The sequence below is a fragment of the Oenanthe melanoleuca genome, chromosome 3, assembly GCF_029582105.1.
Source record: "Oenanthe melanoleuca isolate GR-GAL-2019-014 chromosome 3, OMel1.0, whole genome shotgun sequence".
NCBI classification, from domain to species: domain Eukaryota; kingdom Metazoa; phylum Chordata; class Aves; order Passeriformes; family Muscicapidae; genus Oenanthe; species Oenanthe melanoleuca.
In genome coordinates, this window is record NC_079336.1 from 33713827 (window position 1) to 34002184 (window position 288358).

At 41.3% G+C, this 288358-nt stretch overlaps 7 protein-coding genes and 2 long non-coding RNA genes across 18 annotated transcripts in view; 6 read left to right on the forward strand and 3 right to left on the reverse strand.

Moving 5' to 3' along the window:
- Window positions 1-954, reverse strand: part of GJB7 (gap junction protein beta 7) — a 2546-nt gene extending 1592 nt beyond the window's left edge. Inside the window, 2 exon segments of the mRNA XM_056487812.1 lie at window positions 1-289; window positions 292-954. The exon segment at window positions 1-289 is cut by the window's left edge and continues 1592 nt beyond it. Coding sequence (XP_056343787.1) covers window positions 138-289; window positions 292-931 — 792 coding nt within the window. The 5' untranslated portion in view covers window positions 932-954 and the 3' untranslated portion in view covers window positions 1-137.
- Window positions 955-14269: 13315 nt separating this feature from the next.
- SMIM8 (small integral membrane protein 8) lies at window positions 14270-16744 on the forward strand. Of its 2 annotated transcripts, none has more exons than XM_056487827.1 (3): window positions 14270-14304; window positions 15308-15449; window positions 16390-16744. In XM_056487827.1, the coding sequence occupies exons 2-3, from the start codon at window positions 15330-15332 to the stop codon at window positions 16546-16548; spliced, it is 279 nt and encodes a 92-aa protein (XP_056343802.1). In that variant the 5' UTR covers window positions 14270-14304; window positions 15308-15329; the 3' UTR covers window positions 16549-16744. The 2 variants fall into 2 exon arrangements, with proteins under 2 accessions (XP_056343802.1, XP_056343801.1); XM_056487826.1 differs by lacking the exon at window positions 14270-14304 and adding an exon at window positions 14329-14585.
- A 24240-nt stretch (window positions 16745-40984) lies between these two features.
- CFAP206 (cilia and flagella associated protein 206) lies at window positions 40985-57047 on the forward strand. Its single transcript, XM_056487819.1, has 12 exons — window positions 40985-41207; window positions 42558-42641; window positions 42940-43030; window positions 44066-44254; window positions 44521-44679; window positions 45116-45324; window positions 46029-46148; window positions 48576-48774; window positions 49488-49625; window positions 51623-51816; window positions 52788-52931; window positions 55371-57047. Exons 1-12 carry the CDS (start codon window positions 41100-41102, stop codon window positions 55599-55601), a joined length of 1866 nt encoding a protein of 621 aa, XP_056343794.1. The 5' UTR covers window positions 40985-41099; the 3' UTR covers window positions 55602-57047.
- An 82-nt stretch (window positions 57048-57129) lies between these two features.
- Window positions 57130-72779, forward strand: SLC35A1 (solute carrier family 35 member A1). The gene is made up of 8 exons (XM_056487823.1): window positions 57130-57433; window positions 60524-60701; window positions 65084-65243; window positions 65608-65760; window positions 67012-67078; window positions 70306-70482; window positions 70870-71004; window positions 72212-72779. The coding sequence occupies exons 1-8, from the start codon at window positions 57205-57207 to the stop codon at window positions 72340-72342; spliced, it is 1230 nt and encodes a 409-aa protein (XP_056343798.1). The 5' UTR covers window positions 57130-57204; the 3' UTR covers window positions 72343-72779.
- A 752-nt stretch (window positions 72780-73531) lies between these two features.
- RARS2 (arginyl-tRNA synthetase 2, mitochondrial) lies at window positions 73532-102941 on the reverse strand. 2 transcript variants are annotated; one of them, XM_056487822.1, is made up of 20 exons: window positions 102837-102941; window positions 102125-102198; window positions 101405-101510; window positions 98618-98701; window positions 97239-97336; window positions 96464-96519; window positions 94812-94895; window positions 91355-91431; window positions 89803-89958; window positions 88250-88356; window positions 87548-87643; window positions 85626-85686; window positions 82184-82260; window positions 80771-80895; window positions 79441-79508; window positions 79232-79341; window positions 78133-78228; window positions 76311-76385; window positions 75353-75416; window positions 73532-74014 (listed from the first exon to the last, which is right to left on the reverse strand). In XM_056487822.1, exons 1-20 carry the CDS (start codon window positions 102873-102875, stop codon window positions 73928-73930), a joined length of 1740 nt encoding a protein of 579 aa, XP_056343797.1. In that variant the 5' UTR covers window positions 102876-102941; the 3' UTR covers window positions 73532-73927. The 2 variants fall into 2 exon arrangements, with proteins under 2 accessions (XP_056343797.1, XP_056343796.1); XM_056487821.1 differs by lacking the exon at window positions 102837-102941 and adding an exon at window positions 102514-102640 and having other exon boundaries at window positions 73537-74014.
- Window positions 102897-138010, forward strand: ORC3 (origin recognition complex subunit 3). 6 transcript variants are annotated; one of them, XM_056487818.1, is made up of 20 exons: window positions 102897-102974; window positions 105593-105647; window positions 107295-107392; window positions 110855-110999; window positions 112277-112381; window positions 113124-113278; window positions 114152-114288; window positions 115922-116081; window positions 116855-116968; window positions 118379-118512; window positions 119009-119072; window positions 122023-122139; window positions 123061-123140; window positions 126871-127004; window positions 129344-129429; window positions 129897-129994; window positions 130877-131018; window positions 135112-135228; window positions 136267-136346; window positions 137443-138010. In XM_056487818.1, the coding sequence occupies exons 4-20, from the start codon at window positions 110882-110884 to the stop codon at window positions 137546-137548; spliced, it is 1947 nt and encodes a 648-aa protein (XP_056343793.1). In that variant the 5' UTR covers window positions 102897-102974; window positions 105593-105647; window positions 107295-107392; window positions 110855-110881; the 3' UTR covers window positions 137549-138010. The 6 variants fall into 6 exon arrangements, with proteins under 6 accessions (XP_056343793.1, XP_056343792.1, XP_056343789.1 ...); XM_056487817.1 differs by having other exon boundaries at window positions 102948-102974; window positions 129347-129429; XM_056487814.1 differs by lacking the exon at window positions 102897-102974 and adding an exon at window positions 102997-103243 and having other exon boundaries at window positions 129347-129429.
- Window positions 138011-142540: 4530 nt separating this feature from the next.
- On the reverse strand, window positions 142541-159245 carry AKIRIN2 (akirin 2). Of its 2 annotated transcripts, none has more exons than XM_056487824.1 (5): window positions 158454-159245; window positions 148121-148264; window positions 147254-147403; window positions 143543-143614; window positions 142541-143224 (listed from the first exon to the last, which is right to left on the reverse strand). In XM_056487824.1, the coding sequence occupies exons 1-5, from the start codon at window positions 158656-158658 to the stop codon at window positions 143214-143216; spliced, it is 582 nt and encodes a 193-aa protein (XP_056343799.1). In that variant the 5' UTR covers window positions 158659-159245; the 3' UTR covers window positions 142541-143213. The 2 variants fall into 2 exon arrangements, with proteins under 2 accessions (XP_056343799.1, XP_056343800.1); XM_056487825.1 differs by having other exon boundaries at window positions 147254-147388; window positions 158454-159139.
- Window positions 159246-164374: 5129 nt separating this feature from the next.
- Window positions 164375-195324, forward strand: LOC130251292 (uncharacterized). The gene is made up of 5 exons (XR_008840124.1): window positions 164375-164489; window positions 168895-169040; window positions 175138-175215; window positions 179818-183346; window positions 195283-195324. It is a non-coding gene; the product is annotated as an uncharacterized LOC130251292 (long non-coding RNA).
- Window positions 195325-196395: 1071 nt separating this feature from the next.
- LOC130251293 (uncharacterized) lies at window positions 196396-205763 on the forward strand. 2 transcript variants are annotated; one of them, XR_008840126.1, is made up of 5 exons: window positions 196396-196558; window positions 201715-201835; window positions 201917-202027; window positions 202102-202208; window positions 205277-205763. It is a non-coding gene; the product is annotated as an uncharacterized LOC130251293 (long non-coding RNA). The 2 variants fall into 2 exon arrangements; XR_008840125.1 differs by having other exon boundaries at window positions 201715-202027.
- The last annotated feature ends 82595 nt before the right edge of the window (window positions 205764-288358 follow it).

A 288358-nucleotide genomic window follows, 5' to 3' on the forward strand; every position in this document is an offset into this window, starting at 1 on the left:
AAGTAATTGGGCACTAACAGAGAAACAGCATTTCCTATGTAACTTTCCTTTCCAAGGATAGTTCTGCAAAGCACTGATTGGAAAAGCAATTTGTCAAAAACAGCTCGTGTGATGGGAGGGTGGTCTCCAGCCTTCTTTCAAGTCAGCAGGGAATGTTTTTCATGTTCATCTTGCATATTCAGGGGCAAAGATGATGAGATGTTGTGGAGCCTTCCTGCAGCTGCTGCTCTGTTGTACCTGATGAGTTCTGATTTGTAGCAATCGCTTTTTGAGCCTTGCTGTTTCTTTTTTGTCTCTTCAGATAACATTTTACGGAGTATTTGAAAATCAGATAACTCAGTTCACTTAGATTTAATATGATGCACAGGCATGAAGTTCCCACCAGAAAATAGAGGAAAATCATCTTCTCTGTGGGTTTGGAAATGTAACAGTCTACAATATTGGGACATGGTTTTATGTCACATTTCACAAGACGTGGTATTTTGAATCCATTGTACAATTTATAAAACAGAGCAAGAAAAACTATTTCAAATCCTGTCTTTAAAATGAGGCTGATTAGGTAAGTGCACAGCAATCCCCCATCTATCTTTCCCGGATTTTTGTAAAGTTTCTGGTTGTGGTGTTTCTCTCTGTTCTCTCTGTAAGCAACATGAAAGACAACCAAGAGTGAAGGGGTGGAGACCATGATTAATTGCAAAGCCCAAAGTCTGATGTGAGAGACAGGGAAAAAATGGTCAAAGCAGACATTTTCACAACCAGGCTGCTTGATATTGCACTCAAATTCATCATGTTCATGTTTCCAGATGTTTTCTGCAGCAGCAACATAAACCAGTAAGCGGAACATGAACACAACAGCTACCCAAATTCTTCCAATTCCTGTTGAGTATTTATTCACTCCACTCAGCAGATCACGTAGGAACGCCCAGCTCATTTTTCTCTGCAGGGAAAGAAGGAAGTGCTATATCAAAGAAACACAGGATCAAAGAGTTCATCCTCTTGGGTAAAGACAAATGAGACATTCATTCAACATGAAATATAACCACTAGCTGAAGCAATTTAAAATTATTAAGCATTTAGAAGTAATTTAATATTAGTAAGCATTTAAATAAGAACAACAAGCTGTTCTTATTTGTTTTAATTTAATGTAAATTATTATTATTTTAATTTAAATTATCTATTAATTTAATGATTTTAATACATTCCGAGGGTATTGAACAAATTTATTTTCTGTTTAAATACATTTTGTCAGGCTGAAGTCTAATTATTCTGTTAAGCTATCCTCTGTGAGAAATGTGCCTGTTTTCCCTGAGGGTCTCCTGACTGCCAGGTAGGGCTTTCTGGCAAGTTCAGGCCAACATTACCACTGAATTATACTCAACTTAGCCCTGTCAGTTATGCAAATGCTACACACAGTCAAGTCAGATTTCACTTTCAAATTTATGCATAGCAGCCAAGTGTCCCATACTAAGTTGACTACAAAAATGCAAATTGATTTCTTTTTGTCTGTGGTGTAACTTTTGGGTACACTTGTGCATTATTTTAAATATTTTCCTGCTTCATTGGTTTTCATTTGTTGTATTTCGTATCATGACTCCAAAATATGTGTGCATGTCTGTGTGCATGTGTGTTACAGTTTCTTATCTGCACAAGTCTTACTCTGTCCTAACTCTAGAGCACTTCTTTTGACAGAGCTGCCTAAGGAGCCACTGGCAGTGAGACCCATCAGAGTCAAAAGAAGACCTGAGGTATCTACCAAGAATATACAGTCATCTTTACACCTGGCCCCATCTCCAGGTCTGCGTGGATCTTTGGGGATATCAAGCTCCTTTGTTCTGTAAGAGCAAAAAGTGGATGGATTCCCAGAACACAGAGTGGCTGGGAGATGTGAGGAGGGAAATCAGAAGTTTCTGGATCTTTGTTTTGTGTCATTTAATGTCCTCATCCCATCTTCTGCTTCTGCAAGCTCTGCCTAGCAGGAGAGAAAATGTATCCCTCTGTGGCTGCAGTAGCAGATGCAAATCCCACTGACACTGATGGGGCTTTTGTGGCTGCAGTAGCACATGCAAATCCCACTGACACTGATGGGGCTTCTGTGGCTGCCCCTCAGTTCTGCAGCCCTTCATGACCTCTGCCTATGGTCAGGCTTCCACTGGGAAGCAAGGTTGTTTGGATATTCCTGCATTGCTACCATTAGAGATGAGCACTAGCTTGAGGAGCTGAGGGACAGCTGCAGAAATTAATATATTCCTGATTTATACTGCCAAGAATGGTTACCAAGCTACTCCTTTATGCTGCAGATAAAAAAAGATAATAGGGAAATACCAGCTTATATCCTTTCAGACATATGCTCCTGTGCTTTAAAATGTTTGGCAGTGTGGTTACTTTTTCATTAAAGAGCTATTCCTGTCTTCTACATCTGGAAACAGAGTTCAAGAAGAAGTTTAAATCAAACAAGACATGAGCTTCAGGGCTTTAATGCTTTCTAAATAAGTTACACACAGTCACAACAGTCTCAAAGGAGCTGAACAGCAAACATGAACACACCACTAAGTAATAAATCACAGGCAAGGAAACAAAGCATTCACTGAGCAAGAGTGAATGTTAGCACATGTGAGCATCTTGTGGATGAGTTGTCCTCTGGAGATTTGAAAGAAAACCTCAAGAGGGCTCTCCTAAGGCTTTAAGATATGCACAAGGACTGTTGAAGGGACTTCTGAATTTTGTTATTCCATGGAAAACAAGTACAGCTGCAAGGGGGCTTTTGCTGATGGCCACTGTAAGTGCACAATTCCTTTGTAATATAAAAAGCCTGATTTCACCTATCAATCCATGGCTGGAGTTAGAGCAGTTCTGAGCCTCCACATGAACAGAAATGAAAGATATGCTGGGTCACCAGCAAGGCACAAGAATCAGTGGGAACCAACACTGGAGGAAATCAGGCCATGGTTATACCTAAACATAGATTGAGAAACTTGCCTTGAGGTGTCCTTTTCCCAAAGCTGAGTGGCAGCTTCCTTAACTGAGCAGCAAGAAGGATTAGAAAAGAACAACTTTACACTTTCTTTACCAATCCCACACTGAGAAGAACAATTATAAAGGAGAATAAGAAGTCCTGACCAAAGAAAACAGGGATCAAGAATTTTACTAAAATCAACAGACTCTGAGCAAGGGGCAAATTCTAACCAGATAGAAGACTGGACAGATGAAATTCCTGCAAAGCTAATTTGAAAGAGAGCAAAATGTTCTTTTACCTAGATGTTTAGTAATGAGGCATGAGGGATTCCACAGAACTGAAGGTGGTTCCTGGTCTGTGTGCTCTGTTGAACAGAAACTGAAATTCATTGAAGGACTGCAGGGCAGGTCCACAGTGGCCCACAGTGCTTTTTCAGCCAGGGGTCTGCAGAACTTTGGTTCTGCTTTTTCCAGTGGCAGCCTTTACTTGATAATGAGAAATGGCTGTGGAGAACAACCTTCAGCTTGAAACCTAAAGGGCCACAGAGCCTGTTTTGTAGTATTGTTTGGGTTGTAGCTAGCACAGCTTCCCTGTTCAAAGGAGCTGCAAATGTGCTTTGGAAAGGTTATGTTTGCTTTATGACCACTGTTGCTATAGATGTGGATGTTAACTGATGCTTTTGCATCCTTTGAAAATACAATTAATTCACTGAAGCATTGCAAAGAACATATGGAATGAAAAAAATAAAACAGACTTTAAAGACAAGGAGTTACTCAACAGGTAAACAAGAGAATATTGATTTATGGGACAGCATAGGCACAAGACTGATGAAGGGTCAAGTCAGCTCAGGCTGGAGAAGACAAATACATTTAGTGGGCTGTATGAAATTCAGAGCAAGGTGAGGATTCAGGCAACAAAAAAAGATAAATCATCTAGTGAGCACATAGCTGGGCAGTAGGAAAAATATGGCAGTGGTATGAGGTTTTGAAACACTTCAAGAAGTGGCAGTACACATGGCAGCAGATGCTGAGTAGTGTCAGGGCATGATGCTTTAGCAAAATTATAATCAGGCTAACCTAAGGACAAGAAAGGAAAAATATCATCCAAATCCTTGTTGCCAAGGAGGGATTTCAGCCTTAGAATCTGGAGAAGGTTCATTTTGTGCAGAAAGAAACAAAGGGAGTCAAGAAGGGAAGTTAGCTAAAGAAATTGAGTAGATTGTGGGAAATGTGATGTGTAAACGACACAAATTGTGTTGGGTAATGTCCAATGTTGAGGCTAAAAATGAAATTACTCAAAGTTTTAGAAAAGTCACAAAAGCATTAAAGAGGATCTCTTTGGCACTCTGGATAGAAAGACCACAAAAGAGATTTGGCCTCTATTACAAATTACCAAGGAGGCATTAGAGAGTCTTAAACAGTAGAAGACAGATTATTTGCACCAAGTACTCAAGGAAACATTAAATGGAGCAAAAAGTGAAAAGTAGGGATTTGTGGTTAGATTTACTTCAACCCTCTGCTCAATACAAACATAAATACACAGTTTGAACAAAAGCTGAAGATTGGAAATATGTTGCTTTTCTCATTTCTAGATGAAGTATGAGTGATAGACATGAAAACAAGATCTGCCAGTCAGGAAACAGAGCAAGTAATCTTTCTTCCTCATCACATAAATCCTTTATTCCCTATATGGGATTTAAACACACCCCCTTCCCCCAACACACACATACACTGTGTCCTGCTCATGAGAGGCACAAATGACCAGAAGAGGCTTTCCACCCCCATTTCCCTCCTATGTATCAGTGACTTGATTTTCCCTCTTGGGGTTGGGCACGTTTTCTGCAGAGCAAACAGAGTAACCTGAATGCACCATTAGCTTCTGAGTGTGCTGAATGTACTTTATTGAGTAAAGTGTTTGAATAATGCTATTGTTGTTGAATATATTCATCAAATATTCATTTCTGGCATTCACTGAGGCCTACAGGAGGTTGGCTAATGTGCATTGAGTAATGCATCCATTGAAAAGCACAGTGCTCAGAGAATTACTTCACCTAGATTTCAATCAGCTCTGCTAATTTAATTACTTTAAAAGCAGAAAAGGTATTTTTGTGTGGAAGAAAATAGCAGGCAGAAGGCAGTGACAGGGAAGGAAGAAAATTTAAGAACAAACTGAATAACTGGAGAGGAAGTGGGGAAGCATCCTAGGTGTTAAAGTCACAAAGGGCAGGCAACTTGGAGCTCAAAGAGCTAGCAAATTACAGGAAAGAGGCACAGTATATTGGAAAATGGGGATGGAACAGTGAGAAATAAGAGAAAGAACACAAGCCTTTGAACAGTGGATCTATCAATTCTGTACAAGCAAACTAAATTATCCTCACAGTTTGAGAGATCGAAGAGCTCCTTTTTCTGATCTAAACATTGCTGGGGAGTATTTACTGCACCTACAACTTATATATATATATATATTTTTAATAACAGAAAGAAAGAGAACCATAAATAATGGCAAAAATGATAAAGGAGAGCAGAAGTAGAAATCACAGAGGATACAGGACCATAAAAAAGCAGAGCTGATAACAATCTTTAGAGTCCATTCTCTCTTTTATTTTTTTACACTTGAATCAAAACATCATCACAACACTTTTTTCCAAACACCAAGGATCCTCCTAGTGCTATAAGGAAAAGAAAAAAGAAGTACTGGCACAATGGTTTCCATAAATAACCAAACAAATAATGAAGCTTAACTTCAGGTGTTCATTTACTAACTGCATTTTGTCCTTTTCTGTTTGTTGATATAAGGAGGTGTGCATCCATTTTATGGTTGCTGAGTCTGTTTCATGGGCTGTCTACTGCTTTCTTACTGACCACAAGAGGTGTGAGGCCCACAGGCTGAGAAACACTGATTTCCTTTGCTCTCTGGCCCTAAAAAGGTTTAGTTGTGCAGAAACTGTTCCTGGCAGTTCAGTCTATTCTTAAGTTGATGGAAACTCCACTAGTCCCCTCAGCATGCTGCATCTATTCCAGGGCTCTGCTAGAGAAGAGAGGGGATCAAGAAACCTGGGAACACCAAGGAACAGTATCACTTGGTTCAAAGTCACATTACCAAGCTGCACATGCACCAGCTGTTCAAACTGTTGAACATCTGCAATAGGAGCTGAAAAATTCTTGCTATGAGTCACTAACCTTGCAATGACTTTGCTTCTTGTTCAATGGTGAGAATGCCACAGTGATCTCCAGGACCTTATGAGAGAGTCAGCAAGAGAAAATAAAGGACATAAAAATTAACTTTGTCTTCTTCAGACAACTCACCTCTTTATATAAAATAAGTAAAGCTGTAACATTAACGTAGTATTGGCACTTGTTTTTTAAGGCTCTTCAAAAACAAGTCAGGTAGAGTGACGTGACAACCCATGAGCAAACACAGTCCTCCTGGGTCTGTGTCTTGGGCAAGTTGTTCACTTCTGCCATGACCACTGCTAGTCTTTGATAGTGCAGCAAATGGTTCTAAGGCTGATGTGAGCAAAATTTTCTCACCTGTTTCATCCTTCAGGTGCTTCTGAAGGGGAAAAGGGGAAAGGCAGAGGCAAACATACTGGCAATAGCTTGCTCTTCTCTCATGTGCAGACAAAAAGTAGACACTGTAGATGCTTTAAAATGAAATTCACTGATATGAACCCTTCATTAGTATGTAATGGAAAAGAGCATCCTCTTCTACAAACATTGTCAATCTAGACAGGGAAAACATGTGCTGTCAAGGGGCAGATGTGGTTTATCCAGCATCACTCAGCACATCAGAGGCAGAGCTAAGAAAAGAACCATGGTCTCTCACAGCCCAGTCCCTTGCTTTCACCTGCCCTAGCTTGCTGATTCTACCCTCTCACTGTTCTATGCCTATTATTAACTTTTAACTCCTTGGAGCAGGAAATAAGCCCTTTGGTCCATTGGGAGATAAACTTCTAACTACTGTGATATTAAAAGCAGAAATAAATAGGCCTTAAAATAGACATGAGGTATGTAAAGACATTAGCCTAGATACTTATTTGTCAACCAGCTACAGGAAGGAAAAGGAAACACTAGATGGAAGAGGGCTCAGCTGCTCATTTAGCACAATATTGGAGCTGGCTGATTTGGCTTTTACATCTGACTTTCACACGGGTTTCTGCAGTGGCTTAGGACAAATCTCTTTCTGTGCTTCAGGATCTTAGTTGACAAACATTCACTTTCCTGAAAATAAAACTTCTAAACTATGGCAAAATTCCATCTCGTTTTGTATTTAGGGAAACCACAAACACCACTTAAAAAACCAGTAGCTGCTGAGTGTGATGCTTTGCCAGCTGCTAATTGCTGTGGTCTCTGCTGCAATGAATTGGGTTTTGAGAGGGCTGAAACAGTTCACTGTTTTCTGTGTTACTTGGCAAATTATTTTTTTTACATTAAGCTTAGAAGTAATGAAAATTACTTAATTCTTTTAAAGTCATGATATCCATATCTCACCTACATGACTACAACTGCATTTCTCATCACCCTTGTGCCAAACAGAGATAACCCATTTCTACCATGCTTTCCTGATGTAAACAAAAATCTCCCTCTGCAGCAAATGATCTTCAACATTAATAAATATTATTGCTCTATTCAGGCTGTTGTTACTATTGTCACATTTTAGTCAACTTGTAAAGTAAAAAAAGAATTGATAAAGTCAAAAGATTTCCACTTGGACAAGCAATTGTCACTGGCCACATCACAGAAATTTTAACTCTGTAATATTATGAAGTACTGCAATAATGCACCAAAAAGAGATTTACATCCATGGTGTAAGTTGGCTGCTGGGACTCTTGCATGAGGCTACTATCAAGCCTATTTAATGTTAGAAAATCAACTTTTCATTCAGTGAAACTGTATTTTAAAAGAGAATCTAACTTACCTGTGTCTCAGTGAATAATTACAGCTGGATCTCAGCTCTCTAGTGGAACTAACAATCAACAGTTCATTTCTGAGTAAGGGAGTTTACTGCTTTATGCTTGGAAAATGGGAACTGCCTATCTCCTAGGTAATGCAAACTAAATGAGTGCAACCTGATCATCTCTGCTGGCACACAGTTCAAGCCAGAACCATAAAGCCTCTTATATCATCAGAAAGATATGAGGAAACTGTGGCATTTATTTGAAGTTGTAGGATTTATCTGCATCTTTTGAGCACTCATCAGCATCAGCTCAGATGCTGCACTCTGTGTTTTCACAGTAGCACAGCCTGAAGACGTGTGCTGTGAGCCTGAACTCACACCTTGTTTGCTCTTTGACATTTTACATCAGATTTCCATTTTTTGTTCTCCTGGGCAAGTCAGCTGTCCACAAGACACACATATTCTTTTAGGCACACATGACTGGTAACAATACACAAATGCTCAGAAAAGCCCTTCTCTCAGAATTTTAAAATACAGCGGTTTTCCCAAGCAAGTGAAGCCTGGGTATTGTAATTGAAATGCATTTTGTTCACTGTACATGCTAATCAGCTCCCACACTGCCCTAGGCAGCTGAACTACTCCCCACTAGGAAGCCTATAACTTTACTTTCAATAACTAAGCAATGGAATAAGTGTTTATGTTCTGCCTTATACAACTCATATCAGGGCTTTAGTGACCATTTTTACGTGGGATGTGGCCATTCTGCTGAGTAATATTATAAAATAAGCAGTTAGACTGAACTCCTTGCCTCTTAAATGAATTTTTCACACTATAATTTATACGTAGTATAATTTAATTAGCTCAAACTTACTATGGCTTTTATCTGGGAATTACATGTGAATGTTTGGTGGTTTTACAGAGAGGAAACTATCACATAGCCTTACACATATGCCCAAATCTGCACCTTGGTACTGTCTCCAGATAAGCTGTTGCCTTCAGAGGGTGACTAAAGGTGCCAGAGCTTGGAGCTAGACTGCAGGTAATGCAAAATTTCAGTTTTCTGCTGGCAGGTCATCACAGCAGAGAGCAGACAGTCTAGGAAGTTCCTGGAGTGTGTGGAAGGTAACTCCCTGACACAGGTGGTAAGGGAGGCTGCCAGGGGCAGTGCTCTGCTGTTTGCAGACAGAGAAGGACTGGAGGGAGGTGTGGTGGTCGGTGGCCTTCTTGGGCACAGCAACCACAAAATAATAAATTCTGATTCTTGGTGAAGTAAGGAAGGGGGATCAGCAAAGCTTCTACCTTGGATTTTGAGAGCATGGACTTTGGTTCAGGACCGTGGGAAACAGCCCTTAAAAACAAAGGAATCCATGAAGGCTGGACATATTTTAAGAAGGAAATCTTAAAGGCACATAAGCAGCCATCGCCAGGTGCTGGAAGATGAGCTGGTGTGGAAAAAATCCAGCCTGACTGAACAGGGAGCTTGTACTGAAACTTAGGGGAAAAAAGAGTTTATGGCCTTTTGAACAAGAAGCAGGCAACTCAGGAAGTGCACTAGGATGTCATTAGGTCATGAAGAGAGAAAATAAGAAAGGCAAAAGCTCAGCTAGAATTTGATCTGGCCATTGCTGTGAAAGATAATAAAAAGTGGTTTTATAAATACATTAACAACATAAAAAGGGCCAAGGAAAATATCCATCTCTTATTGGTTGTGAAGGGGAACACTGTAACCAAAGATGAGGAGAAGACTGTAGTACTTGATGCCTTCTTTGCTTCAGTCTTCAACAGAAAGACCAGAGATCCTCAGGGCAACCAGCCCCCTGAGCTTGTAGTCAGGGACAGGGAGCAGAGTAGACCCCTTGCACTACAAGAGGAAATAGCTGGTGGACTGCTGAGCCATTTGGATCCTCACAAGTCTGTGAGACCAGATGGAATTCATCTGAGGATAGTGAGGGAGCTGAAGAGCTTTCTAAAACCCTCTCCATCATTTATTATGAGCCCTGGCTGACTAGGGAGGCCCGAGAGGGACGGAGGTTGGCCAATGTGACACTCAGCTACAAGAAGAGTTGGAAGAGGGATCCAGGAAACTACAGGCAAGTCAGCTTGATCTCAGTGCTGGAGAAGGTTATGGAACAGAACATCTTGAGTGCCATCGTGGAGCACGTACAGGACAGCCAGGGGATCAGACCTGGCCTTCCTGGGGGTAGGAAAGACAGGTCCTACCTGACCAACCTCATCTTCTTTAAGACCAGGTGTCCCACCCAGTGGATGAAGGAAAGGCTGTAGATGCTGCCTACCAAACCTCAGCAAAGCCTTTGATAGTTTCCCAGGGCATTCTCCTGGAAAAGCTGGCAGCCCATGGCTTGGATAGGCACACTCCTCTCCAGGTTTAAAACTGAGTGGCTGGGTCCTGAGGATGGTGGTGGATGGTGCTGCATCCGTTTGGCATCCAGTCACTAATGGTGTCCCACAGGGATCAGTATTGGGGCCAGCCCTGTTTAACATCTTCATTAATAATTTGAACAAGGGGATAGAAGGCACCCACAGTAAGGTTGCAGATGACACTAAGTTGAGGGGGAGTGTTGAGATGCTCTACTTGAGGGCAGGAAGGATCTGCAGAGGGATCTGGACAAGCTGGATCAATAGGCTGAGGCCAATTTTATAAGGTCAACACTTCCATCCCAGGAAGTGTTAAAGAAATGATTGAACATGGCACTTAGTGCTATGGTTTAATTAGCATGGCAGTGTTCAGCCTAACCCTGGATTCACAGATCACAGAAACCAGAAGGGATCGCAGGGATGATCAAGTCCAGCTCTTAAGTGAATGACCCATAGAGGGATTGAAGCCACAACTTCAGTGTTATCAGCACCATGCTTTGACCAGCTGAGCACATCTCAGGGTCAATGATCTGGAGGTATTTTCTAACCTTAATGATTCTATTATTCTATGCAGTGGTATTTATATACTGAAAGACAACTGTAAGGTTGCCTTTTAGAAAATCTGAAGAGTTCCAGAATACTGTGTATCAGAGTCCCTTACAATAGAGTTGTTCTGTTGAAACTGTGAAATTTTTACCCTCTGTAGTCTTCTTAGGAGCTGTGTTCCCTGCCTGAGATTGGAAAGGGTACCTACATTAGAAAGGATTTTAAGTTCTCACACCTTGAACTGATTGGAGTCCTGGTGTCAGAGGCAGAGGTGAGTGCTGGTCTGTGCCTCCACTTCCAACTGCATTGCCCTGCTTACATTAGACTGTCTTGCCCATCCAACTGAAAAATAAACTTAATTCTTTTTTCTTTTTCTGGCAATGGACCAAGGAACAAAATTGGCATACTCCAAGGCTGAGCAATTATGAGATTGCATGCAAAGAAGTCCAGAGCAATTACAAGTGAAAAGAGGTCTCCCTTGCCCTTCCCTTTCGGAGACACAGTCTTAGCCCAAATTTGTCTTTAAACCTCACTCTAAGGTATCTAGCCGTATATTGTTGTAGTGAGAAAATTCAGGACTACACGTGTTTCTCTGCTTTTCCTTTGTAGTAGAAACCACCTTTTTCTTCCTAGAGGGGGTGCTTTGAGTTTTGATATTCTGTTCCCAGTCAGAACCAATTTACCCACTCAAAAATGAAAGCAGAACCAAACAAAGTACCTTTTTCCTTCCATACTGAATTCAGCTGAAAAAGATTTCTAAGCTTGATCAGTGTTTGAAGAATAACAATTGCTTTAATCTTTGCTGGAGAGCACGGCTGGGTGATTTGTTTTGTCTCACAGAGACACGGCTGGCTAACAAGCATTATAAGAGACGTACATATAATGTTATGAAACACAGAGAGTTGCACTAAGAGATTTTTGGTTTTAAAACGCATATTGCCTTAAAATTGTTTTGGAATGTCAGTGGTAGGGTCCCAAGCAGTGCATGCTGCTGTCTGAAAACGGCTTTCTTTCAATGGGAACAACACAAAGGGGCAAAAGCTGCTGAAAATCAGTATAAAGACTCTTGAGACTGACGTGAGCAGAGCAACAACCACACAGAAACCCCTCAATACCCTTAATGCCACCCCTGTCTAGCTGGTCTGTTTGTTTCTTATGCATTCACGTCCTTAATATGGCCATACTGTTTCACATGCCTCAGTACAACAATGGTTACTCTCATCATTAGCTTTGAGCAAGGAGGAAAAAAATACTTCTAATTACTAATTTTTGCTTTCCCTTCTCCCCCAGATTTGTTCAGCAAAAAACAAAAAAAAAAATAATTAAAATGTTGTGAAACTCATAGTGTCTAAAACATTTTAAAAATAATTTTAAAATGTGAATTTCACATTCCCATATCAAAACTCTAACAAATACATGATGGTAGTTGGCCCTCTCACTACAAGCCATACCAGTGCTGAAGTCCCAGCGTAGATGCAAAAAGATTATTTTCTGCCCACAGCAGCTCTGTAACTGTGTCTCTAAAGCAAGGATAAGCTTATCAGCAGCTTGAGGCGCCCTATCTTTATTCTGAAGACAATGTGGAGCTCTGTTCTTGTGCAGTACTTGAAATAAGCAGGAGCTGTGAGGTCAGTCAGCAAGGCAGGAGGCGCAGTGCTGCTCCCCGCCCGGCTGTCCATGCTAACCCTGTCTGCGGGGCACAGAGCCTCTCTGCAGCTCAAATGATAAGGGCATATGAGACTCAAAAATGCAGAAATTGCTCTCAGGTTGTGAATGGCTATGGCACAAAGCACAATACTGAATGCAGAATCCCAAAGGAATTTCGTTGAAAGGAAAATAAATCTCAGTAACAGCCTCAGGTTTAGAAAAGGGACGGGTTTTTGTGTGATTTCAGGAGAGATACTCAGATATTAAGAGGATGGGTGACTCAGAAATACCACAAATGTTTACTATTCTACGCTTTATAGAGTCTCTCCTATAAAATATGCCAAACAACTTCATAAGCCTTAATGGACTGAATGTTTCAACATCCTGTTGGGTCAGATGATAGCAACGTAATATTCACATTAAAGATACAACAACACACTTTCCCACAGACATAAAGCAAAACTAGAAGCAGTAAGCAGTCCAAGCTTTTCATCACTGCACAGTTAATCTGGTTAGCTGGCAAATGCTTAACACATGCCAAGTACCAGCATTCACATCAAAGCCTAAGCTCATTTTTACATTTCTCTCTGCTTCTCTTTTTACACACAAAGGCTTATCCTGCAGCTCTTCATATGGGGAATATTTTCTCTTCAGCCAGAGCTCTTTGTACAGTGGATCTTACCCAGTCAATGATGCCTAGGACTTATCTGTCCTTTACAAGAAAGATGGGAAGTGCCAGAGAACTAGCAGCAACCTAACAATCCTTGCCACCAATATACTGCAAATGTGCTCTGGCATAAATCCATCCTACAATCTGGAAAAAACTATGATGACCCTGTCTGACTTTGGATCAGAAATTTTATCTGCATGGGCAGTGTAACTGCTGGGGAGGGGTGCATGAGCCAATAAGCAAGTGTGCTTTCTCTCTGTTGATGTAATTCTTTTGGCTTCCAAAATGTGGGGGGAGAAATTGCTTGGGAGCTGTATGCAGAATATCTCCTATATTACAGTAAAAAATCCCCCTTCCCCTCAAGAAAACCAAGCCACTTTCCCAAAAACCAAGCTCTTGCAAAAACCTTGCATTGGCTTCTTTCAATTAGACAAACATGAAAACAAACGAAAGCAGCTTCACTCAGATTTTCTACGCAGTAGTTTCCAAACAAAATCAGCTGCGTGGCACATGCCACCAAAACAATAGCTACCAGATTTGCAGATGGTATGTTGTGAATTAATTGCTGACACAAACCCCAGACATACCACTCAATCCTCTCTTGACACCTAAACTTATTTCCCTATTATTTTTCTCACCTCATTATATTTGCTCACAACAAGAAAAAAAAATTTAGATATTCCATCTGGATTTAGACGTGAAAAACTAACCTGCAATTTATTATTACTCTGCCATCTTGGGGTGGGGGGGGGAAGGCAGTTTGACTACTGCAGAATAAAAACATAGAACAGGAAGCTCTGTGAGCCTGGATATCGCTATGTTTCATATAATCACAGAATCATTAAGGTTGGAAATGACTTCTAAGATTATCAAGTCCCACTGTACATCTAGGGTCACTGTTTTCACCGCTAAACCACATCCACAACTGCCACATCCACACATCTTATGTGGCATTCCTGGGCAGCTTGTTCCAATGCCAGACTACTCTCCCAGTGAAGAAATTTTTCCTAGTGTCCAATCTAAGCCCCCTGGTGCAATGTGAGAGCATTTCCTCCGGGGCAGGCAGCTCGGCAGCCCCGACGAGCAGAGCCCGCTGCTCCCGCCGCCGCCGCCCGGCTGAGGGGAGGGAGCGCGGGGCGGGGCCCGCTCCCGGCCTCCGCCCGGCAGGGGGCGCCAGCGCGCAGGCGCGGCCCCGCCCCGCGGCCGGCCGCGAGCGGTGAGTAGCGCTGGTCCCCCCGCGCCCCCTTCCCGCCTTCCCCCTCCGTGAGGCGGTGGCGCCGGGGGGGCTCCGTGTCCCGGCACTTCCCGCTGGGCTTTTCCAAACTGGGGCCAAACTGCCCCCTTCGTCCCTCTGGCGGAGCTCCTCGCCGCCCGGGATGGGGTTGTGCGACTGCCCTTGCGCCGCCCTTTCCTTCCCGGGGGATCCCCAGCGCCGTGTTTCCTCTGCGCCTCAGCAGTCGGGGGTAGCCAAGGGCGTGTTTTTCCACCTTTGCTCAGGTGCTCATAGAGTGATTTGGGTTGGAAAGGACCTTAAAAATCGTCTCGTTCGGGCACCTTCCCCAAGACCTGGTTGCTCAGAGCCCCATCCAGCCTGGCGTGGAACGCTGGCAGTGATGGGGCATCCACGGCTTCTCTGGGCACCCTGTGCCAGGGCCTCACCACCCCCACAATAAAGGATTTCTTGCGTATTCTGAGAGCACCTTAGATTTGCCCTCTTTCAGATGGAACCTAAGGCATTTGCAATGTGCCCAGTGTGTGCAAAAGTGAGACCCGAGTCTGCTGGGGTGGGTGGCTAAAGTGTCTGCACTACAGTGCTGCTTGGGCTGTCCTGTCACGTAGAAGTTTTTTTTAAAAAACACACTTTTTTCTAGGATTATCTTTTTAGACAGTGGTCTGAAGACTGGTGCTGTTTAGTCCACAGGTAGCTAAAACATTAGCCAAAGGCAAGTGAAAAACCCTAAGCCCATTATCAGGAGATTTAGATTTGCTGTATGAAGATGTGAATCTCCAAAAGTTAATTTTAGGATGCAGAAAATTAACAAGATTGAAAATGAGTGTGCTTAAACTGGGAATGTTAGGTGACACTGGAGGAGATCAGTAATATTTACACCAGCTAAAATTGATGCTGTAAGACAAACTGAGTGTGCATTTGCATTCAGTGAGTACAGCTCTTCCAGTGTTTTTACAGAAATTACTCCTGTTTCTCATTCTACTTTTAGGAAATATTCAACATTAAGTAACATGTCTTCCACCAAACCTCCAAATGAAAATGGAACGCCCAAAGAGAGAAAACCAGGACTGAGGAGTGTTCAGACAACTATGCTTTTCCGAGCTGTGAACCCAGAGCTTTTCATTAAACCTGTAAGACAGTCCTTCCGAGAGAAACTAAATATGCTTGAAGAGATACAGTTGCTTTAAAGTTATCATTACAAATCTCTGTGTGTTATATGACCATCTCTTGTTGGGCAAACCACTCAGAAATGTAACTAAAAATATTTCTACTTTTTTCCATTCTTGATTGTTGAGAGCACAGAACATGACATTGTTTGCTGCAGCTTTTATTTCACTTACTCTCTGATTCTTTTGTACCTAGCTAAGTTGCTTTTAGAAAGATTATTTAAAGGCATATTACCTATATAATTTGATAGGTTAAGTAGTATTGTTACTTATTGTTAAGTAATAAAAACAACAGGAGTGATTTTTAATATTTAAAAGGGAACTAATCATAGAATACAAACTTTCTAAGTATGAAATGAGGCGTTTTTTGGTAGCTTTTCAGTATTCTGGATTTTCCCTTTTCTTGCTTTTATAATTAAGTTGGTGATAGTCAGATTTTATTTGCATTTGCAGCAATGAGTGAAATTTTGTGCATATAATAAGTATAGATTTAATATAATAAAAGTATATTTTGTGGTAAGAATACAAAATGTGGTTTAGAGGATTGTAATCAAACAGGACCAGAGTGCATTGTCCCAGTAGTATATCCAGATGATCTGTTAATGTAGTAGAGACCTTCAGTAATTGATTTTATCTGGTTTGTTCATGCTCAATCAGCATTTCCAACCAGCAAAATACAGAGTACTGGGCAATGTGGTGTTCTGACTCCAGAAAGAATCTTCTTTTTCAAAGGGAATTCCTTTTGCTATCAGAAAATTCAGTCTGCAAGAAGGCAGTGATGTTTTTTTGCAAATGTCACAAATAGTTTACTGTTCAGTTTCTAAGCTGAGATAGAAGAATGTAATGTTTGAGATTAATGAAAAATGTTTTGACTAAAACCATTTACCACATTTTTTTCTTTCAGAACAAACCTGTGATGGCATTTGGCCTGATAACAATTAGCCTCTGTGTGGCCTACCTTGGTTATTTGCATGCAACAGCAGAGAATAAAAAGGACCTCTACGAAGCAATCGACAGTGAGGGGTCCAGGTATATGAGGAGGAAAACTTCCAAGTGGGACTGAGAATGTAAGAAAGGAAATCAGTAAATCACTCACAGAACTTTTCAAGGCAACTACTGTTTTTTCTCTTTCCCTTGAAATAATGGATAAATGTCTCTCTTGCTATTTAATGCAATTCGAGTTCCTTTATAAAATGCTGTGCCTGTACAAATAAACTGCCGTAAAGATACCTGTGAAAATAAAAGTGATTTTAAGAATTGCCCTCTGTGATATCCAGAGAGATCATTGTCAGAAGACATGAAATTACTTCAGACCTGCAGTTAGTACTGGTAAATGCCTTAGAAACTGACATGATAGTTCAGCTTTCTCTTTGCTTTGATTAAATGAAGTCAGGGATTTATCTTTTTGTTTTTTAATAGAAAGAATAATGTATTGTCTGTGAAAAGAAGAGTAGATATCTTAATCTTTTGATAACAGTGATGCAAGTAAACTAATTTTAAGACAAGGAAGATCTGATTAAGCAATTGGTGAAGGGTTCATAATTATGAAGTATTTCATAAAGGAAACTGTAAAATACTGGCCAAAATAATCCTTGGATGCCTGATATACTCTTTCTTACAAACAAAAAAAAAGGTAAATCAGTAGCCAAATAGAGGAGAAAAAGTGAAACAAGTGCTTCTGTTAAGAGAAAGGTAGGAAGAACTCAGCCATTATCTTTCCTGTTTGGCATCATATAACAGGTCAGTGAGTGTGCTGGCATCAGCCTGCCAGCTGATAGCTTTAGCTCCAGGTTGGCTAGAGTTTGTGTAATAACTCTTGACTAGTCAGCAGGACTAGTTTTATTTCAACTGCATTCAAAAATTAGATTTCTCTATATTTCAAAGTACATTATATGACATTAATTTATTGCAGCTTACTGTATTCAAAATAAGGAATGGTAAGTCTACAATCCCCAGGTACTGCTGTGGGAGGTGGCTGGGGGTGGGTGGGCATTATGGTGTTTCACTAGCACACATGGTGGTCCCTTGTGAGCCTTTTGGAGCAAACTGTACAGCCAGGTGTCTTCCTGTTCCAGCACTGAGTCCTTCTCCCATGAGCTTCCCAGCTGCTTCTGGCTGCCTGATGTTTCCTGGACAGTGTCCCATTAACCAAACTCCAGAACATGTGGTGGGAGGGCACATACCAGGCTGTGACCTGTTTCTACCATGGACCCTTACTGATGTTATGTTGCAGTTTTCCATTCGGTTTCTTGTATTTACAGACCCAACAAGGCCTCCCAGGAAGCTGAGAAACCTCTTTTTCAACCCTCTTCCAACCAAGGTGGCTTCTGTCAGCCAGAGGAAGAACATGCAGGAACTCCTGCTTTGCCATTCTGGGAGTAGCTTTGGGTTTTATCAAAAGATTTTCATACTAAAGATAAAAAAGGTGACTGACTGCCTTAAGGAATAGCAGTTTCACCATGGGAATTCTTTATATCTCCCTCTAAGTCCTTCACTTTGAATCTGTGAGTTTACTCCTGTTCTTGTTTTATAGTTAACTGTATCTTAAATTCAGTGGGGCTTTGGTTAAGTTGGCTCTTTCTTGAGAAGGGAAAGTGAGCTCTACCTATAATAAAAGCTTTTTTTTTTTTTTTTTTTAAACGAAGGGCATTTTTGTAGCCTTTAAAAGCAGATTCCCCTTGGGAGCCTGCTGCCCTAAAACAGCAAGGTTCCTGAGCAAATCTAAGTTTGCAGGTGAGGAAATTATTTGCCTTTTGATTGGTGAAGGAATTTTTGGGTGAAATGATGAAATACTTAGAACTCTCACATGCTGTGCATATCCTGCAGAATATATTTTGTTTGGTGTTTGTGAGGGATCCTTAGAATAAATCTGTTCTTTTAAAAATGGTTGCACAGGATTTTAGCTCTTTTCAGTTCATTAAAATGCACAGGTCTTGTATGTTTGCATGAATTTAACTAAATTATTCCCAAATCAGTGCTACAAGTAAGAATTTTTACTTGGTTTTTTTCTGTAGGCTTTTAGAATACATGCTTTGATCCTCTGCAGATGTCTGCAGATGAATTGAAAGCCCACTCTCTTATTTCACATATTTGAGAATAATGCAGGATTTGTGTTCTCATGATTTTCAGTTATGTTTTGTACAGTGAATATAGATCTGGCAGTTACTGGGGAAAAGAAAGCAGGACTGGGAGCCATAAAAGATGATAGACTGACCTGGACAGGGTGTACACATGTACATGCCAGTGACACTTCTTACAAAAGCTGTCTGAGGTGGGGCCTCTTGAATGTTGGCTAGACTCAAGTCATGTTAACCAGGTTACTTTAGAACTGCGAGGCTGAAGGAAGAATGGGTGTTTAAATTTGTCTTATTATTTCTTTGGCAGCTGCTATACAGATAACTCTTAATGATACACAATTTATATATAAAAAAGAGATAAAGCAGTGGAAATACAGAGGTGTGTGGTAGGTTAATGAATGTTATGGTATCAACACAGGCATTTGCTGTTTTAAGTACCTGATTTTTATCATAAGAACAACGTGTGTATAGGGATTAAAGAGAAAAAAATACCCCACCCAAACAAAACTGCTTTGATACCAAAATTTGTTTGCTCAGCTCTGAAAGCATGACACCCCTTATGCATCTGGAGAACAAACACACAGCACCAGTACAGTTTCTTCTGTTGTGTTTCTGTTTCAGTCATCAGCATAGTGAGAATTATTTATAGTGGATGATAACCAGCTTGAAAAAAACTGTGAGTCAAAATTATTTCCTGGGCAGAGCCTCTTTGAGATTTTTGGCAGTTCCTTATTGTCTGTGCTGACTTTCACATCTGTTACCAAGAACAGCAACAAAATGCTGTAACATCCAGAACCATAGCGGCTGTACTGTTCCTAGGATTTCTTTAGACTTTCCTTCACATGGTGTGAATGGGAATTGTTGGCATTCAACGACAAAAAGCAATTAAACAGTTGAAAGGCCAAAACCTACTGTGATGCTGCTTAAGTATTACCAGGGAAAGTTAGTTCTTTGTGGGTGAAACCAGCCCTTCCCCAATAACAGTTGCTACACGGGAAGCTGCACCCAGGCTGGAAAGGGTTGCTTCATGAAACCATCCCTTATCTGTCCCCTGGATGTTACTGAATTTTCAGCATGTTTGAATAGTAATTTGAAAGCAAATGTTTCAGCTAACTTGGTAAAAAGTAATTGCCAATGATTTTACTCCTTTCACCAGCTTGTGTGTTTTCTGTAGCAACAGTAGGAGTTTTGCCTGCAAATGAGATTGGTCAGGAATAGAGTTCTGACACTCTGGTAACTAGTACAGAATGACTCTGGAACACCACAAAGATTGGAAGTTCTCATCTGGATTCCTTTGTTGTGCTGTTTGTTCAAAAAGGGTACCATTACCACCACCTCCCAGTGCTACTTTGGATCAGATTCAGGAGTATAAGCCTTCCAGAACACAGTATTAAACTCAGCATAAGTTACTGGGAAAGTTAATTTCTGAAATTCCTTTCTTTCATTGCAATTTGAGATTTAGGATGACCTCAGGTCCTCTTGATTCTATATGTTCTGGGCAGTCATGGATGCATTCACATCTTGGTGAGAAAGAACTGCTGCATATTAGTAACTCCAGTATATTCAGAGGGGGAGAAGGGTCAGCTGTTCTGTGGTCCATGAAGCATTCAGAGTTGGGCATAGTGGAGAATGAAAGGCTTTTAGCAAAGGAGCTGCAGGACCATTAGGAAGTGTTTTCTGAAACTCAAGAACTTTTGTAAGAACTATGTTTGATTTGACGTTTGCACAGATCATCCCATCATCTTTTAACAGGACACAGCTGGGAGGTTTTATCCTGAACCTCACCTTCTTATACCTGATTCTTGCTCCTGACCTTATACTGAAGATCTCTACAGTCTCTTAAGGTTTGACTTTTTTTCATGGCATACCACAATGATAACCTCAGTGATGAAGGGTTCATGGTAGCTTTCATATGTTTGAGGATCTAGGAAGAATCCAAAGTATATGCCATTCCTAGTTGTCATAGAAGTTTCTGATCAGCAGTGTAAAGTTTTGTCGAAATCAGGCTGTGGATGGTTTTTTAATGTGTGTTGTGAAGGGGAATGTTTGGTTTCTGTTTTAAATCAATGTCCTGAGAGCCCTAGCAGCAGGGTGAGTGCCATGCATGCTTGGGAGCATAGGCTTCAGCTTTGCATTGACACTCACAGTGTGAAACACACCCAGAAGGCCAGAGGCCTTCTCTTTTTCAATTATTTTCTCTTCACTGCTTAATAAAATGCACAGGGGGATAGCTGTGTCATCAAAGCACAAGATGCTTTCATTACTGTGGAAGTAGCTAGCATGGCAGAACTGAGTGTTTGACAACCAAGACTGTAATTCTGAATATAAGAAAAAAAAAAAGAGAGAAGAAGAAGCAAAAACACTTTAGTCTGGGTTTGCTTGCTTTTTTTTTTTTTTTTTTTTGCTTTTTTTTTTTTTTTTTTTTTTTTTAATGCCTGCTTAAACTAAGACTTTTATTCACCTGGAATTTGAACTCTAATGCCAGAAGAAGTACTTAGCCTGAAAAATGACTGGCTTTGTCTTTATGCTTGATGAGATGTGAACTTGAGCTGGCTGGATTTTTAATTCACTTTCAGAATACTCCAGTACTTTTTTTTATTGTATTAAGTTTATGGACTTCATTGTAAGTTCGTTGTCAGGCCTTGTTTCAGCCAGCAACAGAACCTGATTAGGTACATTTGCTAAGGGCAGTAAAGTACAGGCTTAACTTTAAATCTGTCCTGAAGGTTCAGGTCCATCAAAGTATTTAACAGATTGGCTGAACCTGGACCCTAAGTGGAGTGGAGGAGAAGGAAAACTGCCAACATGCGTTTATTCCTAAAAGAAGCATGCCAGCTGTAGCTCTATGTTTCTCTATATGCTTGACTCATGCTTTATATGGCTTTTTGGATATCTGAGAAAAGACTGAAATACACAAAGAGATCCTTCTGGATCTGAGCCTTCCTGCTTTTTGCATCACTTCACAGGGCTTTTCACTGCTGGAGCACCCCAGTCTCCTCAGCCAGGCGTTACTCAGCACGTCTGACACCTGTCATCCTTTGTTTTGCAGCCTCCCACCAGATGACAAAGGGCTCACAGAATTGCTGGAGTGTTTTGCTTTGGAATTTTATTTTATACAAGTTTCTAAATAGCTATGTGTTTATACTGCAGGCGGTCAGAGAAAAGCACTTGGCATCTCAAGAGGAAAAGCAGGGAGGTTTACAGTGGTCTTAAGTTTTCAACAGAATTCGTTCCATTTTATGGAGCTGTTTTCCAAGGGAGCTCTGTCTTTTGCTGTCATAGTATCTGCTGACAGTAGCTGGCAGAATCTTAGTTCCTCGTGTTTAACCATTCAATTACTTGTGATAAGAGTGTTACATATCTTCATAGATCTGAGTTCTCAGGATTTGAACATGTGCCATTTGCCCTGATAGTATTGGCTCCAGGGACTAAGGGCTGGGGAGAATTCCCAGGTGCAGAATTCTACAGCTGAAACAAAATAAGAGGCAGATATAACTGAAGTAATTGCAAGATGTTTTATATTGGTGGGGGTTGTTTCTTGCAGTTAATTATAAGAGGTGCTGTTCACTTAGTTAGCTTAGGTCTTAGTGAGCTAAGTGCTAACTAATAGTGAGCTTGGACAGCTGGTAGTGGAAAATTTATTCATCTGTCTAAGCAAACACATCAGTGCATGAGTGATTGAATGAGGTTTTAAGTATAGGATAGTTCAAAGTCCATCACTCTACCAAACTAAGAAGTGAAGACAAGTGAAGTCACTGTTTTCTTGTGGAACAGTTTGATTCATATAAAATACTTTGAACAGATATTTGGCACACTCTGGCACTATTTCTGACTGACATGTCTGTAAAGCCTTAACTCACTGAATTATGGAAGCTCTGTGGATAACTGACATTCTGTGTTCATTTCCCTCCTACATCCACGCTGAAAAAAATCCAAACTTCATGTTCACAGTTGTCTGATTAAGTGCATGAATTGCAGAGAACACACTGCATGTGTGTGTCTGTGTGTAAGGCAACATGAGGGGCAATTCTGCAAGCTATATGTTAGAAAACTTAGATAATGTTAAAATGTTTCAACTCTCCTTGAACAAGCAGTTCAAGTTCTCTTACACTGATAGATAAGTGGATTGGTTAGTTCTTCTCTACTAGGGAGGACATAATATAATCATTCTGCAGTGCCTTACTGATCACATGGTAGGAAGAAGTCACCCTGTCTTACAGGGCTATCCCACTTTTTATGTGTGGGATACAGTGGCAGGAACTGACACAGACCGTGGCTGGCTACAAGGGTAGGTGTTTGTGGTGGACCTTAGTTCTGGACATCTCATTCATCCAGACAAGACAAGGGCCCTGGTGGGTGCACATCCCAGGCCCTTCTTGAGCTACAGCCTTTGGAGGTATATTTGGAGACAGGCAGCAGGGGTTTCAGATCTGGCCATCTGTGTCTGTACATATCTATGCTGCCAGCACACTGGGATGGACTTACTCAGCAGTGTATGGACAGCACATACAGCTCCTAACAGTCTGTCAGACGCTGGCATTGCTTCTCATTGCCTCTTGGGAAGGGAAAACCATTTTGCTTTTCTACTTTCAAGTGTTAAGTTGAAGGTGTCTTTGTTCCACTTAGAAACAGCATGTCCTCCTAAATCTGTGTGCTTGGTTTTGGAGAGATGAAAGGAGCCACAGCTTGGTGTAAATGAGTAGCTTGGTAATGTAGATAGATGGACAAGATAGCAAGGAGTAGGATCACTATGGAGTCTGGAGAGCTGTTCAGCATGGACACTATTTGTTTGGTATTTCAAGGAAATATTTTAGCAAGTAAAGTAACTAAGTGCAATTAAATGATTTTTTTTCCCTTGTAATCACTGCGCAATATTAATTATGATTGACTGGCAAATTTTAAAAAAGGTCATTTCATATTCTATAAATTTCTGCATGTCAGGTGCTGTGAATACATGAGCTACTGGTAGCTAAGAAAAATTGTGGCCTCAGACATACAAGCAGGCCTTCCACTGCATGAAGCAGACAGCATATGTTTGTTGGCTTGATTTTGTTCCTGTTTGAGCAGTATTGCAGCATAAGAAGTAACAGTACCCACTTGTAACTCTGAATCTGAAGGAGTGTGAATGCATTCTGTATGACTGTTATGTCTGAATGATGCAAATAAAGAATCTTTCAGATAACATCTGGACACTTGAGTGCCAGTGATGGCACATATTAGCAGCAGAGTGCATGAGACAAAGCCTAGAATGGAGAGCTGTAATGCTGCAGTGAATAATGCAGAAAGCAGGATTTCTCTATTAGTCATTCAGGAGATGTCTAATAATTGCCAGAAAGTACCACAGTCTCAGGAACAGTCAAACTTTCTCTCTGAGGCAATGCTATGGAAGACTGAAAAGTGGGTTGTCTAATTACTGTAGCTGAGCAGCTGAACTAGTAGAGAGCTGTGGAGTAGGGCTGAGAAGCAGCTAATTAATAAAATAGAGACATCTTGCTCATTAATCCCTCAAAGGTCTGCAGAAGAGCTCTGTGACATCTTAAAAGGAAGATATGCAGATTGTGAAACCTCTGAATGCCTCACATGGAGAAATGAAGTGTGAAAGGAACTAATGAGGCTGGTAGCATTTGGAGTGTGAGCACACACTGTCTGTGCATGTGAGGCAATTAAGGAGCCGCAGCGCCTGGTGGGCACCAGAGCACAGAATGAATGCACCGTGTCTGTGCACGGGTGGAGGGGTACCCACACTGAGAGAAACCCAGCCACTGGGATTGGAGTTACTGGTGACATTTCCTTTGCTGGGCTTAATTAGCAGAAGTGCAGCATTACATTTGCTGCTACTTAAAGACAGAGGAAATCAACGTGAGTGACCAGTGGCAGAATGTAGCAGGTGTCTGGTGGGAGATGCAGATGCTGGAACAACTGGCATTAATATTGGCTAGTACATGGGTGTTTTGGGGATATCTAGGCAGGCTTCTGCTTGGGCATATGCCAGAAGTGACCAGAGACAAATCTAGAAGGAAGGCTGAGTTAATAACGTGATGGCATCCTCGGGAGTGCAAAAACCTATGCTTCCTTCATTGCAGTTTACTAGGACTAGAAATCAACTAGCTGTCTTTGGGTCTATGAGGAAACCAAGAGTAAGGTAAACAGCTTGATTAACAACAGCTAGTAATCCAGCTCCAAGCCTCATTCTTGTTGCTGGGTCTTTCCTTTCTTTTGTATACATGGAATTTTCCACTGTACAGCTGCAGTCTGCTGTTGCCTTTCCTAAAACTTGAGCAACTAGAGAAAAATCCTACTCATCAAGGTGTCTGAGCACCATATTTTTCCATTATTTTTCTCATAAGATTACATTCTTCCTTCCTCAAGTCAGCTTTCCAAAAGGACAGGCACTTCCAAATTGTTTATTCAAAAACTTAATCCACAGTATAAACGGAATATTGCTGTCTATTCCACTTCATTCTGTTTTCCTTCATGTCTTCTTGGAAACTTAAACTGCTGATGTCAGATTAGTTGCAGGGCTCTGGGTGCTAGCCACAATAGCTGCAGTCTCTTCCCACATTGTGGTATCCCACAATGATTCCTGGGGTTTGAGGGTTTTGGGACTTTTTACCTGATGTGCCACACATTACAGGAGTTAGATTTCAGAAAAAGAGTAATTTAACCTTGAGTCTAGCCAAGTACTGCAAGTAATAGGTTTTGCAAAAGAGTAGTTTAACTCTGAGGCTGGAATCTGACCTACTTTCACTCTATACCTAAGGTGTTAACCATCTTCGATATGTTTTTGATAGTCCCTCTTTAGTATGAGGCTTATAATCCTGATTTATATCCAGTTCTGATTTTCAATGTGGATTTAAAATTCAGTGACCTAGACCTTCAGCCTTAAACTTCACCTTGAACAATCTTATAATTTCATTATATTGATAGGAATCTGATGTTGACACTTAGCTACTCCAGTGAGCACCTTAAGTGTTTCTATCACATTCCCTTCAAAAGACTAAGTTTGTCTGTCTGCCAGATATGCTTATTTCTGGGTCAGCTGACTAGATGATTCCATCTTATCCTATTTTCTGCTCTCCTGCTTCTAGCTGGACAGCATCACCATTCATATTTAGTGACCTTTCAGGTCTTGCATCTAATTTCTCAGTTACAAAGGACATTCTAGTATCAATAATGATCTCAAATTGAATGCATCTTTGCTATATTTTGAGGAGAGTAATTTTCTGCATATTGTTGTATTATAAACACATTATTTATATACAGGAATGAAATTTAAGGACTTTTGAAATAATTCTCGTTTAGCTACAAAAAAGTAGAGCAAATTTTCTTTTGGGCACTGGCTCACAGTATTTCAGGCACTTTGTAACTAAGGTTGTGTTACAGTCTTTATAGTAACACACCTAGATAATGAGTTACAAATTAAATATTTATACTGCTTACCAGGTACTTCAGCAGAAAAATATGAAAAATCCATAGCAGAAACTTGTGGAGGCTCTTGCCAAGTTGTAGTAGGAGCTGCCATGGTTGAACATGCATACAAGTCATCTAAAGATGGGCAGTCCTGGAGAAAAAAATAGTGTAGCCTATGGCTCTTAGGAAGAATTGCTGTCAAGCACTACATTAGATTCATAAAATATATGAGGCTTGCAAACTTGCTAATCCTGAAGAGCCAGGGTGCATGTGTCCCAGACATGTCAAAGCGTAAACTAAGACCTGAAACATTTCCAGCACTGGCAAGGCTAGTATCAAAATGCCAGCTGGGTCAGCACTGGAGCTCAAGTGTCAGTTTTCCTCAAGCTGCTGCAGGGCAGCACTAAAGAGGATCCTTTGGGGTTAACTCTTAGTACAGCCTCTCTCCCTTTGTACAAAAGGAGAGTTTTCTTATTAAAACTGGAAAATCATTCTGGATTTGGAGCTATGTGTTGAAAACAGATTATGCCCCTTCACTACATTAGCATTACTTTCAAGTGAGGCCACATTTTCACATAATGAATTCTGCTTTAAGAGGGGAGAGTTGTGAGTCCAGTCAACACATATATTTGTAGATATATATTTTTTTTAATAAAACAGGATCTTTGCTTTTGATTCAATAGAGAGCAAGGTAAATGCTTGCTGGCATGTTTAATGCATTTATCATTAGTCATGAGGGGAATACAAAGGAAGAACTGGCTGCTGCTGTAATGTCTGTGTTAAACTTCTAAACTCTCTTATCTGTGAGATTGAGTGTTTTGTGGTGTGTATGTGTTAAACTTCTTTCCGCATTAGAAATAAAAATTCACATTAGTGATCACTTTTGAATAAACTTGGATGAGCTTAGGTTAAAGTTAACTCCCTGAGGTGTGTTTCTTTTTACAGGGCAACTCTTGAATTCCACAATCTATATGTAATCTATATTTATACATTGCATCCTTGTACAAATGCCCAAACAGATGCCATCACTGTGATGAGGAAGAGGAGGCAGCTCAAGGAAATGAAAAATCTCCGCATTTCTTAAAGTGTTTAATCAATATGAGAAGATAGCTGTGAAATGATCACTCTTGTGTTAGATTCCCATTTCTATTTAGGTACTGATTAAATATAAATGGTAATTTGTCTATGGGTAGTTGAGAATGGAAACTGGGTAGCATTCAAGAATATATATTCAATAATATCTGTCTCTTAGTTATTAAACAGATGGTGCTCGTCTATAGAAGGCTTGCTGACCTCTCCTGGATAAAGACTCCTAAATGGTTTGGAATGCTGTATTTGTTAATGAGAGAAATGTGATCTCCATCACCAGCTGGACTGATCCTTTCATCTGTTACAAACTACATTAGACGAAACTGATTGCTGTAGTCAAGAGCAACAAATTCCCATTCCAGCTCACAAACCATGTGAAAGAAACTGTGTTTCAAAGCATGACTCAAATAAGGCAGTAATCCTGGGTTCAGTTCAGTAAGCTGAGCTTTGTAAGTGAAAGCTTGGAATAACTAACTTTGCTGCCAAGGGAAAGTTCTTATTCTTTTAATTCTGCTGCCAAAAAGGGCTCTAGTGGCATTTACTGGAGAGTTCCTGGGTGACTTTGCTGGAAACCTGGCAATGTTACAGAAACCACCAGCCACCCAGTCTGCAGCATATGGGACATGAACTGTAATTCACTGACATTATTGCTGGTCAATTAGAGGTGCACCCGTGTGACTGAGGCCTTGATCTGTGTCTCTGCTGTGCAAGCTGACACATGCTCTCACAGGTTTGCCAGTTCTGCTCTGAGCTCTGCAGAGACCATCCTCTGCAGGGCTTTCACCAGGGACAATGGGGAGTTGGATTAATTTCATAGTATGATGTGGGACCACTGTGATCTTGCCCCAGGATTCCTGGGAAGCTGCCAAAAGGACAGCAAAACTTTCTTTTATTCCACTCAGAAAAAAAATAACCTGGCATTCTCTACACACACCACACTAGCAGAGCTCTTTCAGTATGTGTCCCAAATCTTTGTAGCTTTAAATCCAAGGTTAAGATGTTGGAATGTACACAGTTCAAAGGTCCTCCTGAACAAAAAGCTTCTAATACTGTAAAAGCCTGAAAGCCTTTCAGTTTCATATGTTCCTGTGCTTGATTCTATCTAAGCAACAATATGTTGAGTGACTTGGAGTGGATCTTGAAAGTCTGGCAGTGCAAAAGGATATACATGGTATTAAAAGACTTCTTGAAAGAACTGAGCTCATTTGGAAGTGATTAATAGGGATTGAAGTCTGTCGGCCCTGTAAGTTTCTAAAGGCCCTGCTGCTTGCATATTTTTTTCTTGCTTACTAAAATTATTTTTCCTTTACTAAAATTATTCTTCCTCTAAGTATACTAAAACTGCATATCTTTCTGTTAACCCTAGTGAAAAAATCTACTTTTTTGATACTGTAATTATTGACATAAAACCATCATATTTTAATTGCCTTGCAGCCTTACTTAGCACAAAAATATCTGTGCTCCTGCAATTTACTTATCTGTTCTCACTCAAAAGCTGGTACGGGAAGCAGGCTGGAAAACCTGAGGGTTACAATACTGTCTAAAGCCCAGGGGAACAGTAAGAGCCATTATAACCCCACAGGAGGATGGCAGCTGATGTTAGGTGGTGGCTATTTCTTGGTTCTCAGTAGGTTCCTGTCAGGAACCTGCCTCTTTCCTCTTGTACACAAAGTGTTTTGTTAAATCCAGCTTATGGCATTAAGGAGTTTCTGAGTTCAAACATGCTGTGCGGATTTGTCAGTGTGCACTGCACCATGTCTCCTTTCACAGCTCCTGTCAATAATGCTCTTACAGCATCTTCTACTGAACTCTTTTAAAAGTGGAAATTGCCCTTCTAGTAAAAAGTCATGCAGGCATGATACCATAGTGTGCTGGAAAAGCTGGATATCTGTGGATATCAGTAAGACTTTTTACTGAGGATAGCAAAACAAAACATTTTTGCCCTTTCCTTGCATACTGTCTTAATTAATCTGATGTGTGGACCAGAGAAGTGGTGAGTCTGCCAAAGGTTTTACAACACTGGAAAGCCACCCTCTAGAATGTGCTGGGGGCAGGAATTTCTTGAACATTTTGCAGCAGTTTCTTTCTCACTTCCCCAAAAGTGACCATCCTGCAGTATCACTGTGTTTGCACACAGAGGGGAGAAACCACAGCTTTGCTTTTTTTTTTTTTTCAAAGTATTTAAATTATTTTGACTAATCTACTGGGGGCAGAGTCAAAGAAACCAGAACTAGCACAGAAATGTGCAAAAAATAGCAGACTAGCTTCTTCAGTAAATTACAGAGTCACACAGAATCACAGAATGGGTAAGGTTGGAAGGGACCACAGAGGGCCATCTGGTCCAACCTCCCTGCTCCATCAGGGTCATCCTAGGGCACATTGCACAGGATTGTGTCTGGATGGTTCTTGAATATCTCCAGTGAGGGAGACTCGACAACTTCTCAGGGCAATCTGTTCCAGTGTGTGGTCAACTGCACAGTAAAGAAGTTCTTCAAATTCAGGTAGAACTTCCTGCCCATCAGTTTCTGCCCATTGCTGTTTGTCCTATTTTCAGCACCCCTGAGAAGAGCTTATTTCAATCCTCCTGGCACCCTCCCTTCAGAGACTGATAGACATTCATGAGATCCCCTCTCAGTCTTCTAAGGGCTGAACAGCTCCCTCAGGCTTTCCTTGTAAGAGAGATGCTCCAGTCCCCTCAACATCTTTTTTGCCCTCCACTGGAGCTGGTCCAGGAGCTCCATGTTGTATACATATGCACAGTCATCTCTCAGCTTTGTTTCCACCTCACACATACATCTCACACTGTATGCATAACCCGTTTTTCTTACCTGTTGTGTTTTCTTCTTCTCTTCTTGCCTTCAAATGGTAGAAACGTGGCCTGTCAGTACAGATAAGAAGCAAACATCTTTCCTTCAGCTGCAGGCCTCTAGTTAGACCCAAGTCTTTAATGGTACATGGAAACAGCTTTTTTTCTTCACTTGCTGATCAGAAGTCACTTCTGCAGCTCATTGAAAGGCTGCTCTGAGTCACTGAGGTAGAAAATTTTTGACCAGCCAAGTAATCCAATGACTGCCTCACCCACAGATGTGTGTGCTAGGAATATCTGTCTTCATCAAAAGTAGGGGGTGCCATGCAGGAACAAAGCAAGAGGCTATTTCATGCAAGCTCTAAGTACAATAGCATTCCAGACAGGTATTGTGTAAATGTTTGATCTGCTGCTCATGTTTTAAGGTGTGACTTGGGCAGGTTCTACTTGACTGGGACATAAACAGATTTATTGCCGGACATACCCACTGATGTAGTCATTAACTCAAGCTTTTGGAGGAAGTTTTACATTCTGGGTATTTTCCAGACAGTTCTAGAAAAAGCCTTATATTGAGAGGATACAGATCTTAGTAGGCTGTAAATTTATATTCTTCCTTTTGATATTCTGCATTTATTTGCCCATCTAGATGTCCATTTTCTAGAATGCTGTGAAACCTCCAGTGTAAGCAAGTGGCCAAAGAAATAATCACTCTTCTTTCATCAAAACATCCTTCCAGAATTTCACAGGTACTTTTGAGAGCAGTTTGTGCGTTAAGGGTCATCCACAAAGCTGACAAATAAGCTTTTAATGTCAGTTCCTTCAAAAACTCTCATTTTAGGAGGAAGAAGATATTCTTCAGGATGAAGTAAAGGGGGATGTAATTTTCAGTGCTGGCTGAATAGCTTGAAGGTCTTCTAAAATAAAGAATTGCCACAAGTGGAGCCACCAGGCTTGGAACTGGCACAAAAATCCTTGCTTTGCTCCAAAGGTCCATTTCTCTAAATCTGTAAGTTACTGCTTTGATAGTGTAGGTCAAAGCTCGATCCTGAATTCTGGTTTGTGAAAGACACTCATATCAATACTTAATGTGTTGTCTTTTAAATTTCATCCCACAGGGTGCTTACATTTAAAGTTAATTCTCTCCCAACTGAACTTTGAAAAGAGGTTGTGAAAGTTGTCAGTTGGAAGTTCTCAGCCTGGTGTGTGCAAGCTTAAAGATGGCTAATATGATGTGTCTTGTATCAACACAAATGATTCAGTCCTTCAAACACTACAAACCAAGAATTTTGCAATCAGATTAAGCTGATAATTGGGAGACCTATTAGGTCTTGCCTAAGAATAGAGCAATGGCATGAAATTGAAATTGAGCTAGGAGCAGCACTTTAAGGTCACTACTTTAAGGTCAGACCTAAGCAATATGGGGACACACAAGCAGAGAGAATTACATGAAGTTCAAAGACATTAACAAAACCAGACTAAAGATAAAGCCCATAGAAAAGTGATTAAAGTCACAGATTAAAAGTAAAACAAGAACTTCCTTGTCTGTCCTATAAAAGTGAACATACACAGATGACTACTGAGATGACCACTGAGATGAACCACCTTAGCTGTTTCTGAGAACAAATATCCTTTGTTCATTGTTGGAGAGCTTAAGATTGAAATAGCATGATGTTGCACATGTATTAAGAAAGAGATAACCACAAAGAATAGCATAAAAAAACTCAGTTGAAAGAAGAGCATTACACATTATGGTTATCTGTTTCAAAATTTGTTTCAGTAAAATAACCCTGTTCAGTTTCAAATGGAACAACACAGCTAGTCAAAGAAAATCAGATTTTAATAGAAACTATAGTGAGATACTTCTTTTGTCCATAAATATTGTGTTTAAATATGTTTGTTCTAGCCTAAAAGATCACCTGAGAACGCATTAAATTTTCTAGTAAAGCAAGGCCAAATTTTCTACAGTAGAGATAAAAATCCAACTCTGATTTTCAGATTGTGGTGGATTATCTATAATGCCTCTTATCTCACATGCAGAATGCCCATGATTTGCAGCACTGTAGAATCCACATCAAGGCAGATGGAAGTGCTTACACCACCCTTACAGTGGGATTTAGGGAGCTTCAGGAGTCACAAAGCTTGCAAAAGCCAAGAATTCTGAAAAGTGAATAAAAGCCATGAAAGGACTGCTTTGTTCCAGCAGGAATGAAAATGAGAGATTCAATTCCCTCCTGATGTCCCCCTAGAAAGCAGCAAGGGCACTTCTTGTGAGAGGCCAAACACTGGCCATTTCTTCTCTTGGTCCATGTCTGGGTGAGAAGTCCCTTCTTGCTTGGGCTGGGACGGAAAATTTGGACTGCAAGGTAAGACCCAGAGTCTGAAAGGCAAAAACAGGAGCAGAAATCAAGGCAGGTGATTTGCTCACTAATGAGTGAATTCTGCAAAGATGTAAGAAAGGCTGCCATCAGTAGAGACCCAAGTCAGGTATGTGAAGTTTCTGATGAAGCCTGATAAGCAGCTATCTAGTTAAAAGACATGTAAATATTGACTGGGAATTCTGGGAGATGCCAGTTAGTCTGCTCTTGGCTAAAAGATATTTCTTACAGCTTTCTGCTCTTAGTTGATGCTTCAGTCCAAGAAAGGTATTAACATGCTGCTTCTCTGGCACTTCTAGGGAGCAGGGCATGGTCATGACTGATGGTCATATGTTTTACATCCTTGTATTTCCACACAAAACTGTTACTGAGGAAAAGCCAAAGGAAACAACTGGCAAAACTTTGGCAGCAAGGACTCAATGTGAATATAGGAATTTTCTTTCTGCTTTTTCCAAATAGTCCTAGAAGTTGCAAGCAACCAACTCAAAAGAGTTGCTCAGAGCTAGGGCATTTTGGAAGCTGTTGCTTCTCACTACATTTCTCAGTGCTGCAGCACGTGAGAGAACTTGTGTTCTACATTTATTAATATTGAAAACTCTTCCAATCCACCATTAAGATTTACTGTGCTCAAAATGATCTGCCAGCAGACACATTTCTAAGTACCTTAAAACTGTAAAGGATAGGTATTCTCTTGCCAAACTGCTCCTGAGCTCAGTGCTGTGGTTGTGCACTGGAGTATGCCTGCAGGTCTGGATGGCCTCCAGCTTACACTTTGATTCAGGCTTGGAGAAAACTCTGGTTTCACTTTAGTCATGGGAAGGAGCTGGAGAAAAAATCAGCATGGTAAACTGTCCTAGCAAAGGGCTTTCAAAATTTTTTGAGACATGCCTTTGATTCAAAGCAAGCCCAACTTGTGCTTCTCAAATATTTGTGCTTGCCGAGGAATAGGACTTCTGCTCTTCTCTCAGCAAGATGGATTTTATGACCATCACTAAGCCCTTTCATTCAGCTCTTATTGCTATAGTTGAACAGTTTCTTCTATATCACATTTTGTGTACTTGTCATTTCACAAATTGGTTTCCTACTTCCTCAAGTTATTTTCTATTCAAGTATTGTTTTCCATTTCTATTAAGATTAGCTGACATGCCAGATTGAAAAAAAAAAACCAAAAAGCAATCGCAGCTGGCCAGTGCTGAATATCTGAAGAAAAGTCTTAGAATTAATTTCGAAACTAAAAGGTAAGGAAGAAGTGCTATTTCAGCAATACTTCTGGTTTTCTAAAGGTTATTAGACATCCCATGATGTTAAAATACCACCTTTTCCCAGTCCTTAGTGCTGCTTTTGAAGATTGCTACAAACAGGCCCAGCTCTCTAAAGAGTTTTCCTGCCAAGTATTCAGCACAAATTGACAGAATCTTAAGCCTTAATAGCTGCTTTAAGCGAGAGAGACTGTATTGGGAATAGAACTGCTTTTGGGGGAAAAAAACAAACTGTAAGCAGAATGAGAAGTTAACTTACAAACTGTGTCTGGAATAACCACATTCCCATTATTACTGCACATTTTTCTTCTTGCATGGAGTCAGACACAGCAGGGTATTTGCTGGAAGATTCCCTCCTTTATCTATTTATTGGATAGCTGTAGTTCCATAACTTTGGAGTAAGTTTCTGTAGCCTGAACTGAGAAGAAAATCCTCAGTCCTGCATCTCCTTATGAATCCCATCAGTGCAGGGTGCTGCCCAGCAGCTGAGTCTCACAATTGTCAAGCTCAAGAGAAAATTACAGCACCAGGGATTTTTTTGCTGTTGTGTTTTGTTTGTTTGCTTCTGCATACTGGTGGGATATTCTGTATGTTGAAATGACTCATCTGAACATTGTACAAGGAGGTGGTTTTCTGTAAAAAAATTTTAATGTTTCTGAATTATTATCAGGCCAAATAGTATTTAGGTAGCTCATGAAATAGCCAAACTCTGGCCAAACTACTGCTCTTTTGAAACATAACTCAGCAGGAATATCTGGCGACTACTTGATATAGATGGAGTCATGGCTTGGACAGGAGCACTCTTTGCTGGGTTAAGAACTGGCTGGATGGCTGGGCCCAGAGAGTGGTGGTGAACAGTGCTGCACTCAGCTGGAGGCCAGTCATCAGTGGTGTCCCTCAGGGGTCTGTGCTGGAGCCAACTCTATTCAAGATGGATGAGGGCACTGAGTCTTTCATTAGTAAATTTGCAGATAACACGAAGCTGGGAGCGTGTGTTGATCTGCTGGAAGGCAGGAGAGCTCTGCAGGGAGACCTGGACCAGTTGGATGGATGGGCAGAGTCCAATGGGATGAGGTTTAACAAGTCCAAGTGCCAAGTCCTGCATGTTGGCCACAATAAGCCCCTGCAGTGTTACAGGCTGGGGATGGGGTGGCTGCACAGTGCCCAGGCAGAAAGGGACCTGGGGATGCTGGTACAGCCGGCTGAACATGAGCCAGCTGTGTGACCTGGTGGCAAGAAGCCAGTGGCCCCTGGCCTGTATCAGGAACAGTGTGGCCAGCAGGAGCAGAGAGGTCATTCTTCCCCTGTACTCAGCACTAGTGAGGTCACACCTCGAGTGCTGTGTCCAGTTCTGGCCCCTCAGTTTGGGAAGGACATTGAGATGATGGAGTGTGTCCAGAGGAGGCAACGAGGCTGGTGAAGGGCTTGGAACACAAACCCTGTGAGGAACTGCTGAGGGAGCTGGGGGTGTTCAGCCTGGAGAAAAGGAGACTCAGGGGTCACCTTATCAATCTCTACAACACTCTGAAAGGTGGCTGTAGCCAGGTGGGGTTGGTCTCTTTCTCCAGGCAGCAACTGACAGAACAAGAGGACACAGTTTTAAGCTGCACCAAGAGAAATATAGGCTGGATATTAGGAAAAAGCTTTTTATGGAAAGAATAATAAAGTACTGGAATTGTCTGTCTGGGGAGGTGGTGAAGTCACCATCCCTGGATGTATTTTAAAAAAGATTGGATGTGGCACTCTGTGCCATGGTTTAGTTGAGGTGTTAGGGCATGGGTTGGACTGGATAATCTTGAAGGTCTCTTCCAACCTAGTGGTTCTGTGATTCTGTGTCTATGATAAGTCCTGGGTCTAGCTTTGAGTGGATTTTTTAGAGAAATGATTAATGCAAAATTCTCTTGATTACTTTTATAAATGCCTTTAACTGAAACAGTAATGTAACGTCAATATTGTTTGGGAGTCTTAAGTAGTGATTCATCTGAATACAGCTGAATAATACATCTTTTGCAGGAGTTTCCAGCTGAGGCACTAATGGTATGTCTGGAATCTCTCCACTCCCTCTGCACAGCGACTGCCAGAGCTCTCAAGGTTTGAAAGACAAATAATTGTGCTCTGCAGCCTTTTCTGTAACCTGGCAAATACAGAGCATCTTTTGTACCTGCTCAGGGATGCAGGCTAACAATAGTGCATTTATTAACTGGGATTCTATGCTTCTGGCTTTTTGTTGTTGTTTTTTTTATTGTTGTTTTGTTGGGGTTTTTTTCCCCAGAAATACTCAAATGAAAGGTAAACTTTTTGTGTCATGTTATCCGTGAATGATTTTTTTTTTCTATTTCTGAGTTAAAAGCCAAATTGGACTTCTTTGTCCAGCAAAATTTCGCTGCCTTGGTGATGGTTTCAGATAACTATTGTCTTCCCTGATCTGAGTCCAATGATTAAGTCTAAAGTCCCTTCCAGGTAGCCTCATATTGCAGTCAAAAGTCTGATACAGTGGCAATTAGGGGAAGACACAGGACTGGCATACTCAGACATCCCTTCTTTAATGCAGAAAAAATGTTGGAGCTGAGAGAAGAAAATAGAACAGTTTAACATTCCTGTATCATGTTCCAAAAGAGAATGTTAAATTATTTCTATAAATGTTGACTAGGATTCCTCTGAATGTGAACCATTAGTCTGCACTATGCCTCAATGATTCTGCAGTGGTTACATACCTACCACTTATATTGCTTTTCAGGAGAGTCATAGAAGCTTAAAATAGCACTGCATGCTCTTGTGTGACTATGTCATTAAAACAGAGCTGGTCAGCACTGTTGGCCAGCACCACAACTTCGTGTTTCAAGCAAGGCAGCCCAAGCACAGAGGTTTCCATTTGTTGATATACAGATTTGAGGAGGAAAAAAGAATAAAAATCTTTGCACCAAAACATTCCAAGCTTTGAAAGTCAGCTTTATTGTGAACTAATAGACAAGCTAAAAAAAGGTGGCATGACTTGTCTGTCCTCACAAAATGGATTTCTGACTGTGACACTTCTCCGTGACACTTTGGAAATAAAGCCAGATAGATGGAATGTATTTTCCCTCTTGAAAGAGACAGGCTTTTGATTCCTGTGTGAAGACAGGCTTTTCTTGCACTGCTCCTTTTAAACAACCAAGTGTAATCAAGTGGACTTTAGTTTCTGCATCAAGGTACAAGGTAGTTTCAGGACTCTGAAGACTAGAAAACAAAAACCTGCATCACACAGTTTATGTTTTAACTTCAGAGAGGAGGAAAGGGACTCAGATTCTGCTTGTATCCTGCACTGTCAGCTGTAAATCCCTGCATTTAGGTGTATCATCTTTGAAGAGATTTAACTGGTGCCTTGGAATATTTATGGCAGCAGAAGACCTTCAGGCCAAGGGGCTGGTGCTCATTCACTAGCAGGGCATCCAGTCAGAGGAGGCCTGAGAGCACAGAGAGGCTAACTGAGCTGGAAGGTGAATGGGAATGGGAATGACTGGAGGGTTAGTGTTTGCAGAATCCCTTGGTGAATGTGGCTGTGTTAATGGAACTCAGACAGGCACTTGCTCAGCCCAGCATCTCCACTGGGCAGAAAGCAGTGCTTTTTGCCATCCTGGCAGTTGTTACCTTCTGGGCTGCAAGCTCTCTGTTCACCTTATATGACTCAGGCCATGCCCTGAACTGGACTACTGAGTCATGTAGCTGCTTCTGTGTTGTTTCCTCTGCACATCAGTGGTGTAAGAACACTCAGCTGCAACTTTGTCCCCACACTGGCAAAATGAGGGTATGTGCTCAGACTTCAGCAGCCTGTTAAGTAAATCCCATCTACTGGATATAGCTGGATAAAGGGGTGACTTCCTAGATGTGATAGCCAGTCTAATGTGATAGCAAATTCATCAAATAGCTGATATGTTTTCCCATTAATAAAACGCTAAAGTGTCAGACTTTACAGAGGTTTAAAAACTACCATGTGTGTTGTTTAATGACTCTTCAAACTAATCTGGGAATTCCTCTATCACAAGCCAGGAATCTTTTCACTGACTGTCTGTCAATGGCTTAGATACGCCGCCAGAGGGAAGAGTTTATCTATCTTTGAGGCACCAGGTCTCCATTCCTGAAACTCTTTAAAACTTGATACTAATTCTAGAAGAGAAATCCAACTGCTTTGGTTATAAAACAGTGTTGTGCAACCTAAAGTCTTCAGTAGGTTACAAATAAGTTAAAGTAATTTTTGTGGTCTAGTACAGATGATGAACCTTCCCTGAAAGCGTGTTTTTATTTGAAAAATAAATAATTCCCTTCCCCTTCCCCTTCCCCTTCCCCTTCCCCTTCCCCTTCCCCTTCCCCTTCCCCTTCCCCTTCCCCTTCCCATTTTGGATTCTAGTGCTATCTGAAATACAGGTTAATACTACTGAAATGCTTAAAACAATAAAATAATGTAAATTCTCAATATGCTAAACTGAAATTATATTGGTCTTTCAGCCTGCAGCCTAAAAATGTACAGGCAGTTGGACATCTACTGGGATTTATGGATGTGAGCTAGCACTGGTAGCTTTTCAGAAAGCTTATTTTTTTTCCCTGGGAAATACTCAAGCAGACTAACATGACTGTGAATATTGGGGAAGTGGGATGTTGTGTGTGGTTTTTTAATTTAGGACCAAGCACCTGTTCACAGAGAGAATCTCTACATAGTCCTCACCTGCTGTGCTTTGGTTTGCATGGTACAGGAGGCTTTGAGCATGTGAATATTTTGTGTGAAACTAAGCTTGCAGGAGAGCTCTGGCAATGCCCCTAAATGCACTTCACACTCAAACAAAGGACCAGTCACTAGGACCAGACCAAAGCTAGTCTGAAGTAACAACTGCTGGAGTATGTATGTTGTGGCTGTCAGGTCCTCAGCATCAAATGTTCTGCAGAGATTGTGCTAATTGCAGATGTAGACACAGACACATATTGAAATAGTCTGTAAACTGTCTTTAAAATGTCCTTTAATTGCTAAGCCAAAATTGCAGAATTATGTGTGCTCTGCATACGTACTGAAAACCTGGACAAATCCTACCTTCAGATTCTTGCTCTCTCTGAAAGTATTTACGTACTAAGCCTGTGAATGGGTCAGCAAAAATCTCGCTGGCTGGGATGGGAACTGATTTTCTGCATCTGCAAAGTTGCAAACTCCACCTCCATCTCTACTGCAGGCAGTGTTTTGTTGAACTCTGTAAAACTGTCCACTTTTAGCTGATAATCTTTTCAGGAGGAAGTGTTACCAGCATTGCTTTGTGCACCAAGGTTTATGACTGACTTGAAATTTGCTTTTGTAGAGAGACAGCTGACATTGGCACCTTCTCTTTTTCCTTCTAATCCCCAAAACTATGTTCTTCTTCTCCTCTTGCTCCTCCCCACCTGCAACTGCAGAAGAGCTGGTTCTTGTGTGATTTACCAGGAAGCACAGAGGAAAATCTCTGTGACCCTAAGCTCACTAACAGCAACACACTTCTACTCTAGGAAAGGCCCCAAAAGCTTCTCATGCATCAATCTGTAGAAAAAGAGGTCGTGTAGATTTTTATTCTCTTCATGAAAGTCTTGCTGTAATTACTGAGCTTAAGGGTATTGAATTTTAAAAATATCAATGCAGACAACATATTAAGAAGCCCCATTAGCTGTGCTGCTAGAATGAAATCTAAGACTTCACAATGTCCATTGCAGGATTGTTTTGATGCCTGTTCCACAGATCTTCCCAAAGCACTTCCCATGGATGATGCTGGCACTCCTTGCACCGTACCTTTGTACACACCCTGACACAATGGATGTAACCCTACAGCTACTTGCCAGGTATAGTATAGTTTAGTATACTTGCCAGCATAGTATCATCTTAATTTTATTGATAAGAGTGACTTGTCTGAGGTCACAATGAAAAAAAAAAAATCATCTTGATCTCATCATGATTCTCAGTGGAGTTCCCTCTATCTGACAGTGTAAATCAAAGGGCAAAAAATTAAATCAGTGGAAGACTGGTGTAGCTTTTAATCTGTTATCCCTGCATTCCCTGTGCCTTTTGAGCTTATTTGATTGCCTTTCAGGGACATGGCTTTTAAATTTAATTAGCCTGCTATTACTCTTTCCTCTATCTGACACGGAAAAGCTGGAATTAATTGCCTATTGACTAACTGAACCCCTTACAACAAGGCATTGCATTCATCCAGTGGTGTGCCCACTGGTGTGTGCAAGAACTTGGGGCTCACTGGGCTGCTGTTTGCAGGCTGTGACCTGTAGTACTTGCAGGCACTACACCCAGAGGAGCTGCCACCTCCAGCAGCAATCATGAGACCTGAAAGCAAAGATGACTCTCTTGCTTGTGTTGCAAAGTTGCCTTGTCTGCGCTGCTCTGCCTGCAGCACTTGTTGTGTATACACGCACATTTTGTTTATAGTTATATCTGTGAATTTATCTATGTATTGCATGCATTAATAGGTGTGTAAATATATTTATCTGTACCAGGTCTGGCTGGGATGGAGTTAGATTGCTTATTAGCATTCCCTGTGGCGCTGTGCTTTGGATTTATGGTGTGTTGTTAACACACAGCTGTTTTGGCTGTATGCTTGCTTGGCATGAAGGTTTTCTTTTTCCTGCTATGTCCCCCTCCAGCAAACCAGTCATAGAATGGTTGGGTTGGAAGGGGCCCTTAAAGATCACCTGGTTCTGATCCCCACTGCCATGGGGGTATATATATTGCATATGTGAGTATATATGGGTCCAGAGGAGGGCCATAAAAACAGTTTGGGGTCTGGAACATCTCTCTAATAAGGAGAGACTGCAGGAGGTGAGTCTGTTTAACCTTGAAAAGACTGAGAAGGATCTCATTAATGCACATAAATATCTCAAAGATGGGAGCTAAGAGGATGATGCCAGACACTTTTCAGTGGTGCCCAGTGAGAGAGTGAGGAGCAGTGGCTGTAAACTAAAACACAAGAAGTTCTACCTCAACACGAGGAAGAACTTCTTTACACCGAGGGTGGCGGAACAGGCTGCCCAGGGAGGCCGTGCATCTCCCTCTGGAGACGTCCCAAACCCACCTGGACACTTTCCAGAGTAACCTGCTCTAGGTGACCCTGCCTTGGCAGGGCAGTTGGACTGGATCATTTCTAGAGGTTCCTTCCAACCCTAATGATTCTGTGATATGGAGGTACCTATACTTACGTACGGTATGTACGTGTCTTTATACATACATATGTATCTATATTTACACACACATACATACAGCCATAGCTGCAACGTCCACACACGGTTTGTACGTGCACCAGGACACTCACACCTACACTCCTGCACCTCTACAGCCACGTCTTTGGAATATACGGAGGCGTGTAAGTTTTGCACTCACCCTGCCCCATCTATCCTGTACAAACGCCGTCTCCCTGCGCGCTGTGTGTAAATTCACACGGGTTAAATCCGCGCCGCTGTCCCGGCAGGCCGGGCCGGGCCTGGCCGCGTCCCCATGGCAACGCGCGGCGAGCGGCGCCGGGCGGCTGTGGCGGCGGGACAGCGTGTCGGCAAGCGCAGGGACCCTCGCCGAGGTGAATGTAACCTGGCTAACCTCTGCCAGCATGTCCGGCGAGCGGACACAAAGCGTCATCAAGAGAATAATCCGCCAGGTCGGCCTGGAGTGCGCTGCGCAGGGACAAAGCCTCTCGGAAACCCTGGTGGCCTTCATGGTAAGCGCGGAGGGAAGCGCTCAGGGGCCGCCGGCAGCCGAGGCTTTCAGGATGAAACCAATGCCTTGGTTTCCAATTGCCTGCAGTGAGAAATTTTAAATGGGCATTCAGCTACATCTAGTATAGGGTCCTAAAAACATGGGAAAGTATTTTATTCCCCTGAAATCTTATATGCATATAATGCTCCAAGACAGCCGCAGGTCCTTAGTCCTGGAAACTCCCTGAACTCCAACTCAGAGCTCTTTTTCAGTTTTCTTCTGCAGGCAGATAAACCACTGGTGGTTGTTTTTTTTTTTTTTTTTGGTTTTTTTTTTTTTTTTTTTTTTTTTTTTTTCCAGAAGTGAAAAAGAGAAGTGTTACCAAGTTTGAATAATGTTTCTTCACACTCTCATAAATGAATGTGTTATGCACAGGTGAATGTTTAATGCAGCAGCTATATTTGTTCTTTGATGTTTACCGCCTCCCTCTGTTATGATAGATAATTTTGTTTGTTTCTCGCTCAGACAGGGCCAGGTGGTATAAACGGGCTGAATATTTGAAGGAGTGGGCTCTGATCCAACTTAAAGTGAAAATTTAATAGAATCAGTCTCAGTATTGTACTTGTTAGACAACTAAAAGTCTCCTAAAAACATTTTACATTTTGGCATCTCTTAGGAGACACAGCACTGCTGCAGAATATAGTCTGAATGCTCCTGCAAAGCTTTGTCTAAAGAAAGATGGGCTAGATTCCTTTTTTATTGATGATCAGCTCTTGATAAAGTTGTGTATAATTGTAAATGGTTCACAGCAGTACTGTTAATGTGGATTTTTTTCCCCTAAAGGTAACACTGCAGCTTTAGAAAATAGATTTGGCTCAAAAGCAGATTAAGCAGGAAAATTTTAATGATTAAAAGGTTTGTACAAGTGGCTGGCAAGACATCCAGCATGAACACCAATTGCAAACATGCACATATTTTCCTGCTTGCAGAACACTATGTGTTTTTTATTCAAATGGTAAATGTTTATACTGAAGCATACAACACAAACTAAGACGTTCACAAACAATCCAATGATGGATTTTCAAAAAATGTTACTTAGGAAAATATTTTCCAAGTAATTTTTAAAGGAGCTATATTTAAATACTTGTATCACCAAAAGATTTTTTTTTCTTCATTTGTGCCTGAGAACTGAAATTGAAACTGGTGAGATGTGAAATGAAGTAATTTTGTTTCATTATCAAAGACTGAAATGGATAAAATAGAATAGTAAAGAAATATTGAATGCATCTGAGATTTTTCAGAAAATAAAAAGTGAGTTTCAAAGATGATATTTTGAGATGTAAATTAGCATCTTTCTTTTGGCAATCTCTAGGTGAAAGCTGTTGTTTTAGATCCAAGAAATGACTTCAATATGGATCGAATCCTTACAGAAAATGATATGCAGGATCTTGTCCAGGTAATTCTGACATGATGTTGAGAGTCAGTACTTATCTAAGACTATAGCCTTATTTGCTACCTGTTCCTGTAACTAAAATGACATGAACACTTTCAAAATTTTAGTGGTACTTTATTCTCATGACTCTGTAGCTAAGACTGTACTATGTCTCCATAAATAAAGCCTTAGAAAAGCTTTATATGGAGAGAATGGTAGTGAGAGGGCTCTATAGCTGCTATGAAACCTGTAGTATATCACTATCAGTTCAGATGTTTCTCCAGAGATGAGAAAGAACTCACTTCTCTGACTCTCTTTTTAGCTCTGTGTTACCAGACTGCTTGACACAGCAAACCCATCCCTAAGCACAATTAAGATGCAAGTTTACTTTGATATGAACTATGCAAACCGAGGTAATTTCAAATACATTTTCATAGAAGTTGATGCTGCGTTTATAATTTAATAATAATAATTACTGTTAAATAAATCCTGGCAGTAAAGCAAAATAAAAGTCCCAGGAAAAATTTACTGTACAGGAGTCTGATGTTTCAGTATGGATATAGTTGGGAAAAGTGTACATTAGATTTGAGAGTACACTCTTCTCATGCTGTTTGAGTGATTTACTGAATATAATGTATTAGGTTGCTTGAGGACAATTACACTTCCAGGTTCAATGGTTAGCTGCCTTCAGCAAGAGAATCTTGCACCTGCACCTGTGTGTCTGAAGGCACTCAGAACTCAGTATTTTATCAATATCCCTAATTGGGAGATTTGAGTAATCTTGAACAATCAGTTACAGTTTTAACTGACTACATTTTTGTCTCTTCATATGGTCTGAGAATGAGAATGTGAAAATAAAATGAGACAGGGAAGATGCCTCTGCTGTAAATGTAATTTCATATCTCAAAGGGACAGTGGAGGCTGTCTGGGAAATAGAAGACACAGAAAAAGAATAGATGTAAAAAAAGCATTTCTCTGTGGGGAGATAATGAAAATGTTTTCCTGTTAGCACGGATTAAAACCAAATATTACCAACACTGAGAGCTACTCCTAAATCCTCTGAACTCTATAAGCTCAGTAACTCCAGCAAGGTTTTGAGATCTGGAGTAGTATTCAGACTTGAGCATGTAACCTCAGGTGTGTTTGAAATATGTGTAAGTTAGGTCCTCCTACAGTCAGAGAAGTCCAGAGAGCCAGAGACTTGCTGTTTAATTTGGCCTGAACAGTTCTCAGGACTCTACTGACTGATGTTAATCATGCTAATTATATTAATGTTTAACTCTGCTGTTTTTAATTCTAATGGTGTGGTATTACGAACATCTCTTCCATGTACCTGTGCTTCAGAAACCCTGAGTTGGTTCTCTGACTGTGGAAATGAATTGCACCCTCTATATAAGCCAAATTTCAAAGAATTTAAATAGCACTTTCTAAGTGTCCTTCTTTCCTAGATGAATTACTAAGTGAGCAGGAGCGTGTTCTGGAAGGAAAACTGGCTCCTTTGGTTAGAGATATCACAGAGAGTGGTCCACATGCACTAGAGGACATGGAGGATGTGTATCAAAAGATCATTACCTATGCACTGCTGAGATCTGGCCTGGGATCCCCAGCAGATATTGAGGCTGTCAGGGAGGTAACAGGTCAGTAAACTCCCAGCTGTGAAACTGGGCTTTTCTTCTTGAAAAATAAAATTTCACCTTCTCTTTGCTGATATTTAGACAGAAATGTGGTAAACTGTGAGAAATGCTTACTATCCAAGCTGTCACTGCTCAGCCTTGAAGTGTAAATTTCCTATAGATTTCCTACTTTTTGCATTTGTTTAGGAGAGGCTATTTTTGCTTATTTAATGCTTTTCTTTTCTGTTCCCTTATATTGAGGGTTTTCTCCCACTTTGTAATGCTTATAGCTGCCTTGCAGAGTATATTGTCCCAGACAGAGATGATTACTTTCATCTCACTCAGTAAGAAGGACAAAGAACAGCAGCTGAAAGATCTTGCCATGCTAGTCTCAGGAATTCGTTTGTACAACAAGCAGTGCCAGAAAGGAGGAAGCAGCATTGATGACTGTAAGTAAACAACTGCATTTGACCTGGGTATCCAAATCCATTTTTCCTGGATTTCTTCACTTGAGATGCTCCAATAATTTCCCACCTCAGGGAGGCCTGTTATTGTTATTTTAAAAATTAGGAAACTGAGAAGTAAAATTTGTTCAGATTCTCTCAGGAAACCCACGTCAGTTGTAGCAACAGAGTTGCATCAACAATAAAGCAAGTTTTCTCACATTCCTTGACTTGACTTTTATATTTCCACACCTGTAATTCTAAATATTTGAAACAATCTTACTGGTTCACAAGTATTTGGAAATGCATGAATATAAGGACAAAATGTAGAAATCAAAATTTCATTGGAAGACCATTATGTTCAAATATTGCATTTTAACTATTTGATAATGATTTCATTAATTCTTTTTATACATATTTTGTATTTATCCTGTGTGCGTAGTGCCAGACATCCTGAACAAAGCCATTCTGTCGGCTACACAGACTCTTGATGAACGTCTGAATTCCTGCCAGCTGCTAGCCTACCGCTACACAGCCCTGCTGGAATCCATGCAGGAAGACCCCCACAGACACTCCCAGCTTCATTCTTTGAAGTTAAAAGAAGCACTATTCAATGTGAGACAGTATGAAGCCTTCCTTTGCATCCTTCAGGTGAGATATTATCGTGTTCTATCCTGTGGACTTCTATTGCAGATGGAATGTCTTCAAGTTACCTACTTGTAAGGACAGAAATATAAGAAAAATTATTCAGAAATAAAAGAAACAAAATAAAATATATCTCTAGATAAAGAACCATAGATTGTTTAGGTTTGAAAATATCTTTAAAATCATAAAATCCAACCATTAGCCTGGCACTGCCAAGTTCACCATTAAACAGTTGTTTGCATTCTGATTCTCTGCCCCAGAAGGCATGAGAGAAAAAATCTCCTTAATCAATCTATAAATCATCTGCAGACAACCTCAAAATATATGGAGTCATCAAAAGTATTAGAAGAACACAATTTATATTCTTGTTTTGTTAATGAAGAGCTTTTAATTTGTCTTTTGAGAAACTGCATACTTTTCTGTATAAGGCATTGTAAAAACCTGTGGGTTTTTGCTTTTTTTTATTTTTTTTTTTGTTAATTGGGAAAATGTAGCAGATTTTCTATAAAAATTGATAGGTTATATGTGAGTGAAGTGCCTGAACACCTGAACATTTAAGGAAAAATGTATTTTTCAGAAAGCTAGAGTACATTTTGTTCCCTAAAACAATTGTTCTGAAGATAGTTGAAAGAAGAGGCCCAGGTAAATATTTATTACTAAATATTTGATTTTTGGAGTATGATATGTATAACCTGGAGTTCTCTTTCCAGTCTAATACAATTACAAGTGCTCAAGAAGTTGAATCATTGAATGTTCAGTTTGAAGCAGCAATGATGGTATTGAAAAACACAGTGGAGGATAAGATTTCCATAGAGTCCGAAGAAGTTTTTGTAAGTATTAAGAATGGAAAACCCATTACTTCTTCAGTAAAAAAAAAATATTAATGTAAGATACTTTTCTGGTGTGTTTTTGAATAGTTTATGTTTAGAAAGAGGCTATATATTTTCTCTTTATTACAACATCTGTGATTTTTGAAGGGGCAACTAACAAACTTGCTCTTAAGTTAAGAAAAAGACAAGATACAAAAAAGGAGCAAAGGAATCAAATGGTATTTTAATGTAAGTGTCTTGAATTATTTGTCAGTATTGTGTGTGTGTAAATATTTTTTCCTGTTCCTTGCAGAAACTGTAAGAACATAATGACTGCAGAAAACAGCACGTCAAGAGTGTGATTTTTTTAAAGTTTCCTCAGATAGCAATCCCTGTAATTACAGTATAGGTCATTGATTTTTTTTTTTTTTTTTTTTTTTTTTTTTAAGAGACTGGGTTTCTGTGATGGGGGTGTTAGCCACTTTTCCCCTCCTGGTCCTTCTGAACCTGATGGCAAGTTTCAGTCACATTTGTCAGAGTCCAAAGATATCAAAGTATCTTGTAATTTTCTGCAAGTTTTGTGGGGAAAAAAAAAGAGCAACTAGACACACACAGTTAGAGCCTTACCAAGATCAGGTCTGAAACAGTTTGTGTGCTGTCTGGCTAGTGAGCAGCCACTGAAGGACTGATCTGCTGCACTGTTGCACCCTTGGTTGGGAGCTACAGGACATGGCAAGGAGGAGGTATTAGGGGGGAAGGGAACAGGTGCTGTGAACTACAGGCATTATGAGGGAGGCTGCTTGATGAGCCTGTGAAAGGCTGGGATTATTATGCTAGCGTGTTATAAAGGAAACGGGGCTGGAAACCAGCTTCATTCAATTTGCTTTTCCTGTAAGAGCTCATTATTTTGTGTGATTTGATTATCATTCTAATTCCTTGTGGTGGTCCTTCACCAGCATGCAGTTTTCGTACATATTTTAGGTTATTTTTTCTACATTCTAAGCTAAGAAAGCAAAATAAAGCCTACCGTGGAGGAAGAGAAAGATCATGACCCCCACCTACTCAGAGTATTTTTTACACTTCCCATAAGTGCATCCAAGCAGGAAACTCATGGGAACAGCGCTTTAACTGAGTATCCAAACTTCACTTTATGTATGCCTTTGATTTTATAAACCAGATGTTCTCATTTGGAGAACATTCCCCCCCTTGTCCAGCTACTCAAAGTAGTTTTTCCTCTTCTATATCTTTGTGGGGTTTAAGTGACTGATACACTTTACCCTTTTCCCTAAAAGCTGTCTATTTTTGTTTGCTGCCTTCCTAGAATTTTTCTTCTCTTCTAGTTGGTTAGTTGTTATGTCTTCTCTGCTCAAGACATATTATATAATGCCTTTTGATTTCAGATAGAGATTTCAGGTAGAGATTTTTCTGTTAACACACCATTTAAATAACTTCCCTTGTCTTTTCCTTGTTGCTGGATCCTCTACAAAGGTAGAAGCAGGGCATTCTGTTTTTTAAAAAGCATAGGATAAGGCCTTTTTATAGTAGTAGTTATTTGTAGTAAACATTTATTTTAGGAAAATAGTACATTTCATTAATACTCTTTGTTTATTCTATTAAGAATGTTTTTGGTCTTCCTTTGCTTTCTTCCATTCTTGTAACCATAACATTTCCACATTAGCAATGCTGATGAATTCCAGAGCTGGCTCTGTTGGCTGCTCTTATAATAATGTTGTTAACATGCATAAAATGTGTGGTGGTTAAGTGTACATTTCAGATTGGTTGAATCTCTTCCTGTAAGTACTTTCTGCATGTTTAGATGTAACTGGGCATATTTTATGTCACTGTCATTGAAAACACCATTTAAACTTAAAGCTTACAGTCTGCTTCTTTATGTACCTACACCTGTATGCCAACAGCATGTCAGTGCTGGCAAGGACAGCCTCCAGTTTTGCCCTGAACCCTGGACCACTGAAGAGGCCTGTGCTCCTTTCATTTGACACACATGATGGCCTGGGGGCTGTGGTACCAAGTCACTCTGAAAGCAGGGCAGACAAAATAACAAAACCTTATAGTTTGTATATAGTTTGTATATATGGTTTTATCTGCTTTGGTAATTGATCGAGTGTGGTCCTTCTGGTCCTTACTCCTGTATACCATATTTTCAGTTATAAAACTACTGTCAGTGAAGTGCTAAATTCAAAGCATGGTCACAGAGTACATTTATTTGAGAAAGGCTCTGGAGTGAAATATAGAAAAGTACTACTCTTGCCTGTGGGTTGACATGCTGGGTGTATACCAGCATGTATACTTGCTTTAGAGTTCCACAGGAATTTCTGGTTGCTGAAGACCTTGGAGATCAGCCCTGCTTTGTTCATAGCTGAGATTGTTGGGTCACATGAGTAAACATAAAACAAATCTGCATTTCAGATGATTTTCTTTATGTTCTAGCCTCTGTTTAGGGAACTTTCTAAGCTTTGGACCAGCTTTCAGGATGAAATGCTACTGCTACGCTTCCTCACAAATATGGCTAATGATCTGCAACAATTCGTGGAAGTCCAGTCACAGCTTTTTCCAGAGGAAATGCTAACATCTCTTCTGGAAGGAGTGACTGTGAAAAGTGATGAGGAAAGGATAAAAGAAACCATGGGTATGGAAAGTTGAAACTTTCTGATTTTACTTAATTTTCCAAGATTTTGTAGTTTGAATTTTCTTTACAATAGGTGCTTTACAGAAGGTACTATATATTGATTCTTTAATATTCAGAATTTGCAAAGTAAATATAAATAAGCTTTGTAGGGTGTAGATTTACATTTTCATGTAGTGTTGCTTGGGGTTTTTTTTTACATGTAAAATTAAAATAGAGCTTCTAGATACAAGTATACCTTACAAAAATGGCAGAATGATCAGAGAATAGTTATAATTTTTGTAAACATTTTTGAAGCATATATATGTCTTTTTATACCTTTCAGAACTTTGGAAATTGAGGGGTAGGGTATAAACAAATGAGACTTTGGTTACCAGAAGAGTTTGTTTGTAAGATGGTATCCCTAGGAACAAAGTTTTGTGCCAGGGAATTTGTAATGCATGGATGAGTGAAAACAAAATCAAATAATAAAATATTATCTTCCTTTTGTTGTCCCATGTTTTCAAAGAAAACTAATGCTACTAAAGAAGGTTCTTGCAGGACTGATTTTCAGTAGATTCTCTTTTGAGCCAGGACTGAAGTTTGGCTTTTGGGATGTGGGCCCTGCAGGTTATTCTGTGAAAACCAGAGTAATCTGGTCATCCTGTAATATTATTTGCTTTTAAACTCCTGATATTTTAATATTGAAGTCTTTCCTTTGTTCAATCTTTTCTTAGGAACCAAAGTGGATGTTTCTGATTTCAAGAACCAAGAATGGCTTTTTCCAGAGACTACTGATAATTTTGATCAATTGCTAATCCAGTACCATGGTTTCTGTGCACATTCAATTGGTGTGAAAGGTATCACCCTACGAGGTATGCTTTGTAGTTAGACATTTTCCAGACTATATATTTACATAAGGATTAGGAAAAATGTAAAGGCATTCTGAACGCATCCTCTTCTTCTATTCCAGTCAAAGCTGGAATACTGTTTTTCCATTTACAATTTCACCCCAGATAACTTATTTTCCTTATTAAAATATCTTCTTTTAAATACACAAATAAACTGCCTTTAGTAGAAGGCAGGAGGGCTTGAAGAGCAAGCAGAGGCAGAAAGGAGATGGGATGTCTAAATGTTTCTTCCTGCTGTATGTGCATTAGTATAACCTACACTGCATGTTTGGTTACTGTTGTTCATGTGCTATAATGCAGGCATAGGGAAATGGCCTTTCCTTCTACTTTGTGTATCCATATGTTGCAAACATAGCCATTCATGCCTACCTCATATGTATTTTTAAATCATCATGACAAAGTACTAAAAATCTTTCCTGAAAAGAACACAAAAGTGCACTTGATTAAGTCAACTAATCGTAGGAATTTTTGGTCGCTCTAGGCTCATATGTCTGGAAAGTTAGCCTTATTTCAGCTATCCTAGTTCATGTTTTCTGTCTCCCTATCCTTTCTAGAACCTGTCCATATAGAATTTTTTTTAACCTATGGGAGTTCAGGAGGAAAATATGGCCATTTACTTGTCAGTATTAAAGAATATATATTTTAATGGCAATGTAATTCACTTACACTTACTTAGTATTGCACATGAGAACAGTTGTCCTGAGCTGGACTGAAGGTCTCTCTAGCCCTATATCTGATTACTGCACATGGACAGTCATGAACACTTTAGAATCATGAGAATTCAAGTCAGAGTGATCTTTTCTTAATTATATCCTTCCTTGTTCTAGCAGTTAGTGGTTATGGGATTTCCTCTGATTAATGTTGAGTCTGTAACCCTCTGTTGAATAACCCTTCAAAGAGGTTTTTCATTTATCTAATTGATTTTGGAATCCATCTAGAGTTTTTCAGGGGATATTCTTATTCTCAAGAGCCTCACAATTATAATTATATCTGCTATGAAAAGGTACCTCTTTTTGAGATGGTTTTAAGCTCTGGGTTGATAATTTCAACAAAGATTTGATAGTCCTTCTGTTAGGAAAATCACTAAATAGTAATTTTATATTGCACACAATTAATGGTTTTATAACCCCCTATCATATTATTTTATTTTTCTTTTTAATGCTGAGGAGGCTTCTTTCTTTAACCTCTCCTTCTATGAAAGGTATCACAAGCCTTTGATCACTCCTACCTCCCTTTTACTTGTTCTGTTGTGTTGGAACAAAATGTATTATTACAAATGTAGCCTACAGGTTGTTATAATGTTAGTTTTTTTTCTCTTCCTCTGCTTGCATACTAATAATTCCTTTTTTGACCGAGTATTTTTAAGGCACTTTCTATGATGATTCTGGTCTTTCCTGGGCAATAAATCTGAGGCTCAACCTGCCACTGTTCTTGAAATTAGTTTGTGTTTTCCTATAGAAGTTATTTGGCCTTTATTGACACTTCATTTTCTCTGTTTATTTATTTAAATAATTAATTAGTTAATTTATTGTTCAGCTTCCCAGTTGCTTTATCTGCTTCTTCAGTTAATCTCAGCATTTTACCCTTAGGTATAAATCCACTACTGATGTGCAATCAGATATTAGCTGGAGATTTTAGGGGAAACATTTGAGGGTAGAGACTGGTTTCTTATGCTTTTGCTAAATGTGTTTTATCTGTTGTTTTTCTGAGACATGCACCTAAGGCATGCTGGATGTGAACTGATCAAAAGCAGTTTTACTGACCTAACAAAATAGACTTTTCTATATTTACAAAAAGCTTGCTTTCAAGGGTTTATATTGAGTTCAGAAAAAGAAGGATGTGAAACTAACTTGAGGGAAACGCAGAATCTTGATTACAAATGTCTTTTGAATTGGATATCATACTCTTCGTTATTTTAATTTGTGGAGCTTATTTTGGTTGGCTTTTCTTCTTATTTTTAGGAAATCCTGCTATTGGAATTTTGAAGCACAATGAGAAATATTATGTTTTCAGTTCAAAAGAAGCTGCATACCTCTTTGCTCAAGATCCAGATAAGTTCATTCAATTGAATGTAGAAAAAGCAAAAAAATATGCAGAGCTAATTCAACTGCTTGAGCTCCGTCATCAGTTTGAATACCTTGTTCCACATGCACAGGTACACACTGTCCATGCCTCTTGCTGAACAGCTGCTACTGGTTGGTTTGTCTTTTCTGAAAGAGAGCAGATGATACCTATCTTTAGGAATGAAGTAAAATCCTCTGCCTGTCTTTTCCAGGTCGTCAGAGTGTTGAAGGAACTACTTAATGTCATTCTCACCTTATCTATTCATAGGAGAATATGTAGATCCAAAGCATTCTGGCAGTGAATAGCTGTTAGTCCATAGCCTAGGCAGGTCTTGTGTCTGATGTTTCTTTTCATGATTTTTTGCAAAAGTAGCCTAAAGGACCAGTAAATAAATGCAACAGAAGAAATGTCAGATACCATGTTAACTGGAGCTTTAGCTCAGCAGTCCATCCATGTGTGATGGATGGGGGTGTAATCGTATCTGGGGACAGGAGTTACGGAACATATTACAAAATAAAAGGAGAGTCATAGGAGAGTCATCAATAAAGAATGTCATGGTATTACTATGTGAAATTCAAAGACTTGATTTGGATTTATAGACAACATTCTCTGTGATCCACTCATGAATTTTAGATCCTTAGGAGTGAAAAGAATGTAGTCTTGAACTGGCCCTTGGTTTGAAACAGTTTATATCCCAACTGTAGCAGAGATGTGTGCACTTCTCTCAGTTATGATTTGTGATTTTTAGTCCATTCATGAAGACAAACTGAGGTACCTGTATCATAAAATACTGGTGGTGGTCGGACCCCTTTTTTTCCAAAATCCTGATTAAACCCTCACTAGGTAGGCAGGAGCCTGCAACTCAGGCCCCTGTGGCCTCTGCCTCAAGGGTTTTCTGTCAGAAATTAAATCCACCACATACTTAATGTTTTCCTTTTAGTGGGGGCATCATTATCCACCTGTGATTTGCAGGTGTCTATAAAGTTACATACCCATATGTTATTTCTCAGTATTCTTCTCAATCAATGCCTTGCTTGGCTTTGGTTTATTCTTTTCATCCAGGCCAGAAATGCAAACAGAGATTCACTGAAACCACCCCCAAAACGTGACAGTGGTACTCAAACTGATACTCATATCTTGCCTCCAACTATTGTGACATCCTATGAATGGAATGAATGGGAACTGAGAAGAAAAGCCATAAAATTGGTTTGTACTGTTATTACCAGATTTTCATTGTTGGATAACAAATTTGAGAATAAATTATTCTTAACTTTTGTTCCTTGAAATATAAGCTTTTATTCAAAGACATACACTTAATTACAACTGGTTCAGTTTTTTTCTGAGATATTTTCTCTCCTTGTTTCTAGACTTTTTCTCTCACTTCTTCCATATTTTTCCCTGTTTTTTGAGCAGTGCTTCCACTGCTAAATCTATTAATTTCAAATTTTTCAATTCCCTTCTTTATGTAATATGAGCTTGTTTTGAATTGAATTCCATTGAATATTAAGGTTGTTCTATATTCCAATGAATTTAAGAGGTTGAAGATACTACTATATAATTTCTTTGTGAAAAGAAGTGAGAGCAACTCTTTGTCATACTATCAGGATTTTCTAATGGATTGGAAATGACAGTCTGTCCATAGAAGGTTGACCACATATGTACATAAAAACTTCTGAATTAACAGTAAATATTTCAGAAGCTTCTTTCTAGGGTTTGCCAGCACATGTAGCTGTCAAGATACAGCACCTGATTTTCATAATTCAATCAAAATGAACAAATTGTCAGTACAGGGAATAATATTGCAGTTAATAATATCAACTGAACATATAATACTGAAAGGGTTTTTTTCTTCTTCTGTGAACAGATGCACTGTGGAGGCCTGTAGTCTGCTGGGCAGCCTATTTCCTTGCTGTTTTTATTTTTGCCATGAAATTTCTAACATTATAAAAGGAAACCCAAATTTTGGACTGAGGAGTCTTGCAAGTGTTGATAGCTCATAAAGGATTCTAAGAAATAGTTGTTACTGAGGTATATAAAGAAGCCAATTAGGTTTAAAAGAAGCCTAGCTAAAAGCCTCTTTTGCTTCTGTAAAGGAAAAAAGTACATAAATAAACATAAGATGCAGTCAGATGCTCTTCAGCATAAGCAGAGGTGGATATTTTCCAATATCTGGTCATGAAGACCATTCACAAACAAATTTGTAGTTTGAAATACTTAGAGAAAGTACTTTAAAGTACTAAGAGTGTTTTAGCCTCAGCTGTCCAAATGTGAGACTAGTGATGTGGAGCTGAAAGAAAAACTCCCAGATGCATGCAAAAGTGCTTTGACTATGCTAATTTGTAATATGGAGGTGATAAAACATTTAATATCAAAGTGATAAAAATAGCAAAAGTAGTTTACCAGTGAATCAATGAATTTGATACTTCAGGGAAGCATCAGACATATTTGTGGTGTTTGTTAGAGGATAAGCTCACATGCCTTTTGTGGGGGTCTTTTGTGTTGTTCATACTTAGCCAAAAATTTTGTGGTATGAAATATTAAGTTAGTACTTTGTTAGAAAACCTATATAGTGTTAGAAATAAAGTGTTAGCTCACAATTATTTCTCTGTGCAAACACAGTTCCTTTTAATAGCATACATGCAGTCATTAAAAAAAAAAAACTTAGTTTATTGTCTTTCTTCCCATGCTATCTCCTCTGTAAGTTCCTTATTGTTCTTTTCTGGATTCTTCTTGATGACTCTGCGTATAAGATTCAGTTGTAGATTAAGGTACCAAAATGTGAGTACATTTAGGTGCTTCACCTTCCATTCCAGGAGATAGACCTCAGTGGTGGAGTCTGGAGAATATTTTAACTTGCCCTGATACAATATTTAGGACATTTAGCCAGCTCTATTACTCTCCAGCTTCCACTGACTCCAGTCTTCACTGACAGGACTGGACTCCAAGGACTTTCTCACTTACATGGAGGGGTCTGAATTCCAGCACATGAGACTGTATTTTGTATATTTTGAGGAGAGCATTGTATCAATTTATAGTGTTTTACATTGTTGCTGATATAGAAGGCTCAGTGAAACAAGGAACATTTTTTTTGTTTCAAATGCTGGCTTTGGAAAGTTAACACTTTGTGAGAAGTGGTTTTGTTGTCATATCTACAGCAATTTCTGTGAATAACCAGCTCTAATCATAAATTACCCTTTTACCCCTTGTCAAGGGGTTAGTGAGCAACATGGTGTAAAAAAGCATTTTTTCACTTTTATCTGATACTCTGTGACACCAACCCCTAAACTTCATCACATTTGGCAGAAACCAGACAAAGACTGGAAGCACTTTTCATGAAAAAAATTTATTCTAACAGAACAAAGGTGAAGCACTTAATAAAATTTGAAGGACAATGACCAATGGTATGAAATTATTAAGAGACTCATTTAAAATTGTGTGAGCTACATACAGGTGCTGTTCACACATCCTGTAAGTTCAGGACTTACCAAATCAGTCACAACCATGTATTGACAGGAGGGTAAGGTGGACCATGTTCCAGGTTTGTGAAGCCCAGGGATGTAAAATAGACAAACACTCCTGAGCATATACTGGTGCTAAAATGTCCAAACAAAGTTTTGCTTAATCTGATTTTTTTTGTGTCTTTAGGCCAACTTGCGCCGCAAGTTAACTCATTCCATGCAGACTGATCTCAGCCACATGAGAAGAGAGAACTCCACCCAAGTGTACTTGCCAAAAGATGCTGGCACCCAGACTAAGCGTGACAACTCAAGCAATGTACCCAAACCCCAGATTTTCTTGAAAGGTCTCCGAGGAGGACCATCTCCCACTACTCATATGGTTGCAGTAGATTTAACAAGACCACTGGATGAAACCTAAGTGAAAATGAGAAACCTGAAGGCACATCTTGAATGTGTATATAAAAAAAAATCCCATAAAATATCTGATTTTAGACACTGAAGATATTGCTGTGTCTGTTGATTCCAGAAACAGTTGGTCCATTTCATTTATCTTATCTGTTGGGGCTGCTGACTGGCATTAAGTGACAGAAGTGATATGCCTGAAGTACAGATTTTAAATAGCAATTTAGAATCAACATGTTCCCAAGGACTTTTCACTTCTAACATTTAAATGTGTAGCATTCTGGGATTTTACTGAAGTTTTAATGCAACAATTTCCTGTTGAAATACTGTCTTTAAATGAAAAAACTAACCCCAGGAGAGTCACTCGAATGTCACAGCTCCAGCCTTAGAGCAGAATTGTCAAGAAGACAAAACCAACAAAATGAAACCAGTCTGGGTCCTTGGGCCTGTCCATTTGTGCTGGCCTTAACCCAACCCAATGGGTGTAGACCAAGGCTGGGAGGTAGAGAAGAGGGCATCTATCTTTTAGACCCTTTTAGGTCTCTAGCAATTTCTTGGCTAATCAGTGTACTGGTGAGCACACTGCAAGCCATAGGAACTTGACTTCAGGACACTTTTTTTGAAAGCTCTGTTTTGCTTGTGTTTGCTAAAAATAAAGCACAACAAAGAAAAAGTTTTTGCTTTATGTCATTGTGGCAAAGAAACATGTGCCAGGTCTGATCAATGCACCTGCAGATAGTATTTCTGTTTGTGAAAACCCGAATTATTTGAGCTTCAAGATAAAACATTTTCCCAAATGGAAAAGGGGGTACTTTATTGTCATGAAAAGAATATCTGTTTTAAATACTTCCTCAAGCTGCTGTCTAGGTGCACAGCTGTGATTGCATATGGCATTCTAAGGTTTCTAAGTCTCTTTTTTTAGTGACAGTGAAGCTAAAAGATTGAAGCTGTTGAGTGATTTTTCTGTGCATTGTGCAGGATAGCATTCTTTTGTTGTTTTCCAACAACACTTTTACAAGAACTTCACTTTTAGAAGTTACACAACAGGGACGAATTCTCAGAGCATTATTAAAAAAACAAAGGAGCCTTTGGGGAGCACTAAGAAAGAACTTTGCTAACTGGTTTTTGACTACGTGATTTTCTCTGTTGGGAAAATAAACTAATCAGCAGCAGCTAGATGTGCTGCTCCTCCATGTTTTTAAATTATGAGCAGGCACCAATGATTAGATTTATTAATTATAATATCAATGCAATTACTAGCTGCAGGTTTTTCTTTTTTTTCCCCAGAGAAAAATACCCTGCTGCTTCTTTAGTAAACTTTATTTTTTTGCTGTGATCTATCTATATTATCATCATTTGCTTTGAGGTTTTATGTTACAGTTCTTACCAACAAACTGGTATTTCAAGAATCCAGAAATACATTTTATTCAAAAGTAAGCTGATGATTTAAATTTCATTTTATCCTACTTTGTTCTTTTCCACTGGAGAAGGTACTGCAGTGCTGTAAAATACGGGGGAATACAACTGTAACCTCCATCTCGGTTTTGTCGCAGCAGAAATGTGTCGGTAGCTACGAGCTTACTCCTGGCAATGAGAAATAACGTGTGTGAAATTCCTGGATGTTTGCTGCCAATGAAACAGCTCCGAACTGCGGCCGGGTGGAGCAGGATGCTCTCCAGGATATCCAGGCGGGACGGAGCTCGACTCGATGGTTGGGCGCGGGCGGCGGGGCGCTCTGGGCGGCCGCTCCGCACTCTATGGTGCGATGGGAGGAGCGGCGGGGCACGGCGGGCGGCTCCGGCCCGGCGGTCCTGGAGCCTTCGGCGAGCACCATGTCGGCTCCGAAAGGTGAGGACGGCGGCGAGGGGCGCCCGGCGGGTCCCGCGGCTCCCGGTGGGCCGCACGGCCGGAGAACGGGGACAATTCCCGCCCGCTTCCCAAAGAGGAGGCGCGACCAGCGTGCAGACTACCCCGGCCTCCCCCCTGCCAGAGGGAGTGGAACTGTCCTCCCCGCTGGGAGCTGTGGCACCGGGCGCCACCACCGCGGGAGCGAAGGGGGGGAAGGGGCTACGCGGGGCCGCGGGGTCGCGCTGGGGAGGGGCTCTCCCCGCCTGCTTTCCCGCCCTCCCGCTCTCCTCCTGCCGCCCGGGAGCTTCTCAGCGCCGTGTGGCACCGCTGCGTCCCCGGCGTGTGGGCGGCCGGTGCTCCCGGTACGGGGCTTGCCGCCTCAGCCAGCTCGCGTCTCCCCCGCCGCCGGTTCCCCTCTGGGAGCGTCTGAAGGACCTCTGGGCCTTCTGCCGGGCCGCAGGCGGTCGGGGCACAGGGACATCCCCTGCACCCACCATGTGGGCGCCGCAGGTGTCCCTGGAAACGCTGCCGCACCCAGGTGCCTATTGGAGTGTGTTGAGGTTGGACATCAGGAGGAATTTCTTCACAGAACGGGTGGTTAGGTGCTGGAATGGACTGCCCAGGAAGGTGGTGCAGTCACCATCCCTGGAGGTGTTTAAGGAAAGACTGGACGTGGCACGGTGTAGTTGCCTTGGTGGTTGGTCATAGGTCAGACTCCATGACACCAGGCGTCTTTTCCAACCTAATTGATTCCCCGATTCTCAGTGACTGTGTACAAGGAGGCCAGAGGCCACACTCTCCCGAAGCCAGAGCCTCGGGCAAGCCATGAGGGCTTAAATCTGCCAGGAAGGCGCCGCCTGCCCCTCGTCCAGCTCCCCATGGAGGGCCTTGCCCAGGGCTCCCCAGATCCCGGCAGCGGCTTGGCAGGGCCGAGGGGCTTGGAAGGGTGAGGGAGGAGCGCCCAGCAGTGAGTGCCAGGCGCCTGCCGCCCCGGATAACCTGGCAGGCTCTGCTCCCATGCCAGGCTTGGCCCGGGGCTGCCTTCCAGGAGCCCTGGCAGAGCCCTGATGAGCCATGGAGGTGTGTGGGAGGCCTGCACTTGTATCCTGAGGCTTTGGGCCTGTCTGGTCCCTTTTTGCCAGAATTCATTCCATCCAGGTGGGGTGTACTGCGAAAAAACAAAAGCCTCTTCCAGCTCTTCCTTAGGCGTGTATAAGTTCAGATTTATCAGCGTGCCCCAGCTATGCTTTCTTCTGTTCCCCTCCCTGCACTGGTACTGATGCAGATGTATGAGCCAGGCTGAAGAAATATCCAGGCTGAAAATAATTACAAAAGAATTAACTTTTTACATAATGCTGGAACTATCTAGTCTAGATACTACATTTGTTATGTCTTGCTGCAGTCAGTTTACCCAAGTTTCCAAACCACTGCCAAATTGGGGCTTTTTCATTTTTGGGGTTTTTTTTAAGAGTAGTTAATAGAGGGAAGGATTAAGTTTATCTTTAGTTTGGTGGTGCATAGGCTTAAATCTTCGTGTGTCAAATCACAGAATTAATATAATTTCTATCAGCACTGAAACATCATAAGAAGATATGTTTTTGTAAAACCAGATGGGGTTAATTATATTTCCTGGTTGTTATGCCCTTGGATTCCCTCTCCACAATCCAAGTTTAATTTAAAAATAGGTTACATCTTGTAAGTCTTTTCTAAGCATTGTTAGTCCAAAAACTAATTGGCTCTACCTTTTAAAAGTGGTTACTGACGTGGGTAAGATTGTTATCTATAAGGAAGTAGCTAATTTAAATGATTGCAGTGGCAGGAGGTATTAACTGTACCTTGCAGAAATGTTATGCAATTGAAGACATCTCTAACTTAAAAGAGACATGAACCAAAGTATTGGTCGCACTGGATTCAGCAACTCATTCCTTTTATTAAATGAGCAAAGTTATTACAAAACTACTTATCCTGTATCTTGTTCCCTAATCAGCAGAGGAACACAAACACCAATTAAAACACATTTCTTTAGTATATTTAGAACATGACAGTGGTCCCAAAGGTGGTGCTGGATGACCAATACTCACCAGAGAGATGCCAAACATAACAACCTCCCAGTTTGAAAAAGGATTTTGTAGAAACTGCACATTTTCTGATGTCTTGTGTTGGGTCTTGCCTTTGTGCAGAGAAACCCATTTGGAGTTGTGTGCTGTTCTCTTTGCTGGTTCAGATGCAGGGTTAGCCATTCCCTGACCTGGGAATGCACTGGAGTGGCCTGATAGAACTCTCAGGCCTTAGAGGAGTGCAGATGGATGGAAAACTGCCTTGTGCCAGGAGATCTTGGACAGGCTAACTACTAAATTTTGCAGGATAGTAGTTGGTCCAGGTCAAAACTGTTACAGGTACTGCTACTATTGTAGGAGTATAGCAGTGGGGAGACAGAGGGGATTACACAAATGATACACAGTCCTTGTGTGGTTTAATTTACTGGAAGAGCCTTAACCTTCAACCTTTCTACAGGGAATTTTTCAAGAAAGCACTTTGTGTGAAGTCTCATCACCATTCAAAGCAAAATCTTCTTTTACTAACTTAGGTGGAAAATAGAGCTGAAGGTCATGCTGCCTTATTTATTAAGATTTGCTCGATTTCTTTGCTGATACTGAACTTTTCCTCTCTGATTTCGCTAGCCTGCCAATGCTCTTTGTGTCAGAGTGCAGTACATGACATGAAGAGGATCCGCTGACATTTCAGAGCGAACGCCTACTGTCAGCTACAGAGCAGGAAAGCATAGAAAGACTTTTTGATTGTTATTAGATAAATATTAATGTATGATTAATTTTTGCTAGAATGAAGGATGATTACAAAGGCAAGAGAGCATCTTACTTTCAAACACTTGGAGCTCCTGTAAAAGCTTCTTTGAGAAGGCTGTAAAATTTAACTAAAACCTTTTTTGGAAAGTGTTTCCTAGCATTATAATTATTGTCTGCTGACACAGTGGTGTTTGATACATCCCTCCAGCTGGAGAACACACTGTTTCAGTTCTTAAATGAATTAAAATGGGGATCAGGCTGAGTTGTCTCCTCTGTTTTGTTTCAGAAAATGTCAGCTTACTGTTCAAGCTGTACTGCCTCACGGTGATGACCCTGGTTGCTGCCACGTACACGGTGGCACTGCGGTACACCAGGACAGTGGGGACAGAGCTCTACTTTTCAACAACGGCTGTGTGTGTCACTGAAGTTATCAAGTTGGTCCTGAGCGTGGGCATCCTGGCTAAGTAAGTGTGGGAGTGCTGATCAGTATTTTGAAAACCAGTCCTTGCTTCTAACCTCAGATTCTGGGGTGCTGAAGTGCAAGTATGTTTGAAAATGTGGCTGGATAATTGTGCTGTGGAAGGGTAATTTTAGAGCAGGTTAGAGCTTGTGAGTCTTCATCACCTGAAACTGCTTTGTATACAGCACAATATGCAGGTGTGTCCTTTCTGTGTATTTTCTATTTTTGTATGCTTTGGAATCACAGTTCAGAGTGTCAGCATGGATTATCCACGATATTTTGGGTCTTTAAAATGTTGGTGTAGTTGAAAGTTGGGTTTTCATCATCTGCTGTAAGCCATCATCCTTTGAGTTACATAAAATTGTAATGTTCCTACTAATAAATTTTCCCAAAAAATGTTACAGACAGGCAGTTTGCTGTCTCTAATAATCTGTAAATCAATTCTAAATGACTGTGATCAAAAAAATATTAGTTTCTGTAATCCCAGACTGCTACTAAGCACTAGAACTTTAGTTCATGCATGAGCATCTCAAGTAGGGAGACTATCAGTCTGCTGCCTTTTCTCTCAGCTTCCCTGTGCTACATCCTTCCTAGGGAGAATCTTTATATGTAAATTCTGGACTTTTCCAAAGCCCAGTGCTTGCTGCTGTGGTAGATGTTTCTCTTTGTGGCTTGTGGTACATCAGAAGACTGGCTGTTATGTGCTAGAGGATCATGGAGTCACATGATGTACTTCAGATTTTCATCTGTTCCTTTCCTCTTAACATACAAATGGTGTTTTGCTTGCTTTAGATGTGAGACAATATTTTAATTTGCTAAGGCAACTGTGACAAACTGCCTTTTTGGTTTTTTTTAACCTTTCATTAAATGAAATGTGTTAGACAAGGCAGGTGTGACCAGTGAGGAATTTCTATTTTTCTTTTCGCGTACCCTGGGCTTCTCACTCTGTCAGCACAAAATGCTGGCAGAAGTGACTCTGTTGACACATGGTTCTGTGATTGTCACTGTTGTGACCAATGAGGATCTCACTGGCTCTCTGGAGACCGTAGCAGCCCACGCTGCCCAATAGTGAGGGACCTCTGGGTAGCCTCACCTGTGTGTGTAATTTGTCAAATCTTGTGCACCTGGGACCCAGGCTGTTTATAGTACACCTAGTGCAGCAGAGTAATTTCCTATGGTTCTTTCTCATTTATTGACACCTGAGCCTTATTTACCAATTAAAATGGGAAGAATCAGATTCACTGAGCTGTTTTGGAGGTTATGATGTCTATTCTGATCTGGTCAGCTGATGGGGTTTTTTCTCTCCATAGCTGAGGGAGAGATGGGCACCAGCAGACGCCATTCATCAGTCCATGCTCACCTCTCCTTGGTATGCTGGTGGGTATGTCTGGCATGCTGGTGGGTCCAAAAGTTGCCAACTTTCTAGTAACCTCCCCTTTCAGATCACTTATGAATATGCTGAACAGCATCAATTCCAGCTTATTTCTGTGTCTCCTTTACAGCTTCCTTCAGTTTTAAATCCTAACCAATTTGTCTCATCCAAGGCAAGGTGCCTTTGTACTTCAGTAACAGAGTACCATCTGTTTTTACTGTACAGCTGCAAACATTTGTGTGGGTACCTTCTTTTTGAAAGAGACAGTGTTGGTAATTTCAGTATACAGGATACTAGAGTGCAACTCTCCCACTGTTCCAGCTGCCCAATTTGTTTTCTTACACAATATTACGTGATGCCTTCACTGTTTACTCTTAAGGCGTTTCCTGGAGGGCACATTGAATGGATGAACGCCAAGGAATCATCTTCAAAAGAGAAGCTTATGATAGTTTAAGCTGTGTTAATTGCTAACTCAAGTGTACTCTCTATTTCTCATGCTTATTTAAAGTCCTGTTCACCATCTGGTAATTGCATTTGCTACATTCTTAGCTGGTACATAACTACTTAGCAATGGATGAAGAAAAGCAGAGCTGTTTAGCAAACTCTAGTTTTAACTTCAGCTTTTCTAGCAAATGTATTTTTCTATTGCATAACTGATAGTTATTAGTATCTCTCACCTCTTCATACCTAGGGATTGGCTTTGTCAATGAGGTAATAAATTTATGGAAGGGAAAATGGCTTTAAAGTGAAAGAAAGTAGATAGAGATATTAGGAATAAATTCTTTAGTGTGAGGGTGGTGAATCTCTGGAATAGGCTGCCCAGAGATGTGGTATATGCCCCATCCTGGAAGTGTTCAAGACCAGGCTAGATGGGGCTTGGAGCAACTTGTCCAGTGGAAAGTGTCCCAAGGCAGGAAGGTTAGAACAAGAATGGTCTTAGGGTCTCTTCCAACCTGAACCAGTCTACAAACAAAATTCATTATGTTTTAAAATTCTAACCTAGATTAACATCAAGAAAGCTGAATTCAAGCTAGATAATTTTTTTATTTTCTAGTTTGATCTTGCAGCATACTTCTTTGGGGACCTAATTGCGCATTATCAGCTGTACATGGAGGTTTGCTTTAAGTTATTTTTTGGCCATGTACTGAATTCAACTTACAGTTGGAGATTCTTGGTAAATGCATGCTCCAGAAAGCACATCCATTGCACAGATGAACTATTAGATAGTTCATCTTGTTCTCAAAAACTAAAGGGGAAGATGGTGATTATTAGACACTTATTGTTCATTGGTGAAATTTGATTCTAGAAGTCAAAGTAGGCAGAAGCTAATATTGCTGCTGTGACTTTAAAAATGTGATCAGCAAATTCACCGAGCATGTCTGGAACAGAAGCAGGTATAGTTTAAATATTATTTTCTAGTTTGACAGCCCACCTTAATATCAATGAAAAGAAGTTATTGCTGTGTGGTATATTTTTTTACTTCTTATTTTCATAGAGTAGAACTATATGCTAAATATATTTTATTTTCAGTTAGACATTTGAGATAGAAGCACTTTAGTCCAGCTGTACTTGGTTATTACCCAATTTTCTTGTACATCTTATCTCCCAGCCCCAGAGAATGTAATATACATTCAGAAATGGAACAAATCAACAAAATTTGCCCATAATATCAATGACTTCTAACATTTGATACAGTTCCCTATCTAGTGCAATTAACCATGGTGAGCTGTAGCATGAACTTTTCTTCTTTCTTGTATTGCAAGCTTCACTTTTTGCTACTTGTCCATGGATTTTCTTGTCATGGTTGTTCTCTGTGGCCAGACATGTCTGGTTTTTTGTGTGTGCTTTCTGTTATAGAAAAATACAAAAAGAATCCCTTGCAGCTGCGTGTATAAAGACTGCTCTCCCTACAGAGGGGAAAAAAAAAACAACAAGAAAAGGAACTATATGTTTGGTGCAAGTAGGGAAGAAGGCAAGGAAGGAGAAAAATTTGGATGCAAGGATCACGAGAGGCTAAAATCTGTAAATCTTTGGAGAGGAAAAGTTTAACAACTGGAGTACAGAGTCAGGGGTTGATCAGGAAAGAAAAATACGCTGAAACAATGTGGTTAAAGGTATTTATTCATACAAGTGTGCAATAGAACCATAAGGAGAGTTAAATTTAAGAGCAGTACAGTTTGTGAGTTGCAAGGCCTGTGGGAGGGGACAGGAAGGATTTTGGATGTTGGTATTTGTCAGTGCTAAGAGAGAGAAGATTGGAAAGGGGAGCTGTGAGAGAACTGGGAAGAAGAGGACTGGAGCAGCAGCAACAAGTAAGCAGCAAATGTCAGATTGATGTACAAGTGATAAAGGAGAACCAGTAATGCAGAGGGCAGCTGTGAAAAGCTGGAAACTGCAAAAGCAGCCAGCAGCAACACATTCTTCCCCACTGCCTGCTCTGTCACACACTGTAATTACTTGAAGGAGAGGTGTGAAATGCAAAGACAGGGACAGGAGTCCCCACACACCTGTCAGACCTCTTCATGTGTGTGCTGGTGCTGATCCAGCGTCTCCCACAGCACAAGTGAGAGTGAGAACCCATGGCTGACTGAGGAATAAGAGGTTTTTGTAGGTAAGTAGTATGCAAGGATACAATCCTTTTTTGACTGTACTGTGAGGCCCAGTTTAAAGGGGATCTGGAAAATCATGGGCATTTGTCATCACATGCAACCACTAATGCCCGGTAAAAAAGGGGAGATGTGAACAACAGCCTTCTGTTCCACTGCCTGTATTGACACACTGCTACACGTAAATGCATCCAGCTTCCTGATTCCAGAATGTCTCTCTCACCTTTGGGACTATTTGTCAAAAACCTCGCTTGTTTTTTGCCAGTTAATTTTTTCTTTCTTATATGAGCAGAAAATACATTGCGGAGAACAAATTTTCAGCCTTCCCAAGGGATTCCTTGATTTGATTTCTGTTTTAAAGTACCAGTTTAGGAATGCCCTCTGTTATGCTAATATTTTATTTTGCAGAGAAACTGGAAGTCTGACAAGGTTAATGACATCTTTAAAAGAAAATGTATTTGGAAGTCCTAAAGAATTGCTGAAGTTAAGTGTTCCATCTCTGGTGTACGCTCTCCAGAACAATATGGCATTCGTGGCACTTAGCAACTTGGATGCTGCAGTCTACCAGGTAATACAGGTTTCTGTCAGTAACAGAGCTGGAAATATATTTCTCTTTTCTGGTTTATGATGCATGTGTGTCAGGTATCTGCCTGGCACACAGCACTCTGTTCAGCCTCAGTGTTGAAAGGTAAACTGTGCTTTGTTCTATCCAGAGCAGACACTGCTGCAGACTTCTGGCTTTCTGAGCTAAGCCACTCACTGCTAGAGTCACTTCAAATTCACTTTGTTGTAGCTGGCAATGGATCTGTAGGAAATCAATGAATATAAATCAATGAATATAAAAATCTGTAGTTGAATTTTCTGTTTTATCTTCTTGTTTTGGAGGACTTTATAAAACCATGTCCTCTACACTACATTCCCATCTTTTTCAGGTGACGTACCAGTTGAAGATCCCTTGTACAGCTTTATGTACGGTCCTGATGCTGAACCGTACCCTTAGTAAGTTGCAGTGGTTTTCTGTCTTCATGCTGTGTGTTGGTGTTACCCTTGTTCAGTGGGAGCCTGCTCAGGCTACAAAAGTACAGGTAAGAGTCAATATTTTGTCTCTTCAGATAAAGAGTAAATGATCCTTGATCTTTCACTTTGTTGTGTACCAGTTCAGGAAGTATTGCTTTTGGTATTGTTCCGATCTCACTTGTTGGAAAAGCAGCTGATTGCTATAATTAGTATAAATTACCACAGCCTAATGCACCATCCTAGGAGTGTCTGAGTAATAGATTGTTTCCAGCAGTTGGCCTTAGTAACACTGTAATTGCTGGAACAGAGAATTTGGAATCAAAGCACTGGGAGGAATTCAGAGTGAAACCTCAGCACAGTGTGGGTATGTCATTTAAACACACCCTTCAGAGGCACTGACCTAATACTGTTGTAGGGAGAAACAAGTGTCCTCTGTTTGTTAGGTCATAGCTGCTGCCCAGCTGGATTAGTGGGAAAGGTGGGTCATGCCTCTGGGAGTACTGGCCACAGCCAAGTAGGCAGTGCCTCTGAGTGCTGTGAGAATACCCACAGAAAGTGAAACACCTATACTGCTACACTGAGCTGATCTGAGGGACAGCCCTAGAGCAGCATGTAATACTGGGCAGTGAAATACTAATAATTCTGCTCTACTTAATGAAGTAGCTCTCTGCCCTGGTTTTGGCTGGGATAGAATTAAATTCTTCCTAGTAGCTGGTTCACTGCTGTGTTTTGGATTTAGTATGAAAACAATGTTGGTAACACTGGTGTTTTAGTTATGGCTCAGTAGTGCTTAACCATGAGTCCAGAGCTTTTCAGTACCTCCTACTCTGCCAGTGAGAAGTGGCACAAAGAAACCAGAAGGGAGCGTGGCCAGGACAGCTGACCTGAACAAGCCAGAAGGATATTCCATACCATAGAACATTACACCCAGTATGGAAAATCAGGGAATTTGGCCAGGAGGGGCTCATTGCTGCTACAGGGTGGGCTGGACATCTGTTAGCAGATGGTGATCAATTATCTTGTGCATCACTTAGTTTTCTTAGGTTTTATATCTCTCTCTCCTTTTGTTAATTGTACTAGAATTACTAGTCGTTTTTATTTTGATTTAGTTATATATTTTATTGATTTAGTTTATATCAACCCACAAAGTTTACCTTTTGTTTTCAATTATTCTCCCCACTGGGGGGCTTGGGGGAAATGAGTGAGGAGCTGGGTGGTGCTTAGCTGCTGGCTGAAGTCAAACCACAGCACTTTGGAAGTGATTGTTGTGAATGACTGAAGTGTTGTATCTTTTTTTAAAATAATGGTTGATGTTGCAGGTGGAGCAGAACCCATGGCTAGGGTTTGGAGCGATTGCTGTGGCAGTGTTGTGTTCAGGATTTGCAGGTACAATATTATTTCTGTACATGGGCTGCATCTAAAGGACTGGAGGACTCACAGTGTTTAAAACTGAACATTCTACATTTGTTGACTGTCTTCCTCCAATAGCTTATTCCCTCTGCCCGTAATTATCTTCTACTTTTGGTAATTATGGCAGATTCATAACATGATTACTCCCATGTCAAGCAAATGATAGGGGCATGTACCATTGGTTTTACATGATGCAACATAGAGGGCTTGTTTGCAAGTGGAAGTGTCTTTCAAATGCTGCGAATAAGACTGCAGGGAGCAGCATAATGACTCACTGCGTACATTTAATTAATGTACATCAATTTTATAAAGTTTACTTTGCAGTGAATAGCTCCCCATTGGTGATCACATGAAATACTTGCATTTTTTTTACAAGGGGAACTGGCTCCTCGCTCAGTTCTTCTACCAGCTCAAGCCTGGTAAATACACATTGCCATAGATCTGTAGGTGGAAAATCTAACTGGGATATAGAGGGAGCATGAGGAAGGCAGAGAGGTGGATTAGTAACAGGAAGCCTGGATAAACTCAGTGAAGGATTTTTGGTTTTGTTTATTTTTGATTTGTTCTGTAACCAGTGTCTCCCCTCAGTGTAGTTTTTTCTCTGGCTTCTGGAGGACACCAAAACTTTAGGACAAGTGAACTGGTGCTCAGAAATAAAGAAATGCAATTACTTGTTAATTTGAAATTTGGCTCACAGGGGCATTCTCCTGACTGTAAACTGGATTCTTCCCCTCTCCTCTGTAAAAAAACAAGGTAATACCCCCCACCTCTAGTACTGTAAAATCATGCAAGAACAATCTTCTGCTGTGCATAGATGCATATTACTCATGGAAAAACATTCTGATGGGTAGAGGAGGAAAAGGAGGAGAGTGTCATTCTTGTTTGGTGTTGTTTCAGTGAAATGGGCACTGTGAAGCAGAAATATAAAACTAGAGCTCAGTCAGCTTTTCCTGGAAGGTTATGAATTTCCTCATTTAAATAGATGCTCCCAAGCCACAGGACAAAATACAGCCTTCAGAGTTTCCTAAAACTCCTGCTGTCCCTGATAATGTGGGTCAACAGCTGTACTTCCAAAGAGCTACAAAATTCAGAGCACTGACAGGCTGATGCAGGCAGCTTGAGACACTAAGGGCTTTCTTCTCCTGCAAAAGATTGCAGCTTGGGTTTCCTTGCTGACAGCTGAAGGTCTGGGGCAGCTGCAAGGGACTGTGTGTTTCATCCACAGAGCTCCTTGTGCCCTTGGGGCTTTACATGTTGAAAACATAATTCTATTCAAATTCCCTTCCTGTTCTTCCTTCCCACGCTCACATGAAGCAGTTATTTTGCCGTTAGACCTCCAGTTTCAGGACTGACCATGTTTGACAGTGTGTTGTATTAGTCCAGCAAAATGAAAAAATGGTCGTGTGTTTTTGTCACTAAGTGTTGGAAAAGAAGTTTTTCTTCAAATTGCTGATCCTGTGATAATTTCCAAGTATCTGGGTCCCCAGCAATACTTTTAAAAGCATTGAAGGGATAATTTAAGGGCAGATCCTTTGTGACTTAAAACAGCTCTGAGGAGTAAGTTCTTCTAATCAGCCCCCATTCTTTCCTTCGTCTCTCCTAGTGGATTTTTGAATTGTATATTCACAAATCTAGAAACATAGTTTTATTGATTTGCCTACTGTTTTCTCCATTTATAACATTTACAAGTATGGTTCATACTCAAGCCAAATTTCTGTTATGTTGATTACACCTCATTGTGCTCTGTGGGTCTTCTCAGGGGGCACAAATCTCAAGGTAATTCTAGGTTAAAGACTGCAGTCATTAACAATGCTAGTTTGTTGTTTACACTTCACAAATTTATATTCTTATGAGATAATATCATACTTCCTTGGTTTTATAATTATTTGAACCCCTGAAATATAAATCTGCCTTCTCATTTATACACCATAAATACTCACTGTATTCTGTTAAATTGTAAATTGCATTTTTCAATAATAAAAGACTAGCAAGGCCTTCCTTGAAGCTAACTTGGGCATTTTGGGGGGTGAGGGGGTAGGGTGTGCCTAGGGCTTCTAACACACAGATCTTTGTGCCACCTTTGTTGGTTTCATATTATTTTTTCATATTGTATGATCGTGTGTGATATTAATGACCAATAAACTTCTAGTCAATAGAGCTCTCACCAGAAGGTCATGGAAGTCGCTGGTAAGAGTCCTGCAACTGCTCTCTTTGTTTTGAGATTTGGAGGAAATTCCAAAGCTTGGCAGAGTCCTAATGGGTGAGCAATGGTTAAAAAGGCAGGTGGTGAGGGCCTTGCCAAATGTCTGCCTCTTAGTCTGACAAATGCCTCACAACTAGTATAATGAAGAAGTATTTGGGGAGTTTCAGTAATGCAAAGCATAAAAATAATGCTCTCCAATGTGGCATTGAGAACTAGAGCATTATATTAAAACAAATTCCACTTCCTCAAAATCAACCTGTAGTTTCAATTAGCAGAAGGCCTCGGTTTTGATTTGCTCTTGTAATCAATCCCCTGAAGGTGTGGTTTCTGCCAAGTGCTCTGCCAGCACAAAGCTCCTGAGTTTTCAGCTTCAGTACTGAGGTAATACAGATCCTCCCTTGCTCCCCAAGAAAAATCGGACTAAAATAAATTTAAAACTAAAATCAACGTAAAATTATCTTCCTGGAGGCTGTGGATTGAAAAAGGGTAGAGATAGGAAAGAGTAAATTTGCTGAATTTAGCCCCAGACTTGGCCAATGGTTTAGGCCTAAAGGTTTTAACTGCACTTAAACTTAACAGCCTAATTGAAACAATTAACAAAAGTTTGTGAAAGAACAGTAACTCCTTAGATGGCTAAGTTAGTTACAAATGTGAAGTACTTGAGAATGTAAGAGAGGAACAGTCATAGTCCCTTTGCTGTAGCATATTCATGCTCACACAGATGTAAAGGAGTTTGTACAGGGTGGAAAATGCCCCTCCACTTCAGTGAAGTTCTCCCATGGGATGTCTTTTCATCTTCTGAGTGGGCCAAGGGTTGAGCCTTGAGGAGTGAGGGACCAACCCTGGATCCATCATTGGTGTTCAGCAGTGGTCTTCCAAGGATAGTGAACTTGAGAGTTTGCTGTCTCTAAGAGGTTGGTATTAAAATGCAATAAACCATGAATCATTATTCTCACTGAAATATTTTTGGGGTTTTGTTTTGTTGTTTGTTTTTTTTCAGGTGTTTATTTTGAAAAGGTGTTAAAGAGTTCAGATACTTCCTTGTGGGTGAGGAACATTCAGCTGTACTTATCTGGGATCGTGGTGAATTTATTTGTTGTGTACATGTCAGATGGAGCCAAAGTTCTTGAGAAAGGGTTTTTCTATGGCTACACATACTACGTCTGGTTTGTCATCTGTAAGTATCTTGTGATTTTAGTCTTCTGACATTGTTTTTCTTCTTTAACAATGATACAACTGATTGCAGGAAGCTACAAATTCAGTCTGACACACTCTCAACTGTGTTTTGAGGGTTTTTATTTAACAGTATAATTTTCTTGGAAGTTCACTAATTCAGTTTAAAATTGTGCTGAAACAGCAGCCTAAATAATTGAACTAGCAAGTAGATAATATTTAAATTAGTTATTTACTGGATGCCACGCCATCCCATTTCTCTGAATGATCTGTTAAATCACTAATTAGGACAATGTAGCCCAAAGTAGGAGCACACTAGTGGAGTAAAATGCATCATTTCAGAGTAACCTACTGCATCTGTACTTATGGTAACACCTTATCTGCTTCCCAGTTCTGGCCAGCGTGGGTGGCATCTACACCTCGGTGGTTGTTAAGTACACAGATAACATCATGAAAGGCTTTTCTGCAGCGGCAGCCATTGTTCTCTCTACTGTGGCATCAGTCATCCTCTTCGGGCTCCAGATAAGTAAGTGCCTTTTTGCCTTTGATTTGATGGCTGTGCATGTTTCCTGCCTGCCCAGCCTGCTGTACACAGCTCATACCAAAGCCATCGTTTATGCCCCCTTTCAGTTTTTCTTGTTTTAGCTTTAAGTCTTCTCCAGGACTCTTGTGCACTAATGCATCATCGGTCCCTGTTGTAGTGCTTGATGACTCTGCTTTCAAAGGCATCGGTGCTTTGTTCTTTCAGAGGCATCTACAACTTCAAACAGAAAGAACCTTTCTGGTTTAAACAGCTTTATTTTCATGCATCACTTTCTGGTGCAGTTTAGTGTGTGATACAGCTGTGTACCTGGGACTGCTGTTAATGGGTTATTATTTTTTGTACAGCCAGTGCCAATTTCATTCCTCAGCTGTGGACACCACCATGTGAGAAAGTCAAAGAGCAGCTGGGGTTATGACTGACTGATGTGGTGAATGTCTTTGAGAGGAAGCAGCAGATGGCTCTGAGCTGTTCTGCAACTACAAAGGATTTTCTCCCCAGTCAAGTCTGTGTCTGATACTGTGGCCAACACTCCTGCTCAGTCCATTACTGTTTAGTAGGGGGTAGTTTCCCACCTTAATCCAAAGATGGTGTGGGAAAATGGTGGAAAACCTAGCTTTTTAATGTAATATTAGTGAGACAAAACTTAAGGAAAATTTGCATAAGGAGAAAATAATCAGTGTTTGGTTGCAAAAGAGCACCATGAAGTAGGGGATGAATAGAATTTTAAAAACTTACTTGGGCAGTGTGTTTTCTTGACAGTTAACGTGAATCAAACCAAAACTTTCTGTGATAGCCTCATTAATAGTTTCTTAACAACCCTGTCTAGACATGGCAAGGCAAAAAAGGTATTATCAGAGGCTACTTTATCACATCCACTGGCTTTTTATGATTAAGTTTATTGTAATGTAAGCCTGTACAGATGGCACCTGGGACTGCAGGAGATGCTTCACTCTTGCTTTTATGACCACCACCACCCTGCTGAGACTAACTGGAACCGTGTGGGGATTGTAAACACTCTAGAGATCCCAGTGACAGAGGATGAAGCTAAATGCTGTGATTTATCAATAGCTTATTGTCTTGTTTAGTTTTGGGTAACTTCAATACTGTCATTCAGATATTATAACTTACATGGCTTGCTGGATGTTTCTTATATGAATGTATTTATTTAAACTATTTTATCTCCTTTCAGCTGTTACCTTTGTCCTTGGTGCTCTCCTCGTCTGTATTTCTATTTACCTCTATGGATTACCTCGACAAGACACTACAAAAATCCAGCCCTCAGAGACTAAGAGCTCAAAAGAGAGACTTGCTACTGTGTGATGTCCATAAAAATGGACAGATAGACAAGAGAAAAAACAGACTTTAAAAAACTGCTTTTTTTTTTTTTTTTTTTTTCAAAATTAGCCTTAAGCTAGTCATGAAATGGTTTAAGTGGGATAGGTTAAAAGCAGAAGTTAGTTCTGTTTTACTTGTGGAGTTTCCAATGGCTGACACTGAGGCTACACTGCAGCTGAGGAGCTGGCTGGGTATTTTATGGAAGATATTCTTCATTCACTTTGACATTGAAGAGTCTCATTTACAAGGAAAACCCAATGAAGGAACTGATCACTCAATTGTACATAATGTATATAATGCAGGGAAATTGGTTCTTTGTGTATTTGATAAACTGTCTTGCTCTTTGAGGGCAGAAATGCCTGAAAGCTTCATAAAAAAAATTAAAAAAAAAATACTGCCAGCAGGTCTATATTTGTTCCTGTACCTTTAGCCTAAGTGTGAATGAGTCAACACAAAGGTTCTCTCTAGAAGATCTTTTCTCTCTCAACCTCTCTGTGCATACAGAGAAAAGGGTTCCTGTACTGCATGTTTGCCTTTAATTTATTAGTACCAGCTATGTATGTAATATCAAACTCCTTCCTCATCTTCTGAGGCCTTCCAGATCTTTCAACTCTACATTGAGGGAAAACTGACCCTGGTGCATTTGGGCAACTTGTTGATATTCACAGTGGAGTTGAAATGTGACCAATTTCAAGCTCTTGGCTACGTTTCTTTGGACATGAATTAAGCAGCTGGATTTTACTTGAACGTGGGGCATGTTAAACATAGCAGTGACAAACATGCCTAAATTCTCTTCCAGGAGGTGAAGATGGTCCCCTCTGCCTTTTGCCAACAGTTTCATCACAGTACTGCTCTTGGTAGTCCAGGCTTCCATGGTGGAGGGTACGCCAAGCACCTGCAGGACCTCACCTGCTGCTCCACCCCTCTGGAGCAGCGTGAGGCTCAGGGGTGCCAAGCAGCACCTGCCACGTTTGCCTGTGTGCACAGTGCTGCGCTGCCTGTTTCACCAGCTGGGCAGCAGCCTCTTCTTGCTGGCCATCACCTCAGTGACACAGAGCAAGGGCTGGAGGAGCAGGGTGTGGCAGCTGGCAGTTGGGCTTGGCTGAGATTCCTGAAGGGGGAATGCAGAACAATATCCAGGAAATGGTTTGTTACAACTGACGGAGCACCTGGAGCCCTTGTGCCATTAGGCCTTGGTACACAGTGGCAACAGAAGGAGTGGAGAACTTTGCTTAGGGCAGCCACTTAACACCACTTCCTCTACCAAAAGGATGTGATATTTACATGGCAAATACCCAGCAGTTCTCTTTTATGGGAAATTCCAGGTAGAGCAGTGTCTTAAGTACACTGCTGGACCAAATGCCTGAAGAAAGTGATTGGGACAGCCTTGCCTCCTGCAAATGGCTGTGCCACACCTGCTCTTAAGCAGCTGTGGGATGGAGAACACAAACCTCCCAGCGCAGATGGAGTTTCCAGCCTGCAGTAGCAGTGACACACAGGAGAGGAGTCATATTATTGTGGAAAAAATCAGTTTACTAAGAGATATGACTTGACATTGGACACAGCCTCGTTACATTTGAGTTACGGGTGTAATGCCAAGAAGTTTCATTCCATTGGCTAGAACTGAGCGTGCAGCATGGAAGAGACAGAGCCGTGCCTGGAAAACAAGGAAAAAAGTAATTTTAGGGCAGTGCTACAGAATAGGGTGTGGTTCTTGGGACAGCAGAGACTGAGAACACCGTGCACAGCCCGGCCCTGAGCAGTCTCAGCCCTCACTGGGACTCCAATCTACACAAAACCTGTGTACTATGGAACACAAATGCTGCCAGAATTCACACCAGCTGTTGGCAGCTCACTCCACTGGTCAGAGGGACACACATTGTCAAACAAAGGAAGGTGGAATGTCCAGCCCAGCCTGTGGGACAAGGCAAGCAGAGGTGCCTGAACAAGAGTGCAGTGACTAAAGGCTGAAAATCTTTCATGTACCAGGGGCTAGTACAGCCTGTGGATGCCGCTGGAATCCTCCCCTTACTGTGCCTGGGTGACAGGCTTCAAGCAACTATGGGCTGCTTTGAAAATTTCACCCTCCCTTCTCAATGTCTTGGCTGTTACACAGCTGGCTGTTTGGGGAGGGCTTTATCGAGCTTGCTCCAAATATCATAGTTCTTGAAAGCTGTCACACTGTAAGATATTTAGAAATATTTTTATTTACAGGATAAGGAACTGAAATTTTCCTTGAAGCTTGACACAGTCTATCTTCAAAGGCACAAATGCCTACAGTATCTAAGCTCAAATACAGACTACAGCTCCACCAATTCCGCTGAATGTTTTTCTTCCACAGCACAGCTCAACACTTAAATGTGATTTCCTACCAAAATCAAATAGGTAATTCCATTTGAAATAGATGAAAGAAAATAGGAGAGGCACTGTAATTAATTTATTATTTACTGAGTCATTAGGGGGTCAAACATTGCCTGCAATATCAGTAAAAAGAATTTGCATTTATTTGGAATGGCACATTAACAGTTGTCAGCCTCTGTGCTTTAGCTAGAAAGGCAATACCGACAACTTGGGATATGTAGGTGGCAAGAGGGAGGAGACAAGATTCAGTTCTCTCCTAATTCTCTATCTTCCCACATAACCACTAAAGGAAACCATCAAAAGTCAACGAGCAAGTTAAATGCTCAAATGTTTACTCTCAAAACATTCAGAAGGAAAGGTGATGAGAAGGTGTTTGCCTGGGTCTGGAACAGCTGTCCTTAGGGAGTGTTGTGTTTTTGAGGATCAAGCAGAGCAGCCCTTTCCGGAAGGCACAGCAGTGAACAGCAATCCCTGCCTTCCCAAAGCGGTGCCGCCCACGGAGAGCCTGGCTGTTGGCTCCTCTGCCTGCGGGCTCGTATTCCCCCCAGTGGTGACACAGCTGGGCTGGCAAAGCCCTGATGGATGGATCCCTCCTCGGGGCTGCCCTCCAGGCCCCAGCCCCCCCGTGCCGTACCTGTGCCACGTCGGGGGCGCTGCCTTTCACGGGAAGGGTTTTGTGTGCCACGGCTGCCAGGTGGCTGAAAGGGAGAACACAGGAGAACTGTGAGAAGGAGTAAGTCACTTGACAAAGGCAGCGCTGTGGGCTACAGAAAGCAGCAGAACTGGAAGAGCCACCCACAACTGCAGCATGCCACAGGCTGATTTCCAACAGCTTCTTCACCTGGCTGAAGGAGGGCATGGTTTTATGTAACCTGTGTGGTGTTGATGGCATGCCCTGACAACTTAATTCTCCTAAAATAACCCCAAAATAAATCTCCTTGCTTCACACATACTCTCCCACTCCCTGCCCTCCATCCCCCCCAGAAAACCCACAAAACAGTCTCAAGACTGGAAAGATCCTTGAGAACCTACCCTATCATTCCCAAGATGCATGATTCTTTACACAGTTAACTTGTTAAAGCCTTCCCATACATAGGCTCTACAACTTCCTCCATCAAGCCTACCCAGCATTTCATGGTGCTGTCTAATCCCTATGGGAATCAGATACACAGTATGACTTACACTAATAACAAGCTTTGTTCATGGTCTGAGATAGTGGTTAAAAGCGGTTTGGATAAAATGTCCTAGCTGAAATGTTGACACTGAGAGGATGTTATCAGCTAAAATCTGCTCCTTAAGACATCATTAGTCCAGCACAATTTTGGGTTCAGATACTGGATTTCAGCCAAATGATTATTTCTTTTCTTAAAAATTGTTAAGTTACTCCTAAGGCTCCAGCCTTAATCTCTACTATTTATTACATTATTTGCCATCCTACTTGATATATTCTCTGCTTCAGGGAAACTGCCCCACAAATTTGCATCTTCCCACTATTTTTACTCTTCAAAGCAGTGCAGATGTGAGGGCTGCAGAGCCAGCTCAGGAAGGCCTGTCCTCACTGGAGACACTGCCAGTATCAGCAAACACCTTACCTCAGTGTGAGGAGGTAGCTGACAATGTGCTTGGGTTGCAGATCCTGAGAAGATCTATACAGGACCTCATCATACCTGTGAAGGAAGGGAAGGATTGTTTGGTGCTGAAGTGGTACAAGGTGTACTCAGATAGAAGGCTCATCAGACTTGCTTAAGCCAGAACAAGCACACAACCACAGCTGAAGAATTAGCAGAACTAATCTTCTGAAGCAAATCTAAGCTGTGTCATTAGCACACAACTGATTATTCCTTCCTTGTTCACTTATTATTGAAGGAGATTGCTTCTGCTCCTCATCATGCAAACAGCTCAGAGAGGCAGGCTATAGCAAAGAGAACACAAGAGCTGTCTTTGCTCCTGGAACATTATGCCTGGTTTTACATCTGAACACTAATTGTACATTTCAAGGTGCAAAAAACGTGTTAAATTATCAAGGAAGTCAAAATAGTCCCTTAGAGGACATTAGCAATTTAGTCCCTTTAGCAAATGCAGTTAAGAATTTTAAGTAGATAAAAGGAATCTTGCAACATTAGAAAAAGACAAATCCTGGAATATAGAATCACACAGAATGGGTCAAGTTGGAAAGGAGCAGTGGGTGATCTGGTACAACCTCCCTGCTCAAGCAGGGTCATCCTACATAACTTACACAGTACACTCAACTTTGTAAGGCAGTATTCAACAGGGTAGTACAGGCAGTCATGACAGCTATGTTTTTTCTTCATGTGTTTTGCCTTTTCACAGCCTGCAAGAAGGTACCAACACCACCAGGGCTGAAGAGATTTCAAATTCATAGTGGGGATTGGACTTGCTGAACTCTGCTCAACTCCCAGGCCCATCCCTGCCAGCATGTCCAAGCTGAATTGTTAGGGAATCTTCCTTTCTTACAGGCAAGCTACAGAACTGGGGAGCACACCATGATAGCGACAGCTCAGCAGTCAGGTAAGAGTATAAAAAAATCCCAAGAAACAACTCACATCTCACAATGGCACTGCATAAATAAGATGCCACTGGTCTTACTGAGAGCTGGCTGGTCCTGCTGCTGCTCAAGAGAGCGTGCAGCAAACGATGGACTGCAGGCAGACCTCTGGAGGGAATTACAGTAACAGCAGAGCTCTGCAGCCCACATGTGCAGGTCAAAGGAGCCACCTGGTGCACTGACATGACTTTTGGAAACCCTAATTTAAACAGATGGCCTCAGGAAGGTCTTAGTATGGTCAAAAGAGTTAACTTGCTGACACTACACAGTGTGCAATGCAGTATATAGGAATTCTCAAAGCCTCGGTCATTTCTGATTCCATCACAGGCTGTGCAATGTGGACAACTCACTTGTTTCCACAGTTTAATTACACATATATGAAATAAAACAGAAACTGCTCAAATTTAAGACTCAATTAATGAAGAACACTACTGCTATTAACAGGTACCAGTTTTGCATGTTCAGTAGCTCTGAAGGATGCTGAGCTCCCAAACGTGCATGCACATACTCCATTTACCTCACCACCTCTCTCTTTTCTCACATGACAACAACAGAACATGAGGGACCAATATTTATACAGAGCTGAGCACATTTTTGTGAAGACAGGAAATAATTAGGAGGCTCAGCTACACAGAGTATGTCCCAAATACTGCTTTTTCCATCATATAGCTTCTTAAGCCACGAATATTTCAAATGTTGCAATCCATGTGGCATAAAAGGCAAGTAATTGCCTCAAACCATTTTTTCTTCTGATCATGCAGTCTATGCCCTCTCAATAGGTCAGTGGCATATCCATATATTTATTTTAAGGGAAATGGAATGGAATTTGGAAAGAAAACTAGACAAACCTGAGAAGATGCTGAAGAAGACAGATGGCATCTGGCTCTTGTAAGCACACCACATTTACATCAGTTAGCTCTGCATTCCCATGCATCTGTTCTAAACTAAAAGGTAAGAATGGAAAACAAATGTTGAATGAATAACACCTCTTAGCAATGCTGAACAAAAAACCCCCAGTAATCTATGCTTTTAAGAAAAAGGGTAGGCTCTGCTTAAGCTGAATTGAATGCTGAGACAGACTAGCTGACTTCAACCTAAGATTAAAAAAAAACCAAAAAATTTGTGCTGGCTATTCAATTGTCAGCAGGATTAGAGATATGCATGGACAACAGGTCCAGAAGCTAAAAGGACTAGGGAGGAAGTCAATTCCCTACTAATGGTACCCTGGAACCACCAATGGCTACATGACAAGGGAGTACAAGAAGAGCAGACCAGAGAAAGGGATCAGGCTTGCATGTTCTCCCTGAACACCATGTCCTGCTACCATTGCCTCACAACATCAGGCTGCTTCACACCTTTGGCCTCACCCAGGAAGGAATCCTACATGAAAACACATATTGAGATCTGCTCTGGCAGTTCAGTCATTCAGTCGTTTAAACTGGACTCTTCTGAAAGTCTTAAAAAAAATAATTAAACATGTCAGGTGTTTGACCTGAGTCAACAGGAAGAGATCCCTTTTCAATCTTGGCTATAAACACTGGGAAATAACAATGTTAAAAATAATCCAGTAGTTACTGTGGTAGCCAAAACATCCAAGTTCTGTGATGTGGTGTGTTTTACAAGTATGGGGATTTTGTCTTTTACATCAGTTTCCTTAGTTCTAGGCAACCATTCCTCATCAGTGACACCAGCCACAGAGAAGCTGATCATAGAACTGAGAAACTACATGAACAGTTAGTTCAGTTCCATGGAAACCAGGTAGAAAATTAATTTTAATTGGCCTGCTCTTCTGGTAAGTCTCAATGATTTCTATCTTAAACTCACACTTCTGCTGAAAAAGCGAACATGTGTCATATTTAAGGAGTTAGCACTACTACTTAGCAAAGCAGTAAGTTAATAAGGTTAAAATTCATGTCAGACTGTGCTGTGCAGAAATGCTCCTCTTACCTGTGGAGTCTGGCATGGGTGTACTGCAAGAACACACCTGTGTCTCCCCGACTCTGGAGAGCTCGATCCCAGCTAAACTGGTAATCAGATGACAGAAGGCCCCTGAAGTCCTGGAACAAGAAACTGATGTCACCCAGACATGGCTCTTCATCTCAATTTGTAACTTCCCACAGACAATGCAGACACCTCATGAGGCAGCTCAGACTCACCTGAATTATGAGTGCTGCAAGACCAACCTTCTCTGCTGTCTCCACAGGATCTTGGATCTCTTTGGTTGCTGAAGAGGAACAGAAAAACATCGTTAAGTCTGCAGTACCATAATGACTCTCTTGTTCATACTTGGAGATGCCAATAAAAGAGCATGTCTTCCTTAACTATAAACTAGCAATATGGAAATTGTCAGGATGCATGCACCAAGGAGTCCAGGATATAAATCTATTAAAAGCTGAAAACAGCTGTTTCACATGGGCTTTCTCCCACTTCCCCTCATATGCGCAGCAAAGATTTTGAGGTGAGAAGGGTTCATTATGACAGACTATGCAGGCTACACTGAATTCCTTTTTACAATTCTGACAGCCAATCTCAAAGATCAGGGAAATGCAGATTTTGCTGAAAAACTGATAAAAAGCTCCAAGTGATACAAGACACAAACAAAAAAAGAAAAGTTCTTCCAATGGCTTATGGACCATTTTACATTCGTGGGGTATTCACACCATCCACTCGAAATATCTAAACTGAAGCAATCTGAACTGGGAGAATCACAGAACCCTTTGGGTTGGAAGAGACATTTAAAGATCATCCAGTCCAAACCCACTGCCACCTCCTTGTCCATTTCACAAGGAAAATCATCTGTTTTAAAAAAGCTGAGGAGGAAGAGCAAGGAAGATGCATACTACTAGAGCTGATTGGATTGCTGACTCAAGCCAGCACCTAACTCCAGAGAGCACAACAGGGGGCAGCATTTCACTGGGAACTGCTTGGATCTGTATTGCATCAGAAGGAAACTATCCTGGAGCCACAGCCCGAGTGAGGTGCAGGCAAACCCCCCCTTCAGCACAATCTGGGGCAGAGCAGTGACCTCCCTGGCACTTGGGAACAGCCACGAGGCTGGCAGGGTGACAAAGCAGCAGTGGCAGGCAAGCGAGGGTCGCTCGTGCCAGAGAAAACTGTCAGAGCTATAAATCCTTTGGATGAAATCTGACTCTGAAATCCCTGAACTCCAGCCCCAAACCTACTAATGAATAGTTTGTTCCCTCCAGAAAAAAAACAGTTGCTGTCCCTGAAAGGCAGGTACTTCCTTCCCAGTGCACAATGAAATAATTCTACTGAATGTTACAATCTGCAGATCTGAATTTAGGGGAGTTCACAGAATTGCAAAGAATTATTGTAATGTTTATATTATGGGAAGCACAAAAAGAAAGAAAAAGGACATATTAGTGTGATTAGTGAAATACAGGGAGAAGTGAAGGGTTGAAAAGGCGACACAAGGTGATCAACATAGAACATCAAAAGAAACTAATAAGACCTGAAATAGCTAACTTTTTGTGGAAGTCATGTTTTGTAACATCCTTGAGCGAACTTCATTTAAAACATCTTCCAGAAAAATTACTTCTCCTCTCCGAGTCTTCATGCCTTGAACTAGACCAAAAGACACATGCTGGCACCTGTGTTGAGAAGCAGCAGGACCAAAATTATATTTCAGTAGAGAGAAACATTTGCCGTGTTTTTGCAGAGCTGCATTCTCCATCAGGAAACAGCAATAACAGCTGAATAAATAACACTCCAACACGGGAAGCCTGGTGATATAATCAGTAACTCTCATTTCAGGCTCCATATTATTATATAATGGGAAAATAATGATCAGAGTTATGATAGCCTGGTCATTTGTGTGCTCTCAGGAATCTCTTGCTACTAGCTTTAGTACAGAGGCCTCAATGCAATAATTTGCAATAAATTGAGGAGAGGCAAGATGTAGACAGATCAAATTACTGTGGCAACAGAGATCTCTTAATACAATTAGAAAAGGAGTCATAATAATTCTATTGTGGCCACATTAAACTAAGAGTATAATTAATCATTGCTAATAATAAAGTACTCATTGTGCTCTTAATAATCCCAAGCATTATTCTTGATCCAGAGTCTAAGGCAATTTTAGAACAACTTTAAGCACTGTGAAAGGAGGCAGGTTGGGATTCCTGAAGGCTAAACCCCTATATTTAACCACAAAAGACATGCAGTCTGGCAGAGAGGAATATGATTTAGTCTGGAGATCCATTACTGACCCTTGCTCAGATTGCTAACAAGATTAGTAATTACAATGAAATAACAGTAGGGATACACTGCCCTGCAATAGATACTTCAAGCCTGAAGCATGATTCAAACTCAGATTCTGATCTCTGCTAAAAAAAAAAAAAATACTTCAAGAGGCAATAATTTAGTATGTGACCACACAATATCCCAGAAGCTATGCTACAAAGTCTCTTTAAAATTGTTTCCCTTTTTCACATCAGGCAGTTATGAAAAACCTGTTAAATGAGAGACAGGGCTGTTTTTCACATCCTAAACACACGGCAATAACTTCACTCACAAATAAATCAGGCCAGCAGGAGTGAACACATAGAATGAAAACGTTGCTGATAAGGACCTGAGGCCCACATTGCACATAACTCTGAGGGTTTGTTTCTCTGTTGGGCTAGTACTAGCTGGGTCCTACAGACCAAATGTCTGCTTGTACTCTGGAGTCCATTACTTGCACACCAGCAACTTATAGCTTAGTTTCATCCAAAATGCCTACATGATGTGTGCTATAGCATGGTGGTGGATGGACACTGTCAGGAGATTCTCCCCAGAAGAGCACTCCTCTGAACTTCCAATGTACATATTATATACATTATTGCAGGAAAAGAAATTAACCCCAAAACCAGTATATAATTACAATTTTTACGTACATACCTTTCTGCCCAGTCATAACCCATGAGCTTCAGTATTTGGAATAAATGTTGAAAGTGATTACTTTGGCTTTTATCTGTCTAAGGAATAGAATTGATGCATATCAGAAAACACTACAAGTCTGATAAGGAGTAGCTTTTAATACACAAACACACAATACCACAGTGCCAGTAAGTCATTGCAGGCAAAATTAAGACCTATGAAGACAAGCAAGACTTGAAAATTGTGACAGCTGGAATCTTTGGCAATGGGATTTTGAGTTGTGTTAGAAAAAGAAATCCACCTTTTCAGAAATTATTATTCTCACGTCATGAAGGTAAAGACATGAAGTGAAAGGAAACCTTAATATTCTTCAGTTTCTCATGATCTGAGAGCTGCCCAAACAAAACATCTCCATTTTCACTTCTGAACCTTCTGCTCTTGTTATACCCCTGGGTTATATCACCAAACTCCAAGGGGTCCTTTGGCTTAGAAACAGAACACCTCTTTGGCTGTCTGCCTCCAGAACCCACTAGTTTCTATTGTCTCCAGAGGGATTTGGAGCTTTACGTTATAAGGCAGGTACATATGTTCTTTAAAAATGTATAAATGATCACAATTTCATAACAATGTATCTTGTGCTCTTCCACTTTCAGTTACACTCTCCTACGGATTGAAGTTGCTTCTGACAGTATGTTATGTCTAACAAAAATCCTCATAGGTGTTTCTAGCTACAGCTGTTGCTATGAGGTTTATTTTCCTACCTAGTTGTTTTGACTGCCTCCTTTTTATCCCTCCTAACAAAACAGTGCAGAGATAACCAAATAATCACTATTTCCTCATTTGTTTGGTGTCCTGGGACAAGGAGTGAAATGTTTATCCTGAGCTCCTTCTCAACTCTACCACCTACCTCCTCTCTCCTAGCTCCACATAACCTGCTCTGCTCCAGGGAATCACCTCTCTGTGCTGACTCACAAGCAAGGCTGATAAAAGGACAGCTGATAAATGGCTGGTGCTTCAAACAAGGCCTCCCAAGTCCTTTTTCATGCACCTTACAGATGAGGTGCATCTCTGCACAGAGCCAGACCTCTCTCATTAAGTGGCTGGCTTTAACACAGAAGCCTGTAGACTGACAGCAGGGATTGTATTTAATTCTTCATATATAAAAGCATTTTCATATCCTTCTTGAGTGCAACATTCAATGGAATCTTAGTACCACTTTAATAACATGCCACATATTGGAAAATGTTTTGAATATTTTGCTCATACCACTGCCTTTTTATGAAACAAGTAGGATTTTTAAAAACCTAATTTGGTGAATGCACTGATTTACAGCATTACAAGTGGTAAACCAATTTATTATTCTTTTAAAGCAGTTGATCTGATGAAAATAAGATGATCTTATTTTGTAAGACTCTTGAGTCTAAATAATTTTCTTGTAACAAGATTAGGATTCTGAAATATATTTGTATTTAATTATTAAAGACTAAAATCATTAACATTCTGATTTAATCCCACAAAGTCCTCCTGCCTCTGAGTAAAGTCCTAACTCACTAGAAAGCAGTGCCACGAAACAGGAGCAAAGCTCAGCAAGGCTGGCAGTTCCCCCACCATGTTGTCCGTCCCACAAGGGTCTCCTAAAAGTTTGTTTCATGCTTTTATTTTATGACCCAGTTTCTCAGCCTGCAGAAAGTCAGAAATTATAAAAATATTAACCATGTCCTCTGAAAACCATACAACCTAAGCAAGGCTGAGAGGACAGGGCAGGCTAATCTGTCATTTCCCACTTGAATGGGACATTGGCTATGATGGACACATCAATCACATTACAATCTGGCTGGGCTGTGCATCTCTTTGGACTTGAAGGAGACCAGGGAGGCCCAGGCAAGGAATCAAATACTGACTGAGTTCAGCTACAGCAGCAGTCTGCTCAAGACTCTTACTCCTATGCTTGCTCATTCCATTAGCTTAAAGTTCAGCTGATACCCTGATTTGTGCAAACTGGACATCCAACTATTTGTTTTCCCTAATTGTTCCTTCTCCCTTGGTCCCTGCTACCTCCTGGTATATCAAACACAAATAACTGCCCACCCACATGAACTAGACAGGAAACATCCTTAACATCTACTGCACTGCACTTTCACAGCCACACTGCCCTCTGAGCCAATGAACTCACTGTTCCAGCCAGCAAGGGCAGAAAAGCTCCCACCAAATACAAACAATTTCCCCCTAGAATGACCAAAAAGTCCCTGTTCTATGACATGTGAGAATGGCAAGCTACAGGAAACTCCCTGAAGACTGAAGCAAAAAGGAGGAATATGGTTCAACTAGAAGTTGCACTTTAAACTGTGTATTTAATGTTTTGCTTACTGAGCTCTCTCCCTGCATTATGTTGTGTCACATTATATTGACTTTTGAAAAAGCTGTACAGAGAAGGTACAAGGACATTACCAAACATGTCTCCACACACAGATTTTTTCTACATGTTACTAATTCTGGACTTCATATAAAAGAACGTGGCCTTCATAACTTTTTTTCCTACATCTGAGAAAAAGAAGATTTAAAAGCTTCACATGAAATCTCCTTGCTAATATGAAATCAAAAAAGAATTTCAGACAAATAAGGAGACAGTCTGGCTATTCATATCCATTATTGATACTGCTAGAATTGTGAAAAAACAAAATAATGAAACCACTAAATATAAACATTCCCTGTCTACAATTGCTTCATTCAGATTGATTAAACAGTACTTTATGTGGAATTTCTACATAATGAAACTAAAGCATTTCAAAGCTGTAAAAATGTACATTTCAGATAAGATATCAGGACTTCAGAGTAGACTTAGATTCATTTTAGACCATTAATTTCTAAATTAACTTTTTAAAACCCTTTATAATACTAACAGCTTTTCCTGGTTTAATTATTAACGACAACATTTATACAGAAAATAAAATATCAAATCAAGTAGGAGTTCCTTTCAAACTAATTGCAATTAATTTTTATAGTAGAAAATAACTCCAGAGCTAATTTTCATAAAATTATAGAACGGCTTGGGTTGGAAGGGACCTTAGATCATCTTGTTCCAGCCCTCCTGCTGTGGGCAAGGACATCTTCCACAGGTTGCTCAGAGCACCATCCAAGCTGGTCTTGAACACTTCCAGGGATGAGGCATCCACAGCTTCTCTGGGCCACCTGTGCCTCAGCACCCTAACAGTGACACTTCTTTTCCTAATATCTAATCTAAACCTACTCTCTTTCAGTTTAAAGGTATTTTTCAACCATTCTGGGGGTCAGGCACTGAAACAGAACCAAGAAACACTGCCACACAGAGGCACAGCTGCTGGGCAGCAAGGGCATCCATTTTACTGCCAAAAATACTGTGTGTCAAAGTCATATTGTGAGCCAGAGGCCTCTGGGTTACAGGAGAGTCAGCACAAAAGTGTGTGCTGAATCTAGAATTACTTACCACATAAATCATGGTATCCCAGCTGTGCTTATTCATTCTGTCTATAGCAGCTGCAAGATCTCTGAAAGAGATAATGAGAAACTATTTGGATTTTCACTCCAACATACCTCACTGCTTGCCTCTTATAAAAATAACCTGCTGTTTACAGAGGGGAGAGAACTTCCTGAATGGAAGGATCCATGTATGCCTTACACATAAAAAAGGACATGTATACTTTGCTGATGACATGTCTGAAATGTTTTTTTAAACCACTACCTAAGAAAATTACTGAAGAAACAGTAATACTGAAGAAAACTCTTTGGTACAGAGTAATTGCAGGGTCTGTCTGCTGCTGGGACCTGAGAAAAACAAGCCTTTCCTGGGAAACTAACCCAGAGTTCAGCCTTAGCTTAAATGGTACAAAGCTCATCTAAACACACAGGACTGTCACAGGAGAACCATCAGCCTTGTATTCCAATCTGAAAAAAGCATTTGCAATTGCTCAAGATTTGTTATGGGATGCTTAGGTGATGAACTAAAGATAAGAAAAGAGAAGGAGATGATGACAAGGATAGGTGGCTTCTAAATCAATTGCTGGTTATATGTTTGCCTAGTTCTGTTCTGTACCTCACCAGCACAGTCTGTCCTGTCTTCCCATGAAGCTCAATTTCAAACTCTCCCAGGGTGAGGGGGCTCTCTCCTCTGTGTGCACAGGTATTTGGAGTGTCAGTAGCTAGAGCTGGAGACTACAGCTCATGTAGGCCATGCAAAGGTGGTGTCAGAGACTGAGGAGCATAAGTGAAATGAAGTGGTAACAGTTGGAGTCTGACCATGGATCACAAGGTGTCTCAGCCAAAGCTGAGTGAGAGCACACACATCCTCAATATGACTGACAGCAAATATCAAGCTGAATAGCCAAGCAAGTAGGCAAAGTATCCCAGGAAGTCTCCAGATGCCTGCAGAGGTGAGGCACCCAGAGTCTGTTGGCATCAGAGGGTCCAGGCCAACAGCTGGAGAGACCACAGGGACCTCCAGCTACTGGAGGGATACACAGTGCACATACAATACATCTGTATATTAATGACATTATTTAATAATACACATGTCACATACATAATACAAGTATCTATGTCACAATATCTATCACACACACATATGTAACTATACACATACATACACGTGTGTTTCTTCACAGGAGTAGATACTCGTCCTAATCACCCAGAGGGGAACAAAATGCCAGCTGTGCTGAGTGGTTTTGGCCCTGAGATCAGGTGCTCATGCTTACTCCTGGCTGACCTGTGAGCACAGACCTGTGGCACCTTTGTCTCTTTTTGGCACAAGGATTCAGCAGCTCCCTAATGTACAGGATTGACTGTAGCATCTCTAATACCCTTGCCCTGAAAAGCTGTACAGAGTTTACCCTGAGGGCTAGACACTAGATTTATTTACATTCCTGGCACAAAGAAACTGTTAAGGCTTCCATATTTAAATACCCAAGAGGAATTTTAGGATGCTGATGAGATGGCTGGAAAACAGCAATAAAATTGATGTTACAGCACTGGTGGTCCACTGAGTCAATGAAGACATGGCTGAACAAGCAATTTTTTCCTGTATCACACCATCAATAAACATTTTAAGCAAAGGTCTTTCTAAAACCTTTATTTGGCAACTGTTTATTCGATTCAGAGATCCCAGCTTCATTTTCAAAGTTAGTAGCTGGGGAAAGTCTTATGATTTATGCAAAGAGGAGATTTATTAACATTACTTGGGGGGAAGAAAAGTATTTAAAAGCCATCTTTATCCCATCAGTTATGTTGCTAGCTTCACTTACAACTACCTAGAAATAAAAAGCTTCAAAATCCATGCCATCAGTTATAAATGTGCTCATGTTCAAAAGCTCCCTGGCACAATGACTGGCAATGAACACAGATGGGCTCACTTGCCTTGTTATATAAAGGGATGTCCCATCACTGCGCATGACGGTGGAAACTGTTGAGAGATCTTTCTTCTCTGAGAGATCCACAACTCCTGTCCCTTTTCTGTAAGTTGAGGGAAAATACTGATGTCACTGCAAGCTATTATATAGGTAACTCCAGGTAAGACTGAGGTCAGAGCCAAAACTAAGGCCTCTTGTCACAAACTCCCTCCCTCTAGACAGTGTCATTCTTTCTCTTTGAATAACCTTCTCCTTTAAGTCTTTTTGAAAACTGTTTGTATAAGTCTGCTGTCACCACTGCTGATACCAGGGTGCAGCATGCCCACATTCTGGTGCATTTCATGATTACAGCTTTCACCCCAGTTCAGCCAGGCACCTCTTTAATCAAGGCAAGGATCTCATCTAATTCTGCTCATTAAATGCCACACACAGCTACCAAACTGATCAACAGCCTAAAACACCATTGGGAGTCGAACATTGTCATTGTACCTCATTTGTCAAGGCCAGGCTTCTGTGCTAGTTATAGAAAATGTAAATTTTAGCTGTGACTGCACAAATCCTGATGGTAGTTGTTCTACTAGAGCAGCTACCAAAACCACGTTAAGAAAACTCTTCCCCTGCACAATTATGCACAAACCTCACTCATCTTATCTTGAAGTGCAACTGAGATGATACATAAACTACACCAACAGATTAAATAAGTTCATACATTGTTTTCTGAAGGAGTCCTTTATCTTCCAACATCTTCAGAACTTCTTGGGCCTTCTCTTGGTAAAATGATTCTCCAGAATATTCATCAAAGTGCACTCCTAGACGCTGAGAAGTTACAAGAATATCAAAGAAGGGTAATATCATTAAGATCAAGGCTAACCATTTTTCCTCAAATTAAGTCAGATGATAGGTCACAGATCAGATACAGTGCAAAGATTAATGTTATTCCAGGAAATGTCACTTCATTGTTAAAAGGAAAGGATGCTTGGATTTTGATTTAATCAATTTCTGCATTAGATTGAATCTCTCCCTGAGGAGAGATTGGATGTAACATTCATGAGAAATTGGGCATAAACTGGTCAGAGCAATTCATACACAAATTCTGATGCTGTGCTGGAGGTGAGACCAGTGGGACCAGGCTGCAGAGGAGCTACCTGGACCTGAAACCAACACTATTTTAAAAGGATGCTAAAAGGAATTTTAAGAAGTAAAAGCTGCTCACAAACATTGCTGAGCATACAGAAGTCATTACCATGAAGGCTAAGGGTATATTCAGAAGAGACAAGATGACCTTAACTGTCAAACCTGGTCAGTTCATCAGTTCAATACTTCTTAATTTAAATGAAATTGGGAGAGAAAGATGTAGCTGTACCAGTCATCATGTGATCAATGATGGGTGACCTTCAAGGTGGCATACACAGCCCAGTACCTCATTACCTTCAGAGGTCAGCTTTCCACAAGAACTATCCAGTGTCTCAGGAGATCTTAATTTAACGGTATTTCCTTGGCTCCAGTGATATGTTTCAGGGAAGAAGTTAAAGCACAGCCAGGTTATCTGGATCATAAACTATTTCCCAATTTTTCAAGATTAATTTTTTGGTCATGGGCACAAACATATCCCATGGAGCAGCAGACACTGGCTCCAATCATGAGATCAAAGTGTGCAACAGATGGCTGTGTATTAGCTCAACTCCACCTGCAGGGAACTCCTGCTGCTATAGTTTCTTACACCCAATTTAATATGCAACATTATAACATCAGATCAGAAATGTGAAAACAGAGTTATCTTCTAACAAAATTTATTACACAGAAACCGTTAAATTTGGTGGGTTGCTGCTGACAAAGATAAAGCAAAACTGAGCAATATCTATCCAACACTGATTTGCCTTGCTGCTTAGCACCACACTTTGAACTTCAGGACTTCTGAGAAGGAAGAGTTAGTCTAAAGGCCAATTACCTGGACACCAGTAAATAAAATGTACCTAGCATGTCAGCAACTGAAGTGACAGCCTGCTTGGATGAGAAATCAACTACTGTGCTTTTTCCAAGCAGAATGAGGCTTAGCCTGGCACACTGAGAAAGAGCTTCCCCACAACATTCCAAAATTTATGGGAAAGGCAATGAATTGATAACATTAGAGCAATCTCTGATCCCAAGTGAGTCCACTGCTCTACAGTCTCCTAGAGAAAAGGTGCACTGTCAATTATGTTGATGAGAGAAATAGAGACCATTTTACCAACAACACAGAAAAGACATTTGGATGATTTGTACCTTATAAATCCGGATGTATTCCTCAATACTGAGGTCTCTAAATTGCTTCCAAATTGACAATGTCTGCTCATCATGTTCCTCCAGTTTTCTAAAGAAATCCTTAGCCAGCTTTTTTATGTTTTCATCTTCTGCTGCTTTGTTAATCTGCACATACACCTAAAATATGACACTGAAAATGTTGAAGTGGTATAACTGTCTCCTCCAATAAAAACAGTTCTACAAAAACAATACAAATACATTTAAAGATGGCATTTTTAACATAAAAATTTTAAAAGACTTGTTAAAGCAACACATTCCCCATTTAAAGAATTAATAGCCCCAAGCCCAATACAAAAATGCACAGCTTATCTTGGAAGAAGACTAATGTCCTAATTCCTTACTGCTGTCACCATCATCCTTCTTCATAACCTTGAAAAAACTGCAGCAGCAAAACATGGAAGAACTAATTTATGCATGGAAGGGAACCTATCACGGACTTTTAACCCACAAACATGTCTTCAGAGGACCACAAAATTGACATTTATGGCAACTGCACTGCCTAAAATTGAGACAGCAGTTGAAGCAGCAAAATCCTTGACAGACTCAGTATTTTACAAGCTTATATTCATAGGATAGATTGATTTTGCACACCAGCAGAAAAAGCACCACTTTGAAACACATCTCAGTTTTTGATACAGCCAGGCATACAGCTGAACAAACACTTAAAAATCTGGTCTCTAACAACTACTGTTTTAGAATTTTTTGCATCTTGACTGAATACTGTTCTCTAAACCTAATGGCAATTTTTAAAGGTCATAAAGCCTACACACTACTGCAGGAGCTGGTATTTTGAAGCTTTAGTGCAAAATTCAAGTATAAAAATTTTAAATTCTAAGAGTGGGCTGAAATTATAAATAAAAATGAACTAATAGACAGTGGTGCACAACCCCAAAAATATGATGGCTTCTTGTTTTCTCTTTAAAGCTCTAAAACACCTCAGTGTTGAGAATCTATCAATTTAAATCCACAGGACTCAGGGATGAGGGAACAAGTGAACAAAGTTTACCTGTGCCAAAGAAGCTGGCAAGCTCAGAAGGAGTTACCACCCTGCCATATAAACAATCTGACTAATGTGCATTCAGGTGCTGAGTACCCAAGTATTCAAACACAGTTTGTTCCTTTGCCATGAGACAGAATTGTACAGACAGTTATGCTGTGGCACAGTGTCTGAGCACCAGCATCAGCCACACAACAACCCTGACTGACAAAGCCCCTTCAACATGTGAGATCTTTCTTTTAGAGGATGAGGGCTTGAACATTAGCCATCCAGGAATATTGCCTCTCCTCATGGTTACTGGGTCTGTGCAGGTAAGAATATAAATCCCTTATGTGTATTGTATCTATATCACACCCAGCACAACTGCCACACAAAGATCACTTACCAGCACCAAAAGATCAACAGCAAAAAAATACTAACTCCAATGGTATCAGGCATATTTGAACTGTGCAAGCCAACAAGCATAACATGTTTAATCCTGGAAAGACAAATCTAGCTGACCTTCTCTGTACTTACCTCAAAAAGGTGTTGCAAAGGACTGGATTTTAGTTTCTCTTTGTTGCCAAAGGATTGGAAACCAACACCCAATAAGCCTTGAATAGCAATCACATATAGAGTTAAACAACAGACCAGAGTATACTGATAGGTTATTTTTGTAAGTCTAGTCTTAACACTGCAACATTTTAAAACAATATAAAACAAACCAGAAAGAAAATCAAAAGCATAGCCTATTATTCCACTGCATAAAAACCACTCCCCCACTCCCCCTCCACAAATATAATAGCTAGAAAATAGTAAGAATTACTATGTTGATTTCTCAATTCCTTATGGAAGGAATTTGTGCTTCTAGACTTGTATAGAAAATTATCTTTTACACAGCAACAAGATGTAAATGAGAAGCCACACAGTGAAAACTGTCCAGCAACAGAACATGCTCAAAAGTCCTTGTTTTGCTCCCTCCCTTATTAGTATTATCATTTTAAGGACAATAAGAACTGGGATACAGCACAGAATTCCTCACACCACTCATGCAGTGTTTTCAAGGGAAATCTTTGCTGCCTGCTTAGAATATGCAGCTTTTTTATAAGCATCCAATTTAGCTTCAGGATTTTCCAAAAGCCATCTAAAAGGGAAAGAAATCCAAATCTCATTTTTTTGTCTAAACAGAAAGACCCCATTAACTCCTTCAGCATGCAGCAATATTAACTGTCAGTCTCTAAGATTATCTGAGGCTGACTTTAAGGCCAGCTTATTCCTCTGAGCTGACAAGGACCAGGATAAATGTAGGAATAGGTATGCTGGCATCCCCTTGAAAAACTCTCTGCAACTAAACAAATAGCACTGTCTCAAGAACTTCCCTCTTAGAAACACTGAGTACAGAAATACAGAAAAAGGCATGACAGACTTTAAGAAAAAGAACAGGTTTTAGTAATAAAATTAATGTAATCATCTTGAAAGGGAGTTTAGTTAAGGACAGCTTGCTCTATGAGCAATCAGAGCTCGGTCTCCTAATGATTTCTCTTAGATATTAGTGTACCTAAAGATTCCACTATTCAATGCTGACTTCACACTCCAATCTCCAGCACAACTGTCAGCCCTTATTCAACCCAAACATATCCCTCCACATATTTTCTGTCTTTCCCATGTAATCCCCCAGACCTTGTTACACTCACCAGTTAATGGCAACACGCAGCACATGTTGGAACTGATTCTGACTTGCAGATGCAGACTGGTTAGCCAGCAGGCTAAACACAGAAGTTAACTTTCTCTCCAAGAGGTCAATACACTGTATTTCTACCCCTAGTCAGCTGCCAACTGCCATAATTCCAAAAGAAATTAATTCTCATGGAAATATTTTTCTTTGTCAGATCTGGCTGAAATTGCCCAATGGGTTCAAAATTTATTAGGAGCAGAGTGACACGAAGACAGATGGACAGGTAGTGTGACTGCATACACTTTGATACCTTAAGAAATCTGCCTCAAACTGCCTAAAGGCTGAGGGTCTCTCTGCTATGTTTCATGAAAATATGCTTTCAATTTTTACATTTTAAAGCCTCTGACAACAGCAGTTGTAAAACCAGCTGACAGATCGTTAATTACAGCACTGCTTCTGAGAAAGGACCATTACAATAATATTGCTATGCTATAATTCTGTGAAGCATGACTATTATTTGTTATAATACCTGCCATATATTTGAGCTGAGCCAGTCCAAACAAAAAGGGGAGTGCCTTCTTTGAAAGAAACAGTTGGTCAAAACTACTAGGTCAAAAGCATGATTCTAAGAGTTGTGTGCTGCACAAATGGCACACATGTTAATAACAGGTACTGTGATCTTTATACCTTCAGGAACCTTTATATTAAAATACATAAAAAATTCCTGGTATTCAGACTTCAGAGTGCTATTTAGCATCTTCAAAGGCAGACTGAATGAGGTCAGCTGAGAAGCCTTTTAGCCACATAGCATTTCACTGCTTAACTGTCAGTGCCACATTCATTATACAACAGCATAGTGATAAAAATTATGTCTAAGGGGCAAACATGAATGAAATATGCAAGGATGAAATTTACTCAATTTTTGGTGAACTCATTCTGTATTCAATTCTTATGAAACAAATCATAGGCCAAGCAAAGCTCTGCTATAAGCTACTGTTTGATCAGGAAAGACAAACTGCAGGGGAAATAATTTAATAAAGGAAAGAATGTTTTATTACTCTCTCAAAGTCCAGAGAATGTTATACTGCACTCTCTAAAATCCAAGAATTTAGGCTAGAAGGACAACAGGTAGAACTGAATGTATTTTAGTTATCTGCACTTATGAATCTGAATATAAAAACTGAGTGAAATTAGGGTATTGACTTTAAATTTTTAACCCAATTCTGCTCATAAAATTGATTCCTTGATGTCCCCAAAACCAGCAGTACCACTGAAACTGGAGGGGGCAGCCTAAGGGCTGGAATAAACAAAAGTGACCACTTAAACATTACACTGTGTTTGCCATTTAAACATCAATAAATGGACAGTTTCTAGAGCCTACTGCAAAAGAAGTGGGGATTTTTATAGTTTGAGGTGCACCAGCTTTCAAGAATGAGGAAGTGGGCATGATTGCCTTTTATTAAATGCCTAAAAATATGCCAGAACCAGCTTTTTGGGGGAAATTAGAAAAGGAGAGGAGAATATAGATCAATTTAAAGTGCAAGATTAACAGCAGAAACCAACAAAGTTGTGAATGCTATGGATGGGTCAGCTGCCATAACAGAGGGATACCTGTAGATCCAGCAATGGGATATAAATGATCTCTGGAGTGGGAATAAATATCAAGCCATGCATGCTCAGGCTGCACTTGTGAGGACTTTACAATCCCCACTGATGTCATCTGTCTACACACCTCTCTTCTGCTACATTTTAAGGGGAAAGAGAATATTTTGGGGAAAGTATAGGGATATCTCGAAAGATATAAACTCTCTGGGCCCCAATGTGCCAAAATATGGTTGTTGTGGAAATTAATTACGCTCTATCAATAATGAGAAAAGGAACAACAACAACAAAACCAACCAACCAAAAAAAAAAATAAATAAACCAACAAAATCACAACAACAACAAAAAAAATCCCAAAAAAACAAAACCAAGCAACCAAAGAAACAAAATCCAAACCTAAACCCCAAACCAAAACATATAACCCCAAACCACATGTTTAGTCTGAGAGAGGAGCTACTGAGGGAGAGGGGGACAGCTGGATAAATTGGTCCTGTTATTTCCTGGACACCAGTATAGGTCATACTGCTGATGGATCAGTCTGGATTGTTTTGTTCAAATTTTTTTTTAAGGAAATGAACTATACATTACTCTCATATGGAAGATATCATTCCTTATGAGCACAGAGTGAATCCACAAGACCTACAAAAACTGAAGCTGGAAACCTAGATTATACTACACAGTAGAAAAGGACACAGGAAAAAAACCATTGAAACATACCAAACTGCATGCCCCAGTCACCAAGGTAATTTATTCTTACTACTTCATGTCCCAGCGCAACTTTGAGATTTGCTATAAAATTCCCTGGTAATGAAACAAAAATGATATTATTCAGTTGTAGGTAGTCTCTCATCCCTATGGAACAGTTTTCTGGTTTTGCATCATCTGTATTCAAAATGAAGAGGAAAAGCAATCAGATGGAATACTCCACAGGATTTGTTAAAATACCTGACAACTGAAAGCAGCAGTAGCAGTAATAGTAAAAAGCAAGTTCCTTTTAGAGCAGGAAAAGAAAGACTGTGCATCTGAACAGTGCCACAAAGTGTCTCACACAACAGGGATAAAAACATACACACGTGGATGTACGTGCACATATTGCAAAGTATAAGATCATGAAAAACCTTTTAAAGTCATCTTGTATTCTCACAAACACGTGGCATTATACGTAATTCCATCACAGTCAGGCAACCTCATAGCAGGTTAGGCAAGCACTCAAAATTCACAAACTGCTGTTTACTGTGATGCTAGAAAGAGAACATCAAGCCCTGAATCTCTCTGGACTGTTGGAGCAGCTCTGAGCTCTGCACTTAAAAGACCATGCTCCAAACCTCTCATATCATATAAGGACACATATATATATAAGTTCCAGCTGCTCTTAAAACAAAAACCCTTCATCTCTCTCCTGAGCTGTTATAACCTTAGAATTACAAAGAAGAAATACCCGCATCCCTTCCTCTATCTTCCTGTGCTTCAAGGGTACCTTTTAATTACAATACTGTTGTAAAAGATGCAGCAAACTCTCTCTCCTTGTATTGCTGTGACACCACATTATAGCTTGCAATTACTTTCAGTTCCATTCTCTGTCATTAATTAAGTGTCTTACTCTGGGACAAACATCGATCTACACAACTATTTCTGAAAGTTGTTTTTTTCTGTAACAAAGGATCCAGAAATGGCACATAAAAAACCCCAAAATACATCATTCCACTCAACTATCAGTCCATGGAAGAGGCAATTATTTTACATAATTAATAATTATACATGATGAATTAAGTATAATTTAAAAACTAATATGTTATTAGATGCACAGATTTTGTAGGATCTTGTGCTACAAGCTTTTATTGTGAGATCAGGAAATGAGGGACAAATACAGTTTTTCATATACCACTGGAGCACTGTACAAGAAATTTATTAATTATTCTATTAGAAATTACAGCAACTGTCTCAGTAATTACTGTCTCAGTAATACTGGCATAAAGTAATTAGCATATACAAGCAAGCTTTTTGCAGGACAGCCACCAAGACATAATGATCCAAACTGCTCTGCAGTCCAGTGCAAATTGAGAATTTAAAATTCAAAGGACTCTCATAACACCTCATTGAAAACTGCCTTGGGTGTCTTTGAAGACAAATTTTAAGCTACTTCATTAAACACTCACAGTAGTAAAACTATATTATGTGTGACTTAATAAATCTGCCAGCACCACACCAGTTCTTTTCTTCACTGCATAATGAGCAGAAAGGTTTTAATTAGCAAGCTGAGCCTGACACCACTCACACCCGAGGAGTGAAATGTTAGCAGTGCTCCCCTGTCAAGTGAAGCAGGCAGACAAAGCAGCAGGGAGATGCAGGAGGCAGGGAAATGCACTCACCTACTATGGTGGAACGCAGGTGTCCTATGTGAAACTTTTTGGCAATATTAGGGGAGCTGCAACATATTTTTACAAATAATGTTTGTCCAGTGGACAAAACTGCCAGTTAACACCAAGTTAAAAGAATTCAACTCATGCATCCAGAAGAACTGAAATAAAAGCTCTATTTTCAATTTTCCCATAAGATTCCCTGATTAGCTTATTATTAAATTAAAGCCAAATTCTCAGTTTCTATGACTATAGAAGCCTGTACTCAACAAAAAAACTTATACATAAAACAATCTAAGTCTGTAATTTTTCATTTCATGAGTAGGTGACAGTCAACAAAATTGCACTGGAAAAATATTCTGGAGGCAGCAGTTAACAAAATTTATCCAGACAAATGCCTGTCTGCTTTAAAAAGTCAGGGAAGAAGGTGCAAAAAGAAATGGATTAGTGCCTGGAAATTCAAATCTTGTTTCTTCATAACAAAATAAAAAGCTTTCTTAAAAACTGAATGCTATTATGTGTTAAATGAGAATATTCTTAATGGAGGCCTGTGTAAGGCATGAATTCATTAAATACCAAATTTAAAAGTCTCCTTAAAGCCTGAAATCCCTGAATATAATTTATATTCTACTTGGTGAATATATCAGTGACAGATACAGCTAAATATAATACTGGTTAATATGGTTTAACATCACAGGCAGCCCACTTTACAGCAATGAATATCAACCAGTAAACACCAATCAGCAGACAAGGCAATTGTCTCAAAGGACCCCTCAGATGTGCTCACCTGAACTCAATCACTGCCTTTTGTCTGGGAACTGTGGAGAAAAGTTCACTTTTTACTCCATATTCTGAGCCATCTTTCCACACCTGCTGCAGCACAGCCTGAAGCAAAATTAAAAAACAAAAAAACCAAAAAAAACAACAAAACAAAACACAGACACACAAACACAAAAGTTTAATCAACAGAAAGAATCACCAGGAAAACTTTACCAGCCACAAAGGAGACTGATCCCACATCCTTTATTCACATTAGTAATCAGACAGCCGCTTTGCCAAGCAAACAAGGTCTCATATGCAGATAAAAATACCACTAACTTTTGAAAGTTGTATCTGACCAAATAAAACATTTAAGAGAAATTGTAGGCAGAGTTTTGGTAAAAATTAAGGCTGAATTTTGTGAAAACCTTCCACTCTTTTAGTGCCAAAGAAAGCCAACTCCTCAATCCTAGTGTGTCCAAACAACTCTTCTTTCTCTCTCTCACCTGCAAGTCTGTAAGGCCAGTATGAATGATCTGTACTAAAATATGTCTGCTTTTAAAGCCTGGACACTGTAAAATGCCTTAAAATATCCCTCAAGACAGTTCGTGTGAGTATGATCAGTAACGTGCTCATTGCACCAAGTCAGTCCCTACAAAAGCTGAAATGTGCAAGGTCACACAGGCCAGCGCACTGCTGACCTTTAACAAAGTGAAATAAAGTGGAAATCTCACTTCATTCAGTGGAAATTTCTCATTTTTCCCCACTCAAAAAACCCACTTTTTCTGCAATAGCTATTGATTTTTTCTTTTAAGGAACAGCACCTGTAAAAAAGCCTTTAATTCTATTCTTATTATAATACTTAAGAAGTCAATATACATACACAAAATTTACTTATAGACCTATTCTCTAACAGCCACTGGCTTGGTTACAAGGTATATGCATCCTTCAGTCAGGATATTGAAGAATACATCTTCCCTTTGGGATTTTTTTCCCCTTGATTGTTTTTTTTCAGCGAAGTGTGTAATGAAAGATCTGCTATCAACTACAGTTCTATGTCAGGTAAAACCAAGAGTATTGACAAGATCAAAACTTTTGAGTTGTACACTGTAAAAACTCAAAGTAGATGCAAATAAGCCTGCACTTTAAAGCAGAGAGAGGAAAAGAGAAGAGTTATGATTATTAGTGAACAGTAGATGCATTGTTTCCTCACAAGAGGAAATTTTCTTGAGCCTCATTTCAAATTCTAGGCCTCTATAACAATTCAGCAACGAGGATCCTCAGGGAAAACTTGTGAAAAGACAGTTTTACATAGAAAACACTATCCTAAGACAACAGTAGCTATTCTGTAGCTTTATATTGAGAAAATTTATTTTCATCTTAAAGCACTTGAAAGACACTACTCACCTTTGCTAATAACTCCCTGTTTATTGTAAAATTCACTGTTCCTGGACCAGCGCTGATCTCACTCACTACTGAATCACATTTCAGCTAAGAGAATAAAACAAAACAGAAACTCTAAATGAAAACAGGTGAACTGGAAAACAGTAATTCAATATACTCTGGATATTAATTTAATCCATTGTAGACATTAAGTGTTATTTGTTTGAAGCAATCATAAATGGATAATTTCATCAATGATGTTGGAAAAGGGACAATTTTATTATTTCCCACTCATGCTTTACAAGCTCTGAGTGTAACTCAGCTTGAAATGCCACACATATGTTCCACTTCAAATCCTGCTTGTGCACAGTCTGTGTTCTCTTTTGACTGGGAGCAGTAGTTGAACTCTTTGTGCAGACAAAAGCTGAGATACATTTGACAACTTACACAGTAGCTGCCAGCACTTAAAAGAAAAAAAAGTCCAGTGACAACATTCTCTGGTACCCAGTGTCACAAAACAAAGATATTAAAGGCAAATTAATTAAAAATTTCATTTACAATTTCCATAAGGCACGTGTTTTGAAAATTCTGAACCCATAAGGCATATCTGGCCAACCAACACCTAATGTCAACACAAATTTGGGTCTTTTCACAGGCCAAGATCTTTGGATCTCAACCTGTCAGGTTTGACAGTTTCTTAAACTAACTGTCTGTCATAGTCAAGAAGTTGTCTAAAAAAAGGAAGAGGGATGGAAAGCATATAAAATATGACACAATCACCTTCTCACTCGCTCAGTATCTGTGAGAGAGGCAAACTATGCATTCCTACTGAAGCTCATCACCATGAAGAAATTGTACCCCCTTGCTAGGTCTCCAGCTTAAGACAGTGATCTAACCAGGAGAAATTGTAGCTAGCTTTGAAATTTTTTTATTTTCACAAACTCTGCTAACAACAAATTCCAATGCTAGCTCACAAACTATGTGAAAAAAAACATTTATTGTGTTGACAATGAACCTTCCACCTTACTGTTTTACAAATGGTCCTTTCTACTTACGGGGCAGAGAGAAAACAGAAATATCCACTGGACTAACTCCACAACTCTTGTTCTCATAAATGTTTTGTACATAATCTGCCATTTGTCACGTCAACAGTTTTTATCTCTTTAATAAGACTGCTCATCTGTCCTCTCTATAGCTTTAACAACTCTTCTCCAAGTGCCCTGTGCTCCTTTAATAACTAGATGCCCCAGTCTGAGCCCAAGGCTTGGGCTAGGATGCCACTGTGCAGTACAGAAGCACTAAAAAACCCAACACAGCATCCCCTCCACAAAGAACTGACAGTACAAGAATAAAACAAGAATCAGACAGACGAAGGAAATCAAAAGCCCTTGGAAACAAGACCCTTCTGACCTTTCTGACAGACAATTTTCAGTACTTCAGAGCACATTGCTTCCTTTATTGCCTCACTGCCCTACTATTTAGGCTATTTTAGTCAACTGGAAAAACTTCCATCTCTTTTTGCCTAACCTAAATACCTGTATTTCAAATATTGTGGCCCACTTCCTCAGAAGAGACTAAGAGATTCTCTTGAACCGTGAGGCACTCCACTGTTATCTTGACAAAATCTGGTAACTGCCTGCAACTTTCTGTCTCTCTGCTACTTTTTGATACATGGTTATACTTTGCTAGTTTATACACTGCTTACCTTCTTTGGGGTAATACGACCGATCTAAACAAGTTAAACTAAATGCATCTTATTTATTCAACAAAATAAATGCATCTCATTTATTCAACAGACAAATGTTCCCTAGAGATTATGGATTTTTATTTTCCTTTGTCTAGCTGGCACAATCTATTTAGTTTGGGGGCTTATACTGCTGGTCTATTCTTCTTTACTGTTAAAACTGCTCCTCTATGTAAAGCTGTAGCAATAAATGTTTCAGGATTTTTTACTGAGCCACAAACAACAAAGAAGAGAGGAAACTTGAAGCTTCCTAAACACTGGGAATTACAGCTGTTTTTAAAATGACACACAAGGAAAAAAATGAAACTTGTTACTGTGATGGTGCAGTCATTGAAACAGATTCAGAGGGAGACTGTCCAAATCCTTGGAGGCTTTGAGCACCTCACTGGATTTCAAAAGCCCTCAGCAACTTCATCCAAAACACCTGCACTGGGGAGGATATGTGAATAGACAACTTCCTGAGGTCTTCCCCAACCTGAATTATTTCATGTTTCTAGATCATCTTTCAGCTGCTTCAGAACTTTTGGTTGAGTATATCTGCTCATCATCAGTTCTTCCACCCGAGTCAGAATATTTATCTTGCTAGAACAGGTCCAAGACATGGATAACTTCAATACTCCAGCAGTGAAGAATGATGTGAGAAATAGTTTAGCTCCTCAGTAGTATTACAACTGGTTTTATTTGTCCTTTTTTCAGTATTAACACCCCAGCTACTGCTATTTCCCAGCCTTACCAGAGCTGGGTTTTGCAGTTTTAGGTTTTCCAAGCTACCACACATTCAATTTCTTCCTCAAGCGTTGGGAAACAGCACAGACCATGGCACACCCTCCAGACACCCACCTAACTTCACCAGCACTATTTACTTCAAACTGTTTACAAGAACCTTAACCAAAGCTGCTTCTCCAATTCCCTGTGAAGGTGCTGTGTACAATTACAGTAAGTACAGTCATCAAACTGACCCAAACAGATGCTTGGAGCAAGAATACTTTTTTATCTGATTATGTCCCTTACATCTCTAGTCTGCAAGCTCATTATTACATAAATGTATGATGAATTCATTGGCATACCCTTTCAGCAAGCTGCTGAGCTTGAAGCTGCAGGTCTTGTGCCAAGCAATCACTAGAACTGTTTTCTATTACGGAAGCAATGGAGAGCTGGAAATCAGCAACATGCCTGGAAAAAAAAAACAACAGCATATTAAAATCAGGGGAAAAACCTGCTGAAATGCTGGGGAGATTTGGCAGATCCAAGCTGACTGTGCACATGACAAGTATAATTGCCAATCATAACCCAGTCACAAGTATCTGAAGAGCCACTATAATTTAGAAAGCTGGACTAGAAGGCCAAATATCACCTTTGCTCTGATACAATCAGAAAGTAGATATGGTTAGAGCACCATCTCAGAGTAAACAAAAACTATGCTCATGAATAAGTAAAAGGTATTTGCTAACATTACTGCAACTCTTGAGCAGGACACTGAAAAAAAATCCTGAATAACTTCACATTGGCTCTAAGCAGTTTCACATTTAGATCATCAGTGTTGAAGCATTTGCCATCCATGCACTGCCAATAATCTGTAGAAGCTTGTAAGCAATTATATTTACTTTGAGCTTTCTTGAAAAAATTATTTAATTGGATTGAACAATCTTATAATTACATTGGTATAAAAGGTTTGGGACTTTTGTCTGTATTTTTTTCCCTTTAGTCTTGTTAGCTTTTGCAATAATAGGCATGACATAAAATAATAAAACAGGACAAGCATTGTAAGATAAGATGCAAACAACTACCGTTTTTTGGAGACAGGAACTGCTGATATGGACTTTATTAAATTCTCTGGTGGCAGATCCAAAACTTTTGAAAGCTAAATAGAAAATAAAGAAAAAATTTACTTAAGCAAAAAGACAAAGATCCAAGGAAAACTATTGTTCCCTGTTTAAATACCTACGGGCGATGCACTTTCTATATCTGAAATCTAATTTCGGCCCAGGTAAAAAAAAAAAAAAAAAAAAAAAAAAAAAGCAAAAACCTATGAGATGTTAAAGGATCTTAGAAACAAGGCAAGGCAAAACACCACAGAGAACTGATTTATTTTTTTTCTCACGACGGATCCCATGGAACCCACTGCAACCCACTGAAGCAGTCATGGAATGACAGAATGGCTTGGATTAGCAGGGACCTTAAAGACCGTCTCGTTCCAACCCGTGCCATGTGCAGGACACGTTCCGCAGCAGGCCAGGCTGCTCAGAGCCCCATTCCCACTGGCCTGGAACACTTCTAGTGACGGTCGCCACCCCCCGCTCATTCCATCCCAATCCCGCGGGAAACCCAACGCGCGCCCGGGCAGGGGCGGGGCAGCGCGCGCCGAGCCCGCGCTCGGGGTCGCGCCCACTGAGAGCCGCCCGGGCGGGGGGGAGGGGCCCGCTGTGAGGGCACGGAGGGGACATCTGGCTCAGGGGGCGCTCCCGCTCCGCGCCAGCCGTGGGGAGGAGCGGTGCGTACCTGGGAAGCAATACTCCTCCGGAAGGAACCTGCTGCCATGGCCGCACCGCCCGGCGGAAGCTCCACGGCCGAGCCTTATCCCCCCCGCCCCGCTCCTTTCCGCCCGCCCGGGGGCGGGCTGGGCCCTACCATTCTCAGGTTACAGGGGGAGGGGGAGGCTATTGGTTGAGCTGAGGTGGAGGAACCGCGCGGGGCAGTGCGGAGGGGGCCGTACCACTGCTCAGGGAAAGTGGGGGGGGACAGCGGCGCGGGGACGCGCAGGGAGGTGGGCGGTGCGTCGGGAGCGCGCGTGCGCGGGAACTCCTCCTCCTCCTCCTCCTCCTCCTCCTCCTCCTCCTCCTCCTCCTCCTCCTCCTCTCCGGTACCGGCGGGCGCGGGGCGACATGAGCACGTGCTCCGTATCCAAGGTGAGGAGCGGGATGGAGCGGGGGGGCTCCCAGGGAGCGGCGCGGCCTGTGCGGGGGCTGGACCCGCGGCGCCGTCCGCCCCGTCCTGCGCCCGCTCCTCTTCCCGCCTCATCCAGCCGCTGCCTTCCCGCCTCCCTGGTGCCCAGGCTCCCGGTTGCCCAGTTCCCCTGCCCGCCCCTTCCCAAAGCCTTGCTGGCTCTTCATCCGCGCTTTGCCCGAGGCGCTGTTTGCCCTCAGCGCAGCCCCACAGGATCACTGGGTTGGAAGGGAGCGCAGGGACCGCCAGTCCAGCCCTTATCCCTGCACAGGGCAGCCCTAGAGGCACTGCGTGAGCGGTGAGTGACCCCCAGGGTCACAGCACCACCCATTCCTCTGGAGAAAACCTCGCCCGGAGCAGAGCCGGGGTGCTGTGGGCTTTGTCCCCTGCCGGTGAAGCCTGCCGGCATCGCTTGCTGCCGCACTCATTGCTTCACCCACCCGCTCCCCCGCCCCAAAACTGATAGAACTAAAAGCGCTGTCCCCCACGTGTCGTTTTAAATGTCTGTTATTGCCTTGGTGTTTCCGATTTGAAAGCCTTTATGTGGGCTGTGTTCAGAGCGGGCAGTAGGGGTAGTGCATTCATCAGAGTGTCAATGAATAGCGAGACTTAAATGTTGAATTGAAACACTTATTTCCTCTCTTGCTTGATCATGCAGTGAACGACAGCAGTGCTTCACAGCGTGTGTTTTATCATCACAGGAAGGCTCCTGCCCCTTCCATTGTTTTTCACTGAGTTGTGATATGTAGCTGCATCCTTTGGTGTGGAAGGCACTGTGCAGGTTATTACTTCCACAAGTACTTCCAAACGAACTTAAAACTTGTTGTAGAACACGTGGATTGCACTTTTGACAATGGCTGCTGCCTGATGGTTTGGTAGTGAGTCATGTCCCCTCACCTTGTCTCCCTCATTTTATCCGTAATACTTCTTTGCAGTTTTACATTCCTGTCTCAGCCACAGGCAGTGGTGTGGAAAAGCCAGTGTTTGCAAAGCATTCAGCAGTATTTGTGTTTGGTTTGATTAAGCATCCATTCTCCTTTTGTGTATATAATTTATACTTATTGTGACCAATTCTGTTTGTGCATGAGCAGCACAAATAAATCTGTAGGACACCTTTTGCAGTGGAATTGTTCCAGATTGTTTAGCACTTGTAGAATAGCCACTACTTTTGTCCAGCTATTTTTAAATGTCCTTAATATTCATGGTAAAATGGAATGTATCTGAAGGCATCTCCAGTTTGTGAAGCTGTTTTGCAGAGGGTCAGTATAAATGTTGGTGTTTTACTGCAATTTTTTATTTGTGTAAGAAAGGAAATAACCTGTCTGAAGTCACTCAACAGACTGGTGACTGTGAGCAAAATTGAACATACCTCTGGTTTTTAATTTTCACTACATCATTCTTACTGTAGTGGCTGAGCTATCCTAGGCTGAGTTCAGTAATCCTTGTGTAAGCTTCTCCACTGGGAAATATGGGATTGAATCAGTCTATTTCCAGCACTTAGGTATTTCCTTCCCCCTTGCTGCAGGATAAGAACCTCATAGTAAGAGTTGGGCAGTGCATGTGATTTCTGATATATAGGAAATCTTTATGACTCTTCAGAAGAGATGAGCTTCTATAGAGAGGATTGGGGAAGATATTTGTTCTAGAAGAAAATGAAAAAATCTTAAAGAGCTCAAAGCTTAAAACTTGCTTGTTGAAATAAGTTTAACTGGGAGATTACTTCTCTGTACAGGAATTCCTTGGAACAGAGGGATTTGTATGAACCTTTCCCAACCATTTGTCATTCTGCTTCTAACCATCTACTTTTTTTGAGTTGGGATGCTGTTCACTGTGGCTTGGGCATGTAATTTCCTTTTATAAGTGACTTCATAATACTAATTACATTATTCTGGATTGTGTTTTCCATTCGTCTCAGCCTCTTGCCTTTTGTTTTGTTTTTAACTGAAGCTGTACTGAGAAAACTGTACTGATGTGTCCCCAGGGAATAATTTCCTTTTAATTCTGAACCTGTTGGAGGTTTTGAGACATTTAAAGAATCTGCTGCTGGCCCAGTTGATGGTTGAATTGCAAAACATAGTGGAAAGATGAAAAAATTCCTAACAAGTGTGCGCACTTACCACTTCCACTAGTGTTCCAGTTTGAAGCAGAAATATAAAGGGGCAGTATGTAACTTGATATTCTTAAGAGGCTGGCAATTCAGTGCAAATTATTGGTTAAATGGAGCACTGAAATAAAAGAACAATAAAGTGGCCTCTGGAGCCAGTCAGATTGATTCTTGTATTGAAGTCTGTGGTTTTTTTCCTGTTCTCTAGGGCTGCTTTGTTTTTAAACCAACTACCAAGAAGAGAAGATTGTCTGAGAAAACAGGTTAGTGCATTTTCATTTATGTTTCTGTTTTTGAGAATGGTTAATCCTGAAAGGTTCATCACATCTGATTGAGTTCTTATCATGAGTTCTGTCATAGCGGTGTGAGGTTTTCTCTTACTCCTTGATTGCTGAAAACTCATTTCTTTGGAGGGATGAAAGCAAATTATTGGCTAGAATAAATGCTGGGCCTTTTTCACCTCCAGCAATCAAGACTGCATAGCCATCTTTGTCCTTGCACCATTTTTTTTTTTTTTTTACAAGAGAACTCCTTACCATGCTATCGTAAGTTTTTTAGTAACAGACAAACAATTCGCCTGAAGGTCTGATTCTGGATATTTTGTGTAAGTTTCTTATGGAAATGAAGGAAGAAATGCCATTTGTGGTTTCTGTCCATTGGTTTTTGCTGTATACATTTTCTCTAGATGTTTATGCAGGTCGGTTTTCATTTGAGGACTGACTCTTCTTGGAATCAGAAATAATGCATGTTAAATAATTGCTATTTGAGACTCAGTTGGGAAACTTACTGTTTTTATTCTTGGGTTAAACTACTTTTATCATCATGAGAGCTGTCAAAATATGTGGCAATTTATATGAAAAAGATGGAGAGGGAACTAATGAGGCCATATTTTTATTAATGCAACAACCAAGGCCTGTGCATTTACACCATATTGAAATTTTACCCCTTATTGGATATTATGTTTTTGTTTTTGCAAGATTAGAATTCTTGGGTAAACTGCTAAGCATATTGTTCTAGTTAGCAAATGCTTTGAGATGGAGAAGTAAATTTGGCTGGACTAGCTGTAAAAGAGAGAGGCAGAGGTGAGCTGGTTTGCCTTTTCACAGCAGTTGGTTAGAATGTGTTCTAAATCATGTACTTGGATGTGTGTCTGTCCAGTCTGGAAGCCCAGTTCAAAATGAAGTTTTAGTTGTGAAACTCCTCCCCATCAGTAGTTGATAATACTGTCACACCGCACAAAAGGCCTTTTGAGGACTTTTGCACCTATAGTTTGAATTTTGGTAGTGAAAAAAGGATATTATGCCTGGATATGTTACCAGATAATGGGGTGGCTGGATTTTCTTCAACTGAAAGTCTAAGATCTGTATAATCAGAGCTGGTTATGTGTTCTGTGTGATTTTTCTTAGGGATACGAATGAGGTGATTGGAGAGACAATGAAAGTGGAGGTGGGAGTGTGTCATTAATTTGTCATTTAGAGACCTGTTTTGGGTGGGTTTAGTGCTTTAGAAGAGTATGCTCATCAACTGGCTCTTTTCTAGAGATAAAGCCACTGCTGGTGCTTGAATGGCAACTAAGTGAACCCACAAAGCTTGGTGAAAACAGAGAAGGATGATGATGATGTTTGTTTTACTTTAATAATAAAGGCTATTTGCTCTGATTTGGTCTTTAGCTTACGTGGGACTTAAGATAGAAGCCTCTTCTTTATATTTTGCCTGCATACTTGGGTAATAGATTCTACTTGTTCCCTTGCTTATTCTACCAAATACCAGCAATTAACTAATTGCTTAAGAAAAAAGTCTTCTCCCTTAAATATATATGTACGGTTTGGTGCTTTGTTTTATTCTCAGGAAAAGAAATGTTTTGTTTTCATGAGCTTATTTGTGCTTTTCTTTGCTTTCTGTGTTTCCAGCTCATGATTTCGGAAGCTCCAGTGATGATTCAGAGGATGCTGGGCTGCGGTTTGTCACTTGTCAGTCTTTATGGAACCAGGTCAAATCTGAAACACAGGTGAGTCTGGTGCCTCACACTGAAGTGGTGTTTGTTACATTGCTGTAACAATGCTGTTTGCTTCTTTGTTTCTGGGGATCTTTTTGACATGCTTAAAAGTGCACAGCAGTTAGTTAAAGCAATAGGAGGGCCAGAAATATTGACTGCCCAGAATGTAAAGTGGTAATAATGAATGCATCAAGTACACATTACTTGTAACCACAGAACTGACACTTTTGTTGCTTCAGGCTGCTTCTTCTAAGCTTCTCTTCCTACTTTTCTTCTCCTGGCATACTGTTGCTACAATTTAGTTAATGCTTGGCAGCCCTCTGAGGATTTTAGTCTGATCTTGACCTCAGTGGTCCAGAATTCATATATAGCAGCCCAGGATTCACAGTGGATTTATGTGAACACAGCTGCATGGATGTCAAATATGGAATGACACTGCTGCAAGTACAGCCTGTTGAATTAGTATGGATGGTGTCAATGGGGTCAGAGTTAATTTCATACTGGAATTTGGCCTCCTGACTGTTGTGTGTTACATGGCATGCTGTTGTTGTGTCTCTATAGCCAGCTGGGTTGCATTATAGTATGAATGATTGCTTCCATACAGCAGAGATTTCCTCCTCTCCTCTATTCAGTGTCATGAATTCTGGGCAAGTATTCCATATTCCTCTGCTTGCTCTTGGGCTCCATACCCATTAGGAGATATTTTTTTCCCCAAAGTTTGTTTTGGGATGTGCAGTAGAAGCCAGATGGATGTAGCTTAAAATCTGGACCCTTGGGCTAAGCTCATAAATTCCTCTAATTCTGTTCCAACGCTTGTTTTCTTTGAGGCTGTTAGGAGTTTTCTAGATACTTTCTTCTGACCTTACTTCTGCTTATGGAAGACAGTTCCTCCTATACTGACATATTGATATGAGCATTTCCTTAGAGTTTGAATTGCCGTGGGGCAGATTACCTGCAGTTATTTCAGCTACTACACAGAGAATTTTCTTCATATTGTTTCTGGTGTATCTGTGATAACTTCCCTTCTGAGTTTTGAATCATCATCCTTTTATCCCGCTGTTGGCAAAGATGGTGCTGGTGGTTGTTGTAACATATAAAATAGTGTGATAATTTAGATTGGAAGGGGCCTTAGAAAGTCTCAAGTCTGAACTCCTCAAAGCAGCATCATCTGTGAGGTCAGACCAGGTAGGTGAGGGCTTTAGCTAGTCAGGATTCCATTTCTCACGTGTTTTCAAACCCTAGTGTAGCAAACCTGATCCATGGCAGAGTATGTGGGAAGCATGTGGCTTGCTGGTTTGGGCTTTTATTCTAGGGGTTCTGCTAGTGTGCTAAGGGAGCCTAGCAGGACATTCTCCAAAGATTTTGCCAAGGCCCTGCTCCCTGGTAATTTGTTGGCAGGCCTTGTGCTTGTGCTGGTGTTTTCCTGGTTCTCTGGTATCTGCCTGAGGTGTTCAGAAGAGGATTTGCCCTCCAAGGCACTTTGTTATAGAGCACTCTTGGCCTGTGGCAGCACCATGTGTCATCTGGTGATGTCCTTTCACACTTCTCACAACTGAAAAGCTGACAGAAGTGTAGCAGGAACTGCCCTTTGTTTTAGAAAGGTGGAATTTTGGACTTTTTTTGGTTTCAGTATTGCAATGTATCCCAGTTTTGACCCCTGCTGTCAGAAGAGGTCTTGCAAATTTCTTGTGATAAATCTCATCAAGGGCATACGGAAACATTCTTCTCCTGTGTGGCAAGATTTCATTCTACCAGGATCTGGTCTAGAAACAAAAAGGCAAAGTGCAGGGCTAAAATACAGTAATTTTTGCTCTAATATGAAGATAATGATTTTCAAACCACATAACAAGCAGTCATGATGAAACCTGGTGTTGTGGCAGTAACTGAACTTCTAGTTCCCGTGACTTTTCCAGAGTGAGAATGCCAGGTAAATAAGTGACTTGGTCATTTGAGATGCAGAGCAGCCTGGTGAACTTTCTGGAACATTATCAAAACAATGCTAGTAACAAAGTTGTTTTGACAAGAAAAGACTGATGTATTTTAAGAAACCTAGGTTAATGTGTAATGCTATGGCAGACTGAATTCCACTCACAAGTGCACAGTGGAAGAAATAATATATTCTGTAATCACACAGAGTAAGAATTGAGGTTCTTGTTAGGTCAGCTTAGCAAAAACAATAGTGATCACAGGTAATTCAGGGTTTGGTGGAATCTGAAAAGAACCTCAAAGGACTGTTGAAGGATCTCTGGTAATACAGGAGTTGTTACAATGGTGTTATAATGCTGGTGGTATAAATTCTTTCAAAAATGTCATGTTACAATTTGTCCTCAGTTGCACAGTATTTATCAAGTGGGAGTTCAGAGCTGCACAATCAATATCAGAAAGGCCAAAAAAACATTCTTCAATAAGCAGAGGATGAAAAGACTAAAATTACTTTGTGTACAGTTTTATCAGTTTTTTAGCAGACCAGCAGAATCTCTTCTGTATTATGGAAATGGAGTTCAGGCTATTGAGGAGGCATCATGTGCAATCTCCTGGAGATGTGACCGTCACTCTTTGATAGTGGCCTCTTCAATGCTGTTAGAGATGGCCTTTGCCACTTTGCTTAAAATCAAACTCACAGCTCTGTGTGTCACTTTTTGTTGCTAATAAATCTTGATGATGATTTTGTTTGGAGCAAGGGTTTAATCTTGTTTCTAATATATGAGTACATATATTGATCTCCTGAACTTCAGAGTACAGGAGATTTTTTTTGTCTCTCCTAGCAGAAGGCATATCTTGGTTTAGGGACAGATTTTCAAAGCCACACAGGTTAAAAAAAAAAGAAATAGAAAATGCTGCTGACACATATTTGCCTTTAAAAGTTTTATCTCCTCCCTCCCCACCCCGCTTTCTTTCATCTTTTCATATGTTCCTGCTTATACAAACTGTGTGTGAAAATCATCCTGAATATCTAAAGACCGTGTAGCAAACATGGGAGTCATGTGGTTTAGTATTTTTTCCTATGAAACATATTTAATTATTTCCTTTATGACTATTTTTACTTCTTTCATCCCAAATTAGATTTGGAGGAGCGGAATATTTGTTCTCAGAAAAATGTTTACAGGTGTTTTGTAAGGTGAGAAGGAAGAATAGGAATTTCCATGAACATTGTTCCAGAAACTAATTATATTGCTTTTTTCTGCCTACGTCACTGAGGCTTTGTCAGTATGTTGTTTTTTTTTTCTCTTTTAAAGCCTGTGGTATAAACTCATTTACTTTTCAAATTATTCTTGGGGCACTTGACCAGATTTTCCAAGTTGGCAAATGTCTCTGTTTGCCACACAATGAATAAGTTAGTGTGGTTTATGGATCACAGGAAGATTTAACGCTCTGGAGTTTTAAGGGTTAAAGATTATGCAGGAAAGGAGTAGAAAAAGGAAAATGCAGTGGTGTTGTCACATTTTTATAGATGACTTCTATGTATGTTTGCAGCAAATACAGGAAGACTTGAATAAGCAGATGCTTGAGAATCTGGTGAGTTTTTTGAGCCGGTCTCATTCAAACTTTCAAGAGAAGACAACAGAATGGACTTGCAAGATGAAGTTCAGAGAAATCCCTACTGCAGCTCTTGTCTTAGGTAATTTTTTAAAAATATTTTTTGTAATGTACATCTGATTGAAGCTCACAGACACATCAAAGAAACTTACTGAATTCCAACAATTACTGTGAGCAATATCAGCTTCAAACATGTCAACAGAAGAGATTGGGTGGGGAGAAGGAAGTCAGATAAAACCTCCTTCCCCTTTTGTCTATGTTGCTTAATAGTCCAGTAAGTCAACAACTCCCCTGCAGGTCTCTCTTAAGCAGCTGGTAGTGATTTGAGGTTTTTTGTTCCAGGCGCTGGAGATAACTTTGATCACATCCCCGTTTCTGCCACCAGCATGTTTGATGGTTTCTGCAACTTACCCATGATACAGCTTCTGTATTTCTGATATGTGTTCTTTTAGTGCATCTTTTTACATGTGGGAAAGTAGTGTCTTTATCTTGGGAAAAGAGCAGAAAGTGAAGAAAATAGCTGCAGATGAAGTTAGTGAAGTTCTGAAGTCCTTTTTTTTTTTTCCTTCCCTTCTCCCTTCTATCAGAGGTTTGTACCTATAAATCCTAAACCTGATTCAAGGCAAATTGATTACATTTTCAGTGTATTATTTTAGGCAAATTAAAATCAGGCCTGTGCTTCAAACTTACCATGTAGGCACTAACAAAGACTGGAAGGTACTCTACTTTTGTAGGTAATAGAAAGTGAAAAACTGTGGCTTCAAATATATCTGTGAACGAAGTTCTGAATTGCCTTCTAGAGGGGCAAGTTCTATTTTCTCACTGATTAAGGATATTAACAAAAGCATTAAATACTAAGTAGTTCAAAGTGAATTCAGACTTGAGTTTCACAGAATTTACAGTAATTTTCCTCTTTACATGAACTATGAGAGGATCCAGGTATAGATATTCTTCTTCTAGAAGAATATTCTTCTAGAATTCTTCTTCTAGAGAAGGTGAATTTAACTTCCTGTCTGCAAGCCTTACATGGCTGTGGATGGCTTCTGAGGGGTGTTAGAAAACCAGTCCTGCTTCTTGCATGTTTGCACCCTTGAGAAAACTTGCTTTAAAAAACCCCACCAACTATATGATGAAGGGTATTCACAGTGATTCCCTCTTTCTCTTAATCAGGGACTGTCAACATGTATGTCTAATCTTGTGCTAATTTTTTGTCTTTCCTTGCAGCTGATGTGATACTTTTCATTCTTTCCTTAAATATTTGAGGTATCTTCTGTTGTTTGTCTACTGAACAATCATTGTGCTTATGAGTCATGGGAAAAAAGCTCTTTAAATTTTGTCCTTTTTTTTTTTTCCCTCTAGGTGTAAATGTTACAGATCATGACATGACTTTCAGAGGTCTCTCAGATGTCCTTCAGGATAACATTACTCCTTATGTAGCCTTGCTGGAAGCCAAAGATTGCCCAGGTAAATACTGCAATAGTATAGATGCTTCTTCTGAATAGGATATCAATTAACTAGGAATTCTAGCTTTTGCCCCTTAATATGAGAGAATTGGACAGAGGGATCTTGAAGACTTTCCAAAGATTTGCTTTGATTTTGCCTATGTCACCAAAGCATTAGTCCTACTCTATTTTGAGAGGTTTCCAGTTCAGTTTAAAACAGTGAAGATTGAAATGCTGCATAGCTGTGGCATAGCAGTTAAGGACATGCTGCTTTGTGCATTGCATGTTGATGATGTAGGTTGGTTTTCTTGTTTAATTGGATAGTGGATGATGCATTCCACTTTTTAAATGCTTACAGTCACATTATTTAGTGAGAGAATGGGTAGAATAAAATTGTCCCAGCCTCCATGCTCCTTTTTTATTTTTTAAGAAAGAAGATTAAAATCACATATGGCAGCATACTCAGTTCTGTGGAGTGGCTGCCTTATTTGTTTCTAGGTCACTCTTAAAAGGTAATCAGGTAGAGATGGAAAACAAGCATCTTAACCTCAGTTGTTGCCATCTAGGCAAATTGCATCAGCAGCATGCATATCATTAATGCTTTCAGGAGCATGAGATGCGCATTGTGAAAAGAGGAGGAGAATAATTAGAAATGTGGAAAATAATGAGTAATAACTTTGAGGTAGTTTTTTATAGTAGGAGATGGAGAAGTGTCACCAGATAACCAAATGTCATTACCACATTTCTAAAAATGTTTTGTGAAGGCATAAAAAATCTGATGCAGAAGCTGATGGGGCAGCTGATGAACTGTGATGTAGATATGGACTCACTGGAAGATGAGGACTGTGTGCAGGTTTCACAGAATAGGATACGTTGTTCAATGTCTTCTCTTATCAGCTGGTATGAGAGTCTAAAAAAGGTATGTTGTTGGCATTTTTTATCCCCAGTTTATGAAAACACCTAACCTTTAGATGTGTTTAAAACAGAAATTTAATAACTCAGCTTTCTGTGAGAAAATGTCAAAAGTTAATTTTTAGTGTAATACTAAAAAATAACGTGATATTGAGGTGATGTGGAGTTAGGTACTGATGATGTATTAATGTCAGAATTCTGAAACACAAGCAAGAAATATTGTTTTATCATATGTTTCATTAAAATGCAGTATCAGCTTCATGCCAAATGCTTTTGTCCCAGGAGTGCAGAGATATTTTGTTTATTAAAACAAAACTTTACAGAAGAACAGCCATCCAGGGCAAAGGTACTGTATTAATGCTCATGAGCCATGATGTCATCTGCAGCCACACTACATTGGCAATCAGTAAGGAAATTACTTTCAAAATATTTTTAGGTCTTTGTGTTTGCTAAAGCTATTGAAGTTTTAAGTTTTGTTTCTGTCATGAATACAAGTTATAACTGATTTTCTGATGACTTCATCAGGGCAGTGTGATAAACCAAAGTGTACTGAGTGCATGCTCTTTTAATTGCTAGGTAAAGATATAGAAAATAAGCAATGTCTGTGTACACAATTCAAATCTTCTCCCTCATTCCCAACAGAATTCCACCAGTTCTGCCTCTCAGGGCTTTTCTTGTCAGTGTTGGACTGTGTGTTTAAAATCTATTTATTCTTTGTACTTCATGCTATGCCAAACAGAAGGAAGAAAAATGGCAGTTCTAGGTGCTAATAATAAATACATCTGACAAAAAGTCAGTCATGTCACTTTGGAGTATTCTAATATAGAATTTTTTATTTTGCTGGCTTCTGTGTATTAATGTTTAATTAACGGCTTTAAAGAAAACAGATTCTGAAACTCCAAGCAAAAAAAGAAATTCCTCTTCTAGACACTGGCAGTCTCCTCCAGTTGTAGTCATATTCAAAGACATGGAAAGTTTCACCACAAAAGTTCTTCAAGACTTCATAATCATCAGCAGGTAATGTGACTTGAACTTTAGTTCTTCCACTCCTTTGCCCATTTTCTATTTGAAATGTAGCAGTGAGGCCAGTGAAGCATTGGAATCAAATATTGGTGTGGCTTCTTCGCAGCAGTGATTGAGCAAAAAACTACTTGCTAGCTTTTAGGGGTAAATTATATTAAAGCTAAATATGAGACTGTGAACCAGAGTGCCTAAGGGCCAGTTGAGATAAGAGGTGGCTGATTTAATTCTTCACATAGTAAGATTTACTGGTACTAGTTTTTACAGAATTTTTTTAATGTGAAACTAAATTTTTAAGATATCTATGTATTTTAAAATTGTTTGCAGAATGTATTTTTGTTTGACTACTGATGTAATGCTGCTGCTTAAAGGTCATTAGCTCACTAAAAGGGGTGTATATAAAACTTTCCCAGCTGGCCAGGATCTGTAATCAGCAGCTGACTACTTCAGGTACTCCTGTACTTCTGTTCTTCTCTAGCCTGTCATCCTTAATGTAATCTTGGGCATGCTAATAAAAAACTCATGCTGCTCTCCAAAAAGAGCATCTTGCACTTAAGTCCCCATGCTGGAGCTACCGGTTGGAGCTGTAAGAATTGGGGCTGCAGTGTGTGCACCTGATGTTACCTCTAAAGAAGGCCTAGGCAATTCACTTGCTGTGCCACCAGCAAGAAATTGCATAGCTTCATCTCAGTCTTAAACATGTTTAATAATAAGGGTGAAGTAGGTGAATGTGAGAGTTTCCTCTGATTTGTTAATCACAAGTTCTGATTCCTTTCTAAGATTCTCTGAAGTTATCAACAGCACACAGTAATAATGAAGTTTATTGGTTTTATGTTTGTCTTCAGCAATTTCTTTTCAGGAGTTAGAGAAGTGAAGTAATTGTGGGATAACAGTTAAAATTCAAAGTCAGAAAGTTGCTGTGGCAAAAACAAAGGAAAGGAATAAATTGATAGTTTTAATGTAGGAGGTATTTAAGATAGCATATTTTGTACCTACTTGAAACTATTAAAAATGGAAAATAATGATGGCATGATACTGAAAACACTGTATTTTGTATAAATTGTATGCTGTCCTCAAGGAATACACATTCAGTCTTGATTTTCAGTTCTAAAGCAAGTACTCAAAAATTATTTGAAGAGGAAGATTAATCTGGAGAATCGGAAATTTTTTTAAGTGTGGTTGGAACACTGATGTTGGAGATGTTTCATATTTATTTTGAATTTATTAAATGGTGTAAATTTTGTGAACTTTCTTGGCTGTTACATAGAAAAGATAAGAAGATACATTAAATAGGTATCTTTGAAAAAATCCAATTATGAGACTCTCTGAATATAACTTTTCGGGAAGTAGGATCAGCACAAGACTAACTGAAATGATGCTTTTTGTGCCACTTTTTGAAATGTAAATCCAAGAATGGAATTTCATTTTCTTATCTACTTTAAGACTTTAAATAGCAACCTTTCTTTTTAATTTTCTCTTTTCAATTCCTCTTTTGGTTTACTGGCAGCAAATCTCTTAATTTACCCCTTTCTGCATTTAAATTCAGTGCTATAGTGGGAGCATAATGCATTTGTTATACAAACTTCTACAATGTAACTATTACTTTTTTCCCCCTTCCCCTATTATTCAGTCAGCATATCCATGAATTACCTCTAGTGCTGATTTTTGGAATCGCTACATCACCAATGATTATCCACAGACTACTTCCTCACTCAGTTTCCTCTCTGCTGTGCATAGAGCTTTTCCAGTCCCTTTCCTGTAAGGAGCACCTGTCTACAATAATTGACAAGGTAATTCCCTTTCTAAATAGAAATGAGGAGTGTGTGTGTGTTGTGTGTGGCCTTTGAATGCAGAGTTGTCTGAAGGTTTTGGAAAGGACTCTGTTCCTGAGAGCTGTGAATTTCAGATATTTCTACTTGCAGCTGCAGAGTAATGCAATACTGAGAGCTCCCTTCTCATACTGAGACACACACACACACTGCTTTCATCTTTCATTTGCATTGCCTTGTGCAATTACACTTTGACATTCACACTTCTTCATTAAAGTCAAGCTGTGATTTCAGTTTTACTTTGTTCCAGAAAAAAATAGCTTTGAAACTTAGCTAAAATTCTAAAAAATAAAGTTCAGCCTGAGTTTTGCAACCTGTCAGACATTAGCTGAGTTATCCATATGTTCAAGCCATCTAAATGTTTTGCCTGTGGATTCTTGGTAGACAGGATTTCCAAAGTCTCTGTTACACATACTGAAAGTAGTTATATAATTGTTTATTACAGCAGTCTTAGTTCTATTTGTAATTTTATAAAAATAGCATTAAGCAAATTAACTTAAAATGTTGTATTAGTGAAAGATAGTTATGAAAGTGTGGTAAAATCAACTGAAAATCTAACTTTGCATGGATATTTTAGTAGAAATACTGTTTTTAGGAGCTGGCAGTGTATTTAGTATCTCAGTTGAATATTAACACATACTAAGAGTTGTATCAAGTTGTATATATGTTTTACTGATTTGAACTCAGGAGAAAATTTCTGCTATGGGTACTTTTTCTTTTTCTCTCCCTTTTAGCTGCTTCTGACATCCCAGTTTCCCTTTAAACTGGGAGAAAAAGTTCTGCAGGTTCTCATCAACATATTCCTGTACCATGACTTTTCTGTCCAGAATTTCATCAAAGGGTTTCAGGTAGGCAGTGGTAACAAGAATTCAAATTATGATTGTGAAAACAAAGGCTAATTACTAGGTACTGAAAGATTTCTTAGGTCCTACTATTGCTGAATTGCATGAAAAAATATCCTTTGAAAACAGTTTGGATCTGTGAACAGATGGGTACTTTAAAATCTACTGATAAAGGTTTAAGAGCAAACTGTAGGACTCTATGAAGAAGCAAATAAAAGCTTACTCTGCCACAAAACCCACGCTATTTAAGACTACATTTAAAAGGGTGACCAGGCTTAGTGGGCAGAAAGAGCTGCATTTTGCTATAGATTAATTTGTAGCTTTCTAACACCTCTGGCAGAACTCCCCAGTTCTGATCACCTGTAGGGACTTCCTTGGACTCTGGTTTGTTTTGGTGTGAGTAGGCTACAGCAGTGTCTCTTCCTCACCTGAACTCCTCTGGCACAATTTCAGGATGCAGACTTTCCTGCCTTTTCAGGGAAATAGGAGCTGCATGGGTATTTATTTGGTGCCTCAGAGTAATATTTGTGCTCCAAGCAGTTGTGTAGCAGTGTGGAAGTTACATTTACCCTCTCTCAGGAGACAAAGTGGAAGAGCTCAGGGTGTTTTCAAAGAGTCTCTACAGAGCATGGTAGTTAAGTTTTTATAGTCTTACATAGTTCCTCATATCTAGATGTATTTCTCTGTCTAAGTCTCCTTGTAGCTTTTGTGGACTGCAGACAAGAGTTCTCTGAAGAATTTGTAGCCCCTGTCATCTGTTTAATGCAGGATTGTGAAATAGTTTCTTTCCTGCCTAGTTCCATGTGTGAACCTGCTAGTAAAACATGCCCTTTTAATGTCATATACTTATAGAATTTCTCTGATTTTTTGATATACAAGATTCAGTGATTACTTGTGGCCAGGAGGAGTATCCTGGCCATAGTACTTGAAAACAGACCCTTGTGGGCTTTCATAGCTCCTCTTATTTGAAAGTCATCAAAATTTAGTACTTCTCTGTTGACCTGACATGCAAATACAAGTTTTAGACCTGACAGTGTATGGTTGTGTCCTCGTGTGTTAAAAGTATTCAAGGATGAAGCAATTTCAGATCAGATTTTTGAAGTGATAAATAGAAGAGATCACCATCATGTCATTATATCCAGGTGTGATGTTACATAAGAGGGGGGGAAAGTTGAGGTACAGAAAATGCATAGTATATATAGAAAAGAGGGTAATTATGTGACTGTTTACTATTGTATAATCAATGTCCTGTAGTGACTTAAGGGAATATTTATGAGTTGTAATTAATGTTTTTTAAAGGAGTACCATTACTATAATTGTAGTATATGCAACGTAGTAGTAAAAGCACATTAAAAGGTAGATATAGCAGGGAGATTTAATTTTATTAACATCCCTAGTTCTTGGTTTATTTTTCAGCTCTGTATTGTGGAGCACTTCTATTCCCAGCCCCTCAGTGTACTGTGCTGCCAAGTGGTAGATATTAAGAAGAGAGCTTATTCTTTATCACATGATCAGTGTGAAAACATTCGGAGACTGCCCTCTTTTAGAAGGTAAAGGTGGAAATCTTTTTGGACAATCATGTGTTGAGTTGGTTTTAGAAAAGATTAAAAGAATCTGTAAATGTAGCTCTGTGAACAGTATAGCTCATTTGTGCATGTTTCTATAGCAAAGGTAAATTGATAAAACAGAAGACATTTCTAAGTAATTTCATTAAGCCTTAATGTTCTAGTCTAGAGAGTGCAGCTTCTGTGATGTGCAATCACTTGAATTTACTTTTTTTTTTCTTCTCGTTCTTAATACGGAAACAAGTTATTCTGACAAATAACCATAAATCACTTTTGAACCTGTTAAGCTGATTTGAAGCTTAATCTCTAGGATTTTGGTGTGGCCTTTCAACTTGTTGGATTTGACTGTGCTTTTTGATTTTTTTCCAAAGAAAACTACGTATTCCTTATAGCAGCATAAGCATTTTAAAAGTTTTCTACCCTAGAATCTTCCTTTACATTATAATTTTATGTTGTTTTCTTTTTTTTTTCTTGCCATAAGGTATGTGGAAAAGCAAGAGTCAGGGAAACAGGTTGCACTGCTGACAAATGACAGCTTCTTAAAGGTAAAATTTTAAGAATGTCTTTGAAGAACAGAAATAACTTGCCCAATGTATCACTTTGTGGAGCATAATAAAATGCAAGACCAAGATGTGTAGTTCTGTATAACATCTTTCATACAGAACATACTGTGCTTTGTAACCAGTAATGAAGAATTAGGATTGGTAGGTCAACATTCCAAATCTCTAGGGTTGCCAGGTCAGACTTTATATGAAGCTGCCCAACTTTCTAACATCAACTTTTAGATATGTGTAGAAATACTACTGCTTAAAAAGAGGGATACAGGGTTTATTTATGGCCAGGTCTTTTCATGCTTACTCAGACTGATTTTCTTGGAAGGTCAGTTAAGTGTTTGAAGAATGTGTAAGCAATCTTGGAGGTTATTTCATAAGCTCTTAATCCCTCATAGCCTCTGCATAGTTTCTGATTGAACTCAGTAGGGCAGAGTCTGTGTCCCAGGGCACACATTCATACTAGACCTCATACAGGATTAAAACTAATTTGTTACATGTTTATCTGAGGCTTTGCCAACTGATTGAAGTCAGACTACTGCTATTGTGAGCCCTTTAGGAATTCACCAACAAAAATCTCTTTGTTATTTTCATCATCTGAGCCGCTCTCAGTAGAAGCATTGCTGAAGGTAAAGGATTTCTCCTGACTATTCATTTCAAGTATTTCTAACCTGTCAGGCAAATGGTACTTGCCTGGTATGTAAAGCTTTTTCAAGTGTGAAGAACAATGGTAATGGCTGGAGGGGAAGTTAGGAGCAGGCAACATTGCCAGTACAGTTACAGTATTCAATATGAGGTATTTTACATCATTTTGTGATCCATTATCTTCATTGGCAAAAATAAGCTACTACTGTTCTCTTGCCCTTTATTCTCACCTGCTTTGAAAGTTGAATACTCATCAGCTTAAACTTTCTATGTTTTCAACCTTAAATGTTTAATAATACACCCCTTATTTCACAAGCCTCACCTTTTAACTTGGGGAAGGAAGCTGGAATTCTCATGCTTAGGTGTATATGATGCTTCTCACAGATTTTAATTGAAGACACTTATTCTAATCTCCACAACAGAGGTGGGATCTTTACTGCCTTGCCAAGCTGGCAGAGTATTCTGCCTGGGTAAAAAAGGTCCTACTGCTGCATTAATCAGGTGCTGTTTATTTTGATGTCATGCTAATCTACAGTGTCATGCCCAGCTTTGGAGACACTTTCAAAATCACTATAGTAATCTTTCATATGAACTTGATATTTCAGCACCAGCTCACTTCAGTCTTCCAGCTTAGCCCCTAAACCTGCAATACACTTTATCAGCCTCATTTAGATTCCATGTTGTTACCATCTTTTTTAATAACTATGGGAAGCATCTCACCTATTTAAAATATTCAGTTTTAAAAGCAATTTTACATTGTAATTATTAACAAATCTGTCTGAAAGATTTCATGGCAAGTTTAATTTGAAACTATGTAAATGTGGCAATCTGTGTCTTCTATTTCTGTTCTGGAAACATGTTACATAGTCTCCTAATGACATTTTTGAGCTCTTCTGAAATGGATTTTGCCTTTTACTTCATTATTTGGCAAAATACATTGCTATTTACTTATATTAACTATATCTTGAGCTAGGACCAAGAAGGAAAATATAGATGTGTTAATGCTTGGGGTTTGGGGAAATAAGGTCGAAGCAGCATAAGAGGAAACTTGTTTTCTTTTCTTAGCTTATTTTGTGGTGGGGATAATTTTTATTTTCTTAATGATCCTACTTAAAATTAAAATACAAACTTGTCTAACTAAGATTTTAGAGGTTGCCTTAACAGTTGTTATATCAGTGATTCTTAAATTCCTATATATAAGAAGTTTATGGGGAGAAAGACAATTAATGGTTTTTATAATTAAAACTTTCTTTAACATCAGAAAACTCTGTAGCACTGTCTTTGTTACTTTCAGTCTTTGCAGTACAATGCCTTTTCTTTCCATACATCTGTACTTCCTTATATTGCCTGTACACAAGGTTTTGCTTTTATCTTTGATACCCTTTGTTTCAGTTTAACTCCAGAAAACATCAATGATTTATTTTGTTTTTCTCTTTGCACTTGGAATAGTTTGCTCAGAGTTAGGCAAGAGGACAGTAAAATATGTAGAGGATCCTGTGGTTTTTCCTCTTTATTTTTGACTGAAGGCAGAGGAGAGAAGATCTTTTGATTCACAGACTTAAATGTAAATGACCATAAAGACTAAATGTCTTTAGTACAGTTACCAGAATTTTTGAGTGTGGCTTTCCAGAAATGTTAAAATGTTAATGCTTTCATGGCAGGTCAGTGATAACGTGGTGCCACCCAGAAAATTCAGCAGCAGTAGTCAATAATTTCTTTTTCTTTAATGTAATTTTTTTATTTCTGTGGTTCTTACTGCAGAATAACATATTCTCACACATGTATAAGCAAAAGTCAAATTAAAAACACATAGGAGCAGCAACTGAATATTTCTTTGTTTTCTGTGAACTGGTCTTTTTATGTACATATAACTAATAAAAACAACAGCCACCCACAATATAAGAAATGAATTTTTAAATGTATTTGTAGTAGAAAAATGCAAATTTCCAAGTAAAAGTAGCTATGTAATTTCTCATTCCCTGCTAAAGGAATAGTGTATACTCTCATTGTTGTGAGATGACATCTCAAGTCTAAAGGCCTAAATATAGCTGAAAATGGTAGAATAATAATGCTAGCCAACAGTAAATCTCTACTGAGCTGAAGGAAGAAAGTAAAGGTAACAATATGCAAAGGGGACACAGTAAACTGTTGAAATATAGATCATTTGCTTAGTGGTTTCAGTTTAAGGTGATTTAAATCATAGCACACTACAATATCAAAACTTCAGAGTAATTTTAAGTGCTTTATGGGAATTTTAAATGGATGTCAGAATTACTTTAAAATTATTCTGTCGCTGTAGGAAGAAACAGCGAAGTTGCTGGAAGATCTACATGTTTACCATGAAAATTATGTTTCAATTCTGAGATGTCTTCATGTTTTCACATCTTCTCTTCCAAAGTATCCTTTGGGCAAGCAGGTGATGTACTGTTATATGTGTGTTTTGTTGTTGTTGTGGTTTTGGTTTGGGTTTGTTTTGTTGTTTTTTTTTTTTGCCTCAAAGTGTGACATCTAAATAAAGATTTACTCTTTATTTACTAATGTGCTGCTTTGTCCCCTGCTACTTAAAAGGGAGAGAGATGCTTTCTTGCTATGGACGGAGGATGAGAGTATGTGGTTTATTACTGGCATGGATGATACCTTGTCAGTCCACAGGAAGGAGCTTCCAGGAGGAGGCAGGTGCACAGATCAGCAAAAGAATCCACACACTTTCCCACATGTGAGATTATCTGTATGCATTACAGACAATGTATACTCTTCTGCCACCTATTAGATCACCAGTCAAGTTCAAATTAAGAGACTGAGTTTTTAGCAACCTTCTGTACAGAAAAAAGCAGTAGCAGGAAGAACTGTGATAATTATTCCTAATAGTCCTGTTGCTCTGGTGTGATTTAATCCACCTTCTCATGCTAAGCAATTTCTTCCAGTAGAAGAGCAATTATATATTCTGTGCATGTTCACTTGTCTCTCAGTTCTCAATGTATTCCATACTGTTACTAGAATCTGTCACTGCTACAAAAGCAGCATGGCCTGTCCCACTGTTTGAGAATAAAAGGATGTGTTAGCTGGGGCGTTTGATTGGAGTTCCTTTCTGTTCACTGCAGTTATCGTCACCTGAATGTTAGTTGTTTGGAACCTGGTGAACCTGGTGCAGAGCAACAGTCTCCAGCAGAAGCTTAGCTCTGGAAGATATTAAGTGCTCTCATTCCTTGTGCAATCATTTCTGCATCTTTGGAAAACAGGCTCTAAAGGAATTGCATATTGCTTTGAACAGCTTGTTTTAAGATTTCCACATTACTTTGTAAAACACTTTATCCTTTCTTCACCTTCTGCATAACAGATCAGGGAGTTGCACTGTGCTTGTTTGGAAAACCGAGTGTGGGAGACAGAGGAGTATGAGTCATCTCTTCAACTAGCAAGGTGATTTTTTTTCCCCATTTTGTTTTAATACACATGGAAAATATCAGTCATCAGCTATTCTAGAACTTAAAGCTGAGGATGTTACCTGTTCACAGCTAGTTTTGGGGTTATTTGCAAGTGTAATTGGCTGCTGTTTTTAGTTTCCTTTTCTACTGATTTCTGTGAAATTCAGCCAGGTTCTAATATCTCAAATGCTGTGAGTAATTTTGCTGAAACCACTGAGATTACTTTGTGTGAATGAGAACGAGTTGGGTTTTGTCTTTTAAAGTATAATTGTGGGAGATATTATCAATCAAATTATTAGTCTTAGTTGTCTTAAATTTTAATCTGTCGTGAAAATTAGAATCTATTCCAAATTAATTGTAGCTGAAGCCTTTCTTTTTTATTTTACTGCTTTTCTTCTCTTCTTAATTTGCCTTAACAATTTTTACAGAGACTGAGTTAATTTTTTTTTTATACTGTGAGCGTAGGACTTTAGGAGAGCCTGTACTTGTGTTGTCTGCCAGTGTTTAAAATGCCAAAGTCATCAAAGCTGGTTTTCTTGATAAAAAGCCTTTCAATTGCAGTGTTGCAGCTACAGACTTGTAAATGTGCTTTAAACAGACACATGGCAGTGTCTGTCTCCTGAGAGTTGCACTCGTTCAAACGATCCCTCGGCTTTGCCGCTCAAGGAGCCAGTGCGACCCTGTAAATGTAACTGCCTCTTCCAGACCCCCCGAGCTGCTCAGGTTTGATGTGTCTGGCAGTGAAACTGCACAGAAAATACCTGTCAGTGGTGGATGGAGGGTAGCTTTTTTTTTTACACACACAAGGAAACACACTCTTCAAACTGTACCTTTGCCATACTGAGTGGTTCTTGTACACAGCCATTTTTCCGTGTTCTTTACCCTCATCCCTTTGAAATGATTACATGCTTGAGTTGTCATTTCTGCAGTCTTTCCTTTGTGTTTCTTCTCTGACTCTCCTGAATCTTGACAGCACTCAGTCACCTCTCAGCTCTTGTCCAAAAATGTGTCATTCTGCTTTCCTCTGTCTGTCTGTAATCTCTTAATAACTCTTGGCCATTTTTTCCCTCTCCTTTTTCTTCTCCTCTGTTTAATTTGCTTTCATCCTCTCTGAATTCATTTGTCTCCTGTCTCAAAGTTGATGCTCCATCAGATTCTGGCTTGCTCCCCTTTTATTCTTATCTGTTCATCTCCCTCCTGTTGTTCTTCTGGTCCTGGCTGCCACTGTGGGAGCCTCTGATAGAAATACAGTGATCATGGTCGCTGCTTTCATAGATGATGATTCTATGATTCTTTTTTATTTTTAATCCAGAAACTCTAATTTTTCTTAACAAAACTTGCCCAACACAACTTCAAGTACTTGGAATTCTAGCTGTGATTATCATTTTTTCAGCTTTTAACTTCTGTTTGTTTTTTTACAAATAATTCCTCTTGTCTCTGCTTTTCCTGTATAGAATATTTCTGTTATCTTTTAGAAGAAAATGAGGTCTTTCCCCTTCTACTGGCAATCTTTTTTTTCTCCTTTTGCTCCTGTTTAAAAGTTACTCACTGTTCCTTATTATCTCTGCATTCCTAGGATTCACATCACCTGTTGATATCCTTATGTTCACCCTTCCCCATCCAATATTCCTTTTCAGTGTTTTTCTGGAATCCATCTTTTTTTCCTTTTATTTAGAAAGTAAAAAAATAGAGAAGCTTTAGATCAGTTTATTTCTCATTTTCTGACAAAGTATCTCTTTTGCCTTTCATGAATTATGTTTGAATGTAAGGTTTTAAGTTGCTGAATTGTATTTCTTTTGTGATTGGCTTCTCTACTTCAGCCTTTCCTTGGGCAGGCTTTTATCCCTTCTGCTAGAAGTGCTCTTCCCAAAGATGGTGTTTCAGGTAATCTAACTTAATCTAGGCAGTGGTTACTCTGCCTGAGTTTTCCAGAGTCTAAAAGCCAAGAGTCTAAAAGATACCATGTGGCAACAGAGAGAATGTGTGAGCTTTAGTTCATTTTGCATTAATTCCATCAGAAGAGAGACATCAGGAAGATTGGAGAGTGTCTCATTTGGTTGGTTATGTGGAGCTAACTGGCTGGGACATCTCGCCAACCTTTTGGGTGGCAAAACTTCAAGGACTGCCTGCCCTATTGTCTTCTGTGTAGATACTGTGCTCTGTTTATTGTCTGCTATTTATGGATGGCTTTTTACCATATGCTGCTTATCACAGTCCTGCCCTTCTGTGACCAGTCATTTCGGTGCTGACCAACCTGGTATAACTTCTTCAGGTGATTACCCACTTGAGCATTCAGAAGGAGTTTCTGTGGACTTCATTGTAGCTTCCTTTCTTCTCTTTCATGACTTGTCTGAATAACCAGATTTCTTTACTGCCTGAGATCTTCCTTTCTGCTTTAAGCTGGACTCCTCACCAGTTAAAATCTCAACCCCACCCGATACCTGGAATACCTTGCAGTAATCTCAAACCTAAAAGGTTGCAAAGGATCCTTTACTGTTTTCTCACATGTGATAACTGTCTTCTTGCCTGATCTTTGGGCCCTGTAATTAATCCCATTGTTGTTGTAAATAAGTTTTTTCTAGAACTTGCAGCTTCCTTTTGAATAATACTATGAAATTTTTTCTTTCACATTCATAGATCTCCAGATCTGTTTCTCTTTTCTCCATTTTGGATATTTAATTGCAGTGCTATATCTGGCCTGGAACAAGGCTATTCTCTTTACCCATTATACTATAGGAGACAGTTTCAAAATGTTTTCTAGCCTTTTGTGTGGCCAAGGTCACCCTTTCTGTTTTTAACTCCTGATTATTTTCTGTACAATACAAGTGCATACCTGACTAGCAAAAATCCATAACCCTGAAGCAGACAAATTGAAGTTTTAAATTTTAACCTTTATAAGCGTTTAGTATCAATGGCCATTTAGAAACTAGAGCTCAAATTTCAGTTGTCCCTCCAGATATCCACAGTGCTTCCCCAGACTCTTCTGAATTCTTCCTCAAATTTCATAGTCAGTTTTAGGTAGCTGATATGGAAACCCACTGCCTGAGACACCATCATTGTTTTGATATCTTTTAAATTAAGATTTTGAGACTGGGCAGTGCTTGGTGACATTTGGGAAAGTCCCTAATAACTAAATAGAAAGTAAATGCTGACCTGGAGGTTGGGCTAAATGATCTCTAGAGATCCCTTCCAACTTGAATGGTTCTGGGATTCTAGTGATTTACAGCAATTAAATACAGAAAAAGGCATACAGATTTAATTTGATAGTCATTCTGAGTCACAGACAATAATTTTGTGGATGTTTTTGCATAGTGATTTTTTTTTTTTTTAACATTTCATTTGCTGGTTTTGGGAATGAGTTGTGAACCCTACGATGATTGGGTTTTGTGTGTTGGGGTTTTTTTAATTTTGTTTTGATGTCCGACTCCCAGTTTCAAAAACTGCAACTGTTGTGTTCAGCAAGTGTTTTTAGATAATCAGGAAAACTACTGTTCTGCAGGAAAATGTGAAGGACATCATCACCAAACCTAATTGGCTTGTTTCTTTCTATTAATGACAGCAGGAAAAAAATTACTTTGCTGCAAGATTGCATGGTTGAAATCCTTGAGATTTTTTCTTTTAGAAGGAGTTTTTAAAATTTTTTTTTCAATCTTTTTCAACTAAGAACATTGAAAACTGTTTTGTTGTTCTGCATTTCATCTTCAACCAACAATTGTGTCTTTTAGGATGTTGAATAAGACTGATTTGGTAAACATGCTCCAACAATGTGTGGAAATTTTGATGTCATCTTCTGGAAGGGAGTTTGATAAGACAGCAGAAAAGTTGAAGGAGTTCTTGACCCAGTTTCAGAATCTAGAAGGTGGGTGTGTACCGTCATGTATTCCATTACAAATTATATAAAAGCTATTTTGTAATCTGACCAGTGAGTAAGCCGAACATTTTTCCTGAGATAGCCTGTCATTGTATTAAATATTTACAGGATTTTTTTTTTAATACATGCACAAATTTAGGAAATGTTTATATTCTCTGCTGCTATGTGGTTCATGATTTTTATAATACGGAAGAGTCATGTAATATAAGAAACTGGACAGATCAGCAAACACTATCCCCTAAATCTCTCATACATGTATTTTGAGCATTTTAGCAGATGTTGCAGTTGCTAAAAACAAACTGTTTTTAAGAATAAATAGCAGCAGACTTTATGATGTGGTATTTAACCCAAATGCATGTAAAGTTCCCTCCCCTGCACGTTCAGAGCTAGGACCCCTAGTGCCAGTTGTCAACTCTCCTGACAGGCTGTGACCTGTCAGGCCCCTAGATTTGATTGTTCATGGTAGAGGATATGTTTCAAAGTTTAGCAAGGCAAATGAGCAGCATTCTCTCTTTTAGAAGTGTGTTAGCTGAAACTGCTGCATTCTCTCTGAAATAGGAGTATGATGTATTCCAGCATTCTTCTGGAATAGGAATGTCGTTGCTTGGCCTGAATTATGGAGAAGCACTCCCCAAAGATTGGCTTTTGAAGATGAATTGGTTATCATCTGGTCTGTTTTATGCATATTAATTAAGCTCATCAGTGTGGTTGCTGTACAGCATTTGGACAAGTAGGCAATAACCCCCAGATGCTGTCAATATTAATTAAAGTAGTCACAGTACACTGTAAGATTAACTGAGGGTTGTCCAGAAGATTCAGCTCTTGTACCGTGTATTTTTGCAGAACTGTAGTAAAAGCAGAGCTGTGGTAGAGAAAATAAGTCCTCACTTTGATAAAGCTGTGTATGTCACTGCTGATACCAGCAGTGAGGAATCTGAACTATGATGGAAAAGCAAAGTTTTGTCTAGTTTGGAAAAAAATAATTAAAGCAAAAGGCCTTTAAGTAGTTGGATTTTTACCTTGAGGAAATAAATACCTAACAACAACTCTGGGGATTCAGAACTTGCGGAGCTATAAAGCAAAAGAGACAGTATTTATTTTCACTTAGGATTTGAAGATGGTTTTAAAATAGAGAATCCATGATAATCTTAGTTTGTTTTCAAAGTGGATTTAAACTCCAAAGGAGAAGTGAGAAGGCAAGTTGAGATATACTGTACGTAAATAAATTGCTGAGTTAGATAACTTCTTACTTTGTGATGGTATTGATCTTTATTGAGGGTTCTCAGACACCTGCCAAAAATGTGATGTACCCAAATCACCCACAGAGCTCTTAGAGTGAAAGGATAGTCCAAAATACTACTTTTTTATAACAACAATAAAGTCCATTGTCCTGACAGCCTAACTAACTGAAAAACATAAAATCATGAACAAACAAAATAGCTTCGCTGAAGCTTAACTGAGCTGAAGGATTTGGAAAATAAAAAAAATATATTGGTGTACTAGTGGAGAGGAGGTTTTCTGATTTGTAGTCTTCAACACTTAGACAAATGTCCACAGGACCCTGGAAGGTACCAAATTGTTCTCTGCAGGTCACCAAAAAGCTTTTAAATATCATGATTGTTACTGCTGATAGAGCTTTACCTGTGATGTGTGGGTGGAATTTCCATCTGCTGTCTTCTTAAGTAAGGCAAGAAATCTAGATTCCTTTTGGTCTGATTATCATTTATCCTAGCACTGATTATGCTTTGGGAGGTTTTGCTTCTTTGTTTTTACCTGAAAATTACTAATAGTGGTGCAACTGATCTCCAAACTGCATGTTCATGAAGATGAAATTTTCATATAAATTAAGGTGAGACTAAAACTGGGCAATGAAATACCTTAGCATGCTTCTGTTTGCTGCTCTGGTTGCAGTTTCTGGATTAGGTAGGGAGAACTCATTTCTTACTATTCTTATTATTTTCCTGCACATGAGAAGGGAAAAAAATGCAGCATGTGGCTTTTTGAATATTCCAAAAGCATCAGTAGTACCTAGTCCTAATTTGTCCAACTAACAAATGTTGAGAGTATGACCTAGGATGGCCTTAAACAGATTTAAAGTGATGTGCTGGGCCTTTGCTCAGGGCTGAATTGTTATTTAATCACTGTTGGCTAAGCTGTACTGCAGACTCCTTTTTTTAACAATCTTTTACAAGATGTAAGACCCAAAAAGCTGCCTGTGATTGGGTCTATGTGAACAAGGAGCTATTGAGTATGTTGAAGATTGCTTGGGTTAGGAGGTTTATGTAGGAAAAGTCTACCTTACATATCAAACATTAGTTTTGTTCCAGTAGCAGAAGCTTCCCAAGAACGAAATGTGTCCGTATCGTCACAAAAGGAGCTCCAGAAGAAGACAGACCTTTATCAACTTCAGAAGGTCAGGCCTGCCTAGGCTTTACTGACTGATTCCTTAAATTAATGTTTTAAAATTTTCATGGTTCCCAGCTTGCTGTAGCTCTAAGTAAAGGGTTGTGTGTGTGTGTGTCTCTTCTAAAAAAGGAATGAATAAGTACCAACTATGTATTTCAGGCCTTCCTGACACATAGAAAATTATAGAAAATATCTATCATAAACCAGGATTTTAAAATGCAAATTAGATGTTTTCTTTTTATTTAACTTGTAATTTAGACATTCTGCCTAACACATATTTCTTTGAATTTCTCGAACTCCTACGAGTTTGAGAACTGAATACATTGGCCTAAATAAAAATAACTGCATGATTGCATTTCAAACATCAGTGAGAACATGCCAGCAAAAATTAATTATACACATTAAACATATAGATTGTGTTCTCCAGAGAATAACTGCCTCCTGTGTAATCTTATGCACCACTTTTTTTTAAAGACTTTGTTGGAGTTGAAGGAATCAAGGAGGTCTAAGAAACTGACCAAGTTTGAAATGCTTCGTTTTGAAGTTGTTGACTATATAGACAGTCTTGTAAGGTGAGCCTTCCTGTTTTATATTCCTGCATAAGTTTGCATCGTAAGTTGCAAATGAAATTTTACTAACATGTTAATCTTGTCAAAATTATGTCTCAGTGGTGCATTTATTTTTCCCTTTCCTATTCTTTCTTTGAGGGCTCTAAAAATAACTAAAAACCCAAAACCAAACAAACCACACCTCTTTTCCAGTAGAAATAACTAGGATACAAATTGACCAACCTACTTTGGCTACTGGAACAGAGTTGAGGGAGGAGTGGGTATAAGTGGCAAAATAAAGTCAAGAGTCTTTACCCTAATCTTTGCTGATCTGTTCTACTCATGAAACTGTACCGATGTCAAGTGTGATAACCTGTCCATTTTGGGAGCTGTTTTGGTGAGCAAGGCATAGCAGATGCAGTTTTGGAGGCAGCTCTGCAGTGGAAAATGTGAAAGGCTTGTTGTGGTGGGGGAAGAGATGAAGGCTCTTGTTAATTATAGAGGGTGGGGGGGGAGGTAGAGAAGCTAACAGAAGTATGACTGCCAAGCAAAAAGCTTCAGATAGAAAGACAAAGATGAGTAGAGACTCATGATGAGTCCTTGAGATGAACAAGCAAGATCTGTGGAGTACTTGACTGCTTAGCACTGTATCTGCTGCCCTTATTTCATAATTTGTCAGTGTCTCAGCTAGAGTCCTATGCTAAATTCATTCAATGTAGAGTTGTTAATAACAGACTTCTCTGCTTAAAAGTTTATTTCAGTGCTGTTCATCTTGTTTTTCAGAGATTTTTCAGTACTGGATGGGAAACATGCATTTTTGCAGTCTGACTACAGCAGAATTGTGTTGTTTCCCTTAAGCTGAAGCTTGTCTCTCTCCCACTCCCCCCATACCTCATGCTTTTCCAGAAAATACCTTGTTCCTGCAGAAGACAGGACCCTGCATGAGATTGTGTATTTCAACACAGCCAGTGTTCTCCGAGGGCACTTGAATGCTGCCCCCAGGACTGCACTGCACACGGCTTTGAATAACCCACACTGGTACCTGAAGGTAAAAAACTAGTGGGCTGTTTGGGTGCTGGAGTAGTTCTGGGAGGCTGTGTGGGGATGGTCTGCAAGCCTGAGTTCTGCTGTTTCATGAAGCTTGGCACATATTCAGCTGTTTTGCAGAGAACTAGCAAGTGCCGATAAGCAACTGGGGACTTTGTTCAAAGAGCTGGGGAATCTGTCTTGTGAAGGTAATTCTGGAAATAGTTCTGGAGGAGGAATCCATTTTTCAGTGTATGTTCTAGCCATGATATTTTCTTTCTTTATATATAGCAGAAAAGAAATTTTGTCCTCCACTTCAATTAGGATGACTGTCCACAGGGAAAAATCAAATGTCTGTTACTCTTTCCAGATACTTTCTTATTAGGGTTGGTGCTCAGTCCTCACTATGTAGATTAGCTGTAAGGTAAAGGCTGTTCAGGTGGAGTCATAACATTCAAATAGCATAAATACAACATATTTAACCAAGTCCTTTGTTTTCCTCTGTAACTTTATTTTAATACTTGTTGTGCATTGATATCCAATGTTTTCTGGATCCAAAAAAAGGATAGCACTTGATTCTGTCAGCCTAACCCTGCCCTCTTCTAAAAGAAAAAAGCAGACTGTTCTCCACTTCTTTCTTAAGTCAAACTGAAAGGATGACCAAACGAAAGAAATAGACTAGGATTTAGAAAAGGAGTGAATATACATTTCTTTTTGTCCTTGATTAAAGAAGGTACTTGAAGTTGTTCTTATGTTCTATTTTTTCTTAAAAAACTGATAGTAATTTTGAAGAAAGTATTGGTTGTAGCTGTATCTGTGTAATGCACTACTTGAGTCAAAGCTAACACTTATCAGGAACTGTAGAGGCTGATAAAGATCAGCCTTTGAAATCTACAGCGTGATTTGTATTGGGTTTGTTGGCATCATCTTTGATTTGAATGAGGGTTATCAGTTTTGCTGTGTGCAAGAGTTATTACTAAGACCATTTACAGAGCTTATTTGTGAGAACAGTAGTTAGCAAGTTACCATTAAAGAAACCTAATATGAACCTCAGTAGTTTATATATTTAGAAAACCTGTAAATATATAGACTAGGACAGCCAAGAAAATCTAACTATTGATGTCTTTAATAAGTATTGCATTCTCTTTGATGAGTTGACAAGATTTAAAGCCCCCTGTCATCCTATACTTTGTACTTGGACATGCTTTAACATATTTCCAATGTTTTCTGAGAAGATTGTGAAGGTTTGGCATAGCTTCTAACAGTACCAGTATTGGCTGAGTACCTTGCTTATATTTTAATACATGTGAGTCAAATATTTTCTGTCTATGACTTCTGCATGGTTTGTATTTTTCTGCACCGTGACCAGAGCAAAGTTCTCCAGAGCTGCTCCTTCCAGAAGGCCAGGACAGAAAAGTGCTTCAGTAGAATACCAGTGAATGATTAATATATGATGCACTGCTTACAGGAGTCCAGTTCAGTTATTTATTTAGCAAAATGTGAACCAAGAGTCATATTTATCGGGTGGGGGAGAAGAGAATCCAAAAAAAACTGCACCAAACCCAGTGTAATTCTGGTTCCACTGATCCCTTGAAAATTTAACAAGCTGAAACTTGGGATACCAGCTCCCATATCAGGGAAAAAGGACTTGATCGTTGGGATAACAGCATTGATTCCAGAGCAGGGTATGCTGTGTCCTCTGTCTAGCCTTGGGGCAGGATCAGGCAAGAGCAATTCCTCATCAGCTGTGTTCTGGGTTGCTCCCACTCCTGTTCTGTCCTTTTGGGAGCAGCACCTGTGTGCTGTATAGATGGTTTCACAACTGGCTGCTCGTTGTGGGGCAGCTTCCTGCTTGTCAGCCTGGTTATTTCCTCTGGGGGCCACACATGTGCTGCAGCCTCACAGCTGTGCTGCAGAGCTTGGCCCAGCAGCCACAAGGGAGGCTGGCATCTCTTAGGTGCTGCTGCAGATGGACCTATTCCAGGAGTGTGCAGGTGCTCTGGAAGCTGCATCCTCTCTTGATTGTGATAACTGTCCTGACACCTTAAAATTAGAAAATCAGTGCAAAGGGTCCAGCATTGCCAGGCTGGTACATGGATGAGTGGTAGAAAGCCACAGAGCTGGGTGCTGTAAGGAGGGGGGAAAAGAGAAGGGTGTAGTGTTGTCTTTCTGGGCAGTGGTGAGCCACTAGATCTACATCAGCCAGAAATGTAACTTCATGTGTGCCAGGTAGTAACACAGGAGTATTTGAAACTATCATGTTACAATTCTGCATTGTAACATTGTGAGGGGTTGGCCATATTTCTCTGAATTTTTCTGCAAACCATCTTGTAATGAACTGGCAGATATTAACTTAAGGTCTACAGCTTTTATGTTCCTTGTAGAAGAGAGTAAATAAACTTGAAAATTGCTAGGTATTCTGGAAATTGTGAAATGTCTCATAAGTGCCAGAGTCCAAACTGGAGCTGAGTCTCAAAAATTGCAGGAATTGAGATCTCTGGGTAAACTAGAGATTCTTGAGCAAAATTATATTCTTTGCCTTGCCTTCTTTCCTGGCTTCAATAGCATTTTTCTTTGGAAGGTGTCTGTCATTGCTACAGCTCTATAACTTCCCAAAAGTTGCTTGTATATTTTACTAGCATATGAAAGCATTTTAGAACAAACTTCTATGAGCTAAAAGGAACAATCAGTATTTGTTTTCATGTTAAGACTGACTTTCTAGAGTGCCTAAAACTGAAATGAAATGCTGTAAATTTCTGCAGCTGTACACAGACTTTTGCCTCTGGCTTGAGTGGCTTTTAACTTCCCAAGTAAATGGTTCAGTGCTGATGACCTGAATTCAAGAGACTGGAAAGCTGCCCAACAGAAAAGGGCCTGGGGGTGCTGGTCAAGAGCTGAACATGAGCCAGTGTGAGCCCAGGTGGTCAAGAAAACCAATGGCACCTGGCCTGGGTCAGCAACAGTGTGGCCAGCAGGAGCAGAACAGTGATTATCCCCCTGTTCTCTGCACTGGTGAGGCTGCACCTTGAGTGCTGTGTCCAGTTCTGGGCACCTCACTTTAAAAAGGACATTGAGGTGCTGGAGCATTCCAGACAAGGACAGCAAAGCTGGTGAAGGGTCTTGTGGGGAGCAGCAGAGAGAGCTGGGGTTGTTTAGTCTGGAGAAAAGGAGGCTCAGGAGGGAACCCATCACTCTCTACAGCTGCCTGAAAGGAGATTGTAGCCAGGTGGGGGTTGGCTTCTTCTCCCAGGGAATCCAAAACAAGACAAGAGAAAATGGCCTCAAGTTGCACCAAGGGAGCTTTAGGTTGGATATTTGGAAAAATTTCTTTCTGGAAAGAAGCAGCATTGAAACAGGCTGCCCAGGGAAGTTGTGGTATTCACCATGCTTGGAGAGATTTAAAAGATACGTAGATGTGGCAGTAAAGAACACAGTTTAATGGTGGCCTTGGCAGTGCTGGGTTAATCATTGGACTCACATGATCTTTAAGGGCTTTTCCAACTTAATGATTCTATGAATTTCCTGAAATACAGAATACTTTGTGAGAAATTAGACTTTTGCCTTTACAGATGCTGAGTTTCAAGCCAGAGATAAATGATTGTTACATTTCAAAGATAAAACTCTGAGATGAGAGAAGCAATTATTTTTAGTACATCTGACAGATCTATAGTAAGTCTTCCTTTCAAGGGGGCTTGGGAAAAGGATACTTTCCTATTTTCTAGATGGCAGATCATGACTTGTGTCTTCTTTTGACTCCATAAAACTGAATATTTCTCTCTCATATGTAAATAGAACTAGCAAAAAAATTACATAAAAGCATAATCAGATAATCACTCATTACAGTAGATACTGCATAAGTGTTATAGAAGGAACACCAGGAGTGAAGTAGCTGTGTGAGTGGGGGTTATTGGGTTTTTGTTAATAGTATGCTTCTTATTTTCCTATTTGTTTTTTGGACTTTTTCTTTGTACCATCAACTTGCCATTGAACACACAAACAGTAAACATTTGCTTAAAATACCTATGATCTGAATTACCTGAAATAATGTTTTATCTAGCCCTTTGAATTGCTCAAGATTTAGACACTAAGTTATTGCCTTCAATTTTTTTCATCAGAATCAAGCTTTGAAATGTGATGGAGGAGGCATTTCTAATAAAGCCCCTGACATATGCATAGTGTATAAGCTTCATTTGGAATGTGGCAGATTAATCAATCTTGTTGATTGGTTAGAGGTATGTGATGATGCAAACAGTACCTTTACCTGCTTTCAGTATTCTAATTTATCTTTTTGCTGCATGTCTGCTTTTCTTTAGTGCCCCTTTTGACAGCTTAAATCATTGCATACATTGATCCACAAGAATTCTCAGTAATTCCAATAAGTCTGTCTTTATTGTGAATCATTGATTTCAAGCTCTGTTTACTCTGTGATGAAACTATTTTGCTTCTGCTTCTGTTTTAAGCTCTGCACAGATCAGATTTTGTGCTTAACGAAATTGCCTTTCTTTTTTTGTCTTGTATTCTGTGACACTTTTATGGAAACAGGCAAGTAGGACTCCTGGAAAGAATGCTTGTGCCAGGGAAAAGCTCAGGTCCTTCTAGCTTAATAACCTGTCTCATACTATAGCCAAAAGCAGAGAGTATAGGAAGAGAATATGCATTAATATAGTCTCCCTAGCTAATAACCACATTTTAGTTGTAAGGTTTCCTAAACTTGAGTGGTGGTTCTGTATTTTGTAAACCTACCTGGATGTCATTACCAATATATTTTAGCAATCACATCCTCTGCAAGAAACTCTAGCTTAACCACCTGCAGTTTAGGGATAATCCTTTTACTTGTGTGTTTTGTTTGCTGCTACCTTGCTTGTGTATTGTATGTTCCTACCCAGACTCTTGGTGTCCTTCAGTTTTATAGATTTCTTTACAGCCAACTTACCTCTATGACATCCCCAGAATATTTAAGCAGTCTTAGTTTGAGAATATTTTTTCAGTTCTGTAGTTTTGCTGAGAATGGGTCAGGACCCAGAACCTTTTGAGATTTAAAAGGCAGGCACAAGAGTTCACAGAGTGATATCTTGCATTCTGTATTCCTGCCATGGTAATATGTAACCTTGCTTGCTCTTTGATTGCTGCTGAACTGACACGCTCCTAGAGTTCTCCTTCCAAGATCTTATTCCCCTGAGTGATAGCCTTCAGCTCAGAGCTCACTATTTTATATGCAGATCTGTCTGTCTGTGAACTGGAATAAATCTGTGTTGCTTTTCCCTTTCTAGGCTTTCTCAACTGTGGTGATGGCAGCTGAGGAACCAAATGCAGATGCAGCTTCCTCAGACCAGGTGGATGATACTATCCAGTATCCTTTCTCATTTTTCTCAAGCTTGACATGGAAAAGCTCACAGAATTTATGAACTAGGGGTTTTAAAATATAGTTTCATGTGCATTAGCTAATTTCAGAAAAATTACTTTAAACAGCCTTAATACACTGAAAATGTCTAAGAAATAGATCAGTTGAAATAGTTGGACTGGGAGTGGTGAGGTTAGAGAGCAGCTTTTGTCTATAGGAGTTGTTTGGGTTTGAAACAGAACCAGAAGTCCATAAAGCAAGTCAAAACTCTTTGGTTAAATCATCAGAACTGGTTAGCTCATGGTGGAGCTGCTGGATGGGGGTAGAGCATTACTGGGGAACAGATGGGAGGAGGGCTGTGACCTAGAGAGCAGATGGAGAAATAGAAGCAGTAGCTCATTATGTTTCAGTATGTTCCTTAGAGTTGAGAACTTACTTTCCACAGGACACCCATTCTGCTTCTTTGTCCTGATCCTGAGGTCTAAAAAATATTTAATAGATGAGCATTAGAACCAAGACTTATGGTTACAGGAGTAGTGCTGCCACAGAGAAGAAATGAATAGTTGTACAAAAATAGGCTTAACTAAAGGAAGGATAATTATATGCTCTAATACTATACCTGGCTTTCCTGGCCTTTCTTTTACAAGCTCTGCTGTTAATTGTCATTCACAATACATTAAATTCTCTTAAGTCAGGAATATAAACCTGCATGTCAGACAGGCAGCAACAAAGGCAGAGTGAAAAGTAAGGAGAATAAAAAATCTCTGTAATTATCTATCTTTTTTTTGTCAAGGGACATAAAAGTATAAATTCTTCAGAATTGGTATGTTTGTAGGCTTTAAGCTTCTCTTGGCAGTGGGAAAAGGAACTCTTCCTTTGCTGTCACATCACATGCTTGTGGCAGAACTACTGATCAGATTGAAGATTTGTGTTTCTGTAGGCAGCTTGTGCTCTGCCCTTATTTCCAACGATTTTATTGTGCAACACATTGTGTAATCTGTGCTTACCATGACTTAGAAATCTTGCCCTCCTAGAAAAGAGCAGCGTGTCTGTCACTGTGCCAGGAAAAGTGTACTTGGTTTCTTTCCTTCACTGACATGTCCAGCGCTCGCTTTATTCGAGCTGTTTCTGAACTGGAGCTCCTGGGCTTCATAAAGCCCAGCAAGCAGAAAACTGACCACGTGGCAAGGCTGACCTGGGGAGGCTGTTAATGTGCCACCAAGGTGCCAATAAACCTCCCCCACAGAGCAAGGGCTGTGTTCCCACTACACCACTCCTCACTAACTTTGCATACTGAGTCAAAGTCAGCGGGGCCTGAATGTTGTGAGATACATTGTGAGTGCCTGGGCAGGCTTGAATAGAGATGTCATTTTTTAATGCTCATCTTCCCTGTGTAATGTTCTGCTCTATTAATGTTCATGTTCCAAATACTGTATTGTGCCAGTTTCAGTCTTCTTTGATGTGTGTGATATTTAACAGTCCACTGATAAAACTCAAGCTAGCAAGCCAAAAGGACAACATTGGCTCTGTCAGCCACAAAAGTGATGAAGCAGTATTATTAACATCATTATAAGCTGATAGGATTTGAGTCATTATTATAAAATGCCTTCTAGTTCCTTGAACGAGATTTAAAAATAAATAAAACAAGTATGCTAAAGGAGACAATGAACTTCCATGTTCAGCCCCAGCTGTGTGTTCTTCCAAACTGGTCCTAATGCCCTAAAAGCTCCTTGAGAAGGAGAGAGAATAATTGTCAAGATACTAAATTTTGCCCTTTGGCAAGAGCAAAAGTGAACTATTTAAATAATTTTCTTTTTCTAGTGAAGTTGATGGGCACTAGCTGACTTCTGCTGTTGGGGAAGCTTGTGTCAGCACAGGGAACATGGCACTTGTGCACTCAGGTGGAAGGTAGGAAAATCCTCACCTAAAGCACACGTTGTATGTAACCCCTTTTTGCTGAGGGTTTGTGCTGCATGTAGGCAAAGGAAGCAGCTGTCTGAAGGCAATGTAGGCTGAGTGTGTACCAGCACTGCTCATCTGCTGATCATCTTCAGAAAACCTCAGCCCAACCTTCTCCCTTTATTTCATTTAAGGATCAAATGTGTTTGTGACAGTCTGTGCCCTGTTCAACCATGGGAAAAGCCTTAGGAACCAAAGGGGAAAAGCTGCATTGCCCTCCAGAGCAGTCTGCCCTGCTTTGATAAACCCTGCTGTGACAGATGCACTGCAGCTTTGTAAGGGCAGGGCCTTCAGGGCAGCCTGACCACCTAGGAAGGGCTGCTCTTAGGAGAGGTGTTCAGACTTAGTCCCTCCCAGACAACTGCAAAGTTGAGTGGTAGTTACTTTATTGTAAGACTACCTCCTAAGAACTTCCAGACACCCTTAGTTGACTGAGAAGGGATAGAGGCTTCATTTTCCTTCTGGGGCATTGAAGTGCTCTCTAGTTTAGCCATCAGTAGACTCCAGATGCTCCTATTTAACTGCACTGGTACTTCAGCCTGGAGCTCTGAGGACAGAATCACTTCCATAAACCAGATCCATACTGGGGAGGGGAAAGTTACAAGAATCAGTAACTTACCCAGCTGTTCCCCCCCAGGAATATATAGAAGAGATGTCAAGCTTTTTGTAAATATGCTCAGAGAGGGTAGGAGTTGTGTATTTTCCAATGACAGAAATTGCAGGCTCACAGCATCATGTCCTGCTGTGTATAAGTGGAGGTCTGGTTCTAAATGCTGCCAGCCAGTTCAGGAGGGGGAGGAGGTGAGCTTATCAGACTCCACTGCCAGAACATACAACTTGGGAAACAATGACTAAAACCTCAAGAGCATGAACTTGCAAAAGTTCCAAGACACAGGTAAAAATTCCCATTGTTCCCTGGTGAGCAGGCTCAGGGACCTGTTCGGTACAGAGAGCTTTCCAGCAGCAGAGAGGAAACCAAGACATTTCAGCAGAGGGGAAGGCTGAACACCCACCCCCCCATCCTGAACCTCACCCCATTTATCTCACAAACACACTTGACAAATGAAAGGGAGCACAGCACCAAATGTCTCTGATGTGCAAGAGGACGGGGAGCCAAGTGCTGTGCAGCTGTCCCCTGCCACCCCCTCTGCTAACCTCACCCCAGGTAACACTCACACCCCTGCAGGGCAAAACAGTCCGAAATAAAGAGAAACCAGCCTCAACAGTGTGTGGCCTTTAATCCCCAAATGTGCAGGCAACATGACATTAAAACAGTAAAATTAATAGTTAATGGCTGATTCTTCCCTTTAACTAATAACAAATCTGTATGGTTAAAGTCACATTTGCTGTGCTACATATGGTTTCTCAGATCAAATCTTTAATTCTGTACTTGCCGCTTTATTTTCTTCAGCAAGGAGGGTAAGAAGGTTGAACAGTTAAAAACAAACTAAACTGGTCAAGTTTAATTTAGTTCACCTTTCTTTCTTCAGAAGCTGGACTCTGTAATCAGTCCTACCTTCCTGGAAAGAGCTTTGTATCACTGAATCTGGAACCAACATCAGTAACAGCTGAGACACCCTCACTCACATACCTTAGCTGAAATAGAGATTTCAACTGGAAAATTAAAAATTAATTTCTACAACTGTCTGCATAGTAATAACATGTTCTGCAGATATTCCAAAAAACCTTTACTGTCTGCAATGTTTACTTGAAGAAAACAGGACCAAAAAAACCCCAAAGTGTTAATGTCTGTAGTAGTTCTGAAACTCCAGTGTAAAGCCTCACCTCTGAATTAACTGTCTCATATTCTTAGGTAGCCACATCTTTCAACAGAACTACTGCCAAAAATCAGACCTGAATGCAAGTTAACACTCATTAATTTTCCAACCCTTTTTCTCTAGTTTTACAGATGCTGTTCTTTGACACCTCTTTACACTACTGCACTACTGGTTTCAAACACAAACTTTGTAACTTTTCTTTATCTTGAAGCCTACAACAGCAATAAACTGTAAGAACAGCCCAGGTGCCTGTAAAAGCCATTTCAACACTGAGAATGACTTCTAATACAAAAGTCACAAGCACTGGTTAACAAGAGCAAACTCTTAATACTTTATCAGCCTCCATTTTTTTCTTCCCACTGTGAAATCACAAAGCTTAAATCCTTCCCAATTCGGGAATGAAGAGAGCTTTCACAAATCAGTTTTTAAGTAGAATCTCTGACTGGTTGTGCTGTTCAAGAGTACACAGACAAATCTCAAATACCAGCACACAAGATTGCTTGCATCTCCTTCCTTTGCAACCTTGAAAAATGCTGAATCATCTTGCTCTCACATCTAGACACAAAAATCAACACACGGGATGCACATGCTGCTTTTCAGGTAAACAGTAACTGAGATCTGCTTAGAAAGAAATAAACACATCACTACCTTAAAAACAGGTTAACCAAGATCTTTGGTTTCACTCTGTTAGGTTCCAATTTAACTGTTCTCAGCTTGCTTTGAGTAAGACCGCAGTTACATACAAGTGGCAAAAATATTCTACACATGGCCCCCACAAAATGTAGTGCCAAGAACTGTGTAGCTACTGAACTGTACCCATTTCTCCTTGACTCAAAAGCCTTTGAAAAGGCTCTGCAAAACAGGTTTGTTTTCAAGCACCAATCAGCTCCTCACACTACCCCGATTTCCCTAATTTTTTCAACAGCCATCAAGCTGCCAGCCATTTTCCTACTGAAGAGTATGTCTCTTGTAAGAACAGGCCTTTCATGTGTGATTCATCACACCAGATACTGGCACTGAGATTAGCAAAAGGAGCCAGTTTGAAATCCAAGACAGAACAAGCAGCAGCTTAAAAAAATGAAAAATTTCAAAGAATGCAACTTTTGTTTCCAAAACAGGCACAACTTAAGCATACCACAGCTGCTATACATCAGCACCCATAGTGCCATGCTTTTCATCTGCCACAAGACTGCTTATTATGCATCAATTTGGACCAGTGCAGGAGTGGCTGGGTGCTAGCATGACATCACTGCTTATTCATTAATCTTAATATCCCAAAGGAAAAGATAAAAACACAGGAAATACATGAGATGTATGAGGATGCCAGAATTTGCATGGTGGTCCACTTAGAAGAAGTGATTTTCCTAGCCTGGGCAATTTAATAAAAAGAGGTCCAAAAGTGAGGAGAAGGAAGAAGAGGGACTGAGGACTTCAAGGCAGACAACAAAAATTACAGCCCTTGATAGTTTTATCTTCAGTGACAGACCTGAGAGGGGAGTCTAGCAGAGATTTCTCATTTCTGGGCTTCTGAAAATAAAGTAGAAATAACCCAAATATTTAGACAAGATAGGTTTCAGGAAAGTGAGCAGAAAATATTCTGATATTGTGCCAACATGTCCATTTCTGAGCCTTCACAATGCCATTCCTAAGTGAGCTCACCAAGAAGCAGAACTCATCACAGGCTTCTCTGATACTGTAAGCAAGCATGAACCAACTACCAAGTTCATCTACCAACTTCAACTCAAAACTCCTCTGTTAATCTGAGATGAAACAGAGATCTATCACAGAGCAGACTTCCATTTACCCAGAAGCTGACAGTAAGTTACAAAGACAGCAGTTTATAATCAAACAATTACTTTGAAACTGCTTTCTTGTCCCCAAAGCAGGTGACTGAAGGCCTTTGGTAGCAATACCTCCACCCCACAATACACAGATCTGGACTTGCCATGTAGGAACTTGGCAGTGATTCAGATCCAGCAGTGCCCAGACAGCAGCAGCCAGCACCAACACAGCAATCTGTCAACAGCTGAATGCATCCAACAAGGCTCTCAACCCTCAACAGGCATTACACACCTTCAGCTCTTGCAATACCTACACTGTTCCAGCTTACACTACATGCTCCTGCTCTATCTCATGAACACATTTCCTTTAATGTGTCACTGGAATCTGAAGGAAGGCAAGTGCAGCTGCTGTTTGAGTCATCTGCAGCAAGTTACATCACCAGTTTTGTGTCTGTTCCGTACCAAACATGAAAACATGTATCTTCCTCAACATGAAACAATACAGTCGATCTATGGAACATTTCTCTGCTTCTGAAGAATGACCTGAGATTTTAATCCACCTCCTTCTCCTTATCTAAAACTGACCCCCCACTATTGCTAGTAAATAAAGTTTTCATTTAAACACTCAGATTTAAGTTTATTCACACACAGCAAAAGTTCCACCTGCATATTAAAAACAAACAGATTAGAAGTAAATGTTTTATTCTTCCAACTAAATTCCAGTACTACAAGGGCAGTAAAACAATGATACACTGAAAAATTGCAGCAATAAACATTTGTTAAAGACTGATAGAATAAATAAAAACTACAAAAATGAGAAATCATATAAACCCATTCTTAACCCCCAAAAAAGTCATGGAATACAGAAATGCCCTCCTTCACTATTTCACAGGCAGTACTGTGGGCTATTTGCTTAAAATTGTCCTGGGATTACATTCTAACTTAACTGTGATTACAGCTCTGTTGTAGTGCACAGTTATGAAAACCACACTAACTTCAGTCAGAAGTGTCATTCTACATTTTTATTTACACAACCAGTGAAGGGCAACTTCTAGAACACCAGCTTTAATCCTTTACTTTTTCAAACTTATTAACATAAGAAGCCAAATCGTAATGATACAGCAAATGAGGCCACTGGTATTATTACAGGTAGCAAAGGTCCACATCCAGGTGGTACTGACATCAGGGAGCACTCCAAAACCAGTTGCTGCATAAGAGTGGTTGCCACTGACAAAAGCTTGAAATAACCTGTGTTCACAGGGGGAAAAAAATATGGCATTGCTGCAAGTCTTTACTGGGATAGCTTGCAACAATAAAACAGGGTGTATAGGGCAGCCCACATATGCAGAAAGTGTGATTCATGAAACATCTGGAAAGAGAAAAAAAAAAAGAGGGGTTAATGACAGCAGTACCAAATATCAGCTCTGTGCAAACCTTCTACTATGGTAGGATCAAAACTGGTCTCAAAACTAAAACCCCAACATGCTATGGGAAACCAGTTGTAGATGTTTTAAACACAGGCTGCATTTTCTCTCACACCTCCCTTTCAATTTCAATATTCCATATTCTCAATTTCGAGTATTTTACCTTGGGGCTTAGCAGCTTAACAGCAAACAACGGCCATTTAAATTATTGAACACTGGGTAATTCAATGCTGCTCCAGGGACCAGAAGAAAGAGATACTCACAACTGGCAGGCTGTTCTCCATATCGTCGCATGATCTGATCATGCGTGAACTTCACAAATGCGTCATATTGTTCTGCAAGGATGAAGCATTACCAATATGAGTATTCAGTTTAAATCAAGCAGAAAAATACTCAGAAATCATTTCTTTACACTTAGAAATCATACAACTTAAGCACATCCCCAACTAGTAGTAGTTTTAAATAACTTAATACAGTTTGTAGCTGCCATTTCTTTTTGTTCATCCAGAACAATTCAGTCAATGTCCCTTTAATTAAAAGGCTCTCCCTTACAAACTTCTGTAAATGAGAAAGATGGCAGTAATCTCTAAGAGAATTATGCTGTACATAACGAAGACCTCAATATACCTCACACCTGCTAAGTATCACACACCGTATTTTGAAGAAATTAAGTGCCCTTTTACAGATCCATAATGGAGGCAGAGTAGTTAAGGAAAACACAGCATAATTTGTCTGCTCCTACCACTACCATATATAAGAAAATTAATTTAATAAAATGGAAACACAAAAGTACAGGAAAGGGATTTGCTACAGAGTTAGAAATTCTATTTGCTGATTGCCAGAAAGCCAAAAGCAAACAAGAAACTAAAAGGATGAAATGCTAAGTCACTAAGTTTTAAGTAATTCCAATCACAAAAGTAGCTACTATGGAAGACATATAGTTGACTGTGGACTGCATGAAAATGGTTACTGTGTCATCTGAAATTAAATTTTGATATGAAACATACTTGGCTTTGAATTAAGCACTGTTATTTCCCAGAAAGGTTACTTTTTCTATACACACATACATACAAATACATTCACAATACTTTATTCAGTTTTAATACTGCACTCATCAGCAGGATATCACCTTTCAGAATTAGGAAATTGAACAAGGAGAGTAATATCTACCAGATGCTGCTCCTCTCCATTCCCCTTCCTCCCTTGTGGAAAAATACATGTGCAGCAATGTGGGGTTTTCTGAGAAAAGGGCAAGGTCAAAGAAGGCAATCTTCAACCAAAAATGCTGTTAGATTTGTAGTGGTTCCTAGTCCCACAGGTTTGCCCCAATAAAGTCCCCATCCTCTCGCAGGGATGAGCTTCACCTTTGAAGTAAACAGGGTATCAGTAATCAGCAAGCAGTGCCCAAAGCAGCAGCCCAAAGTACGGAGCAGACCCAAAGATCTAAGGACATTCATCCCTGACCAAGGGGGCCTGTGTCACAGCAGCCAGCTCCCCTCTGCCACAGGCAGCACCTGCTGCACTGCACTTCTGACCAGTGGCTTTCCAGCAGCCATGCAACGACTTCAGCCAAACAATAAAATAACTCAAAGAGCAGACTGAAAGAACTAGTGCACCAAAACCATTTCAAAAAATAACAGCAACTAAAACTTTTCCTACAAGTATGCATTAAAGGCCAAAATCGAACTTGCAAATGTTCTTGTTTAAAGGTGGAAGTCAACACACACAGCTGCTTTGTAACATCATTTCTGTTAGAATTACAGCTTTGCAAATTTTTAAAAAATCCAGTTACTAAAAAGCCCCTTTCTTGTGACATTCAGATTCAGAGGTTAAGCAGTCCAAAGGTAGGAACAGCCTACAGTGAACTACTTGAAAATTTAAGTGAACACTGCACAAATACTCATATCACTGTGTCATATACATCCCAACTATTTTAAGTCAGGTGGCTAAATGAGATGAATCCAAATACAATTATGATACTATAAAAGGCTGTTTTTCACATTCTTTAAAACCTTTCAAGCTAGTCGTTGCTAAGGCTCTTGCAAAACCAAGTTTGCGCTTACACAGCGGTTTCAGGTGACAGAGGCAGGAAGAGAAATCAGGGCATTACAATGATCTGAGTTTTCCATTTACCAAACACTTTCTCTGCATGAAAAGCAACTCTGCTTGCAAAGAACATGGAAGAAGGAAAGAATAGGCAGCATCTGGCTAAGTACCTACATGACAACTCTGATTCAGAAAATTCCCAAGATGCAAACATTCAGTTAAGCCACCTGAAAGAAGCTATTCAACTGAGATTTATTATGGAATTTCCAGTCACATTTCCTTTGACTTCACTTCTGTAACAAAGAGTATTACCTTACTGCACAAAGTTTAGAAAAGAATATAACCATTCTGTCAGCAGACAGCCATAACTGGCCTTCTATGTAAGGAATTTCTAAATTCTTTTGCCAGTATTTAAATATAATGTTCAACATATAATGTTGAAAATGTATTAGTGGCTTAATATACACAATCTCCCTAATTGCTCTTCTGGTGAGCACCACGGTAAGAACAAGTAAACCTAAATCATCTCACTAAACCACAATTCCCAGATAGAATTTAATCTCCTCCCTTTCCCAAAAAAATTCCCCAAGAATGCTCCCTTTGGGACTGAGATACAAAGCAATGTTAAGAAACTTGACAGAGGGGCTTCCTGTTTGTAAAGAACTACTACTTGCCTGGAAAAACTGTAAATCTATCTGGTCTTCAAATGGTTATTAACCCTGTTAAATGAAATGCATTTAAGAAAATAGAAATTACTTAACTCCTAACATATATGAATGAGGAGAAAAGTTCTATAGAGCCCTAATTCATCAGGCTGAAGCCTGATGAAGAAAAACACTGAAATGGAACACCAGGCCCAAAGCAGCAGAAGTATTCATGGCTCTAGTTATAGTTTTAAATACATGCAAATTTAAGAGGGACATAGAACTATAGCAATTTCTTACACAGAAATGGCAGATCATCAAGTGTAGAACATTAACAGAATCTCAGCTGCAGAGACAATACTACCACAAGCAACCCACAAACGTGGTGACTTTCTGCATGTGCATGCCTGTAAAAGGTTTTATTCCCACCTGAAGAGACCTGCCAACTTCAATTCTGATGTTTTCAGGTGGGAAGCAGAACAGCTGTAAGTATTCAAAAGCAAGTATGTGGAGCAGTGTGCTCAGATTTTCATTATCATCACACTAAATATTAAATTAGATTTCAAATCATACTGTGAAAGCACCTACCTCTGAATGCACAAGAATTTAGGTGCTCAAATACTAGGCAAGAGGCTTACAAGTAAAGGATCTCAAAAACTGAAGAAAGGTCATATATACAATGCTGACATTAGCATGATCTTTATGGAAAGATAAGCTGGCATCAGGTGCCAAGAATTTCAGCTGAATTGTGAAATACAAGAATTCATCATGGAGCATCAGAAAAACAGTTGAACTCAAGTTGATTCTCAAGCAGATACCAAACACTGCTGGCAGCAGTGTGATGGTAAGTACTGGGAAGAGAAAGGGAAATCTTAGGAATTGTCATCTTGCCAAATTCCAGAAAAAGGACATCAGTTCCCAAGCAGGAAAAAAATAAAACAGAAAACCAATCCTTCAAAAAGTGCTCTAAAGGCAGTCTTTCTGGAGGAAAGAAATAAAAAAAGAAAAAGAAAAAAAGGGGGGGGAAACTGTCAATTCAGCCACAACAGCAAGAGAAAGTTCTAACTGAAATAAAACCACTGTCTGCGCTGAGTAGCAATAACTAAGAGTCATACTTTCTAGCCAAAGCAGCACAGAAGGAAAAAAACCTATCAAAGAGAGTAAACACTATTTTTTCTGTCATGTATGCAACCCCATAATTTCATCAAGATTAGGTCAGAAAAAAACATACACAAAAGTAAGAAAAGTTTTAAGCTTTCAAACACACTCTGGACTGCAAGATACCTGCAAGTTTTGTGGTCAAAATTTCTTCATACTCTTCACGGATTTTCTCTTCACGCTCTTTCAGCAAACGTTCACAGATCATTCCAACTTGTCTGAGAGTAAACAGGGGCTGCTCTTTTTTCAACGGTGATGATGCTGCAGATGAAGTACCTAACAGTAAATATTTGGGCATATCAATTTACAATTACAAGTAGATCAGAACCAGTTTTTTACAGTCAGGTTTTTTCACACCTTTTACATTAAAGGAACTTTACAAAGCCTTTGAAGAATACTATCTCTGCTATTTCATCCTCCTAATTACTACTGAAGTAGAACTGGATGCTCAAAAGGAAGACATCTGCAATGGACAACGCACACAGCTACCAAAACTCCAAGAGTGTTACACAAACACTGTGAACACCACTGACATGGCACTTGCCACATACAAATTTAAGCTTCTCTTTCATACAAAAAATTATAGTACGGTATATTGGTGCCGAGACAGCTGCTTTGCAAAAGCCTATTATAGTATCAGTGACAGAGTAGGCAGAATGGTTTCCTGAAAATAATACCAGGTTTTTGTCCAACCAATTCTTAAAGTGAAAAGCTACCACCTTCCACCAATGCCGTTACTGCCAAAAAAAAAAAAAAAGCAGGAGTAACTAGTGAGAATGTGTCATACCACAACAGGTAACAGGGAAAACTATTTACTCAAAGGGAATCTGACAGAATAACAGAATACAGCAGAATTACACGCAATTTATGTAAAAAAAACCCCTCCAGTAACTGGTGAGAAGGTGCCATAAAGCACCAAGTAACTAGAAAAAAATGTTTACACAAGCAGAGTCTAAGAAAACATAGGAAAATTACACAGAATTATCTGGGTACCTGGCAAAGCTGGTCCAGTAAGGAGAAATGCATGTGGCTGTGCATCAGTAGAACAACAAGGATCTGTCTGCTGGAAGCTATTTTCTAAATGTCTTCTCTTCTGCATGCGTTTGTACTCCTGTTTTATGTTATACAGAATTTGTTCTAAAAAGAAGAAAAAAAGAAACAAAAAAACCCCTAAAATAAATATCTTTACATTTTACCATTTCACTTGATTTCCACACAAACATCAAACAAAACATCAAATGCTGTAGATAAATAACAGATGATAAAAGATATACAAACTCTTCAAACATGACCTGCAAAACCTGCAATGTTTTACCTAAGACATAAAACCATTAAAATAATTAAAAGAAAGGTAACCTAGACTGTTTTCACCAGGAGAACACCAGCAAAAATGTTCTTAGTTAAGTATTGGCTAACAAAAAAAACCCAGCAGCCCAAAATTTAGGAACGATACCATGTGCATGGATAAAAATTTGGCTAGAAAACTTGCACTAGTATTAATTATCTTTGTTTCATACATATTCAATTTAATATTTCATCTCCACACAGCATTTGTCACTCATACAACAAGAGACTCTAGAATAAAACATCCATATGAATTGCCATTCCTCTCTGTAGGTTAAGTGGCCTACAGACAGCAGAGTGAAGAGGAAAACAAATTTATACAATACGCATAAAGCACCTACTGCTTAAAATATCAAAGAATTGGAAGCTGACAGGAAAAATACAAAAGCTTTCCACAACATTTTTGACAGCCTCAAATTTATCCAAGTAAAATACAGTGGATGGATCAGCAGTCTCTTTTGAAGGAGTATGGTAGTATGTAGTGCAGCCTTTGATTGCAATGAATAAAGTACAGCAAATTATTTTAATAATCTCATCTCCACTGTAGAATCATAAGGGAGAAACGAATCCTTGCAACTACCAATCCTTTGTGCCTTCTCTCACACATTTGGTATGAAATTCCACCAAATGGCTCTCAAGTGCATCAGTGGCCTAACTGTATATCCTCTGGCAGTGTAAAATATTCAAGAAAATAAAGTTATCTTCTACTTTTTACATAACACCTTCCTATAAGGAAATTTTCAAAGACTCTCATCCTTTATGAGAACTCTTAGTTTTAAATGCTCAAATGCATTAAGAAAAAGATTATCTGCACGACTGGCTTCCACTGACACTTCTAGACTTTTTAGCAAAGACAACTTTCTAAAACTCAGGTGCATATAAATCTACATGACCATGTCAGAGTAACAAAGGATGTCACTCAGAACCTTCCTATCTCTGCCACATTTTGCCAGTACAATACCATGAAAACTTAAACCAAATTTCATGTTTGTAATCAGTATGCTACTGAGGTTCAATATCTGAACGTTTCTAATTAGGAACCATGTCATGCAGGTAACTTCTGCTACCACCTTCTTCAGTCAGTGGCTGAAGCCTCTGCTAGACCAAGTGGAAACAAACACCAATTCTCAGCTCAGATGTTCAAATACTGACATTGTTCAATTCCATGAGTCAGTCTAGACATTTCCAATTTATAAAAGGAGAGAATCTGAGTCAACAGGAGTGCCAGCAAAGGAGCTTCTTGGATTTTGTCCACTGATACCTTTTCAGCCTGCAGCTGTAAAATTTTCAACTGTCTAATGGGAGGTCAGTAATATGGTTCAAAGAAGCAGCAAATGCAGAAGACAGTAATAAAATAGTAATAAAAAAGCACAGCAGGTAAATTAAGAGAAGGAGTCACAAGAAAGGGGTGCTGGGGGGATGGAGGATTCATACTTTCTGTAGGACTAGATACACACATTCCTACTATACAGTACCAAAGTACCTAAACCATGTTAAATCAAGATGCAGTCAGGCTTCCAAAATTACACAGAATCCCACGTAGAGTTGGTCATGTGCACGCCCACATCAGAGAATGGCCTAACAGTATTTATACTCAATGGCATTATGGTGGTAGAACAATACTTCTCAAAATCAAGCACTGTTCTGGCTGAAGCGATACAGCATAATTTTGAATGGGAACCAAATCAGCTAAAGCATGTTTACACTACAAGAAACATGACTGCACATATTCACACTGCATTTGTATTAACTGAAAAACATAACAGACCACGACCATCCTTCACTATGACTACTTTGTCCTGGCCATACTTTTCAAACTCCATGTGAACTGCAAAAAATACCAGCCAAATTTCAGGTGTAACAACTCAGACAAAAATATTTTCTATAGTTCTCCCTTCTTTTATCTTTATTGCAGAAACATTCTCAAACCACATTAATCACCAAAAAAAAAAAGTAAACAGACTTTGGTCAACTGATAAAACTTCAAGAGTTAAATCAACAGTCATATGCCATGTCCCCATTCAGTCCTAACAAACAATGGAAATTAAACAAGGAATAATTTACAGAAAATGTTAGAACACCAGCCAAAATAGTGTGGACTTTGGGAAAACAGTAACAACTAGGATAGAAAATTAAGATTTGTGCACCTAAGATACATGATTCTATTCCAAATTATACTGAATTGTGACCAAGAAGTCTCAATGATATTACAGCAATTTCATCTACTTCTAATTTGGCAACACTTTTTACACTGTCACCTTCAAATCTTGCTGTGAAAATCACTTCAGCTAAAAGTATAGAACTAAGCAAAGTTTAAGAGAAAGGACTGTTTAAACATGACACACATGGCAAACAGCAACCAGGAGGAAAAAAAAGCCTGAAATTTTAAGCACTGACTGAACACTTGCTAAGCATTTCTGCAACTTGGTTTGTTAAATGGTATTCCTCTATTCAGACTGACTTACAAGATTTAAGGCACCACTGCTCAGAACAGAAAACTGGACTGTAAGGTGTACTCAGTACCTTGCTCATAGCAGGCAAGGAGACTGACTCATTTCATACTTACCAATTTTCACCACTTATAAAATGGAGATCAAGAGTCAAGAAATGCAAGTTTAACATAGCAACAAACTTTCAATGACTATTCATGTGAATGATGAGACCAGGAATGTTCAAATAAAGCAGGCACATTTTTATATCAGCAAAGACTAAGTAGACACTCTTATTAACTCACAATAGTGTAAAATCTTAAGACTTAAAACTGCTTCTCTGTGAAGTGAAATGTAAGCCTGCAAATATTATGACTCATTTTAAAAGAAAATATGAATGCCAAACTAAAATCATCTAATACAGTAAGAAAAACTGCTTAAATGCACCAAGTTACTTCTCCATTTACACTTCTGTTTCATAATTCTACACAAATATATTAACAACATTTTTATAGCATCTCAGCACTTGCAGAAAGGTATGAAATATTAAGGTAGTGCAAACCAGACAACTTCTGAACATGATCTATACAGCAGACATCTAACTGTAAAGACTTTTAAAAATCTGACCTAGTTAAACAAATCTTAGAATTAGTAGATCCAACCTACTTTTGCTTCTAGAAAGTCTTCCTGCTTTTTCAAGTTTAGTTTTTTAACTTATCCAGCTTCCAATTAGTTCTGACTATTCTCTCTGCAGTGCACAACTGAATTAAATGTGCTCTGATGTCAAACACAGCACAAGTTATGTGCCGCTGTGTGGAGGCCCAAACTGTCCTTTAAACCAACGACAAACATTTCAATTAACAAATTACTTTATATATAAAAATTCAGAATCTGAAAATACACTCGTTAAAGAAAATCTACTGTCACCCTAAGACTATAAAATTTACGTAAGAACTTGCATTACATATATTACAACTTATTAGATATTTCAAAAGCTTTCATCCACTTTGTACATACACTGAAGCTCAAATCAGATATACATCAGACAATGATTTGATCTGAGATGACAAAAGGAATATACTTAATATGATGAAACACACATCACTGTGTTGTGAGGCCTATCCTCAGTTTCTTTGTAATTACACGCTGCGTTTCCTGCTGGTTACAGCTGCCTCTGAAGGCACTGAGATATTTAGCAGGCAGAGGTGCTGAAAGTGAAAATGAGACTTGCTGAATCTGGTGTAGCAGCAAGAAAAAGCCACACTGCTAACACACAAATAGAATTAGTACTTCATACCTAGTGTTTCAAATTCAACATGACTATGAATCTCCACCAGTTACACAGAACCTGTTTTATGCTACCTTCTCCTTCAGGTTCAAGGCTATGATTAAGAATGACAAATGAAAATTGGTATTGCCTCACCATAACCATCAAAGGCATCAGGGATTCAGTCAAATACACCTGAATATAATGAAATGGATACCCTTTTTTTTATCCAGAGCTCTGTACTGAGAGCAAAAAGTTGAGTACATAGGTTAAATTTTGCATTAAGATCTTTCAGAACCTTAGATGCCATCTGGAGAACAAAGATTTCTGAACCAAGAGAGGTTGAAATATGATTATTACACTAATGGATTACAAAGCCAAATATTCATTTCCAAGGAGTGATGTAGTCACTACTCAGATCCTACTTTCTTTAATTCATGATAAGATGTCAAGTTAATATTTTTCAAAATTTTGCCACCTAATTACATCATCCTGACCTGTAATTACCTAGAAATTATGTACAAAGGAAACAGCAGTTCAACTTAAAAAGTTAACAAGGCAAACAACTATTTTCTCCATTTTAATATCTGCTTATCAACTATGAAGGTGCTGACTGTTTCACCTGAAGGACTTTCTTCTTTGGGCTTGATTTTTAAACTATCAATCTCTCATCACAGCTCCTGGATTCTCTGATTTAGCTAAAGGAAAATTCAGCAAAACACACAGGAAGGTGACTCAATGCACTGAAATCAGAGTAGCAGTCTTCCTGGCCTGAAATGGAACCTTTAGCTCAGGTTTCAGTTTGCAATGTCACCATTCAACATATGCATTCAAACTTGAAGCATGCCTGAGATTTCTTCTAAGTAATCAATCAAACACTATCCTGATGTCAATGACATAAGTCTTTAGGGATTTCACCTTCTGTTAAAGCAAAACTGCTCCACTGTCCATCAGGCCTTCAACCTTATTCAACATCTAGGTGATGTTACCACATTCCTACTTTTGGTTTCCCACCAGACTACTGACATACAATGCTTATTTTAAGATGCCCCTAAAGGCAGCACTGCAGCAGAGCAATGGGTAAAGGTATTCCTCAGGGGTTTTTTTCTACTTAACCAGGGAACCCTGGCAGAGACAGAAATTAAAACAACCCAAATATTCCTATTTCGTGCTTTTGTCTCAGGTATCAACCACTCCACTTATGCTTCTCAATCAGGCTAAGAGGCTAGTAACAGAATGTATTACTTTTGGAAACCATGCTCCCCCTCAAAGGAGCATGCTCTAAGCTGGAGAGAAAACACTGATAAATGGGTACATGCTGACACCTCACAGCCACTGGCTATAGCTACAGAACAGACAGAAGCAGCTTGCCACAAACTGGGGCACAGAGCAGACCACCTCTAGAGGATCCAGTTACTCCAGGTTTCAGGCTGACAGAAGTTCTGGTTCTCCCACAGGCTAGATGCTCACATATGAATTAGCTCATTCTGTAAATGTGTTATTTCAGGAAGTCCCAGTTGTCCTGATCAAGGGATTGAGGAATGAAAAATAAATCAAGCAATGCAAAATGTATTAGACACAGCAATTAGATCTCTCCCTTCACACAAAATGTCACATTGCATTTATCAGACTTGCCATTGAAAAAAAAACCCAGCTTCAACATTTTATGACATCTACGACCAAGTGTATTTAACATTTATAGTCACCACAGGCATCTACACAGAATTTTTTCATATAAATTAAATTATGAAGTCCAGATGCAGCCATTACGTGACTTTTTTAAGGGGTGGGAATGTTTTGTTTTTTAAAATCCTAATGACTTCTGCAATACTGGAGCAGAATGAGAAACTTGGCATCTCACTGAGATAATTTAGCAATAAATACACATGCGGATAAGTTAACAAAACAAAAATTAGGCAGAAAGAGATGCAGCACTACTAATACATCACATTCCAAAGCCACTGGATTTGCTCATTTAAAAGCCAAACCTATGCTTGGCCATTGCCTGACCAAGTTTCAGATAGAAGTAGTTCAGTTTGCTCAAGAGGGCAATTCAAAGGTCATAGGAGGACAGCTCACAGGGAAGACTAACAGTTCCTCCTATTCAATAAGGTCAAAGACATTTTCTTGCATTAATTTTGAAAAATTGTGTCAATTACATCAATCTTTTTCCAGACTATTCTGTGAAAGAAAAAGGACATACTAAAGGCAAATTTATCTACCTTCTGTTTGTAAAGAAACCCCCATGAGAGGCCTGTTCTCAACAGCTCCACCCACTAAAGTTTTTAGTTTGCAGCATTAGTTAGTTGCTGGGAAGTGTTGAAGAAGATGAATGTTTCAGATGGAGAAAAACTGCATGTGCTAAAGTCGGTGGATTTTTAAATGATTTCATCCTTTCTGACTGCATAAAGGTCTTTCAAGTTAACCTCTGGTTTTGGATGAAGTGTGGAAAAAAACCCTGTGATCTCAGTCTGTCTGTTCAGAGTGTCTATGTACCAGGAATTAGGAGATTTAAATCCCTAAGATCAACATTATTTGTCCCTTCTGACCCTCCAATTCCTTTCAGATGTATTTCCCACTGTAGACTCAATCTCAGAAATGTACAGACATGCAGGCTTTCAACAACTAACCTGCCTCTGAATTTAAAAAAATTTAAGAGTATTTTTTTCTTTTTTTTCTCTCACTCCTGAACAATCTGTTATCTGGGTAAAACTGCAAACAATGGCTCCAAAACATCCAGCAGAGAACAGAGAAATAATATTGCTAATGTTTTCTCCTTTCACCCTTGAATTCATTTAACAGCTTTGAAACAGAAAAGCACCCTTTGGACTTCAGAGGAAACCAAACAAGTCTATGCATAACACACAGGCAGCATCCAGACCCAGGTGCAGATATTCTGATAACACAAAACAGTCTCATTTATAGCTAGAACTTATATGAAACTAAAACTCATCTGTAGTATTCAAGCAGTAAAAAAATATTTAAGAGGAGCTGCACTGCTTATAGTGAACAGTTTTAAAAAACATCAATCTACATGCAAACAATGCTATTCAAAAATTAGGAAATATACTCATGAGTATGCTCAAGCCAGTAAGCACAATTCCACAGAAAGTACAGACTGTAAAGCCACAATTATAGTTTGGCTGCCAAATTCACCGAGAAACTGGAAGTGACCTAACAGCTGTTCAAATAACCACAAAATATTAAAACACTCTTGTGAGAGATAAATTTCATCTTGAATAAGCCTACCCTCTCTCCAACAGACATTGGTTATTTGTCTATGACCACTCCATACAGACAGCTGTTTTCTCATCTGACTACCACACTGCATTCTCAGTTCTCAGCACACCCCTCAATCAATCTGTATTCTGCTTCCAGATAATTTATTTTTGAAATGATGAACGATGTGGTAAGAAGTCGTGGTGGTGATACAGTCTCCACTGTGTGAAGTTAAACACTACCAGGTCAGAATATCAGATACAAGAAAAATGCTTAAGCATGAACTTAAAGTCTAAGCATCAGGCCCTTAATATCCAGAGCTCTGATTTCATATGAACATTAATTTTCATTATGCAGAATTCAGACAGACACTTTTTAAGTGCTGGAAATCTAGGGATTACAGAAACAGGCTGAGAAAAGCCCAAGCCAAGTCAACAGAAACCTGGCTATTGTTAATAAATTTCCCAACACATAAACTAACACAAAATGGTGACTCGGGAACACTTTTTAAATTGGACTGGAATTCTTTTCACATGTACACCAAGATTTATCTGACCCTAATGCAGATATCTGCATCAGAAATGGTCATGTGAACTCATTTTAGAGTCAATGTAAAGCAATATATATTTCTGCAGCACACTAGGCCTCAGCCTAAGTCAGAGCTCTAGAATAAATCACCTGATTCTTCCAAGTGATTACCAGGAAAAATGCAAACAGTTCACAGGTACATTTACACAATTAGATTAATCACACACAATCTTTCAACAGCCCCGTTTAAAATGATGAGCTCTATTTTGCTCAGTGAGGGTCGAAATGAAATACACACAATGTGATAATACCCCTAATTTCAACTGAAATTAAAAGCTAAGCAAGCTGACTAACAGATACATTTATACCAGCACAGAAAGATTTTTTTTTTTTTCTGTAATGGAAACCAGCAGGAGCTTTTAAGCAAAACCCATGTAAACGTGCACAACTTATAAATGCTTCAAGTTTTGCTTAGGAGTATTCAAGTGCTGTACGAGACATTTTGATTTACTGCCATTCACTCTTCATTATATTAAACACATTTTTTATACATAAAGTACACCCTTGTCTGTACAGAAATCACCTTTTCACATGGCTTACCACCTGCACCTCTGATTTTCTCAGCAGATAAAGAGCCCTGTATTTGCTCAATTTCAATAAAGTAACATATCAGTTTTTAAGCCCTTCAGAATGATCAGGGTAGAAGCTTAGGTATTACCTCAAATACTGCTACAGGCTGTCTCTTCTGAAAATTTTATTGATTTGCCTCCTTTCAGCAATACATATTTACTGACCAGACAATATTTATATTAAATATTCATAACCTAAGCTCTCCAAACCCTAAAGAAATCAAAAGAAATCACTGCAAAGAAATAACACTTATCCTCTAAAAGAATCAAATTAGGTCTGATTTAAAATATCTATTTCAAAGTACATGTAATGCCTCGCTGTACCAGGGAGTGCCATCCATCACAACTCTCATCCCAGACCGCTGACTCATTCAAGATCCTTTCCTAGAGGTTCAAAAAAATATCAAGGCACTGATGCCAAGTTTTTACTCTGTATGCCCTCTATATTTCCTCCAAATTTTTATTATTTGATTAAAACCTCTAAAAAAATGTACTGTACAGTACCGTTTTCCAAACTAAGAATATTGAAACAAGGCATTGTCCTACGTGTAGATGGCAATTTGAACGCTCAAACTTAGTGCCTGGTAACCTGGAGCCAACTTTTATTATAAAAGGGAGTACCAAACACAACAGCGGAAGGAATTCTGCTGCAACAACTGCAGAGGGCCTTTTTTTTTTCCTGCACACAAAGGACACGGATACATCCATACCTCGGCGCTACAGCCGCTCATGGCCGCGAGCCGCACCGGCCCCGAGTGCACTGCTGGAAGCTGCCCACTGGACTAAGCATGGCACGGGCCAATCAATCCTCCGAGCCCCGCCAAGATTAATTCCTTGCTTTTCTCCCTACTCGCTGCTAAAAGGAACTCGGCTGGTTTTTAATTGATAACCATTACACAAGCAGACCTCGAGCTTTTAGGGCCGCCGGTTGACTCATCTCTCGCACCTTAAGAATGTAAAAGGGTTTCGTTCTTGCCCCGCATCTCCCAGACGAGAGGAAGAGACCGCCCGATTCCATTTTATCTGCCCTAAAGGCAACTCTCGCCCTTGCACACAACCGCTTTTAACGCTCGGTTTCCCTACGGAACTTTTAAGGATACCACGGAATGGGTTATCCGGGACGACGGCCCGTATTAAGAGGCTGGGAAGTGGGATTACCCCTTTGTTTTATTCGCTTTTGCCTTTTCCCACCGGCATTTTGCGGGTGATGGATGACAGGCCGGCCTCCCCGCCCTGCCCCCTCGCCCTCCCCCGATGTCTGAGCAACGGGAGGAGGTGCCGCCGCCTCGACCCACCGATAATGGCTGCGAGGAAGGGATCGATTGGGGCCCCGCCGGCTCCCGACCCCAGCCCCACCTCGGTCACACCCCCGCTCCACTCGCCCCTGCGGCTCTCCTTGCCACATCCAGGAGAGCAGGAACAGGAGGGGGAAGGAAGAAAAAAAAAAAAAAAAAAAAAAAAAAAAAAAAAAAAAAAAAAAGAAGAAAAAAAAGCCGGCCACCTCCTTTCCTATGATCGAGCTTCTCCCCAACAGCACCCGCACCCCCACCCCGTCCGCCGCTCGGGTCCCCTTCTCCAGTCTCACACCCCCGCCTTCACCGACCCCTTTCCTATGGCCACCCGCCCGCAGCGGCTCAACCCGCCCCCCCTTCTTCCTCCCCGTCCCTCCTCCTCCCCCTCCTCTCCTGCTGCAAACGGCCATTTCTATTGTGTCTCTCGGTGCCAAGCCGAGCAGGGATCGCCCCGGCCGCTGCCAGCCGCACAGCCCGGCAGAAAATGGCTGGAGGGGGACGCCAGACCCACCCAACCCCCCTCTTCTTCCTCCCCGCTTCCCGGCCGCCCTCCCGGCCCCCTCCCCGCCGAAGTGTCCCGGGGGGGGCTGCCGGGCCCAGGGAGTGCCCGTCCCTCACCTGTGGTGAGCCGGGACGACACCTCTCCGAAGGGCGAGGGCTCCATGCGCAGGTACTTCTGCGGGGAAGAGGCAGCGGCGGCGAAGGAGGAGGAGGCGGCTGAGGCCGGGGCTGACAATGGCGCACATCGCCTTCGCTTCGGGGACGCCGGGCTCAGCAGCGGGTCGAAATCCAGAGTCCTTTTCAAAGTGGCGCCGCAAGCCATGGCGCGGAGCGGCCAAGGGGGCTCGGAGCGAGGGGCAGCGGTGGAGGCAGCAGCAGCCGGCCCTGCCCAGAGGCGTCTTCCCCGCTGTCTGGAGTGGGCTGGGGGGGAGGGAAGGGAAAGGAGGGGGCGGCTGCGTCAGGGCCGCCTCCGCCGCCTCCCCGCCGGCCTCTCTCTAGGGAGCGGCCCCGGCAGCGGCAGCAGCAGCCCCGGTTCAGTCCGGCTGGATCTCCGCTCTCCCTGCCCGCTCCGCCCTGCCCGGCCGGGACAAATTCCGCCCGCGGCCGGTGGCGGGGCACGAGCAGTGCCGAGGGGCGCGGTGCCGGTCCCAGGTGCGCGGTGCGGGGCGGCCGATGCGGGGCGATGGCGATGGCAGGGCCCGGGCGGCGGCGATGGCGGCGGCGATGGCGCTCCCGGCCGTAACCCCCGCACCAGCAATATGGCGTCAACAACAACGCCGCCGGTTCAAACGCCAGCCCCCCCTGCCGCAGAGGCTCACGGGACTCGTGGTTTCCCCGCCCCGTGCCTCGCCGCTCAAAGGCAGGATGGCCACCGGGGAACTGGCACTACAGCTCCCGGCGTGCACTGCGCGGGCAGGGTAGGCTTCCGGGTTCTGGTTTAAATCCCCCCTGGGAGGGTGTGGAGGGGGACGCGGCGGGACCCCGGGGAGGGGCGGCGGGTCTCCTTGGGACGCGGGGCACAAAGGGGGCGATGGGCCCGCCCTACCGCCCCACAGCGCAGTGTCGAGCGAGCCGGGCGGCCGGTGTATGTCCGCGTGGCGCTTGTCTGTATGTGAAATCGGGGGCAAAGTGCGTTTTAGTGGCCTCAACAGTGAGGGCAGAGCCGGCAGCGTGCGGGAGTCTGAGGTGACAGCTAAGGACACTCGTGGAAAGGCCCCGCGATGTCGGGAACTGTGTCACGGCGTAACCGAGTGGTTTCCTTGTAGTTGCATAAAGCACATTCTTGCTTAAGGAGGGTGGCGAGGGAAGAGGTTCAAAGAACTCTGAAGCTGCTGCTGGGAAGAGCACAGCTCTTTCCTGTGCAGCTTCCTGATTGAAACAAACTGTGTTACAGGTCACCGCAGTGGGAAAGCTGACAGAGGTTGATAGCCCCCAGTATATATATAACTTTTAGATTTTATGTATCTAATGTTATTAATTTAACCATGAACACAAAGTCAAGCTGTCTTTGAAAGACAAAATTATAGATACGCCCTCCTAAAGTTTTGACGCTTTAGTGTTTTTTGCTTGTATTCTGAAGTGAAAGCTAGGCTTTCTCTGATGGCATAAAAACCCCACAAACCTTACCATCCCTTGGAAGCAGGATTTACTGTATATGTTTGGTGTGTGGCATATGTTGTTAAGTAAGCCATAGTGGCACCCAGTCAGTCTAAGCACCCATCTGACCATGCTGGCATTGTGGTTGTGCTACTCTTGGGGTAGCTGAGGTTTCAGGTGGTGGGGTGACCTAGCAGAGCCTTCCTTCTCAGCAAATTATTTGTTTTCTGAGACAGACAGCTTGTGACAATGTTGGATCGATTAGGTGAAATTTGCCTTGTGCTTGCCTGAGTTGCCGTGGCCTAAAATTAATACTGGAAAATCGGAAAATGAATCCTCTGCTGTGAGCTGTTCCTCTGAAGAGGAAGTACTTGGAGTGTTTCCTTGGAAATAAGGATGCTGACAAGCCTTTCTAAAACTAAGACAAGTTTTGCTTCTCTGCAGCAAGACTCAGGAAATGTACTGATGTTATTACAGTGTTACAATTGTCCTACTATTAGTGTACTGGTATAACTACTTCTGTGGACACTCTGCTTTGGAATAATGCTGGCTGGTTTTCCATTCATTTAATTCTTCATTTCCATTACATTTCCCTAAGCATACAGCTTTCCCTGCATTTGGGCACTGCTCTTAAATATTCTTACCAAGCACTTAACCCAGCAAGACTAAGGCAAAATTGCTCTTGCAGGTTTTGAATTAAGGAAACCCCAAGTGTCTCTCAGTGCATGTATGATGCACCTGTTTTGTTTGGAGTGCTCTGTGCCCTGCTTCTGCCATCATTTGTATTCTGGGAAGTGCCTGTGTTTGGGTAAGGTAGTGGGGAAAAAAGGTAAGTTCCAGAGTAACCAGCACCTCCCCACTGAAATTATTATTTTAGATATATCTGCATTCAGCAGCAGAAGCAGAGACTTGGTGACATTAACCATGTAGCACTAGATCCTAGGACCATTCAAGCGCAATTTAAATTAATTAAGACAGTCTGAGGAATCAGGTGAAACTTCATCAAATAAGCTACTAGAAAGTCAGCTTTTGCTAGCACAGGCAGTACTATAATTGTAAGCAATTGATTAGAACTGTGATTGTCCTAATCAACAGAGTTACTTAGCTTTTATCTGACCTTTAATTTATTGAACTAAACTGAAGTAAGTCTGATTTAGGTCAAAATAAGAATTCACACAGCCCTTTGCAGCAAATTAAACCCAGCCAAACCAATGTAGCTTTGCATGTAGACAAGCCCTAAGGCAGCAAAATGTCCAACAGCAGTGACAAAGTGCTTGATGGTTGTCAGGGAACATGTGTTTTTACTTTCATTGTGGCAGGAAACACCATAGGGTCAAGGCTGCAAACCACTGTTTATGTTGTTCTTCTACTTACTTATTATATAACCAATTTGCAGTGCCCCATTATGTGCTACATGGGGTGCCTTTAAAATTATATATTATAAGGATCTTTTTAAAATAAATAGTACCCACAAATTTTATTAATATTGGGAGTGGGAGAACTTATTCATACCTGGCATTGTGCTAGATTATATTGAATATTTACTTCAAGCATGACACCTGTTAAAAAGGCAAGTTCTGACTCAAGATAACATTTTGACCTCTGTACAGTCCTGATTGAGGTGGGAAAGTAATCCTTTCAGTGTATTGCTTTGGAATGGTGATGGAAATATCATAGTGGGCCAAATGTTAGGTTTTGTGCATTCTCTTTTTTTCCCCTTCCTTCTGCCATTGCTTCATTTCCCCATTGTTTTTTTTGTTGTTGTTTTCGGTTTTTTGGTGTCTTTCTCTCATTCTCTTTGTATACCATCTTGACTTTTCTTCCTTTTCCTTGAGACATCCTATTTGTTTGATTCAGAGTCCACATCACAGTCCTTACCTTTTCTTCCATGCCATCTAACCATATTCTTCCCACTTCACCTGTGGCTCATTTCTCATTAACCAGTCGTGTTTGCCAACTCGGGACCACGGATTAGCTGAACGGTTTCTAGTGTTTGTTCATTTCACCACAAATTCACTTTAAGTGGTGTCATGCCACTTCAATTTGGACATGGGTACCAAAAGTTTCTTATGTATTAGGCACACGCTGTGGTTATCTGCCATGGTGTCAGTCAGGTGTTTGTATGGTACCAAGTGAGAAGGGATTAGTTAAGCTGAAAAAAATAGAGATTAGTACACAAACTGTAAAATGGGAAAAAAAAGCTGAAAGGAAATGGGAATAAATTTCTCAGTCTGCTTTGCTATATAGGAATCTAGACGGTGCTGGACAAAGGGAAAGGATACACAGGAAAGGCAAAGGTCAGTGAAGGTCAGCTCTGCTTTAGATGCTGACTTATGCTGACATAATTTCTGTACCAGAAATTCTGACCTGAACCTGCAACATGTTTTGACTTTCAATAGGACAAATCTGTTTCTTAGGTCTGAGCTACTAAGGTGTGGCCAGCAGAAGTACAGAAGTGTATTTCCAAATATAAAAGACATTCAAAATGCTAAGTTGCTCTAAAATACTGTATATACTTCCACATATTCAGAAAAGATTAATTAAAACCAGAATCCATATAGAAAAAGGTAACTGAGCTGATTAAATAATATAAAAGGGACAAATTAGCTCCAGGAAATTAAAGTGTTGTTATTTAAGTGTTATTACTCCTACTAGTTGTTGAATTCTATGATTTTTCCCTAAAAGCACAAGGGAAAAATAAGTTCAGGAGGTCTAGTTTAGTGATGAAGACCATGTTGATAACAGGAAACTGTCAGTTACCTTGCCCAAACTGGAAATAAGAGGAAGATTTAGAAGTTCCAGAGGAATGAGTTTCCAGAGCACTCTTCCAGTAGCACCAGTATGGGTGAAAATAAACTGCAATCTTTAGTTGCAGGTTAGATGGACTTTAGGTAAGGCCAAGTAATTTTTACAGAAAGGGATTCTATGGTATTGATGTTTTCAGGGACTTGAGACAATTAAGAATAATCCAAGAAGTTTTGTAATACAAATTGACAACAAAGTCACTGGAATTAAATATTTTATTGGTATGCTGATTTTGGCTGGGGCAGAGTTGATTTTCTTTTCAGTAGCTGATGTAGGATAGGTCTTGGATTTGTGACCAGAACAAATTTTGTTTTGATTGTACAGGGATATTTTCATTTTTTGCTGGGCAGTGCTTCCATAGCATCAAGGTCTTTTGTCCTTATCCCACCAATGAGGAGACTGGGGGTACTTAGGGAGCTGGGAGAGGACCCAGTCAGGACAGCTGACTCCAACTGATGAAAGGGGCATTCCACATCATGTGGCATCATGCTCAGCATATAAAGCTGGGGAAGAGGAAAGGGGTGGGGGCAGTGGAAATTCACAGTCGTGCTATTTGCTTTCCCAAGTCACTGTTGGGTGTGATGGGGCCCTGCTTTCCTGGGGATATCTGAACACCTGCCTGCCCACAGAAAGCAGTGAATAACTTCCTTGTTTCGCATTGCTTGCGTGCGCAGCTTTTGCTTTCCCTATTAAGGTGTCTTTATCTCAGAAAATTCTGTTGAGTTTTCTCATTTTTACCTTTCCAATTCTCTCCCCCATCCCACCAGGGGAGTGGCTGTGTGGTACTTAGCTGCTGGCTGGAGTTAAAATGTGACAGCTTGAAAGGATGTGAAGCAGGAATAACCCATTTGAGTCAGTTCACCTGTATTCAGAATAATATATTGAAGCTATAAAAAGAAAATTACTAAACTCACTGGTGTATATGCATGAATTGTGCTAACAGACCTGGTTATAGAATAATTAGGAAGCACTGAGTAAAATTTTGCACCTCTGACTACTGCAATTACCTCAATGATTTCAGGAAAGCATCAACTAGCAAAGCGTGGATCATACGCATTTCTATCTGTTGTTAGTCACAACCTGTGTAGGATCCCCTGAAAAAGTGATGGTATAAGGAGGGCAGTGTCATGAGGTACTGAAAATGCTACTGCAACCTCAAGAGAGATTGCCTTACATCACCGTGTCCTGAATACCCTTACCCCCCAATGTCAAACATTTTTATAACAAACATTTACATTGTGCCTATCAGTTTTCTTCCTCCCTTTTACTATTGTTAAGAATTCACATTTTTAAACTTCACATGTAAATTTCCCTGCCTGGATTTTGGACAAATACTGTGCCATGTTAAATTCTGCTTTGCTATTGATCTTAAAAAAAACAACAAAAAAAGAAACAAATCCACAAAACTGGTGCAGTGCTTTAGCAGAAGGGAACACTGTACTTCTTATGAAAAGACTTTTTTTCCAAAATGTTCTCTTACATCTTTGTAAAAGAACTTTTCATAATTGATTCTAAGGGTAAAAGAGCAGCATGGTATTGCATATTAATTGGAGTGTAGTATTGAGTCAACTAAAAATATATTGAGCTGGAATGGTGAAAAAAATTACCAAGGCCAAGTATTAATAATGTGAGTAATACTGAACATGTAAATTAAGAGCCATTGAAGTAAAATATGCTGAGCTGTGAACATCTCTTTTTCAGTGGACTGGAGCCTGGATCCTCTGTGAGCTTACACAGCTGTGTTGGGCTGAGGTATGGTAATGGTCAGTTTTTCTCTGTGCCAATATGTTAGTGAACAAGCCAGCACAGGACAGAGTGACAACTAACCTATACATTAACTATCTCTTATTGACTTCCTCAGGACTAGGAGGAGGCTTGAGATACTGTTCATTGTGTTCACTTGCAACACATAAGAAATGGGCAGGTACTTTCTCCTGTTGCCTCTTTGGAAATTTTGCATGGAAGCCAGGAAATTTTGCTTTTATTAAACTCAAATTTCTGCATAGAACAATGAAGAACTGGGGACTTGAGTTAAAACTCCCATTTTCCCAGATCATTTTTTAAATGTTCAACTCCTCTGTCACTATCTTACCTGTCTTTTCCATCCTTCTGTTCTTTTCAGATAGTACCTGGCTACATTTTATTCTCAAAAACTTCTTTCTTCCTGCTGCAGCTGACCCTCCAGGATGCTCCTTGGTCTCCCAAGCAAGGTGCTATGTATGTGTGCTCTACCATCTATACACACCTATGGCTGAACCTCCTTCTCTCCCTCTGATCAATCACCTCTCTGTTCCCCTCTGCCAATCCTGTACAGTACTTCTTATTTAGCACATCTTTTCCATTCATAAAACAAAAGACAGCACCTATCTTCTGTTAGCAAACCCATTCCTTGTCCTTTCTCCATCACTTCTGCTAATTCTGTCATCCTTTAAGCTGATCTGCTCCTTTTTCTCTCTCATATAAAAGCTGGTTTTAGGTCATGGTTGTTCTGTGAAGTATTTACAACGACCTGTTACCCCACCTCAGACCTTGTTTCCAAAATGCTTCCCCAGGCTTAGGTCACCTCTAGCCTGAAGATGCTCATAAGTTACCAGCTTTCTAGAACTCTCTCCCAGGGAATCTTTAGTTTCTCCTTTCCACCCACAGTTCAGGGTCTCTCTTCACCATTTCAGGAGAAAAAGTTTTCACTGCCCTCCTCACCTTTTTCCTCACTAACTAGGAGCATTTAATCACCTTTGTGCCCCTTCTTGGACATTCTTGGGTAGTTCATTCCTTTGCTTTCAGGCCTCACCTTTGGGGCCCGGCATTCTTCTGCTGATGCATTAATTTGGGGTTTGTGTCAATCCCACACATTCTGGTTCAGTCCAGCTTTCCTCTAATAACTTTCTTCCCTTCTTCATTCCCTCCTCTGGCTTTCCTCAGAGGACTTTCACTCAGACTGCCCTTTTTTCTTTAAGTTTGGAACAACTGCACCCGTCTTGTGAACCAAATCCACACTGCCTTCATTTGAATCTCCCCATAAAATGTACTTGTGCCATAACACCTATCCAGCTCAGATTCTTCTTCTGAAATACATCCTGTTCCTCTGTAATAAAAACAAGTCCTGTTTTATAACAAAACAGAGAGAACAGAGACTGACTAGACAGTTTTTGTCAGTTGCTTTCTGCCGAGAGCAATGTGCTTGTTCATATCCCTCTCCTTAGGACTGTCCTCCCTGCGTGCCTCCTGTTTGTCCTTTTGTTTTGTTATCGGCTTTTGATTCCTTTCGGAGGGCTCCTGGCCTGATCCTGTGCTCACACTGGTGTGAAGTGAGGAGTAGCTCCACTGCAGCAAACAGAGCTTTGCCAAGGCCAAATTTCTGTGGAAGGCGATCAAGCCTTTGTTTTAATATTAGCTAATAAAGCCTGTGCACAGCTCCAGCACAGCACTCTGGCTTTAATTAATAAGAATTAGCATATACAGCTACATGTACTCTTCTTATTCCCTCAGCTACTTTGAAGAAAACCTCTTTGTATGTCTTCCTGGTTGCTCTGTGTCTTGACATTAAAGAAACCCCAAATGAATAAAACCCCAAAACCAAAGTAGCATCAAACTCCCACGCAAACAAAAGGCTCCTCCTGCCGAGAGGAGCCAGCTCCCAACCCCTGATTCCCGCCGCTGGGGAGCCATCCAACTCCCAGCCCCTTCCTCTGCCTTTGCACAATCCCACTGCAGCGACTTCCCAGTCTTAATTGGAGCCTCTGGGCATTATTGTGTTATTATGATTTAATAAACAACCACATGAAACACTGACATTTAAATAAAAGTGAAGAAAGGAAAGCTCTGGCTCCTAGTCTGTTTTGTTTTCCTGTGGACTTGGGTGGAAGCAGAAGCAGGTTTCCTATACAATACCCATGCTCACAAAACATGTGCTTACATTTAATGTTATAGGAAAAAGAGCCCACTGTGACTGAGCAGGCCAGACCTACTGCAGCTGTCAATCCTTGTTGCAGCATAAGGTGTAAATAGAGAGTCATAAACTGAACATTCCTGGATTCCTGCTTTTCTTGGCTGAGCTGCAATTTGCAAGGGTTTGGCCCCATTTTCTGCATTGTGACCCCTAGCATGTCCTTTTGAGTGGTCAGCCATAGGGATGCTATTAAAAATAATAAATGAAAAGATAGTTTTATTTTTTGCATTTGATGGTTTGAGACATTCCACTGTGAGAGTTATCATGACAAAAGAAAATGTGGTGTCCTTGAAGTGAATGCAGAGGAGCACAACTCGTTCAATAAGGTTTTGAAAGAAAAACAAAGAGCTGAAGGTCAGATCTGACTCCTTTAGAAACAAGTCTAAAACGAGAGAGGATTCAAAGTGCTTAAAATACTTTGGTGACAAGCAACAAAGAAGCGTCTGTTACTAGAATTGATTGAATTAAGGAAAGGGAGAGAAAATCTTGAGAACTTTTAAATCATTGTTTTAAAGTGTGGGGAGTATAAGGACAAAATTCTCCTGGGCCACAGCTAGAGCCCTGAATCAGCATAGCTCCTTTTCTTGAAGAAGGTGAAAACTAGACAAGGGTGAGTACGCACACCCTTATTATCCTTTTTCATTGTGGATCAAAGAGGAGGAATTCAAAGGGCTGCCAGCTCTCCACTTTCCTGCAGTGAGCCTCAAGTGTGGGCTCTGTTTATTTCCCTTGGTTGGGCAATGCTTCTCTATAACTCTAAATGATCAAGTCCTCAAATGGACTTCTTGTGGGATCTGAATTCTATTTACTGGTTTGTGTTTTTAAAGTATTGAGTAGGAATGAAACATTCCATCTGTTTATAAAAATTATGTATATATATGCTATAATTCTAGGGAGTTCATCCCTCATTCTTCCCACTATTTCATTACGCATTTGCTTTCCTGTATTACATATTAAAAACTTCATGCAGTGGCTCACTTGCATTTACATATATGGGCTGTAATAATTCTGTGATGTTGCTTAGAACTTCTGTATGAACATGTTTTGGGCATGACAAGTGTATTGCAGATTTTTTGTAGATAAACACAGTCAGTGAATGCAAATATGAGTGAATTTGAGTGCAAGTTTTAATATCTAAGCAGAGCTAGTAAGTGCATGACACCTGTAACCACAACTGCCAGTGCAAACAGGGAAACTAGTTTTAAGGCATTTGTACTGTTTTAAAAGTGCTGGACTTTGTAATATTTCAGCTGTAATGGTAGAGGAGTGTTCATCCTCCAGCAGGTATTTAAGTGTATGGACTCTGTTATTAAGAGTACTGAGTTTATTAGCAGCTGATATAAGTTTTCACAAAGTCCTTGTGAAAACAAGTACTGGAATGCCTTATGAAGCAATCTGTGGCTTTTAAAGACATTATGGAAATCTTACTGTGAAATGGATTAAAAAGTGCTGGTTGATGATCTTTGGGAGATTGGTGTTAATGGAGATTTTTTTGGAAAGCAAAGTAGGAACTTACTGGAAGGCTGCTGTATTTCCATGAGTGGCTGTATACCAGCAATAGGTCTGGTCTAAAAGCAGGTTGCTTGCTTAGGAGAGGCACTGCAGGGACATATAATTTAAGGAGGAAAGGTAATGTGTTTGAATATGAGGTATGGTAATTCCCTAGAGGATGATGGAGTGACTGCTTTTTGTGATAATACTGCGTCTAAATATATTAAATTATTACCAAAGTTGTAGAGAAGTGTGTTCTGTAAAGCTTTCTAGTGCATTTTATCAAAACCATTTTATCAGGTTGGATGGGGTCTAGTGGAGCTGGAACTAGATGATCTTTAAAGTGACTTCTGACCCAAACCATTCTATGATTCTGTGAAAGTGTTCATGTCACAAAAAGGAGATACATGCAAATCTAAGACTTCAATCAACAAAAAGGCAAAATGAACCTCTTTCAGCTCTTTCTTTTTTCATGAATACAAATCCTTGCTTGTTTCTGTATTTGGTGGAGGTAAAATTGTCCTTAATTGGCCTGCAAAATATTTCCTAGAGGTGTAGTTCAGGTTTAACATGTGAAGGAAATTGTTTTGAATTCACTAGAAGTCCACCATCTCTTCTAAATAAAGTCGTATTTGTGTAGATGTTGAACTGCTACAACAAAAGCTATGTTTCTCAGAGAGAGGAAATTAAATTGTCTTTTTCCTTGCATTTCTTTAGAGCTCAGTGATTTATTGATGGAAAATCAGGAGGAGACAGTCTTCAAAATGGCCAGTCAGCTGAAGAAACCAGACTGGGAACATCTGTATTTTCTCATTTGAAAACCTCACCTGTTGCTTGCTCCTATGGAATACCTGGAAAAACTGGTAAAAACCAAATTGCAGTAGTGCCATTGTATTTTAGCAACTCTTCTTTCTGTTTAGCATTAGAATGATGTCAGAGGTTGATGACATGTTTGGTTGTTCCAGTGAGAACAATTAATTTGGGGGCAAAAACTGGTGAGGACCCTGTCATATGTAGCACTGAACAATGTTTTTGGTTTTCATGTACTGATTCATCAGTGTTTATAGGCCTCCAACATGTAAATCACCCTGAGGTAATCTGGAAGGGAAGGATATGAATAAGCCAATTAAATTGGCAGAGAGCCTAAGGAACACCCTGTTTAAGGATAAAATCACGCCTCTCCTAGTGCCAGTAGTTTTGGAGAAAGAAATAGACTTAAAATCCTTGCAGAGTTAAATTTCTTTGTAGAGATAACTAATTTAGAAGACTTTGGTCTTCTTCTTTTGTATGTGTGAGCTTGAGTAACTGAGATAAGGTAGTAAGTGATGTATTTTCTGCAAGTAACTTATATTTTGATGACACAGAAGGATGTCATCCAGGTTGCAGAGGGTGTAGGAACTAGTTGCCTCATTTATGGTAATTATTTCATATTCAGTTTTATGATATGAGCATTCAAAGGACTGAATTGCCCTTTATCTTTCCAAGTACCTCCTCTTTTCTTTCTTTCTTTCTTTTTTTTTTTTTTCAAAGGGAGGTACAATTTTCCATCAGGAAGCTTCTCCACCCAACTCAACAGTTACTAGCATACATTAAGGTGCTCTATATCTAAATAATAACAAAAACAACTAGTCTTTTTTTGCCATCTGCCAGGTCTGTGCCTTCAGAGGTGTGATGTAATGGGAAAAAGAGACAGAGATGAAGAAAAGTTTTAATTGAAAGTTGTACAGAAGGAAAAGTATTTCCATTCTTAGTTTACTTCCTTGCAATATAAATGGATTCTCTTTGAGTTTTCAAGGGGCTTGCTGCTTACTGGAAGACTGGCTGTGTTTTGCTGTCATTCCACTCAGGTCTTTGAACTCATACTCAATTCCAGTCAGGAAAACAGATGTCTCTCTTAGAAGAGACATATTATGTGTATGCCGTCACTGGAGGAAAAGCCCAGGCAGAACTCAGATCTGACACCAGACACTTTACGTGGGAGTGGATCATTAGACCTCTCCAAGTGCCAGAGAAGCTGTAATTGGCATTTGTACATTATTAAGCACCAGAGAATTTAACTGTAAACAGGAATCCATAGGAAATCAGGAGTCACCAGTTACATTGCTCACAGCCCTACTCATTTAAGAGCAGCTTTTGGAAATTTTTCAGATGCCATTAAGAGTGGGGGAGAGGTAACCTCCCCTTTTTTTCCTCCATCATCTTTGTAATTCTAGAATCATGTTCATGGTTGAAGGGAAGTAACTTCCTGAAAACAAAAACAGCCAGAAAGCAACAGAGATACGAGATCACTAGAGACATCACTATCATTTCTCTGAATGCTTTGGAATTGACAGCATCAGGGGATCCTAGATATAAATGCCCAGATGGACAAAAAACCCAGAGAAGCACAGATGTTAAGATGATTTCAGTGCCTCTCACCTAACCCCAGCCTGATAGCTCAGCATCTAGCTCATACCAGTCTTCACGCCATATGGAGACAAAGAGATGCCTTCCAGGAACAATCTGTACCAGCCCAAAGTAGGTATAAAAGGGATGTGATGAACTCTGTCTGTCTGCACTGTGTGCTGAGGAGGCCTAGATGACCATCTGAATTTTTCAGACTGCAGTGTTCAGTGACATGAATCCCAAGTTCAATGTTCAGCTCTTGCACAGTCTGACCATAGGTTGCTGGCAGCAGATCAAACTCCTGTTACTAGATGAGGACGAGAAATTTCACACCAGAGGTTTATTTCAAGGATCCCGTTTGTTTTGAACTGGAACTAGAGATTCAGTCATCCTCTTGGAGGTGTCTCTGGCTCTTATTCACTTTCAAGCATTCGGGAACTGCTCAGAGCAGTAGAAAGGAACAGAAATAGCTGCTTTCACTTCTCTTGTTGGTGTATGTGCCCCAAAGAAACAGGAACCTAAGTAAGGTTAAGCTGGGTTTAAAGGAACAAGATAATGTTTGGTAGAGGAAGAGAAGAACACATAAGCTGGCCATGTCTCTGTCTTCAGTGTACATAAACTGTTGCCATGTCCCCAGGAAAACAAGGGATTTGGGAAACAGTTTAAATTTATGCTGCATGAAACACAGAGCACATGACACAAGCCTGAGTCCCTTTGTCTCAATAGACAGTGCTCTAGAATTGCTGTGACCTTACTTCTGCCCTTGTTAGTCTGAAATATGTAGCACAGCTGTAGGACGTAGTTCATCATTTATCAAGGGAAAATACAGTTCTGGATGGGAACGTGGAGGTGAAAAGTGTTCTGCACACCAAGTTCGCTTTCATGTTGTAACTTGCTGCTTGGAAAAAAACAGAACGCTTTGTCTTCTTGTAACACTGGTGAACAACTCCTTATCATAACCTTGTGAGAGGTTTCAAGTACATTCATGAATAGGAAGACGATTAAGATGACACATCAAGGTTTTCTGAATACTTTTTTTCATATACATCCTCGTATTTTTTTTTTTAGTTTTCTTTCCAGAACAAGGTGTTTCTAATCTCTGGTGTGATTGGTAGATCACATCATTTCACTCTTGGAGGCCCAGCTTGCTGTGAAACTCAAGCTGAGCAGTAGGAAAGTGAGTTTAAATGAGGGGCTGTCAGACCTAAAGCAGCTAATTTAGCTGAAAGGCCTTTGCAAAGGAGGCCAGTTTAGCAATGACCTTTGCAAAGGAGGCCACTATTGCTCTGAGCAGTTACTGTGACAAAACCCAAGGATAAAACCCCATTTAGCCCGACTAAAATGTTTAGTGGGAAAGAACTTAAATGGGGGATTTAAAGGATCTAATTTGTAGGTAGAAAGAGGAAGGTGTCTATGTAGCTAGGGAACAATTGAAAGTCTTCCTCTGAACACATTCATAAATCATCATGCCAGGTAGGGTATTTCCCAGGCTAGGAGTCTGCTTTGGCCACAGCTGCTTCTCTTCAATGTCCATTAGAGCCCTGAGACTGGGTTTTGAACAAGCTGTTTAGGAAGGCTCTAATAATTCTCTCAGTTTGCAGCTGAAGAGTAAAGTGTGTAGCCTGATGTGCTTTTTTTTGAAGAGAGGACTCATATTAATTACCCTACATCTAAGGAAATCTAATTTCAGAGCACAAGGACACAGAGGGAAAAAGGAAGCCTGATTTTTCCAGCGTTCAAATGATCATATTAGTGCAGAGATTTGTGTCACAGGGAGTGCCTCTGGGCCTTCTTGCCACCGGGGTTGTTAACAGAAGGCAGGACATCAACTGAGAGCAATGACTTCAGTGACATATACCAGGGAAGTAGAGATGGTACAATGGCTGAAAGGTTTACCCTATGTCTTGCTGCTTCTAGGGGTATAAATGGGTGCTGACTATACAGACCAACAGCACAAGTTTCACCACACTTGTGAAGTTAAAAAACTCTAGTGGTTCCCTCTTCCCTAAAGTGTTTTGCAAAGGCATGTTTGGGGTATGAATGGTATGGACGTACAGTTCAGTGAGCCAGAGTTGGTAGAGGGGGTAAGTTGAATTTGTATTCTAGTCTTATTTTCTTGGTTTGACAGAGCAAGGAGAGAAATCCCAGAAGCCAGATATTTTGAGATTTACTCCAAGTCAGTTACAGAGAGAGAATGAAGAAAGTAGGCACGCTTTTTGAGATTGCCACTCTGACATCTTACACTCATGATGTATGGTCCCTCCTGTCTACTTTTCCAACTCAGCCCCCTGTTCCTACCCCTCTAACTCTGTAGTCACAAGGACCCAGTTAACACCTGCTCCTTGCTGTCTCGTGCCCTCTGGTGCTGTAAATACCTGTCCAGGCTACATCCCATCGGACATCCCAAGCTACATCCCCTCCCTTGTGCAGCTAAGGGAGCCAGCCTGTACCCCAATGGGGTAGCCTGTACCCCCTCTACAGTCTGGAAGTGGCAAGGGCACTCATTATGCCTTGGAGCAAGTGGGATAGGCTGGGGAAGTAGGAAAAAGCTTCTCTAGACCTTGAAGGAGGAGAGTGGGAAGTGTAGAGGATCCTCCTGTACACTTGGACTGGTCCCCCTCCAAGCCTATCTCCCTTGCTTTACTCCCTTTCCTTTGCTTTAGCCTCTAACTTCTATCATCCGTACTCTTTCATTACTGTTACCTTCACATAGTTGCCTGGTCTCACTGCTGTATCTTCCCCATGGCTATTCCTACCACTGATCCCTCTCCAGACATCTCATACTGCAGTGCCCATGGCTCAGTAATGATTGGAGCTTACACATGCTCAGTTTTATTGTTCAGAAAACAGGATTACAGTGTCTTTGCTGTCATTCTTCTTCCCTTTAATTAATCAATGCTAATTGATTGATTGATGGATTGATTGGTTGATTGATGGTGGCTCTCTGGTTTAACAGTCTCCCAAGCCCAAGCAACAGCCACATGCTTATCATTCCCACATATTTACCTGGAGTATCCGTAATGTACTTAAAACTAAATTAGTTTGTACAAATTGGCAGGGCTCATTTTGCTGTATGTAAAAAATAATGATGACAGAAGCAGATAGCAACAACAGATTCACTCACAGGTTGTTCTCTTGATTTGGCCCAAGTAGTTTTTACCTTTTCAGGGAATGAGTGGATCACTCAATGACTGCAACTGCACACTGATGATAGGTTCTTGCCTGCAAGCCTGCTTCCCCATGCCTGATACTTGTGCCCTGCTCAGTTTAGTTCTGTCTTTTTGAGATGGTCAAACGCTACTCCTGATGATATTGTCACCAGTGTGGCACAGTCAGTAACTGTATGGAAAGACCAAGCTTCAAGACAATCTGATTAGCTGAAGCATCACTAGCATAGGCTTTCCTGGTGGATTCATGACCTGAGGACCATCTGCCTGACAAATTTCACTTCTCTGCCACAAGAAGCAATTATAGGAAGAAATCCACAACATTTTTTATGTTGTTTTTGCTTGTTTCTGTCTTTCTTTGTTTCTTTGTTTTTGACAAACCTCTCTTGGAAACAGCTAAACTGGTTAAACAGAGAATAAGATATCTGCCCCAAACTCAACCAAACCAAATCATCAAACCCAACTAGCAGACAATGAGCTGTCAGCAGACACTAAGCTTGAAACATGTGAACTGGAACTGACCAAGGGTTGGCAGAGATGTAAGGAAACAGAAAATGGGACCTTATAAAGAGAAGTTGGGCAACCTCCAAAAAAGTAGTGCTACCTGTCCTGTCAATGAATACTTAGATATGGCCTTTGCAGATTGCAGGTCTTTGATGTAATGCTCACTGGTGAGTCATTTGGAAGATCACTAATTGAAGGATAGAAACTGGCCTGCTGCAGCCTGCAGCCATTATGAGCTGTGCATTTTTTTAAGGGATGTTTGTTGCAATACCCTCTATTTTCTGCAGATGGGGTGTGGCTTTCCCATCCTGGCAAAGTGGCTGGTGCAGCTTTTGGTTGGGAAAATATGGGTGCTGTTGCATGACAAGCTGGACTTCCCCTAGGGGAGAAGTCACCTTCTTCCTCTCCAGTACAGCATCAGGGGTGTGACAATTCCCTAAAGCACAATGGAACTGCACAGAAATCTGGCAGCCTTACCCAGTTTGTAGTTATATGGATCTGCCTCATAAAAACATCTGAATCACATTTCTCACTACCTACCTACCTACCTGCATAAACACAACCCCATCCTGTTCTTAGGATTTGAGCCCTACATTCTCAGACTATGCCTCCTATCAGAGGTTTCGTGACTCTCACTCCTTACATAATTATTTGGGCTTTAGTGAAAACAGCTGTGTTTCAGCCTGCAATCAAAAGTGACACTGTCACTCTTTCTTCATATTAAATACAGGTACACAAAGTTTCTTTGGCTCTGATGCATTAGAGAATTCATTCTTCATGCAGGTTGGGAGGGACAGATAAGCAGCCATCCTGCAGCTGTTCCCATGGTAGATAAAACAGCCCCTACACCTCCTTGACTTCTTTACATATTTCCACCACTCTGTTTTTCCACTCACTTTGCCAGTTGAAGACTGCCTGGTCAACTCTGCTGGAAGCCTGGGATCATGGAGGAGACAGACTGTAGCACTGTGCTGCAAGTATGGTAAGCATGGAATTAATTCTGTGGAGGCTGCAAGGAGGGAGCAGTCTGGTGGGTATTCACACAGATATTGCATCCAGTCTGGTAGGGAGAAGCTGAAATGCACTTTCCATATTTATGGGAACATGGAGGTTGCTGTGCAAGGCCAAGCTGATTAAGTCTGGTATTCATCTTCAGACAACGAACACTGGCTGCCAGAGGGGATGCAAGAAATGCTGTAGAAAAACAAAGATGTTTCCATGCAGCATGGACATTTCTTGTCATCCTACAATATCTAGGTCACTAGTTAATCATGTCAGCAACTAGTCACCAGCATGAGTTGGGAAGGGTGAAGGCTTTACACTGAACTGTTCCAGTCAGTGCCCTACATGATTCCTCTCACTTAGCTGAAACAATAATGAACAAAGAATGATGCCCTCCTCATTCTGTTCCTTCTGAAATACATGACAAACCCCATATTATTATCAACGGTGTAGGTTCAAACCTGTCATTATCTCACACAGAGCACAGTAAGTATCGTGACTAAGAGTTAACAGTGTGTCAACAATGATCATCTGTAAGTCTTATTGGCATGCTTGATGTGAACTGAACCAGGTTGTCAGCTGCCTTCTTCAATGAGAATGCAGCAACTACTCTGAATAACCATCTTCCATCACTGCATACTACAGGTAAAAAATGCAGATGAACAGTATTTTACACACACAGATATGTAACTGATTGTATTACAAAGAGCTGCAAGAATGTGTAGTTTGTTTTACACTTTTAGGAATCTGAATGAGGAGATCTCATTACCTGGAATCAGCATGCATCTAGCTTGGTGAATACAATAAAAAATGGGTTCTTCAAATCAGTAATCCACAAGCATTTCAGAAAGAGAGAGAGGTCAGCAGCACAAGAAAGATGTCTTATTCCTAGAAATCTCCACACTCAACTGCTGTGCTGTATCTTTCAGTGATTCATAGCATGGCAGTTATAATTGACACAAACATACCTCTGTTAGTAAATAGGTAGAAGCTGGGAGCAGCACCAAGATGGCTTTGGGCTCTGTGAGTACCAAGAGGGGTGATCACACCTGGTCAGGGCTGTGAGATTGCTGATGTGGGTAAAGTGGTCAGGGTTGCAGAGAGAAAATCTGAATTGCTTGTCACTGTATTGTGACAAGAAAGGAGTATGCACAAGAAGAATGGCAAGCTTGGGGGGCACCTAACAAGGCAAAAAGGAGAGAAAACAATGTTTCATTTCTATTTCTTTAACTAGTAGTTTCCTTACCTTCGACCTTAGATTGAGTACTTTGTGTAAAAGAAAGCACTGACTGCAGCATTGAAACATAGTATGTTTACACTACCTTAGTGTACTATTACAGATATTTTGTGACACTATTGGAGAGAAAATGGACTATCAACAGATAGCCAGAAGCCTGGAGAGAGTTTCTTAAGATTTGTGTGCTCCTATGTTCATCTCCCCAAATCCAACTCAGTCTGCTTTGGGGAAAAAAAACCCAAAAAACTATGACTGTGCTCCATTTATGAAAAATATAGTTCAATCAGGGCAAAAATATAAGATCCATGTAGTTCCTAAAGATAGGAATTACTCACAGGATGCTGCTAGGGCATCAGATAAAAATTTTAACAAGTGGGTGCAAAATTTCTATGACAAGACTGTATTTAGGAATCCTTGGAATTGCTTATATTTTTGAATGTGTGCAATCATGGACAATTTCAGATGCTCTCTTCTTCATGCTTTTATTTTGTGAATGGAATAAAGTTCAGTTGTTCAGGGTTTGTGCAAGTTTTCCTACTTGCCTGAATTTATAATGATAGAATTCTTGACTATCCGGAATGGGAAAGGGACCCACAAGGACCATTTAATGGAATCTCCTGATTAGGGAGGGACCTACAAAGATCATTGAAATCCAATTCCTGGCCCTGCACAGGATCATCCCAAAACCACACAATGTGCCTGAGAGTGTTATCAAAATGCTTCCTGAGCTCCATCATACCTGGTGCTGTAAATCTGAGGTAGTGATGTGTCCAACTGGGCTTATAACTGCAAATTATTAGTTTCAAGCATAGTCCTAAGGGCAAAAAAGGCTTCACCTGCCAAATTTGGTTAGTTTTCCCAGCTGAAATGTTTGTTGATGACTTGCATGTGTGATTAGGTCTTGTTGATATGCTATCTCCTCAAACATCTTAGTTATATTTGTCTTATTGCCAACTTCTGTTGACAGGCTTTTGGAAGGAGGAGAGGACATCATGAATGCAGAAGAGCATCTCCACTAGTTAGGACATTTTCTCAGCAAATGGATCTAAAATGGCCCTGCTGCCTTGTTGCTGTTGCTAAATTGCATGGATCAGTATTTAGTTAGCTTTAATTTTCTGGCCCTAAATATTTGAAGTCTAGAGCTATTCCAGAGAATAATTCTATTTCATAACAGCCTTGCTGTCATGAATGTGTCTTGATCGTCTCTATTTCAGCCATTCAGAGATCCATGTCTGAGCTATTCTTGGTAGTAAATGATTTCTGGCAGTCAGTGCATGGAGATTTTTGAGATAAGATTGTTTTTAGCAGAGAAACATTGGGAAAGTTGTGAGCCCACCAAGGATCTGATAGCAAGACAGTATTGTGCTGATTCTTCTGTTTTGTAATGCAGGGAGATCCAGTTGTTTGACAGCCCCAAGTCACTGTGAAGTCTTGGGCAACATAACCCATTCCCCAATGTGCTCACGGTGATCAGTTGATCAGTGCTCTGGACCAGACAGCTCAGGATGTGGCATTTCTCCCTGTCTGTGCTTTATAGGGGTGTAGGATTCAGAGAGCTCCATCCCGGCTCCTGGAAGAATCAACTTCATGTTCACTGAGCTCAAAAGAGGACCTTGGCTTCTAGACAGATGTTGTGGTATGTGGGGGATGTCTGGTTGTATGTGGCATGATGACTGAGCAGAGGCTGTCACTTATAGGCCCATGTTTGGAAAAGACTTGTAGGAGAACTACTACTAACAAGCAGTTCTTGGGGCCAGCCATGTCTGTGTGATGCTCTTGGGGGTACATCCACTCTCTCGAGTAACTGAGTGAGTGCCCAGAAAGTCAGATGGATGCTGCGCCCCACACATCACTTCCTAAACATTGCCCTGTCTCTAATCCACAGCTGCTGTGTACTTCCAGCATAATGTCACTTTGTCTGAATAAGCAGTAACAGCATCTAAAGAAGCAATAGATTTTGAGACAACTGGAACAATCATTCTTTGATCCCTGGCAAAGCCCAGGGGCTTGATTATTATCCAGTGGAAGGAACTGAGATAAATGAGTTTTCAGGAGCAGGCAACTCAAAAGAGGTCAGGCTGGAGGAGGATTAGAGTGAGGGGTGAGAGGGTGCACCCTGCTTCCAGGATAATGAGGTCAGTCATGAGCAAGCCACGGTGTCTTCTTGGAGCCCAGTGCTTTTACAGGGCTCACATGCATTTTCTAGGAGCAGGCAGGAATTCTTCTTTCCATAGACCTCTGTCACCTCCTTGGAAGCTGATCAAACACATTTTAATAAAAACCACCATTTGACTCCTGATGTTTTTATACTGATTAAGAACATTGACTTGGCTGACTGAACAAGGGAACCCATTGTAGCTCATTCACTTTATGTCGGAAAAGCTTTGATCGGGCTGAGTGGGAGTTTAAGGTACTCTATAAAATGAATTTTGGTGATAAGCTTATAAACTGAATTTGAACCTTGCACAGGCTCCAGAGACAAGGGATAAACAGCTCAATTTATATTCTCTACAGATACACACCAAGATGTCCCTTTAACCTTTAGTTATATTGTACTGGGGGTCAAGCTGTTTCTTAAACAGTTTGAAATTATTTGTCCCGATTAGCTGTCCATGCTGAAGATGGAGAGCTTTGAAGGTGGTTCCCAAGAGCCCTGAAGCCAACAATAATGAATGAGTTTGGTGCTTTACTCAGAGGAAAAAAAAAGCTGAATGAGTTATGGAGCTTCTAAATAGCCCCAGTTCATTCACACAGAATTGAGGATGATGTGCTTATCTTAAACCCGACATAGTATTGTTATAATAGCTTATTTCAAGGGCATTCCTGTCTGACATCTTCCCTCCCTCATTACTTATCAGCCTCTTTAGTTATATACAGACGTTTAGAAGACACTGGTATCTGACAGAAGCCCTGGAGAGCATGTAGGGTTCATCTCCTGTTTCTGCTGAAGCTGGTGACCAAACTTGCAGTGGACCAAGTGGAAGCAAGCTCAGGAGGTCATCCTGTGAAATCTTTTGGTCCAATACATCTGGGGAGGCTGTAAACACACAGGAGACAGTCTGAGGAGTCTGTTAACTAGTCAAGTAATTATTTACCACCAGTGATGCATTCAGCACCAATCCCAGCACAGCCATTATGGAGAGTCCAAGGCTGCTGCAAGCCCCAGGAACAAAAGAACTGCACATTGCAGCGGTGACACAATCTTTGCCCAGAAGAGATTTTCTTTAGAAGATGAGATTATGATCTGTCTGAATAGATGTCTAAGTACTTTATCAGAGGGTTTACCCCACTGATACGTAAGTCTCACAACAAGAGGAAAAGACATTGCTGTTTTCATTTTTTCAGGGTGGAGGGTAGAAGTGAAAAACCTGAGGTCTGGCTCTGTGATGTCCTTCTGCATATCCGCAGGCAAGTCATTCCCACTGTCACTCTGCTCCTGAAGTCTCTCCACATCTACTATTGCTGAGACCCAGCAGTACCCTGAGCTTCTGCAGTCATCCCTCCTTCCCATCTTCAAAACAAATGCACTCCATTTATCATAATAAAAGGAATATTTTCTTTTAAACCTAGATGACATTTTGTGTCCTGCATATGTGCATATGCCTCTTCATCCCTCCAGATGACTTCTATGCTAATACCCAACTCCAGATAAGTATAGAGGCCTCAGTGGTATCAAAGTAGCATTAAATTTCCATGAAATTGGGAAAATGAATAATTAAAATGTCACTTCTCCTGAGAGAGAAGTCTTACCAGATGTCAGAGAGGAAAAGGGATAGAGGGACAGAGAAAAAACCATAAGAAATAAGGCTTCATTTTCTCATTCTGTTGCACACAGTCATTTTATTTTGGGTTTTCTGTTTGTTTTCTCATGACCCATCATTCTCTAAGCCTTACTTGTGATTTGAAGTATAAATTAGTGTATTAGCAATCAAATATTCCTCCCATAATCCCTCAGTTGCTTTCCACATTGTATCTGGAAAGGCCTAATGCTCACCTGGTGTTGACTCTCCACTCATGACAGGGGTAGATTTTAAGTAGCAAGAACACTGGACATGCAAAGGGAACAAGTCTATTAGGAGCTGGAGAAGGCCTATTCATTGACCAGTTTCACCATATGCTAAGGGAACACAATAATACATGTCTAAATTGGAGACAAATTGCAAAAAATAATTTGTGAACTGGAGCCCCATTCCTTGGAGTAAAGATCTTTTGCCTCCCATGCCTTTGCCCATATAGAATCAGCTATGGAAAAATGCAGCACAAACTATCAGCTTCTGCAAGCCTTCTGAGGGCATTATTAACTTCTTCACATGCTCCCATTCCGGAATCATAGACTTCTGAACACTCAGTTTTGAACTGACTAGCTTTACTCTCAGTCTGCTGTATTCATCACACATTATTTTATTCATCTGCCCTAAAATAACAAGGTTTAATTGCCAATCTGGTTCTGATTTACTAATAACTCTTTGTGCATGGAAGGAGACCTCAAATTCTGTATACTCATTCTCAATCAACGTCAGCTTGGTATTAACTCAGTGTTATTACATTATTGATTTTATTCATCCCAGGAGCTACATCAATTTATCATGGAATTTACACTTCTTTAACAACCAACACAAATCAAGACCATTTGTTAGACTTGCAGTGTAGAGTAGAAGGTTTTTGGAATCTGATCCTCATTTTCCTTTACATTTGTTTAGATTTCCAGTTAATCTGAATTCCTATCTTGCCCCTTTGAACTCTCAACCAACTGTAAATACTTCTGATAAATTTCCATGCTAAAAACTGTATTGCAACACAGTTCTTTAAAAAAAAAAGGAAAAACCAAATACCCAGTGCTTTATGAATTGATGTAACTGGTTCAGGGAAACAAACAGTCAGCTGCTTTAGGTTACACAGTGGCCAATGTAAACAATAAAATCTGTAACCTCAATCATGCATTTGGTTCTGCTGCACAGTATAACCATTTGTAGTTTTAATTCAGGTCTTGAAAGTGTGTAATGAATTTAAAACGTCCTTTCCCATTGCATTTTACTGTCTAATTTATTTGGAACAGATGAAGAGATTCTGGGAAAATTAATTGTCTGCTTCTGCATTTGTTCAGTCTTCTCTGGCTGGACTCTGTGATGGCTGGAGAGATACTGAAAGGATGATGTCAGAAGAGTGGGTAATGAAAGCTGAAGGGAATTTTAGTCAGATGCTTTGAACTGTTGATTTAAAAAAGTAAAGTTAATGACTACATAGCTGAAATGCTGATTTTGTATTTGGGAGAAAGGATGTGGGGTACCAGAGAAGTCACAGCACTGACTTGCAGTTCTTTTTAGAGGTCTAAAGCACCTCTACTATATTCTTTCACATCACAGGAAAACCCACTACTGGCTGGAGTGTGAGGGACAATTGTAAACTTTGCTAGGCCATATAGTAATTTTATCACTCTGCTGCATATTCATCCTGTTCTTGAAACTGTTATCTGAGTATAGTAAAACTACAACTTTCATGACATACTGTTGCTTAATAGTAAGAGGGCAAAAATGAGACTCTAATAAAATTAAAGGACCACTTCAGCTGCATTTACCTTAAAGCACATGAGTAATGTAGAAAAGGGAGGATTGCGAAATCTGTGTGTTCATGGCATTGCCAACCTTCAGTGTTACCTAACACTGTTGGGATTACATCATCAGAACAAACTTTCATCAGTTCATCATGGCTTGCCTATGTCACACTATTCTGAGTTCAGCAGGGAAGTGATGATTTCATGGAAATTTGTCCCTTCCCGAGTGTTGCAAACACTGTCAGAAACTCCATTCTATATTAACACAGCTTGCCACTAAGTGCCTAAGGGAGAGAAGGCCACTCCACCCAAAAATATCTAATAAAAACTTTAGGAGCTATAGGATTCATGCAAACTTTCTCTTTGAAGTCACCAAAGCAGAACTTTCTTGGCCTTGTAGCTCAGAAGAATTTCAGGAACATATATTACCAGTAGCTTCCACATCCATATCCTGGCTTGGGTCTCAGCATTTCACATGGTGGAGGAAGGTGAATACCTGGATAACTGTGTGCTTGTGAGTTTTGAAATAGAGGCATGCAAGAGATAGGGAAGAGAAGACCAAGAACTTCTTTTGAATTGCCTGGGTAGACAAATTGGGGTTTTATGTTTTTTTCTACTCCAATAGCACAGCCAGCTTGCACCTGTGCCAGAAACCTTTATGGGTTGGCTGTTTGCCTGGTGGTAGCTGAGATGCTCAAAGGGCTGTAGTGAGATGTTACATCTCTTCTCAGGCTGAGCAGTGAAGCAGGAGCTCTCCTCCAGGTTAGACCTGGGGTCACCAAAACACCATAGAAGGCACAAACCAGAGCAGCTCTGCTGGCAGCAGGAGGAAGCAGAGCAACTGTGAAAGGCATGAGATGCTCCTGCCATAATGTTCTGTGCCAGTCAAGGGCTGAGTGAGAGGCTGCTGTGCAGCTGTAACAAAAGAGTCAGCACTCTTCCATGGACACTGGCCAGTGCAGAGGATTTGATAAGAGTTGAGGTGCTTATCCCAGCTGCTGCTTCAAGGGGTGCAGAGGGGTTGCAATTTACTTTGTCATTGTCCAGGTGCACAGGTAAGCAAGCTCTGGCCTTTGCCAGCTTCTCAGATCAAGCCACAGGAAGCCCTAAGCTCTTTTATAAACCCATGCTGTAATTCCACAGGTGCTGGGCAAGAGCAGGCACGCGACTGCTATCAGATTAGCCACTGACTTTATGCTGTCTTTCCACGGCTCCTGGGAGGATGTGATGCAGCACAGAGGCAGAGCAGCACGAGCAATCAGAGCCTCTTCCAGCACCCAGCACGCCTGTACAAGGTTAACCCACCAATGATTTTAAACAAGTGTGAGTAGCCAGACCTGATTTATCAAAGCTTTGCAACATGTGGCATTTGGCTTGGCACTAGGCACCCTAGTGCTGGTTTCAGCCCATTGCTGGATCACAGGTCTGGCCTGTGGCTTAGCCAGGGTGTTTGGATGGGTTGATAGTGGTGCTTGGCTATGCTGTGGAGGTTTTGGCATGTTCACCTTGCTGCCAGTGCTGCAGCAGCATGTAGGCTCCAACTGCTTCAGCTACAAATCATTGAGCCCCGGGCCAAGCCATTGGGCTCTGCAGGGGGGTGTGACTGCAGCAGCTGCACTGTACCACTTTGAACATTAAAATATCTTCACTTGTTGCTCAGACTCCCTTGTTTTCCTCTTGCTGGCTCTGCACAGCTTAGTGCTGTCTCAGGAGCCTGTCTCAGCAAAGGTCACCTAAGTCATGTTTCTACTCTCAGGGAACTTTTCTCACCCTACATGGTAACCATGGTGATTTGTTTTCTTTAAAATTCCTTTCCCTTAAGTTCAATGCTATCTTTAGATGTCATCCTGTTTTGACAAATGTCCATGTAGTTCCCGATACTATCAGGGAACTGTGGCATTACAAGGACTGGCTTAAGTAACAGCTGCATAACTCTGTCAGGAATGAATGATGCAGCCCATTCCCTTCTTGGAAACATTCCCATTTTCAGTGATTCTTACTCTGACGCAGCATCATGGCCTGGCTTGCCCAGGTTTTGATCTTTCCTGGTGTTATTATACACAATCTGGTAAACATGAAATCAAAAAAGTTTTGTTATTATTCAAAGGGAACTTCAAATTTGCGGAACAGAAGAAAAGTGAATGAATTTTTTTTTGTTTCTTGGAATATTTTGTGTTTAACCACTGATGCTCTGGATATAGTCACCTGTCTTTCTGTAGATGTGTGTTTTATCAGGGCTAACAACACAGCACCTTTGCTCATTTAAAGTCCATAGTTTTCCTAATGGCTTTCCCTCAGCAGCATGGAAGTGAGCAGGAGACACACCAGTTCTCAGGCTTCCTGTCTTATGTTCCTCAACTCTTGCCTGGGTGATGCTGTCATGAGGACCTGTGCAAATGTCCCCCTGGAGAGATGTTTTACCAGCTATAGGATGAGCACAGAGCAGCAAAGGGGTAGCAAGACTATGAGCCTCTCCTCTGGAATCTCCAGTTTTTAAACACCCTAAGCTTAAGAAGGCTCAAAGTCTGACCATTCAAGTTCATACTTCAGACTCATCAAATAAAAAAAATATTTGAAATATGACCTAAATTATAGACCATACAGTCTAACATCATCTTCAACTAAATCGTAAGGTGCAATTTCCATCCTATAATGGACTGTATAAACCTCAACTTAAAATGGTGAACAAAATGATCCCATCATTACCCAACTGATATAATGCCAGTGTGCATTCAGAGGCACAGAGGTGATCTTTAACATTGCATTTCAACTTTATGTTTCTTTAATTAACTGCATCATACTTCATGTTGGCAAGAAGCTGTAATGATCCCTCCATCCTTCCATCGACCGAACATCAGAAAGTTGCAGTGATAATACTGTCAAGGGACAGACTAGGTCTTGATTTAAGAACTACTCTAAATACCACAAAACAAAATCCCTTTTAATGGTTCAATATTATATACTCAAAATGCTTATGCTGTAATGAGTTCCTTAGTATAAACAGCTGGGACCAAAGTCACTGTTATAGCTGGGTCAAACTTAGTTTTACGAGCAGTGTTTTAGATCCAAATAGCTAAGAGCCTTGAATATTGTGCAGGTGATGGTAGGTAGGAGGTGCAAAATATCAAAAAGTTTGGTCAGTTGTATTTACTTATGAGAAAATAAATACTTGGCTTTGTCTAAGACACAGTGAGGGTTCAGGATGTGTTGGGCTTCCTCTCCAAGGATTGCCTGCATGATGATTCTCAGCTTTTCTCTGTCTGGCAATGTTTGGTACTTACCTGGGTCCAGCTCCAGTGCCCAATCCTCCTGTTTTGCTGCCTCTCACTCAACCCCGGAGCCCTGCTGCTCTCTGCCTGTCTCTCTCCTGATGCTGGCTTGGTGCTAGGCCAGGTCCAGGCTCCCAGCCTGGCCTTAAGCCCGTAGACATCTGTGGAGGCACTTTCCTGGGATCCAGCAAGTAGTGCTGAGGCAACCCAGACTGGCATGCCTCCATGCCCCATTCCCTGCTTACACTTCAGGATGTAAGCCGGAAATGTCTCCTGCATTCCAGGAGACAAGTACTTCTGGTCTGCCCTCAGGTACTGGGCATTAAGCAGAGATGATAAGCAGAGTGGCAGTGCAGATTAGGGCTCCAAAAGCCGTGGCTGTGGTGTAGCTGTCAACCGTGATCTCCTTCAAAATAAGATGAAGTTGCTGAGTCCTTACCCTGTTTTGACCCAGGTGGCTTCATGGACTGAGAAGCTTCATGTTTTTTGTCACCCTGAGCCATTGCAGCTATGCAGGCTGTTACAGTTTCTGGTCTGAATCCTACAGGTCTGCTTCCATGTCTTGCTTCCCTGTTCCTTCCCCTTCTGCTGCCTGTACTCAAGATGAGGTGCAGGGTTTAGTGCCCTGCATGTTCCCTTTCATAGTTAGTCTGACCAGAAATTCCTAAAATGCATAGGCAACTCCACCCTTGGCCTATCTTCCCTGCCCAGAATTTAGAGCATCTTCAGGTGTTTGCTTTTGTTTTGGGTTTAAATATGTGCTTAGCTATTCCTCAGAGCTATCTCACATGCAGGGGTGTGGTGAGGCTGCATAATTTAACTCAGCCTGTGACATTCCACAGATGGATAGCCTGTCTCCAGAAGGCTCCTTTACTTCCTTCATTTAGATTGGTTTAATAGCTGTCCATTTGATTCCCTTACTGCCCCTCTTTTACCTCAAGGAGACTAAGGAGACTAGTCTTAAGTTTGCTGGTAAGGAAAGGAGGGATAAAGGAAATAAACTCTCTCAGAAACAGAGAAGGCTCCTGCCAAAGAGAGCCAGTTTTTCAGAGCACCCCTTCAGCTGTCTTCCCAGGAAGAAGGATGTTCTGGGTGCTCAAATGGAGGCCCAGCTCCTACCCAAACTTTCATCACATGCACTCCCCTTGTCACTTCCTGTCTCCAGAAAAATCCATTGGCCAGGCACAGTGAAAACCCATGCCAGTCACCTCCTTCTCATGTCAGTGGAAGTGATCAGGCACCAAACTTGAGGAGCTTCATCCCCACCCCACTGGAGTCACTGGAAGAAAGAAAGCCTCTGGCTTTCACAGGGTTAGGGTTTCAACCTAACCAGCACTCTCCAGTTCAACAGCTACAGGCCAAACACACCTACAGGATCCACAGCATGTATCTCTAGCAATATGCTCCAATTTCAACGTATTTGCATATAATCTTATCAGTTAGGGTTTTCCACTGAATTTTTGCTCTGACATGATAAGTAATGTTTAAAACCACAAAATGGAAAACAATGTAGGGAAGATATGAATACCTGAACAAAAAGGGCAACCTTTTCTCTCCTGCTGGCCCCATCACCATGAATTTTGGCTTCCAGAACTGTCCCCTGGTGGTCCTAAGGACCATGTGTGACAAGTATGGGCAGCAGCATTCTGATCCTCATGCTTCTTCTTTCTCACTGTGCATTATGATGTGCTGCATGCCAGACACCAGCCCATCACATCTGCATGGAGTTTGTATTCAAATCAGTGACCGAGGTATTTTTTAAATCCAGGACGTGGTGGAACTCCAGACCTCCATAAAGGGAGATCCCATTTGAGAGAGAGTTGTGAGGTGGGAACACACTTCAAGGGCCAGATGCACATGATACTGACTAATATGTCTTTTCCCCCCCAGATACAGCCCTGTCCTAGATGGGTTAAACACAGCCATACAGACTATCTCTTCATTATATCATTTTTCCCCCCCAGAAGCTCTTGATTTGGGATGTATTTCAACTAGTGACCTTGACTGGAAAAGTACCAGATCCCATGCTGTGTATCTTGGGGATACCCTGTCTCATTAATAAGTACCTTCAATTTCAGAGAATTGCCTATTTATTTTGGAAATTTTACCTCCCCTTGTTGAAAAAACAGAGATGAATTGGGATAAATACAGGCAGGAAATGGTTTCCTTGGCAACACTAAGAATACATAAGAACAACCTCATCATTCACTTTTATTCCTTAGATACACTTTTAAAAGAAGTTTGAGCTACATTAAAAGACATCTCCTGTTCACAGCACAGCACCAAAGTCAGCATAAATAATCAGCTCTGATTTCACTTTCAGTGAGACAAGAAATAAGTTCCTTTTAAAAACGGACGAAAGGTCTTAGTTTCCAGGGAATGAAAGCTCAGTCAAAAGAGGAGTTCATTCAGATTCAGTGCTGGTCAGAAAAAAAAGCTGCTTTATGCAACATTCAGCTTTACTGAAGTACAACTCACACTAACAAACTTCCAGCATATCCTGCTCAGAGTCCTAGGTTTTGGTGAAGCCTTGGTCAGATTGACTGTAAGCAAAATCTAATCTAGTTGCGTGACAGTAGTGGGAAGGAAATCCATAAAACTCTTTCTAAGAGCTTATTATTGGAGACATCAAAGCTTGGTGCAATGCAATTTCTATTCCTGTCACGATGCACTAGTACACTCCCCCCTCCCTCACGATCTGCTTGCCATTTCTGCCAGCCTCCCCACATGCTGTAAGGTGCAGGAGAGACATTTCAGCAACTTGGATGACTTTACCTTCCATCTGCAATGGCGTGCCCAGCCTCAGAAGCCAGGGGAGAGCTCACTAGGCAGTCTCCTCACCCAAGTTGGTCTAGTCTGTTGGAAATGTCCTGAGGGAAGGCTGTTTGGGGAGCAGGTTTCAGGCTTAGCCCTGACAGATTTCTACCTCCAAGAAAGCAAGATCTTCCCTTTCTCGTCATTAAAGAGAGATCAGATGGGCCAGCAAAGGTCAGAGTGTCCCAAGGATCTGGCGTTCAACCTGCTTCTTTGTCTCATGTCTTTTCTGCCATCACTTCTTTCCAAACAACAAACCCATACTGTATGTAACACCTATTTTCTTGGTTCTCGTTTGCCTAAGCAGCATCAGATTTTTCTGCAATAATGCTGGGGATTAATTGTAAGTACAGGTACACATCATTATCCACCAGCTGGGGTTTTACTGAACATATTATTGATGCTATGGAAGGAGGACCCATGACATGATGACATGTGGAGGTGATGACAGGGAATGCTTGTGGTCATAGGAGGAGCAGTGGTTTAGCTGGGTGTAAATAAACCACGTGTGCCTCAATGTGTGACTAACATGAGGTCACAGATCTAGGAACAGAAGTGGCAGAACACGAGAAGGTCTCCGGGGCCTGTTTGGTTCATTGGAAAGAATCTGGTCTCATTACACCCCTGAGAACAAGACTGCTCACTGCTCACCATTGCCTGGATGAGGACAGATTGATGGCCAAATGCTTTTTGTTCTAGATGAATGGAAAAACTGCATGGTAGCTGAAAGTGAGGAAACTCAGACAAAAATAAGATGCATTTTTTTTATTGTGAGTATAAGAGTGATTTGACATCAATGACTTCAAATATGATTGAAGTGATTTTTCCTTCATAAGAAAATTAACATTCATGGTGGTTTTGTTAAAGATAGATGACTTCCAGGAGGTCCACTGAACCACGTAATGAGGGAGATCAGAGAAGATAATCACAGTGGTACCTTTCTGGTGCTAGAACATTTTGCATGAAGAGCAGAGCAGGGAGAAGGTAGTCCATTATCATGGCCAATCTGATAGGCTCAGTCTTGGAAGGACTCATGGGAAGAAAGGGGAATATATGGTACATCCACATCCTCTAAGGGCCCTGATATTTGCAGAAGACTGCTGATACACATCCTTCTTTTGCTCGGCCCTCTTTGGAGACTCCCCAAGAGGGAGAGTGTCTTCTTTTTCCAGTCCCAGTTTATTTGGTCTTGTCATCAAGTCGAAGGATTTAATAGTCTGAGATGGATTAATAGTCTTCCGCTGAAGTAGCTCAGTGTTGCCCAGCTGATGGTGCACAGACAGCACACTGTGGCAGGTGATGCTGGAGGAGATTTCAAGAGGACGATGGTGTGAGGGACTGAAGTGTTAATGACTCGAACAATCAGCCAGTTGCAAAAGCAGCAGGGTGCTTTGCTGAGCCAGGTTTACACACCCCAGCTGAAGGGGAGAAGAGGGTTTTTGTGTGTCTGGTGGCAAAACCTCTGATCTGCACAAGAACAGCCCAGGTGCAGAGGGGGGTGCGCTCCCACCTCCAGAGGATAACCAAGACAAACCGGCCCTTGTTTAGCAACAAGCTGGGTTTCGAGCCAGATGGGGGAAATGCCGATAGGAAACACATCCTGCAGAGGTGGGATAATGCTTTTTATCATGACAATGTCCTCTCTTACACAAGTGGTTCAGGTGTAAATCTGCCCTGCCGGGAGGTATGGAGACATTGACATTCACATGGGTCTGAAGGTTCTCATCCCTTCTGGCGGGGCTGAACTGGGCTGGCTGAGAAGCGGCTGCCGGGTCTTAGGGGCACTCAGGAACCATCAAAGACCCCCGGGGAGCCAGACTCACTTTTAGGGGCAGCTTCGGAGAGGACCGGTCACGATCCACAGTGTGCAACGCGGTGTAGAGCTCCCCTTTCCAGGGGAGGTACTTGAAGCTGAGCTTTTATTAACCCCTTGAACTTCTGTGGGCTTCCCCCATATCCCGAAGGACCAAGACTGCGGCCATCACCTGGCCAATGGACATCGAAATTTCAGCAACTGAGTCTTGTTGCTTGATCCACTGATCTTTCCTGTCCACTATCTACTCTTATCCTTTTATTCTTGTCCTTTCTTTTCCTTAAAAATGTTCTCAAGTGATATCTTTGTCCTTTGATACTGTTGCATTTTAACAGATAATAACAAAACTAGCTACATACCTTCTTTCCACTGAAACCAAATTGTTCTAAAAAATAAGCCTGCCAAATATACATATATATGAACACCAGTTATTCAGTGTCATTTAGTTCTAATAGGCCCCAAACAATATTAGCAAGAACCTCAGTTACCCTTGCCTGCAGGGTTGGGTGTAAAATATGGTTACTGGGGGGTCTTGGGATTTGCAAACAGTCCCAAAACCTGAGTCTGTTTCCCACTGATGTTGTGCCACTCTGGATTAGCTCATAATAGGAAATGATGCTGTAGCCAAAGACAGCCCTAAAAACTAATGTAGTCACTTCCTTATCTCTAAGGTTCTGATTAAACTCAGAAATTATTTCTAAACCTGCTTCTGCATTTTCCTTCTAGATTATTGCTAACTTCAAATAAAAAAAAATCTGAAATGCTGCAATACACTAATGATGAAATATAACTGAGGTGTGGGTGGTTTTGTTCTGTAAATGACTATGCATTATTTGTTTCAAGATCCAAATACAACAATTGTATATCGAATTTCTGCTCTGTGGGGTGAGATTGTACCATCTATGTGCTTGGCATCAGGGATGGACTTTACTTATCACACTGCACTTCTTAAACAAGATTCTGCTCAGAGATATTATCTTTGTTCAAGAAGGGCTCAGTGCTGGGAGGCCAAATGAACCAGGTTATGGAGACCAGACTGGATAACCACAGCACTCTCTTTCTGGTTTAAGCAGCAAAAGAGGATTTCCTGAGCATGAGGAACAGGACAGTTAAGAGACGTTGTCTAACATTGTGGCCAAACACTGAGACAAGACCCATCTTCTGAGAAAGAGCAAGAGGAAGAAAAGAGGAGGACTCCTCAGTGGGGAACTTTACAAGGCCCATGCTCCAGGAAGAGCTTCTCAAGGCAGCGTGCGAGCCAGGCAGTGGGGCAGGAGCCAGAGCAGCAGAAGCCATGGGGCATGGCCCAAACTTGCATGATCCATGGTGACAAAACATGTGGAGCTCCTCTTTTGGGAATGAGATCCCTAAGGGCCTGGCTGTGCCCCTACCTGCCCTGGGTGTGTGGAAGGAGGAGGTATATACACTCTCCTGGGCTAAGATACAGCAGGGCTTGGCTGGAGGATTGCTAGTGCCTCTACACCTGCCCTAGCTCTGCTCCTGCCCAGGATTAACTCTGTGCAAAACCCTCACTGATTTCAGCAATTGTTGCCTAAGCCCCTCCGTCTGTGTGTCTGTGCTTCTCTGCCATGTCTATCAATTAAGCAAAAGCCCCAGACATCCTTTTGCTCATACAATGCTTTAATTATAGAGTAGTTTGCTTCTGATTGGCAATGATTCTGCCTGGGAATGGGCCTCACAAGTGGGTGGGCTTTTGAGACCTGGCTGTCACTCGTCTGCCTTGTCCCCTTCTCCATCTGGCTACTGAAGAAGCATGAGGTCTAGCAGACTTTTCCGTTAGAAGTGGACAGGATTTGCCTTCACTGAGGCAGTATCTTTGATTTGTTTCTTTGTTTTATTTCCCCTCCCTTGTGAAAAGGAAATGTCTGATACTCACTGCCATTCTTGGGCTGACACAATCACACCGTGGCACCCGGATCCTCCTGCCAGATGTGCTGTAAAGGAGAGAAATGAGATAGCCATGGCACACTGAGAGCCTGCCACTGACTGCTTCTGCTAAAGGCTGTGGGACTAGGAAAAACATTTCTCAGAAACACCATCCCAAACCAAGATGCTGGAATCTACATGAGGTCTGAGGGGTCACCGTGGGGGTCTGTGCAAAGGGAAACTAGAGGGCAGGGAGCAGACTGGGCCTTTTTGCTCTGAAACCACTGAGCTGAAGTCCAGGGATAGAAATGCAAATGTGAAGAAACTGGAAGTATTTTCTGACTCAACTGTGCGGCTTTGCAAACTACCCTGGGGTCGGGTATGGGTGGAGGAACCTTGGCACTGTTTGTGGTCCTCCTCCTGGCCTGGGGAAAGCCCCTGCCCCCTCTTGACCTCATCTGCCCCTTATCCTGCACTCTGCCATCCCATGGCATCCTGGCTGGCACAAGCCAGTCCCAGCTCAAAAATGCCACAATGAATGGAAGTGTCAAAATGCAGGGTTGGCCTGATATGGTCAAAGGCGACCTGCCACAAGCAGGAGTCAGCCACTGTGGTAGTGGTATTCTCATAAACTTTCCATAGCCAGTGAATCTGGGTTGTGCAGCATGTTCTCCTATGCCAGTTGACCCTTCAGATCCTATCCTAGCCCTTTCCCACATCAGCAAGCATCTAGTGACAGAATCTTTTCCTTTTACAACTATAAACTGCACAGGGTTAGTTCTTAATACCCTGCACTTTGGTTTTGCTTATTAGAATCAGACCGGTCATAGTCATTCAACAGTGAGTATTGCCAAAGATCAAATATTTTGTGGCACAAAGATTAGGAGCTGAGCACATTTTTGATGAAACTCTCCCTTTCTTCAGCAGCCTGTGGGTTTTTTGAGCTATTTAGATTCAGCCACTAGAGAGCAAACTTCTTCTTTTTATCAAATGGCAATTTATATATTCATTTTAAAAAGAATGGTACAGTTTTCCAGGCTAAAACCCATGAAAATTGAAAACAGCTCTAAGTTTACAGAAGGAAAAAGAAGCTTGCTTGCTTGCTTGCTCTTTTTATCTGTCTTTTTCTCGTTCTCTCTTTCTCTCTTCACAAGCTGTGGTTTAGGAAGACAGAATAAATGAGTGTGTTTTGTTGTAGTGAAGGCCTCTGTTAATGACTGCTGAAGCTCTCCTCCTTCATGTCGATCACCAGAGGTAATTGTTCATCCTGACATTTGGCAGGCTGTGTGAGTAGAATCTCAAAAGGAGGCCTTGGGGTGCCAATAGGCAACATGTATGCAGTTGTGCCAGAGTTAGAGAGTAGGGGATCTGCAAACTATCAGGATTATACCCATTAATATTGAGGGCTGGGCTCCTTAGACCATGTGGTTTAAGTGCCCTTGAGATGTGAATGCAAACAGGTTGGAGAAGTTGAATCTTTCTTGAGCCATGGGCTTTCATTTGTCCCTTTGTCCTTCACAGCTAGGACATTCCCTGCTCTGATGATGAGGTCAGGTATGGAGATAACATGGTTTAACAGGAGACAAGCCCCAGGTATGGACTGGAACTGTGCTGTGTGTGCCAGGCTTGCCAGCCCAGATAGCAGCAGCAGGAGGGAACTGGCCTTTCTGGGAACCTCCCTCATATGGCCCAGAGCACAAGTGGAGTAAAGCTGGTTCTGTCAAGATCTGGCAAGCCACATCAGCACCTGATGAAAATCAGCCCTTACTGGGAAAATGGAAGGGGATTTTATGAAATACTTAGTGTTGTCATTAGTGTGTACACAGTGGGTTATCTCCCTGCCTTTCTTTGTGAACTGACCAGCTGCAGGTGCATGCTGTTGCCTAATGTTCAATGAGATTGAACCTTAAGTGCCCTTTTGGTGACTCATAGGCATGATATTAGGTCCCATGGACTGACATGGACCTTTACAAAAGGGTTCTCCACTGAGCTGGATATGGCTGGGTGATATGTGATTTGACTGCTCAGAGGACAAATCCTACCATTTAATGTCCTATTGACATTACGAATTATCCCATGGGGTGATGTGGCCCAGGTTTAATCAATTTAATCCATTGTACCAAGGTGGGAGCTAGTGTTTTAGACTTAAGATGCTTTATAATCCTTGTGCTACGTTCATCAAAATGAAGTGGCTATGAAATGAATTAGTTGTACCCCTATCACATGCTATGAGAGACTCTACAAGCCAGATGTTTTTCCAGGTCCCCAGGCATCTTAGGATTTTGGACTTAGAGAAGCTGTGAGAGTCACAGTTGGAAAATCTCACCAGGTCATTCTATTACTATGTAACTCTTTATATTTCCTGTGAAGCCACTGATCTTGAGACCAACTACATCTTGGCCAAGTGTTCTACAAATGCAGGCAGCAAGTAATAAAATCCTCTAACTTCCATCTTGGGAACATCAGGGTGTTGGGGAGTTGATGAGTCAGTTTGGAGAATGTGGTACCTCCATCCCACTTTTTGATGCAACTTAGCTACAGCTATGACTTCAAAGATCCATCACTTCAGAATGTGAATGACTTCTCTGTAAGGCCACAGAGGTACAAACTGAGAAGTGAGGATAGAAGCAGCATTGGAGTGTCCCACACTGCCAGGCATCCAGACCACCACAAAGGGTTGGTTATTGAGCTGCCTGAGCAGTGGTCAGAGCAAGTGTGACATCTCCTCTGACCGTCTGCTAATACCTGCTTTGGTCTCCTCTGTAAATATCTAATAACCCCTTGTGAAGTGTGGCTTTAGGCAAGCTTGCTTTACCAGTGAAGCTCCTACCTGGTGCTCAGGTTAAAACCAGCCTCTGGACAAAGTAAACAGCTCCCAGGACACATTGGCAGCAGCTGCACAGCTCATGTCTTTGTTCCGTGTTTGACAGCCCAGTGCAGTGTCAGTATAAATCCAGCCCTTGGCACATTCAAACCTCTTGTACACTCTTACCTGCCCAGCCAGATTTTAAAACTGTGTCAGAAGCAAAAGCTGATTATCAGCTTAAGCAGTGCTGTTTCTCCTCTTTGGCTGTAAACATTGGGCACAAGCAGGGGCAAAACTAGCACCTTGTACTTTTTCTAGAAGAGACTTCTGGATAGGGACTGTTTAGGCTCTCAGCATCTACTTCATTGATAGGTACATCAGTAGCTTTAATAGCATACATTTAAGAGTGCTCTGTGCAGCTTCCATGTAAGGAAAAAGATTTCTCTCTTTTTTAAAAAAATAAGGCCATGATGATTTTTATTCTGTGTCTGAAAACCCATTTTCTGCAAATGTTTATGTGTCTACAATTACATCCCATGAACTCTTAATGGAATGGTTTCCATGCTTTTCCTCAGGAATTCTTTTAAATGTCTGTCATAAGTGATTGTTTTAAAAAATACTTCGTGGTTTTGAGCATCTTCTTGTATTTTCTCTATTCCTTTTGGGACAGGCTGCATTGCTATTACTATGCTGTGGTTGCTGAGGTGTCCATCCACAGCAGGTATTGGTGCTGGACCACCCTGGCACCTGCATTTTGTGTCTCCCATGAGTGAGAAACTCTGTGCAGGGATGGGAAGGAGATGCTTGTCTGGCACCATGGGGGAAGGACCATGCTGGTAAGCTGTGGTGGAAGTGCAACTTCCCATGGACTCTGCATGACTTTATGGCTTCCGTACTCCAGGCCCTGAGCTAAAGCACTTGTCTGTATTTCTCTTGGGTTTTTTGGTTTGGAAATTCTTTGTGTGGGGAATTTCATTCTTGGCTTCTGTTCATATTAAGCACTCTTTTTACCTCCCTCTTTACACATCCCTTCCTTTCACATGAGAAATATATTAATTTTCATAACTTTTCTGTCTGTCTCTCTGCCTTAAATTAGACAGCCACTTTCCTTGTCTCTAACCATCTCCATAGTGCTATGCTTTTCCATTTATTTCTTTTTTTTTTCTTCTTTGTGATTTCTTTCTGGAAGACATGGCGTGCAGTGAAAGTTTACTGATTCTGGAAAAGAAGATAGAACAAAATAAAAACTGGACTCTATCTTGCTTTCTTTACTCTTCACATTCAGGAATGTTCAGTTATTTGTCCTTCAGCCAAACCTGTGAATCTCTTCCAAGGCCTTATCTTTGTTTCTTGCTTTGAAATGAAAATTAGAATCTCTGTTTAGAGGAGACTAAAATCAACATGCCACTGCTGTCTGATGTGCTCAGGTCAGTCTGGGGTCTGCTGCAGGGTCCTCTGTGTGGGGGGTACTCTAATGGCATTTGGTGTCATTCCCTGTTTCAGTGGGGTAAGGCTGGTTGTACGTGACCTCGAGCCTTGCTTAGCAATTCCCTTGTGCAGTTTTAGGCTTAAGCTGGCAATTAGAGCTGTTCTTCTTTCAGTGTGTCAGCATGCTTGTCATGCAGAGAGCATTGCTGTCTTGGAGTGGTCCCAGACCTAGCCTGGGGGGAGCAGAGCAGGGAAAGGAAATGGGGTGCAGAGGGTGGGGGGAGAGGACAATCACCTCTGGCATTATGAAACTTATGCCCTATAAAATACTGCAATTATATTGTTTTCCAAATCCAGTGGGAACTGTTGTTTTTCAAGCAATAAATATCCCCCTGCAGTGTTGGCAGCCATAATATGGCAGCTCTGACAACCTGATAGTGAAACTCATTCTGGTAACATGAAACAAGACTGATGTTAGTGACTTTCTACAGCTAAGCTGAGAGAAACAGTCAAAAAAGGTAAATAAATTAAATGTTCAAATTTGTTTTCCTTTCCCTTTTAATAATATCTTTACAATAAATCCAAGACCTTCACTAGCAACATGTTTTTGTTAACATTTTGACAACAGAGCCTTGAAAGATACAGAAGGAACCACTAATAACTGATAGACAAACCCAACAATTTTTGTTAAGAGTGATGCTCATTTTTTGTACTTCAGACTTTTCAAGGCAAGATGATATAGGCAATCTTTCATTCTTTGAACACTGGCAATATTTTCTTTTCCCATCTCTCAGCTGTTTTGGTCTAGGATATAAAACACATTCTATTGGTATTCCTGTAGCAGAAATTCAAATGAATAGCAAATACCTAATAACCAAAAAAACCCCAGAATTACATGATTAAACTGGTTCTGATGCAGCAAACCTTACTCAGCTTTCAGCAGCACTAGAGTTAGATGCTTCTTCATACAAATAGGAATGAATGTGCAGAGCATTTCACTGTTAATGCTGTACATAAGCTACATGCATTAATGTGCTACAATAACTGAACCACTTTGTTCAGGAAACATATTTACAGCTTGATTGATTGAATAACAGGATTTGTAAGTTAGGTTTTCACATTTATGGAGAACTATCCTTGTGCAAAATATCCCTACTTTGATGCAACCTTGGACTTTCAGGTAAATTAGTCAGGTCTGTGTATGCAAACAAACTCATTAACATATGTTAGACTAGATAATAAAATTGCAGTACAAATGTACCAGGCTACCTAAGTAGTGATGTGGACTTGTAGTATTCCTTGGGAAAACCCTTACCACAGTGTACATCTTGCAAACCCAGGTGGATCTCACAAGCCCCATTTTTCTCACAGACTGTGAGTTGTACACACATCTCTTGGCCATCATCACTGCAGATCCCAGCCTGGGCTCTGACACTAAAGACAAGGGTAGACCTAAAGGAATATAATCTCATCTAGTTAAAAGAGATGTATTTTGCTCTCCAAACCATTTTTCTCTAGGCTTGAACACCAACTGAGTGCCATTGTTACCCGGACATTTTTGAAATATATCCATAGTTCTCACACTAAGTCTTAGTTGGCAGGCTATGTGATGAAGTAGTTGATACCAAATTAAACCTTTGGGTTGTCTTCCTCTGTGTCCAACAATTTTGTAGCCACAACTGACTTCAAGATGTGCTTAAATGTGAATAAAATTTGCAACAAAACCTTCCCTGTTGCAAGAACCTTGCATACACATTTGTAATTATTAGTGCATTACCAGAGATGGTATCACAGACATAATAAAATGGTTTATTTTATTTTCCTGCCAGCACATGTGAGTGTCTTAATTGTGTATTGAAGATACTGTTAGAATCCTCTCTGTCGTGTAAATACACTCACTGCCTAGTAAATATTAATGCTGCATTCTGGCTCCAGCTGTGAGAAGATTTTATTGTTGTGTTAGTGGCTTTCATTAACCTCCAAAAGGTTTCACAGCGTCTACTCTATTTGAAACATACAGAGCTGCTGCAAGCAAGGGCTGCTACAAAGAAAATTATGCACTCTCTTTCATTGTTTTTAATTTAGTTTGTGCCTCTTTAATGCTTTGGAGTCACTTTCTATGAAATTCCAGAGGCAGGGAAGGAGCTCCCTGGTACTTTTTAGCTCCAGTTTTCAGCAGACAGTGTTGAAGTAAAAGGAACGTATGTCACGTCTTCCTATTATTCTCCCTAATTGTCATGGCAATTTACCCACAAGCTGACATGATAGCCATGGAGGGAAATGGAGCAAAACCTTGTGCATAACTCTGTGCTCCAGGAAACCATGGAGACATATGGTAAAGGGAGGTTTGGTGTCTGCTGGGCTGCACTGCAGGGGCTCTCCCGTGTGAGATCAGCTGGCAAGGTTGGTGGCCTGTCTTGACCTTCCTTCATGTAGCTGATGGAACAAAATCCTGCTCAGCTGTCCCTGCCATATCCCTTACAGCAGGGCACAGCACTGCGGAGTTACCCGAGCTGCTGGGGCTGAACCTCTCCCTGCCTGCTGGAATGGTGTCCTCGGGACTGGTGTCCACCCTGTGCAGGATCCAGGTCCTGTGGTGCCCATACCAACGTGGCTCTTGATGGTGACAGGCTCACCAGTGTTTTCAATTAAAAGGTTGTCCTAATTCCCACATCATAAAGAGTGGGTGACCTTGTGCTGTATCCCTCCCTCCTGGCTCTGAAGGGGTTTTCTGAGGAAGTGAACAGCAATGATGTGGTGATCCTATCCATTCCCTTGCCCAGGCCACCACAGTCAAAAATATTTTGGTAGTGTGAGCTCTGGTCTGTGCTACTTCATAGGCAAACTCAGAGGAAAGGGTTTTGCAAGAAGGTAAATCTTTGAGCTTGGGTGGTTGCTTGCTGGGAAAAACCCAGTTAATCTTGATGTTCTTTTGCCCTGTGATTTGACTTTAAAACTTGAATTAAATATGCCCAGCAAGCATTGACTTCTGAGCTGGGAAACTGGGCACTCTCCTCTCTCAGTGAAACATCTGGGGCCATTAGCAGTGTCTGCTCCACAGTGAGGTGGATAGATCAGCTGAGATACATAACATCCATCTTCTCCTGAGACTTCTGTCCATGAGAAATCCAAACCATTGCACCCTGGTGGATAGACTGTTTGGACATGGCTGCTTTTACTGATGGTGGCTATGTCTGGATTTGAGCCAGTTTCTTGGAGCTAAATTGCCAGTCCCCAGTGTCAGATAGTCTTCTTTAACTTGTTGGATGTTAGTTTTCAACCCAAAGGGCTTTTTTCTGGGAGCCATTTTTTACAACTTCGTGCATTGGTGAGGTTGAGCTCTGTTAGTAAGCCACTTCTCACATGGAGGTCACCATCATCTCTAACCTCCTTTACATAAACCTTAATTAAAAACCCACAATACCTTTGCATGCTGAAGAATAAGTCTTGTTTCTATTATTCAGAAATTACCACATTTTCAGCTGATCTTTTAAGTGGTTCCTAATAAAATTGTTAGGATTGGAAAATCTTCAATAACGTTTTTAAATGCAGCCCAGCTACACAGTAATAAACTCAGCTTTTAACAGTCCTCATTTATAACAATCCCAACAGCAAGAACTAATTTTCCCTCTGATAATGAGGCCTATTAGCAGGACTGTTCACACAGGGCTGACCTGGATTCAACAGTCATATGATATTTTTTTTTGTTATTTTCAAGGCACATTGTGTTTAGCAAGTAAACATACAGCTTTCCCTCTTGTTCTTGTCCCTACTTGTCTCTTTAATGATTGTTTGAAGGTTACTAAACGGAAAGCACAAAAGTAAAATGCAGTGATGTTCTATGCAAATAGCAGCTTTCTTCATTATTCTGATGCAGCTAATTGCTGAACCCCGCTACAGTGTGTACTTTCACAACAGGAACATTCATCCTGTTCCCACTGGGGTTTGTTATGGTGAGAATACAACACTTCAGCTTTTAGTATGGGCAAAGGACACGATTATTTGGATATGTTGACAGTATTTATCATTCCACACAACTGCTTGCTTTAGGCTGCAGAGCTGGAAGATGTCTCCTGAAAGCAGTGGTGCAATCTGACTGCTTCCCACGGAGGAGGGTGGGTGAGCAGTTCCCACCAAGTTTCCTGCACCAGAACTTGCAGTGTGCCCTCTTTGCCTGGCTCCATACAGGACCATGGGAGCAGATCAGCACAAGGGCTCTGCCTGTGACCTGCTCATGGCTCCTGAGTGAAGCTGACTTGGCTTGAGGCTGCAGGACAAAATAGATGCTCCTGGTCCAGGCATCTCCCTGACACCAGGCAGCTCTAAACATGTGTCCTTCATGAGGCATCCAGCATCTTGCAAGGATGAGCTTTGCACATACCTGCTTTCTGCTGAAAGGGACATCTCATCAAGGAGAAGTTAGACTTGGTCCTATTGCCCTCTTGTGGCTGCCCAAAAGAGACCACAACTGTCACTGTCTCACAATTGTACAAGTGGTACCTGCCCATTCAAGCTGACATTACTTTCCTATAACTGAAAAATGCAATATTGGTTCCCTGGGAGCTGCTCTGTAAGGTAAGGTGGAGCACCAGCCAGGAAACTGACACTTCTGAAAGGGACATGGGGTGCCATAGCAAGAGACCAGGCACAAAGGCGTCTCAGGCCAACCCTTCCTTCCCTCCTCCTCCCTCACTGTCACAGTTGCCTTGTGGCTATTTTTCAGTGTATGGCAATGGGAAAAATGGTTTGGCAGAGTTCTCCAGGGCTCTCATATCCAAAAATGACCATGAAAAATGCCCTGGTAATGCTGACAAGACACCCTTTCCTTACTGTCAGACCTGGAATGAACCCCATGCATTATTAATAAAGCATAGAGCAGTGGCATTTCCATTCCTGTAGCACATGATGTGCACGAGGTGGGGAGGTCACTCTTGGAAGGTTTCACCAAAAAAAAAAAAAAAAAGGTTAGAAAAATAACTAAAACAAGGGAACTAGGAGGAAAGATGGGAAAAAACCCCAAACTCAAAAATAAACAAACAAACAAACAAAAAAACCCCATTGTAACTGACCCAAGGTCTTAATATCTGTCTGTCCATGCTTGTGGATGTCCTGGGTTCAACTGCACCTACCTGAGCTGCTTGCTCTTTCCTGCTGCTCTTGTGAGGCTAGCAACATGTGAGCAGCCTGCACACCTCCCTGGTCCTGCAGCTGGTGGTTATGCCTACAAATAGCTTGAAAATTTACTCTGAGATACCTAAAAGGACCATCAATATAATCAAAGCAAGCTTGCATGCAAGTTAAATCTTCTGAGAACAAGTGGTAATGTTATTTGGTTTTGGGCAAACAGGGCAATAAAAGCCGAGATGTTAAATGAAAATTTGCTTGCTGTATATTGGCCTCAACACAGTGTTTTACTCAACATAGCCTGTGCCTAATGGAAAATCTTGGCAAACAGTTAGAGCCAGGACTATAATATTCATAAACTAGCTGTGGCTTTCAGTGTGATTTTTCTCTGTGAAAGCCATGCAAGAATAAAAAAGGAAGATTCAGTAACAGTGTAATTGTGTCACATAAAGACCACTCCTGGAAAGCCATTTGAAGTTTTAATGTTTTAAAATGAATACTGAATTCACTTATCCTTGATAAAGCATGTGGTTCCTTTTTCTGCTCCCAGGTGCAGATGTGCTAGTGCATGGAAGGGGCAGAGCAAACACCATTTGCAATTCAAGTGCCAGTAGACCCCAGATGAGACTGTCTTGTAACCACTTCCATGGTATTATGCAGCTTGATTAAAGGTAAAAATTATCCCTCCAGTCTGATGTTTTCCAGTGACTACCAAAGATGTGACTCTAAGCTCTCACTAATGAAAACATCAGCTCTCCTCAAGGCAACAGAGGCACACACTGACATCAAACCACTGAAATGGCACCAAATCAAACTGGACTCTTGGAGTTGGCCATCACATAGTCCTGGTCTCATCTGATAAAGTAGGGCATTAAAATATGTGGGGTTTCTTATAAAATCATCACCCCAGAGGACCAAGAAAACCTCTTCCCTCTAGGGCCAGCCACAGCTGTGCTGTCTGTATGTGAATTCTGGGCTGCCAGCAGGGACAGACATGATGCATGGGGGCTGCTGGGTTGAGCTGTGCATGGAGCAGATGTTCAGGTAGGTTTGTTTCTTTTGCAGGACTGAGTTCCCAAGATTGTCCCTGGTTTAACCTGATGGGCCCTGATGGTCAGCAGCATCCCAGACCCACCTCATGCTTTCTGGGCTCTTAGTCATCTTATTTTCAACTTGACATTTGATCACTAACAACAGCAGGCAGTACAGGACATGACATATATTTAGTTTCTGGAGAAATTATCTATTTTACATCCATAGTTCTACCATCCTCTTGCTCTGCTGCCTGTCACTGCAGTTCCCTTGGCTCTAGAGTCTGTCTGCATCCAGTCCCATACAGTGTATCAGTTTTTGACTATTTGAACTCATCATCCTTTTTCTGAAGCCACAGGATCAGTTAAGCTATTGAATCACATCTTACAGTATTTATTTCCATTCATTATCAGGGAACAGGAAGAGGGTTGTTATAAAAATGAGTTGCATTCATTGTCTGTCCTCAGCTGAGGATCTTTGATATTTCTGTATTGGTGCAGCTCAAACATAAACAGTATTGCCAAAGAATTGCCAGGATCAGATGAGGCAAGTTGCCATTTGAGAAGTCCCTTGCCATGAGACAGGTGTTTTTCTTTCTTCATCCAAAATGCAGCAGGAAAAGTTGAGCTTGTTGCTTTTCTCAAAGACAGACTTTTTTCTTTGCCATCCAATGGAAGAATTGCAAAGGTTTTAACATGAATTTAAGAAAAACACAGGACTGAATTGTTGAAGTTAAAAATTACCGAAAATAGGTGGGCATTTATTTCAAGGGAAAGTTCTGTAATATTGAGCTTACTTATAAAAGGATAATGGCAAGCTTGTAAAAGGAGTCCAAGGCTTCTCCAAGCATGCCTGGAGCATCAGATAATGTGAAGGGGAAACAGCTGGTGGTTTCTGCAGCAGTAGCTAATGCCTGTGTGTGATTTAGTGGCACAGTTTTGAATATGAGATCTGCATGACACACAAAGTATTTAATGATGATTCAGAGGCCACCATGGACCAAAGGTCACTGATAAATAATCCAAATTTCCATTAATATTTTATAATCCCTGCTCTTGGCAGCAGAGGGGCTGTGTCTTCTTTGGATTTGTACAGCCACTAACACAATGGGATCTTGTTAGTGTCTGCTACTCCTGTTGTTCGTGACTGGATTTCTTCAATACCAGTCATTTAGGTTATCCCTAAATAACCACAGAAAATGGAAACACTTGATAAAAAAGTGACCTTTCTTGTGGTTTCCACCTGAACATGGGGACTTTCAGCAGTGACTGGCATCTTCTGTTAGTGGAGTTTGATGGGAGTTCTCCTGATGGTTTCACAAGAGGCAAATGGAGGCCATTCAGTCAGCCCCAAAATTTGTCCTTTCCGTGTAGCACAGGAACTGAAGGATCTACATTTGACAAACAGAAGAATGGGTCCCCCCCAGGAGACTCCACCAGGCCCTGAGTCTCTTGTGTATGCACAGGGATGGTAAGGGACACTGGGTCACCCCCTGCTCCTGTGCTTTCCTCATGCTCCTGACACGTTGGAAAAAGCAAAGGCATCTCCCTCTCTCTCACCTCTAGCTGTGTTTTTCTAACTAATCATCTGAGGAACAGACTTGTGAGGTGAATGGAGAATGACCCCAGCCTTGTGCGTGGGCAAGTGTGATGCTGGAGATGGATTTTGTGACCTCAGTGACCTGATAGCTCAAGCAAGCTCTGCATGGGGCAGGCTGGTGCTAATCCATACCAAACTGTTCAAGGCACAGCTACATTTCAGGGTGCACTGAGCCAGCCATACTGCACACGTTGCATGCTCGTGCTTCTCCTGGTGCTGCTGCAGAGCCAGGCTGTGCCCCTGTGGCTCCATCTCAGAGAGGGCAAGAAGTGTGCTTTCCTTCCTCCACCATGCCTGGTTGTTGTAGGGGATTTCTACATTGGCCTGAGTTGGCAGCCTTGAGATTCTGGTGTTGTAAGAGGGCTGGGAGCTTTATGGGGAAGGTTAATGTAAGGTGTAAGCTCACTTCAGCTGGGTCACTTTGGAATATTAATGAGTGTTAAGGTCAGAATATTAATATTGTCAGCTGTGCAAGTGTGCTGCTTCTAATTCATGATGAATATGCTGAAGAACAGCGCCGTGGCATTGAAATACTTCTGTTTTCTACTGGAAATATTCAATTTTCTGACTGTATTACTTCGACATGGAGTAGAAAGTTTGTCATGACTGGGAATGTGCACTGTCCTTCCCTGCTCAGGAAAGGCACACAAGCAATGAAATCTCTGAATTGTTTGCATTTAGTAGACCCAATAAGTTTTCTAATCAAATAACATCTATTATTTTTTTTTCCTCTAAGAATTAAAAGACTGTTTTAGTTAATGTGGGCATGAATAATAGCTTTTTCACAGTTATATTTGCCGCTTCTGTTTAATTTCTCTGAGATGACTAATTGTTTTAAGAGCTGTATTCCCAGAGCAAAACAAACAGACAAACAAACAGCTCCCCTCTGTTTCATTCCCCAAAGCTTAAACCAGCCCAAATAAGGACAAAATAGATTTTGCCATCTGTAACTGTAAGTTTCCTCTTCCACCAGACTTTTGCTTGAAATAGATAAGGTTTTCTGTGCATTAGCAATTAGGGCACTATCTCCTTTTCCACAGATCTGAATCAACCATCATCCTAAGCCAAGATCAGAGACATAAAAAGTGAGACTGAATGCAAGTTCAACAAAGTAGAAATTCTAGTTCAAGGAGCTGTTTATGAATTCAGACTTCCTTTATTAAATTAGAAGGGAAAATTCTCCCAGGATCCAGCAGTCTCCAGTGAAAATGTGTTCAAGTAATTTTGTCAGTCTACAAACTCTCTTTCCCTTTGGCATTACTATAAGTAAAACAGACTAACAAAAATACCTTGTTTTATGAGAATGCCTGAGTTGTTACATGGGTGTCTGCTTTAGTAGCAGGCTGCATACTCATTTTTTATGATGCAAAAGGCTGTGTCCCTGAAGGACTTCTCTTTAGTCCATAAAGCCTAGCATTTCTTTCCTTGTGGTGCTGGTCTAGCTTCCTAAATTTGTTTTCTTTCCTTTGCCATTTTTCCAGACACTGCAGCTCAGAAGGATGCTGTTGGCAAGTGATCAATCTGCAGCAGGTACTGGGGTGCCAGGGAGATGGCAGGTGATTGAGCAGGGCACTTTCCCAGAGCAGACAGAAGAGTTCCTCCCTGCCTGGCATAACCCTCACCTGCCAATAACCCACAGGTGTGGTGGGAGTGTTGGCACACGGACAAAAGAAGGTCCCACTCAAAGTTTCTTCTCTCTGTTGTGTTCCTGCCTGAAAAGTGATGCCACATGGAAAAACAGTGGCAGTGCATTCAAGTTGGGTGAGTTTTATCTCACAGAATTCACATTTTTTTTAATTTGTAAAAGAGTTATGCTGTTGCTGGAGTGATGCAAGGATATCTATGGGAGGATCTGGATAATCAGGCTCAAGCTCCTTAAGTGTCACAACTTATTGAAGTATCTAGCTCTCTGCTGTTTAAAGAGGGGCCAGAGACAGTGAGACACATGAATTTTAGACAGACAGACTTAGGGAAATGAGTCCTGACATGGTGATAAACTGCTTTCATGTCAGTCATGCTGCTATTTTGGAATAAACCCTTCAGATTGCTGGGACTTTTATGCACTGGTAAGCAACAATATTAAGGAGTTTGTGTCCCAGTTAAATAATCCACATCGTTCTCTTTGTTTTATTCCATTTCCCTCTGGTTTTTCTGATAGTCAGTGACAGCAATTTCCCAAGTGCTTTCAGTGTGGAAGTACACTGATGCTGAACCTCATCAGCCTGCTGCAAATACATTGATATTCAAGCAGTGACTCCAAAGCACATTCCTGAGGAGGGTGAGACTAAAGCCAGCAGGCAATTCTTCAAGACCTGTTTCTGCAACAGCCCACAAAGGGAGCCATCTTGGGAGTGGGACAAGGTAAAAAAAATATATGCAGAAAACACTGCTGTGGAAAACTTTGGGTTGTGCAGTTGGGTTGTGCCATCTTACTGGGGGAGATCTGTGCCACTTCTTTTTGTGCCCTGGAAGGATTTGGACTTTCTCAAAAGAAAAAAGTATTTTCACACTGATACTTCAAGGTGATTGAACCATGTTGGGATGAATTAACTGATGTGAACATTGCTGAAAAATCCCTGCCAGTAGGGTATTAACTGCTTTCTGAAACAGGGAATGCAGCTTCTGTATTCATGGACTTCAGTGCTGCTCCATTGCTCTGCCCAGTATGAGTGTCCCATTTACACTTTTAGTTAGTTGAATTGAGAAGGAATATGGAACTCTTTCACCATGCTCTGCATAGCTGAATGACCAGAAGAAGGAAAGGTATATGGAGGATGCTGAGGCTTAGCAGCAGCTTTCTAAAATTTCTGCTTATAGGAAATGTTGCCATCTCCAGAGGAGGAAAGACATTTGGTTTTCATCAGGGAAACAAGAAATGAGAGTTCCCAGGGCTTTTCAGACAGGAGCCATGACATTAAGCTCTGCTCTACCTGTGGCACAGGGAGCATATAAGACAGTCAAAACCCCCAAAACCCAGAACAGGTCAGTGCAGTGATAATGAGACTGATCTCTGCCACTGGCATAGCCCTGTGTTAAAGCAGAATGAAGTCACTGCATGTGCAGCAGCTGAATCTCGAGGATGTTCATCCATTTCTAGCATGCATGAGGTTGCACTACCCCTGTATTTCAGCAAAGTTGTTTGCAGATTAAAGAACTGTAAAAAGGAAGGCAATTTTTGATATGAAAAGGTGATGAACAAGTAGAAGTTTAAAATGATAGAGCACGTATCATAGTGCAGCAGATATTTGGTGCAGGCAAGCCTTAGGCCAAAGATAGAGAGCAGAGAAGCACCACAACTATCCATGCATGAGTGATAACAGAGGCCAACGTTTTCATGTATGGAAATCTCCAGAAGTACTAAATGAGGAGCCTGGAAAAATCTACAGATTTATGAATATTATTAGCTGTGAACTTTAATTACACTGACATTTAAAATGAACAGAAATGGCACTTTAATTGCACTGTAGCCACACTTTTATTGCATACATTTAAATAAATTAGAATGAGGTTAGATCTTTACTGTGCTGTTTGGGACCAGTTCAGGCAGTTAGACATTAAAAAATATGGAAAATAAAGGAGATTTCAGAGCTGCACCTCAGCTAAGGAAAACTGGTTCAGTAGTTCTCTCTCAGTATCACAGAGGAGCAAAAAAAAGTTCTCCAAGGAGTTCCAGGCACTGTATTCTAAAGTCCTCTCGGATGAAACTGCTTGTGGGCTTTAGATAGATAGATAACCTTTTCTGTGATGCTATTTTCAAAACAGATAGAGGTTTTTCAAGTACAACTTTTTTCCTATACCCTTGGTATAGGAAAGGTCTCACACCAGCCTCCAAAGTATCTGAGACAGCTATCCTTGGAAGTAATGGGCTGGATGCTGGGTGGCACTTCATATCCAGCATGGGAAGACTGTTGAATTTACAGATCTGAGTATCTGACATTATCTCTCTGTGATGCTATGCTACAAACCAGACTCCTCCTGCATTTTAATTTTTTGGTTGAGAATGCTGATATATGGAGGTCTGACACTGCACTTCTTCCTTGCAAACTTTCTTCCTGTTTGTGGAAAGTTGTTAGCAGGAAATGAAAAATATTCTGCTGTTTGATGAACCCTTAGAAGATATGTTTTCTTAGCAGTTCAGGCACTGAAGAACTTTATTCAATTCTTTAGTTTTTAACTGTCTCTGGGCAAATGACTCTATCTCAGTGGTCTCGACTCCGCTGTGCAGCAATAATGATTTCAGAATGGAGCTCTCAGCCTCAGCTATTCAGCTGTAGAGCCATACTAGTCCTTTAGACATAAGCATTACTTGTGATCAGACATACTGACAAGCTGGACTACATAAGACTTGCTTGCTTAAAACTTTCAGATATGGAAACTACAGGTTTGTGCAGTTTCTGTGCTACAGGCTAAGACTTTGAAAGTTTGGAATGGACTATTGCAGAGTCCTCTGGGGACTGCAGTATTTTGTTCCTTGTCCTAAACATCTGTCTGATGCCTTGAGTAGACAAACCTTAATTCTGCCCTCGTGTTTGACAGCAGTACAAACGTCACTGCTCCTGTCACTGAGTAAGCAATCATGCTGATAGTGCTGATATGCATACATCATATGATGAGCAGGTGGGAAAGTATCTGAAAGAAGTGCATTGATGGCCTCCTAGAGAAATGAGTTGTCAATTTAATTTTAACTTGGGAAATATTTATGAAGGAGACATTCTGACTCCTTAAAAGATCCCTTCCTTGGATGTTTTTTTCTGTTTTGTGATTCACTGCTTACTTAAGCAAGTGTTGTTGTTATGCCCTGCTGTGGTTTTGCTTCAACATCCCTTTTCAGTGGGTTAAGTTTGAGAGTCCCCATTTCACACTTCCTCATCCCACAGGTGTCATCTGTATTCTTAATTTCCAAAGATGCTTGTGATTTGCATTTGACATATGAAAACTCATACTTGTCAGATGAATCCATTTTACAAAGCTATGTAGATCTCTTTGTATCACTGACTTGTCATTATTTCATACATCACTTTTTGTACTACCTCTAAGTGTTAGTGTTTATGGCTTTTGATTTTTTTATAGATTAAAATATAGCAACTATTACATGCTCTAAAGACATGCTATAATTGTGCTATAACTCTGCTCTGTGTTTCCACTGATGATTTGGATGATGTATATGAACCTGTGAGGAACTGCTAACATGCTGAAAGAAAGAACTAGAAATTCATAACAGTCTTCCCAAATGAGAGGCATGGCCTGAAAATAAAGAGGGTCAGTTTCAAGCAGTAAAAATTCAAGGAAGCACACTCAAAAGTACTCTGTACAGGAATATCTGCTGGAGAATAGTTGGCTTTCAGCAAATCTGCAGAAAAGACTGTAGTTTTCCATGAACTGCAGGTTCAACATGAGGCAACTCTGTCTATGTGATGAAAAAAGAAAGAGGTAAGTGTTACAGTGGGGAATATAGACATCTGTTTAGCCTGCAGCACAAATTAAATATTCCTGCTGCTCTGGTCAGCACTGGAAGGGCCTCTGCAGCAACTCTAAGATTGATTTTAGATGCTGCACTTCAAAGCAAATGGAATCAGCTGGAGGGAACCCATAGGAGAACACCACTGCTGACACATCTCAAAAAACATGGGCTCCACAGGAGGACCAAAGTAACTGGGTCAGCAGAGTGAAGGACTTATACAGCTTTCAAAGTTGTTAAAAGTCTCTTTGAAAAGAAAAACTTCCTTGCCATGTCTGTAGGACAGGAAGTGCACAGCTTAACTTGCAGTTATTGGAGGCTTTTATATATGGGTTTAACAAGCCCTTATGGGGCTGGTAAATGTACCATTGACTCTTCCTTGGGAGGAGGGTGATTTGGACAAGCTACCAAGTTCCTCCTGGTCCTCTTTTGCAATAGTGCAACTACTGACATACAATTCTATTGTCAATATCTTTTATTATATTTGCCATAAAACTGAGTTTAGGAATCACAAATGCCTTTGAAAATAGTAATTGGATTCTGGATCCATATTTACTCCTGCTTTTCAAATCCATCAGTACATTTAATGTGTGCTGTTCTGACTTATGCTTGTGTTGGCTCTACATGACATGCAATGTTTGGGTCAAAATAGAGTAAGTTCCATTGGTTTTGAGGCCACTATTTTGAGGCCCTGCCAGTACATTTTAGAGATGTGCATTTCATTTTTCTCATGCTCCAGCTTTGACCCCAAGCTTCTACTGAACAAGGTGCTAATGTATGCTTATATATATTAATATATGCATGCACCTCTAAACACCTTGAATAAATCCAGTACTTCCTGAACTATTTTGTATTAGGTATTTTTTTTTTCTAGTTGTCTAGTTGACTTAATTTGCTGTATTTACATGGTAAGCTATGTGGTATGTGGATTTCATGGGCCAGAGGCCAAGTTCACTTCTCTTTTACATGTCTGAGTGTGATTTTTCAAAGTGGCAATTGCACAAGACTTGCTCTTGCTATATAATTTGGGGACTTGTGAAATCCTGCATACAGATTTCTATAACTGGAGGCACCTGGGCACAGGGAGATGGGGAAAGTGGGGTACCCCAGCTGAAGAAAACACCCAGAGAGTCTCAGAGCTGAGATGGTTTATTGGGTTTTCTAAAGCAGCTGCTTCCCAAAGGATTAGTTTGCTTTTTCAAAACTAATTTTGCTCCTGCCTGTCTCAGGAAGCACTGAGGCCATACTGCTTTGGCCACGTGCAGAAGGTGCCAATGGCCACTAAACACAACTTGGTGTCTGTGCTCCTGTGACGTGATTTCCCCATATCCAAACTGGATCACAGCCCGTAGAATGCTCCCCTACTGTCTGTGCTTTACCAGTCATTGTTGCTCCTGAGGTGCAATGGCAGGAAGCATCAGGTAGGGCAGGAGCATGTCAGGGGCTCCTGTACCAGTTTCTTACTTATTTGCACCTCTGTGATGTTTGCCAGCTCCTCTGGAGTGAGTTGTTTCAGGTGTGCCTGTTAAATTGGCAGTGACTGACACTTATTGCCAGCACCCAGGGATTCCCTGTCACTCCAGAACTACTGGGACCTGTCTAATAATCACACTTTTCACATGCACCTTCTCATCCAACCCTTCCTTCAGCTGCTGTTGTCTAATGTGATCAAAGCCTTTGCCCATCACATACTCCCTCCCCACTTTGTCGCTGGTGAGGTCTGATGAATCACCCTCGTTATTATTCTGAGCCTGCAGGTCACCTAGACACAACACAGTGCCCACACAATGGTGACAACTGAATTATAACAACTTCTCAGTTTCCTTTGCAGCACAGATACAATATTTATGACACTATTAATGCACAGTGCTGTCAAGATTTTTAAAATGAGAGTAACTCACCTGCCCCTGTCACACACGCATGTCCTCCATGTTTCAGAAATGTCAGGAGAATCCTTATCAATTTTTCTGTCTTAATAGTCTTCTGCCATGGAGCCTAAGTCAAAAATGGCAGGCTGTACCACAGCAAATTCTAATGGGTCTTTCTGTGGAGACAGCCAGCATAAAACTTTCAGCTGTATTGCTAAAGCAAGTGACTTATCCTTGAGGCCATGGGGATGTACAAGCACTATTTCCCCCTTATCTCCTCATTTTAAACAGAATTTGACTCCCAAATATCTTCATAGATTCATCCCATAACCTTACAGGGCACTTGATAATTCACAAAACCCATACATGACACAAAATTCACTCTCCTGGATCAGAAGAGCCAAATTACATTGCAGTCTTCGTGCCAGATTGGATGTCAGTTGTTTCCCTAGGGTCAGGCATGCAGCTGGCCACAACACTGCAGTTTTGTGCTCTGGCTATATTGGCAGAAATGTGGCTGATTGCCCTTGACCATGGGTGATCTGGAACATATTTGTACTGCCAAGAGATGGGAAAGCACATGTGCTTGGAATGAATACACATACCACTTCAACTTTAAGCTGCCAGTCTGCTTGGCTCTGAGGGTAAGAATTTGTACCTACAGTCAGACATTCTAACTCTGTGAAAAATACACTCAAATATTTCCAGCCATCATTGCTCTTTGGTGGGAGCTGCAGTGGCCAGTGGTTTGCCTATGGACTTGAATATCATTTAGGCACTTCTAGATTGCTCTTCTTTAGCCTTCTTTAGCTGTGGTTCATACACAACTCTAGGAAAGAGCCTGGAGAAAGCTGCAGAGGGTGGAAACCCAATGTTCAACCGGCCTTCCTCATAATTTCTCTTTAGAATTTGCTTTTATTCTTGTTCTTGAAAAGCTGGTTATTACATTTCCTTCATGTCTTTGCACTGAACTGAACAATAATTGAGCTCTATTATAGTCACTAAATAAATCTGGTCTGAGAGACCCCCGTGCTACTAGCAAAGAACATTTCATGGCACAACCTTTCACCACCCTCCTCAGCCCATCTCTTTTAAAATGACAAACATTAAGAAAAAGTGAGCTTAAAGGCTTTTCTGTGCAGATGGTGATAAGCGTGAGTTAGCATTTGTAAGCTTATAAGCACATATGGTTTTGTACATATCAATTAAGGCAGTTGGCTAATCACTCTAATATCATTACTGATTCATCTGTATTCCTTCAAATAGACATTTATGCTCAGCCTGCGGGTTTTTATACGTATGGACAGGATTGTGCAATTCTCCCTGTCACCATTTGTAGTCAATAACATTTCCTTGGCACCAAAGGGAGGAAAAGGGTACATTTTAGAACTGTGTGGGCAAGTCATTTGGCCCATGCCTTATGTATAAGGCATGCACATAAAATATTTGTGCGTGTGTGGTTTCTTTTTAAAGGATCTGCTAGTCATGCTGTGGGCTGGGTGACAACAGCATTATGTTTGTGCACATGGGACATACATGCAGATTCATGCATGCACTCATCCTGCTATTGGAAAGCCTCTTGTGTGTGGCCAGGCATCTAACCAGCCTCAACTCACAGCCCTTATTTGGCTCACCACACTATTCCAAGGTACCTGAGACTCCGTTTGGACTTTGGCAGCTGTTTGGGATCAAAAAACCCATGAGAGCTTTTGGAAGGCTTTAGGAGCTGGACTGCTTTTCCAGTGTTTATGAGGGAATGACTGGGGTCATCCCCTGGTACAGGAAACCTGCAGGACTGGAGGGCTTTGTGACCTTCAGGGTCATCCACTGACCAGAAGAGGTTCACCCCATCTGCCCTGAGCTAATCCATATGTTCTCAAAGCTCATCATCCTGCCAAAAATATGGTGCATGCAGGCTGTAAAACGACCACTCTTGGCAAAGATTTTTTCAAGCTTTAGGTTCAGGCAGAAAGTAATATTCACACAACCATAAGTGAACACATAAATACCTTCCTTCCTTCCTTCCTTCCTTCCTTCCTTCCTTCCTTCCTTCCTTCCTTCCTTCCTTCCTTCCTTCCTTCCTTCCTTCCTTCCTTCCTTCCTTCCTTCCTTCCTTCCTTCCTTCCTTCCTTCCTTCCTTCCTTCCTTCCTTCCTTCCTTCCTTCCTTCCTTCCTTTTTCAAAACTTCATGCAAATTTTTATTTAGCTTGCAAGTGAATGATCCAGGGAAGTGATGGATTCCCCAACAGTGGACACTTAAGATTCAGAGGGACAGAGTGCTGACCTATCTTGTCTAGAACTTTTGCCAAGAGAGGTTGGACCAAATGATCCTAGAGGTCCCTTTCAACCTATAATGCCAGTTCAGAGCCAGGAACCTGTGCATTTTAGAGAACATAAGATTTTTGGGAGTGTCTTTACCTCTGTCTTCAAGTTGTTTTTAAAATTCAGCAGTATCATTAGTCAAGTTTTTTTAAAAGAAACTGTTTTTCTTCAAAAATTTATTCTGGTTTTGATGCTGAACAACTCTCAATATCTAGGAAAAAAAGCCCCAGGACATTTTAGAAGAAAAAAAAAAAAAAAAGGTCATAAAATGAATGAGATGTTCACTCTCCCAGCTTGATTCCAAAGAAAAATTCTATGTTAGTTCCTCACAGGAGTTTATTTATAGATTTTTGCAAGCCACAGTGTTAAAACTGCTATGGCATGGTGGCAGGATGGTATTTTTAGAACCCTGCCTAGTCCCTGGTCACTTCCCCATAACCCCTGGCAACTGCATAATGGAAACTGTAGTTTAGCTATAGCAAGTGAGATGAAGCTGATAGTCCTGCAAATGTCCAGGATGGAGCTCTGCTTTTGAGTGGCTGTGGGTGAGTTTACCTGTAATGGAGCCCTCCTGGAGAGCCAGCAGTGTTATGGATGAACTTCCAGCTCTCCTCATCCCCCTCAATACTCCATCCTTAGTTAACTGTGCAGTTACCTAGATCTTTGTTATCCTAGAGAGACCTGTGTCCTGTTGGTGCCACACATTCCCAGTTCCCCCTGATGTTAATTGAATTTGGGGTCACAAAGGAGGCTGGGTACAGTGAAAGTCTGGGCCAGGTTCCTGTTTGCACATTTGTCACTGGAGAGACTTGCCCTGTCTACAAACTAGACCTTGCTAAAAAAAAGGTCTTTTCCAATGACATTTTTCAGAGGAAGTGAAGGGGAGGTGAGAAAAACTTTTCAGTAATAACCACTTGTGTTTTTGAGAAAAAAAAACTTCAAAAAATACTTCAGATCCCTCTTCTCCTCCACTCTGGCTGTGTTGTGTGATCGTGACTGCAGAGGTGGACCATGGAGTCTCCATGGGGGTGTCATGCAACACCTGTCAAAAGAGGTTTTTTGGCTGCTGATTTTGCTGACACTTAAGTACAGGAACATGAGGAAACTGGACTGTGAACAAAACATCTCTTCCCAATCAAAAGACCTTAGTTGTCAATATGTAAGAATAGTGTACTTGCTCATAATAGTTCTTGCAACACTAAATTGAAATCTCTGTAGAAATCAGACAGTGGTGAAATATTTAATAGAAATTTAATTCCAAGGGGTTTTCATCAGAAAATTGATTTAACTTCATCCCAGAGCCAATCTTACTGTCTTGACTAAATGAGGCAGAGAGAATATTTGCTGGCTGCATGCATCTCTCTGGTCCCTCAGTTAGAGGTGTGTTTTTGGAGGGAGGAAACTTCTTGCATAACATCTGTGCAGGCTTTGGTCACCCTAGCTGCTGTGTGTACTTTGTGACACACAGCTGAGACCAGCTGTTTATTTTCTCTAAGAAGTCCATGCTCCTCCTCACTGGAGTGTTTTGGACAAGACATTTAAAAATCATTGGCAGCTCCCCAAGGCCATCCTCTCCTGGTTTTCTTTTATATAAGCATAGCTACTGAAACATTGGACACTTCATCCAAGGTAAATGTCTAAATCTCCTCTCCAGCCAAACAGAGATGGGCACCTCTTAGAGAGGTGGTCCACTTGTCTTTTTAGGAGAGAATAACTGTAAATGCCCCTCTTCATTGCCAAGAGAGAGAGGCTGGCTTGTACATGGGTGACAAGTGAGATAAACCAGACCTGAGCTGTTCTGAATTTTGAGCTCATGCTTTATTCTCACTACAGCCCCTCACCGACTTCTTAGACCCAAAAGCTGATTCTATTACCCTGGGGGAGGAGGCATTTTTGTAGACACATGAAAGAAGTCTGAGAAATGCAAATGCATCATTAGCAGCAATAACTTAGCTTCCCTCATCCCCTTAAAAACTGCATCATCTTCAGTGGGGGCTGATGTATTAGCCAAAATTTTGGCATTAAGAGTTTCAATCTCAAAATGTAACATTTTCCTGACAGAGTAATTTGTACAGAGCACTGTACTGAAAAAGAACCTTCTTGCTTGAAACTGAATCTCACCCATGCTTTGCTTTACTTTGAGTAAAATTAGTCTGCAGGAGAAATCCTGCAGTCAGAGGATGGAGAACAAGAGGGAGCATGACCTCTATTGCAGTTTAATTTTCAAAGGTGCATCTCACACAGTTATAAAATGATTTTTATGTGCCAGTCAGCACCCAGGCTGCCCCTTGTGATTGGGTTCATTGCAGCAACATTTCTGTGCTTCCATCTCCTGCCCAGTGGCCATCCCATGGCCCCGTGGGACCAGGGCAGGCCAGCAGTGGCTGGAGGCTGGAGAAGCATTTCCCACATTCCCAGGACTTCTCCCCAACATCTGTAGTCCCAGGGGGAAGGGTCCATCTCCACCCCCATCCTCCCTGAGGCCAGGCAAGTCCGTGAGGAAATGTGGTGCCCATTGGTCTGCCTCCCATCACTGGATTTTCAGGTCAGATTTCTCACGTAGCTCTGCCCTCCTGAAATCCAGACATTTGAAGGGCCTCAAAACAGCCATGAATTTTCATGAAAAGCCTTCAGAGAGATGCTGTATGCCGATCTGATATCATGGATAATGTATATTTCATTTTATGTTTGCTACACCTCAGATATCCACAGAAAACCCTTGAGCTTTGTCCTCATGGTTACCAATGTGTCCACTGAATCCCTCAATAAAGTACAGCAGTGCCAACTGGAAATATTATACCTAAACTTTAGGAGATCAGCCATTATCATGCTCTGATTTCAATGACTTCCTCACTCTCCTCACAGGAAAACCAATTTCTTCTGAGCTGAAACATGGCTCAGAGAATCTCTCACAGAGACTGAGCTTGATAATATTCACTGCAGACATTTCTTACTTAGAGAAATACAATATAAAACGGAGCTTGGCAGAATTTGGATTTCTTGGGTGATGCTTTTATACTCTCACAACTCTTTTGTCTTGGAAAATTAGTTTTTTTGAAGAATTGGATCATGGATGTACATCTTCTTTTATTAGAGAAAGAACCAAAGACATTAATGAGGAAACAATTACACTATTATATTTGAAAATATGTTAGCAATTTATGTTTTATATATGACATTTTATTATCTATTGTTATATTACATTATATACAATATATTATGTGTGTGTTATAGTTTATTATATATTATGATTTAAATAATATATTTAAGAGACTTTTCTTTTGCTTTAGAAAACAGAATGTTTCTGAAAAACAAAAGCTGAGTTTGTGTACTTTGCTGCATTTAAGTTGTGAAAAGTACTATTTCTGATGACTCTGGACTGACATAAACTATATTGCTCATAAAAGTAGTTTGTTTCAAAAGTTGAATTTTCTTTCATAAACATAATGCTTTAAAATGCATTCTTTAACTTTTTGTGAGAAGAAAGGTCAGTCATACAGTGATGTGATTTTGCTTTTAGAGATTTTGCTTAGTGTGATGTCTGATGAAGGACATTCAGTTTAACCCGTTGAATGATTTTGGGGGCCTAAAGAAGTGTCATGACACTATTTCCTTTAGGTGCTGCTGTCTTCAGACTTTCATAACCCATCTCAGTTGTTTCATCTCCCTATAACAGTTACTTATAAGAATTATACTGGCTTTCCTTCACACTTTTTTGGCATTTAAAATTAAGCTTTAAGAAGTTCTTGCTTCTGCTTATCCCAGAAACACAAATCACAGAATGACTGGTGTTGCAAGGGACCTCCAGGGGTCATCTGGTCCACCTCCTCCCTCCTGCACTAAGGCAATGTTCCCCTGGAGCAGGTTGCACAGGATCACATCCAGGCAGGTTTCAAGTATCTCCATGCTTTAGCCAGCTTTTCTCATACCTCTCCCACTTCCCTGTCTCCCCTGCTAAGTGTGATGGCCATGTAGCTTTTGGTAGAGAGACAGCACAAACCTGCAAGGAGAACAGGGGTACAAGGAGAAGAAATTGGCTTTCAAGAAAGCCTTCCACTTCTTCTCCTGGTAATTACACTCCCTGTTGCTTGTAGGTTTTGCAGCTTGACGTTTCAATGTGTCTCTGTTCATGTTTTGTTCGCTGTTCGAGGTTTACAACAGGTCATGCCACTACAGCAAATGTTATCTGAGATTGAGTAGCCCCTCTTCTAGTCTTTTCTAGAAATTATATTGTTGCAGTCACTAATCAAACAGACCTTTTCCTTCTTCCTTTTTACCAGAGTTTTTTTCATAGTATAGTCATCGCAGGAACTGCAGTGCAGTCTGCTGAAAGTCTCCAATTTTATGTGAAAACTTTTTGCTTACCAAAAGAATCAGTAGTGCCTTTAACAGCTAAATGAATGGACTGTAAAGTCCAAATTGTCTTGACAATATACACTGATTTGTAGTAGCCGAGCATTTCTCTCTTCAGCAGCTCAGCACAAGGGTACCAGGCAGCCTCACTGCTCCAGAGAAAGGGATAACAGATTGCCAGCAGTGGGAAATGGATCACTGCTGCATCCCCCTGTGCCCCTAAAGCAGCTCCCCATGGCTTCAGTGGCTGTGAGTGGCCTCTCAAGTGACATTGTCTCCTTTCTAATGGCTGCAGTGGTAGGACAGTAATGTTTAGCCCATGGCCAGAGATCCCTGAGAAGGGCTGTGCAGTACTTCAAGGGGTACATTAAAGCCAAACAAGAGAACTACCCCTTGCAGTTGACTTACACCTGACTTCTGGGCTTTTGCACCTTCCTGGAAACCGTGGACACTCCTGTGATAAATAACATCACAGGCTGAAAAACACTGGCCCACAGCTAGCTGGCAGAGCTCCTCACTTCTACACCCCTGTCACCACTTCTTTAATGTTCCTAGCTTTCTGGTCTGTTAGTAACATATTTCTTCCTTTGTGCATGGGTAAAAAGTGAGCACTGGGAACAAGGGAAATGAAATCTACCAAACTGTTTTGGACTCTGTCAAGTGGAAAGAAATGAGCTAGACACTTTCCAAGGGTGGGCAGTACTGCCTGACTGCTCCTCTTTGCAGGATGAGGTGCCACTGACTGGCAAATTTAAGAACCTCTTGCTCTGATTTATTCTGAATTTACAAGTCCTGAAGTGCCACTGAATGACTAGCGATTTCAGTGTGTCTCCAGAGTTGGTCTGCTCAAACCCTTGAGCACCTGGAGAAGTAAACACCAGTGACTGCTGCCCAACACTGCCCACAGCAGTCCCTCTGTAAGGCAGCTTCTGCTCATGCTCGTGGGGGTCCCATATTCCCTGGGAAGGCAGGAAGGGGGATACTGTGGGGAAGGGAAAGGCACTTTTCCACTGAGACTGTCCAAGGCAAAAGAGCATCAGCCCACTGATTCCTGCCCCAGTGCCTGCCCATTCCCATGCAAGGAAGCTGTGGCCCTTCAGATTTTGGGAAAAGCTTCCTCCCTGTGGCCCTTTTTTGATTCCCCTCTTGGTTTCCTACGTCCTACACTGGTGCTCAAAGAACAGAGACACTGTGGAAAATTTTTTGACTACGCTTGTAGCCATTTCCTTCAAATACTCTAAGCACTAAATTGAGTATTGCTTCTGCAGATAGGGGATGAGTGGTACTGATGAAAGTATGGCTGACGTCTGAATTTGGCCCAGAGACTTCCAAGAAAATTCTATCTGCCTACTCCCAGCTGCATTTAGCACAAGCCAGTCATTTGTGACTGTAGCTTATAAATACTCTTAACTTCTGGCATACACAATGGGAAATAAAATACATCTTATCTAAAGGCCAAGTGATTATTTATTACCGTCATTATTCATTTCCATTGTCATTACTAATGAGGCTTTAACACTTGCTGGGCCATTAGCTAAGGGTCCCAGATTTCCTTGGAATAGCTATCATCTCTTTTATCTGATATGTGGTTCCTGGCTGGTACATACACAATGGGGAACTGGGTATCAGAAAAAGAAATCCACACTTATTATTATGTCCCACAATTCATTATAATGCTGTTTTTCTGTTTCCTTCATTGCATTCCTTGTAGCCAGGTAAGGATCATTCTGAAATGAAATATTTTTAATGAGCTGATCTGCGCTGTGTCTTCTGATTCTTCAGATAGTGTTACCAAATTAAAAACAATTGCTCCCGTGTTTGTGTTTAATAAATATTTCAGTGCTGCTCAATAAGGCTGACACTACTGCATTAAGGACACTTGGAACCATGTCCCACTGACTCATGGCTCTGTTTCTTCCCTTCAGAAGGTGGCGTGTGAGACTGAATCACACCACTCACGCTGTGTGTACAGAGGGCTGAGCAGGGAGACTGTCAGCATGACAGGCATATCCCTTGTATATCTGATGGAGTGAAAAAGTGAGCAATAATTAATCATCTTCATTCACTGCCTCCAAAACCACCCAGTTGTATCCTGCCTATGAAAGGACAATTGTTGTGAGCTTAGCTTCTCTTCCCCTTTCTGAAAGCTCAAAGGATAAAGGAAATGCCTTTTGGCATGAATGTGATGGGAAATGGGTGGCTGGACTGGTCTTAGCAGCTCCTGCCTACTTTATTCCTAGCCAGGGACTCAGGAACACTCATTGCCTCCTAAGATCTGCTGCTTTGTGTGCCTTTGGGACTGTGTGTGGAAAAGGCACAGAGGTGGATCTGGCAAAAAAATCAAACCAAAAGAGCAGAGGATTATTCTCCTTCTTTGTAGGCTTGCAAATAATCACTCCAGAAGAAATGTGGAGAGCAGCAGGGCTGGGGTGGTGTGGTTGGGTAGAACCTAAAATGTTTGCAGGTTGTTGCAGCCATGCATGGGCTGCATGGAAAGCAGGGTTCCTCATTCCCTGGATGTACAGAGCCATTTCTAGCTGACACCCAGCCATCTGGATCTGCTAATATCTTTAACTCCTTTTGCACAGCAGAAGGGTACTGGGGGGAGTGTAAAATTATAGGAGCCAGGCCTTTACTTCCAACCATAGTGCACAGCTGGGTTCTATTCAATCCAGGTATGGCAACCAAGTCAGAATCAAGTCACGGCCAGAATATGAATGGGACCAGACAGCAATGGGCCTTGACAACAAGCCTGAAGACAATAATGAAACATCAAAATGTTGTCAAGCCCAAGTGCAGACATGACTGAGATCTCCTATCTGTGGCATCCAGGCCAGTCATTTATTTCTGCATGCCTTTGAGATATTTCTTCAGCTGAACACCTGAAATGTCCATGCATCTCAAAAAGACCCCAGAAAAGTCTTTGGTGGAGTACCTTGCTGAAGCCAGAAAACAGGACTCTCACTGATGCATTTGATACTTCATGTATCTCTCAGCTGTGCATTGGGAAGTCTCTTACTGCTGTTATTTCAGGTAAAAGGGAGAAGGAGCACCTGCTTTAGCAAGCAGTACTGGTACAGCTGCACTGAGCTGAATGACCAGCTCTCAGTGCTGCTTGACAGTGGGAATGCTCAGTTTCACCCATTCTGTCAATACTAATGTTTCCCAAGTGCTGCCACTGTGCACAGAGGCACAGACCAGGGAGGCAGGTGCCATATATTTGCTAGAGACTTCACATCCTTATGCCATTGTGCCCCTGTGGAAGCCAAAGAATTATTTATAACTGTCTCCAAAGGGAGTAGAATTAGGTACATGCAATTACAAGAAAGAAAGTGACTTCATATACTATCAGATCCAGTCATCTCCAAACATAAGCAGCCACATCCCTTAAGTGATGTCAGACTCCACCCTGAAATCAGACACGTTTCTTTACCATCTGTTCCACAATCCAGAACCAGTTTAATTAGAAGAGAAAGTCTCTTGCTTCTCGATGATCATTTTGTTCCTTCACTTAATCATCTTTCCAATTCTCCCCACAGACTGGAAGTTCAGGTGTCTTGTTTCTGACATTTCCACTCAAAACTTATTTGTGGTGCAATAATGCAGGCACGGATTCTCATCAGCACTTGCAGAAATGGAAGTTTGATTAATCCTTACTTGAAAATCAGGTCCTGAGGCCTTAGTCCACAAGTTGGCACGTACTAGGGGTAGAAGCTTGTTTACCAGCTCTCTGAAATGCCTCTTCACACTGACATTTGCTTAGTGTCTTTGTCACCCTGACTGATTTTTTTTTTCTCTCTAGTGAATCATTTATGCACTTTGCTGCTATCAAAGAAAAGTCTTCATTTTCAGCATGCTGCCAGGAGAAATGCCTTTGAAAAAATCTTACTTAGGCAAGCCTTTCAAATGAAAGAAAAAATGCATAGCATCACTTCTTCTGAGTTTTATAGAAAAGAAAGACCTTTTTAAGTAATTTTGTCCATCTCTCTGCTGATACAGGACTCTTTATTAGTGTTATCTCCAGGGTCAATTTAATAGTTTTTCACAGTGATCTTTACAATTTAATTCCTCTGCGGGGAAAATTACTCCATAGGCTGTGGTGGACTGTTCTCTCTCTGCACAGGGTGGTTGACAGTTACCATGTCTCCTGCCTAGGTAATAGCCATTGCATACTTTATACCTTTTTTAGTTTTTGTCATCTAGCAGCTGCCTATTTAACTTCACTAACCTCCCCAGAGGACTCTGTGCGTGCTGTGAATAGGCTGTCATACCCTTGTGCAAGATTGGAAAGTAACAGAATTGGCCTGGTTTCATTGGATTTCTCACTGCTCTTCTTTGAACTCCCGACTACTGATCAAAATCTATTATTTTCAGAGAAGAAGCGATCTTAGCTAAAGAGCGACTGCATTAAGAGCAGCACTCTGCTGGAGCAATTACACATGGTAATTTTCTGTGTGGAGAGGTCATATGAGAGACAGCAGGTCCATTACCATGAAAGAGAAAATATCCTGTCTTACAACATAACGTCCTGACTGAAGAAGACCAAAATGGTATTAATCTTTATTTGTCTTTACACTTCATTGTCAGTTAATATGCCCTGAGCATTGTCACTGCTTGGTCTCTTGGTATTGCTGCTATTTCACAGACTGCTCATTTTGGTGGGATGTTTTTATTATGCCTAACTGGACTTCACTACATAATTGCATTCTGCCTGTGACTCAGTTCCACTTGATTAGAGAAGAAAGAGGACTGGAAAGGACCATGTGGGTCACTGAGTGCTGTCCTTAGTAGTTTCAGGTGATTGTGCTGTAGATGGTCCTGAATGGTCCCAGAACTTGTGCCTTTCCATACATATCTTTCAAATATCATCAAGCTACCTGGCAAAGGGATGTTTAACCCCAAAGACCCATGGCTGTCAATGTGACTGAGGCCTGGCTATAAAAAATGTCATGTTGACAAGAGCAATGCTGGATAATGACTCTGCTCTCCAAAACACTAAATTTAGAAGTTCCTGGGGGTTCATGGACAGAATGCTTCAAACAAAGGGCAGCATAGGGTGCTCATGGTGAAATGGGGGAGGCCACAGTTTTCAGTGATTGCTGGTCATTCCAGCCTGTTCATCCATCATGACTGCAGGGTTGAGGGGACATTAAGAATAGGAAAACAAAATCCCAATGTGATTAATTCTTCCCAAAACATGCAAGGAATCCTGTGGTTCACCAGTGGTCCTCTGAGACACAGGGTCCTGTGGTATCAACAACCCTAGGCTCACTGTGGCTTGCAAAAGTCTTTTCTGGTACTCATGCTGTGGCCTTGCTGCTTTCTTCATCAAATAAGGAAATCTAGCCATATGAAAATAAGTGGTATTTCTATGAAATTGTTACAGTCATGCTTAAAAAATGCTCTTGACTTGCTGTGATATAAAAGGCAAAATATGAATGTGTTTCAAACTTAATGAGCCTTCCCTGTGCAGAAGAGTCTAGGATGCAGAACAAGGTTAACAAAGGTAAAATTAGACTTTGACTTTGGTCTATGAGCTCCCCCAGGTTTTTAACTTGGCTGGTGAGAAGATCAACCACAAAATGCTTTCTGCTTTGAATCTGGCCTGGTTATTTACAAAAGGTGTCCAATGCCCCATTGGTCTGAATGTTCTGGTGTGGGTGAAGGTGAGAAGAGTGTTTCTTAGCTGACAGCTCATGGCCCTTATCCCTTTCTCATCCCCAAAACTTCTGGTCATGGTGACTCTGTAAACCTTTCTCTTAGGGGTCCTTGCCTTTCTCTGACTGCTTCAGTGACATTCCCCACTCTTCTCATGTATCTCTGTCCTCTTCTGGGCCAGTGGGATGAAGTTTGCTTGGAGGTGATGGCCAGTGTCACCTCTGCTGACACAGGGTTCTCATGGACCAAGCTGAAAACCATGCTATTCATCTGCTCAGCTTTCTCCTGCCTCCTTCATCTGCTTTTTCTTCCTTGGTGCTGGAACAGGGTCATGAACCTTGTCACTTTGCTCTCTGTTTGCATTTTACCATATGGAGACCCTCCTGCTCACACCACTGGGTCCTGGCTTTGCCTTGCTGGGTGTTTCAAGCAGCTATTCAGCTATTTCAGCTCATGCAGGAACATTTCAGCCTCTGCAAAACACTCAAACAAAGCACAGCTCTTGCATTACCCAGTTGCTGATAAAAAATAGCTTTGTTTAGTGGTTCGTTTTTACTTGCCCTCCTGATAACAAAAGTTGGTGTGGTTTGAGTTCTGCCAACAATTAAATATCACACCCTACCCCTCAGTGGGGTGGGGAGAAAATGGTAAAGCCCATGAGTTAAGAACAGTTTACTAATGGAAATAAAGTAAAATGTAATAATAATAATAGCAGTAGTAGTAGTAGTAGTAATACAGAAAAGGAGAGTGAGAGACAGGAATAAAGCTGAAGAAACCCAAGTGATACACAAGACAATTGCCAGCCACCTGCTGAGAGATATCCAGCCTGCTGCCCAGCAGTGATCAGTCTTTCCCAGCCAACTCCCCCCAGATTATAGACTGGGCAGGATGTTCTGTAGTGTGGAATGTCCCTTTGGCCAGCTCAGGTCAGCTGTCCTGTCCATGATCCCCCCTGGCTTCTTGTGCTCCTCCTCACCAGCAGGGCATGAGACACTGAAAAGCCTCGGAATTAAAGCAAGCACTGCTGAGCCACAATTAAAACATCAGTGTGTTACCAACATTGTTCTCAAACTAATTCTAAAACACAGCACTGAACCAGCTACTGGGAAGAAACTTAGCTCTATCCCAGCAAAAATCAGGAAAAATATAGAACTTCATTGTGCCTATTTGATTAAAATTTGAGGTAGGACACAAGATGATGCTTCCCCACACATCAGAGTGCTTGCAGTGGATTTTTTAACTTCTGCAGTTTCTTTAGTAAACACTCCATATTGTCAGCCAGCAATTTAATACTTTGTATTGTAACATCTCCCATTGCCAGTGAAAGCCTCTTTTCAGAAAAAAATCACTTTGTTAATATCTTTCTGACTTACTGAGAACATTGTGTAACTTGTGTCATGGTCTTGTCCTGCACATCCCAAGCCTGACCTAAACACGGGAACACAGTGTCTGAGCAAATGAAAAAAAAAGCCAAGTAACACAAAGTAATCAGTCACTTTCTTTGCTCCAGCTAAGTGCTCTGACTCTCAGAGGAAGGTCATGAGGATGTGCTCCTTTTCTTAGCTCTGGAGATGCCATTCCACCTTGCTGCAAAGCCAGCCAGCAAGAAAGGGAAGAAAACAGGGTTTTTCACTGAACTCAAGGAAGCTGGGAAAACAGAGATAGCCTGTTATTACCTGAAATTTTGTGAACATCTGGCAACCTTCAAAATAGAAGACCTTCTGGAATGAAAATAAAATCCTGAGGCATTTGGGGCCAGCTGATGATGCTTTTTTCAGTCCAGCTCCATGAAGATTAAAACAGTTACAGATTGGAAATAGTTCGTTTTCTTACTATTATTTTTTAATGATAATGTTTGTAAACTTGTTTGGTTTAAAATGTTATTTCATCTGGTTGATTACATTGTTCTTAGCCTGTGATATCCTAAGCTTTAGCAACAACACCATGTCATCACACTTTTATATCCATAATGAATTTTTGCATGCTAATAAAATACCAGTGCTTCAGCTTCCAGAAACCTCAGAGGCAAATATTTTATTACATCATGAAATTAATTTTTATTGCCCTTCTGTTCTGTGAAGCAGAAACACAGAGCAGTATAAAAAGAAAATAAACCAAAGTGGCCTTTTCAGCAGCTTTGCAGCCAGAATTTCTTTGTTAATCTCCAAGGTGATATGCTCTTCAGATTGACGATCAAAGCTGAGGGGGTAATGACACATTGTACAGACTGAGTCTACTGAAAAACTCTCCCTGGTAAGAAAGCATTAACCATTATGGGACCTCACAGACCGTGCTGCTGACTTGCTCAGAATTACAATGGTGTTTCTGCCTCACAAGCTGGTGGGAGATGTAGATGGTAGTGCCTGCTTTTGTACCTGGTCACAGTAAGAGCTGACCAGATACTGCATTACTTGTTGGAACAGTGGAGCTGGAGCCCTGCTGTAACATCTGCTGCAGTTTTGGGATCTGACTGCTGCAGTGTAAATACTGAATTACTTCATTTAAAAGAACTGATCGTGGTTTATCCTCTCTGTTTGCAGTTAGACAGGAGGTGTCAGACAGAGAAATGCAATCACAGGCACTGGGGCAGTGCTGGCATTTCACAGACAGTGGCCAGGGGATGCTGCAGCACTTGGGGACACCCAACAGCTGCAGCCAGGACGTGGCATGGGCAGCTCAACCAGCTAGCTGCTGACAGGAGGTGATGTCCCACGGCTGGGGCAGAGTGGAAGCTGCCTCACTGCCAGGTGTGAGTGTCTGCTGCCAGATGAACTGACCATTTAGGTAGCTTTGTGCCCCTATTTATGCATCCATTTGCTGTGGCTCCGCAGGCAAAAGGGGGGGTGTGTATGCAGCATATGAACAATTAAACCTCTTCAGATGCAAATGGGAGCTCTGTGCATCCTGTGCTCTAAACACAGCAGTTTGTGTGTGCTCATGCATGTCCTGTCAGCGTTTGTTTAATGCTTCAGTTGCACTCACTTTTTCACTTTTAGTTTGTATTTTAATGTGCGGGCACTTGCTGAAGTGTATCCACTTAGGGAACATCTGGCCATGCCAGGTTTTTAAACTGAACACACATTCTAACAACATCTGATTTCTCAGGCAGCACCGAGAAAATGCACGGATCCAATAACTTTTCCTTTCCTCCTGTGCAAGGCTGGCTGGTGCTCCTTCCCTAGCAGAGCCTATTTTGTGTGTCCCACCTGGGTCTGGGGGCTGCAGCAGACACTCCCAGCCAGAACCTTGCTCTACAGAAGCTCTGCTCTGCTTCATAAACCCTGAAGGAGCCCTGGAGCTCACTTGTGGCCTTTGGACATTACTGCTTCTAAGGTCAATTGACAGAGCACGGGAAGCCTGACTTTTCTTCTATAGAAGGTACTTTTATTTGTCAGTGCACCTTCAAAGGCTCACCTCAAATTAAGGATTTAGTTAAGGATTTAAATTAGGCGAAGATCTAATCAGCACAATTATATGCTATCAGACAGGTACAAGGGTTGAGACAATTTGCTATGTTGGGTTAGTATTTGAACAGGTTAATGTGGAGTAAAGTGACATTAATGAACAAACACAAGATCCAGTGAAAGTCAATCAGGGAACCTTCCCTAGATAATCAAAATATCCCTCTCTTTGCTCAGTGTGCTGCACCATGACCTGGCCTTCAACTCTTTCTTCACAAATTCCTAAAGGATAAAAAACTGCAACTTTCACAGCCTTTTGCTCACCATCATGAGCTTATATGCCAGAGATCACCTTGATACACTGTCTTCACACTGTCTTCACACACAGAGAAGGGGTCAGAGATAGAGCAAACTTCTGCACCCTGAGCCAGTGCTCTCAACAGCAACTATCAGATACCCAGAATGGTTCAGCATGCCCATTTCCAAGACTGTTTTAGTTTTTCCTGAGCTAGTGGTTTCCTCTCAAAGAACTCTGGAGGAGGACTTGCTGCTTCTCACTCCATCATCACTGCCCAGAGGGGGGGACCAGGCCATGGGTGCTCACCACACGAATGGGCATGTATGGATTTGGAGTTCCAACATCTGCTCAGTCCAGTTTCAAACTCTGCTTCCTGGGAATATTCATGTGTGCAGTCTGGACACACTGTCTTTGCTCTGATAAAAGCCTTGAGCTGTCATATGAATATGCAAGGCAGCAAGTACCAAAAGAGGTTGCTGGCCAAATTCATTAAAATCTGTGAGTGACTGTGTCTGGGAGCATTCTGGCAGAGCTCATCCAACTCTCCCACTCATTAATCCTTCAAGCACAAGCCTTTAGATGTGGTGTTAGGGAGGTACTGATGATTTGTTTTATCACTGTGTAACAGTTAGATGAGCTTTGGCAATGTTACACTCACCTAAAGACTCATCATGCAGTTTAAGGGCCACAGCTGAAGGTCTTCAACTGGAAACATGGTCTGGCTATCCCCCTGAGGCAGAGAAGACATGTAGCTTTCCCTTTTACTAGAGATGTCCCCTTTCCTCCTCTCCTGTGCTGCTGGAGAGGAAGCCCCTGTCTCGCACCTGCAGTTAGCTGAGAAGATTCTTCACCAAAACAAGAATTGACAGCTGCATTGTCATGATCTGATAATGCAGCTTAAAGAAAGGATGAAGGAATGGAAAACCTGATCACCTGCAGCCCAGGATGGCTACTATGGAAGAATGATAAAGGGGTTTTTATAGACATGGTGTAGAACAGTCCTTGGAAGGCTCTGGAGGGGGCTGAGCTCTGGGAAATTGATACGCTCTGGGAACAGGAGTCAGTTGCCTTGACAAGATGCATTAATTGATTTTACAGACATTTCCAGGATGTGAGAACTTTTGGAGTGTAAGACAGGCATTTGCAGTTCACCTGTATGGAGGCCTTTTCAGCTTCAGCAAGGGAGCTGAGGAAGATACTTTTGATTCACACACAAGGTAAGGGAGTTTAATGAGGATCTGCAGGAGGAAGACATGCATATGTAAATAAGAGAGCAGAGCAAACAGACCTCTGGGTACTAGAGGTCTGTGCAACTCTTGATAATTTTATCCTGACTATTTTCATAAATGGGTCATAGAAAGTTGCTGATGGGGTCAGCTTCCAGCTTGGTATAACTCAATATAATTGATTCTAATGGGTTTGTTAGGTCAAAAAAGGTGATTTCCTTTAGGACTTCACCCTAAAAGCAATGTTTCCAAAACCCTGGATAAATGAAAAATGCATTCTGAAGTGATTCCTAGTATTCTGGATTTTAATGAGATTGCTCTCAATCATTTTTAAAAGGCAATGATGAACAAGTGCTCCAATTCCCTCCACTTCTTTTCCCTAGTATAGGAAAGTAAGGGTATATAGCATTGTAGCTATGAAGTATCAGAAGAGAAGCATAGGAAGGCTAGAAGTTTCTAGAGCAGGCATTTCTTCAGTATGTAGATTCAAAGTCAGATGGTCTGCAAGGGGGCTAGTGCAGCCCCACTTCTAGCAGGCAAACACAGTCATGTAAAGTCACATGTGTTTCCTCAGCCCAAAGTGCAGGACTGACAGGAGAGAGGACTCCAATCCTCTCCAGGTGCAGTGTATCAGCACTGCCTGCCAAGGGCTTCAGTGGGAATGAGGCATGGGTGAGACCAGCTTCTGCAGTTCCCTCCACCATCAATGCCCTGCTTGTTAACTCTCCCATGGCCAGTTTGGAGCATCTGGGGGGGTGTGAGATTCTCAAAGGGTAATCTTTCCTTCCTTTTCAGTCAGATGCTCTGTGAAGGGAGGGAAAGAGCAAACTACCACAGAGAACAAGTTAAAAAGAGGTGTCAACACCCCCCCCCCCGCCCAGAGACCAGGACCTCTGCTGAGGAAGAGGAATGCTGGTAGGGTTGTAGGACTAAGGGGAGTAAGGACAAGGTTTCTGTAACAACTGTTACCACTTTGAAGGGAAGATGAGTTTGTGCCTCAAGGAGGGACATCTCTGATGCAAGCCCAGATAATCAGGATCACAGTCTTGAGGGGTTCTGGACCCTGTCTTGCCTTGAAGAGCAAAGTTGAAGGCCAGCTGGCAAGGGAAGAGCATGAAGTGCTACCTCAGCATGACCAACCCCGGTGCTTTAATCAGTGTCACGCATCAGTCCTCTCAAAGTATCAAGGGATTACTTTAAAAGCCATGAAGTATTTTCCAAGGAGGTTATGACATTTATTATACACTGTCTCACTGTCCATTAGGCTGATCCACAGGTGTTAAAAGAGAGAAGTGAATCTAAAAACAGCACTTGGTTCACGCTCTGCCTGTGCTCCTTTTGCAGCTAGCAGACCTCTTCCAGGGCTCTCCCATAGTGCTGAACACCTCCCTGGAAGCAGCAGTGCTCCCCATCTCCTCAGTTTGCTCAAGGATACAAATTATGCCTCACTGCATTATGAAGACCCTTTCACAGTAGCATCCTCCAAGGTCAGGCAGCCTTGCAGAAGCTCCCATGTGGTTTCAGCCTGTCTCTGATGGCCTCTCCATGCCTGGCCAGAAGTGCACAGGTGGACCACAGCCTGTTCTCCCATCATCATCTCATTGCTGAGCTCTGTCTCTGTGTGTGTGCTTGTGGCTCTTACTGTCCTTACAGGCTGCTTTCCCACCACACCTTTTCCTTCACCTATTCCAACATACAGAGATTTTCCCTCTAATTCTGCTCTATGAGGCAGCGTGAGGAATGGTGTTGATGGAGCAAAACTCCGAGTTTTTCCTGTTGTAGAAATCCTTAGGGGAATATTGCTGTGAATCTTTCCTTCTCTGAGTATGGAAACCTATCAACACAACAGTAAATACTTAGGGACACACATTGTTTCCTGCTACAGGAAAGGAGTGGCAATACACAGTTGGGGTGCTGAATGTGAGGGGACAGACATGACAGCTACACCTCCCCAGACAACAGCCACTTTGCAGTCAGTCCTCTCCTGCCTTCTCACAGGCATCCTACATCCACAGCAGGAGGTGCACTAGGGGGAAGAGCCATGTGATGGGGAAGAGACATGTCTATCCAGAATGGCAAGCTGACATTTCCAACAATGCTGCCTTGTTGGGATGTGGGAGTCTCCAACTGGGGAAGCGGAGTTTAACCATGAATAGCAATGCCACGTGCTCCCAGGGCAATTTTTCCAGGTCATTTGATGCAAATAAGCAAAAACCCACAGCAAAGTTAAAGGCAGCCCATAGCCTAGCCACAGCTATGGAGGCAGTAGGAATTGGTTTGCTTCCAGAGATGTTAAAGGTTTGGAGAAATTAACTGCAGTACGTTGATGTGAAGATTTATGAGAGGATCAAGGAGATATGAAAATGAAAGAGTCAACAATATCAGAGCATGACATGAGATAGTGAAGTATTTTATTTCCATTGCTTTCAATATTATCTCTTGTGTGTTAGCAGGAAATAATCTGAGCAGGGAGACTGCATAGCAGAGGTACGGAAAATAGATGTGATCATTTTCCACAGACGCAATGAGCACCACTCTAGATATTTTATAACTTGCCAGTGTTTTATGTCATTTCTTCAGACATCTGCACATTAGAGTGACTGAGAACTGCAAATGATGTATAGTTAAGATATCCCCCTATAATTAAGCTGAAATAATGCTGGATTATTCTAGCATAATTATAGGGGGCTATTTTAACTATTAGCTCATTAAAAAGCTATGATGCAAATCTCATTCTGAAAGAGACGAAAAAATGAGGGTATATGAACAAAATGTCAGTGGTCCTCTGCTGAGACCAGATGGAGAGGTATAACTATATTCCATTTATCAGTCAATATATTTAATTATAGCCAGGCTTGGATGGAGCCTACAATGGCGTTTATTATATTTAGTGTTTGCAGATGGATGTGGTGATTCAGAAATGCTTGGGAAGGGAATGTGGTACCTATGCAAAAGGGTAGACTTTAGCTGAATTTGGTCTGAGTTTTGCATGAAGCCCTGCCACGGGCTCCTCTCCGGATGGGAGATGTCCTTTAGCCCACCTTGCCCTGCAGGTGTGGCACACAGAGTTCCAGAATGGCGTGTGCCAGGCTGTGCAGCGCTGTTTGAGCCCCACGACGAGGCTGGCCCCAAGGAGCTGCAGGGCGTTGCAGCCACCACAAGCCCTGCCAGAGCACAAGGCACTTGCTGTGCCTAATCTGCTTGGGGTCAGTGCTGGTCAAGTGCTGTGGAGCAGCAACGTTTGGGTAACAAAAGGGAGGCAGTATGCTTGGCTGGCTGGGTTTTGGACAAAGGGCATCCTGGAAAGGGAGCTGCCTCCCTCGCGTGCTCTCCTCCAGAGGACAGAGTTATTCTTCATTTTGTTAACTCCCTCTCTCCCCTGAAGGACTCCAAGGCAGCCAAGGCATCTTGAGCAGCTGGAGAGAGGAGCTACTGCCCTGCTCCCTGGCACTTCTTTGAACCCCAGCTTGGCTGTGCTAACCAGTGAAAAGCTGTCCTGGGACAAAATCCTGATCCTGCTGCGCTTGTGAAAACAAAGGTCTCTCTTGCCTGCACATAGGGTGGGGTACAGCTGGGGCACAGTAAAACCAAACATTGAAGGTCCACGTTTTGGACTTTCTAAGACCTCCAGGATCATTCTCTCCAGAGAAGGGGATCTATATACGTTATGATCAATCCCTGTCATTAGGGTATCACTTTACAAGGATCAAGTTTTCTGTCCCAGGTCAGCCACTAATGCTGCCTTGCTCACAATGATTTGCTTTGCAAATATGGTTGGGTGTGCCTGCTCTGCCCAAAGGGGCATCTCATCTCTGGCATCCGACAGCAAGCGTCAGGGAGAAATAACAGACCAGAGGCTAAATAAGAAAAATTACTTCTTGCCCTCAAGCATTATGACAGCAAATGGTGAAGAACATGCCCTCAGGGAACAGTGAAATGAATGAGATGAATGCCTAATGTCCAATAACTACATGCCAAATCAAAGACCAGCCTCTTAAAGCACGAAGTTGGCAGACTCTGGTGAATGCAAGAAGTAGAGAGTCAGCAGGGAAATTTATTGTTGCACAGGATGGCACAGTATGTAAATATTGCTGGAGAGATATTTGTGCTTGTCTTAGGCTTTTGAAGAGTAGGTGAAGAGTGTGAGACTGTTTTATAGCAAAACAATGAAGGAGAAAAAGCAACAAAAAGGCAGGAATGGCAGCTCAGGTAAAACTGAGATCCCACCCAAATCTCTTTGTGGTCTAGAACTCAGCTGTATGTTGCAATTTATTTTTTTCCCCTCAGCCTGCCCCATAGCTGGCTGCTCAGCTCAGGAACAGCAGTGCAAGGCAACATGAACAGAGAGACCCGGTAAGAAGCTGGGGACATAGCACAGACAATTTTTTTGCTTGACTGAAGGACTCATGGCTAGACCTGATTGGGAAAGGATGTTCTGGATTTTCACCCAAGAAGATATATTACTTCATTTTAATTTGCCTAAAGACTGACTGAAAACTAAGAGCAAGACCACAAGCCCAAGTGACCCGGCAGAAAGCATTCACACGTGCATGTTGGATGTGAGCAACTGGATGGGTGCACATGAGGTGCCCCATCGGTTTATGCTAAATTTGGCAGAGCAGTGCTGCACCCCGGGGCTGCAGAGCAGGTGCTGTGGTTTCACGAGTGAGCAAGTGTGGTTACCTGCACACCAACTCTCTGCAAAGAGCTTCACAGGATGTTGCTGCCTCAGCCCCGGGAGCACGGCTCTGTGCTGCCCGTGCCTTTGCCCCCGGGAAGGTATTCCATGGGAAAGTGTTTTTGGGGATCTGTCACTGGAAGCACTGTCACCAGTGAGATCCGCACCCACCGCCTCGGGAGCCACTGGGTGGCGTATGAGCGCTGGCATACACAAAGGAGCAGGATCCATGGAAAAAACCACAAAGCAGAAATATACATAGATAATGGAGTGGGCTCTCTTTGCACCGGGGAGAGAGCAAGGGAAACCAACCTGGCGTACATCAGGAACGTGGTTATATGTCATGCTTCCTTGAACAAATAAAAGTCCAGATGATCAAGCATCAAAGAGTAAAGTTCAGAGGCTGTAAAAGCAATCAGCTAATGAAAAATCACAGCACAGCTTTGCCTTTGCTGTGCAGGGTGTGAACAGAGCACTGCAGGGGTAGCGCCAAGTGCAGAGCCCTTCAGCAAACAGCTGCCCAAAATCATTCCTGGTGCTTAGATACCTGCTGGCAATGGCCAGTTGTTTGTGCCTGGCTCAGCTGGGCACTGGTGGTGCCACGGCTAGAATTATTTCATCTGTGCAGTGCCCCCAGGTGCTGATGTGGCAGGAGCACCGCAGGTCCCTCCGCCCAGCCCTGCTCAGCTCCGCAGTTTAGTTTTCATTTCCCACAGGAACAGCCTCTCCCAGGACACTGCCTTTGCTCCCAGGGGCTGAGGACAGCTGGCTCACCAGCAGCTGGCTTTGCAGGCCAGCTAAAGCTGGGAGAGTGTTTTCAGCAGGAGTCAGGAGCTAGTAGTACTTCAACTCAGCACCCTCCAGACTGCACACATTTTTCTTCCCCATCTGGTTTGTCCCTGTCTGATCTATAACCCTTGCTGCATTTCATGGACTCCTTTCCCTCTGTTTGTTTAATGTGATTCATAATGTTTCTATCCCAGTTTTACTCATTGCCTGGAATTCCCCCTGCAGAAAAGTAAGTCCTTCCAGCCTCACATAACTGGACCTGTGAATACTGCAACAGAGAGATGCTCGGAGGATTTACTTGTTCCCAGCAGGGCAAGGCCACAAAGTGACAGAGAACAGGAGACACTCCAAGCATGTCTTGAGATGCATTTTATCTGGTTTTACCAGCTGCCCATAAAAATGAACAAGAAGTCTGCTTTGAGGGACTTCCTTTTATATGATGCCAGGGCTGGAACAGGAAAGTGGGGGAACAGCACTAAGATAAATGATGCTATTTTCAACTAATTCAGATAAGCATTTGTTCTGAATACAACATCACTGTGAATTCTCTTCAGCATCTCTGAGAACTCCATATTATAGACATGAGGCACTGACATGCTTTCATGCTGTTCAGGCATCACACAAGTGGCAAAAGGCAGGAAAGTACAGTTATCAGCCAGGCTGGGGCTATGTTTTCTTACCACACTCAGTTGTCTGCCTTCCCTCCTTTGTGTGAGGTGGGACCATGAGGTACATCTGCTCTCAGCTGCCACTAATTCCTCACTGCCAGACACCACCAAGTCACTGGCAGGCAGTGGCTGTTCCCTGCCTGCAGATGTCACAGGGGCAAGAAGGGGGTTTGGTGTGCAGGGGGAAGGAGAAGTGGTTAAGCAGAGCAGAATGATGATAGCCTTGAAGCATACTGACTCCCTTCTATCAGCTAAGAGAATATTTTTCCATCCAGCCTGGAGTAAAGAAAGAAATTGGAGGTGAACAGTACTCTGCAGTTTGTCCATTCCCCAGCAAATCATGGCTAGGATGTCCTGCCCAGCTGTGGGAAGTTCATGTCCCAGCTCCACGACTCAGTGTCCCCTGTGTGAGAGGGAGATCATCCCCCAAGGACTGAAGTCCTTACTGCCTGTGACTGGTTTAAAAGAGAAAGTGCTCTTGTGGCTTTTATGAATCTTGATAGAGCAGTAGGTTGGTGCTGTGGCTGCTCTTCAATGGGATGCCTGGGAAGGGGCCAGGTTACTGGGAGGTAGCTGCCCTTACAGAACAATGGACTAACATGCAATCCCTGGTGGAAAAACAGTGCTCCTGCTGTGAGAGGAAAATCTCTCATCCCTGGGAGAAGGGCTGGGAATGATGCTGCCTTCCTTCAGACGTGCTGTCTTCACTGTTCAGCAGATGGGAAGTTGAGGCAGAGAACAAAACTTAATTGATTTTCATCCATGGCAGAGGAAGTCCTTGGTGGAAAGGAGGCAGGGACCATCATCTGAGGTTAATGCCCTCAGTATCTCCACTACAGTCTCTCATGAAGACTCCTGTGGTTTTGGGGAAAATCACTTGATCTGGATCAGGCTCAGGAAGCTTCATGATAGCTTTCAAATAATAAATGGCAGCAAAATAGGAAAAGAGAAAGTAAATCCTGAGTTTCCTGAGCAGAGAGACATTTGCAGACATCTTCATCTGTAAAGGTTTCCTCAGTATTTAGCACTGATGTAAACTCTTCCCTCTGAACAGCACCCAAAATGCCAGCTGGCTCCAGCAGACTGCAGGAGACACACAAGTGAAGTCTAATGACAAGCACAAGCATCCCAGAAGTGATAGTCACATAGGATTGTGAGCTGCTGTTTCCCCCCAGATTAGCAGAGGGTGGTGAGATTTTTGGGGTTTTCTCTAGTGTTGGGGTGTCACTGTTTAGCTAAGCATCCCCTCCAACTGACTGCAGCCTGCCTGTGGTTGATAATGCTGTATGGATTTTGAGTCAGCCAGAGAAGAAAAGGTCATTACTTGTTCTTTTATTTTTAATTCTTTATTCCTCTCAGGGTGATAGATTTCTCCCTTCCCCAAATTTGTAATTCCCACAAGATCCTGCAGTCCAGAATACTCTGTCCTTAAAGATAAAATGTAAAAATAAGCAGAAATCATGATATAAGTCAGAGAATATTACAGTTAATCAGCAGGACAGCCTGACTGGCCTCCCTCTGCACTGCCCAAGAAAGTGCCAATAAAACTAGATAGATATGTGACTTGAGCCTGGTGCCTGAACACATTAGTCAATTTTAATCTTTTTATTTTGCAATAATTAAGGCATCAACCCTGCCCTTTCTGTCTGAGGGAAAGTTTATAATGCTTGGAAGCACCTGGCTATGAAAAATAATTTTTATTGATGTCTTTTCAGACTGTGCTTTGACACCACATTGTCCATTAGGGTCCCAGTGCTCCTGGAGGATGCATTCCCACCCAGCACCAGCCCATGGCTCCTGGCACCTCACAGCTGGGTTTAGGGGAGAGCAGGGCTGGGCTGGCTGTAGTGCTCACACAAAACTGGATCCCCTCTTCCTTTGCACCATGGCTACATGGACCAGCTTTTCCTGGGTATTTGAATGCCTCTTCCTTCCCATTTAGGGGGGAATGAAAGCATGCTGAATGGGACTCTCCAAAGGTCTTAGGGATCAAGATCATTTTAGGTGAACTAGCAGGAAATATGAGTGGCTTTATGTGCACCCTTGATGGCTCTGAGCTGGGCAGCATCCAAGTTTACTTCCATTTCTACACTGCTGTAGAGCACCACACCTCCACCTTGGAAGTCTGAGATCCACAGCTTTGGGCCTGTAAAAGGAGATGCCAGTGACACCATGATTTCTATTCACACGTGTCACAAAACCTGCAGCACGGCTGCTATTTAAATAGCAAATATTTGCCAAAGCAGAAATGCCTCCTGTGAGAGTTGGGGTGCCCTCAGCTTGCCCCTAAGTGACTCACAGCCACGGGCACTGGTCACCTCCCAGGAGGTGCTGAGCAGTGGGTGGCATGGCCAGCAGCACTTGGCTGGGGCAGCAGAGGTGCTTGGCTGGAGGGTGCTGTGAGTGCTGCCTGCTGGAAGTGGGTATAGCACCTGCTTCACAAGGTCTGGCTGTAGCTGGTGCTGTTAATCCCCTGCTTCCATGGGTACTAAATGCACCCACACAATCAGAAAGGAGCACCTCACTGATCCAAGTCAGCTCTGTGGCTTTTGCATCCACCTTGCTATTATTCACACCTCACAGCTGGATCAACATGTGACACACTGCAGTCCTTCATTTTTCTTGCTCTGGATTATGAGTATTTTTAATGTTTACCTGCTTGGAGAAATAACACATTTTACACAGTGATAAATCTACTTTTTATTTGTTCAGAAGGCCAGTTTAGATTACTAATTCAAAGATGATGAATGAATTAAGTGTTTGATGGATCAAAGTACAGCAATATATTTTGGGTGTTTGTTACACTAGGGAAGGTGCATAGCAGGTTAGTCCCTCGAAGATTTATTTTATTTTAACATTTCTTGATTTCAAAACAACAAAATGCTGCTCATGGGTAAACTTCCTAAACAAAGGAGACTGCCAATGGTCCTGACAACGTTTCCTTGGTAACATTTCTTAGCTTTTACCCCAGTGATTGATATCCAAGGATAGCCATTTGCTTTCTGCAGAGGAGCAGGAGAATATGGCTCAATGATTCTCTTCCTGGCCCCTGAAAGCAGAGAGAGGAGAAGAAAACCAGTACAGCTGATGTGGCTTTACTCATTATTAAAAAAAAAAAAAAAAAAAAAAAAGGAAAAGGGAAAAAGAAAAACAACATAAAACAAACAAACAAAAAAATACCAACAAAATTACCTAGGGAAAAAAAAAATGGGAGAGAAATTGCACTTGGATCCTGATCCAAAAAAACCCACTGTACTTGACAGAAAAACTCTGACTTCACAGGTCTCCAGACTAGACCCCTGAAGTGTGTTTAAGGCTGACCTTAGTCTGATTAAACTTCTCTGCTGTGCTCTTTGTTTTCTTTGATTAAAAACCTTTCATGCAAAGTTTCTTTTTTCTGTTTGCACTTCCAGCCCCACCATTTGTGGGGAGCTCACAAAGCCACCTACCTTGAGAAATAGGCAGCCATGGGAGGCTGGGTCCTGTTTTGATTTTACAGTAAGATGCTCCCAAATTTAATGCAACAAAGGAAGACTACATTTTCAAGCCCAGTTAGTTCTAGTCAAAAAGTGGTTTTAGGTGTGTGAGGGAGCTGTAAAGTGCCCAAATGGTGTCACTCATGCCAAAGCCCTTAGCAGTCCCACAAGAGACAAGACTTGTGCAGTGATTGTGGCTGCTAACAAAGGTGCCTGGCTGCCAGGGGTCCAGAGGTACTGCCAGCTTCAGTCAATGGCAACTCCACATCAAACACCACAATGAGCATCAGATTATTCCTGAAGACACATGAGACAGCTTTCCCTCTCCAGCACATTCATGGCACTCCACTGTGGCTAGGGCTGAGCAGATGAAGAGGACTTGGTGACTTTGCAGCTCCTCCACACAGATCCAAGGATCTGGAGAGAGATCTGGGAGGGCAGTGATGCTCAGGGGCAAGGCTGTTTTGGCTCCACTTGCTTCTCCTTGGTCTCACTTTCTTCTCCTTGGCCATGTCCCCAGCACAGTTCCATTTGCAGGGGGCTTGAAGCTGTATGGCTCTGCACTCTTTGTCATGTTCTTCCCAGACTTCTCTTCCTTTCCCTTTTTTAGGGTTTGAAATGAAAGTAGTTGCAGCTCTGTCCTTTCAAAGAGGAGCTGCCAGCTTCAGTGGGGCAGCAGCAATATGCTTCTTCCACAGACTTATGGGAAGAAATGGGATATGGCTATCTGGACAGCTCAGAAATCACTGCAGCCAGAAAGATTCATGCCAGAATACATTAGGGTTTTGGGTGGCTGGCTATCTGAGAGGTTCATCCTTCCTTTCTTTCTTTCAATTTCTCCTCTGTGCTTCTATGCCCCAATTTTAGCTCACTCTAAGCTTCCCCCAACCAAATTCCCCTTTCCACTCACATCTCCTAAACTTTTCCCAATACATCCAGCCCTTCTCCATCTCTTCTTTTCCTCTGCTACAGGAGCCTTCACTCCTTTGTGGCCCTCCAAATGCCACCATCGACCGTGAGGCTCTTGTCTGACAGCAGGAGAGGAGCAGAGGCTGGTGTGGGCAGCTGATGGGCTGCTCCCCCAGCCCAGCAGCAGCACTCCCGGGGGATGCTGCCCCTTGCTGCTTCCCCGGCTGCTGCGGCCAGAGGCGTGTGCGGCAGCTGGGAGGCTGAGGGAGGGGCTGATGGACGCCTGAAGGACAAGCACTGGGATCACAGCATGCCTCACTTCTGTCAGGGAAGGGGCTCAATCGATGGACACACAACAAATCAATTCTGTTGGGGTTCTTTTTGGTAATGTGATCTTTTCCATTAGGATGCTCACCAATGCGCCATTAATAGCTCATTCAACTGCCAGTGCTGGGTGGTACCCAAGGCCTGAGGAAATGAAAAATTTTTAAAAAAGGATAGCAATTGATCTAGAGAATTGTATAATCATATGATACAAGTGGCAGATTTTATTTTTGTAAGCTGAGTACCTTATTTCCTGAAGCCTGAGATACATTCACACACTATAGAAGCATTATATTACTTATAAAATTATCCAGTCCTTTTTATAATCCAGCATCAGTACAGCCTGTCCCAAATAACTCTTTTTAAGATGCACTCCACAGGCATATTGTGTACCTAATTATTTCTCTTTGTTTTTCTCCACTATTTATTTCATCCGGTGTCTCCCTCTTTCCAGTGACAAATTGTCTGTACTTGGAGACATAAATAAAGCAGATTAATCCTTTGAGGACACCCTCCATGTCCCAGCTTCAGCACTCCTGTTGCTGTTTCTTTTTCCTGAATAACATACATTTCAGTGGATGGCTTTTGAGGGTTCAGGGTACAAGACTGTGCTGTGGAGGAAGGAAGGGGGAATCTGTGAAACCCTTCCCTTGTGCAGGAGAGAGGCAGATGAGGGGCTCCACACTGTAGGAGATAAGGAATGGACAGGATAACAGGGGTTTGTACACAGATTCCCACTCCAATGAGAGGGGCTTCTTTCTCCTCAGACAGAGGATTTTTCCTGAGGGGAAGAATGACTTGGTGGGCTGAGCTGGGGCACTGCTGGGCATCCAGTCTGGTCCTGCCTGCTGACATCCTGCATCCTGCCTGGCACCAGGGTGGGAAATGTCACTGGGGTGACACACACAGGAGCTTTGGGATTGTGTCTTTCCCCTTTCCCTGAAGGGATGACCAAGCACAGAGGCTGGATCTCCAAAGTGGGGCTTTGTGATAATCTGGCAACTCTGAACATAGGGAAGCCCAGAGCCCTGGGGAGGGCAAAATAAAAAGAAATGCAATGGAAATCACTGTCTATCCTTCCTGGCCAAGCAATTATTCCTGGGCCAGCAGGAATTGTGTGGCCAGCAAGTTTTAGGAGACTTATGGGTCTCTCCCCTACAGGTCAAGCCTCTATCTACCTAGCTCCATCCTCCCTGAGACCCATCCATGCTCTGCACCCTCCATGGGACTCAGTCCCTGGTGGCCCTGCCAGCTTCTACAGCCAGTTCTCTCCTATGTGCCTGCTCTCACCTCTCACTTCAACTACAACAACCAGAGAAACAAGCTGGTCAGCCTTCTGCTCTGCCATCCAGCCACCCCCTTCAGCATAAGAGCATAACATATACACAGGCAAATGCAAACAAATGCATTGCAAATCTACATCACCTTCTCCAAATGGTCCAATCTGCTCACAGCACCAAAATGAAACTTTGCTCATGTGCTGCAGAAAAGCAGGAGGTTGCTGAAAAGCTGCAGATGCAGGCAAGCACCCTTGTATCATTTGGTCCATGCTTCACAGCTTTACCTGCTCTTATACAGATGGAAGACATCTAGAAAAGTTAGCCTCTAGGAACAAAGCACCATCTTCTGAGAAGATTTTGAAGATAACTGGCTTGCTCCAAGCCCAGCTAGAGAAGATGTGGTTTTGTCCCAGAGGTTTACAAATTACTGCTACCTCTGGTTTTTACAGGAATGGGTGGCCATCGTCCTGAGAAGGCTGCTCAGTCTTCAGTGACCTGGTTCTAAATGTTTGCACAACAGAGAAGGACCACCTTGGGAAAAGGCAGTGTCCCAGGAAGGAGACTCCTCATTGCATTTGGAGACTATTTCTAAGGGCTTTACTGACCTGAAATATGGGGTCAGGACTTTCTAGCCCAAGCAGAAGGTCAGGCTGACTTTTGAGAGAGGAAACTGAGTAAGGCAGCCGCTGTTCATATCTGGGAAAAAGGATATGTGCTCTCAGCCTTGTGTATACAGCCTGAATTAGTGAAGTAACTCTTCTGTAAATCATCCCCTTCCTTGCAGCTCTGTTTTCCTCCAAACAATGGAAAGGAGAAACTGGAAACATGCTGATATGATAAGCAGGGGAATGAGGACAGGCAAGGTCAGAGGTACTCCTATTACTGTCTTCCTGGATGTAGACATCCATTCTTCACTTCTCTAAAAGCCAAGGAAGGATTCAGTTTAAAGAATTGTCTCAGCTGTGTCAGACCCTTGTCCTTTCTACCTGGATGCATGTGGCATGTAACTAAGGAAACTAAACACACTGAAGATGCCTTGGTTTGAAATGTCTCTGCTGAGAGCTGGTTGAAACACAGGACTTCCATTCTGCAACAAATCCTGACATTTGCAAAAGTTTTGTTCAACAGAAAAAAATGAGTCATTTTCCCCCTGAAAAGGAAAATCTGTGGGGAGGCAAAAGAAGGAAAAAATAATTGCTAGGGAAAATCAAATAATTTTTATTTTTTTTTATTTTTCCCCAGTGCAGAGCAGAGGAACAGCTGCCTCTGTCTCCTGAGCATCCCTCCAGCCATGAGCTGAGCAGATTCAAATCCCAGTGAGCTTCTGCCTGTGCCAGAGCTCCTGTGGCTTTGGGCTTCCCGTGGCAGAGCTCAGCCAGCTGGGTCTGGGAGAGACTGTCCTCACAGCAGCATCACCTCAGGCTGACAGGGAACCAACCTAGCTGCAGCTGACCTGCTTCTGCCACCTGAGTCCAGTTTTATCTGTCTTCCTCTCTGGTTTGGGACAAAAGTTTGTTGGCAAGAAAATTCCTTACTAGACTTTCATGACATGTTACGTGTCACACAGTCAGTCCCATGGCTGCTACCTAGAAAAACCCCAGTATTATTTGTCTGAAGGGAGGAAATAAACCCCATCACTGCAAAGTGTCACATGGTTGTGTCAGAGCCCTGAGCCTCGATCCTCATCTGTCAAAAAGGGCCGTAGTGATGGCACTTGTGAATGATGAAAGGCATTGTACTGAGATGCTGGAAAAAACAACCTGTTAAGATGACTGGCTCACTGCTCTGCCCAAAATGGCAACATTTGAACACACAATACGCTCAGAGATGATTAAGCCAGGGAAGTGTAATGATATGTGAAACCAATTTTTATTAATACCAGACTGAAACGCAGCCTTGTACAAGGAAGAGAAATCACCCTGCTCCTAGTAATGGGGATCAGAGCCTTAATGATCATTACATTACTAAAACTGTACACTAATACCACAGCAGGTCATGGGGCTAAGAGCATATGCTCCTTTCTTTGTATTACATGCTTTTATGTCTTCATTTACTCCACCAATTCTCTCATTATTTCCTCCTCATCTGCTATTCACAGACATAATTTCTTCAGCTGACATTCCCCTCCTCTCTCACTAAGAAACAATCGATATTACATCATCTGCCTCGCTGCAGTGCCTCATACGCCACAAGACACATTGGAGCAGGTTCCTCTGGGACTTGTTTTCCAGCCCTGCTCCATCAGAATCAGTGAGGGAAGGAGGATGCTGTGCAAAGCCCTGAGGTACAGCTGGAGCAGAGCTCGGGCAGCACAGTGGCTGCTGCTTCAACCTCTCTGCCTGCCTGTGAGAAATCCATATGCTGCCATTTGTTCTTGCAGCCTGCCTTAATAAGCTGCTAATGAGGAAAACAGTGTAACAAATTAATTGAGTCCACCCATGAATTAAAAAGGTTGATGATGTTACTGAGGATTTACCCCGAGGTAACAAAGCAGAATCTTCATTTATTTGTCCCCCAGAAAAAAAAAAAAAAATCTGATGAAGGTGTATTAGTCCTTATAACCTTAGTGAAAGAGCAGCAAAACCTGTCCATCTCCACTCAGAAAATGTGTATCATTGGAGTGGAATGACCATTCTCATGGCTTGCTCTCTTGGCTGTGTCACCATAAATTGCTGGGTGATTAAAGCCAGCTCATTTCTTATGGTGCTGTTTGGTTTTGAGGTGCTGTCTTCTGCTCTTTCATGCACTGCTGTCTTGCAACAGGATCATATGAAACAGAGACCTTGTATAATTTCAAAACATAGGGCCAGCTGGTTCAGGAGGGAGAACTCTGCATTTTTTTTTCCTTATATATTTTTTTCTTTTAGTTTTATTTCCTGATTCAATACTGCCTGTCTTCCCTTGCTCTAGCTAGCTAGCATTTGTTACTCCTGGGCTGTCTGTGAAGGAAAGCTATCTAACTCTGAAATTTAATAAAAGCCTCTTAAGTGATTTGGGACTGCGTAGGAGAAAGAGAGATCTTTAAAAGCAAACATTACTGCTAGGATGTACATGTAGCTTAATAGGATTTTCTCCTTTGAAAAGAATATGAGCTCTTAATAAGAACCTTCTGTGAGTCTGATTTCTTAATAAGACAATCTGAGATTAGGGAAGAATGGGAATGTTTTATTTATTTAGGTATACATCTAAACACATGTTGGGTGTTTTCAGTGAAAGCCATGTCAAAAGATATCCCAGATCTTAACAACATTGAGCTGGGATTGTAATTTTTCCAGCAATTTATTTCTGAACACCCTTTTCTCATCCTCTCTGATGTTTTGTCTGTAATTTGCTTTTGCTTTTACCCAGTCTCTCCAAATTTCTTTCATCCTTCCCCCATTTTTAAAAAAAATTTTCTCAGGCCAGGCTGCTTCTTTCTGCAGGATGACTGAGAGGAGTGTGAAAATGAGTCGCCCAAGTCTTACTCACAGTTTCCTCTGTGTTTGCCCTGCATTACTGGGACAGACCAAAGCTGTACAGATGAAAAGAAGCCCACAAGCTACTCTGAGTAAGCTCCTGTTTAGGATCCTTTAGTGCCATACATTTTTTTTTTTCCCTAAAACAGGATGCTCTAAACCAGCAGTCCCTGTAAAAGATAAGCAATGTAATTATAGCAACGAGATAAAAGCAGAAATGGCTCTCAGACAAAACCTCTGACGATTAGATCAGAAGTGATGTGAAAGGACACCCACTGAGGAAAAAGGAACTTGGCACTGATAACGTGAGGCACTACCAGACAGACCTCAGAATATCATTTCCTTTTTTTAAAAAAAATTTAAAAGCCCAGAAGCTCGTATCAAAAGGGCTCATGGGTCTGTATGGCAGGTGCTTCTTCCCCTTTTTAGGTCCTGCTTGAATCAAGGCCTGATCATGTTCTGATATTGTGTAGATGAAGTGTAAGAGAATAGTGAAAAGTGCCATATTTTAAAATAAAATTACTGCAGCATGTCAAAACTAGAAAGAATGGCAAGGAACATCAGAAGGGTCTTGACACAGCAAGATAACTGGGCAACATTATGGCAAACGAAATGGAGTGTAAAATCTCCAGGAGGCAGTGCAGAATGGAAGAAATAATTGACTGTAGTCACTCTGAGGAAAGAATATATTGGAATCATCAAGGGAAATGAAATGAAAGTGGCTGGTGAGCGCTGGCCCAAAAAGTAGTTGGAGAGTTGCTAAATGGAAAGTGTTACTGGATAGTGCTGACACAATGATGTAAATAAAGGATATGATTGGCCTTTAGATGTGCACATACATGCTATCTTTGCAAATAATGTAGCAGGAAACAGAAGGAAGGTCAAGAAGGCTGGAGGAAATGCAGAGGCATGGACAGGTTTCCAAAGAGACTGAAAACATCAAAATCATTTGTCCTAGAGTGAATACGACAATGAGAGAAAAGAGAGAAGAGGTCTAGTATAGCTCTAATTTATTTGTCCTCAAGCCTAAATACACTGAAAGTGAGCACTCAGAGAAGTTAAAACCAAGTTGAAAAACACCCTTAACTCATCATGCAGCTCATCTTTAGAAACCATCTGCCTTGTGGGTATCCAGGGTTTTCTTGCTGAGAGCTGTGTGGTCCCCATGCTAATGTCAGTGAGGAAGATGCAGGGATGGAGAGGAGAGGAGAGGAGAGGAGAGGAGAGGAGAGGAGAGGAGAGGAGAGGAGAGGAGAGGAGAGGAGAGGAGAGGAGAGGAGAGGAGAGGAGAGGAGAGGAGAGGAGAGGAGAGGAGAGGAGAGGAGAGGAGGCTTGTGTCTGGTCTCCACCATGAAAAATAGAAATGGAGCAAGGGGATGCTTCAGTGTCAGCACAGGGCTTAGGAAAAGCAGGTTGTTTTCCCAAACTTCCAGCAATATCTAAGACACATGCCAGTTCCTACTAGGATTCGTGTGAAGACCACAAACTGCATTTTAAGGTGTGATCCTGTTCCTCCTTGCCATGAGTATGCCCATGGCACCAAGCTGGATATTTTTCTTTGTACTGGGCCCCAGTCACCCAGTCACACAGTTTTCACAGCAAGGGAGGCAGGATAACATCTGTTGGGTTCCACTCTCCCTTGTCAAGTTTAATAGAGATGGGAGCCACCCTTGTACCCCAGCAGACCAGGAGCATGATCTGTTCTGTTGAGCTTTGGGATGGGATAATGGGATAACACTTGCAATGTGGCACATGCTGGATGCTGCCTGCTGTAGTTGCTCTCAATTTCCTCAAAGCAGCCAAACCCTCACCAGTGTGACCCAGCCAGCACAAGGAGACCTGCACAGGGTGGGCAGGGCAGTGTGTACTCCCCCACAATAGACACTGCCCCAAGGGCACCATCTCTGCTCCTGGGCACGCCCCTGCAGCACAGAGCTGCTGCTGGGCTCTCAGAGCTGCATCAGAGCACAGGGCACTACAGAGAGAAATGAAGGGAGATGTCAGATGTTGAAACCCAGCTCCTGTGTGAGGACCAAGGCCAGGGAGGGGTACCACTCTGATGGGCAATATGCAGAGGCCAGTGCCACCCCAGACACATCCCAAGGCATGCACCATACTGGGGCAGGGTGATGCTGTGGAAGGAAGGGGGAGGACAAAATCTGTGCCACCTGCTGTTAGCAGATCTGCCATTGTGCAGTTTTGCTATCTGCCTCCCTCTTGATAACTCACCTCCCTGCCTGCCTTCTCTGTCACAGATATTCAACTCCCTGATGCAATTAACCTGCTGGTCTCCATTTCACAGGCTTCAGATGCATTTAAGCCTTAGACTAGTTGCCTTAATATCAGTGAAAACATTTCAAAAAAGTGAGAACTATAAAGTGAAGAAGAGTTTACCTATAATTTGCAGCAATTTCTCGCATTTCAGTTCTGGACTGTGAAGATTTTTGAGCCAAAAAGATTTAGATGCTTTATATGCAAGATTGTTACATTCTCCTAAAGCAATGAATGATTCATTCCAGTCGTGACTGAAAAGCTTAGGACTTGCCTACAGTTGGAAATTTACCAAAATAGTTATTCTGGAAGAAGTCTTGGGGTAGCGGCTCTTCTGGAATTAAAATGCCCACACAGTGTTTGGTAACACCGTTGTCATTCTGGAAGAGCTGCTCTGCTACATTTGCAAGTGTTGACCCTGGTGTCACAGACTGCCAAGCAGGTTACCCTTGCTGTGGGATTTAAGATGAGGAGGTAAGAAATGGCTTGTTTTGGTGTCTGAGATCTTTTCTGCAAGTGTGTTTCTGTGAGACCCATAAAACTAAATGGGTGGGAACAAGACAGCAGATTATTAGCACTAGTGTTCTCCACCAAACTGGAGGCGTAGAAGTGCAGTAGAACTTATTTTATGACCTAATTTCTAGCTTAAGTTTTTCATCAGAGATTGCCTGGGACATAAGGACACATTGCTATATTTTTGTAATATTTCTTCCTAGTTTCATGTTGCAGTTGCTAGCAGAGAAAAAGTTTTGGTTTGGCCCATGCTCCTTCTTAAAACCCTCATTTCACCATATTCCCAGCCAAACTAATGCAGTGCAGGGTCAGAGTACCAAGAAGCCAATGTGCTGCTTCCCTGGGAATGTGAAAACTTAGATGTGTTATTTTTCCATAGTGCTACAGAGGGACAGAGTCCAAACCTAGCCTGGCTTGTGCACCCTGCAGATGTAAGGTCCACTTGTGCTGATGTGAATCTGGAGGTCTGCTGCCCAGCTGCACCCTGTACTACATGATATTGATCTTCAGGAGCAGCAGATTCCTCAAGCTGGGACTTCCATTGGGCTAGAGCAGGGCTGCACACATAAAATGTTGCTCCAGGAAAAAATCAGTGCAATGACCCTGTACATGAGGGTGTTACCTTCAGAGCCCAGCTCCCAGCCATGTGCAAGGCTCCTGGTGTTGCACATGCCAAAACAGGAGGCACTACGTTCAGTGGGATATAGTTCTGACTAAATTTTTGTGTTTGAAGCCTGTGTGTGTGTAATTTGTTGTTTTGTTAATGCCTGAAGATGCAGCTGCCAGGCAGCAGGTCATGCCCCAGGTATGGATCTTGCCCTGTGGAAGAAAAGCCTCCAACATAATGAAGAAATGGAGGTTCAGCATCCCTGATATTTCTACATTAAAAATGAACTATAATTCATAAAATGAAATAAAGATTTTTAGATCCTCAAAAATGCATAAATAAAAGAATAAAAGTGACAGAAGGCACAATTGCTACCTTTTGCAGCCCCTTGCACTGACTTCTAAAAGCCAACTGCCAGCTGTGCCATGGCCAAACCAAGTCTCCAGTGACCTCCATTTCCATTTGGAAAATGGACACACCATTTTCACACAGAGCTGACACCAACTGGAGAAGGAATGAGAATGAAATAAACCACTTTACTACCTGTGCTATAGCCTTTATTGTCAGTTTTTAAATATATCCCCATGGCCTAATATATGCCATAAAACATAACATAAACAAATATAAACAGCAATGCACAGGCAGAATTTAAGACCACCCACAAACAGTTCATTTTCAGGCATTGTAAACTGGCATGAACACATTAAATTCTATGCATATTGCTGGAAAAATATGTCTGGGAAGGGTGCCTAGAACATCTCACGTTTCTGCCCCAAGACAAATGTATTCTGGGCAAAGATTACCAAAGTAATGACTAAGGATTACAGCCATGCTTGGAAGAACTGTTATCTATCCTCCATGGTGGCAACAGGGAAAGGAAATCTCTGTGAAGAGAGAAAGGGGTGCTCTGACATTTTCTGCTCCAAAGGTATCACATGAGAGACATGAAGCATGAAGACTCCAAGCATGGACTCAAAGGATCATAGAATTTGCTGAGATGGAAGGGACCTATCAGAATCATTAAGTCCAAGTCCTGACCTTGCTCACAACACCCCAAGAATCACACCAAGTTCCTGAGACCATTGTTCAAATGCTTCTTGAACTCTGTCAGGCTTGGTGCTGTGACCACTGTCCATCTCTCTGATTTCTCAAGGTCTCCCTCCAGCCCTTCTCTGCTCTCCAGAAGGTCCACAGCTCCTCCCAATTTAGTGTTGGAGGCAAACTTACTTAGTATTTCTTCAAGTCCTGTGTCCAAGTTGCTAATGAGGATGTTGAAGAGAGCTGGGCCAAGGATGGAGCCCTGCAGAGCTCCACTAGTGTCTGATGTCAGTCTGATGTCAGCCCACTCCATAATCCCCTGTGCCTGACCTGTGAGCCTGCTGCTCCCCACCATGTAACTTGGTTCTCCAGCTGTGTGCTGGACATTCTGTCCAGAAGGATCCTGTGGGAGACAGAATCAAGAGCTTTGCTGAAGTCCAAAAATATTTTATCTACTGCCTTTCCTAGATCAGCTAGGTGAGCTATCCTGTCATAGAAGGAAATCAGGTTTGACAAGCAGGAATTTCCCTTCATGAAGTTGTGCTGGCTGTGGCTAATGACTGGATTGTCCTCCAAGTGTTTTTTCTACACCTCCCAGAAAATCTTTTCCATGATTTTACCAGGTACTGAAGTGAGACTGATAAGCATGTAGTTTCCAGGGTCTTCTTTCTTGCCCTTCTTGAAAACTGGGACAACATTTGTCATCTTTCAGTTATCTGGACCTCTGTAGATTCCCAAGACTGTTCAAAAATCATCAAGAGAGGCTTTGTGATGGCATCAGCCAGCACTTTAAGGACCCTTGGATGAATCAGGCCATCATGAATCAAAAATTCTTGGCCCATCAGGCCCCATAGATTTGTCGGCATGCAGCTGGAGCAGCAGATCTTTCACATGTTCAGGGTCAGCTGGGAGCTGATCATTCTTGCAGTCATGGTCCTCCAACTCAGGGCACTGAGACCCCCTTGGTCTGTCATCCATGTTGAGGACAGAGGCAAAAAATGTGTTAAACACATCTGCCATGTTCCTGCCCCTGTGAGATGACTGTCCTCATCTTGTAATGAACTCATGCTACTTTTATACTGCCTATTACCATTAATATATTTGAAAAAACTTTATTGTCCCCCACAGTTCTGGACATCTTTGACTTCAGTGGAGCTTTGGCCACATGAAAGTTCTCTCTGCAGTGGCTAATCAGCATCTCTGTATCTTTGTCATGTCACCTGACCTTGCTTCCACTGAGCATACACCTTTCTTTTTGCCTTATTTCCAGGAGAAGATTCCTGCTCAGCCAAGCTGGCCTTCTGCCTTTCCCACTTGAATTCTGACATTCAGAATTTGCTGCTCCTGTGCCCTTAGGAGGTGATGTTTAAAAAATGGCCAGAAATGACAGACCCCAGCACCTGCAAAAACCTTTTCCCAGGAGTCTTTACTCACTAGTTCCCTGAGCAGCCTGAACTCTGCTCTCCTCACATCCAGAGCTGAGGTTTTAAATAGAGATTTTAAACTTGATCTCTTTGTGGCCAGTCTCCATTTTGCTTACAAGCAGCAGATCAAGGAGGGCATCTTTTCAAGTCAGGTCAGGTTCCTTAGGGACTGTTCCATAAAGCTGTCATCCAGATTTTTTTTTGGGAATCTTCTGGCTTGTGTTGTAGCAGCTGTGTGGATGCTCCCAGCTGCAAGCTGAGATCTCCTATAAGGACAAGGGCAGTTGACTTGGCAGTGTCCCTTAGTTTCTCAAAGAAGAATTCATTGGTATCATCACCCTGGCTAGGAGGCCTATAGTCAGTTCCTATGATGACATCCACATTCCTTGTTTGTCCCTTGATTCTCACCCAGAGGTTCTCAACTGTGCCACTGTCAGCTGTGAGCTCCATATCCATACATTCTAACCCTTCTATTAGTGCCACTCCTCCACCTCTTCTGCCCTGCCCATCCCTCCTGAAGAGCCTGCAACCATCCAACAGGACACTCCAGACACAGGACCCATCCCACCAGGTGTCATTTATACCAGGGATATCAAATCTCAGGGGCTGGGCCAAAGCCTCACCTTCTTCTTTGTTCCTTATGCCAGGTGCCTTAGCAGAAAATCCCTTCAGGTGTGGTACACTGCAGGCAACACCCCTGAAGCAGATTGAGGCATCCCATCAGTGCTCCTTTCCTTAGGTTCTGTGGATGGCACATCATCCCACTGCTCATCATTGGCAAGCCTGGCTTTGTCTCTTTAGGTCCAAGCTCAAAGCTCCATCAATGTTAGCTCTGTGCTAGGATGCTTTTTGCCCTCTGAGAAAGGTGCAGGGTTGTGGCTCCAGACTTCATGGGGGGAATTCTGTGAGGCAGAGAGTGGGGCTGGGAGTTGGATTGGCTCCATCTTCCTCTGGGCACCCACAACAGCAGCAGCAGCAGCACTATTGCAGTATATGCCAGGTTTGCACAAAGCATGCCATGATATTCATGCAATAATGGCAGCAGGAGGGCTCTGTACCTGCAACTCAGAATCTCACCTGAAACCAAAACTCTGCCTTTCCCAGAGCCTGCATCCCCAGGTGCTGAGCATGGTCTGCTGCTTCACAGCAGCTCAAAGTAACCCTGATATTCAGCAGCCTTTCCTGCAAAGTGTAATTACTTTCCATCCCCTCTGTCCCATGAGGGTTGACAGCACAGATGTAGCATTTAAAATACAAAGCTGAGCCTGGCCTGCAAACAGAGGGCCTGGAGTTCTGGAGTACTCAGGGAAAACTGTGTCCATTTTAATGAGACATCACAGTTAGATTCATTTGTGGGATTCTTTAACAGCCAGACTGCAGAGAGCACTTTTATTCCTGCTCTGTTGTAGGGTCTCAGGAGTGTCTACTGTATGTCATCAGGAAAACATACCTTCCCAATAGCTGGAGATTGGGAGAGTCCTATTTTCAAGATATATTTCAGATGATGGGATTGGTCTGTAAGTCAGATGCAAGCATGATGAGAGAAAATTTGTGAGAGAAAATAAGATGCAATTCACCTGTGGATTGCAAAAATGGAGTTTAACTATTATGCAAGTATTCATTCCAGGAGCTGAGTGTCTGAGATAGTATTTTCCTAATCACCACTATTCTCCGTGTACTCTCCTTCAGAGCATTGCATTCCCTGGAAAACTGATGCTGGCACATGAATAGGCAATTACTTGTTACCTCCTTGTGCTCCTGCCTGGAGGAAGGAAAGGAGGAAGGTGCCCCAAGGATGCCTTTTCACTTCTGGAAAATGGTAGCTTGAAAATGCAAATGATGATTTTTTGGAGTTTTTTTAATCCTCCAGGAAACTCCAAGCAGAAAATACTTTAGAAAACAGCCAAGTACAGGCTTGCCTGCAGAAGTTAGGAGTGAGACAGGGGTTTTAGCCACAATCAGGGATTCATCAGCTCTTAGGAGATCATGCTGTCTGGGGGACATCCCTGGCACTGTGTTGAGAAATAACATCCCACCAGAAGAGTGGGATGGAGAATTAGAAGGGGAGGAAGATGCTCTGAAGGGTAGCCCATGATATCACCATGAAAAAAGCAGTCAGCCAACACAGTGGGAGGGCATAGGGGGAGCACCAAGGAGGGGAATGGCCAGGTCTGGGCACACAGAGGCACAGCACTGGGGGCTTACCCCCCTTTCAAGTGGCAGGCTGGGGGAAGGGAGCATCACTGCTCCTTGCCAGGAGCAAGACTAAATGGCCATTTCCAACCTTTTGCAAAGCACTTGGCCCTGGGAGTTATTACTTACCTCCAATGCATGCTTCTATTTGCATTTTCTGCAGAGATAGCTTGCCAATATGTGGGAAGAATATTTTCTTTTGGATTGCAGCTGGTGTACCTGGAAGTTTATCTCCAACTTGTTTTGGCAATCCAATAAGAAAATATTGAAGCTTTTATGTTTGTTATGGTAACAAGTTTTGATGTTTGTTTTAGTTTAAGGCTTACATTTTCTATAGTTCAGCATGAAGCTCGCTGCACTTTATGAAAAATTTAAAAAAAGCCATCAGCTCTCAGTTCTCTGTTTATGTATTTATCTTTCAATCATTTATTGAAGTGCTATTAGAAAATAGGAAGTTGCATAAAAGAAATTTGGTCTTTTTACTGTAAATGTGCTGAATGGGATTGCCAACTCGATGAACCTTTAAAATGCATTTATTAACCCAGATACCTTTCTGAAATTTATGTGTGCTTTATATGCAAGCTTAGTTTAATTTACATATTAAGATTGTTATCTGTAAATATAAAGGGTATAAACTCTCCCTATAAGAGGGAGAGAGTAATAGATCCAATTGTATTAAATGGTAGCAGACGTTATTTTTCTCAAAGAAATTGATTTAAATAAATTGCAGAGAACCTGAAGAAAGAACTGGGGAACTGAACCTATGCTTCTTCTAGAAAAATACTTGTGGCACTTGTGTCCTGGAAACATGGTCTATTATAAAATAATTGAAAACTCCAGTTCATGTAGTAAGGGGCCCATTTTTAATAAGAATAGATTTACTGGTGATGTACCCAGCAGACTGAAGAACAGTTGAAAGCAAAGTCATTTTCCTAGCCTGCAGAGAGTCCTTCTTGAATCTCAGAGGCCATTTGCTGTCAGATGGCTTTCAAGATTTTTTAAATCTATCTTTGACATTGGAAGGGAAAAACTATGACTGCCCCAAGCACTCAGCCATAGCTTTACCAGCAGGCTGAAGACAGCATTTCCATAGAAGAACTTTTCTCACTGAACAACAAATATATCTTTCAATGGCACTCACACAGCTGCATCCTGTGGTGGCTTTGTTGAGATGTCACATCTGCTCAGGTGAATATTCATCAGGTTCCAATTTTTCTATGCTTGTCTGGTTTCAAACTGCAACAATTGCTTTTCTATTAAAGTCTGAAATATGTTTTCACAATGTTCTTTGCAACCTAGAAGAGTGGCAGGTCTTTGTACAGTCAGCTCTTCCTTCTCCTGTCCCATGGCTGCCAAGAATCTCAAATACAATTTCACCTCCAGTGCAACAAGAAACAAAGAAAAGAACAACATGGTCTGCAGGTCATATAAGAGTGGAGCAAGGGCAGGAAGTCAAAACAATGTAAGTATAAGTTGATTTTTTTTCCTTTCCACCATTGCTCCTATAATTTAACCTGACATCCAACCTGACAAGAAGGAAAAAGCAGAAGAGTTGTGTGGCTGAGAAAAAGCATATAGAGGAGTTGTCTCCATTCACAAGAGATCTAATAACCCACCTATACCTCCAAAAGGATGAAGATCCCTTCATCCTGGGATCCAGATCCCTGAGAGTGGGCTGCTTCTGGTCTGTGCCCTGACCCATCTCTGTTTATTCACTTTAAGTCTCATGTCTCTAAGCAGAAGCAGAGTGCACTCCAGGAATATCCTCTCTGTTACTGCTAAACCAGAGTGATGAGAAATTCATCCTCTTATCATTTCAGGCAGATCCAGTCCATAAGCTCAGCTGTGTCAGCTTAGCAGTGCCTTCTCAACATCAGCACTTGTCAGGGAAATAGAATCTCAGATTTGCTGGTGCTTAGCACAGAAGAGAATCCCCTGGTCCCTCACTGATGTCCCTCAGAGGAGTCTCAAGGGAGCCTCCATGGTCACCACCAATGAATTTTCTTGCTGGGACTGAGTGAATCATTGAGAGCTCCCTACAGGGGGAAGGCAGCCAAAACCCTGCTAATCAAACATCCACTAAATTCAGCTCCCACTCTTCTTGTCTCAGCTGCTCAGGAACAGAGGACCACAAGGAGCATCACTTAGGTCCCATTAAGGGCACAGCTGGCAGGAAATATCTTGTTGGCTCTGATAATCTGAAAGTGCAATGGATCAGCTCGGGACACTTCAGGCTTTTGGAGCATGTAAAGCCCTGGATAACTCCATTTATTGTACAGCAGCAGCAGCAGCAGTTCTAAAAGGGGAAAAGAAGTTAAGGATGCAATTTCTGTTTCAGAATGGTGATATACTTATCAACTTTGTCCAGAAATATGTGGGGTGGCATAAAATTGTGAATTTCCATTTATTTTTCTGACATATTTTGAACACAGACCATCAGAACAGCTTTGCAGTAAAGCAGAAGTTTAAAAGCATTTCATTATGTGTGATTATAAAGATACATCTTTAGCATCTTGCCATGTATTCAGAGGAGGTAGCCTCAACCTTGACTTTTCTTCCAGCAGCACCTCCTTCCCTCATGGCATATTCTCTTTGTTCACATTTTAAAACTGAAGTGCTTAGCCTCAGAGAGCACTAGAAGCAGCTTCAATCATAAGGAGAGAACAATAAACAGGCTCAAGGATTTGGGTGGAGAGAAGGAGGCCAAAAGGGAAAAAAAAAATCTTTTAGTATAGTTGAAAATAGGTTTACTGCTTTCTTCTCCTTGAAACTGGATTATCACATTTCAGATGCAGCATTTTCAGACCCATTTCTCATAGTGTTTTTCAGTTTTCTGGCCAGGAAATATGCCTCAGCTTCAAGGTAAAGTCTTGGAGGCAATATATGTATGCCTTGCAATACAAGTTAATCTATTTTGTTCTCTGGTTCCTGCAACTCAGGTTTGTTAAAGGGGAGGAAAAACAGTATCCTCAACTAAATCTGGATGCCCAGTATTTGATTTTTATAAGCTTGTCTGTCCCTCAAAAGCTCAGCTCAAAAGACCTCCTCCAGCAAAGTCTAGCTTTAAAAATGTGGGGGGAAGTTTCAGGGAAGTTTCAGGGAAGTTTCAGGGAAGTTTCAGGGAAGGGAACTTTCAGGGGAAGGAAGGGAAGGGAAGGGAAGAAAAAGAAAAAAAGAAAAAAGAAAAAAAGAAAAAGAAAAAGAAAAAGAAAAAAGAAAAAAAGAAAAAAAGAAAAAAAAAAGAAAAAAAAAGAAAAAGAAAAAGAAAAAAGAAAAAAGAAAAAAAGAAAAAAAAAAGAAAAAAGAAAAAGAAAAAAGAAAAAAGAAAAAAGAAAAAAGAAAAAAGAAAAAAGAAAAAAGAAAAAAGAAAAAAGAAAAGAAGAAAGAAGAAAAGAAAAGAAAAGAAAAGAAAAGAAAAGAAAAGAAAAGAAAAGAAAAGAAAAGAAAAGAAAAGAAAAGAAAAGAAAAGAAAAGAAAAGAAAAGAAAAGAAAAGAAAAGAAAAGAAAAAAAGAAAAGAAAAGAAAAGAAAAGAAAAGAAAAGAAAAGAAAAGAAAAGAAAAGAAAAGAAAAGAAAAGAAAAGAAAAGAAAAGAAAAGAAAAGAAAAGAAAAGAAAAGAAAAGAAAAGAAAAGAAAAGAAAAGAAAAGAAAAGAAAAATCTCAGGATTTCTGGAAGTTTATCAAAGCCTGCAGGACTGATGGAGTGCAAGACTGTTTTGGTCAGACTGTGTGGTTTTGCTGATGTTCCCTGGCTGGTGTGATGGGAGATGGCTTGGTGCTAGAGGGAACACAGCATGGAAATTATGGCAATGTAATCTGTATCTGCATGGAAATACCCTGTGTGGAAGGGGTTTCCCTGGGCTGAGTTCCTGCCCTGCTCTCCCCCACAGGCTTCTCCTGCTGCAGGCAGGGCTGGGCAGGGTGAGTGGAGGAGGCAGGGACCCGTGCAGCAGCATCCACTGCCAGCCCACATCTCTTGGAGCAGGAGCAGGGATCCCTTCTGTGCTGGTCTCCCTGCAGTGCCTGTCCCAGCCTGACCCCTCCTCTCCTAGGGGGTGCTGCCTACCAGTCCCCAGGAGGAGATGGTGTTGATCCAAGGTGTGGGAGGTGGGAAAAGCAGTGCCTCTCTGAGCACCTCAAATTCCTTTCAGCACCTCTTCACCACAATGGTCCCTCTGGAACACCTTGCACACATGTGCCTTTCCCTTTCCCACAATCTCTCTGGCCCCCTTCTGCCCAAGTTTCATCACAGAGAGTCCACTGACTCTCCTTCAGGTCTGCTACTACCCTTCCCATTATTCCCAGTCTTTCCTATTTCATTTAGCCCTGGCATCAAACTGCATTTTATTACTCTGTGAAGAGCTGTGTCTGGTTAGGTAAAATCAGTTATTTGCACTGCCTGAAAATAAGTACTCTGCAAATAATTAGTTCTTTGCAATTCTCAACCCAGATGATTCTGCACTAAGTTTAGGGCTCAGAGCTCAGTGTGGTCCTCAGTCAGGGGCAATTTTTGCTTCAGACTGGAAAGTGAAAATTCAGTACAGCCTCCATGTGAACCTATAAATCACCCAGGCTTAGAGAGGAGTCTTATGCACTATTAAATCCACCAGGCTGCTGATCTAGATAAATGTATAATTTTATAGCACTTTCAAACAAGATGAGGTTTGTCTGTTCTGCCTATGATCCTCTTGCAGAGCTCCGGCAGTAACATAAAGTCCCAAACTCATGAAAGCTGAAGGAATGGCCTTCTGCCAGCTCAAACCATCTGAGATGAGCTGTGTCCAGTGTATATAATAGCAATTAGAGTGCAGGGTGCTCTGAACATCTGACAAACTGAGCCATGGCATAATCAATAAACTTAATCACCTATCACAGCCTGCCCACAGAGTATACAATTTTAATTCAATTATAACTCCCAAAAAAAAAGATTCATAGCACAGCAGATATATTTATCACTGAGGTCTAAATCAGCTGTGCATGTCAAGGCTGACACTTAAAAATGAGGACGTTTATAGTTTCTGGAGCCCAAAGAAACCCACAGAAAAAAGCACATTCTTCTCTTCTCAAAATAACTAAAAATGATGTGTCACTGATGGAGGATTCTTTGCTAGAAAATGAGTCCAGAACCACCTCCCCAGAGCCCAGAGCATAAGAATTAGAGAGGGGAGGAGGCACAGGATCATCTCCAATAAAGCAGCCAACAGACTCCTCTCTGCCCCCACTGCCCTGGTACCCAAGATGCAGCAAGTCAGGAAGATGCCTCCTAATCCAGTGGGGGCAGAAATATTCCCCAGCTTGCCTAGCACAACATGCAAATCAAGAAGCCTTGGTTACAGCTATACCAAGTGAAAAAGCTTTCCACGTGTTCTCATATGAGAGTTTCATCACTATGGACCTCATTCATCTGTAAATTTCCCTCTGCAGATAAGAGTTTTGACAACTCTTCCTGTCCTTAGTGTTCTTGTAGCCTTTTCTGTGAAGTATGATTTAGGCAGTCCCTTCTCTTTTCATTCCCTTTCTCTCACCAGCATCAGGAAGAGCTTTTGTTGCCTTCCACATGACTCAGGGTGTGAGAAGAGGGGTTGGGGTAGGTGCTCTTGCTCCAAATATGTCTTTCCTATAACAAATACACCAGGATGTTACACTCTGAGGAGTTAAAAGTGACTAGCTGGCAAGAAGCATAAAGCTAATATCAGAAAAATTAATCAGGACCAACAGCAAGGGGATTGCTGCACAACTTAAAACCAATGGAGTGACCTGGTCACCAAAGCAAATCCTTTGGTATTGTAGGAACCACATCCCATAATCATATTCAAAAATGTATTCATGACCTTTTTATACCCTTTTGTTCTTGTGCAAGTGCTGTCCTTCAGCACAACAGCTGTTTTCCTTCCCTGGTGTCTACCCCCAATATGTTTATAGGCAGCAATCAGATCCTTTGTTTTGCCAGATTTAACAAGGCAAGATCCTCCTCCTCCTCCTTCTAAGAGAGGCTGCCTGTTTCCTGTAGCATGCTCCTGTGTCTGTTTCAGTTGATTTTGTCTTTTGTGGATGTGGATACCAGGTTGGCATGGATGGATTGGGGTCTGCCTTCTACACCAGTGTGGATCTTACCCTTTCTCTTCTGTGAATTATCTGGTGCCTGAATTACTTCTACTGTTTTTTGCAACAGAAGTAGGTGGCTACAATCACCATTAAGTCCAGTTTGACAGAAATCAGCCCATAGCATGTCTACAAACACTTTCCATCCCTGTCTCTGCTTAGGTTCTTCCAGAAGCTGTTTCTCTGAGATTTAGTCTCGCAAGGATGAGCTAATTCCCAAATTAAAAATGCCACTTTGCCTTCTTTATTCACCCTTAGGCAAAGCTTATTTCAAAATCCATTTTGGATCTCTGGCATGGAATTAGATACAATTTGCTGGTCTCAGTTTTTGCTGTCCAGTGCCAGTGACTGCAGTGTTGGAGGCACAGGAACTCCTTCCCCATTTGATGTATCTTGTTTTTTCCTTGCCCAGTTTTGATTTGGCTGTGGGAACAGAAGAAGTTGAGCAGCTTTTTCAGCTGGAGGTCCCTGGGTAGAGAAACTTCTGAGAAACTCTGCCCAATGTGCCAGGAGGTGGGACAGCCAAAGGACCCCTGAGAAAACAAAGCTGAGAGAAGCTTGTTCCCCACAATCTCCACTTCTTTGGGACAGAGGTGGCAAACACCTGCCCTGTCAACTCACTGTGTAATTTGGTTTATTTGCCCTTATAAATTCACCTTCATCAAGGGAAAGCACCATACTCCTGCCATGTATCAGTTGTGCATGAGTTTATCAAGATATTTTGTAGGATTAAAACAAACCGCTAGGGCAAGATATAATTTCTCCTTCCCCATTCGGTTAATTTTGAGATGTAAAGAATTGTGAAAGCTACAGATTGTCTTATCTTCACTTGGATGAAGCCCTCAGCAGCACTAGACATCATGGCTGGGGCAAGAAAATGGCATACCTTTCTTTCCCTTGAAAATCTCAATATTCTGTGATTCTGTGAAAACCTCTGTTTCTGCAGAATCAGAACAGTCATTACACACAAAAAAAAAAAAAAAAAAAAAAAAAAAAAAATAAAAAAAAAAAATTACAGCCTTTTTGATTACAAATTAACCCCCAAATGTGAGCAGAGTGTTACTGATGCTGTGCAGGCTTCCTGCAGCTCCTGGCAGCCTGAAACAATGGCTGGGACCACTGCCCTTGTCAAGGCACCAGCAGCACTATCAGGAATGCTCAGTGATAACCCTGAGCCTGCCACCATTGTAGTTTCACATTATCAGGGGGACTGTGAGTTGAAGAGGAGCCCAAGTCCTGTGGCAGAGAGAGAGCCCTTGCAGGGAAGGGATGGCAAAGGAAGGAGGAGACTGGGGTAGGTGTCTGAAGGACATTGCCATCTCCCTTCCTGCCTGGCTCCCTGGGGGCTCTCTCTGTGCAGGGGATCTCCTGTGTGGTTATACCTGGTCACTGGAGTGGACCTAGGGCTAACAAAAAAATTATTATGTGGGAGCCCTGTTACTCTTCTTATTCCTGCTTCCCATTTCTCTGACACCAGCAGCACATGGTTGCACCTCCAGGGTTAGGACAAAGGCTGATATTTACAGAATAACCTGCAGACAGGGTTCCAAAGATGATCTGAAAGTGTATCTGGTGGCTCAGACTTAGGGTCCTCCCCATTCTCTGCTGCTCAAAACAAATATGCTGGGTGCAGACTAAAATCTGGAGATAGTAATTTACATATTCTAGGAAGAGTTAGAAACAGAGAAAACAGGGGAACCCAGAGAAGGGTTTAACATTGCCATTTCTTCAGTTTGTTCATCTTTCACCTGTGTCAAGTAGTAAGGAAGGAGATGAAATTAGGAGAAAGATCTCACTGGTGAGAATTGAAGCATGTATGTGTGTGTAAGTCCTTCCTGGCACCACATGCCAGGAAGAGAGGTACAAGGAAAGGAAATGAAAGGGGCAAGAAGTACTTTGAGCAATCTGCAGGAATTAGAGGAAAGTTGGGAAAAGGGATATGATCACTCTTATGTTTGGAAAGATTTTGTGCTTGGACAGTCACAGAAGGACTTTTAAATAGAGAATTAGAGAAGATGACAGTCTAGGAAATGCATTTTGTTCAGAAGGATTCAGGATAGCAGGTTGTATGGGAGAGGGCTGAAGAATAAAAGAGCAGTGGTGTGGAGCCTGAGATGGTTACTCTGTGATGCTCTCAAACCTGGAGGTGTCTCTCATCTGACTTGGGCATGAAGATTCAAAATATGTCCAACTGCAGAAAAATAAATGTGTTGGATGTATGATGGAAGACAGAAGAGTCAGATCTTCCCAGAGGGTACCAATCTGACAGCAGATGAGTGACATTAGCCAGGTTTAAAAGGAGTGATGTGAATCAACCTGCAAATAGAACTAACCTGCCACTTCTGCTCTCAGATACAATGATATATTCATGATGATTATGGTGGATGAGCAATGAATGTTCAGTTTTTATATTTCCTCTCTCTATTGTGCTTTGCAAATGATAAACCAACACTCTACTGATTAGAGGATTATATGACTAACTTTAAGCAGGCAAAGAGAAATCTGTCTTTTTTCTGCTTGAGATGGAAGAAAAGTCATCAGCACTGAAGGTTTGGCATCAGGGCTCTAGTTTATTTTCAGCTGAATATTGAGAATTCTGCACAATATCAGCACAGTCCCTCATATTCAGATTTTTCACGTTAGACATAGCAAGTTTCACAGCTCTGATGGAATGGAGGAGAATGCAAGAATTATTAATGTCAGCAGGATTATGTAGTGCCTGTTATCTGGGAATAACAGGAAACATTGCTGACATGCAGAACAATTTTATTTGTTTTTCACTACTCAGTCTGTTTCCAAATTTCATGAATCTCACTTGCTAAGGCTGAGAAGAGAGGCAGGATGATGTAGGGAGTGAAGAGGAGGAATCTGTGTGCAGATATTCTAAGATGTACCTCACTGGGATGTCCTGTGTGAGTCCTCATCCCAGGTGGGACTAGCCCCTGCTGCTTCATTTGATATATCTATGATTTGATATATCTATGCATCATGTTCTAGAAGGATATGCATGGTTTGGAAGTCCTCTGAAGGTCCTGAGTATAACTTTACCTCTGCCTGGCCCCTGCATGGCCATTACATATAGTCACTGGTTTTCCTTTTACTTTTCCATAAAATTACTTTTAATATAATTTTGAGTATCACAGCTGTGCTGTGGGGCTAAGCTCAATAATATTTGGAATATGCTGGGATCATATGGCATAAAAAACTCCTGGATGTGCCATGGGCTTAGGACTGTCAGACAGAAAAGTCCCTGCTCCTGGGTAACACCTACAGTCCCGTGGTGTGAAGGAATTGGGGACAAGGGAAAATGTCCACATGGGAATGTAAGACATGGACTCGGGGGCAGAAGGGGGAGCTGTCATCCTTCCCAGTCCTTCTGATAAACCAAATATTCAACTCCTTCACAAACCCAGTGTGGTGATCAGGGTTTGTGCAGTTCCTGGAGAACTAAATGTTCCAGGTAAGTGCTATTATTAGGTGTCCTGTGAGCTGAGGAGCAGAACAAGCAAGCAGCCAGCTTTGTAACCTATGGATACTGAATTTAAAAAGTCAGGAAGGACAGAAATAAGAGTGACTGAGAAAAGGCAAATGCAGAAGCTGCACTGACAAAGACAAGCATATAAAGTTGACAGAGAGACAGCAGCAAGGTTTGAGCTTCAGCTCAAGTGATCTGACTTGTGGATCTGCACAGAATAGCACTGCAGAAAGAGAAATGCCTTGGGATGCCATGGAGCTGTGCCTTTTCCACTTGGTGAGAGAGTCACACCTAGGAAATCAGAAAAGATGCACAGGCAGCAGTGAGCAGGGAGTATTTCTTTGCTGTTTCTTGTAACACAGGGCTTGTGTTTCCCCTGAAACAAGCAGGCAGTGACCTAATTCTCACCATGCATATGTGGTTTTTTTTGTACAGTACATCACTAATGCCTTGAACAGACTTTAATGGCCATCATATTTAATATGTGATGATCCAGGTACACTCTGCTGTGGAAGCAGATGAGGCAGTTTCTTGGAGCCTGTTTCCAGCCTTTGTTCTCTCTGAGTTTGCTCTGTTTTGCATTTGTGTTCATCCCAAGTGTGCCAGCGTGAGAACAGATGAGGATGGTGAGACAGAGCAAGCAATTCTGCTGAGCCTTTGGGGCTGGTGCTCGTGCTGTGCTGTGCTGTGGAGCAATCCCTCTGATGTCCTCTACTCCTTTCAGAGGCTGGCAGGGCTGAACCTAACCCAGAGCCAGCTCCTCCCATGCTGCCTGTCCATCCTCAGCCTGCATGTGTCACTGCTGAGAATCTGGCCTCTGGCTGAACCATTTGGGGTCAGACTGAGTGAAGTTGCTTGGGAAAAATCAGACCAAGTTAAGGCTCTAGAAATCCTCTGCCTAATGTATCCCTCTCATGCAGTAGAAAGCTCAGTTCTAAGTTTGGTCCTGGCTTTGGACTTGAGTTTGGTTCTGAGGGGTCCCTAGATATCCTCCAGACCCTGAGCTGACTGTCAGAGAACACAGCTCCTGTGTAAGCTGTGGGTTAATCAAGAAGTGCAATTTGGCCCTGGGGGCAGACAGCCTGGCAGGTGTGCTGCCAGCAAGGATAGCACAAAAGGACCTGGAAAAATTAAAGAAGGGATCCCTTCCCCCAGCACGCCTTAGAGCAGCTGCTGGCTGCTCAGCTGCTGTCCAGGCAGCAAGCTGCAGGAGCTGGGGATAAGGAGTGGAGGCTCTGGGGATGGCTCACATGGCTCAGGAGCAGGGAGGCCAGCATGCAGGGCTGCTCTGGCTTGCATGTGAAGACAGGACTGGGGAGCAGAGGTGTGAGCTCACCTGCTAGCCTGACAGTGCTCCTCAGGGAGCCTGGCCTTGCCACCTCCCCATGCTGGGGGCTGGGGGTATCCCAAAGACAAAGAACAGCCCCTTCCCATCTGTAGCCTCAGTGTGATACTCCCTGGTCCCCAGGCTGGGGGCTGTGCACACACAGACCAAAATCAGAGTCCCTGCACAGGAAAGCAGAGATCCCCATCTTCCTGCTCTCACAAAGCTTCCCTGGTGACTGACTGAGCTTAATGGCATGAGCAATAATTGCTACTGCTTAATCACGATGGTTTTAGGAAAAATTCTGTCTAATGAGAATCCATTTTGCTTGTAGCAGGTAATTAAAGTCTGCTTGAACAGGAAAAAAAGAGATATGAGCCTCTCAACATGGCTTTCTGGAGAGACAGTGCAAAACAAAGACCAAGGTGTATATTGTGCCAACTGTTTCCACCAGAAGCTGGAAGGATGAAAAATGAGCCCCTTCACAACCTGTGCCACTGCACCTTCCTGAGATGGTGATCTCTGTGTGGGAGTGCTCACGTGAGTGTGTGCAGCCACAGCAGAGAACTACACCAGAGATCAGCAGGAGACCTCATGCCTCACTTGGCATGGAGCACAAAAAAGGCAGTGCAATGACCAGGAAACCTGCAGCCCACCATTTACATATGCCAAGGATCCCTGCATGAATCCAAGAGGGATGAAATAACTGTGAATTGAGGGATTATCTCACATACAGGAAAAACAGAGGGGAAAAAAGAAACCATTTCCAGTTTTATTATCCTTAATATCCCATTCATTTTTGTGCCTTCCTATGCCTCCTCAGTTGTTTGCTTTTTGGTTAATTTTTTGCATTTTCTCCCAAGTGCAGTGTGTGGGATTGGTCAAGCTATGTTCTGACTTTGGGAGAGGAAGGCAGACTGACACTGGCACAGGTCTCCAACCCTTTTGTGCACAACACAGCACCTCTGAAGAAAAAATAGGATAAATGCTCCTCCTCTCCAACCTCAGCTGTGGTAGCTACTGACAGAGGAAGGGGGAAACCTCAGGGAAGGCAGTGGCTTAAATGATACACGCAAAAATATTCAGATTCAGAGTATACTTTTCTTTGAAACCCCCTTGTCCTCTCTGATACTGTCCTTCTAAGCCTCCCATATCCATGGATACAACATTTTAAACCCACAAAAATAAATGTGGAATGAGGAATGGCTGAAATAATATCAATCCTCTCAGCTCACATTCCTCAGCCATCCCAGAGCTTCCACCCCCCAGCAGCAAATACCTGTGGAAGGCAGGAATACCAGCTCTTTGTAGCTCAGGGAGATGGCCAAGATGACCAAGTCCTCTGGAAGTGACAGCTTCTCCCTGCCAACATGACAAGGGCACAAGAATGACCAGTTTAGAATAGACACCAGGAAAGAGAGGGATCTTGCTGAACTTAAAAGCCTGTATCATAATGATAACACTCTGGATTCTCTTTATAGTGGATGGAGAAAAAGCCATTTCTCCATGTGATTCGCTGGCTCTCTTTTAGACATATTTTTTAGGATGAGATGTGCTTAGGCATCAGAAGTGCCTGTTTCTCTCCATTGCCTATAAAGGAGTCCGTATGACTCGCTCAGCTGTTGACGTTTGCACTGTAGGAATCTAAATTTGGGCAGATGAATACCATTTCCAACTTTCAGTCTGCTGGAGTTAGGTAACATGAATTCTACTGTGGGCAAGTGCTAAATATTTGAATAGATGCTATTTTTTAATTCACCCTCTCCTTGCAAGACGACAACATCAGTAGGGTTATCTGTGGGAAGAGGAAACAGCGTGTCATTAAAACCAGAAGACATCCAAATTCTGTACTTTTTTTCTGGCACAGATTACCATGTGAGCTGCAGCAGATTTCTTAATCCCTCTGCTTTTTAAGCTTTACCTCTATTCAGTTTTCAAATGCTAGTTTACAATTTAATTCCTGAATGTGCAGACAATACTTCTTAGCAGTTCACTGTTCTTGTTTTTCCTCATAGCATTTTTATGTGAAATACAATTTTGTGCCCAAATTCATTACATTTTCAGTATTTTATCTTTTCCACCCTCCTCTGGGAAGTGCTATGCATTTCTTTCATAAATCTGAACTCTCAAGCCTAAAGAATGGCACTAGTATTTAATATCAGAGCATCACCCTTCACACTGAGAGGAGTATTTAATATTTTGTCTCCCTTCTAATTTTCTTGCTTTTCTTGAGTCTTCAGTTCTTCGATGATGTGCAGGGCAGTATGTTCTGTTCCAGAAGACGACTTGGGAGCAAATGCCTGCCAGAGAAAAGCCTTTTATAATCTATTGTTTGAGGGCCATTGTGTTGGTTTGACACCTATTTCTGCTTGGCTCATAGTTTCATCTAGGAAAGGTTCTTTCACTTTGAAAACTTGGGAAAGAACCATGGAGGGAAACTGCTTCTTCCATAGACACAAACATTCACTCCTTACCCTGCATGGCAAAAATGTGACAAAAATTGTTGATGCTAAACGTTGATTAAAAAATTAATGAATGAGGCTTAAAATCCACCAGAAAAGAAAACATCTGTCCCAACATTCAGATCATTCTAAGAGTCTATAAGTTTCAAACAGGGACAAACATCATTGCAAGCAGCAGCAGGATGTTCACCACCTCTGAACAAAGGATCAGGGAAGCCCTAGCAGCTCCCCAGGGAGCTCAGAACTCACAGTGCAGCCCGAGGAGCAGGGGTGGCTGTCGCACAGCTGGGAAGGAACGTGAAGGGAATGCACTGAGGTGTCTCACTGAGGTCACAGCTGAATGGCTGGAGAGCAGCTGAAGAGCTCAGGACAGCCTTTGAATGAACAGGAGTATTTTTCTAAAGAATGCACACAAAAGCCACAAGCATGGAGAAAGTGTAGAACATGCACCCACAAGGACTAAATTTAAAAGATGTGCTTAGCAGGGAACACATGCATAGCATATGGATGCAGCTGATGGAAGAGTTGTTGGACTCCGTTCAAGATACCACTCACATAGCAGATGAACCATAAATTTAAGCTACACATGTCACATCCTTACCACTAAGGTTGCCTTTAGTCATGTGTGAATGCAGCTTATCTGCTGGATCCTGGCTTGTGAGCTAAGTCAGTCTCTGAGTGCAGCAACAGGGGTGGGCAGCACACGGAGCGCCCAGGGATCCTCAGCTGCTCGTTACCCTCCGTGAGCCATCAGCCTCTGGGCTTTCTGCAGCCCTCACCTTGGCATTTGTTAGTCCTGGCACTCACTGCCTAATGATGTTGCATGCTGTCCTTCAGCTGCTCTCTGGCTGACAGGCCAGCTCCTTTAACATTTGCCGTGATGCATTTTCTGGTATTAAACTGAGCTCCTTGAGCTGATTAAAAGCCTTCCAACATGATGTCATTGCCAAGTCTCCTATGCACACGCACAAAGACAATCATAAATAATAAAACCTGTTCTGGATTTCACCAATAAATGTAGTAGTATCTAAGTCTCTGCCCTCTGGCCAATCTTCTGTATTACTGAGCCAATTCATGTTTCTTATAGGTACATAAGAGAGCCTGGTTATTATTCTTCAGCAATTACTTTCTGCTTTCAAAATCTTTTAAGCCAAAAAACAGTATATTTATGAAATTGGTAGAAAAGGTAAATATTTACAGAACAGAAATCAGACCTTCCACTTCCTTGTAGCACTGGAGTTGTAAGAGATTCCTTGCAGCTGTTTGCAAGCAATTAAAGTTTTAGGTTTGCAGTATACTTTTGGAACCTAATTTTATAAACAGCTGCTGACAGTCCATTAATTTGAATCCAAAATGCCCTCTGAGTTAGACTAGTGCTAAAGAAAGCATTAGTTTCCATTCCAAAATGGGCTTTATCACAGATTCCTGCTGCCCCTTTTGCATATCTGTTTGACTCAAGGCAATAGCAGCAGTATTTAAGTGCCAGTTATGTTTTGGTAGTATGCACAATATTTTAATGGGGAGAGGAAGACTGAACACAAGACCTTAAACCTTGTTAGAATAAGAAAGAAAAACAGACTTAAGCATTCATTGGAAGGATTTTTAGGGAAGTCTTGCATATCTCTTGGTAGGGAGACTTTTTAACATTATGATTAACACTCAAATTTGGTGGATGTACAAAACCAGAACAATTTTTTTTTTCTAATGGGTCTAAATGAAAGAAAAAAAATCAAACATGTTCCCCTTTCTTAAAAGTCAGATTTCAGCAGAAGACTGGTATTTGCCACCAATGAATATATATTTTGGTAGCAGCTGGTGATGCCACTGTGTGATGGCAGCTTCTCTCAGGTTTGAGGCTATATGGTAGAAACACAGATGCAGAGGCATCTGTGATATGATTTAAGGGATAACCTGCTGTTGATGATGCTGTATCTGGTGCAGGATTTGGAGGTTTCTTTGGTGGCAGGTTTTGCTGCTGATCTTACTGTTAATGACTTGTGGCAAAGAGGTAATGAAGAGAAATTGCATGAATGTGAAAGCAAGCTGGAATGTAAAACATAGGAAAAGAAACTATCACTGAGCCAACTAGCAACAGCAGCATTTTGGCTTTTTGAGAAGACATTATGAAGAGGTGAATATTAGTACCTCTGAGCATATGGAGCTATTCCCAAAATCCAAAATGCAACATGGGAAAAACATGGATCTTTTAGGTAGAGCAGTTGACTGATGGGCAGAATAGGCTGGTACCATTCTGCAAGACATGGTATGGTCAGTGACATAATTTATTCATAGAAATAGAAATGGTGAAGGTAAGAAATTAAAGGCCCTAAATGCAGAAGTGACAAATTTTGACCAAATCATGGAGAGCAGTGAGTTGTGGTCAGAGATAAATCTGAAACATGACCTGAACAGGGGATGTTTTAAATTACTTTCAGGGAGGTAGAACTGCCAAAACCAAAGACAACGAGAAAGTAAGTGTTGATGAGAAATTGAGCTTCCAGGAAAGTATTATAATGATGAAAATGCCAAAATCCTGGAGGTGATGTTGGAAGACTGAACCAAAGATAACACATAGAACAAAAGGAAATGGCTTCAAGTTGTCTAGGGGAGTTTTAGACTGGATATTAAGAAAACATTCTTCACAGAAAGGTTTGTCAAGTACTGGAGCAGGCTGCCTAGCAAGCTGGGTGAGTCACTGTCCCCAGAGGTATTTAAATGACATGCAGATGGTTTAGGGACATGGTTTACTGGTGCACTTGGCAGTGCTGTGCTCGTGGTTGGATTAAATGACCCAAAAGGTCTTTTCCAGCCTATATGATTCTATGATTTATGATACTGGAAAAATTTGGGAAGAAAGCAGAGATTCGTGTAGAGGGAAATCAAGCATCAGTTTAGCAATCCTGAATTGAAGATTACAGCTATGCAGTAAATAATCCAGAAAGAATATTAAAGATGTGGTTTTCATCAGACATTGGGGTTTGCAAAGCACTCCTGATATTTCTCACCCCAAAGTAGCTAAAGGTGTGCAGGACTTGAGACAGTAAGGAGATGGGCCAGAAAGTCAGGTCCTTGTTGGACCCATGCAAACCAGTAAAGTACAATGTGACCACAATAAAATGAAGGAAAGCTGAAAACCAGTAAAGGATTGTGTTGCAAAATCCTCAGTGTGACCAGGACTTTAACACATGGCAGTGATGTTTGAAAAGCAAAGGGGAAGAAGTTGTAGTAATATGCTAAGGTGTTGTATTAGTCTGCCTCTAGCTAGTCACAAAACTTGTTCATGCATCATATATACATGCATCACTAAATTTTATTTTACTTTATTTTAAATTAAATTTGACCAAGATGCACCTATATCATATTCATGATGTTTCCATCTGCCTGGAACTTGCAAGCCTCTAAAAAGAAGAAAACATCTTGTATTAAATTTTCCAAGCAGCCAAAATGCTGCTGCTCTTTTTTTGGTTTTTATTTTACCCTGTGGTTTGAATTTAAATTTATGTTTCTAAATTTACATATTCAAAAACTTAATCTGAAACCTGTTTGGAATTTGGATGTCTCTTTTTATCACAATTCATTTAATGCAGCTATTTCTCAAATTGAGGCATCACCCCTGCAGCTACTGGATGTCAAAGGCCAAAAAAAAAAAATTGCTTTATAGAAAAACTGAAGCCACATTTCTATTCTGCATTTGAGCTGCTGACATTTTCTAGATAACACCAAGAGATGTCAGAATACTGGCTGTTAAAGCAGTCTATGTTTGGAGCCTATTAAGCTGAAGTCTGAGAGTGAAGGGAAATGTGGAGACTTCTGGTGGGACTGACATATACCATTACTTACTATATTTCAGTTTTATAGGGAAAAGGAGTTTTTCCCTGCCTTTATTTTTTTTTTTTCCCAAGAGTTAGACTTAAAATCTGGCAGGTCACCGAGAGCCTGTAATTTCACTCTAATTCCTCTGTATATTCAAAGGTTATGTAATTCAGCCCTTGCCCTTCTGATGAGGAAAGCCTGGGAGGAAGTCCCAGCAGAAGCCTCTTACTCCCTTATTACTGTCAGAGGCTACCACTAACCTGTCTCCTCCTCTGACACCAGTAATTCTGCCTCTTTAGTGCTCTCCCATTGTTCAAGGGGTCCAGGCTGTCTGTTCTGGTTGTCAAAGGTGCAGCTCCACCAAGTTCTTTAGAGTTGCACTGGTGCAAAGGCATCTGGAAGGGGAAGGGGGGCTCAGAGAATAATATTCAGGTGTCTTGTGTGCCATGTAACACAACCAGAATGGTTGGCCATGCCTCCTAAGCACTCTCTCCTCTTCTCATGCAGTGGCAAGCAGAGGGAGGAAATTGGTTTCCTATCAGCTGAATTCTCCCTGGAGCTCCTTGCCATGCACAGAAAATCTGTCAGAGCCCCCCTCCAGAGATCACATTCCTGTCCCTCAGTCCTTGCTGCAGCTCCCCTGTGCCATGCCCAGGAAGGGATGTCCCAGCACAGACCTCTCCCCCATCCACTGCACATGGCAATGAGCCTGTGACATGCTAAGAAAAGCATGAAGAATTGAAGAGACCATGACTCAAACAGCTATTTACCTCCAGAGCCAAGCTGCTTTTCTACAAAGCCAGTCTATCACACTCTGCCACTGCTGACAGCCTTGGAAAGGTTGCAGAGGGTTGAGTAGGGTGCATATAGCCAGGGAGGGTGCACAGGGCTGGGCAGAGCTGTGCCTGGACTGGCAGGGCCAGATGGATTCCTCCCAGACCTATCTGGGATGTCTCTACCTGCTAATGTTCATGTAGGTTAACTGACAGCCAGTGGCATTTAATCAGAGGCACCAATCCTGTAGGTCCCCATGCTAATGAGACTCCTGAACCATGTTGTGCTGGATAATGCAGATCTCTCAGCTGCTTCCTTCGGTTGTTCCTGGAGCCTTTTGTGTCTGCCAGTTTATAGATTATCCTAAATATTGTTTCTGACTTCAAAGATATGTAAAAGCATTTGAACATCCATCTCATCTGAGCAAGAAATATTACAGAACAGCTTGTCCTCCTGCATAGCAGCTGGCCAGAGATTTTCTGCTGAAGCTCCTGCCTTAGCCTACACTTACAATTAGCATTGATATTCCCCACTTACCTGCATTTGCCTGCCCTTCCTCAACAGCTCTGCTGTTGCCTGCCTCAGAAGCAGTGAGGCTGTGTGTCTGACTGACTGGGGATGCTCCAGGACCACACAGACCAAGCCATGGGGACCTTGGAGCAATTTGAGCAAGCAGAGATGTACCAAGAAATGCACGCCTCAGTCTGGAAGGCTGAATCCAAGCAGAAACAGCCCAATAATCTGAAATCCTTTGTATATGCCCATGTTAACAACATGTCAACTAATTTGAAGATTCTTTCACTTAATTTACTTATCCACTGTTTCTTTTCAGGAGCTAATTCATAATTTCCTGTTTGGATCTTTGTGTTGGGACTTGTAGTGATGAAGGGTACAAGTGGTGGGGGTAGATAATGTCTTTACCAGCACCAACCCAGCATCCTGGGAAGATCTGAGAGTATTGTACGTGGCTGAAGCCTTATTGCAATAGCCATAGGCCCCTGATTAGCTAGGCCAACACAACATAGAATTCAGCAAAATCTACTGCTTCAAGGGGAGAACACAGAGGCTGAATGCTTCTCACCCTAAGCAATAACTTGCAGCTCTTTGAGAATTATCAGCTTGTACAGGTGAGCCAGTCAGGAAAATAAGAGGCTTCATTTTCATCTCAGACTAGAATAATGAAGAAGGCAGTCCACGAAACTTGCTTCCCTTAAGAGGTGCAAATGCAATGAAAATTAAATATGAGACCCGTATAATTATTGGGTTTTAGCTTTTATCTTAGTTTGAAGGAAAAAGACTGCTGGAAAATACAAGAGATATGCTAAAGGAAAGAGAAAAATATGTAAACATTCTTCTGCATAGTAATGCAGAAGGAAAAGGTATTGCTTAGAAAAAGGAGATTATATAAACCCCTAAGTTACCTTCAAGCCTGTATTCAAGGATAGGTGTATGCTATTTTGCTCAGACCATTCTTTTTTTTCTTTTTCTCTCTCTCTTTCTTTCTTTCCTGTCGAAAAGAGAATTTAAAATAAGAAAAGAGAATGCCTTCTATTTCCTTCTATTCAAATTCATAAATATATATACTAGGAAATATTAGTATTTTATATTAATATTTTGTATATGTGGGAGATGATTTTATTTAGCATTTTGGAAATCCTTAAGTCTGCTGTTTATTTAAATTATTTATCATTTTGCAAAGGGAATGCAGGCACGTGGAGCTCAGAGAAAGATCAGAGTCCAGCTCTCCGCAAGATTACTTTTTCTTCTTAATCCTCAGGGACCTGATTGAATTTTTCTCTGTTTATTATTATTTCATATTCTTCTTAATATTCTATTCTTTTTATTTAGATTTAAAAATGATACCACCATGCTGAGGGCCACTGTCCTCTCTGGATCACTCCTCTTGTGCCTGTGACATTTGTGCAAACCTTGTGTCTGCCTGATGCGTTTCAGCTCTCAGTTTTAAACTACTTCAGAGCACTGCATCATTAAATTTTTTACTCACTTGGCCAAGCATCCTGAAACCAACTGCCTAACATTCTATTTGACACCAAGCCTCACATATGCTTTACAGTCTCCGAATTCTCTGGGGCAGCAGCTGCCTTTTGAAATGATGCACAGTGGGGCCACCAAAATTGGGCCTCGTGGCTCAAGATGGGTCCCCAAGGCTCTGCCACAAGGCAGGGCACACCCCTTGCAGCCAAGGAGGGGGATCACCACCATAAGTGCTGGATTCTCTGTCCCTTGGCAACTTTCCCTTTCCTGCTGAAATATTTTCTACAGCTGAACATGAGTTCAATGCAGGGGTAAGTGATGATATTTAAGGGCTTAAGGAGGTCAAAAGAGATGATCCAATGGTTCCTCCCAGCCTTCGATCCACCAGCCTATGAATACTGATAAGAGCAAATTTAAAAGCATCTCTGTGCAAAGGTCTCCATAGCCACTGCTTCAGGAACACTGTGGGAGTTGTGCTGGAAGACTTCTTCAGGACTGAGGCTTGGCACAACTCTGCACATCAATGAATAGGTACAACCCCAGGGAGAGTACATATACCTGGGGCAGTGGAAAAAGGTGTCTCTAGGAAAATGTCACCTTATCTAAGCAGGGGGTATGACAATTCTATAACTGTTTCCAAAGTGGTGACACAAATAAATGAATCAAATTCCCCACGCACAATTTTCAGGAGCAAACAACCCAGAATACTGGAGAGCATGGATGCATTTTGTATTGACTGACTAGCTGTTGACTCTCCTTTAAATTCCCACTGGTTTTGGAATTGCTCGTTTCTGCTGGCTCTAAGACGGTTAATATTGTAACTCAAAATAATCTGCAGCTAAAAAAAAAACCAAAAAAAACCCAAAAGAACATCAGGACATTATGTGCAGGTATGGTTCAGGCAAGACAAGGAGTAGGAATCCTAGACTGCACAGCTATGAAAAGCATGCCAAGTAAGGCAGGGAATATGCAATATCCCCAGACACCCTCCAGTGGGTCTTTGAGGCAGAGCTGAACCTCGCCTTGTTTGAGCCCACAAGGAGATTTTCTGTGGAGAGGTGCAAGTCAGTATGAGTCTGGCTTTTAACTTTATGCCCTTGCTGTATCTTTGTAGTCCACTGCCAAAAGCAGTGAATTACTTATGGACATGGAAAGAGGAGCTGCCTTTTTCAATCACCCTTCTTGCTTCAGGAGCAATTGGCAGCAACAGCAAAAAATAAACTTTGAGCAATCTCACCCCATCACCAAATCCCTTTCTGAACATGTTTTGCTTTGCAAGAAGATAATATTTCTAGTAATGAAGCTACAAAGCAAACAGAGTTCAGTGGTCTGTAAACAGGAATGCACACAGACACACATGCACATGAGTCTTGGAATAAAATTATTCAAAGAAGTGCTTCTTCCTATACTTCCCAGTGATGGAGTGAGAAATCATTGCTTTTAAGAAATTGTTTTATAATGCAAAAACACTGGAAGGCATAGTTTTGTCTTTACAGCACAAATTGTGTTCAGGCTCTGTTTGGGTCAAAGATGCAACAGGGAGGGCTAGAAATGTGAAACTGGTGTGTTTTGGCTTTGACTCAGCTCCCAGAATGACCCAGCAACAATTCTTCTTCATTTAGCATGTTTGTGTTATTTTGGCACAGAAACATCCCTAGTTCTCTGGCATGGTTTCATGAAAAATCGTTGGATCTTCACCTGCACATTTCTGCAAGGTCTGACTTGTTTCTCCTGCTGCTGTATGACACTTTCCTGACTTCTGCCCGTAGTTGGTGTTGCCATTGCTCTGGGAAGCCCTCAAGCCATAAGTCTGGATGACTTCAAGCTGCCCCAGGGCATTGTAAGCCTGCAGGACTCCTGTGATACAAGTCAGCTCCTGTAGTGGTTCAACCACAGCCAGCAACTAAGGACCACACAACCTCTCACTCATTCCCCATCCCTCTGATGGGGAGGAGAGTAGGAAAAAAAAAAGATAAAACTCATAGGTTGAGATAGACGAGTTTAATAATTGAAATATAGTAATAATAATTGTTAATAGTAAATAAATAAATAAAATGCAAGATAATAAAAATAGAGGAATAAACCCTAAGAAAACCAAGTGGTGCATAATTCACACAATTTCAACTGTTCATCACCCACTGACAGATGCCCATCCCATCCCTGATTAGAGATCAGTAGTACCCAGCCAACTCCCTCCAGTTTATGTATTGAACATGATATTGCATTTTATGGAATATCCCTTTGACCAGTTTGGGTCAGCTCTCCTGGCCATACTCTCTCCCAGCTTCTTGTGCATCTGCTTGATGTCAGAGCATGGGAAACTGAATAGACTATTTCTTAGGGTCAGAACTACTGAGCAAAACCATCAGTGTGTTATCAACATGTTTATCCTACTAAATCCAAGCACAGCTACTAGGAAGAAAATTAACTTTATCCCAGCCAGAACCAGGGCAGCTCCAGACATCTCAGAAGTGCTGGAAAGACTGAATTTTGTTGCAAAAGAGCATCAGCAGAGCCACAGAAGGTTCCTCATGGAGTCACTCTTTCCACTCTGCTATTCCATGGGTTTTAGGGGAGCAAAGGATGGATGACAACAATTCGCAGGGAAAACCTCAGATCTTTACTACTGCAATTAAAAGCCTTGGCCCCACATGCCCTGATTCCTCCAGCAACAGCCACCAGGCTGGCTCTCCAGGGCACTCATGCTGACAAAGGCACTGCAGGAGCCTGAACTCACTCTGGTTTCACCAGCAGTCTGTTGCCATAGGCAACTGCCTATTTTGCCTACACCTAGAGCTGGCCGTGAGCAGTATGCACAGCAGGATTGCTGTGATGAGATTAGCACACTTTATTATACTATCCCTGCTCTTATCACCAACCCCAGCTCTCACAAATTCAAGATAAGGAAATTTCTCTCATGTACTTACCATGGTCTTGAACAGGACTTTAGAGAGAAGCGATGAATGCCATGGTATTCACATTTACATGGGAAAATTTAGGGAGTCGTTGCCATTCTTGTTTTCAGGTCCTCTGAACTCTTCAATGTCCCAGTTCTGCTCTGGTTGCTTATCAGTTATCCCAGCTTGAGTAGCTTGAGGGTGTCCTCTGCACACCGAGATAATGTCAATATGGGACCAAGGCATCATAATCCCTTCAACAGTAGCCCATAATATTGTCCATTCTAAACTGCCCAGGAATAGCCTGCTTTTTAGGCTGGCTTTAACCTGTGTACCACTTCATTTTTGGTAGCTGGGATAACTAGCTACATTAGGTAAGTATACCTGTTAACTTAAAGGGAAGGTAAATCTCTAAATCTCAGTGAAAGCTAAAATAGGACTTTTACTCTCTAGAGAGTCAGATAAGCAACCAAATCACCACCACCTGACACATTACCATCCACCAACTGAGCAGCTCAGCTGCAGGCACGGCAGCATTGCACTACCATGGCCTGCCTTGAGGTCACCATGTGGAAATGGAGCTGGCTCTAAATTAGAAATACTGAACCTAAACCCTTTCTTATGTGTAATTTCCACTTAGGTTCCTCACTGCTCATTGAAATACCTTGTTGATTCTGAGAAATACCCCACTAAATGTAACACAGGTAGTCAGAGATGTTGCCTGTAAACCAGAGAGCCATGTAATTAACTGGAAAATCTTTGATTTTAGATCCTTCAATTTTTACATAGCTCTAAGAGTCTGGGCCTCAAATTGGGTTCCACAGAGAAATATTTATGTAATGTGAAATTCTGTTGCATTAAAAAAACAAACACAGGCCTATGTTGACCTGACAATGACCTTTTTTAATAATAGAAAATCATCAAAATAAAGGACAATGCAAATGCAGATGATTTTGTTACAGTAGATTTGATCAAACAAAACAGACAATCTAATTAACCAGTGATTAGATTAAGTAGAAGTCTCTGCACTGAGTGATGAATAATTAACTGGAATTGTATTTACTTATTTTTTATTGTACTGCAGAACAAGCCTACATCTTTGCTTTTCTTTCCTTTCACTGCAGTCTTAATTAAACAAAATTATTCTGGGTGCCTTACACAGCATCTAGACCTCTAAGCAAAGATGGTAAGTTAGAAAGGGAAGGCCAGCCCTATACGAGATTTAGCTGTGGATCAATACTGCTTGGATAAATCTCATCCAAAGGAACAGTTACAACCCTGGCTTTTCAGAGCTGCTTGGCATTTACAGCTCCAGCTGAGAGGAATGTGAGCTGCAGGTGCTCAGCCCTTCAGAGAGCCATGCCCTTATTGTTCAAACATAATTTATGCTGGAGAGCAAGCAAACAAACATTCAAGGCAACTCCTAATTTCTGCACCTGAGTCAATTCAGGACTTATTTTTATCAAGGCAAATGCACAGAAGGCAATGGTGCACAGCTGATCAACATCTATAACAGAAATGGATCTTGTACTTTGAAATCCTTATCAGAAATGTTTGTGGCGACTTTTAAGTATAGGGTGTTTGAGAGATAGTCTTTTAAGATGATTTAATTCCATCCTTTTAAGAACTGTAATCTGGAAGATTGGTTTGGCTACCTATCACTTACTAAGAAAACCCTATAGTGCTGAAAAAGCCCTTTTGATACCACAGCTTGTCAAATATTAGAGGTAATTTTAATTTTTAAAGTGTTTTAATAATTGTGTATTTGCCAGAGGCTCTGTGGTATCCTATGAAAATTATCATAGCAGGCATTCATTAGGTTCACCATAAACATGAGTTGCATATTCCCATTTTCTTTTGCTCTGAACACACAACAGTTAATTTGATGAAATATCTGCTGGCAAAATTTCTCTCCTAGCTGTGGGACTGCTGTCTGTCTGTCTGTCTAGACACTCTTACTGCTCTCATTGCCATGGCACCTCAGTGCATCCAGACCCAAGGATGTCTGAGGAGGAGTTAATAAGCATTATCTCTTGCTAGGTCTCTCAGAGGATGCCTCTGCCAAACTGCAGGGGCAGCAGATGCGAGCAGGCGAGGGCAGCGTGATTCCTCGGTGCCATGAGCTGCCTGGTGGGAAAAGCCAGTGGGACACTCTGGAAGCTCTGGCACTCTAGCAGTGCCTTGCAGACAGCCTCTGGCCAGGTGGCAGGGCATTCATGTGTTGGCTTCTATTATGCAGGCATTTATCTCACTGTGTGCAGAGACAAGCAAAGCTAGAGCTACTGCAAGCTCTGTGCTAGCAAGGATGCCAAGGAACACCATGTGGAGGCGGGTGAATTCTGGATGAGCAAGTGGGTAAACAGAAAGGCTGAAGTGCCAGGGGTAGCCTAGGGGCATTCCCTTAGGAACAAACAGCAACTGAGACAAAAAGTAAGGCCTCACTGCAGCAACTAGCTCCTGGAACTAGTTCTAGGATATCAGATTGCCTTTTAACAAAAAGGCTTGGTTGACCAGGTGATGCATGTACCAGCAGTTGCTGCATTTTAAGTCTACAGTTTTGGTTCTGAAATGCCAGCCCATGAATTCACCCACATACTTGTAAAATCTGGGATTGCTTTTATGATGCAGACTTTATTTTCACTGGCACTGAGTGCAAGTCAGCAACAGATAAAGCCACACCTTCCCATCACTGTTGATGCTCAGAGCTCGAGTCTTGCTCCCCATGATGCTATTAAGAAAACTTCTATTGTCTTTCACATGAGTAAGCTTTTAGCTGATTCAACTTGTATTCAGTCCTTATTTACAACTGAACAACCACTCTGACCAAAAAGAACTGTGACAGTGGGAGCAAAATGTGACCTTTAGTTTGTACTGTTTTAGCAGTGATTCTCACAGTTCTCAGCCTCTCTCTCCTCACATGGACTTACTATACTTTTAACCTTTCTCACTAAAGTCTGTTGAGAGTAACAAGAAAATGGATGTGACTATATCAGAAAATCCTGATATTTCTGTTATGAAATATTTAACAAGTACTGATGTTGAAAAGGCTGGTTGTCAGGAGGATGTGTACCTGCTAAATAACATGGGCAAAATAATATAATTGCAGAATACTGCTTTCCATGGACAGAAATCTCAGTTGAATTCCTCCCATCTTTCTCTTTACAAGGCCATAAAGGTCAAGAATTGCTTACAAGCAACAGGAGAGTGTTTTACAGTGTTCAGCAGCCTAGATGCATCCTGACTCAATCTCACAATAAAACCCAGGCATATACCTTGTCCTCCTCTCCTACTCCTTTCTCCTCTTGTCTTCCTTAATGGAAGAGAGATGTGTAGATGTAGGACAGGAAGTCTCACTGTCGGCAAGGAAGGAATTGTAGGAGATGAAGGAAAACTTCTCCAGTTTTGGTGGAAGCAAGGAACAGAGAGAACAAATATATATGAAATGAGCAATGTCAGGATAAGAACAAGTAATGCCCATTTTTTTTTCCTTCTCAGTGATGATTTATATATGCAGACACCAGCCTAGGAATTGAGGGGGAACGCTAATGAATCTTTCAGAGTTGTGTCTATGGCGCTGATTACCACTGTTCCCTCAGAAGTCTCCAGTATTTATGATTTGGAGATGTTTTCAGCAGGAAATGAATATTAGCCGCTATTTAAAAAATGTACCACATAATTGCAGAAGATGGCATGTTCCCATTCCAATTAGAAGTGGGTAACTGTAATACCTGAAGGAGCCTTGTGCATCATTTGTAGGAAAATATGGCTCTTTGTAAAGGAATTTATGCATAGAAGAATGCATAATATACTTGTGAGTAGTAAGGTTTTGATGTAAAGTACTGCAGTAAAAGAATCACTATCCCATGGAGAAATCTGAGTTTGAGATATTTTTCCTAAAAGGAGGCTGGCAAATCATGTTCTTATTACTGCTTATATATCAATATGGCAAGCAGAACTTTCTACCTCAGAAAACTTTGTCTTTAGCTTTTCATATTAAATTCACAAAAACATTCATATATTTCAATTCTTCATCTTTAACCAAAGCCTGTCTTCTTACATAGACCATGCTTGTAACTATTCCCCAGCACTGAGGTCAGCTAGCATGAGCAGCCTATATTGCCTTAAAACTGCATGGCTGCTTCAAATTATATACTGGGAATGGGAATGTTCCCAGTAAAGAGCTAAAGCAGCTCAAAGCAAACGCTGAGGTGTCTCCTAACTGTTATGTTATGTAGGGAAAGTGTAGGGGCCTGCATTCAACACATACACAGTCTTCTGATTTGTAGAGCAGATGGCCAAATTCTAATAGCCACATGTTGAAGGCAGTTGCTGAAAGGGGCAATAAAGTGACTAAATCCATGCTTTTGTAGATTCAGCCCATAAGAATTTATGTAAAGCTCGCACATCATTTCCATCATAGAATTAATACCATCTAATCAGCCTATAGTATAGCAGTATGTCAGGCACCCAGTGACCATAAAACAGCATATGAACCTTAAATCAACTGAAAATCCTAGTGATCTGTGAATGGAACTGCATCAGGGCCCTCAGGAAAAAATGCAACTAATTCTGTAGGTGCAGTTTGTTCCTGCATTTGGTGAGAGGTTGATAGGGCCAAATTCAGGGCTTTGATCAAATATGGATCTGCTCTCTAGACAGAACTGCACTTGCTTGCCAGAGGTGTGATTCTGACCCAAGATTTTTGTACACCATGCTTATGTTGCTTTTTTTGCTTAATTGTACAGTGCTGAAAGATGTTTGAACAAACTTGTTTTATACAAGCAAATACAAATATACGTGGGGTATGACTGCAGGCTTACAAGCAAAAGAAATACCTGAAAAACCTTCTGTTCTTCTATTGATCCAAAGGAGTGCTTGAAACATTACTATGGCAACAATTCTTACCCAGTGGAAGGAGCAAGCCATTATCTGTGCATAGGAACAAAACAAGAGGAGGTATTTTTCAGAACTGTGCCCACCTCCCCTTGACCACTACAGATGTGCTGACCTTCTGGCACGAGCTTCTGCTGCAGGAGCTTTCAATGAAAAATGACTTACAGAATTATTTATTGGTCCATGCACAGAGAATAAAGAAATTCTATTGACCAACAGAGTCCTGACACAGAAAACAGCAGTGCATGGAACTACTCTTTTCTAAAAGTATCAAACATCTTTCTTACCTCTTTTACAACCTTGGCTACAGGTGTAAATAAAAGAGACAGGGCTGGTCTGGCTCACTCTAAATTGTCTATGTCATTTGGCTGCACTCAACCTTTCACAACTACAGCTATTAAGTGAGAAAAGTACTGAGCATCTAATATCACCATGTTCTTAATGACAATGAGTTCAGGCTCAAGTACAAATCAGCTGGTATTGAGTTCAGGCTAAGTACAAATCTGCTGGCCTTCTGGTAATGGTGTTATTTAGTCTATTGATTAGCATCTGGACAAATAAATTCAGCAAGAAACTATTTTGCATCATGTGGCTAAATTGAAAGTCCACATCCCATATGGCCTGAAGGCAGAGTTGACAGTTAATCATATTCCAGATGTGTGTAACACTGAAGAAGCTCTGTCTGCTGCTCCTAACTGCATCTCTCATCCCCAGCTCCACATATGGGTAATTTTAAGAAGTATGTGACTCTGCCCACCTCTCCTAACTCTGGGGAGGAAAGTGATACTGGCTACAAGTCCAGGCAGGCTGTTCTTCCTGTAAAAGGCTGAGAAAAATGGTTGTGTGGGAGATGGTGCCAAACGAGGAGAGAAAAGGAGCAGCCTGGAAGAAAGCTTCCAAATCTGCACTCCCACTGCAGAAACACTTTATGGCTGTCCTGAGGCTGGGGAGAGGAGCAAGCAGCTGCAAGCTCTTTCCAAGCTGTTTGTTTGCCAGTCCTCTCTGGGCAGCCTGAGGAACAACCAGCTGTGAGGGCAGCACCAGTAGGTGGAACAGCTCTGCCCACTTGGGAGATCTGTGCTGTTCCACAGGGCCACTCAACAGCACCAGCCAAGAGGGTGTTCCCCACTGCCATTAGTATTTTTATCTCCTTTTTTAATAGGAGCAGAAAGGCAAGAAGTGTCAGAAAAAAAGGAGGCAGAACCTGGGCAGAAGACAGACTGTAGAAAGAGACCAAGACTAACACCAAGCATGTGAAGTACAAGACAGGAACAGGAAAGACATTGCTGCTAACTAATAATATTGGAGAAAATGTACAAAAAGCCATTCATAAGCCATTTACTAGGTCTCAGCCTAAAAAGCTGAGTTTCTACTTATTCTGTATAAATGGCAAAATCCTATTTCTTCTAAAAATGTATTTCACCCCACTATCCCTGGAAAGTATTCATCTTTACTTCAATGGTAACTGTCTCCTGCATTCTATCAGCAGAATATATGTGTATCTGTGTGTAAATATAGTTTTATTTAACACATACATGCACATAGACAGGAAAGCAGGTAGAAAATGTCTTGATGAAAGTAAAACCATAACACACACTTGGATTTAACTTATTTGATCACTTTTTCCATTCTCTAGACACACTGTTTTTATTCAATATTAACTTTTTTCCCTATTTCTAGGTGGCTTTGGATCCTGAAGGTATTGAAATGGGAGCTATTATTAAGAATATAATTATTATTTTGACAATATAATTTTGACAGCTTCATGAATGAATTTTATTGAATAAATGATGATTCACTACCTATCAAATATTTCCCAATTTATCCAGCTTTCTCTGCCTTCAATATCTGAGAGCCTTCCAAGTATTTTATAAAAAAGTAACAACCTTTCTTCTTGCATTTAAGGAAGTAGCTTGATTAGGTCAAGGAATTTCCTTCCATTTTTTTCTGTTGCATAAGTCAAAGTGTGTGTACTGGCAACAAATTTTTAAGGAAAGGCTAAATCAAACAGATAAAATACATGAGTAGACTCAAAGTCAGGGAAAGCTCTATTCATTTTCAACTCCCCTGAAAGCAAATTTCAGAGCCCAGGCCCAGCTCTGCACTCACAAGCAATCCCATGTTGGCTGTGTTTCTGTATCCTAGGGAAATGCAATTGCTGGAGGAAGATATAATCACAGAGGAGGAAGTTCTAGCCCAGATAGCCTGGGACATCTGCAAAGGCTTTCTGAACATCAAAGCAGAGCCTATCAACACGGATTCCATGTAAAATGTAGGAATATCACTTAGAAAAACTGGTTTTGGGTAGCAGGGAAGTTTATTGAAAGCAGGCTCTTGCTGCTGACCCTGCATCCTGTTGTCTGATGTGCCCAGCACATGCAAGAGCCAGTTTCCTGAGCGTGGGTGCACTTAGGTCTGCACAGGCTCTGGTAGATGGGAGGTTGAAAGGTATTGTGGAAATCCTAGGGTAGCATTTTAAGAAACTGGAGTCAGCTACTCAAGCTTGAATCGAAATCTGCATTTTCTGGACTTTGGAGAAGAACTGATATTCCTCAGTTGTAACCAAAATGTTACTTTCCTGCACCATCTATAGCAGGCAGTGAGGTCCTTTTGGTGCCACTCAGTTTGCCCCACATTTAATTCAATGGAATTTGTGCTCCAGCATGAGGGACACAGACCAAGGGGCCACAACCTGCTCACTGACTGTCAGCATGGACCTACAGCCTCACTGTCCTGGACCTGCCAGCCCCCATGGGCATGCAGGCACAGAGCACAGACCTGCCTGCACATCCAGCCTCATGGACACCCTGCAGCCTTGGTGATCCCTCTCCCACGGAGGGGAGCCTGCCTCTCTGCATCAGGGGTGGCACAGCTGGGCTGCAGGGAGAGCTGGTGCTCTGTCCTGCCCAGCTGCAATTTGCAGGCTGCCCTGTGTCCTGCTTCCCGAGCCAGGCTGAATCACCACCGGGATGCAGCAATCTCTCCCTGGTGTCATCTGCTGGCAGAGGGAAGTGTCAGAGTGTATTATTAAGCCATCACACAGCACTCCTGAAGGGAGAGCCTGGGGAGACAGGGAAAGCTCTGGATTTACCCCTCAGTCTCAAAGACAAAATAAGGGGCTACTGAGAGTCGGATCCCTGCAAACCCCCTCTGTCCAACATCAAGCAACAAATTGCACAGGTTTGGAGATGATGTGCTCTCAGATGCAAAGCAAATTGCCCATGGAAAGGTTTCTATCCTGGGAAACCCGCATCCCCATCACTGTCACTTGTTTTACCACTTTGGGGCTGGAGTCAGGCTGCTCCCTCTCCCCTCTGCACACTGACCTCCAGGACTCCCTAAGTCCTAAAGCCACAGTACTTGGCAAAAAAAAAAAAAAAGCCCAGCTCAGGAGTGAGTGAGTTCCCATCAAGTTCACAACCATGACTTGGAGCTCTCCCACTGAACACTTTTAGTGGGATTTCTGTGGGCTTTTGAAGTGTTTATCAAAATATCCTGCACGTATGCTGTGATGTGGCTTGTAATTAAAACGGGGTATAATGGCAAAGATTTCTGCTCTACACGGGTTTTACAAGGCTTCCAAATGTCGAGAGGAATACAGGCTGCCTTTGCTGTGCTGGTACTAATTGCAGCCCCCTGACAGGAATGTAAATGCAGTTTCTTAGCACATTCTTATCACAGCATGTGTGGGATTTACATATATAACTCCTATTAATGCTAATGGAAGCTTATATACATAATTCTTTTTGCATAGGGCTAACACTATATTTTTATCTGAACCTGATGCAACTGGAGCCAGACATCTTATATAAGTAGAAGGATCTGTAGTTTCTTACCAGAAGCTTTCTTAACATTTTGGTTCAATTAAAAGTGATGGAGGAAATGTTAGTGAAGGAAGTGATACAAGACTTTGTGCCAATGTTGTGATATTGGCATTGGAAGTTCATATAATTAATGTGAAAAGTATTATGTTATCTTCAATGATCCTATTTCCCTCAAAGTTTCTTTTAGAGGCTTTTAAAATAAATTTCATTACATCAAAAATCAGGATTGGGGTTTCCTGATTAACTTATTAATTTAGAATCAATCTGCTTTTAATGTTTAGATGTGTTTAAATGTTTATTTGGAGTAATATGACTTAGAAAAATGCAGTATCTCTTTTTTTTAGAGCTACAGTCAGTTCATCATTACAAATCTCTGAGAAAAGAGTCATGCTGCACCTTGTAGTCTCCTGCAGTTAGGAACATCCTGAAAGGATATCATGGTTGGTGTCTTCAACTATTGTTAGAAGTTTGTTTTCTCTGGTTAGCCAAGTGCCTCAACTTCTCGTTAGTAATACCTGATGCTATTTGTCTCTTCTTGTTTCTAAAGTTTTTGGGGTTTTGTGGGTTTTAAGAATTTTTTTTCTGGATGGGACATGATATCTTTTCCTTTCTGATATGATGACACCCTGCTGTGGCTACAATCAGCTTATCACCTCAAAACTGAATTACTGTACTGCCTACTTTCAGGGTAGATGTTTAGGGCATACTGTAATCTGATCCAAGTTCTCAGAAGTTTATTGTGCTGAGAATTTACATCATCTGAAGCGGTCCTAGTCCTCTCTCCCATCATTTTTTGTATGTTTATTTATTCTGCACAGAGGAAACAAGAGCACCCCCCATTGTACCAAGCTGAAAACATGTATTTTTAAACAGAACTGTATTTAGATTGTAGACAGCATCCTTAAGTTTTCCTCCAAGTCTCTGCTGCTCTGTGGTAGTTGTCACCAGACAAGACAGCTGAAAGTCTTTTCCCATCAGTTTAAAAGAAGCTAAGGGAAACATGAGAGAATGTCCATGGTGAGGACCATTTTTTATAGAAGTTGTTATTTTTTAGCCAATTAAAGATAGAGGATACACTAGCTATTTTAAAGGTTGTCTCTGTTTTCATAGGATTTTAACCTTACAACATTTTTCCTTATGTTTTGGCTAAGGCTGGGTATTTTATCATTCAGCTGGAGAGTTATTGTTTGAGGATTGTTGTGTGTACACCAGAAGACTGGTCTGACGAGCACAGCTTATATGCTGAAGTAAATGTCAAAACCATAGAGACAGAGATAACAGAAGATTAAGATTTTGATGGCTCATTTATAATGTTGAGAAAGAGAGTGGAGAATGCACCATGCAGCTGTAGAGTAAATCCTTTGCAATGGAAGAATAAAGGTTTTATATTTGTGTATCACTGCCTGAAAGAGAAATATTTTTTTTTTTTTTTTTTTTTTATGTTTTTTAAAACATTCCTTTTAACGTGAGAAATTTAAACTTTGGGCTAGTATGTGAAAACTGTAAATGTTGCTCAAAGATTTAGTAGCAAGAGATTTAGTAGCAAGAATTGATCCATAAACTTGCATTGCTGCACAGAAACAATGTCCTGTAAACATAAATCTTGAATATAAAAAACTGAGAAACAATGAAAGTAACTTTACAGTGCTAAGTATTTGTTATCAGAAAAAAATATTCTGAGTAGGTGGGACTGGCAGTGTAGACTTGTAAAAACAGTTGTAGTGATTTTCTGTTTGCATTTGGAAGGATTGAAAAGACCTACTGCTTTTTAAATTAATAATTTCCAAAAGAGATTCACTAAGGTAGTTTCTCTATGGAACAGTTACTGTATCTAGTATGATTACAAGCAGACACTCAAACTGCATGCTGTTAGGAATAAATGCATAATTCAGATTTCAACCCCACATGGAGATGAGAATCTTTTGCTTTTATGCATTTTGGAACCTCAAAATACCATTAAAAATGGAAGGAACCCAACCACAGTGATTAAAACCCTAATTAAAATACTGTACCTAGTTGACTCATCTTTGTGCTGGCTGTGTAAACCTGACCTTGAAGAGTGATGGAGGAAAAATCCAGTGGGAAGGCACATGTTAGCCAGAAAGAACAAGGAAACCAGCTAATTGAATATTGTTTAATGAAAACTTTTCTCAAGTCTTTTCAGAGAAGACCTATAATTTGCATAGAACCTAGACACCACACTTCAGAGAGCATTCAGAAGACTAATTTAACATCATTGACTAGTTTATAAGAAAAATACATTTTTTTCTTATAAAGAATAATTTCAAACACTAATGCCCTTCACACTAGATGTTACAATGAATTTCATAAATGTCTTGGTTTTCTGGTCTAGTTAGTGAAAGCAAAAATTTAATGTTTTTATGGAAAGTGGGAAAGATTTCAAGGAGTGAATTTACTGTTAACTGGGCATTTCAACCCCTGTCATGGTATTACATATGTAACTTCAGACTTTGTGTCCAAGTCCTGAATGCCACCATGGTCACAGAAGTAGGATTTGGAGAATGCAGTTGCATGTGGTAAGTAACAAAGCAGATGAATAAAACATATTGTCATTTGGTCTTGGAAAAAAGAAAAAAAAAAGTGCTAACTGAAGCAATTTAGCAGTTGTAATTTGCTTGCCCTCATCCACCTCTCATTGATTTCAATTGCCAATAACTATAATTAACAAAAACAATCAGGCTGATTGTCATTAGGATTTTAGGTCAGATCTGTTGTTTTATTAATTTCACAGCCTGCAAGCTCCTATTTTAAACCAGTTCTCTACGTTTATTGGCAGATGAGCTGCCTTCCCCAAAGTAACAATTTTCGCTATTTGTGAACATCTGTGAGATGTTCAGAAGATGAAAGATCTTCTGATGCTTCTCACAGATGTCTTTCCACATACAATATTGCCAAAAATTCGCTTTCCTGCAGTAGCCTGTTCTGTATTCCACATTTACACAATTTATAAATCGTGCAATGCAGAGGAGAGGTATCATTCTGGAGTAGAAAGAGAGAGAGGAAAATTGAGATGAGCCCTAAGGAGACAATTCTGCATTTGGTGTGATGATAGAAACTGCTGTGAGGTAGTAATTATATTACTTAGGAAGCAATCAGAAATGCCTTTTTTTTTTTTTCTAAGCAAATTCAGCTTCTCCTAAGACCATGGAAAGAGAGGCAAATTTTTGTCCCCACCTATCTGACGTTTTCTAGCATATGCCTTTATATTTTATTCAGTTGTTGATATTTCTTTTGATAGAACTTGCTTGATTCCATCCTATTTCACATCTTAGGACATTATGGGTTTGAGAGATTGTCTTGCTTTGAGACAATTTAAAGGAGAACACTGTGGAATGAGTTGCCTCCCTTTATAGGTTCAACCAATCCCTTTCCACCAATAAGGAATGATTATGAGTAGGTAATCATGATGTAAATGAAAAATTAACAGTTTGCTAATAATCAGAACAGCAATAATCAAGAAATAACAGATACAAAACCTGCTAAATTTCATGGACAGAAGACCCAAAATACCAGGGGCACTTCCCCCCACTCAGTATGTTGCTATACAGCCAAGCACGTGGTCCAAAGGACAAAGAGAAAATGGTGTCAGAAATATATCTTACTTCTACATACTTTAATATTTTTCATTCTTCATATTTTCAATTCTGCTTATAATATTTTTCATTCTTCATATTTTCAATTCTGCTTATGTGTTCCATATACTGATGAAGAATATGTATCCCCATACTCTTAATAACCTCCAATGCATGCACCTTTTGGATAATAAGGATCTGCTCCTTTTGTCCTTATATGACTACATATCTCAAATGTAGTTTGAGTTTTAAGGGAATTTCCCTTAATTTTTTCTCAGTTTAATCTTTGGTCCCTCAGAGTTAATGATTTGGTGAGTTGACCAGGAAGCCTGCAGAAGGTGGAAGCAAGGACAGGTAGCTTGGGAAGAATAAAGAGCAGCTGCCCAGGGTTCAGGTTATTAAAACTAAAAACCCTGATAGAATTAAATCCATCCAGAGATATCAAGGACAAGAAGAAAAACTTCTCTAGGTTTTTTGGGGATAAAAGAAGGACCAGAAAAAATGTGGATCCTCACCAGAAGGACAAAGGAGACCTGGTTAAGCAGGACATGGAATAAGCTGTGGTACTCAACAACTCTTTTGCCTTGGTCTTTACCAGCAAGTGTTCCACAAACCAGAGAAGGCAAAGTCAGGAGCTCTGGGAGTAGATCAGGTTTGAGACCTGAAGGTGCACAAGTCCATGGAACTGGATGAGATGCACCTCTGTGTCCTTAGGGTGGAGGAACTGGCTAAGCCACTGTCCAGCATATTTGAGAAGTTATGAGTCCAGTAAAGTTCCCATTGTTTGGAAAAGTGGGAAAATAATCCTCATTTTTCAAAAGGGAGATCTGGGGATTTACAAGCCTGTCAGTCTCACCTCAGTGCCCAGCAAGGTTATAGAGTAGATCCTCCTTGGAAACTGTGCTAAGGCACATGGAAAATAAAGGCATGATTAGTGGCATTCACTAATTTGGTGGTTTTATATGATGGGGTTACATCAGTGGTAAATAAGGAAAGAGTAACTGATGGCAGTCTACTTGGACCTGTGACACTGTCCCACGTGACATCCTTGTCCATCTAATTGGATTTGATGGATGGATCACTCAGTGGATAAGGGATTTGCTGGATAGTCATTCTCAAAGATTTGCTAGTCAGCAGCTCAATAGTCCAAGTGGACAGCAGTGGTGAGTGACATTCCTCAGGAGTCAGTGTTGGGATTGGTGC

Coding starts and splice junctions, on each gene's coding strand:
- SMIM8 (XM_056487827.1), top strand. CDS start 15,330: ATGTCTTCCACCAAACCTCCAAATGAAAATGGAACGCCCAAAGAGAGA. Junction 15,450..16,389: donor CAGAGCTTTTCATTAAACCT/GTAAGACAGTCC, acceptor TTTTTCTTTCAG/AACAAACCTGTGATGGCATT.
- CFAP206 (XM_056487819.1), top strand. CDS start 41,100: ATGTCCGGCGAGCGGACACAAAGCGTCATCAAGAGAATAATCCGCCAG. Junction 42,642..42,939: donor ATATGCAGGATCTTGTCCAG/GTAATTCTGACA, acceptor CTCTCTTTTTAG/CTCTGTGTTACCAGACTGCT. Junction 45,325..46,028: donor CCTTCCTTTGCATCCTTCAG/GTGAGATATTAT, acceptor TTCTCTTTCCAG/TCTAATACAATTACAAGTGC.
- SLC35A1 (XM_056487823.1), top strand. CDS start 57,205: ATGTTTGCTGCCAATGAAACAGCTCCGAACTGCGGCCGGGTGGAGCAG. Junction 57,434..60,523: donor CACCATGTCGGCTCCGAAAG/GTGAGGACGGCG, acceptor GTTTTGTTTCAG/AAAATGTCAGCTTACTGTTC. Junction 71,005..72,211: donor CCTCTTCGGGCTCCAGATAA/GTAAGTGCCTTT, acceptor ATCTCCTTTCAG/CTGTTACCTTTGTCCTTGGT.
- RARS2 (XM_056487821.1), bottom strand. CDS start 102,639: ATGAGCGGGGGGTGGCGACCGTCACTAGAAGTGTTCCAGGCCAGTGGG. Junction 88,357..89,802: donor AATACATCCGGATTTATAAG/GTACAAATCATC, acceptor GTAACTTCTCAG/CGTCTAGGAGTGCACTTTGA. Junction 80,896..82,183: donor GGTTATGACTGGGCAGAAAG/GTATGTACGTAA, acceptor TTCTCAACACAG/GTGCCAGCATGTGTCTTTTG.
- ORC3 (XM_056487813.1), top strand. CDS start 103,220: ATGAGCACGTGCTCCGTATCCAAG. Junction 114,289..115,921: donor GACTTCATAATCATCAGCAG/GTAATGTGACTT, acceptor CCTATTATTCAG/TCAGCATATCCATGAATTAC. Junction 122,140..123,060: donor AGTATCCTTTGGGCAAGCAG/GTGATGTACTGT, acceptor TCTGCATAACAG/ATCAGGGAGTTGCACTGTGC.
- AKIRIN2 (XM_056487824.1), bottom strand. CDS start 158,658: ATGGCTTGCGGCGCCACTTTGAAAAGGACTCTGGATTTCGACCCGCTG. Junction 147,404..148,120: donor TACTGGACCAGCTTTGCCAG/GTACCCAGATAA, acceptor ATTTACTGTTAG/GTACTTCATCTGCAGCATCA. Junction 143,615..147,253: donor TTTGACCACAAAACTTGCAG/GTATCTTGCAGT, acceptor TCATCCTTGCAG/AACAATATGACGCATTTGTG.